The sequence below is a fragment of the Calypte anna genome, chromosome 2 (genome assembly GCF_003957555.1).
Source record: "Calypte anna isolate BGI_N300 chromosome 2, bCalAnn1_v1.p, whole genome shotgun sequence".
NCBI lineage: Eukaryota > Metazoa > Chordata > Aves > Apodiformes > Trochilidae > Calypte > Calypte anna.
The window spans coordinates 55,401,409-55,689,766 of NC_044245.1; the positions used below are offsets into that span (position 1 = coordinate 55,401,409).

Sequence of the window (288,358 nt, forward strand, 5' to 3'; positions counted from 1 at the left end):
ATGTAAAGTGCTTTAGAAATGGAAAGAGCTGTCTAAGTGCTGGTGCTGTTATTTTCGAAGTGGCAGCTGCAGGCTGAAGGGTGTAAACTCTTCTGTGGCTGTGCTGTAGCTGGTAAATAAAATCCAGTGCAGACTTGTCACCTTCCTGAATGCTGGAGTTAAGGGTTAGTCATCCTCTGCCCTCAAGTTTCCACAGCAATCTTCTTGTTGTCATGCTTCAAAAGTGAAGGCCTTTGCAAGGCAGATTAGTTCAATAGGCGATAGAAAACAGATGTGTGCAGGTGGCAGTGTATTTGGGTTATGAATTATTTGTGGATAATGAATTGGTCTTTATCTTCATAATCAATTTGTGTAGCATTTGTTGGGGGGAACTGTGGGTACCTTCTAATTACTTTGGCATTCTCTGAAAAATTCTTTCGGCAAGATATCAGAAAGTATTTGAGAAACATGAATAAAACTTGAGAGTAATAGTGAAGTGTTTGATTCAGAGATGGGAAGTGCTCACCTGCTGTCATCCTAGTTGAAATATGCACTCCAAGTATGGGGGGAGAGAGAAAAGAGCCCACTTCAATGGAAAGCTGTGGGGGGTGGCCCCAGCAAGGAGGTGAAAGTACTGGCAGAAAATGACTTCTGTTAGCAGAGCAGCAAGCGTGGGGATGGAAAGATCAAAAATCATGTCTGGGAATGTGACTAATGGGTGGCACAGTGGAGGTTACAGACCCTGCAACTCCACTCTCTCTCCCCTCTATTGGGAAGAGCCACAGAAAAGAAAGCAGAAGATGGATGGCCTGGAGATGAGAGTTCCAGGCAAGTTAGGAACTTGCTGCTCTCTGGTTTCATGCAGTGATGTGCAAAGCCTAGGATCTTCCATGTAAATGGCATGTGTTGGTTGCTGATAAGGGCTTATTGTACCCTCAGGCTTGGTAGCTACCATGGATGGCCTTCAAGGAGCTGGAAAAACTTCAGCAGCTGATTTACATATGGCAAGAGCATGGCATAAGAGAAATAACAGGCTCTTTCTTAGCTAATAATGGACCCTGAGGTGAGTTTGTGTTAACAGATGAAGTGGGCTTCCCTCCAATAAGCAAGTGCAAATCCTTTGACAAGAGCTGCTCAACTCTCTGATTCATCACTGGTGAATTTGCTATGGGAAATAAACACTGCAGCTAGCTGGGACTCAGTGGATAGGATCAGTAGCATTCAGATTAGTGTATGCTGTAAAACGTATTTTAGTTAGGAAGCCTTCCTAGGGAACACCTTTTCCTGGAGTTAAGCCAGTTTGCTGCTCAGGCACAAGAAGGCAATTATTTTCCTAATGAGCTTCAGCAGTGCAACAGATACATAATAAAATATGTCATATATATGTTGAGAGTTCTGAATATTGTTTGGAAAGGAAAATAACCCCAAACCTTGGCTTAGAGAGGTAGAGCTGGAAGAGTCAGTAGAGTGGGGGTGAGGAAAGAGACAGAACAGAAAAAAATTGAAGACCAGATGAAGTGCCAGAGGTAAGATTAGTAAAAAGAGGCAAGGCATGTACAGAGCAGATAAAAAAGAAATTTAGAGAGGATAAACCAATAAATTTTACCACAGGCTTCCTGCATCGATCATCAGAACTGCTCTGAGGCATGGATATGCACACAAACCCTTTCCTTTTGGTTGTTATGATTTAAAACCTCAGCTAAAAATTTTGATTTAAGCAAGGTGTTATATAAAAATGCTTTTAGTAGAAGGTTGAATGTGTTCTTCACAGGTTCAGGTACACAAGGGTATATTCTTGGAAATATTTTGTTCAGTTGCAAATAAAAAAGAAAAAAAGTTGTTGAAAAGAGGCACACCAGGAGATAAATCTTTCTCATTAAAACAGGTGTAAATCACAGTGCCCTTGAAGTTCTTCTCATTACCTTCAGGGTCCATCTTCTACAACTATGCAGAAAAATATCAGCTCAGCAGTATAAGCCACAGTACAAAGCCTTCCTGTAGGAAATCTAAGGATTCCTCAGTCCTTTTATTTATGACACAAAATAACTGAAACACTGAAACATCACAGACACCATTTTTGTTAGCCCTGCTACAGGCGGAAAATACACATGAACACACACCAGTCCAAAGAAAGGAGAATGGCAATCTGTAGTTCTCTCTCTCTCTCTCTCTCTCTCTCTCTGCTTCTTTGCTCTTTTTTTCTTTCCTCTTTCCCCTCCTCTTCCCTCTCCTTTCTTTCTCTCCTTTTGTATGTACTCAAGTCTGGTAGGATGAAAGTCAGCACTTTAGGAAAAACCTTAAGCAGCAGCAGGTAAGAACTTTCATGCTGAATCAGACCAATACTTGATCTTGTTCTAACATCTTATTCTTGCAAAAGGCAACTCTGCCTCAGTGGGCAGGTGATTAATATCGAACAACCTCTCCATAGGCAGAACTTCTTCCTAATCTTGTCAGGTAGTGGTTGGTATTTACTGTGCTGCATCAAAAGCTTCACACCTTCTAAACAACTAGAATTTTAAATAGGTACTGAGAGGTGTAGCTTAGGAATACAGTGGGCGGGGGGGGGGAGCTTGTTGTTTTTTTTTTTTAATGGTCCCCATTAAGTTGTGTAAAACACTTTTTTAATCTGACAGGGCAAGAATCTCCCTGTGAGAGCTACTTATTCTGGCTTCACTTGACAGATTTTCTGAATTTCTATCACTCATGCCTGTTTCAAAAACTTCTGTTGATAGGAGAGCATAAATAACAGGAGAGAAAATGGTGAGCATCCCACTTCACATCTTACTAGCTAAACTCATTGCAAGCAAATTTCATGCCTCCTTTTGGGTAAAATGCTTTAAGTGTGTATTTTCGTCAGCCCTGGAGGCCTCTTCCTCCCTTGCCACTGAGGTAAACCTTCAAGTCTTAGTAAGAGCCACAACAGCTGGCAGAGTTGCTCAGGCATTTCTATATTTGGCATCCTCTCCTTCCTATAGCTCTCCCTACCCAAAGGTGAGAAATACATTGTGTGCACACATATTTTTGGGGGTAATTCTGTGTCTCCCTTCTGAAAACTGGGGACTCATCCCAATCCAGATTGCTCACATTGTCTGAACTCACTGGGATAGCTATACACTTCCAATGTAAAACTGTAGGTGAGTTGTGAGCATTTGGCTGTTCAAGGGAATTTAGCACACCAAGTGCTGTACTGGGAAGGGAAGGGGATATAGGAGCTATGGATCTTCTGTTGGCTTTTACACTGTCTGTTTAACAAATCCTTTCGATAAATCACTTATTTCCTCTGTGCCACTGTTTGTCCTTTCATGTCCACCTCTTTTCATCAACACATAGAGCTTCAGTTTCATCTGGGATCTCTGGCTGCTACTTGTAATACCAGTAGTATTCAGCTCACTGACTTATGCTTAGCAGAAGTGGAGCTGGTGTCCAGCCCAGTTTCTGCAAGAGTAAAAAGTGAACTTCAAGTTTGCTAGAACTAATTCCAATGTTTTCAGAGAGGAGGAAAAAAAAATAATCCACTTTTCATCAGTCTTTAATTTCTCGTATAATTCTTGTTAATGCACTTACCTGTGAGCTTCTGACGCTGTCCACTGACATGGTTGCACAATGCAGTAATTAAAAACAGGCTTTGGTTGCTTCTGGGTCAAATGCTACGAGAAGCAGTAAACCAGATGTCACTGTGACTTGTCTGTGAATGCTCATAGCCAGGCATTCATAGACTTAGTTGTGATTCCTTAATTACTTTGCAAGAGTTGTTGATAAAATTATTTTCTGCTCCTCACTTATCCCCAGCCGCTTTGCAGGGAATCTCAAAGGCTTTCTTGCATTGCCCATGAAAGAGAAAAAATAGGTCAAGGATTTCTTCCTTCTCCTTCAGTAGTGAAGCCAACCCTTCTTCTGCTCAGAGTACCACCTTCATGACCTCTCCTTACTTGCTCTGGACATCTCAACTGGATTTCCACAGCAAAGGGTAAGAAGGTGGAAATAATTGTTTCCCATAACTATTGCTGAAAAGAAGGCATTCTTAATAGCATGACTGCAGGAGAGTTGCATGTGAGGTAACTTCGACCTAAGAGAGCTGTTGCTGAAGTTTTAAAAAAAATAATAGCGGAATGTAGGACCCAGTCAGATGAGTTAACATTTTTCTGCAGTGAAATACAAAAGAATCTTATCAGTAAAACTGCAATCAATCAGCTGCGCTAAGGTGTATCCCTTCTCTATTCAACAGTATGCAGAGCAGTTAGGAGCCTTTGCATCAGAAGACATTAAACTTATGCTTTTCCTCTATCATGCTTGGAGGATATGTGGAAGAGGAGTTTTCCACTGTGACAGTGAAAACCTGATATTACCTTCATGACTCGCTTCCTCATTATAGAGAACAATCTTAACTCTTTCTCTAAGTGGTGAAGATAAGATATTGAAGGGCTCTGGATGTACTTTTATGATAAATTCCCATTGGTACAGTACATCTTTATTCATATAAAAAACAATTAAAAAATCACAATCTGAATGATACAGGGAGAATGGGATTTTAAATACCTTCTATGACATCAGGTCTGCAAATGTTGCCAGGATCTATGGTACTTCCTAAAGCAGCACCTCTACCACTGTAGGTAGACACTTTTTATTACTGAAACACTGAGATAATCTCCTGTTGTGTGTGAAACTTCATCACAAAAGAAGATGGGTGTTTTTAAGCAAACCACCATTTCTGACAAAAGGTGCTTTTTCTCTCAGTCAATTATTGAAAGACAGACACTTACTGTAAACAAGCTTTAGAGTTCTCTCTTCAGGAAAATAGCATGAGGCTGGCATAATCAATTGCTGTTTGAAAGCATGAGAGGAATGTACCCGCTACACAGTAGCTAAAACTCTGGCAGGAAGCAGCCAGAATGGCAAATGACTGAGCACATTTTGGCAACAGCATGACCCAAGTGTTGCACAGAGCATTCTTTACCCTTTCATATCTCATGGATGAACAAAATACAGCTAAACCAAATCTTTATTTCCAGGTGAAGTTTTATTTCTAGCTGAAGTGTCCGGTTTCATTCAGGCTTGTTTTAGGCTTTGGCCTTTTCTCATTCTCTACTTTGGTCTGGTGGAGGAGAATGGGGAACAGAAAAAATACTGTTGGCTGCCAAAACACAAAGAGTCTGGTTAGAGAAATGTGAGATTAGACTCTAACACTCTTTATTCAAATGTCGTTATGCCAGCATATTCTTCCTAAATTATCACCAAAGTATATTGGATGAGGTTTACTATAATTCCTCTCATCTCTACCATTGCTATAAGGAAAACTTTCTTTAGTACCACAATGCCACTTTAAAAGAGGATCTCTGTCTCAATGGTCTGTCTTCAGTTTTCCATGATCTTCAAAAAGCTAGTTTACATTTTAACTGTTGTTTAAAGTCACCCATATTAAATTCAAATATATATATTAAAAAAAATGGTTGTGAATAACTTCTTTCCATGCACTGTGATCTTTCCATGCACTGTCCATTGATATGGTTGCACAATGCAGTGACTGTAGCCTTGGGAAATCCCACATGATTTTTCTGGGGACAATGAGGGAGATTTCAACTTTCCTTTGTTAAGTTTTAGGCACTGACAAATGATTTATTGAGTGGTTGTAGGGTTATTTTTATTGTCTTCTCTGTTGATTGACTCAATGTCACTAAGCAAGGCTGGTTTTGGGAGGTTGTATGATAGGGATGAACACATTGCAAAAGGTAACAGCAGCACTCATGGCAAAATGTCTTGGAGACACCTTAGCAGAATCTTCAGCCCTTATCACCTTCTCTCATTATCTTCTTTATTTGAGTAGTTTTCTTCAAGACAGGCATCTTTCATAGAGAAGTAAGGATATCTTTGTCTTTTCCCCATTCTTTTACTTGGTATCACTTCCCAGAGATGTCAGCAGGTTGTACTGGTGATAACACAATCTTGCCAAGTCAGTGGCACCAATTTCTGTGTCAGTTATTACTTGCAGTTGTCTTGCTTGGTATAACTCTTGTCTCCCAAGAGCTGCTGGGCACTGCTCAGGCTCCTAACAGTTATGCCAAGGCATGAGTGACTGTGATGCATCAAAAGCAGGCAGCAACTGATGATATTGCTTAGTAAGGCCAAAAAAGTTTTACCAGAAAGCACGGTACCTGCCTTCAGGCTAATTTTTACCTTTTTCTGTGTCAAATTACTCAGTATTCCATCTTACTGACAGCAATGGTGTCAGTTTTGCTGCTATGCGGTGCCACAAAGCTGTGCTAAGGGACCAGAGTGATGAGGGATTGAAACCAAGACAATCCAATGTAAGGGTACAGAAGCTGCCACACATCACAAGGTCACCTAGCTGATTTGTATAACCACTGGGATCCAGAGCTATAGCCAAAGCCCAAATTTTAATTGTCTGGAGTTTTGCTTGTTTATGGGGATTGGTTTTGATTATGTGTGTTGGTGGTTTGTTTGGTTGGTTTGTTGGTTTTTTTGGTTTGGTTCGGTTTTGGTTTTGGTTTTTTAATGATTCCTATATCACTTAAATTTTATCTACTATGTTTAGTAGCTCCACCTCCTCTAAAGGCAATGACGTGCTGGCAGAAACTCTTGGGAACTATGGGTTAAAATTCTGTTGCCAAAATTATGAGATTTTCAAGATAATTTCCTGAACTGGAATGTGGGAAAAAAGTCTGCGGAGGCTTAAGGATTCCATGTACACATCAATATGATCGTGTGAAATCGTTTATTAATAATTTGCACTCACTTATATAGGGAAGCCTTGTTTACACCATCATATCATGCAGGTGGCTTTGTGTTCCAATTACACATTCCATTCTCACGGAACTACTCTTCTCACATAATTATTTTTCTCTTCCGCTACCAATTAGTTATCTCTTCCCCATTAGCTCATTTTTAGTAGCCTGTAACTAGGCCTCAGTAACCATTAACCCACTGTAGCCTAAGCTGAAGTAAGTCAGGATTGTTCACAATCTGTATATTTCTGAACTGTTTCCCCAGCACTGGAAAATCAGCTCTTCTCTGAATATTAACAAAGCTCCAGTGTGTATCTAGTGTGTCTATCTATGACACACATAAGGACCACATATGAAACTAAGAATAACACCACTGCTGACAAGCAAAAACATCCTACAGTCTGTGCCACCTACTCAGGATGACTATTGCACACACAGATTCATAACTCTAGATCTCAGAAGGACAAATCTTACTTTCCTGTGGTAGTAACTTAATGAAGAATAAATTCATGGGAGGAGAAGGAAAACTGAAGTTGATTCTGTATCAGCAGAAATCAGAAATGTGTTACAGGGCAGCAAATGTGACTTTTTATCCTGGAAACACCCTAGAAGAACCCAGTTTTCTAAAGACAGATGATTTGAACCTCAGCCTTCTCTCATGTACCTAAAGTATAAAACAAAGGGATCCTGCCTCATTAGTCATTGTGGAGATCAAGTATTTGGTCAAGTAATCCAAGCCTTTTGCAAGCAGCAATCTCACTGAAGTTCTGAAGCAAAATCTGGTACAATTCTGGTAGAAAAGTCATGTACAAATATTAGGTGAGCAGATCAATGCTTACAAAGCCAACAAACACCAACTTATATCAGTTAAAATGCTTTTAAAGCAGGGGAAGTAAAAAACCAAACACACTTCCTACTGTGCATTGAACGTTCCTCTTTTCCTCCACTTACAGCTGGTGGTGGTTGCTGGGCGTAGTCAGTTAAGCTTTGTTGTGGTTATGGTTTTAGGCTGCACAATTTAGTCCCGTGGGCAACTGAACTGTCCAAGGCACTCTCTCAAATTCTGAAGAAAGTATTCCAAAAGTAGTACAAAAATGAGCTTTGTATTCCCATCTTTCACAGTCTTAAATACTGGCTGTGTAATACTCTGCAGGTAAGAAAGGCAGTCGTATGCTCAGTAGTTACACCCATATAGCTTTGGACACTGACACACAGCTATCAGAAATAAGCATAGCAGTTGTACCATGACAGTTTAAAAACACAGAACAACTCTGCTCTGGTTACAAGTGGAGAGACCTTAAATCTGTAGCCTCTGATATCCTGGCTTGCACTTAACACTCCTGTGTCCCGTTGGACAACTGTGCTGATTCACTTGTGTTCATCCCTTTGTGACCATCCCACTGAGGCCTATACCAAAAGTTATGAAACTACTCCTGGTGATGATAAATTTGTGGAAATTGTAGAAGCTTGAGAAGTTTGATTGTGCATTTGCATCCTCCTGTTGTGATTTACTGTCATGTGTACAAGGCATGGATGCAAGGTGTAATTGAGCTTTCTTTGTAAGAATTAAGAGGGCTGATGGACTGATACTTCTTTGCTCTACTTTAAGTTACTTACTGGCTTATGTGAGTTTCTTAGCAAAAGGAGAACTTGCCCTGTAATGATACCAGCTGTTGGCAAGCAGGAATATCGTCCCTCGCCTCTTTTTCCTAAGCACGCCTTGGTCCACTGAAGGTGTTCTGATGCCACCCACAGGAGGCCGTGGGTACTTTCAGTAGTTCTGTCCTAATTTACAGCAGCTCTGTCCTATTAGCGTGCTTTAGCAATACTAGCAGGATACTAGCAGGTGGTATCACCAAGCAGAGGAAACGTCGCTGCGTGGGCACATAACTACAAGGTGACATTCAGGGCCCTTACTGTATAAGAACTATGATCGGAGCGCTGGAGCGCAAGACGGAGAACAGAAATCTCACACTTGGTGTTCGTCCAGACTCATCCGAGAGCAGATGGAGGCGGGATCCTACGCCTTCCCCTCACAGCCCCTTACTGTAGGTTACCCAGGTGGCAGGCTTCAGTCTACAGCTAGCACACAAACACATTTTGTGGAAATCTTGCGAAAGCCACAGACGTGCCAGGTCTCCTGTGTTCCTGCAGGGCATCCTGGGTTTCTTGCTGTTTTCTAGAGAGCCGAGCCGAACATCCGACATCCTGGAGTGCGGAGAGGCTGTGTCCTGCCAGCAGGAAGCAGATCCAGCATGCTGTCACTGTTCCCAGCCATGACACAGCACGCAGTCTGAAAATGCAGCAGCCTTGCCACAGGAGTAATTCTGGGACAGCATAAACCTGCCTTTACACTGACACACGGATTTCTCCGGGGGGCTTTACCAATACATTTCAGTGCAATATGGTGCCACTGTAATTAAGCTAAAAGATTTGTGAGGTCCAAGTAAAAGTAAGGGATACCTTGGCTTTCTGGAGAACTTGATTAACTCTAACCTAACCTAACTTGGTTAGGCTGTTATGCACTGGGTGCCTGGGGAAAAAAAAGCCAACAACCCACTTCTTTACTTTTACAAAAATAGTAACAGTGAAGAGGTAAGCAGAAACTACAAGGGAAATTATACTGTTTATGACAGTAAGTTATATTAAGATGAGTTTTGTGTCAATCTCACTGTACTATGAAAGTAAGGTAAGTTTTTTTATGTGCACGCAAAAATAGAATGACTGATCTTTGATTTTAATGCAATGAAGAAATTACTGATCAGCAATCTTTTTGTATATTATACTCAATAAAATGTTTTGTATTTGCATTTAATTACACTATGAAAAAAATTTGGTTTACAGTGTATGTTTCTAATGTGCAGCTATATGGTGTTAAAGTCTTTAATAAGAGAGACAGGATTTTCTGACAGAAGATTTCAGCTACACACCAAGTAGTTGTGGTTATTTTTAATTTGGAAGACTTGTGATGAGTGTTTCTGGTTTGGGCTGGCTAAAGTGTTTGATTGCCTGCTCTCAGTTTTACACCACAGAGTGCTCAGGAGCAGCAGTTCAGGATTTGCCAGCTCAGCAAACATTTGACATCAAGTTCACAGTGTAAGACTGACTTGTTTTTTGTGCTCCTTTCCATTCCTGGAACATTTGCAACACTGGGGATATCTTCCTCTCAAAATGTTTTGTGTATATATCTTTATCCATATTTGAGGGAGGATGGGAACATCCTGCAGCATCTCTCTGTTTGTATAAGCTCTAGGAGTTCTAGAACTGTCAAATTGGTGTGCCTGAGAGAGAGGTTTATGAATTTTCCTTCATCAGATTCTTCTGAGGTAGAGAGGGAAAATTAGATTATATAGGTGGGGAACTATGGCACAGAGATGCTGTATCCATTTATCTACAAACATTTAGGCATGTGTTTAACTGACAAGTGAAAATCCAGTTCTTTGCGTAACCAGAGGATTTCTGGGAAGCCAGCCAAACTTTTCACAATGCACTTCAGCATAGGCACAGCTTTACAGGCAAAGTCAAACAGTGAATCCTGATATCCCAAGTCCTCGCACCATGTTTTAACCTTACCAACTCTTTTCTGCTTAGTTGGGGCCATTCTATCCCTTTCCTTGTCAGGATATCTCTATGAATCAGTGAGAGCCCTGATGCTGGGAGGAGCAGTGTCCCCTCAGCAACCAGCCAAGCCTGCTCTCTCTTGCTGCTACGCTGGCCTGTGGGCCCTGGTGCATTTGAACGACTTGCCAGCATGCAGATGCTACAGCCCGAATTTAGCCGAATGCTTAACCTGAACCAGTAGGACATACTGGATGGGCTCGGCTCACCCCTTGCTCGCAGCTTTTCAGCAGCGCAGGCAGAGCCGCGTTCCTACAAGGTTGACCGACTTAACCAAAACGGCCTCGGTGAAGAACTCGATTCTCCGGGCTGGAAGGGCAAAGATGTGCACAAGTGAGATCCGGAGTGTCTCCAGCACCACCGCCGCCCTCTCCCCACTCTGTGTACAGCCCCTGATGCGACCGCGGGGCGGACACCAGAGACAAGGATCGGGGCCGGGGACGCAGACGCCACCTCACCCCAGCGCCCGGCCCGTGTGAGGGAAACTCCCTCCCCGCCGCGGCCCCCAGGGGGCGCTGCCGCCAACTCTGGCACCTCCGGGGCCGGGGCGGTTCCGAGCCGGGGGGGGAGCGGCCGCCGCCTGCCCGCCCGCCCCCTCCCTGCGTCCCCTCCCCTCCCCTCCCCTCGCCGGCCGTGGTGGAGCCGCCGGGCTCCCTTCGTTCCTCTTCAGATGGGGTTCGCCCTGTCGGAGGGACGGCGCTTCTGTCCTCCCTCCGGCCGCTGAGAGGGACCCGGCGCAGGTGAAGGGTGCAGTCAGGTAGGGGCGGGCGGAGCCCCGAGGGGAACTTGGGGAGCGGGCGCGCGGGGCTTTCCCGGCCGTTGGTGCCGGGCACGGCGGTTGCGGTCGCTGGCGACGGGAGCGGAGCGGAGCGGGGCGCACGTGGAGCGGGGCGCCTCACATCCCGCCCGCCTCCCTCCTTCCCTCCCTCTTTCCCTCCGGGGCTTCCCGCCGAGGTTTCGGCGTAGCCCAGGGCACCTCCGCGGAGAGTGAGCCTCCCCCCCTCCCCGTTCTATAGTGGACGCATCGCGGGTGTTTTTTCTTCTCGCCGGTGGTCGGCGGCTGCCGCGGGGAGCGGCGCAACTTCAGGGAGGAGCCCGAGCGGGGACGCTTGTGTTCCCCATTTACCCAACGGGGGTGTAGTTCGCTTAAAGAGCCGTGAATCTCCCGCTGTCCGTGACATTTTTAATTTGAGCTGTCGTACAAAGGTCGTAGCCGGAGAGCAGGTCCTTTATTTGTGAAGCTGTTTTATGTGGGTTCAGGAATTTTTGTTGTTGTTATTTGTTTTTGCACACTGACAAAGTTATAGTGTCGGTGACGTTAATTTCGTGTTGGTGGATTAAGCGCAGGGCAAATTCCTTATGTCATCAAAGCTAGAGTTACAGGCTTGCTGAGTTCATATTATCTGATGTTCTCCTAGCTCAAAATAAACCTTTTCATTAAGATGGAGAAAACCGGATCCAGTTCTTGCAGCTTTTGATTGATTAGAGCTCCCTTGTGGAAATCAGCGGGGAGTTTTGCCTGATTAAGACCTGTAAAATCGTAGTCAGGTTTGTTACACAACTGGCTGGGGATGTGCATTATGGGCTCAGTTAGGTAACTTTGCATCTGGGTCTTGTTTTCACTGGTCCAGCTGAAATACTTTAAAGCCAAATTAGTTTTGGTGCTTTACTTTAAGGAGCGGGTCCGCTGCCCTGGACATGTCGAAGGGAGCAGGACTGTTATACCTGCCTTAAAGAAGAATAAACCTGTTGGTTAAACAGAGAAATGGGTGATACCTATTAGAGATAGTGACTGAAAATTAGAAATGCTCCATGTGTTTTGATGGCAGTGCCAGGTAAAGTCAAGAGCCTTAATCTTGAAGGTATTTTATTCCTATTTGCCCCTGTTGCTGTTGAGCGTCAGAGGTCCTTGTTAAGAACCGGGGACTCAGCTGTAACAAAAGATGCATGTAATCAGTGTCTCTGCTAAATAGCATGGTTGCTGCTGTGATTATGCAGCAATGTTAAAGAAAGCGGAGAGTTGCTCACAGAAAAGCTTGCTATTTCCACACGTGAGCTGACTATTCATTTTTTGCTTCTCTTTTTTTTCTGTGTTCCTGAAATACCTGGCAGTAAGCAACTTACAGATTCTAGTCTGTCGTTTTTGAAAAACTTCTCTTGTAGCAGCTGCAAACTTTGCTGTAAATTGCTTTTTAAAAGGTGTGACTAAAATAAAACGGAAAGTTTCTTGCACCTAAAATAGGAGCCATATAGCACCAGTTTTAGGAGGGGCAGAACAAATGAAACCCAACATTTTTTTCTTTGTGCTGTAACTAGTTTCAGATGAAAAAACTCCTTTGGGGTGGCATTTTTCAAGTTTGTTCTTGGGTCTTTGGGATTTCAGACATCGAAAGTCTAGCCCTCTGGGCAACGAAAAGGTGCTGAATTTGGTCTTTGGAGTTCAAATGCACATTACTGTAAAGTTAAAAATAGACAAAATCCATAGTGGGACAGGTGTGTTTGCTGTGTTTGGGGCATTGGATTTGAATTTAAATGAACAGGTAGTGTTTCTGAACTAGGGCATTCTGGTGCAATTGCTAGCTTTGCTACTTCAGGACTGTTGTTCCCAAACTGAGGCAGACAGTGATCCAGTACAAGTACATAGATGTAAATTCAGTGTCTGTAGATGTGTTGGTGCTGCTAACCTCATGGCCATGTTGGGAGCTTGGGTACATAACAGGCTTAAGGAAAAGTCTTTGGAAAAATTGAGGCATGCACCCTACAGCTTTCCTGAGTTAAGATGATAGAAAAGAAACAGCATATCACTAAGGCTAAAAGTATACAGGAAAGGTGATAACATTCAAAAATGGATTCTTAATATGCACATGAAGAGCATTATCAGTTTGTCTAGCTCAGTAGCTAGCCTGCAGCTGGGTTATCATTCCTAACTGTCCATCTCCTAATCTTTGAGGAGAGATTTTTCTGAAACAGGGAGCTTAAACCCCTGTTTAAAATACTGGAGTGAGGTGAATTACGGTGAAGTAATTCTACTCATAAGATTGTATGTTTGTGAGTTGGACAGAAAAACTATTTTCTTAGCAGTATGATGAAACTTTGAGATCTTGATGGACAGAAAAGCTAACGGAGAACACGTTGTGGTGTTCTGTGTCTAGTGCTGTTTTACAGGAGACATTTATATGGTATCTATCACTGATGTATCACAGCTGCTAATTGGTCTTCATAGGGGTGAGATAGGAAAGCATCATGGTCGTGGAGAGACCAAGTGCCTGCCGAGTCATTCGTGAAGTCTGAAAGAGCAAGAAGTTGAAGCTAGATGCAGCTGTAGACTGGCAATCCTACCTAGATTGTTTGCTATAAATTGTTTGAAATATTCTATAAAATAAAGATATTTCTGGTTATTGCATCTAGTGGTTGACTGACAATATTTGATGTTTGAAAGTTTTTGTATTGTTATATGGATTTTTCTGTCTTTGTATGCACATAGTGCTTGGTAGGCATTGGTATTTTATTATGTGCTTATACCTTCCTATTTTCTCGGTTTGTTATTTTAATGTTTTAAAATCATCTAGTAAACTCCCGGCACAAACAAGACTCTGTTAATGGATTGTTAGAGTGGGGAATTTGAATGTGAGATAGCCAGTGGTCTGCATTGTGGTTCCCGATGCAACTATTAGTCAGCAACGCTTCACGTAAATATCCAAACTAAAATTTAATATGATCTGCTGGAGTGTACTTCAGCTGACTTGAAGCAAGCAGGCAGTTCTAACTTGAGGATGAAGAATACATGCCCACATAGAGCTGTGTTGAGGTTGCTGTCAAAATGACAACTTCAGCATTTTAGCTTTTGTGGCTCAAAGTTTTAAGTCTATTTTTGCACTTAAAAAACCATAAGGCACAATTTTGAAGAGTGACTAAATATTTTCAGTTTTTATAAGATGCCCAACAGCAAAAACCTCCACGCTGCCTGGAGGAGCTCTGCCTTTCTCTGCATTTGGAACCAAAGTGCCCTTTGCTGGCTCAGTTGAATGTGCCATTGTTGGCAGCAGCATTTATAATTTATAAACTTAGGTCTGAATAGCTGAAGAACCTCACATCGTCTCCCACTAATCAGCCAGTTGTAGTTTCCGTGTTTTCGCAAAATTAACAAAAATAAGTTGTGTTAATTTGCTTCTGATAGCCCTTGAATGCTGCAAACGCTACTACAGGGCTGCGAAGGTGCCTTCTAGCTCTGCTTGAGGTACATACTCGTCTTCAAGGTAAGTTTGGAAGTGGCATTTGTGCCCTAGAAAAAGCGAAGCAGAGATAAGAGGAGCTAAGTGTATGCTTAAAAATTAACACATGCTCAGGTGTTTTGGTGAATAAGCGGTAGTGTTTTGCTGAGTCGCAGCTGCGAGCGCGCAGAAACACAAAGCGTTTCTATATCGGGTGCCGCGCTGGTTGAGGTGCTTGTTAGATATTGCGGCGCGGGCCTTGGGAGACCACCCCACCTGCAAAAGTTAATTAGGAGAAGGATCGTCCGAGCTGCCAGAGCAAACCGGAAAGGTTCAACGCTGCAAGTGGTTTAATCAAGGCCTCTCTGGGAAGTCTCTCCGGCACCCCTCTCCTTTTCTCTCCCTGACGCTCAGACACCGGGGCCGTCCCCCTCCCTCCCCGCCAGCCAGGCGGAGTCGCCAGGGGGCGCTGGAGGACCGGCGGCGTGCAGGGACGATGGGCGCTACCTCCTCCCGCCCCGCGGGGAGTTAATACGGATTTCCCTGATCCGCCTCTCGGGTAAATGCGTTACCTGACTGGACGGTCTCCTGGTCACAGTGGCGTTGGTCTTGGTTCAGTGTCAAGAGCGACGCTAAGTCGGCCGCAATACGGCTGCTCAAAGTGCAGTCAGTCTAGATGGTCTGCACGGGGGTGTAAACGGAATCGAAGTGATGCAGTCCTAAGCTGTGTTCAGATGAACTTTGCAGTGCATCCCGGTGCAAAGCAGCCTGGTGTTGAAGAGTCGTGGGGTGGGCGTGGCTGAGCACCCTGTGTGGCTCCCTGAGGAGCAGGCGCTCGACATGGGTGGGTGAGCTGCGGGAGCAGGGGTGTGGGGCAAGGAGAATGCTGCTTGGGCAGCACTGTGTATCTCCCCACCAACAGAATCACTCTCTAGGTTAGAGGAGACAGCAAAGTTCTTAAATTGTGGACTTGATTATGTACAGGAGCTTATCTGGCCAGGAGGACTTTCCTAACTGATGTCCATTCCTTAGTTTATCCAGCTCCTTCACAGACATTATTTTGCCACTAGCCTTTCCTAACTTCCAGGCCCTCCAAAACTGGAAATTAAATTTTGCCAGTTTCTTTGGTAGCCTGACTGAAAGGAATGCAAGAAGCACCTCAGGATGGGATGCTGAGAGTATCCTTGGCCAAACAAACTCTGAGTAGAGAAGTGATTCCCAGCTGTAGCTAACCATCGTGACTTTGATTTCTTATTAATTTTCAATAGGTGCATCATCAACACAGAGGGCATTTAATTTGCTAATGAGTGTCATCCATGGATCAGCAAAGTCTGTAAGAGGCTGTTGCAGAGAGTTAGGGTAGTATGGAATAAGATTCACTTTAGTTGAACAGCAAACAAAGGAAAAGCAGATGTGCCCTAGGCAAGAAAAGTTTTCTTGATGAAAAGGATTCCAAGTTGTGGAACTGCTCTGGCAGGATATGTGTGCAGTTAATCCATGCTTTCTTACTCTACTGCCTGCTGTAATTTCTTCCAGTGAATTATTTATTGTAACTTGATCACTATATGTTACGAGGATTGTCAGCAGTCAGGCAGCAAGTCAGACATTCACTGTACATCTGGAGAGGGCAAGATGCCCTTCTGACAGCTGGCAAAAGCCAGTCATTTGGCTATGGGGTGCAGCTTGGACATGGCAGGTATTTGGAATTAGTTTCTAACTCTTTTTTGATTGTCTGTTTACTTCAGGGAGTTTTCCCTCTTGCATTATGTTGTTCAGTGCCTTCAGGCAAGATCATTGTCTTTTGCAATGCCTGTCACTGTGGCTCAGCATAATGTGAAAAACTAGGATTTTTAATACTTTCGTTGCTATCTAGAAGAACTCTGTAATCAACTGGATATGCTGACACATGCAGAATTGGATTGAGATTAAAAAAAATCTTGTAAAATATCTTCACTAAGACTATATCTGTAATATATCTGTATTAAGTGAGGGCTATAAGTGATTGGCACTTTCATGTTAATGCCAGTATAATCCTTGGAAATGTGGACAAATGAGCAACACTGCTAGCAATGTGCTAGTAATGTATACAGCTGTTTCATATTTGGCTTTACGCTGTCTTCTGCTGATGTTAGCGTTGCATTAGCAAGTAGATGGAGTTGCACATAATTTTATACCCCTGATGCAAATGTTGCCTTGGTACATCGGGGACTGGTAACAGATATAAGCAGATGCTTTGACTTGGCTATTAATTTATGGTGAAAGTTTTATGGGATCGTTACAGTTCACTGAGAAAGACTTGGATATCTTGCCAGACATTTGGCCAGATAAGCTTAGCTTTGCATAGTGATCAAGGAAATGGAAGTGGGGGAATCTAGGAAATTATTTGTATGGAATTAGCATACAGATAGAGGATGGGAGAAGAGTAAAGGAAGGGGAAATATAAAATTGGATTAGCCTGTTTGTCAGAGTGGTTTAAATAGGGTCCAGTTCCCTGTGATGGATTGCAGCCAGCTTGTTAACTGCTGGGTATGTTCTTTTCAAACTTGCAGAAGGTTTTCAGCCTTAGGCTTGCATTAGTGGTCTGGGCTTTCAGCTGTACTTGTGTGGAAGAAATGGAAGAAGGTTTGGTGTGCTACAGCTTGGGTTTTTGTTGTTTTGCAGATGTATGAAATACAATGTCAGCTCCCATGCATTGGTGCTGACAATGCATGAGGAAGATGGCCATAAACAAACAGAGAAGAATCAAGCAGAAACTTTTAAGGCACATGTAATTTTCTCTGAATTTGGGAAAAACCCTAGATAATATTTTAGGTTAAATCCTGCTTGAGTAATTTTAATTTTTCTTCTCATTATTAGCTGTGCTAAGTTTGGTAGATGTTCCAAATAAATATTTATGTCAGCTTTGATATCATGAAAGCTCAAATGCAACATAAAGAAAGAACGACAACATCAATCTTGCTCTTTTATATCCATCACAGTCTTATCTTCAAGAAGAAAGAATTTGCCATAGCTTTTTAAAGTGGTCAGTGCTGGGCACACTTGTAAATGATATTTGAACTTTTTTTTCACAAGCTTACATTCCTTGTGTGTGTGTGTGCTGAAGCTTCAACACAAATATTTGTCATGTTCATTTGTAACTGCAGTTTCAAATGTCAGATGTAGCTTATAATTGGAAACAACAGACTGAAACCTCATCTCCCTGAGCATGGATTTGCAATGAATTACTGATTTAAAACAAAGTATACACAAAAAGACAGAAAAATGTATAAACAATTGTTTTTATGATATTATCTCTTAGTATTGAATTAAATGTTGTCCCACTTCTGTAATTATTAAAAGTGCCAAGAATTATATGAAATTGACTATATAAGAACATCTTTTTTTGGAGTGAAATTTTATTAATCTTGTTTATTGGTGGACTGTGTGCAGCTGTGCACCTAAGGAAGAGATCTCAAAAGATACACCTGAATAAGCTGATGCAATGCTTCCCCATCAACTCCAACTAGTTTGAAAAATAAGTATAACTGCAATATTGCACAAAATTGACTGCAAAGAGAATTTTATTGGAGAGGCAGTGATTAATTCTTAAACGGACTAGTAAGGGAGATGGTATTCCAGTTTTTGCACACAAAGATAAAATGTCTAGTTCATAGGGACCTATCATGGGCAAAGACTTTTTCTTACATCATTAGTAGCATAATTGGTAGAATTTTAAGAACCATTTAGTATACTTAATTGTTAGCATATAGCCTGTTAGACAGATCCAGATCCTGTTAACTCTCCCCATGGGGAAAAGCTAATGCAATTATCTGTCATGCTCTCATGGTTTCTTTGTTCACCCTTTATGTGCATGAAGGGACTGTGAAAACAAGGTATATGTAACTTCAAACTAGTTATTTATAGGTGGATAACTAGGGTCAGTGAGCAACCAGGCAAAGCACTAACATACCACGTCCAGGGTAGGACACCTGATTCACAAAATCATAGAATGTCTAAGGTTGGAAGGGACTTCTGGCTGCCATTTGGTTTGACTCCCTTACTCAAGCAAGGCTACCTAGAGCCAGTTGCTTAGGACTGTGCCTAGGTGTTCATTCCCACAGGGAAAAAAATGTCTCCTGATATTCACAGGGAATCTCCTGTGTTTCAGTTTGTGCCCATTGCCTCTGGTCCCATCACTGGCCACCACTATAAAGAGCCTGGCTCTGTCCCCTTAATGCCCTCCCGTCAGATATTTCTATAAAACCAAGGAGATGCCCCTGATTCTTTTTTTCTATGGGCTGAACAGTCCCAACTCTAACCTTTTCCTCTTTTGTGAGGTTCTCAGATCCCTTCAGTATCCTTGTGGTCCTTTGCTGCACTCTCTCCACTATGTCCATGTTGCTCTTGTACTGAGGAGCCCAGAACCAGACACAGTACTCCAGGTGTGGCTTCACCTGTCCTGGCACTGTTGCTGATGTGGCAACCATCAGTATTGGGGAAGGTTGATTTCTGTTGTGTCCTGACTGGACTGATTCACAAGATTGCTGAGTTGCCACATCCTGACTCCTAGATTTTTTCCACTATAGGTTTTCATAGCCTTCCACGGGTTTTTGCTTTTTCTTGAGTCCTTGAACTGTTGACAACTTGTGTTTCAAGGAGCTTAATGTCTAGCTGCAAATTTACCATTCTTACCTATCATGTCCTTAGTCTAAGTACTGTCACACATCTTCCTTGCAAGCTAGCAGATTTCTGAGACATTTCATCCAAGGTTTCACAGTTCTGCTGGTGTCAAAACTAGGTCTTGGAATACAGACAGCTGAACCCCTAGGAAGAGTATTCACACAAAGCTGAGGTGTGAAATAAGGATTAGCTATGCTTTGATTCCCTTAGGAGGACACACAGTGAACAGGAGCTGCAAGGTTATTCAAACTACTTTCAAAATAACTCAGTGCCTGCAGGAGAAGCCTTGCAACTTAAGCCTTCAATGTGGCTTTTACCCATCGATGTGGCTTTTTATGTATTTCTGACTCTAATGTGGTTTATAATTGGCTCTTGTCCCAGTCTTAGTGACAAGTGATGCTGATACAGAATGCCTGTGGTAAGGAAAACTTTTATTTAAAAAAACCCAACCAAACCCAAGCAAAACAAAACTAAAAAACCCACCAACCAACCGCAACACAAAAGTCTTCGAAAGAAATAGAGGAAGATGAAGCTCAGCCTGTTGATAAGAGTTGTAAAAGAGTGATTGACTGAGGGTGAGAACCACTCACACTAGCCTGATATTATGGGCTATTTGATAGACAGGAAAGCATGGTACTGTAGGTAAAATTGGAGGAAGGAAAAATAATAGGTTTTATGAAGAGAGGATATGATAGTTCTGGTGTTTCCTGAGGGGCAAAGGATCAAAAATAATGTGAGTGTGTTTTAATGAAAAATGTGTATGAAGTTCTGACTCTTGTGAAATGCAAAACAAACCTTACATTGCTTTCACTGCTACTGGAATTATTCCTATCTTGAATGCCAGGAAACAAACTTCTATTTGTAAATTTACAGATGTGGAACATTTGTTATCTGCAATGGAGATTCAGGTAGAACACTTGGAAAAACTTTCTCAGTGGGGTGCTAGTGTTAACTGGAAAAAAATTCCAAAGGAAGTGAGTTTTCAATCATCTGGAAGTTTTAAGAACAGTGATTGTTCACCATGAGGTTTTGGGATACAGCTAATTCAGTTTTGGGGGTAATTTCAGCCACACCCTTAGTGATTTTATAAAATTTTCCAAAAATCAGACTTTCAAATAATGTGTGAGCCTTTCTACACAGGAGGCAAAGCTTTCTTAAATTGTATCTGTGCAGCACAGTACACCAAGGAAACTCACATGTTTCTGCTCTAAAATCACAAAAGTTTAACTAATTGTGAAAGTAGTGTAGTTTGGGCTTGGGTTTTTTTGTGGGGTTTTTTTGTTTGTGTTTTTCTGTTTTTATTTTGTGTTTGGTTTTGTTTGTTTTTTTTTATTTTTTAGAATCATAGAATTACAGAGCTGTTCAAGCTGGAAAAGACCTTCAAGATCATCCAGTCCATCTGTCTCCTAACCCTGCTACCCATTCCAAATGACCTGTCAAAAAACCATCCAGGTGATTTTTAAACACATTCAGGGATGGAGACTCAACCACCTCTCTGGGGAGCTTGTTCCAGTGCTTAACAACCCTCTCTATAAAGAAGCTTCTCCTGATATTCAACCTAAATCTCCCCTGGTGCAACTTGAATCCATTTCCCCTTGTTCTGTCATCTTGTTTTGGTGGTGTTTTTTTTTCCTGTCAAATTAAGATTTCTGCTATTGTGTGCTAGTTACTAAACTGGTTAGTTATTTGTGCCCTTCAATCTTTTTGCAGTTACCATTTAAATATTTATCTATTTTGACAAAAAAAAGTGGCCTCTATGACTTGCTATCATGTGCAAGTATTAGTCTGACATCTTTGAAAAGTGCAGCTCTTGTGCTGCTGGAGATGTATAAAGTGTGATGTGAGTGACTTCCTACTACTTCTAACAAAAAGGGACAGAGGCAGTGGTGTCTTCATGTAAGAGTTGTCACTTAAAGCTTCAGACATAATGGCTTAAGAATTTATCAGGTGTTATCAAAGTGGCTGGCACATCAGTCATCCTGTAACTACGTCTGCAGTTAAATGTAAGTAACTGGAATGTTAAGGATTATTTTTAAGCACTGGAGTAGTGGTGTTCATGTGGGGGGTTTTTTTGTTTGATGGGGGTGTGTTTTGTATGGTTGTTTCATTTTGTTGTGGATTTTTTTGTAAAGTATTCAGTTTGTGAGCAGTTAAATTGCAGCAGCCTTTATAGGACAATTTCTGCTAGTTTTGTTTTTGGAAACAATCAAGTGAATGGATGACAAAATTGTATACTTTCTGAGATCCTTTTTTTTTTTTCTTAGAATGTGATGCAGAAGATCTGCCTTCCACCTGTGATCTTCCTGCTGTAGCAGCAACAGCTAGCAACAGTTGTTGAGTTGAAATTTCTTACAGCGATATTCTTTCCAAGTGTCCACCTAGTTGTTGGTTGAATTTGCTTTTTAAGTAGATGGATTTATCTTTTTGTTAAAGAAAAAGAAATAAAGGCAGGTTTTTTGAAGTTTAGTAAAAACATTTTTGAGGAAGTATTCTTGAAACCTTTTGGAGTAAACTGAACAGAGGTGTAGCAGTGGTTCTCAGGAGGGCTGACTGGGGGCTGTAAAATTAGCTATTCTAATCTGAAATTGAAATAGCTTTGATTTGAACCAAAGTTTAATTTTTGTTCACAGAAAGTAGTTTCGCAGTGAACATGCTTGTTTCCTGCCTTAAAGAATCTTTAATTTCTACACCTTGCTACTTGTGATGTTAATGTATTGGTTTCTTTTCCCATCCTGTTAAGCTTTCCTTTACTGAAATAAATCTAGTCCTGACAGTATACTTACATAAATATTACCTTCGTAATATTAAGTCTAAATCTGGTCTCTACTAAGATGAAGCATGACTTTTTACATCTGATGATGCTGAAACCAGGTGTGTTCTGAAGGCATTTAGGATCACAACTGGCAAAAAGCAGATTCTTTCAAGACCTGAGTATTATTACCTTCTTAGATATAATGCATTCCACTGTGGACAAATAGTTACTGTATAATCACTCTCTTTAGTGAGTAACCACTGTTAATTTACTTGCTTGCACTTATGTCTTGGCAGTGTTTTTATGTGGAAGCAGTTACATTTAACAACCAGTTTAGCAGGTGAGTAATTATTTAGTGCTGTTGTATCAATCTCCCAGTGACCATCCATGACTCGTCAGATGCTGATTTTTTCAAAGGGTTCAGTTTTATATCTATGACCAGAGGCTAAATCAGAGTTGAATGAAATAGCGAAGAGATGATGTTAGCAGTTTGATCGATTTGAAATGGTCCACTTCTGCAGTCCAGGAGAATCAGGGAAGATGAATGCATCAAGGAACTTGCAATGTTGTTGATCTCCTTAACCTCATTGACAAAATATGAGCTGCGCTCAAACAGTGCTCACAAATCGCTGCTGGGTAGGTTGCTAGTAGAATGCACGAGATCTGCAGAAGTGGCAGTGCCTGGTGCTTTCTGAAATATATGAGAAAACTAAGGAGCGAGTAACCCTAACATTTTCATAAAGCTGTTGCCAAGAACCTTCAGGCAAACATAATCTCCTATTGATTGTGGTTTCTTTGGCTTAGTGCTGATACAAAGTAGACCACAAATTCAGTTTCTCTAAACTGATTCTGATGCAACCCATCCCTAGCTATGATAGCAAAGAACTTCTGTAGTGTGGATTTTGTGCTGGAGTGGTTATTTGTTTGTTTGTTTTTTTTTCCTGTTCGGTTGGTTTTTAAACTGAGAATAGATACCAAAAGTAGGTAGAAGCCATGCAGTGAAAATGCAGTTGAAATATAAGGTAGAAATTCAAGTTGTTTATACGTTTGAAATGGAGGAAAAATTAGTATGCAGCTAGAAGTTTATGAGTAAGTGAAGCATTGGTTAATTGCTCGTAATAACCAAGTGTTGGGAGAATACACAGGAGCTGCCCTCGGTGGAAAAGGTAATGCATTAACTGACAGTAAAAAATGTCTTTTAAGCCTTTTAAATAGCAAGGTAGTTACTTTTGGTTTTTTTGGTTTATAATCATCCATGAAGAGTGGTTTGTCAGGGTGCCAACAGAGGGGCTGAAAGGTGTTGTTAAAGGTGGAGATGAATGGAGCTGCTGGGCTCCTTGCAGGAAGATCTACCTGAATTGCCTGTGAATACCTATTTGTTTGTATATGTAGATGGCAAGTGTCTGAAAGGGCAGCTCCCACAGTGAAATTCCTCATGCTATCAAGGTCTGATTCATGAGAGCTCTTGTCATCCCTTTCCTGTTGAATGATTCCTGAAATTTGTCTTTAAGTAAGACAAATCCAAGTAAATATCTTAGAAGTTATAGGAGAATGCTGGTGTGGGGCTCTAAGGACTAGGAAGACTGGTCACACCTGTTTTAAATAGTTTGCCAGATTATATTTGAGGCTTGCTAGCATCTATATATGTTTCCAAAGATGCATTCAGACCTTGAACAGAAAAGATTAAATAAGCCTTGAGCTTATTTATGATTTAGCAACATAGTTTTTTCTAGCTGTTGCTTTTACCTGTCTCTGTGCTGCACCAGTCACCACCCAGGTATTAAGGCCACTCAGAGAAAGACTGTGGGGTTTAAGGGCACTAATTGGGTGACTTTTCCTAATTAGTAGAAAGGAGATAATAACATTTCCTTGTTACAAGAAAGAGCCAAGGATAGTTAAAAATCAAACCAAAAGATTTCAAGGAAAGAAGAGACTAAAGCACAGCTTATGTTCCACTGGTAACAGCATTTTTGTTGACTGTACCCAGGAATCTGTACCCAGAAGTCCTTTCATTTTCAGCACTGGCCCCATTCTGCGTTTTTTTTTTTACCTCTCACAATCAAGAAATGTGAGGTAAAGATGCTGGGAGGGTTTTATTCATTAATTTTTTCTTGTAGGGTGTGAATGCTTTGAATATATTCAGTGAAAGCGGTGTTTCCTGGTATGGTTTTTTCTTTGGAGTTTATTATGTAATGCATAGTTAGGGAATTTGACTCTGAAAGCATGGCTGGTTTGTGACTTAGCTGCTTTTTTCTAACTATTTTAGGGTAAAATGTCAGTATAAGTTGTGAGCCACAAGCTCTGTTGGCTTCTAGTGATTTCTTTCAACAACAGGTTAACTAACGTGGTGCAGAATTCCTGCATTTGCAGAGCCCAGCTTTTTGGCTTTATTTTTTTTTCCCCTCAAAAATGCTCACAAAGCATTGAACAACACTGACCAGATTAGAAAATGAGCAAAGAAACCAAACCAAGTAAACTTTAGTGTGAGTTTAGCGTGGTACGTTGCATTGTCATTGAGTTATAAGTGCCTTAAAATTAAGTGCAATCATCTAAAAAATGAGGATTTTGTTCTATTTACACAATTAACTTATTTTCTATGGAGTTTGGGATTTTTTAAATGTTTTATTCAGATATAAAAAGGATATCTTTACAGTACTGTTTAATATTTATCACTTGGTTCTGGTTCTACTCCTACTGGTAGTGTATATAAAGTAGAATTTAAGGTGTTTATTTTAAACTATTATTAAGACTGAAACAAGGTGGTCTTTTTCTTTTTTTTCCTAGAAAACATACTTCTAATTACTTCATATTTGCATACTACCTTTTTTTTTCCATAATTCTAGACTAATACTTCTGGATTGAAGCAGATTTGCTTTCATGTGTCAGGAGATATTTGTCATTGCTTGCAGGGTGAAGTGAATAAAACATTTTCTTTGGCCACTGAGCCAGGTAACCACAAATACTTGTTTATTCTGGTACAAATCTTCATTTAACTTGTTTTTAAGAGAAAAATGAGATTTTTCTTATAGATTTGTGAGGGCCAAATGACATAGTCCTTCCCTGAAAAAAAAAAAGTTGTTTTCATCTGAAGTAGTTTTCATGCAGCAGAACACATAGGTGTCCTTGAAAAAAGCAGCAGCAATTGCTGGTCCTTCAGTGATTTAGCCTTGTGATTAGAGCACTTTCTCTGAGTAGATGGAAACTTTCCTTTTGTCTGCAAAGCATTTGTACTGAAGCTGGGTCAGAGGATGAGAGAACCATCTGGCTTCCCTGCTCAGCCAGCTGTGTCAGGGAGAGGAGGTGTAGGGCTTTTCTGGCTTCAGCCTGGTTTCATGTCCTATTCGAGTACACCATTTGCAGGGGCACACTCCGTGGGAGTGACCAAGGCAGCATCAGTAAACTGAACCATAGCAGTGGTGTTTGGAAGGGGAAAGAACACCCCTGAATGCTCTTGGTCAGAGGAAGGACTTGAATTTCTCTTTCTCATCAAGAGCCAATATCCTTTGGACAAAAGACAAGGCTGGTATAACAACTTTTTTCTGTGAATTGTCATTCAGCTTTTAATTGAGAGCACTTAACAAAGCCAGTGAAAATCAGTAGTGACTTGATATGACAGAGACTGAAACCTGGGGGCTCTTTTTCCTAATAAGCATTTTCAATAGCCCTCCCCCCATTCCAGTTCGCTTCTATTGGAAACCCCAAACAGTATTGCTATTGCACAGGGTATTACTAGCTGAGAGGTGACTCTCAGCTTTTTCTGTTCATGTTCCTCTAGGGAGGGACTGAAGTATTTTGGGGAAAGCCAGATTCAGGAGTGAGGAAAGGCTGAGTAGCAACACGGGGTGACAGATCTGCCTTTACTCCCTGCCACATTCTTTTATGGGAGGTGTGTATTTGAGATCAGGCTTTAACTCCTTGGGAAGAAGGAAAGGAAGGGTTGAATAAAAAGAAAAACTGACTTTGAAGTCACTGTCTGACCAGCTTATGAATTCTTACAGATGTTGAATGGTGTTGCTCCTCTGTGCCTTGGTGAATGAGTCACAAACATTGCTGCTCTGCTTTTTCAAATGTTGTGTAAAGAGGGGAAGTAATGCTATTCCAGCTCTGCTGAATGGGAACTGAGGCATGGCAGGGTTATATGATTTGTCTGCAAACAGACTAGGTGTCTGAGACAGTGAGGCACCAGAAGGGTGATGTTTGAACTTCCAATTCATCATGCAATTAAATGCATTTGCCCTTAAATAAATAAAATTTATTTATTTATGAATTTTGCAACAGTTTGTCTATTTCAGAGAAAAAGAGTAGAACCTTGATCCCCCAAATTCTGATTAATTTCCACTAAACCAAATTAAATTACAGGAAGAAATAGTTGCTTGTGATATTTCAGTAGTGCAGGTATGCTTTTGGCCCAAGTAAAAGCACTTGTGGAAAAATTTAGAGCTATTTCTGTTCCATGAGCTGCTTACTTCCTCAACTGAGCTAACATTTATTAAGCATTCATTCTAAGTAAAATACGCTCAAGAGTCAGTTTAGGAAAACTGCAGTACCTCTTTCTAGACCAAAAATTGCTCTACATAATGCATGTAGAAAAATCCATTAAATTATTTTTTCTGTTCCCTTTAGTCTTATTGTTATATGTTGAGATTAATTTTTTTTTATGATGAAGTAGGGAAGGACAGAAGAAAGCTCCTTTGTCAGCTGCATAAAGGGACAGTCAGAGCTTTTGTGTGCAAGAGTTTTTTAAGTCGTGTCTTCAATTTTCTTCTAAGTTGAATATGTTATCACAACTCCAAACTTTCACACTCCCATTGTCATAAACAATAGTCTAATAACCTTTGAAGCTTTGGCGTTTTCCAGCTTGACAGCCAAATGGATGTGTGGAAGAATGTTGAAGACTGTGACTTAAATTGTATTGCAATGCACAGCCTGTCCTTTACTTCAAATACTGTATGGTATTTTTAAAGCTACATGTAATCAGAAGTGGATGATGTTTGAAAAGTAGCATCACCTTTGATTGCTGTTTGAGAGGGCAAGCAGCTGTTAGAGGTAAGAAACAAGATGCTGCTGAACTGAGCACCTTCCTGAGCTGAGAGTTTGAGGGGCTAGAGGGGAGGATGGATCTGGCTGAGACCTTCATAGCAGTCTGGGCCCTGACACTAAACCAGAAGGATTCAGCTCATGTTATGGGCTGGGTGGTGGTTGGAGAGGGTCTGCTGTCTCCTGGCCTTACCCTAATATCACAGTCACTCTTAGAGACTCAGCTTTATGTTAGCAGTTGTTTACAATCTAGCTGTTATGGCTACATCATATGTGGCATAAAGAACTAGTGCAACTTGGGGAGGGATCATTAAGAGGCAGGACCACAGCCCACTTAAGTCAGGGAACATATTTTTCCTTACTGTCTAGTGTATTTTTTATGAGATCATACAAAGGTTTTAACAGGTTGGGTGTTCCTGAGCCAAGTCCTCTGGTTTTTGTTTTGTTTTTAACCAGGATATTTTAGAGACAAAACCAAAATACCATTTTTGGACTTTGTGCAGGGTTTCTTTGTTCATTAATATGTATTAATTCAACTTTGAGTTATTTAGCATTGCAAGAGGGTAGGGGAATACCAGTAGCCCATCAGTAGATGTTAACATTGCTTTTGGTGCTAGAGTTGTCTAGTATAGCTAATGTTTACCTGTGTATCAGTGCATCTCCTCTCCCTCACCCCCTCCCTCCCCCATCCCAGGTACTGTCAGCTATTTCTAAGCTTAGGAGGGGGATTCAAGTTACTATCACCAGACTCTTAGTCAAGGAGGGCTTGCAGGCTACTGTGAGTGAGGTGATCCATGTTAACTCTCCATGTTTATGCTGTGAACTCTCAAATACTGTCCTTTAGACTACTTTAACTGGATCCTGGAAAAAAATGTTTGGCAGCAAATCATCCTTCATTTTGCTGCACTGTTTGAAGTTTGTCACCTGCTGGTAATTGCCAGTGCCATGTTGCCAGGATTTATTTCTCTACAGCCCTGCAAGCAGAATAAAAATACCCTAATTTATAACCTTATAACTTAATGACTCTACTTTAAACTGCTTCAGTTTAAATCTGTGAGACTGGTTTGACTTGCTTTGTATGTAGGGATGGGTTTGAGTTAGCCAGCTGTCCTTGCTGCAAGATGAGAGAGTACTTTCTGCCATCAAAGCCAAAGGAAAGGGACAATGACCAGTAGCACACCTACCTACAGAAGACATAGTTGAGGAGCCTGTGATGTGTTGCTAGTTCATGTATTTAACAATACTGGTTAAGTACTTTAAAGTGTGCAGAAAGGATCTAAACTCCTGAGTTGAAAGTGCTCAAGGAGATCCAAACTATACTAGCAGGTTTGGTTTATATCTCTTATGACTATGGTAGAAGTTACATATGTTGTTACATATTGGTGTCCAAGCAATGTCTTTGAGTGCAGATGAAGTCAGGGTGTTGATTCCTCCACCTCATCTAGCTTTGATTATTTTAAAAATTTCTGCTTAGTAAGAATCCACCCTTGCCAGGCAGTGCAGTGTTGGCTTACTATGCTTCTAAGATCTATGTAAGAAAGGATTTATCTCTATAAACATTCAACAAGCCTAGCAAAGCATTTTCTGAAGCCAGAGTCCCCAAACAGCTAATTGCTGGTGTGGGTTTTTTAAAATTTTTATCTTCTTATTGTACTTGACTGCCAAAATACTACCAGTACAGCGAAACCGAAGTTCCCAATTCAAAATGCAGATTTTATTTTCTACTTGTTTTTTCTCAAATGGCATTTTTTCTGTTTATCTTTCCTTATAAAGTACTGAAATTGAACTCTAGGAGCTATATTTGCTCAGTTAGAAATCAATATTTTCTTCAGCAGGAATATTTAAATGCCACAAAGGAGTGTGACTGTAAAAGGTGGTTTGTTTTGCTTTTTTTCACCATTTTCTCCCTTAAAAAAGACTACCAGCACAATTTATAATAACAGCAATCTGTTTAAATAAATTTTAAAAATTCTTAATTACTTCATATTTTCATATTTCTATACATGAAATACGGTATTAAAAAGCTGATTTATAGCAAGAAGTAGATCTCTTGGCAAAACCAATTTCAAACTCATAAGAAAAAAAATGAACTCATGCTGTAAACCAAGTGTAAACAGCTCAAAATACTCAATAGGCCAGAATCTTGAAGCAATGTGCTTGTTTTCATAATGGAAGTATTTAATCTTTGGAAGCATTTATTATGGATGCAGTGAATTCTTTGTTATTGTAAGTCTTTATTAATAATTTATATTTTTTTATGTATGTCCTGTTGCTCAATAATAAATCATAGGCTTACTTTAAAACTTAAGTGAAACATTATTCACTTTCTGATGGAGACTATCAAACTTCTTGTTCACATCAATCCTTTCTGGGTTGCAGAATCAGGACTTTGTTGCTATCTTCTCAATGGTTGGCTTGCCTATTTATTTTATATTCTACATTTGTCATATTACACTCATATAGGTGAGTCATATCTGGGTCTTAGTGTAATTAATATTACTACTGGTTTTCCATAGTTAGAGCTCTTGCAGCTCTTGGGCAAAAATGAAGCTGAGGAGGAGCTCAACTCCGCACATTGCCAAGGTGTTGGCCTAGGAGAGATCCAATGATTTAGCAATGATGATGTATGAAACAAGAAAAAAAATTCATTTTCTCATCTTGGCTACCAAGATCCAAGAGCCTGTATTTCTACTTCTTACTCTGGTACTGTGTCTACAGTAAAATTGGAAAATAAAATGTGAAAGCAATCTCCCCTAAAGTGTGCTAGTTTGTAAATGTTACCAGATTGGTAGATATACATATGCATATATATATATATATATATATGTATACATGTATTGACAGTTCATTGTAGATGTGTTTCTGCTCTCCACTCCTTTGCTTTGCTGACTGCAGTAAAGTCAAAAGGGACCCTTCCTCAGAGTTAGCATTTTGGTTTTGGGATTGTGTCAAAATACTACTGGGAAGATAAAAGTGCAAAAGAAACTTTCCTGTATGTTGCCATCAAAGGTTTCATCAAGCATCACGGAAACAAATGTGTTTGTTCTTCTAGGGTGTGCTGGGGTGAGGGGGGAAGGAATGGCACTAACTACTTGTTCACTCTGTTGTACATGGCACTAGTGTCACAGTTTAGAATTTCTATGGCCTGAATCTGTCATCTGTAAGAAAAGACTGCATTAAAGTGCACGGAGCCCAAAGCATGTTTTTCCTGACTTCTCCCATACATCATTTAATTCTCCTTATGTTAATGGATGTAAGTAAAATGCAAACAGCATGCAGACTGTAGTAGCTGAATAAATGTTATGACTGGTGGTTGTTTTTAAAAAGGAAAAGCACTTTTAGGAACAGCTGTTTTTCCTTTGTGAGATTATAGTTTGCCAGTCTCAGTGAATATCATAGTGGTGTCAGATGCTGCTCATCAATCAGAAAATGAGACAGGAAAGCTGTTGAAAAGGCTAATTCTAAAAGATGGAATTCACTCAAGATGTATTTTGAATGATGAGGCAAAGCTTCAAGTTGCTTGTGCACTGGAGTGAATTTGCTGGTGCCAGGACCTTGTTGTGTGTTTGTGTAATGGGTTGCAGAAGGGAGCTGGTGGGGCAGCAGTCAGCTTTCCTGCCTCATTGAGCTTTGCACTGAGGGATGTGTGTAATGTGACTGGTGGCACACAGTGAGGCTGCTTCCAGGGGTGACATGAACAGAACCTGCAATTCACTAAACTTTGAATTATAGAATCACAGAATGGCTAGGGTTGGGAGTGACCTTAAGTCATCTGGTTCTATCCTCCCTGCATGGGCAAGGACACCTCCCACTGGACCAGGTTGCTCAAAGCCCCATCCAGCCTGGCCTTGAACAGTTCCAGGGATGGAGCATCCACAGCCTCTCTGGGCAGCCTGTTCCAATGTCTCACCACCCTCAGAGTTAACAGATTATTCCTAATAGCTAATCTAAATCTGTGCTCCTTCAATTTAAAACTATTGTCACAAAGCAGCACACTCCAGGATGGTATGAAAGTATAGGGATTTGCTATTTGATAAAATAATCCAAGCAAAAAAACCCCCAAACTTCTCAAACCTGAAAAATGTCTGGTTTTCCCCTGAATTGTTTCCATCTCCTTTCCTCTCTGGCTTTTGCTTTGGCCTGTGCTCCAAGACTGCTATTCCCCTTGTTCAGCAGAAGAGATGGCTGCAGGAGACCAGTGGGTGCCCTTGATGGTCCTGTCAGAGTGGCACATAATGTTCATCTTCTGTTAAAGACCACCACCTCAGCCCTGTTCAATATTAAAATGGCATGTTCTGAATGCCTCTGGTGCTGGTATCTCATCTGTTCTTGATCAAAGCACATCTAGGTAATGATGGTAGATTACTATGGGACTTGTCCAGTAACTGTTGCAATAACTTGTTACTAATGCACTGCTCTTAATCCTCTGGAATTACATTGCCTCTAGAGTAACAGTGGAGAGCATTGCTTCAAATTCACATAGTAATAGAACTCTCACTGTGGTCATGCTTGAATGTTTTTTTTGTGTGTGTGTTTTTGTTTTGTTTTGGTTTTGGGTTTTTTTGGCTTGTTGGGTTTTTTTTTTTTGGTTTTATTTTTGGCACTGGCAGTCCGTTGCTTGCTTTGTAGTCCCATTACCAGGGCATCTCAAATGTAAGTGTGAACTGTGAAGGGAGGTATTTGCAAATGGGGATCTGGAAATACCAGTGTGAATACTAAGAAGTGGTAGAGTGGAGGAAAATTCCCAGAATGTCCTTGTTTCATCCTGTTTCCCTCCATAAGAGGTTCCAGAGTATCTATGAAGCACTGGTATGTTTGGTATCCATCCCAGCATGTATTGGAGAGCAAGCATGTCCTTATCATCCTTTCTATTCAATCTATGTGCACACTTTCTCAATTCAAGTTCAGCCACCTCTATCTCATTCATGCAAATCCTTTTGATTAGTTAATTCATTGTCCTTATTGAATGCCATTCTGAGATTAAAAGGCTGGCACATGAAAGCTTCAACACAGGACCTTTGCTGGGCCTATTTGTTGAGCAGCCCAGTCCTTTTAATCAAGTTACTGAATTGCTCTGTTCCATCAAGCATGGTCTGGTCTCATGAGTCTCAAGAAGCTTGGTTGCAGGAAGAAGAAAATGTTAAACCTATTCTAATTTAATTATATTTGTTCAAAAAAGGAGTGAAATTGCTATTTAGGTAAGTAGATAATGAGAAAACAATTTTTAACGGAATTACTAAGTCTGCAAATATGCACTGGCCATTTTTCATGGCAGATTGAAGAATTAAGGTAATGCCGTTTCAAGGTTTTTATTTATATAGCTGATTTTACAATTCTGCTTTACTGTCTAGAATAGGGTAAATTGGTGTGCCAAAATAATCCTGTGAAAGTTATTTGTTGTAGTTATTTGCATTTTATTGAGTCAAGAGTCTCAATGCAGAGCCTGTGCACTCTTTTGGGATGAAGGAGACTATGTTGTTGGCCTAGTGCTGTGAAGAATGGCAAAAAAGTCTTGCTGAACCTCCTACATGAGATATAGAATGGATGCTCAGGATTAAAGAAAGATAACCATGAATATAAACCCCACAGTAAAAAGGTGCTGCAAAACACTGTAAGGTCTCTGAGTCACTGCTTGTGTTAAGACCCTTTCACAGATACATGTTGAAAACTGACTGGAGAATTGCTCACTGGCTAAATTTTAAGCATTAACCAATAATGGTTTGCAAATACCACACTATTGAGAGCTCAAGTGGTAAATTCATGTGGTCTCCAAAACTGAAGGAATAAAATCAAGAACCATCTTTTCAGCACATCATTTGGAGGCTGTTTCTTCTTCCTCAAATTGATTTAATAAAAGCCTTAAAACAAAACAACTACAGTAAACCCCTCAAACACCAAATGGGATAGGGTGATTGTGCTGGCAGTTTGAATTTGGCTTTCCTAAATCCTGGGATAGGATAGGCCTCCACTGGCCAATTATTTAGAAGAACCTTCCCTGGTCTAAACTAATGCCAAGAGAAAAGCATTACATACTTGCTTGATCCTTGTATCTGCAGTGGTAGAAGTCAGTGGAAAGCCAGGCACCAAAATTATGTTGAACTGTTCTTAACTGTATATATAATGTTTTCAATTTTTTAAAATAAAATTCAGTAGTCACTAAGCTAATTGCATCAAAGTTCTGTCTAGACCAAAACTGAGGCACATATTGCTGCATATATTAATGCTGTAACTCTAAGAGAAGATATGTAGTTGGTATAGGAGCCAATAGATTGACTCTAATAATGATATTCTATTACAGAAATTATTTCTTGTTTAACTTGGAGGACAAATGTTAAGAACTGCAAGCAACTCACAGCTTGATTCTGTGGTCTTCAGCTGTTTAGCCATCTTGAAAACTGCCATCTGTCTTGGGGTCTCTACTAATGCATGCTGAAAGGTTTGAAAAAAGTCTGGAAATTCCAGAAGTCCCAGATCAGAATGGGCAAATTAAATCAATTATGCGAGGAGATTATAGTGAGTTTCTGAATACAAGAATTCAATGTCGTCTCATGAAATAACACACAGAACTTGGAGGAGCTCTACTTTAACATGCTGTACAGACTTCAGAGTCCATGATCTTAATGGATCAGTCTTTTAAAGTAATATTTTTAGAAGAATTTAATAAAATAATCTATATTAATATTTCTATCTATGCTTGACAAACCCCTAGTTCTCACCATTCTACCGTATTTAGCTGTGAGTAGCACATACTGCATGCCTCTCTACAGTGCCTTAAACAGAGTTGACAGAGAACTGATGGTTTTCATGGTTTTCTCAATTTTCATAGTGACTTTGAGGTGTGTCAGGATAGAGCTGGCAAAACAAAGAGCATGTAGGCGCCTCAAAGTCAGTTCCATCCTTGTTACTTGAAGATGTTCTTATATGGAGAATATTTTGGTTTTGCTTGTTTTCCAGCAGCCTTTCTTGAATACAAATGCCTGGATGAACATTATGGTAATCCTAGTTTATTTGCTTAATCTAGAATAGTAATTTGGCCTTGTGTGCTTTAAAAACAGGTACATGTGGCTGAATACTTGATCTCGGAAGCAAGCTGGAAAACTCAGCAAATGGTATCACACAGTGTGAAGACAAAAATATATCTGCTGTACAGATTTAGTGTAGGATCAGCATCATCTTGTATGATGACAAACAGTGCAAAGCTTTTAAGTACAGGGAATCACACGACTTTACCCCAAAGCTAAGTACAAGTATATATATTTTATGTCCAGTTCTTTTTAAAGCATGTTTTTAAGCACCACTGTAAAGAGAACACTTTTTTCAATACTGTTATCCTGATGCGACTGTTGTAGTAAAGGGCTAAGTACTTCAGTTATTGTTATTAGTAAGTCTAATACATTAAGTATTTTCCAGGTCAGTATAGTTTTAAATGTGGGGTGGTTACGGGTGACAGCCTGTGCTCTATATGAGACTGTGCAATTCACTTGTTACCTACCATAGGTCAGTTGCCAGCTCCTCCTTGGTGGGTGCCAGACACTTCTAGTCATAGCAAATTCAAATACCAGAAAAAGAATCAATAAACTTTCCATAATGTATTTTGACTTTTTAATGAAAGCTGTTGGGAATACTGTGCAATGCTATGTAGCATATTCTTTACAGCAGCTAGATATGAAGGATTCTTAATGTAAAGGAACTATTGATTTTTTTCTGAAGCTTATCCATTTATTGAATGATTGTCCTCTGAAGACCCTGAATTACTTTTTTGAAAGGCACTTTTGAGGATCATGGCATTGTTTTCTTTTTTAAATGCCATTACTGCCATCAGATGCGCAAGAGGATTTAAATTTTTTTTTAGGAAGAATTAAAGGCATTGGGGATGTAAGTCTAAGTAGAGCCGTATCATGAAGAGATGGCAGGAAATAATGAACGATGCTGCCTGATTGGGATCAGTTTGAAAGTGCCAAGTTCCTATGGATGTTTTTAAAGGCAAATTTGGAAAACAAACTGTCATCAATGACAGACTGCTTCACCTGCAAAGTGGTTCTGAAATTTTAAAATTAGGCTTTTAGAGTTTTAAAATGTCCCTTCATTTGGACTTGACTTCTAGAGGTCCCTTGGAGTTTGAAGTTACTCTGACTATACATCTTTTTTTCTCCGTATTTTTTCCTTTGGTAAATTTATTTTGAAATTTTATTTTCCATTAAGTTCTATTTTGTGATGAATATAGTAGTATATTCTAACTGCCTGTTAGAGTAGGTGGCTGCTTTTTCCCTCCCTTTAGCAGCAGTTGTGAATGGAAAGATACAAATGGAAAGAGCAGTGTGCTGCTAAAAAGTGTCAGTACTGTGGGTGTATAATCAGAGGTTAAGATCAGATGACACTTGCATAAGATATGAGTGCTGTTGTTTGGCACAAATTTGCTTGAAATCAATGGCAACTATATAAGCATTTCTTTGGCCCTGTTATTTTTTCAGTGCTTTTTATAACCCATAAATTCACTGAAGTCCAACAGAAATCTCAGTTATTTCTGTACAGCACAACTGTAGTGCAATTTACCTAATTTTGTCATTTGTTTTTGTATTCAAAATGTAACACAGCTGTTGACATGTAATTAAGGTTTCTGCGCTTGCAGGTCAGTTCCTCCTGAGGTCTTCTTTTGTTTAGAAAATGGCGAATATTCAAATTTTATAACAGTTCCCATTAGTTCCAATCTTATCATCTTGGTAACAATCTGACTGCCCTTCTTCATAACCTGCCAAGTGCAATTAATGCCTTCAGTGAGCAATAAAGACATTGGAATTAGATTCTTCTTAGATAGACCTGTTTGCCTAAAGTTTTAAACCCAGCCACACTTGCTGCTAAAGTTCCCTTCAGGAACTGCTCACACTTTCATCTATAAAAAGATGAGTATGTATGTGTGCATGATGGTGCAGGGGCTGCACTTTTAGCCATAATTTCTTTCACTTCATATTCTGTTTTTTGTACACTATTAAGAAATAATCTCTTAGTGTAAGTGTGGATAGCTAACTTCACCAGGGTTCAAAAGGAAGAGGAATTGTTTCATGATTCCCAAGAATGCTGTCTCTCCTTTCCACTTCTCTCCCCATGTCTTTGCTTGGGATTTACTCTTCATTTCAGTCAGTGCAGCCCATGGGAGAACTAGAATTGAAGAGTCCCTTCCAGCTTTTAGGAGGGGGATCCAGATCATCCAAGAAGTTATTTGCTGTGATGTGTGTGTGGGAGGACTGGCCTGTGGTAGTCTAAGCAAGCTCTGTGGGTTAGCAGCTGTTTTGGGAGTGGACCTGACAGTGGAGGCCAGGATCCTGCCTGTCCTTCAGTCACTGTAAAAGGAGGATACTGAACAAACACCTATGGCTGAAAAACTGGATTTCAGATGTTTCTGTCAGAAAACTTCAGATAAATAGGCAATTATTTTTTTCCTACTTACTCCACTGTGACTAACACAGTGGTCTGATGCCTCTTTTCACTATTATGCCCTGGACATTACTATGTGGATAGTAAGATTAGCTTAAAAGCTCAGAGAGAGTCACTGAATTCCTATTTTCAGTGTGGGATGGATTTTTCTCAAGCAGCATGACTTTTCATAATTGATTGCATTTTATAAAATGTCATGCAGTGTCCTGCTAAGTTTATTGATGAATGCAATGAGTAAAATGTAGTATTAAGGGGAAAAAATAACATGGCATCTAACAAACAAATCACGATTTTCTTTTAAATCTCCTCTTGTCATGGGTCTTGATAAAGGATGCTGCAACCTATTTTTGAGAACTGATATTATAGTTCACTGAATATTGGTGAATAAGTAAGAGATTTGTCCTCTTGGTCAGCTTTTTAACTGGAAGGATGTTGCCAGGGCCAAACCTCTGCAATGAAATTGTTTGGATGAGATTCTCCTTTTTAATTTTTCAAGAAGTCAGACTGTCAAATACCTTAACACAAAAAAGATTTATTGAGTTGATGCCACGGTTGTGAAGGATTTCGATACCTCCTATGACCACCATTTGGTCTTATATGTACTCCACTGGAACTGACTGATCACTCAGCGTTTTTCAGTGGCTAAGTGTGTGAACTGGACTGAAAGGTCCATGAGCTTCCAGGTGCCATTTTCAAAACTTATGACAATTCCAGCATTAGATGGTGCTGTGCTTATATATAATGTGATTGCTTGGCTGAGCTGGTGGATATTTTTTGTGGTTTTGTTTTGTTGGGGTTTTTTTGTGTCAAAGGAGGCAAAAAATATTATTGCCTTAACAGCTTTCTCACTTCATGTGTTGAGTTGCCCAGCAAAATAACCAAACATGCCAAGTGACTTCTGTCCTGTTCTATACTGCTGCATCCATATAGAAATCCAGACCTAAAAACCTTCTGTTCTCACAGATAAATAAATATTTAAGAAAGAGACCTGGCTTAAATTAAACAATTTCTTTGGAATGCAGAGAGTCTTTATAGTGTGCTGTGCAAACTGATGAAGTCACATGAAATTATTTCAGGCACTAGTGCCAGAAGAAGTTCGTCTTAGTGGCTGCTGAAAGTGAGTTTAAATGTTACATTACTGATAAGCTCCAAGGGGTTAGTTTTATCTTCTGGTATGTTGAGTGAAGGAGACAACCGCCTCTCTTAATGTAGGCATAACCTGATGTTGACCTAAAATGTAAGTTGTTCGCTTCAGAATGTACGCTTTTTTGCTGCAGATTTTGCAACACACTGTCTTCAGTACCTATGATCTTAAAAAAGCTGAGACATTATTCTGAATCTCTACATTAAAGTGAAGAACATAGTGCCAGTTATTACTCAGGTCATCTGACAGTTCACACTACAATACTGCATTCTGAATTTCTTGCTAGTTGATAAAATTTTATGCTGGAATTTGTCTTCTATACCATGTGCAGCCTCCTAACTGCACAGAAAATCCAAAATACTTTTCTGGTAATGTTCCAATAAAGTAACATTTTTATACTTTTAAAATAAAACACACTGGTGTTTTCTATAAGTAAAATTAGTTTTTCTGTGTTATAGAGGAAGGAAATAAAATCTGGCAGAATTTCTATCTTATGCTCAAAAGATTATCAGCTAAAAGTAGGTGGTTATAAGAACTGCTATAGAATAGACTAATTTGCCAAGTATGCCAGGGTATCTCAGTTTTGACTGCTCTCTAGGCTGCATATGTGTCTTTGCTTCACAGTCCAGCAACATGTTTCAGCCAAGAGCTAGAAGACCAGGTCAAGTTTTCAGTGTGATGGCTGCTTCTCTAGCATCCTGCTTCGTTACCTCTTCAAGTTGGTCTTTCCTGACAAAATCACAGACTTGTCAGAGTTGGAAAAGACCTCTAAGATCACTGTGTCTAGCTGTCAACATCCCCTCCAATAAAATATATTTACAAATATCTGTATCACCCACTAGAGCCTGTCCTGAAGTGCCTTGTCAGGGATGGTGACTCTACCACCTCCTTGGACAGCCCATTCCAATACCTACTTTCTCAGTAAAGAAATTCTTCTTAGTATCTAGTCTAAACCTCCCCTGGTGCAGCTTCAGGCCGTTTCCTCTGGTCCTATCATTATTCACTTGAGAGAAGAGGTCAGCACCCACCTCCCTACAACCTCCTTTCAGGTAGTTGTAGAGGGCAATAAGGTTTCCTCTCAGCCTCTACTTCTCCAAACAAAAAAATTCCAATTCCCTCAGCCTCTTCTCACAGGACTTGTTCTCCAGACCCTTCACCAGCCTGGTTTTCCTTCTCTGAACTCCCTCCAGCACCTCAATGTCTTTCTTGTTGTGAGGGGCCTAGAACTGAACACAGTGCCTGAGGTGCGGCCTCACCAGTGCCAAGTACAGGGGCACAATCACTTCCCTTCTCCTGCTGGCCACACTGATACAAGCCACCTGCTGGTGGCTTCCTTGACCCCTTGGGCACACCGCTGGCTCATATTCAGCCAGGTATCAACTAGCACCCCCATGATGGGGAGCCTCTGGAGCTAGAAGACTTAGATGGGGAGAGCAAAAGGTGAGGAAGGTTTTATTTTTTAAAACAAGCCAAACAATTTCATCTTCCCAGACCTACCCTGAAAAAAGAACACAACAAAACCAAAGAAATGTGGTAGCAAGAGCAAAGTGTATTGAGAAGCTCTCAGGGGCAGTAGATATTTGAACAAGGGAATTTGTTATAAGATTAGTGATCTTAGCCCAAATGAGGAGCAGAAATTAAGACTGAGTTAAGGGTAGAAAATAGGCAGAGGTGGCAGAAAATAGAAAGGATGAATCAAAGAGCAGTGTGTAGCTATGCTACAGTCTGGAATGGGACCTGACTTTATTGTTTCAGTTGTCCTACATCTATAATTTATAGCTGAGCTCCAAATGAAAAACCTTCATTAACCAAGTGCTTGCCTCTCATCCCCTCTGCTGCTTTGCTATGCTTCCTGGCAAAAGAACTTTTGCATTTAATGTACTTGCTACAAAGATCTGAGCATTGTATGCCTGTGCCAGCAGCCATCATTAAGGAGTAATGGCTCTCCTGTGTGACATGAACTGAAAGTGGGTGAGTTTTTGTGCAGATCCCACTGTCATGGATTGTGTTTCTTCACAACTTTTACTTTACTGTGGTCTACAGTAGACAGAAAGTCTGCTGCTGCTGTGATACTGCACTTCAGTTTGAAAGGCAGATACTTATACAATGAAATTAGCCCTGTGTCTTATTTGTGTCTGTGTTTGTTACCAAGAATGTTGGAATGGAATGTCTGCTTGTATGGTTTATATTCTATCATACTATATATTTTATGTAGCTTCACACATGCCATACCTCCCCCAGTCCCTTTTTAAGAGGCCATGTGGATTTATTTGAATCTTCTAGTTTGTGTGTATTATGACTCTGTCTTTTATGAAGTGATAATATGCTTCCTTTTTTTTTTTTTTTTTTTTTTGGTAACAGGAGGGCAATCTTAGTTGGCAATTTTACCACTCTTTGTAAGGGTACATGGGTTTGTGGATGACTCTCTCTCCAAAGCTTTCCTGCACCAAAGATCAAATTCTGGAGAAATAAGTGGCTACAGGGACTGCACAGGTCTTTGAAGTAAATCTTGTACGTTGAGTTCAAATTTTCAAATTTAGACAAAACTTCAACTGGAATTTCTTCCTTTTCCAATTACTTAAATTATGTGAAGACATGCAGAGCTGCTTCAGTGCAGCTCCATCACTTTTAGAAGGATCTTTGTTGTTTTTCAGACACTAAAAACATAAAATTCTGTTTGCTTTTTTCTAAATGTGAGTTTGGATGCTTCACTGTTCAAGTGTGATCCTCCATGCAACTGATTAGACTTAGGTGAAAAAACATCATGAACCATAAAGATTTATGTTCCAAATGAGTAATGAAGTTTACAGTGTTGTAAAGGATCTAAAATAAGGTGAAAAATCAATTCCTTTTATAATAAGGGAATTGCAAAGCACAAAGCATTTAGTGGTTTAAGCTGTGTGTAATTTTGATGGAAGATTCACAATACTTGAGCCTTTGGGTATTGCTGGAGAGCATTTTAACAGACTTGGAAAGCTGTGTAGCTGTATTGCTTATATACATTATTGACATTACTGAATGTTAATATTTAAAAAAAGCATAGAGGTGTTTTTTGTTGAAAAACAGTTATTGAAATAAAGTCTTTCCTTTGACCTGTGCTTACTACTTCCATTTGTATGTATACATATATAATTTACTGTACAGGTCTAATGTACTTTCTGAGTGTGCAGCAGCTCTGCTAGGGGTAATACTCTAACTTAAGTTACTGGAATGCCTTGGTAAATGAGAGAAGGCTCTGGTTTGGAGAGCCATGGGAATCCTGCAGAAAGGCAGGGAAATTGCCACTCTGTAGCCCTAAAATTATTTCATCTGAGCAAGTAGTTTTAAATGGATTCTTTCTGTAATGGGTATTTCTATCTCACCAGGTGTTTGCAGAATGCCTGTGAAGAGGTGGTAATGTGCTCACTATATTTGCTCTTAAATAAAATTTAAGTAGCAAACAGCATTTTTCAATAAATACTGATTTCCATTTTAATTTCATACTTGTGAAGCAAGTGATATTTCTTCTTTCTGATTTGACCTTACATGACCAGAATCTTGTGGAAAAAACCCTTTCTGTTTGAGTGCCTCTGAAAATGCCTCTTTAAATACAGTTTTGTCTCTTGCTCTGAAAAGAAAGTGCAGAGAGATTTCTTCCCTTTCCTGAGTGAAGATAAATGGGCCAGCTATAATTATGATCATCTGTAGGAGCCATCACCCCTTTCAGAGCAGCTGCAGAATTTGTGCAGGGAAGTTTACTGGATACATTTGACTTAGCAGTCCAGATCTACTTTCTTTGTTCTCTTGCCAGCAGAATGTATCCTATCCCAACTCAAAAAAGCATCTGCTTGTATCAGAGACAGAGAACGTTGGTGCCACACTGTGTACATCCTCTGCAATTCACCTCTTATCCATTAAATCTTACTCTAGAGCAGCAGACTCAGCTGTCCATAGCTGGCAATCTGAGTGACATTGCAGTGCTGCCAAAAAAGTTTGGGAAGCTGGCCAAGGTGGAGATGGGACAGCAGGGCCATGGTAAGTCTGGCAAAGAAAACTGAACACAAAGCAAAAGTCTGAGGGAGACAACTTTGAAAAGGGTTTCATGAGAACTGCTGCTTACTGTGGGTTTTTTTTGAGGGGGAATGATTTCTTTCTTCTCAAGAGTCTTAATCCTGCAGCATATTTTAAGTGTCTTAAGTCCCTCTAAGGGGATATTCAGGGACAGGGACACTTGCTATGTTCATAACCAACCTCTGATGGTCTATGTCTTTTCCTTTCCTCTGACATGGCTTTTATGATCCTCGACTATGTTATTGCCCCAGTCACAAGAGCTTTCCCACTGAGGAGTGCTGAATAATTAAGCTAAAGGCATGAAAATGTGCGTTTTGTGCTATATCAGATCCAAGCTTCTGACTTTGATTGTCAGGTTTTTCTTCTGGGCAGCCTGGCTGTGAGTTGTCTGTGGAACACCCAGCCACTCAAACCTCCCTGCAAACCTCTGTCTCTCCCAAACGGAACCAGTTTGACTTTTGAATTAGCAACAAGGAGTTATGGGTTGTACCATATATCTCTTTTCTAATGAAAGAGCATCTGGGCACAGCTAATGTGTTGGCTGTATAGGACAAAATGAGTATCGCAAATCTTACCGTTCAGACAGAGCATTGGCTGATGGAAGAAGACTATCCCCTCCCTGATTGCTTAGGAGAACTGTTCAGTCACAGCAAATGTGCATTGAAGTCCCATGATACCTGCCCTGAAGACATGAGTTTTGCATGGGTTTAAATTGTTGAGGTTTTGTTGCTTGGCTGTTTTGCTCTGTTGTTTGAGAAAAAAAAGTAGAAGGGATTTAGTCTCACGTTCTGTAGTTTGGAAAGACTCATTCTTTTTAAATAGGCAGGGTCATTGTCTGTCTTGGTAATTACTTGGGAGTCATCTTTGCGTCTTAATGGAAACAGGTTTATAAATTGCTTGGTGTGGTGATTACTCCGTCCTCATTAACTGGGAAGATGAGGAGCAGGGTTGACTTTCAGTTATTTTGGTGATGTGAGGTTTTTGGACTTGCAGAAATGAATTGTTTGGAAGCTCAGTTGCACTTTGGCATTCTGCACTGGGGTAGTTTAAATCAGCTTACAATTTTGTCAGCCACTTAGGAGAAAATGTATTGTAATATTAAAATACAAAGAAGTGCTCATTTTCTCTTGATGGCAAGTCCTGATTTTGCTGATGCAATGGTTAAGTACTTCCAGTTCACTTGCAGGTATAATAAAGTGAGACAACTAAGCCAGGTTTAGGTTGAAATTGTTTCTCCTTTCCTGAAAACACTTGGGGTTTCTTTCTCATGTAAGCTAACTGACTAGTGCCTGTTAGTTAAGTAATGCAGTTTTACACACTGATATTTGCATGCATTAGTTTGGTTTTGTGTTGAAAATGAAAAGACTGGAATGATGGAACAGGGCTGAGTTCTTCCTACTTGGGGTTTCTGGTGTGTCAGCTTAGGAGATTTAATCCTGTGGGTTCTTAAGGGACAATAACAAGGTATCTTGGGCTTTGATCATAAAAGAAGAATTAGCGTGGCCTGAAATATGCCACTGCAAATGGCATGGTTTAAATAAAATAATTTTTTCATGGAAAAAATTGATATGCCTGAGTAGTGGGAGAGAAATAGTGATGTTTGGACAAAATATTTTCATACCCTCAGTTAAGAAAGGTGGATTTGTGGCCTTTTAACCTTTGTTACACTAAACTCAGCATAGCCAGAAATATGATCTTTTTACAAAGTTGTGGTTTTTTTAACTTAAAGTCATTCTGAGGAAGCATTTTCTGCTTTTTTGGCAGGAAATGTCTGTGTGACCTTCTGTCTAATTCTAAGGATAGTATTACATCTCTGGTTGTAGGTGGGGAGAACAAAATTAAGTTTTGATGTCCTGAAGTTTTATCTTGCTCGTGGGGTGGTTTGAGGCTACTTTTTCAGAAAAAATACAAAGCAGAGAAGAAATTTCAAAGTTAAGAAAAAAAAGATTGCAATAGTGGAGATAAAGCTATAGAAAACACAACTTAGACTTTGAGTCAACTTTTTGTTTATTGCTTTACCTACTGACGAAACGCAAGGCCTGCACCTATCAGACATGCAGCTTCCAACAAAGTTAAAAATTACAACCTACTCAGCAGATAACAAAACTATGATATTGTTAACAAACTAACAGTGTTTATTACAGTCTGTATCAATAAGTTTGTTTCCAGACTTCTTTTGGCTTTCCAAAACAATTTTATGTAATGGGCAGATTCAAAGTGGTTTTATTATGGAAATGAGGTTGAAGCTAAACTGGTAATTTTTCTAGGAACCTTCTAAGTTTCACGCAATAAGAAATAATTGTGAAAGGAGATGAGATGAGGAAACAAGATAGATTACTATCTGCACAGCATTCTAAGTAAACTTCTCATTTTAAAGTACTACAGAGAGAAATTATATCCCATTTTGGACAACTGTAAGATAAAGGCAACTTTATTTAATTTTCTCAGTGCAGTCTTTGAATAGAATTCTGAAAGGAGAAAAAGAACCCAAGTATAGATACTATATGTCTGAGTTCAAATGTGTTTACGGACTGAAAGGAGTTATTCAGGAATTCAGAAATACGAAGAAGTAAAAGATACAGTTTTAAACATTCCTTCCTATTTATCACTATATTCTGCTAAGCCACCTATCTACTCAGAAACATCAAACAAAACAACCCAGGCTAAATTTAAATTAATTTACCTTTCTTGAGTGTTCTTTATGGAATGCATGGGAAATGTGACACCTCCATCAAAGATGTTTGTATTAATAGTTACTCTGTAGGCAGTGTGTTAGTGAGATGTTCAAGAGCCTGCAGTTCTGTTCCTAGGGTCTGACCAGTCAAAGTTGTAATGCATTGCAAGTGGCTTCCTGTAAAGTCCCAGCTCCCAGTTGGTATATGCTATTTTTTTATGTAACTACAATTTTCTAAAGCCTGTCGGTGGCCCATAATGTTCAGCAAATGGCAATGATCTTTTTCCTTCTTTGCCTGGAATTGCTTTATCTGAGCTAACCTGACCTTCTGATACAAACCAGCTAAATAAGTCAGTAAAGTCACAGAGTTGTAGAAGGATCTGAGAACAAGCTTTGTGTAGTGTTAAGAGGAGAAGGGCATGAGGACATGGTCCTAGTACTATCAGAGAAGATGGATGGAACCAAGTTCTTCTTGGAGGGACAGTAGCAGGATGAGTGGCAACAGGCACAAGTTGTAACAAGGGAAATTATGATAAAATGTTCATCGATAGAGTATTCAAAGAGTGGAATGGAGACCCACTGGGGGATCTCCATTCTTGAAGATACTCAGAATGCACCTGGACTGGACCTCCTTGTACCTAGGGATTGAAGTAGAGACCCCTCAGAGATCTCTTTCAACTTAAATTACTCTTATACTCTTATTACAATATGCCTGCATTAACTGTACTGAAGATCTAATGCAATCTGTTCAGCAATACTGTATCTCATCAGATGTTGAAGTGTCAGGGATTGAAAATTAAAGAGCTCTTCTGCAGTATCCTTGTCTAAAGTGATGTAGGTATATCCAAACTGCTGTTGAGATTTTTCTTAGGCAGCCTGTATCACTTGGAACCATAATCTTGGCAGAGCTTAGGTTGGAAATGATGGTCATAGATTACTTAGCATGGAAGATGGAAAGAGCATAGCTGCTCAGAAGCTGAAAAATAGGAGGAAGGGGAAGAGCAAGCTGAAGCTTTGTATCTGAAGTAGTACCTAAATAAAAAATGCTGAAGTAATCACTTGACCTAAACAGTTTTCTTAATATGTTGCAAAATGCCCATTTTCCATAAATGGCACAATTAAGATCCATCACAAAAGGATAGTTCAGGTAGATGTACTTTCATGTCAGACATTCTATCTTATGGTGAAAAAATCTCACTAAAAGAATCAGAACTTTAGTCTAGCAAGTATTAAATCTTTGTCCTTGCTATTTCTACCTTCAATTAACGTTTAAGATGTCTCACTTTATGTGCTTCATTTAATATATTACACAAGTGAATAATATGAAGAATTCTTTAGTGGAATATAGAAATAATTTTCATGTAACATCAGCGAATTAACATCTTACTTAGATGTATAATGCTAGTGTAATATTCCAGCTCAGTCTTTGTTGATGTATTTGCTCCAAAGCTGAAGCAATGTAGAACACTAAATGGTATGACTGTCTATTCCATCTCATTACAGACTTAGTGGAACAGCAGTCAAGCACCTGGTTATTGTATAATACAATTTTTGTAGAGGGCAGAAATGATAGAAAAATTGTCAGTTTTACTCCAGAGCATCAAGAATGTCAGACATCATTCACCAGGTTAGATCCGAACTGCTGTAATGTTTATAACTTTCAGACAGTGCTTATGACTGAATCAACAAGATGTCATTAAAAGGGCTTATCTTTCAGAATGTTTTGGAACTTTTATACTACATCCTTTCCATAGGTATCTAGGGCTGGATTTGATACCGTGGATCTATATATTACAAAACATTTAAACATTTATGTATTACAAAAGCAATTAAAGATCATTTACTGAGACTTTTTACTGCTGGCACTAGAGAAGAAAAAAAAATCAAGTTATCTCCTAATTAAGAAGAACAAAAATTGAGAACTTCGGTTCTATACATATAAAAGCCTTTTGTATTTCTTCTGCCTGGAGCTCTTTGTGCTTGTGTAGAGTGAAGTGCGTTCATTCATTAGACCAGTAGTTATATGAAACTTCTGATGACAGAATTTTTAAAAAGTTAAAAAAAAAATTCTCTCTCTCTGATTGTTGGACCTACTGAATAAGTGCAGGTCAGGGGCAAGACATGGATAAACACAGAGTAAATATTGAAGTCCTTGTATGGTTGGAGCAATTTAAGGCATTTTTTTTCTGTCAATGTGCATATTTCTAATTCTAAAAATATGTACAAACAGAGCCTCCTGGCTATCCTTTTAAAGTTAAAATCCACATATGAATACTTGAACAGGAAAGATAGAGCTTTGTGCTCTGAGTAATGCTCATGTTGTAGTCTGTTCTCAGTTTTCGTTTTCTTTCATTCTTTGCAGTGCTTGTGGGTACTCAGAACCCAGTACTAACACTCTATCACCTCAAATTCACAGATGACACTAAGCTTGGGGGAAGTATGGATCAGCTGGAAGGCAGGAGGGCTCTGCAGAGGGACCTGGACAGGCTGGAGAGTTGGGCTGATTCCAATAGGATGAGGTTCAACACGGCCAAGTGCCGGGTCCTGCACTTTGGCCACAACAACCCCATGGGGAGCTCCAGGCTGGGCACAGAGTGGCTGGAGAGCAGCCAGACAGAGAGGGACCTGGGAGTCTGGACTGACAGGAAGCTGAACATGAGCCAGCAGTGTGCCCAGGTGGCCAAGAAGGCCAATGGCATCCTGGTCTGGATCAGGAACAGTGTGGCCAGCAGGTCCAAGGAAGTGATTGTGCCCCTGTTCTCAGCACTGGTGAGGCCACAGCTTGAGTCTGTGAGACTTCTTTTGGGCTGTCTGCTTAGGCTTCTTTATGGATTTCTACTCTTCTATGCTTTTAGGCAATATCAGTCTCTCCATGAGCACAAGGAGTTTGAGCAGGCTTCTTTTGGTATTTCCACCTTTTTGTGGTGAGATCAAAAATATGAGAGTGCAAGTTCTTGTCAAGTGCAGGGTGTGTATCTAGTGTGGAGGGAATGAGAGGCACAACCAGACGTTGCAGTTTGGCTTCTCGCTTTTATTTTTACCAGGGCTCTTAAGCATCAGTTTTGAGTGAGAAGTTGACAGCTCTTTTATTTAGGCTTATAAAGCTTACATCTATTTTGGTATTTCAAACAAACCAGCAACTTGGACATCTGCTTAAACTGTTCTCAACTGATATGCTTGTTTTCTTTCTTCCATGCTTCACTTATGGTGCTCCTTTTTATCCTTAGGTTGAAGACTGTCATCTTCTGAGTCTTCTACCACCTTGTAAAGTTAACTCTTTCATCATGGTGTTCCTGCTTTGCTAATCCTTATTTCTATAATCTCCATGATAGTTTTCAGTTGTCTCAATCAACAGTGTAAGAGAGTTGATAGATCTCTGTTTGGAGAGCAATCATATTCATCAGAGGGTAGGTGGGAGGGGGAATTCCCAGTTTTACAGGCTTGGAGAAAAAGCTCAGAAATGCCTTTATGCTTTCAGTTCATATGGCACTAGGCCTTAGATAATCTGATCAGAACTATTGCAGTTATGAAGTAGAAATATCTGTCTGGGACTTCAGTACCAGCCTCTTGTATCTCTTCTCATTTGAGTGCCACCACTGCTGGCTTATTGGCATTATTTGTTTGGGTTTATTATTATTGGCATTGCTGATGGCACCAAGCTATGTGTGTGGTTGACAAGCTGAAGGGTAGAGATGCCATCCAGAGGGGCCACAACAGGCTTGAGAGGTGAACCCATGCCAGCCTCATGACGTTCAAGAAGGCCAAGTGCAAGGTCCTGCACCTGGACTGGGTTGGGGCAGTCCCAATCATAATTACAGATTGCGTGGAGAACGAATTGAGAACAGACCTGAGAAAAAGGATTTCGGGGTTTTATTTGATGAGAAGCTCACTGTGAGTCAGCAATGTGTGCTTACAGCCCAGAAAGCCAACTGTATCCTGGGCTGCACCACAAGAAGCATAGACAGAAGGTGGGGAGGTGATTCTCCCTCTCTCCTCCTCTCTTGTAAGACCCCACCTTGGGTACTGTATCCAGTTCTGGAGCCTCCAACACTAGGGGGATATGGAGCTCTTGGAACCAGTCAAGAGAATGCCACTGAGATGACTAGAGGGCTGGAGCACCTCTCCTACAAAGACAGGTTCTGACAATTTGGGTTGTTCAGCCTGGAGAAGAGAAGGCTCCAGGAAGATCTTATAGCAGCCTTCCAGTGCCTCAAGGGGCCCTACAAGAAAGCTGGGGAGGGACTTTTGTAAGGGTGTGTAGCAATAAGATGAGGGTTAAAGGCTTTTAACAGGGGGAGAGTAGAATCAGATTAGATACTAGAAAGAAATTCTGAAGTGTGGGGGTGTTGAGTCACTGGAACATGTTGTTCAGAGGAGTTGTGGATGTCCCTTCCCTGAAGGTGTTCATGAGCTGATTATAAGGGGCTTTGAGTTACCTGATCTAGTGGGAGGTGTCCCTGCCCACAGCAGGAGGTCTGGAACTAGGTGAACATTAAGGCCCCTTCATAGGCTAACCATTCTTTGATTCTGATTGTTTCTTTTATTTGGTTAGATGGTTCCTTTTAGAAGAGCTTAAGAGACAATACTGTATGAGAGAAAGTTTTATAAAAGACATCCCAAGTATCTTGCTTCTCATCAGTATCGGTAGTTGATGACAAAGATGTTCCTTATGTCCCAAGAATTTCTGAGAGAGAGAAGCATTTGAAAACTGGTGGCTTGTATTCCTTCTTTTCATGGATTCCTTGGAGAGCTTGTTTTCAAAAGCCATATTAAACCAAAGCTTTGGCACTGTGTCAGGAGGAAGTATCTCAACTATAACATTGCTGACAAAGCTGTGTTGCTTCCAAGGCTCAGATGAGGCTGTGTTGTCTTTATGCAATAGTACCCAGGTTTGGTAGCTCAATAAAGCACTGTTCTGTGGCCCATGGACATGTCAGCAGATGAATGGCAAGGCACCAGTGGTGCATTTGGCATTGGTATGACCTTTTCCTGACATCATGTTGAAATTCTTTTATGAATCAATTTGGTAGCTAAAATAGCTGCTGGCTTCTTCAGTGACTGATTTTCTCATAGTATGGTAATACCACGGTTGCAAAGCACTCACAACAGGAAGCAGGATATAGCTCCATAGAGGAAAGTCAGACTAAGCTAGGCAAAATTAATCTAGGAAAGAAATTAACACATCCAATAGAACAAAGAATATGGTTGCTTTTCCTTTAGGATTTTTCTGGTGCTTGCAGTTGGAGCTGCAATGCAATCACATCCCTTTTCTGATTTAGTTGAGATAGTGGCAGTATGTGTTACGTGGGTGAGTCCTCTAACATTTGATCAAGGGTTCTTGTAAATTACAAGAAGGCAAGAAAGGATTGTGCTTTAATTTACAGTGTTGGTACAAGCCTGATCTTTTCTTCCTGAACCTCCATTGCAAAGGAAGCGAAATCGGAGTCTATCCTGTTACCCCAGCAGCCCCCAAGGGTGGGCAGTCTGCTCCTGGCACACATTAGAATCCTGGGAGGCCCCGGGAGTTCTGCCTGTTACTGAGAAAGGGATCAAGCATCTTAGGGGAGCAGCTATGGAGAAGAGAGGATCGACTGCAGAATCAGTTGCTCCCTTTCTTGTGCCCGGGTTCTGCCTGACAGAGCAACCTGGGTTTAAAGCTCTGTCCCAGTTCTGGGCTCAGTGTGGCCCCAGGAACATTTCTGTGTACAGGTTTTCTCACACTGCGTAAGAAGCCCTGTGAGGCAGCCTGTAGTAAGTATACCTCTTGGTCACATCAAAAATGCAGGAACTAGATGGTGAACTCAGGCTTGTTCTTGATGTGCCTATCTTTGAATTAGCAGCAGAAAGCAGCTTCTCTTGCAGGATCATTCTTATGCTGCAGAAAAAGCCATTCTGGCCATCTGTTGATGAAAATGAGCAGTTTGTAATATGTTACATCTGTAAATGGATAAACTCTTCCAAGCATTACTCGTATTTATATACAAACTTAAGTGTAATTGAGTGTAACTGCTTTGTTTTCCTCTACCTGGTAGCCAGTGTGCTTTTGCAAGGCAGATAGTGGATAATTGTAATTTCAAATGTATTTTATGTATGTGTAGATGATAAAGCAAGAATTAACATAGATTCTTAATCTTTTATGTTGTTCAGAATTGGCTAATTATCTCAACAATTATTTTGGCTCAAATATATTCTGAAGACCTTCAGCTGGGTTTGTTTAATAGCAGAATTGTGACTACTAAATCTTGGAGTGCTAGAATTATTTGATTTTGTTCCAGGCTTATCTTTCTCTGAAGTATAGTGGAATATAAATTAAATGTCAACTATTTAGGATTCTTGGTTAAGTAATTATATAGTAAGGCTCCAGAGTTCTTCTTAAGGCGAAGTTTTATTTTCCCTTTAATACCTAATTGGAAGAACTGATTTTAAAAGAGCAGCAAACACATATCTTGAATGAAAAAACCTTTTTCCCCCCTATGTTACATTTCATATATTGCTTAGTACAAGCTGCAAACTAAAACAGTAAGGCTAAAAAAATTGCAATGGCTTTTAGTGATAAGCAGTCAAATAAGTATATGGTAGTAGCATTGAAATTGTTGATTAGAGGAAGCCCTTTCAATTACCTTTCTGTGATTCACTGTGCTTGCATATCACTTATGTTCACATACCATGTCTAGTGTGCCTATAATGGGTTATTTTTTGTGAGAAACTCCTCAATATGGTATTGGAAATGGGTTCAATGGTCCTGAGTGTTTCCATGTATCAGTGCCCAGTCCCTGTACTTACAGCAATTTGTGCTTCAGGTGTCATCTCAGCAGTAATGCAGAAGACTCCTGAGACCCTAGACCAAACCAGCAAGCAAATAATTTATTTTTTTGGGCACTCTGAATTTTATTGGGGCTTCATGTTGTTGTGTTCATAAATCCTTAGCTCATGGAGTCTGTGTTATGTGACAGTCTGAACTCTGCTGGAATTTCTTTCCTTTGCTTTTTAAAAAAATTTTAAACTTTTATCGTTGTGAGAAAGGGCTGTAGACATTGGTTCTAGTGGCGCTCCAAATTGAAGTGAAATTAAAGACAAACCCACTTTCTTTAATGTTTTCTGGGATAAAATATGCATTTTTCATTATTTGGGTGAGGAGCATGGATAGTTCAATGGTATTGCACAGCAGTATTGAGTTGTAAGTGAAGGATTTGGACATGCATATTTAAGGAAACAAGACTGTGGCTAAGAGGACAACTGTGGGCCTAGCTGTTAGAGTGTCTTAGCATATAGATGAGTCAGTCTGTTTTCTCTCCATCTTCTACACTGTTCCCAATAAAATACATTCTGTTATCCTATTAAAATGCCACACTGTCTTAGAAGGTGTCATTTTATTAAAAACATATGCACCCTCCATATAAAAGCCTGTAAGATGCCTCGACAAAGGGAGAGGCAGATTCCTTGTGATTGGTAAAAATTCAGTGAATGTAGATAAAAGCAGACTGGTTAATTCTGTGAAAAGTCTCCACTGCTTCTCCACTAAAAAGCATCAGTACTGCTTTCCAGTAGCAGAGGACCCTCTTGTCTGTATTTATCCACCAGAAAGTAGTTTGAATTTCTTATCTCTTCAGTCTCTTGCCTTTTGCATTAGATTTTATTAGATTTGTCTCCTGCATATTACAGCATCATAAGCGGGAAGACAGTGGGAACTTTGCAAAGTAAGAGGTGACTGATGGCATTTGCTACATACTAAAGGGACAATCTTAGATTTGCACATCTAGTAGAGGGTAATAGAGGTAATAGAAGTGTTTTAGCTGCTGACTCTTACGGGTACTTTGCATTAAGACTTCATACGACTCAGAGCATCCAGAATTGCACACATTCAAGCATCTCCCAGTGCTCCACTTATATTGGGATTTTCCCCTCCTTTAACTGAAACAGGATTATTTGTATAGGTGCAGAACACTTTTGTACAGTGTTTTATCATAAGTTAGATATCACAATTTCTTTCCAGTGGCTTTTTCTTTCTCCTCTTATAATTGAACCAGTTGGTTCTACGGTAATGAGTCCTTTTTAACTGTCAATGTGTGTATATTTCCATTTACACTGCTGACACTTTGTTCTGAAGCTTCTCCCCTTCTGTCCAAATAAATTACTTACACTATCAGATCTGTCTTATTGTTCAGAATAGCACTGCTGTTGATTCTCCAGATTTTCTGTGCCTACTAGGTTTATTTCTCATTTTTCAAAAGGCTCTTTCAAAGTTTGGTAGGTGTAATTTAAAATAATGCTTGTTAATTGTTGTAAAGTCAGAGAATCAAAATGAAGGAGAAAAAATAATATTTTAATTGCACAAATTATGCTGTGGAGTAGTCTAGCTAACCTGTTGACTTCTTACTATACAGTACTTTATATTCAAATTAATTTTGACAGCTGGCATTTTGTCTGTATTAGCTGTGATAATTTAAACTTCTGTAGCAATTTATAATGTAATTGATGTTAACCAGAATAATTTTTATAATATTGATAGGAGAGTCTTGTGCAGTGGTTAGAGATACAGCTTTGTCAAAGGTAAGTAGCTGAATGATCATATTTTAAGATTGTTCATGTGAAGCAGTTTCCCAGAAATGCAGAGAAAGGTCAAGAGGCAATGGGAATAACTGCAACAAGGGAATTTTAATTAAACATAAGGCAAAAATTGTTCAGAGGGAGGTCAGTCAAATAATGTAATGGTGGTTACAGAAAACTGTATAGTATGGAAAAGCTGTGGAAAAAAATGTTGCTTTATGGAGGAATGGAGACTAATGAGTATCAGTTTCTTGATCACTGGTTCCCAATCATTGACAAAACATTTGCAATAAAGATAGGCAAGCAAGAGCCCAGAGTGAAAGGAGAGAAAATGAACCTATCTTCAATCCTGGGCCAGGCAGGTGTCTTAGCAAGTTCCTGTTTAAGAACATGGGATATTAATTTCACCAACTTGCTGAGTCAGGACCTCCTGATGAATTCCCATCTTTCCTCGTTTGCACAAAGCTTATTTGCCAACCTCACAGCTGAATGAGAAGGAATGGGTTTGCTTTTCATAACCCAGGAAGCCTTGATGCCAACAACTGATAGAATAATTTGATGAGACTGGGAGTTCCAAATCACATGAAGTTTCTTAAAGGAAAACGATAGCTGATCTCAATTAGTATAATTCCCGAAAGGGGTCCATGGCCTGCATTCTGATAGAGTTAAACATGTAACTGAACATTGTAACCTTTTAAAACTTATGTACATGAAAACCCAACACAATTCCATCCTTTTCTATAAATCTTGTTTTTACTGTATTTTATGTAAATTGGTCTCGCATTATAATGGGAGATTGGATAGAAGCACATACAATCTTCAAGGCCTGAGAAATGCACATTTGAAACCAATGAACAAGTTTAGTGGTGTCTGGGTCAGGCCCCAAGAGGCGGTTCCGAAGCACCTGAACTCTTTGTGCTGGATGATTATTTTTCATTACTGTCTTGCCAAGTAACAAAATACACTGCGAGAAGACAGGATCGCTTGGGGCACTGTATTACTCAGCCATCTGCTTTATTTTCTCTGTGGATTTCAGATCAGACCCTATAAAAAGTTTAGTATACTTTAAAAATGGCATTTTGTTTAATCAAATTCTCCCTGTCACTTAAAGCTAGTAATTTGACTTAAAAATAATTGTGACTGCTTAGATTTTGATTTGCCAGAGTTGTAACATAAATTGAGAATCTAGAACAGAACTAGAGGAAACAATTCTCCTGCTGCTACATGGATCACATTTCTTAATAATGTGGAAAAGTGGTTTTCCCTCTTTTTTAAATTATGGACCACTAATTGTTTTCCAGCAGAAGCTCCTTATTATTAGTATTAAGCTGCTAGCTCTTGACTTGGTTTCCATATTTACTGTTATTAAATTGTAAACCCTGGAAGATCCACAAAATGTAAGCTAAAAGCTTTCTTTCTAAAGTGTTCAGCTGCTCCTGTATTTTGAACACTAAATATCTCTCCTATATATAATTTGTAAGTATAAATAAATAGGGAGCACCTAGTGCTACAATGTCCCATGCATTTAGGTCTTGTCTTATTTTGGAGGCACTTAGTTATAGCTCCTGTTTCATGTTACTCAACTATTAATGTTTTTCACCACATATACATACTGTAAAAATAATGTACCTTTCCAGGAACAGTCTTGCTGTTTACTTGCAGAATCAGACAGATGCTATTGGCTCATTTTCATTTCATGACAAGGGTGCCAGTAAAACAAGTGATTCAGATACAGCCTATGACATAGGGTGACAGGAAGCCTGCAACCTCCAAATCCATTTGTGTGTACTTTTTCTGGAGTACAGGTTTCTTAAAAAATAAAATAAAATATCCCAGTTTCCAAATGCAGAGCACACCTTTTAATCTCAGCATTTTTCTCATTCCCTACTCATTTGTTATCTGAGCAGAAGGTGAGGCTGAGAATGTGTTTTCCCTTTAATCTTTGCCAAGTGCTGTAGAGAAGCAATTTCTTTGTACTTCAGACAAGTTGCAGAAGGCTGTTTTGGAGGCTGTGTGTATGTGTAGGAGACCAAAATGAGAACCAGGAGAATACTTGAGATCTGAATTCCAATAGCATTTTAGATTTATTTCATGGTGCATGTAAGGAGCCTCATTAAAATTTTGTGGTGAGGTTCCTTTCTCTTAAGCCCTGTATGGATCACCATTTTGTAACAAGGTGGATCTGATTGTGTGAGCTGAATTCAAGGTACTTTTAGATCTTGGAGGGAGGGAGGTAGTGTTTGTATTGCACACCGCAGAGGCTCTTCTGTAGGCACCAGGTGACTGTTTTTTAAGCCATTCAGTCCATCTGAAAGGAGAAGGATGTAGGTGGCAAATGTGTAATTCTGGGTTTCAAAGTAATCCAGTTGGCTAGCCAGGCTCAAACTTCTGGGTATGTGTGCGATTGCTTTCAATGAAATATCTACAGATAGGAGCCTTTCTAGCACTAGTCACCAGAAGTGCTGGGCTTATGTTTGTCTTCTGACTTTCTGCACGGTTTTACATCTAAGGGGCTCAAATCATAGCTTAGTACTCATTTGTGCTAAGCATACAACAGATCACAAAAGCAATCTGTACATGAAAATGTTGTTTGATTTTTCTCCTGCTGACTGACAGGACTTGAAGAGGTTGGAAGGGACCTCTGCATATCATCTATTCTAAGCCCCTGCTAAGAGCAGGCAGTTCAGGACCACGTCCACACACGTTTGGAGTATCTCAAAGGATGGATACTCCAGAAGTTCTCTGAGCAGCTTATTCCATTGTTCAACCAACCTTAGAGTAAAAATTTTCCTTTATTCAGAACAGCTTGTATTTGTTTGTGCTGTTTGCTTCTTGTCCTGTCACTGAGAAGAATTTGGCTTCGTATTCTTCATTTACATCCCACCAGGAGTTTATACACATCGACATGACCCCTCTGAGCCACAAATCTCTCAAAAATGTCAAAAGAACACATTATTTTCTACAGAATGAGCTCTAAGTATGCCAGATCAATATATGCCAGCTGGTCAATATTCAAGGACCACTATTTGCAAGCACAGGATCAGAGCGTCCCTATGGTTAGGAAGTCTAGTAAGGGAGCTAGGAGACCAGCATGGTTAAAAAAGGAACTGCTGGGAAAACTTAAGTGGAAAAGGAAAATCTACAGATCATGGAAGGGGGGGCTGGTCACTTGGGAGGAATACAGGACTGTTGTCAGAGGATGTAGGGAGGCAATTAGGAAAGCTAAGGCCTCCTTGGAACTTAACCTTGCAAGTCAGGTTAAGGATAATAGAAAGGGCTTTTTCAAATACATAGCTAACAAAACTAACACTAGAGGCAATATTGGCCCACTAAGGAATGAGGTGGGAGCCCTGGTGACAGAGGATATAAAGAAGGCAGAGGTGCTGAATGCCTTCTTTGCCTCTGTCTTTACTCCTGCAGGGTTTCCGCATGAGCCCCAGATTCATTCAGCCCCAGAAGTAGTCGAGATAGATGAGGAGTTAGACATAGTGGATGAGGATTGGGTTAGGGATCAGCTGAGTAATCTGGACATCCATAAGTCGATGGGTCCAGATGGAATGCATCCAAGGGTGCTGAGGGAGCTGGCAGAGGTCATTGCTAGGCCACTCTCCATCATCTTCAGTAAGTCATGGGTAACAGGAGAGGTGCCTGAGGACTGGAGGATAGCAAATGTCACTCTAGTCTACAAAAAGGGCAAGAAGGAGGACCCAGGTAACTATAGACCGGTCAGCCTCACCTCCATCCCTGGAAAGGTGATGGAACAACTTGTTCTTGTCACTATCTCCAGGCATATCAAGGACATGGGAGTCATCAAGAGCAGTCAGCATGGTTTTATCAAGGGTAAATCATGTTTGACTAACCTCATAGCCTTCTATGAGGAAATTACTAGGTGGATAGATGATGGAAGAGCAGTAGATGTGGTTTATCTTGATTTCAGTAAAGCATTTGACACCGTCTCTCACAGCATCCTTGTAGATAAGCTGATCAATTATGGGTTTGGTGATCAGGTAGTGAGGTGGATCAGGAACTGGTTGAAAGGAAGGAGTCAGAGAGTTGTAGTCAATGGGGCAGAATCTGGTTGGAGGTGTGTGACTAGTGGAGTCCCTCAGGGGTCGGTGCTGGGACCGGTGTTGTTCAATATCTTCATCAACGACTTGGATGAGGGTATAGAATGTACCCTCAGCAAGTTTGCTGATGACACTAAGCTGGGAGGAGTGGCTGACACACCAGAGGGCTGTGCTGCCATTCAGAGAGACTTAGACAGGCTGGAGAGTTGGGCAGGGAGAAACATGATGAAATTCAACAAGGGGAAGTGTAGAGTCTTGCATTTGGGGAAGAACAACAAGATGTCCCAGTATAGGTTGGGGGCTGACCTGCTGGGGAGCAGTGTAGGTGAAAGAGACCTGGGGGTCCTGGTTGACAAGAAGATGACCATGAGCCAGCAATGTGCCCTTGTGGCCAAGAAGGCCAATGGCATCCTGGGGTGCATTAGAAAGGGTGTGGTTAGTAGGTCAAGAGAGGTTCTCCTCCCCCTCTATTCTGCATTGGTGAGGCCGCACCTGGAGTATTGTGTCCAGTTCTGGGCCCCTCAGTTCAAGAAGGACAAGGAAGTGCTTGAAAGAGTCCAGCGCAGAGCTACTAAGATGATTAAGGGAGTGGAACATCTCCCTTATGAGGAAAGGCTGAGGGAGCTGGGTCTCTTTAGTTTGGAGAAAAGGAGACTGAGGGGTGACCTCATCAATGTTTTCAAATATGTAAGGGGTGAGTGTCAGGGAGATGGAGTTAGGCTTTTCTCAGTAGTGACCAGTGATAGGACAAGGGGTAATGGGTGTAAATTGGAGCATAGGAGGTTCAAGTTGAATATTCGAAAAAATTTTTTTACTGTAAGGGTGACAGAGCCCTGGAACAGGCTGCCCAGGGAGGTTGTGGAGTCTCCTTCACTGGAGACATTCAAAACCCATCTGGACACGTTCCTATGTGATGTACTCTAGGTGGCCCTGCTCTGGCAGGGGGGGTTGGACTAGATGATCTTTCGAGGTCCCTTCCAACCCCAAGGATTCTGTGATTCTGTGATTCAGATGTAGACCTCTGGAAGAGAGGGAACTTTCTTCCATGGTCCTCACTTTCTTTGAATTCCATAGGGTATATAGTGCTATCAAGGTCTTTCATAATTTTTTTTTATAACCTTGGTTAACATTTTTTTTTTTCCAGTTTCAGGACAGTGTACTTTAAGGTATCTAAACAGGTTTTTTTCAAGTTGGTACTGCCTTCTTCCTTCCTTTTTCTCCATGGACAGGTGAAACCAGCAGGCCTCATTCTGTGCAGTCTAGCACTGGCTAATGATTTTGTGTGGGAAGTGTATAGTTTTACACTGTTTTCCTCTTTTCAAGAGGAAATGAAAGCAAATGTGTGCAGCAATGAACTGGAAACTTCAGTAGTATGTGAATTACTGATTAGTTCACTTTTGTATCTGTGTGATCACTTTCACAGATATAGCTCTTATTCAGTGAATACTAAAGCCTTGTGCACATAGAAGAAATAATGAGGTTGTAATGAAGTAAAAAAGGAAGAGTGTGTAGCAAAGAAAAATGAACAATTTATTCCTCAATCATAATGTATATAGTTAAATGGAAAAAACCCTCAAAACCTTCTCATGCGACTTAGTTTGCCTGTGTTTACGTAAAATAATACTTTTTTTTAGCCACTTTTAGTAGGCTCAAAATCTATTTTCTGGGCCCACAGCTTCCTGGTACCATGACATCAGTACAATAGCCCAAACTGGTGGTTATATTAAAAGAATATAATGGGATAAAAGAATAAGACTGTGGCTTGATCTTTTCCATTGATAAATTTAGATTCTGTAAAAGCTGAAGTAATAGTTGTAGAGATAAAAAGAAATATAATTTTATACTTACCTGCTGTTCTAAAAAAACCCCAGTATATAATTATTGTGGGAAGAAGAAAAATACATCTCTCCCCCTCACTTTGCTGCTTTCCCCCCTTTTCTTTAGTGTTGAAATCATTCAATGTAATTAAATCACCAACCTATCTCTTCACAAAGGATGACATGTCATTAGTGATTTAAGACATGCATGAGACAGAATTAACCCAGTTTTCAAATGGATTTCAATTTGGAAAGGGCACCATGGAATAATGCCTTGTAAATATGCGGGATCAGCTTGTTGAGCAGCTTTCTGAAGAAGATGGGATTATAAAATGATGAATAATTAGACAGCTGTCCCTCCCCCAACCTCAGCTTCTAACGATCTTTCTGTAATTCCTGTTGATACAAATTTAGGGACCTGAAATCATGTCAGGTATACATTAGAAATAGGAGGGAAAAAAACAGACTTGTGATGATTGCTAATAAAAGGCATATAAATACATAAATTTTTCTCTACTTGTTAGCTAAATAGTCACCTTCAGTGGCTTTCTCAGAGTTGGTGGTAACAGAGTGGTGGTAATTTTCTTTTTGGAAAAAAGGCAATGGAAAGAAGAAAACCATTTTCTTAGACCTCATTTTAAGTCATCACTTTTGATAGCACTTTTCCCAGACATTTTTTGACCTGCTTAATTAAGGTAACAGATGTCAGTTCCATCAAGCCTGCAGAACATTGCTTCTCAGATGATGGTGGTTCTGATTAGGCTAGAGCCCAGTTCCCTCTGCTTGCCTTTGCTTTCAGGCTAGAATTGTCATCTTTCCATAACTGATGTGAACTGACTCGGCACAAAGTGCTCTTCCCTATCCTGTAAAAGGCTGGGATTTGAGAGGTGCTGGTTTATTTTCAGAATCAAGAGTCTTAGGTAAAAATGCTTAAGTAGAGATAAATGCACTTATATAAAATGCACTAGTATACTTCCTAAACTTGTGTATAGGAAGTATATTGGAGACATTGAGTATGCTCTTTGGACTTCATAATGTAGCCTGATACTACCATTTTCCATGTTTGGTTTAGGTTTTCCCAGTCACATTTCTTTCCTAGCAGTAAATCTGAGGGAACATATCTTGTGTGACAGCATTTACAAGTAGCAGCTGAAGGAGGCAGTTTTGATCTTAGGATGTCAGGCACTATGGTCGTGGTGCGGCTCACAGAAATACACCCACAGAGCCTGAGCTAAAGGGAGTGGTTACAGTCCATTCACTCCCACTTCTTTTAAACACACAAAACCTACCAGGCTAGGGTCTTCACAGAAACCAGTGGTCACACAGTAAGTTGCTGTATAGGTTTGAATAGATTTGAAGAACTGTAAATTGTTAATCAAGCTTTTCTTTTCCTCTGCAAGGAGAGCAGATCATCTGCCTCATCATCCAGAGTTACATTCCTGAAGTTCATCTCTATGTATTAGAGGTTCACACTGTATTGCCAACTTTTCTTAATCTGAATTTAAAAATACCTTTCCAATTCATAGAAAAACTTCATATTCCAAAGGTGTAGTTTTTATTTTTTCGTTGCAGACTTGGGGAAGGAAACCTTCACTTTCATCTCCATGTCACCAAAATTTAGTTTCTACCAAAACATTTATTAAAAATCATTAACCTCTGAGAACAGAGTGTTGTGGAAGACAGTGAAGAGGTTTGAAACAGACCACAAAAATGTTTTAATAAAATAATAAAATAAATCTGTGCTCTAAAAGTGTGAAGTTAATTTCTCGCAGCTCCTATATGTGGGATAAAATGGGGTGAAGGTGCTAATCCTTGTATTAGGAGACAGATTTTTAGGCTTAGGCTATGAAACTCAGAAAAAAATGAGCAAATGAAAGTGTTCCCATATTGTAAATTGAGGCAAAAATGATCACAGTGATTTTGCTAAGATCTGTGTTATTTTTTGTTTACTTCTTTTGAGAGCAAAGGCTTGGGTTGCAGGAGTTTTAGAGGTGCTTATGATAAAGTAAGGGCCAGAGGTTTTTACTATTCCATCCGTGTGTGTTCATGTAATTGTGATTCTGATCCAGAAGAGCAGACACTATATAACAGTAAGATTTACTAGCATAAATGTCCTGCCCATTTGCTTTAGCCATCAATCTTGCCTACTTGCTTAGGGATGAGGAAAGGTAATCCCCCTGCAGTGGAAGTTCAGAGTAATGTATGTTGGATTTTAAGGTTGACGTAAAGGGGACATCCTGTGGCATTTGCGCAAAAAATTTGTGAAAGATGAAGCATATGCTTTGGAGTATAGAGACATAAAAGCAGAGTGAAGAAGTGCTGAACAAATTTAATTTAGCCTTGTTTCTAGAATAAGGTTGTCTCAGGAGTAATGCAGAATTACCATCCTGCTTGTCTGTCCTGGAGAACAGATAACACACTTCTTCAAGCAGGAACAGAGCTAGAAATCAAGGTCACAGTTCATCCCCTGAGTTAAGGGGAATGGTGGAAAGTTCAGCTTAATCCTGAAGTTGAATTATTTCTATACATACAAGATGATGTATTTCTTTCTTCCATAGGTATTTGTTAGATTTTTTTCCTCCTCTTGCTTTGACTTGCAGTTATAGAGTCCCATTGGCGAACTGAAACATTTTTTTGGCTTCTGCATGGGGGGGAAGGCTCTTAATGGATCTTTTCTCTCTTTCAGAAAAAGGAATGAAGAAAATGAGTAACATCTATGAATCGGCAGCCAATACCCTGGGAATTTTTAACAGCCCATGCCTGACTAAAGTGGAGCTGCGAGTTGCATGCAAAGGCATATCAGACAGGGATGCCCTCTCAAGACCAGATCCTTGTGTCATCCTTAAAATGCAGTCTCATGGCCAGTGGTTTGAGGTGAGTGTTTCATAAAATGAAAATTATTATTCTGATGCATACACATTTGGGTGGCATAGAAAAACAGGCAAAATTCAAACACCAAGAAGAGTAACAAGAAGAAGCAATTTGGTGCCTGTGGCATAATATTATAAGAGAGAAAGGTGATTTTTCCATTAACTCTTAACACACTTTGAATGAGACTCTTAATGATACTTTGAACTTCTTCTTGGAGTCTAGATTAAGATTATTAAAGAATGAAGCATCATAAAAAATTTCCTTTTAGGCCCTCTTGTTTTATAGAAGCTATATAAAAGCAGGGGTAATGATAGCGAGCTTTGTACTTTCCAATTTAAAGAAGAAAAATGCTGTGAAAGAGGAGTATTTATTACTAGTTGGTAAGGAATTTGGTGAGAGTAGTTTGATTTTCAAATTTTGAGCATTACAGTTGGATTCCCTGATGCTCTTAGTAACTGAAAAAATACATTTACCTTATCAACTTGTGTTGTATTGCAGATTGTATGTTTGAATCCCACTTTGTGTAATTTTACCCAATCTTAGAAACCATGTGATTGACAAAATGGAAGCAGGATGTCTTAGAGACATACAAATAGTAAAGAGAGAACATAAAGCTAGCCATGTAGGAAGGAGCATTTAGCTGCTCTACATGTAATCACTCAAGTAGTAGAAATTTATCAACCAATGGATTAAAGGTCAGAATAAGTGAAACACCCCCTTATGGAAAGGACAAACTGAAATTTTTTGGATCAGTTCAGTTCTCTGAATAACTTTGAGTGCATTTCCACAGAGTTTGTCTGTGGTCAGTTATGAGCAGGATAAGTAACTTTAAAGGATATAGTCTGATGTTGTAATGGAGATTTCCTTTATTTGATAATGCTTTTGATTGGGAAAGGGATTGTTGGAATAGAAGAATTTGTGCAGAACAGATCTGTTCAGTGATTCTCATCTTAAGACATTTTTCTCTTATTGTCTAATGAAAGTCCAGGGTATTAATTTTAGAAGGAACAAGTAGTTCTTATTAGTTCATGTCCTATCAGTTGCTGCACAGCTAATACAGCTCTAATATGCGAAGCCTTTTCCTATTCTGGCCCACACATTCTCAACAGAATTTTTAATTCAGTTCCAACTGGTGAGCTAAATTTAGCAGAGCTATTCAGGTATAGCTGAGGACAAAATTTAGCTGGAAGAATCATGAGGTGTTGACAATCAATCCTCCAGCAAGACCTGAGACAGCAGAGAGACTAAGTTTTTAAAATGTAGTTGCCAAGTGAAGTGAGTATATTCAACACAGAAATCACTATATGACAACCCAAAGAGAAGTGAAACTTCAAGGTTTTGCATCTGTGAATTAAGTGACTTAATGAACTTGAATTACAACAGATTTTAAACCTCTCTGAGGTTGGATGTCTCCAAACAGATTGTAGCAAAATCCGGCATTACTGAAACATGCATACTGATCAGATACTCTGGTTGTGTGGAGGATTTACAATCAGGGAACAACTGGGTTGAAGGTACCTAAAATACAGGTTGTGTTCTCGCAAAGAGGTGCTGTTGAAAGGTATGGAAGGTACAGAGGACTGACTGCACAACTTCTTACTGGGTCAGATGCAGCTGAAGATGGTGGGCTTAACTTAATGGGATTGCATTGTGCATGCTGTTTGAGACACTAAGGATGTGATGGGTTCACTGCAGAGGCAGACAGTCCTGAAAGTGGGAAATCTGTGCATCATCGGGAAGATTCTGAGAAAACATATCAGGATGTTACTGAGGAGAATTATTTTTTCAGTTCTGCAGTTCTGTGTATGCATATCTGTGTTTGTGTAAAATATGCCACCCGCACATATAAATATAGAATGAAAATATCCATGCTGTAGAGTGGGTAGGTGCTGTTTCCAGAGATTTGAAATGGCATAAATGGCATCTATGTTGGGTTTTTCATTTTTGTTGGTTTTTTGCTTTGCTTTTTAAATGTGGTTGTCTTCCTGTTTTCTGGAATTTTAGTTTTAGGGTTTGTTTTGTTTTTTGGTTGTTTTTGTTTTTGGTTTTTTTTGCAGGTCTGTTTTTTTCTCAGTCACAGAATGCCTGAGGTTGGAAGGGACCTCTAAAAGTCATCTGGTAAAACCCCACTGCTTAAGCAGGGAAACAGAGGCAGTTGGCCAGGACTGTGTCAGATGTGTTTTTGAATCATGGAGAGGGACTCCACAACCTCTGGGCAATCTGTGCCGGTGCTTGATCACCTTCATAGTAAAATAGTGTCTTCTGAAGTTCAAAGGGTGCCTGTTTCCTGTGGTCCTGGCACTGTCCACCACTGGAAAGAAGCCTGGCCTTGTCTTCTTTGCACCCTTCATTCAGATATTTATATAAATTGATAAGATACCCTCTAAGCACTCCAAGTGTGGCCTCATCTGTTCTGAGTAGAGAAGAATCACTCTATATTCTGGCAATACTTTGTTTGATGCAGCCAAGGGTACCATGCATCTTTGACACAAGGGCACATTGCTGGCTTGTGTTCAGCTCTGTGTCCACCAGGACTCCCAGGTTCTTTTTTGCATATACTGGTGCATGAGTTATTCCTCTGCAAGAGCAGGGCTCTGGACTTCCCTCTTGGCTCCAGCCTGTCAAGGTGCCTTTGGATGGGAGTACAACCCTCTGGTGTATCAGCCATTCCTCCCAGTTTGGTGTCACCTGCAAACTTGCTGAGGGTACAGTCTTCCCCATCGTCCAGATCTTTAATGAAGGTGTTAAACACAACTGGATCCAGTATAGATAGATCACTGTGGTACATCACTAGTTACTGGCCTCTAACTAGACTTTGAGCTACTGATTCAGACAGTTTCCAGTCCACCTGTTTCAGTCCACCAACAGTTTTCAGTTCACTGTCTGTTCATCCAGCCCACACATCAGCAGCCTCTCTGAGGATCTAATGGGAGACAGTGTCAAAGTCCTTACTGAAGTCCAGGTTGGCAATATGCACTGTCCTCTCCTCGTGTGCCTTCATTGTAGAAGTTTGTCAAATTGATCAAGCATGATTTCCCCTCGGTGACAACATGTTGATAATTTTCTTGTCCTTAATGTGTCTGGAAATGTTTTCCAGGATTAATCACTTCATTACCTTCCCAAGAATCAAGGTGAGTTTGACTGGCCTGACTGTCTGTGAAACCATTTAAGAACACAGGCAGAACATGAACTCAAAGAAATCTCAAGTGTTGTCCTCAGTTTTGTCCCCGATAATGCTTTCTGGTTTTCCCTTCCTGTCTGGGTAGAAATTTCCCTATAAACAAACCCCCATGGGCATATATGTAAAAGTGCACACTTACCTCCTCTCCCCTCTGTGTATGCATGCTGGTGATATCTGAAAAGCCTGATTTCCACCAGTCTAGAATCTAGAATTAAAACGTGTCTCCCAAGGAAACCAGAAGTTTACTTGAGGCCAGTAGGTGCAATACAGCCTGATGTAGCCAGATGGAACATGATATCAGTAACTATTCAAAGAGAAGCCTAGGAAGACAACAGTCATTATCTGGAGGGCTTTCTGTAGCTGCACTCTTACAGCTTTCTGAGTAGGACATGGAGTATCTGCTACCTGGAGGATTTGAAGAGCCAGACAGGGTTTTTGCTGTTTTTTTATTAATCTTGAAGTAACTGCAGAACAAATAAACCATCACCCAGACACTTACATGCAGTTGCTGCAATTCATGTTGATGTAATTGGGTGGGGTTTTGTTATAGAAGAGGCTTGTTTACTGAAATACGTTTTTTCATTAATATGTTGACTGAGATCATAAATTTGGTGAAACTCAGTGAGTCCTGATAAAGTTGTGCTGGGCAAACCTGCAACTCTTCATTCCAATGTTTTTAAAGGAAAAAGAATGCACTTGTCAGCATGATTTCAGGGATTAGCCTTACATGATTAAAAAAGCAGAACTGAGTTTTCTTATTTCTTTTGCTTTGGGCACTATCCCTGCACATCCACACACACTTTCATGCAGACAGACAGTAGAGACTGCTGAGTCTGGAAATGCATTGAACTACATAATGTGCAGAATACTGGTGGAGCTTACTGAGCAGGCTACCTACACATCAGCCTAAAGAAAGGACACAGTCTTGCTCTTCATCTCTATTTGCTTTTCCCCTTAGTCCTGCTTTTTCTTTTATTTCTTTGACGAATTAATTCTAGAGTTGTTCTTCCTCTGCCTCCTCACCTACCTCAGCTCCTCGTTTCCATTCCCAGCACCTGCTGCCTTGGTATGCTTCTCTTCTTATTCGAGGGCAGGGAAGGCTGCTGCTTCCTATCCTGGAAAAAAGGATCTGAAGACCTTGAGACAGTCCTCAGCTACTTGTTTCCATAGTTACCCTAAATTCTCTCTGATGTTATCCATCTGTGGCTGCTACAGCCCACCGCAGAAGCCAGCAAGCCATGAAATTGGGGAGTCTGTGTGTTGACATGTTTGGTGACTCAACCAAACTCTTCCAAAATAACTGCAAAAACACTGTGAAGAGGAAAAAAAAGAAAGTTGTATGTATACATAAGTAAACCCAAATAAATACATCTTTTCCCATTCATGTAGATGAGCATAGAAAAAACATTTGGATGGAACTGAAAGCTTAGTGATCAAAACCAAAATCTACCAACACTAGCAGCTGTTCAGCATCAAGTGCAAGGCCTGTCTAATCCCATACAGTGAAGAAGTGCGAGATAAGGGAAATGTAATAAGTATCTTTCTACCTTGCTCTGCCAGCCCCCAGCAATCTGCAGCATTCAACCAAGAATCTGTGTCTAATTGAAAAAAGCTGGTGGATTCAACTTCCAAAACTGTGTTCAAATAATTTTTAAAATTTTTGTATTTTAAAAAATAAACTTCCCTGGCACTCTGACACATACAGCTCTTCAGCTTAAGTGGAGGTTGTCTAAAATGATATTGCTTGTATTTTTTGAACTTGCAAGTTGCTGATTCATGTTAAGTCCTTTGTTTCCTGTGCTGGAGGAGACACTAAAAATCTATATTCATTTTCTCAATGCTATTTGGGATTTTATTTTATGACTTGTCTGTGACTGTATAAGAAGACAACTATTATGTTCTATATTTTGAAAACTAAGCAGATCTACCCCATCAAGGACCATGGGTTAGTTTAGATGGTTCTTTGAACCCTGCTATATAACAACATTTTAGGGATGCAGTGCCAAAAGCTGTTGCTATATTCCTATGAAGATTTTTCAGTCTGTGAGTTGGAAACTCACAGTTGGGTTGTCTTTTTAGGTATTTTTTTTTTCTTTTAATTTTAGGCAACACTAGACCATATTCCAGATATTCTTTTTTTTATTTCACTCTAAGATTTCAATTTGGTGCACTGACACCCTGTACAAAATTAATTTTAACTAATGAAGCAGCAGGAAGATGAACATTCCAGTTTATGAAGATTTTTCTCTGACAAAGAAAAGGAGTTACGAAGTTTCAATGACATGTTCTGTATCAGATTTTGCATAATTTGGTGGCAGGGAGTAGCTTTCACTGAATGACTATTATGAAATTAGCTCCTCTCATTGTGAAGAAACTTATGATTCTTTTGCAGATTTGGGGTTTCTTCTCTTCTAGTAGAACAGGGATGATGATTTGAAATGCATTTTCTCTGGCCAAACCTTAGGAGAAAATCTTTTAATGACAAACTGAATTTATTGAAAATACTTTTGGATTAATGCAAATCTTGATTGATGAAAGTCAACAGGGAAGAAATGAGTTTTTAATTGAAACAGTCAAGACCTTCATGAAAAAGATGGACCACCGTGAGGCCAAGGTTCAACCATTCCTGACTTGGAACCCAGGTCTTTGTTTATGTTTAACAGCACTTAGTCTTGTGCACATCACCTGGAACATTTGCAAGTGATGATCTGTTAGCACAAGTTAGCCAAGGAGTCTTCCTAGAAGAATATGTTTTTGGATGTTATTAGAGCACTTTTGTTCTAATTTGCCAAACAGAAAGTTGTGATTTTATTAATACCACAGCAACCTGCCTGTGTATATGGCTTTACAGCCTATTTTATTTTCATAATTTGATATTGTACCCTTTTTTTTTTTTTTTAATGAGTATGTTGATACTAATGAATGCTCCTTTGATCAAGACAACTTGGTAACCTCCATTACTGCCAAGATCTGCTGATTTCCCTTAAGTCTTCCTGTATGGTGCAAATGACAAAGCCAGCTCACCTTTTTCAAACACCACTGGAAGTCTGCAGGGTCAGGCTGCAGGCTAATTTAATATTTTATCTCCATCCACTTTCATCCTGAATTAATCTAATTGGATATTTTACTTTCCAAGACTTGATACTTGGGAAACATCCTCTGTTTCAAGGATTTGCCTGTTGAAGAGCTTGTGTCAGTAACTCTTTCAGGAAAAAGAAGTTCTTCATATGGACATGGGCCTGTTGTGCAACTATTTAGTCACAGGAGAGCCCTGATGCAGACAGCAAATCACCAATTGTCTTCTAAGAAAAATAGACTTTGTATATTTCTTTGCAAATTCATAGCCTTACACATGTATTTAGAAAGCACATGGTCTTTGCAAGATCATTTCATTATTATCAAGACAGGAGGGAATCTACTGTGAATTTTTCCTCCACATCCTACAGAGCATTTTTCATAATATTCTGTTCAACTCCTTATAAACTGAATACATTTTTACAAACTTAAATCCATAAACTCAAAACCTAGAATTGTGATTTATACTGCCCTTTGTTTTAAAAAGAAAGAGAACTCTCCTATATTTTTCCTAGGTCTTTTCCAACTACTTTTGCAAAGTCAGAAGTCTGAAAATTAAAGGCTGTAAATCTTATGTGTTGGTAAATATTTGATTAGAAGCTGGTACTGGGAATTTTTTCCTCCTGTGCCTTGTTCAGAAACATGAGCATCATTAGGTTTTGATGAGATTTTTCTTTTTACACCTGTGGTAGTAATAAGGGACTATTTATTTGAAATGCATTTTATAATAACTCTTTTCTTGCTTTTATCTCATCAATCACTGCTGCTTTTTCTCGAGCTTCCTCTATTGTCTCAGCATTTAAACATAGCCACAGTGCTTTTTCCCCCCTTGTCTTTTAAAATCAACTAGTCTTAAATTTGAACTCATTCAAACCAGACATTATCTCAACTGTAGTAAATGCTGTCACTTGGAGTCAATATATATGAGCTATCATAATGTTCCACTAGCTTAAATAGCAGTTTCTGCCTCTGTGGTGCAGTTGGTAAAATGTAACACATGTGCAAAGAAGAAAGAGAAAATTTGTGTTGCAGAAGTCTGTCTTCCTACTGAGAGTGTTGGTGTTTGAGTTGGTTACTTCCTCTCTACAGAGCTGTGTGATCCCCTGCTGAAGCAGCAGCAGGAGCCTGGCTTCTGGCTGTATCTGTCCAACTAAATCTCTTCAGGTCTCCTATCTTCATGACAGAGTGAAGAGTATTTCTCATAGTTTACATAAATGAATAAAAACAAGTGTCCTCCTGGGAAGTCAGAAGGGAGCACTTACACAGAGAGGTGGTAAAAGCTACATGGTGTGTTCCTTATCCTGGGACCTGGAGCATCCTCTGTTGGGAAAGATCTGCTGGCGGGAGCAATTTCCAGGAGCTTTCTTCCTGGTGAACCTGACCTTGGGAGAGCCATGGAAATGAGTCTTGTGATTTTTGACATTTATTTCTTCATGTTAGGAAACATCTACTTGCTTAAAATCAATGTAATACTAGAGCTTAAATGAAAATCTGAATGACTAGTATTTGTTTACAACCTGTTTAAGTTTCTGGTTGATGAGAGATGTGGAAATTATTGAAGAACTCTGTTAATTTCTTGTGAAATTAACAAGTGTTCTTGTGAACATTTTCTTGTACAACCTTACTCCAGCTGTCACCTTTAATTAGTGTGCATCAATGTTTTTACAAGCAGCAATATGCACACACATCTTCCATTCGTACCTGTGAAGGAGGAATCTGGGCTGGGTGCTGAGTTGTCAGATTTTTGTGTGCCTTTGCAAGCGTTTGTGTCTTGTTGCTAGTAAAAACATCTTGAATGGTTTTAAGCTGCCTGAAAATTTTGTCATCTTCTTAACAGCTGGATAATTACATTACAGGCATGAAGTATCTAGTACAATTGGGAGTTCTCATTTATTCCTGTATTTATTGCATTTGGTTGAAATTCAAAGGCAAAATTTATGATTTTTGTTGATAAAATCTTTTTTGTCTCAGAAACAGGGTACTTGAATTTCTTCCTCCCCCACTAATTGTGATTATTTGTTATTATTGCCATTTGATCACTATTTCTAATGGTCATGGTTGCACATACTGACTAGCTGTGTTGTCTGTTTTATGACTCTCGATGCTTTACTAAGTTTTAACAGTTTTTTCTCAGAATAATTTTGAATGAAAGCTATGACTCTTAAACAGTGTTCTCAGTCATATGAATTAGAAATTTTCTAATATTTACTCTTTAAACCTGGTCAAGCCTTGTAGCCTTGTATTTTCATTGTATGATTAGGGTAAAACATAATTCAAAATGTTTTCAAAATTCTCTTATGAGGCTGTCAGGAATAGGAAGGCTTTACAGTGTTCCTACTTCTTTGTTAACCTGGGGTAACTGGGTTGGTAATATGTCATAATTTATATATTTAAAGAATAGATCTGAAATTGTCTGTCACATTTGTAAAGCTGAATAGTGGTGTATGGTATTTATTAGTAATTATATTCACGTTATCCAGGTCAGGAATCAGTGTGAGGGCTTGTAAATACCCTCTGTTCTATGGCTAGCTGAGAGGGATTATTTTCTACTACTGCAGAAATAAACCAGGCTTTCTCTAAAATGTGCAGCAGTAATCCCTAGTTACACAAAAAAGGTAACTTGAGCTTTTATGCACACAAGCATTTAAGGACAACCTTTTAGGCAGAATGATGGCCTCTTCAGATGCAGATGCTTAAAGGGGAGAGCTATCTTTGTTTTCCTGTGTCCCTGTGGGACAGAGACAAGGTAAGTGGACTGAGAATGTACAGTTGGTGGGAAACCTTCTGTTGTGGCTCCCTTACATTTCAAGATAAAATAATTGAAATGAAGAAGGTGCTCTAGGAATGGCTTGCTTTCTCTCAGACTTTTCCTTTCACTCAGGAATAAAAATGGTGATTGTAAAAAAACCTAGGATGTGTTTTGTTAGGCGGTCTCCTACCAGATTTTTGCAGATCTTCAGGACGCTTTTTCAGAGGCATTCAGCAAAGAAAAGAAACCAATGACCTGTTCATAATAATAACAATTCTTTAAAAAGGGATATAATTCAAGAAATTCTACTGCTAATTAAAAAAATAAATGCACTATTCCAGATTAAGAGGTAGCACAGAATACCAGCAGTTCACATGTCTGAACAGCCTTAGAGAATATTTTGCAGAAATCCAGCCCCTGTCTGTGAAGTGAGGGGACACACTGTCAGCACATTTAGCATTACGTGTATCTTAATGTGCATTAAGTATTTTGTCATCAACCAAAAGGAAAAATGCTAGAGTTCTCTATGGGAGGGGTTGCTACACTGCCACCAGCAGCCCAGCATTCAAAACCCTACAGTTTTTATTCTCTTGCCCTCTTCCTCTGCATTTGAATTATCTGTGCATCAGATATGTAATATTTTAAACTTGGATGAAGTCTAAGACTGCTTTTATCTTGAAATCTTAGGCATGGCAGGCACACATTTCAGATTAACTCAGTGATTCCTCTGCCTCTCCCGAGCAGATACACAAACTTCACTCATCTGCTGGATCTTTAAGCCTGACTTGGCTTTAGTAGTCTGATAGATTTTGATAAACCTATAGTAAACAAGAATCTTTGGAGCTGGTTTGTAAGTAGATAAGTCACTTGATTGATTCGGTACACTTAATTCTTAACCTGTAGCATCAAAAGAGAACTGAGAGATTGCCAGCAACTTGAACCATTTCTACTTTTACTGGGAGGGGTTCTAGGGCCTAACATGAATGGGCTCCTGAAGGGACGAGTGGTTGTGAAACTCTGAGAAGAACTCATTTAGAAAAATATTTCTATGAATATACTTTTAAAATTCTCCTATTCAAATATGGATTGCTCAGGGCTAGCAAATTCACTACATTGGTTTGGTTTAAAACGAATGCATAACGTGCTGCTGATAAGAACTGATGGAGTTTGTGCAAAAAGTTTATGCAAAGGAAAGTAAAAGCAATTTCATTGAAACTGTTGGTTTTCATCATTCCTTGTGGTTGGTAGCAGCCTAAAAATATATTGCACTAAGGCCAGAATATGGATTCCATGAAACTTAATATAACTGAAATGTCAAAACTACATTTTCATATATATGTCCTGACCTTATCTGATAACAAGGTATTTTCAATCCTTGCTTGTTTTCTTGTTGTTGGTGGTGGTTTTTTGTTTTTTGTTTTTTTATTATTTTTAAGAAATGGAATGGATTGACTTCTTTGTGCTTTCTCTCCCTGAAAACTTTATGATTTTGTATATAAAAAAACCTAACTAGAGCACATTGAATCAATTATCTGCATAGCTCTGCACTGAGAATTGTTATATTTGTGGTATTCAGCTTGTATGTATTGTTAGTGGGTGCATTTCTTGGCAAACTGCACATTCCCATCCTGATTTCTCTTTTGTATGTTACTTTTCAAAAAAGAGGGCTATCCCATCAGCTCACAGACTACAGACCACCTTACTGGCTGAAAGTGTTCTTGTGGTGGTGTTCCAGCTTTGCTTTAGATGCTTCACATTTTCTGTTTGGAAGGTAAAGGCGCTGTATAAGTGAAACATCAGAATAAGGATTTCTGCTTTTGTTCCTTTTGCTAATTTTTGTGTTCTCCAAGAGAAAATCCCAGGCAGTGGCATGCATAAAGCAGTCAGAAACTACCTCACAGTAGTTGCCTTCGGTTAGTGCAGTGGTGTTTTGGAAGCCAGGGGGACATAGCGACAGTTCCTGTGAGAAGTTGCTGGAAGGTCCCCCAGTCCCAATCCCTGCCCCACCTCTGCCCAAGGACAAGCAGGTACGAGCAGCTGGATGTACTTCTATGGGTAAGATATTCAGCAAAGGGAAAACGAGATGGCAATGTTATATATATATATATATATATATGTAAAATATATAACTATATGTATATATAAAGACCTGCAGAGCAGAGAGGGGGAGGTGAGAGAGCATTGTCAGAGAAAAGACCCTCAGGTCAGTGAGGAGGGGGGGGGGAAAGGTGCCTGAGCAGAGGTTTCCCCACAGCCCATGGTGAGATGGCAGCTGTGCCCCTGCAGCCCATGGACAGTCCACGAAGGACCACGGTGGGGTAAGTGTGGATTTGTAGCCCCTGAAGTGTCACAGGTGGGCAGACGTGGAGCCGTGCCCTGTGCGGGATCATGGAGAGGGGCAGATGTGGATCTGCAGCCGTGAAGGTCCCTGTGGCAGGGGAGGTGACTGCTCCCACATCACCTGTGAATCTGTGTGCAGCCCAGGATGGAGCAGACTGGTGGGAAGGACTCATGTGGAGGGGTTTGTGAAGGACTCTCTGCCATGAGAGGGACCCTCATGGCAGAGGGGGGGAAGAGGGGGGGAAGAATGTGAGGAGTCCTCCCCCTGAGGAGGAAGGAGCAACAGAAGCAATGTGTGGTGAGCTGACCCTGAACCCCATCTTCTCATCCCCCCGTGCTGCTGAGGGAGAGCTGAGAGTGAAGCAATTTGGGCCTGAGAAGGGGAGGGCTGGTGGTGAGGGAGGTATTAAGATCTGGTTATGTTTTCTTTTTCTCCTTGTTGATGAACTTATTTTGGTTTTTTTCCTTCTTGAGTTGAATCTGGTTTTTTTGTCCATTACCATAGTTGGGGAATGCAAACCTCCCAATCCTTGTCTCAATTATTGAGCCTTTGGGTGGATGTTCTCCTCCCTGTCCCACAGTGGGGGTGGGGGTGAGCAAGTGGAGGCCTGGTTGGTACCAGCTGGGCCTAAACTGTGACAAACCAGGACAGGAATAAAGCAGCAGGGCTGAAAAAAAAAAACCAAACTTATCCTGTCAGAGGGCTTGGAATGGCTGCAACCACCATAACACCACTGCTGCCAACAGCAAAGCAAACAGCTTTTGCCAGTCCTTGGCTCTGCAAAGGTGCTTTCTTGCTGAGAACATTTCAGGACACTGTGGACAGTCTGTGCAAAGTCTGTGCTGTTAGGGAATAGGTGTCTTTACTGAGCTGGCTTGACAAATTTAACTGCATTCTGTTCAAAATGTCACACAAAGGTGGCAAAAAAAAATGTGATAGGCCAATTCTTTGCTTGAACAGTCTCGTCTTGAAGAGCATTTAAATCATGGGGATTGGAATCATTGCTGCAGTTTCTCAACAATAATTTCTGTGTTCAAAGACCTACAGTTCAGCCGATTCCTTTATAATTTAAGTTGAAGTTCAACAACAAATATAAAATATCTGAGGTAAATCTCATCACTTCGTGGGTTGCTCAGTTTTTTATTCCACACTGCTAAAGGATGTTTTTGAAGCAGGAAACTATCCATAATGATCATCACTGTGCCTTGTTGTTCTTAACTTCAAATGCTCTTCCAGGGCTGATGAATCCGATGTATCTTTGTTACTTGTGTAAACTTAAAAGCTTACAATGTGACAGTGCTACGAACTGGACTAGTTCTAATGGCCTTATTCCCCTGACTGCCCTTTGGTTTCCACATGGCTGCAGAAACTTCTTTTACTGACAGTGATATTTGCTGTTTTAAAACCATTTCTGATATTCCAGCTTATATCAGGCATACGAGATGCCATGCATGTCTTTTTCCTATTCTGTAGAAGAATAAACAATATAAATTTAAGTGCCTTTGTTTCTCTCTTTCAAGTTACTTCCTTTATGTTGTCAGTTATCAGGATAGTAGTCTGTTCACAGCCCAGTACATGCTTAATTTTATTCAAGGGCTTTATTCTGTGCTTGCCTACCTGCCTCCTTGGTTCTTCCGGATAAATCTCACAGTGGTTTGTTGACCATCTTTGCATTAATCTTATTCTCTCTCATAGAAAAGAAGCCATTAATGTGTTTTGGAAGGTTTGTGTCCCTTCTTCCTTGTGTAGGATGATGGGACTTGCTTGGTGTTTTCCCATATTTCACCTAATGGCTCTGTGATGAAGTCACATTCAAAATGTCAGAGTGAAATTTTCCTTTCTTTCAATATAACATTTTTTCACTGAAAATGAGTGAGATTCTCTACTAATATTGGAAATTGCTGATCATAACTGATCTAGTGGTAGAGAGTGAGATTTATACTTAACAGAAGTATTCTACATGCAACTTCAGTTCTGCACAAAACTGGTTGGTTGGTTGTTTTTTGTTTTTTTTTAATTCAGCTGTCATGTGGTGCTGGTTTTTAACTTCTGGAGGCTTATGTCCAGATTTTGGTAGGTTTTTGCTTTGATTCTCAACATGAATTTGCAGAATTGGCACCAAAAATAAAGTGCTGTCAGTATGCAGACAAGAGCAAGTATGCTGACTTGCATACTTGTTTTTTAAATGTAGTCTACAGACTTTGCTTCCCAGGATTGATCTAATGTTGTTAAGTTTTAACATGGCCATGTCCTGATCTTCAGGTGCTCCTGTTTTTTGTGGAAAAGAAGGTGCTTGTAAGTTGCAGTTTTTATGGAAAATAGCACACCTAGTGTAGCTTGTACAGCTAGGTAGTATCTTTGTCTCTAAGTTTTTATTTTGTGATAAAAAAATTTCAAATTCACATAGTTTGGAGTTAAAAGAATTAAAGGTATAATTCTTGCACTTTAAGGAACCATTCAAAAGCCTGAAGGTTTTGGTTTTTTGTTTTGGGTTTTGTTTTTTGTTTTTTTTTTACTAAAGTAGAAGATCTGTATGTATTTTCTGCTAAGCTGGGCATCAGCAGTTTATATTTTTATTGGTTTTGGAAGGCTAATACTAAGAACCCCAAGGAACACATCTTTCATAAACTCTGAAACCATGAAGGTCCATATTTTTGAATACACTTCAATTGTATCAGTTGGGAATATTTTTCAATAAGGTTCTGGTCAATGATAATGTTCACAGGGTTTACACCTTAGTATGCCTCTTCCATCTGTATATTGCCTTTCAAAGCAGCCTTGTGTACTTATCCATTTAGTTGGAGCACAGCTGATGTGGGTTAATTATTTTTTTCGCTCCTTTTTATTGCATCTCCTTTTTTCCTGCTGATTTCAGCAGGAGTTGGAGTAAAGAGCACACACTTTTATCTCCATGTGTCTTACGAACTGTTGTATAATTTGGCTACTCCTGGGGATCTTTATGGTGAGGATACTTAATTTACTGACCATCTGCCTGCCTTTCCCTCTCCTTACAGATGGGGGGGAGGTAAAGCTGAAAAGGAGGTAGTCCTATAATATGTATGCAGAACCAGTTGGCAAGCTGCTGACCAAGTTACATACTGGGTTTGTCATTCAGAAGTCAGCTTTGTGCCAACAGTTGTTACTACATGCAGTATGAAGGAAGGCTGGTGCGTCTCATGTAGTACTGAAAAGTTTATGATTAATTGGTTTGTTCCCAAAGTGATTGTTTGAGCTTTTTCATAACATGATTGTTAATTTCCTTGCAGCTCTATATTGCCTTCAGCCAGTGTCACACCTTACTTTGTGACCATCATTATTTTACAGCAGCCCTGGGAAACCTTGTTCTGACCAAAGAGGGAACTACTGAAAGTCTTGAATGAAAGGCTCAAATTTGTTGTATCTCTGGGTTTTATGTGTGAATAGGAGGAAGAGGAAGGTAAGGGAAGATGGAAGAGACACTACTGTAGGATCAAAATGAAATTGTATCTGAAAAACAATAAGTGTGGAAAGTTTAATACAGCCTTGAGAGCAGTGGCGGGTGGTCCCTAGAGAAGCCCAGAGAATAGGCTTTTGGATCTGAGTTTTGTCTAAAGGCCATCTGTGGCTGTGAGGAAGGAAAAACTTAGGTCATTTGACTTCTTTATGAATGTTGGAAGATGGTTACATTGAAGCTACCTGACTTCTACCCTGTATTCCTTCTCAATGGAATAACCTTCAGGGACCCAAATCTTGGCATATAGTTCAGGATGGTATAAACTGTGTCGGATACTTGTGCCTCTTTGCAACAGGTGAAATATCTCTGTATGAAAACGGTTGGTCATGGTGTGTCTGCAGAGTGATGTTCCATGCGGCAGATTCCAGTAGGTATTGGTGTGATGGATGTATTCTTCATCATCGCTGCAAGAGATGATTTTTTTAAACCCTATAGTGAAGGGATCTTATCTCCAACTGCACAAAATGCAATTGTATTCTAGATGTGTATATGTATGCAAACTTAGGCTGAAGTATTCCTTCTGCTCTGGTGACTTTTTTTCATGCAATTGTCTGTGTTTACAGACTACTTAGGCATAAGCTCTTAGGGGAAGGAAATACCTCTTCTGTTTTATTTGCAAAGGGTAGTTAGATTCTTATCTAGGTCTCTAGGTGCCATCACAATATAAATAATCATAATGATAGGCCTCCTGGGTGGTTCTGTCTGATATAGCCCAGTGGTGAAGCCAGGTGAAGTAGTAGCTTACCGTGGAGTGTAAGTTTTTATTTGGATATAGAGAAAAGAGCAAAACATAAATGGATTATTTTTCTTTTTTCTGCTATCTTTTGCCTAGAGAAAAAAGTAAACATGGCTTGCCACTTAAGTAGGTCAGGGCTATCTTGTTAGAGTTTGTTTTTGTTTGTTTTTTTAAACAAAAATTATTATTCTTCAGTATGGGGTGTTTTGATTATGTAGGCTTTTTAAAGATTCATGGCACATGCAGTGAAGAGCAATTTAAAATTAGAAGGCTGCTTTAGACTTTTAAGAGTACCTGGATCTTACTTTACAAGTATTTGGAACTCTGGGCCAACACTTTCGAGGGCAATTTAAACTTTTTTTTTTTTTTTTTTTTTTTTTTTTTTTTTTTTTTTTTGAGTACTTGGTGAGGAATTGATTTGAACAGCATGGTGCTGAGCTCTTCAGATTTTGCAGTACTTCTAATTTGCAATCATATTTAGCTGCAGATAATGATCTCCTCTTGGTTTTACAAGGCCAGCCATTTTAGGAATGCCACCCAGACAAAGAAATTAATCTAGACTCTCTTGTTTTATCAAACATTTTATTTCACGGATTTCCTCCCTTTTGCTTATCATAGAATCATAGAATCATAGAATAGGCTGGGTTGGAAGGGACCTCAGAGATCATCGAGTCCAACCCTTGATCAGCTACCGCCACAGTCACTAGACCATGGCACTGAGTGCCATATCGAGTCGCTTTTTAAATGTCTCCAGGGACGAAGAGTCCACCACCTCCCCAGGCAGTCCGTTCCAATGTCTGATCACCCTTTCCGTAAAAAAATTCTTTCTAATATCCAATCTGAACTTCCCCCGGCACAATTTAAGACCATGCCCTCTTGTCTTATTGAGAGTTGCCTGGGAAAAGAGACCAACCCCTGCCTGGCTCCATCCTCCTTTCAGGTAGTTGTAGAGAGCAATGAGGTCTCCCCTGAGCCTCCTCTTCCTCAGGCTGAACAGCCCCAGCTCCCTCAGCCTCTCCTCATAGGATCTGTGTTCGAGTCCCTTCACCAGCTTGGTTGCCCTCCTTTGGACCTGTTCAAGGACCTCAATATCCTTCTTGAACTGAGGGGCCCAAAACTGGACACAGTACTCAAGGTGTGGCCTTACCAGGGCTGAGTATAGGGGCAGAATCACCTCCTTGGACCTGCTGGTGACGCTGTTTCTGATACATGCCAGGATGCCATTGGCCTTCTTGGCCACCTGGGCACACTGCTGGCTCATGTTCAGCTTCCTGTCAATCCAGACTCCCAGGTCCCTTTCTGCCTGGCTGCTCTCCAACCACTCTGTCCCCAGCTTGTAGCGCTGCATAGGGTTGTTGAGGCCAAAGTGGAGGACCCGGCACTTGGCCTTGTTGAAGCTCATCCCATTGGAGTCAGCCCATCTCTCCAGTCTGTCCATAGTGGAAGTTAAAGTCATCAGGAAGACATCAAAATTTCTAAAGAAAATTCAGGCATGTAAAAGTAGTCAATTGTACCATATCAGTTCAGTATTTAAAGAACTTGATTTCATCAGTAAAATGTTCATAAACACTGCAATAAGTTCTATGTATTGATTATGAATATGTAAAAGGGAGGGTGGTAGGAAGAAAAAAATCATTATATTTAATATTCCATTTGAGAGTATGGTCTGACCTGTGCCCTATGTGAGACAGCAGATCTGTTGTGGGGATGAGATGTGGAGAAGTGAGTAATTATGTAACTAAGGCTTATCTTTATTTGTGGGCAAAAAAGAAACTGCCAGCACAGGTACTCTGGAAATAACTGCCCTGATCACTGAACCATAACTCTTCGCTTTGATGACTACATTCTATGGTTTTGCAATGCCCTATGCAAATACAGGGATATAATAATGCTTTACCTGTATAACACAAGAGAGTGATTTCCTTTCTCAGCTTTATTTTCAAAAGGACAGAGCATCTGTTCTCATCAAGAGGTAGAAGCTGTCTTAAATACAGGGGGTTTTGTTCCTGCTGTCCACTGAACAGTCAGCACCCTTGTAGGTGTACAGATGGGACCTTGAGCAGCTGGGGCTGTAGTGTTGAGGCAGTCACTGGAAATTCAGTGGGATGTGAACCACCAGCAAGAACCTGTCTCATACAATAGCTACCAGAGAAGCTGTCAAGAGACAGTTCATGGTAAGAGTTTGCCACGTCTTGCAGTGGTGCTCAGAAATGGTGTGGGAAAGTATATGCCAATATTAAAAAGGTTTTATAAACTGAAACTATGAAACAGGGCATACAACATTAAGCAGCATCAGCATCTCCCTGTACTGGGGTAGATTTCTTATAAGAGGCTGGAGGAAGATGATAGAATTTTGGGGGGGAAAATCTCAGTATATTTTTGCCTTTGGGTTGAGATAAAATAAAACATCATAAGGTGCTTTAGAAATTTCTCTGGAATATGGAGGAGGAGAATGTAAAGTCTGAATATTTTGTTTACTGTCTGAATCACTAATGTGCTACCAGGCAGTTTAATTAGAATAATTAGTCATGAAATATATAATTGGTCTGAATCTTCCTGTGGATTATATAGAGAGCCTTTGAAGAGTGATGTGGTTATTTGGTACTGATCCTGCAAACATTTATGCATGCTCTTAGCTCAGTGTGCATGAATCAGTGTGTATGTAGTGACATCCCATGGAGTGCAGAAGGGAAGCTTTCCTTTAACAACGCGACTGTCTCAAATGAAGTTTCCACAATAGGCTGCATTTTTCTCTGGCCATGTGGAAGTCCACTTTTTTTAGAGATGCCTTCAGTAAGGGACTGCTTTCACCTTTAAACAAATACTGGTGTTGGCAGAACAGTGACTTTGAGTGACCAAGTGGTGGCATGTCTTCTTTGTCTCAGTTTACATTTCAGTCTCTTTAGGGGAACTTCTGTACACTCTTTGTGAGGTTGTTTTGGCATCACTATAGTGAGTCCTGCTCTGGGGAAATGACCCAGCTGTCTTCTAACTGTGGGAGAGAGTGTGCTCTGGCTTTCTTGTGGTCTCAACCAGATCAGTTCTTAGATCTGGTTCAGCTTGTGGCTGTGCACACAGCTGATCCTGGGAAGATCAGGGGAAATGAAGTGAAGATGGAAAACTGCTGCTGGTGCTGTGTGGGAGATGGGGTCTGGGGTGGGTTAGGCTTGTCTGGATTTAGGTAGTTTTGCTTTTTCCAGTGGAAAAACTTGAAAAAACAGATCAATTTTCATAGATATTGACAAGAGCTACAATTTGATCCTATTTTCCTCCCTAGAAGAGGTGGTGGTTGTGAGTTTTGGTTTGGGTTGGGTTTTTTGCCATAGATTTTACTGTTGGGTTTTTAATGTGTTATATAATTTGTGTCTATGTTCATTAAAAATCATATGAATGGTTTGTTCTTGATTTTTGCAAGTTAAAAGCTCTGATGTCCATGTTATTACTGTGGATGGGCCCATCCAAGTCAGGTTTACTCTTCATAGGTCAGTGAAACATTTTAACTTGTATTTGCAAGCTTTAGACTGACAGAAGGTTATTGGGGGCTGAACAAAAGAGATTGACAGGTCTAGAAATATGTGAAATGTCCATTAATCTTATCTCAGTTGCATATTCTCTAATGGTACCAGTTTTAAGTTCTCTCAGTTTTCTGAGAAAGTAACCGTAAAAGAATTGTTCTTCTCATCTTACTTGTTTCTTACGCTAAAATTGTTTCGTACCCTGAAATTATGTTCCAGTTGTATTACAGGAAGTAAAATTAATGCCAAAGAACTCCTGTAAAGATATATCCATAGGATTTTCTACTTGTAGCATATACTCACATGCTTTGGTCTAGTCTGACAGCCTAACTGACTATAACAGTAAGCTCTGTATGCCAGCCACATAAGAAAATTTAGTTTTCATTAGCTTTGGCCAAAAAGAACAGCTGAAAGCTTGTGAGTTTCTTACTATTTTAGTTAATACCACTTATCTAATTTGGCATGCTATGCAGCATTTGATATAAAAATATGTGATTCAGCAAAAGCTGTGTAAGGATTTATGCTACTCTGGGGTACAGAAGTGTAGTTACTGTTAAGTAGACTGAAATGAAACGAAGGCAGTATGGTGTATACCCAGAGTAGGGCTGTGGCACTTTGTAGCCTTATTCATCAGTTCACACAGCTGGGTTCCCTTGAGTATTCTGTATGCGCTAGAAACCCCAGTGAAGACACATCAGGTACTTTTTGCTATCCAAAAGTGCAGAATCCCTCTAATGTTTAAAAAAATTGCATCTCTCCTTTACTAGTATCAGGAACCCAAGTGAATTTATCATTAGTGCAGCTCAGGACCTGTTAATTTCCAAAAGGGCTGATAATGCCTATTTGATGTTTGGTATCTCTTGTCTCTCCAATACATCCCTTGGTCTGCAGAAGCCATCCTTATTTTTCAGCTCCAGTCATGCTTCCAGTGTCAGTAGCGTGAGCAGCGATTTGGAACTAAAGTGACACAGCTCAAGGATTTTGTGGATAGACAACATTGTGAATTACATCCTCTCCTTACCATATCACAGAAAAAAACCCACCAGATTGAATTTTCCATGTTTCTGTTTCCACAAGAGTCTGTTTCTTCTGGGCTGACACAAGACTTTCACTCTGTAGCTCCTAAGTTTTCTTTCAGGCTAGGAATCTGTCCAGTTTAGGTTGCTTTTTCTTACTTTGTTGTACTAATAAATAGCACAATGATGAGAACCTGGCTCTTATATGTATATTTTTTGACCTTTTTTTTTTTTTAATAGATGAAGCTTGTTTTTTCTTATCTAGTCCCAGACACAGGATTTCGATTGGTGTTAGATGCACTCATGGGATGTATCTTCTAGTTTAACTTCATATGAGAGGAATGTAGATCCGTGTGCATCATAAAGTCAACCAATGCACAGTAAAAGTAGTTTACCAAGTGACTGGCTTGAAAATCGTGGTCCTGACAAAATTAAAGCACTCATGTAAGTGCATCATCTGTTAAACTGGATCACCTCAACCATGTGTGGCTGTTTTCTTCTGTGCATGCTAGCAAGATCATATCCAGTGTCTCCTCCTTGTCTAGGAGGATCATTGTGTAGCTCCTTGTCAGCTGTGTTGCATATGCATTTATCTAAAAGCATTAAAAATCAAGTATTTCCTACTATGGCATTGTTGCTATTAACTACAAATTCGTGACTTAGAATTTATTCTTAAATTATTGTTTTGCCTTCTGGTGTGATTGGTAGTGTTGTGTCCTGATGTTTGAAATTCTCATAGTGTTGGTTGCTTTGCACACTTTTAATTCTGAATCATTAATTTAGCCAACAAATATCAGTGAATATAAGATGAATTAAACCCAGTGTCAAACATGGCTTGAAACACCTTAAGTGGAACCACAAAAAACACAACAAGGTGTGTATAAAATCAATGGTATGACCTAGATTTTCTGAAGCCTGGCTATTCTCTTAAGGATGCTCAGCAATTGATACCACACTTCTCTTGTGATGGCCAGAAAATTTTAAATAGTTTGGAATAGTGCTTTTTCACCTCTTTTCAGGATTAGAGTACCACAACCCTGTTTTCCTCTTGGAGCAGTCACTTATTTTCATACATTTGAGAACTACTGTGTGCCTTTCAATCAGCTATACGTTGCAATACTTAGGCTGAAAGAGAAATATGTATTTGGCTTTTTGTGGTTTTGTATTTTTATATCAAAGCTTGAAAAATGTAATAGGAAAATTGTAATTTCCTTTTTACAAACACAAATAAATGAATCTTTTGCCTAAACTTTGGCTAACTACATCCCAAACCCTCTTAATTCCTCTAGGCATTTTACACAGGAAGGTAAGCACCATTTCCTTTGTGCCAGTGGATGAGGAATTCAGAATGGAAGAGAATTTATAGCCTGGAATCTCAAGATCATGCCTTGAGCAAAAAGCTGGTCTTTATGTTGTTTATGTCTAGGTTATCTGCTTTGCTCTCATAACATTTCTATACCAGTTAATTTCTACTTGTGTTGCCTCTGTGGGGCTGACAAGTACTGTTGTGTTCTTTTGCAGATTGGATGAAGAATCCAGGAACCGGGTGTTCTAAATGAGTGCTCAAAGTTGTACAAGAAATCTGGGGAATAGAAAGGACTGAGTAAAGCTAACTTAAATCTCAAGCAATAACCTTATCTTATGGGGCCTTATTCATTTGCTTGAGGGAAAAGCAGAGACAAAAAAGGAAGAGGAAAAGAAATAGAGAAGAATGAATTTTTGAATGAATGGTTATCGAATTTCTCTTGGAGACTACTTTTCCTTTCTGACTTAAGACACAATAATCAGTAGTTTTCAATTTTAATTTCAGAAGTGGTTCTTTTCTCAAGCAACTGCCATTTTTTCAGGGAAATTTCACAGGGAAGTTCCTGTAAGCAGACAAAGAGAAAAAAGAGGAGAGAAGAGAAAACGCTATGAGCAGATTATTCCCAGATTATCCCAGTGTTGTGCATTGTCTTTTTCAGTCTATGACTTTCAAACTGGCTTAGCAGCATCTCTGCTCTTTCTAAGATGAGTGTTGAGTATTCAGTCAGAGGAAAAACTCCATGCTGTGGAGTTTTGCAATGAGCTTGTTGAAATAAGCACTCTTGCCTTTAAAATATGTAACTAGAATGTGCCTACTAATGCATATTCATGGATTAAATGCAAATATCTTCATTTCCTGCACATATTGTGGATGCTTGCCTTCTCTGTTTGGATTGTGTATAATATGGCATATATGGTAAATAAGAGATGACAAGTTGTGTAATAAGTGGAAGGGGGGAGGAGGAGAGGAGTTAAAGGGATTCGATTTAATAAGAAACATGCATAATTTACACACACAGCACTATTTCATTCTGGTTTTGCATATTTTAATTGCAAATCCTGTGGCTTCATAGCAACAAGTATCATACAAACAATGGTATTTTACTAGCCTTAAAGATAAAGTTTCTCAGTGGAAGTTTCCTTGATAGAATAGGCGTCCTGAGGTGCTTTACCTTCACACTAAAGTTTTCCTTGGTTGTCCTTGGTTCTTTGCAAGGCAAAAGCAGATCTGTCAGCTTCACTGGATAAATTAGATATACAGTATGAGAAAGAAGACTTGTTTAGCAGATGTTTTTATCACCCCCACAAGTTGGAAATATAAATTATTTTAGGATGGATTTATGTCTCTCTGACCTGTAAATTGTATAAGCAGAGGGCACAAATTGATGTTAAGGTGCTAAGATACCCAAATGCACATAGTTGTTTGCCCTTGAACTGCGGTGGTGACTTAAGACTAGAGGGTGGTTTAAGAATGTTTTTATAATCACTGGTGTTTGTTCCAGTCATTCCAGGAACTGGCTGAGTGGAATGAATTCATTTTGATACAGTAGTTGGGGTCATGGCTGGGAATAGTCAGCCAAGTGTAGCCTGCTTAGGTCCTAAGGAAAAGGTGACCCTCACCCTGAAAAATTAGACCTGAATAAACACATGGCACAGGAAGCAGGTGCCACAAGAAGATCAAATGTTAACTTGCTTCTGAAACTTCAGATATGGATTCTGTACATGTGCATATCATGTGTGCAAGAACCAAAATGACACTAAATAAGCAGAAAATGGAAAAGGTAGTGTGAGATGTCAGTCATGAAAGATTCACAATCTGTGAAAGACTTCATGGGATATCAAATCCATTTCCAGACTGTCACAGGGATTTGTCTCTTATAATCAAGATGAGAAAGAGACAAAAATGGCAGAGAGATTCTAAGGGGCAGCACAGAGAAAAGAAACAGGAGGGGTGAGGCTTCTGCATAGAAAAGTTTAAGCTGCATCTGGTTTTTGTTGGAGGGACCCTTGTGCTTGTGTGAGTGGGTAACTGCACCACTGTGTGGGCTTCACAGGCCTCAGCTCCTTTGTCCATATGCTCTGGAATAATTAATCTGTGGTCTGATAACTGTTCTCTGCCTCTGCTTGTGGGCCATGTAAACAGGACTCTCTTTTGCAGATTGGTCTCCAGTACCCAGAGGAACGGCTTCAGGAGCTGATCAAACTCAGCCCAGCATTTCAGGAGCTGCTTCTGACCTGGGCTGAAAAAGTTTTCTTCAGTGAGACAAACCTGTAAAGCTTGAATGTGATTTTTTGGACCCAAATTCTTCTAGAGTTTGTGGGTTCATGTTTGGTTTTTTTGTTTTTTAAATGCTAGTTCATTTATATGTGAAATTCCTGTAAAAATTTCACCTCTTCCTTTTTTTCATGTTTCTTGTTTGTTGGGTTTGTTGTGGTTTTTTTGTTTGATTCTTGGTTTCTGGGGTTTTGTTTTGTTTGTTTGTTGTTGTTTTAGTTTTTTGTTTGTTTTTGTTTGGGTTTTTTTTTTTTCTTAAACCCTGTTTTAGACATGAGTATGTCAGGCAAGTGCTGAACCAAAAGATGGCATTGGGCCACTGAAGTTACTATCAGTGACTGAAGTTTGTGATATGGACAGAGACAGCTGAAAAAATGAAGTTTTTATTACTCAAAGGTAGCAGTTCAATGAGTTTGTTTCAAAGGACCAATCTTCTGGTCCATTGACAGAGGAGTTCTTGTGGCATCACAGTCCTGCCTGCTGCAGGCCTTCCTTTCACCTCAGGTGTATGTCAGGTGTCTGGTGCTGTTCCTTGTAGTTGTGTCCCCCTTCTATACAGCATCGAGAGGAAGGAGAATGAGAGCTCAATGTGTGTTCCTGAACAGCTGCTTTTATGGGTCATTGACCTGCAGGTTCTCTCTCTGGGTCCTAGGCTGAATCCTAGGGAGGAGAAGACAAAATCTGTTGTTTTTTGGAGGCAGCACAGTCAGATTTATTCTGAGTGAATATTAAAAGAGGGAAATTTTTTTTTTTTTTTTTTTGGTTCTCTAATGGGGAAATGCTAATATCCTATTTTACAGTACTAGGAAATCTTTGGAAGTAGTGTTGCTTCTTGCTTCCCAAACTAAAGATAAGAAGATAAGAAGAAGGAGCAATAGACATAAACAAGTAAGATTTGTGTCCTTCTCATACATGTGCCTTAATGATGAAGGACACTTCTCTATAAAGCTCTAGGCAATGACATGAGCAGTTTAAAGGTTTAACTTATTGGGGAAACCAAGATGTCTTCACACATTTTCAGTTCATGCTGCTTATGTAAAGACATGCAGCCTTTAGAACAGAGTATTGTAGACCCAATTCCCAGTTGGGAATCACTAAACATACTGAAATGAAAATAGTGCTTATTTTTTTCACCTCATTACCTATCTAAAAGGGATAGAGAAAAACAAGCAGCAAGGAAATGCTGCTCTTCAAATGTGTAACTAGGAACTTAATCTCCTGAAGGCTGTTAGATAAGTATGGAAAAGAAAACGGAAATTTACTTTCCTAAATTATGGAATGGGTTTTTGAAGTATTACTTGTCTCAAATACCCTTCATCAGTTTTTCTGCAAAAATATGGCATACATGAATACTTATTGGATTTTTATCTTCAAAAAAGCAGAATTAAAATTGGTGTGGATATGTGTGCGGGTTACAATGCAAAGTAATTGTGTCTTTGTCAAGTCTGCAGACTTTTTGTGTTTTCTCCATTTTAAGGCTTTGTACCATTCAAGTCTCATAATCATCTATCTGAATAGATTAAAATGTGTTCTGGATAGATGGAAAAGCACTAGTTCTTTGGCTACCTTCCTCCCTCAGAAGTAGAGGAAAAGTAGTGAAACAGTAGTTCAAGTGGGTACAGAGGAGGGATGCAAAAATGATCAGAGGGATGCAGCACCTTTCCTATGAGGAAAAGTTGAGAGGGTTGGGATTGTTCATCCTGGAGAGGAAAAGGCTTTGAGGTGACCATATTGTGGTCTTTCAATACTTAAAGTGGGCCTATAAGAAAGATGGCAACAAACTTTTTAGCAGGTCCCATTGCAATGGGATGGGGGGGTAATGGTTTTAACTAAATGAGGGTAGATTCAGAATAGATAAAAGGAAGAAAATTTTTACAATAGGAGTGGTGAAACACTGAAACAGGTCACTCAGAGAGGTTGTAGATGCCTTATCCCTTCAAACATTCAAGGTCAGATTGGACAGGGCTCTTAGCCCTGTTAGTTCAAGATGTCCCTGCTCACTGCAGGAGGCATGGATTATGTGACCTTTAAAGGTCTCTTCCAACCCAAGATGTTCTATGATTATACCAAAAAAAAAGTCATTTTAGATGGAATGCAAGTAGTGCAATAGGCTTATTTTTCTCTTACCTCTTAATTGCCCTTCCTTTCACATCACAGTGATGTGGCCTTTGTTGGCCTTCTGTCTTCCCCAGACATATAACTTTTCTTCACCACAGCCCTTGGGTTGTGGCAGACTTTTCTCACAGACTGAAGGTTCTGGCAGGAGAGACAGGAAGGGAGAGAGGAGAGCAGGCAGGAGCTGAGCATTTAGTTCACAGTACATCACCCTCACGAGCCAGGTACATCAGAAAAAATGGTAGTTGTGGCACATTGGGAAACATGTGGCACATGTGACACAAAGGGAAACATGTCCTGAAGCTCATTTCTCATATCCCTATTCATCTCTGGTCTCAAATAGTGGGATGTGGGCTGCTCATCCCTTATATAAACATCTCTCACTCATGACCTAGACTACTCATTATGCCAAGTGTTGTATTGCATGTATTAGTTCATGCAGCCTGAGGGGATCAAAACTTAGAATGTCAGAACAATGTATGCTGTTCTTTGCATATGTATCCAAAGTGCTAAACATGTTAAAACTGCCATAGACATATTAGGATAAATTATTATCTTATATCCTTGAAAACCATTAATATTAAGATCAATGCCCATAGAGCTGTTCCTGATCTACTTGCTTACCTTGCTTCAGTTATCTGAGAAGAGGGACCCTTCCTTTCTTCCATGCCTGCTTGTATATCTGGAAACTTTGTGAGATGAAGGAGTATGGTTGCAAGGCTCAGGGAACGTTCTTGAAACTCCTGTTTGCAACCCCACATGCCTTGTACTACTGCTCCTGGAGCTTGTTCACTGTGTTATGGGTTGTTCATCATGTGTTATGGCTGGAGATGAGACCTCTGATGAGCAGGGGGGCAAGCAGCTGAGAAGTGGGGTCCTTCGAGGAGCACAGGGTGCTGCAGAGCTCCTGCCCTGGCTGGCCGAAGCACAGCACTGTGCCATTGCCAACTTTAGTGCAAATCCACAGCATTGCAGCTGTAGCTTTTGTGCAAAAAGAGCTTGAGAAATGACAGTTTGTCAAAGACCCCTAATCTGTGCCTGTAAAGTCTGTAAAGTCTGCTGCTCATGCTTTACAAGGGGAGGGTCCTTCTCTGGCCTCCCAGTCTGAGACTTGATTTAACTGAGCAGCATGCAGCAATGCAGCTGGCAAACTTTTGGGCTGCTGGTCCAGTGCCTTATTGACATTTCTCATGCACTGCACAGCTCTGGCTGGTTCGAAATCCTAACTGCTGTTTGGTAGGGTGTCTTTCCAAGAGGATGCATGAATAAAATAAACCCTTGCTCCCTTGGCAAATGAGAGTAATATATGAATTATGCTTATATTGCGATCTTTCTATTTGTCAAACTGACTCCTGTTTGGCTTTCAAATCCTCAATTTGAGCTTGATACTTAGATACTACTAAATATACTTTTATCACCCCAGCAACACTGTCAGCCTGATGCCTTTCTTGTCTTCCTCCTACTGACATGGAAATATCAGTTTACTGATAAATTTATCATTTCTCAAATAATCTCCCAGGTTGTTTTCTCAGGAAATACAGCCAATTCATTGTACAGTGATATAACTACTGAAATCGAAATGAAAGAGAAATAAAATTCTCCTAGATTGTTTCATACTGGAGATTCCTGAGGTGGACAAGGTTTTTAATGGTTCAGGTGCAAATTAATCTGTGTTTCTAGATTACTGCATCCACCTCAGTCCCAGAAGTGCAGTGGCTGAACGTCAGTGCTTATGCTTCTCTTCCAAGTTGCTCTATAACAGACATGCATAGTTCAGTGTTTTATGAAAACAGGCCAGAAGTCAGAAGAAATGGGTAACTAAATCTTTTTTCAGTAGATTTTCTGGTCATATATTCTCTTTGGAATGGCAAATGCCAACTTAATAACAAGGGAGAGCTGATTAGGAAAAAGGATGTGTTGTACCCCCCAGGAAAAGATCTCAAAGTATGTTGCTTGTGTCTTTTCTTAATGCCAGACCTCCTGGCATAATGACTCTCTGCTTTTTTCTTTTTCGTGGTTTTGTTTGATTGGTTTTGGTGGGTTTTTTTGTTTAGGTTTTTTCTTATGTCTGGTGTTTCGGTTTGTTTGGTTGGTTGGTTTGTTTTGTTTTCCAGAAAAAATGAGAGGGTTGCTTTGTGTGAAGAAAGCAGGAGAGGATATATATTTGTATCTTTACAAAAAAGTGGGTAAATTTAAGAGCTATTAGATATGTACATATTGTAAAATGACAACAAAATCAGCAAAGCCACTGTTAATACTTCAGACACTGAGGACTCATTGCAATTTTTTACAGGCTTCAGCTTAGTAAGGTAAAGGATGAACAAATTTCAGCTCCCCACTTGTCTGGTGTTTTGGTCAAGCAAGGGTTCCTAAGAGCTGATGTCTTTACCTGGAAATGATTTTTGGTTTTTCCTAGCTGTCTGAATGTCACACTTTCCTATGAACCGCTCTTCCCTTTGCCTCTGCTGTCTTGAGTGGCAGCTATTCAATTTCTAATTTGACAAGATGAACACTACTTGGATTAGTTTTCAGTGCTTCTGTGCCAAGAGGGCTTCACAATTCAGTCCACCACAGCGCTTTGTGACTGTAACCATCTTACAAAGAACCACCAAAAGCACACTCCCATGGTAATGAAAGCACAGCCAGGACTATAAATATTTTTTGATGCTTCCATGCTAAAAACATTTTTTTCAGTTGCTTATCATTTTGCCAAATTGCTTCCATTTGAGTTGACATATTACAAGACAATTACAAGCCTGAATTATTATTAGGTGAGTTGCTTCTTTGGAAAACCTGGGCCAGACAAGCTCAGTCATTTAATGACTGGTCTAGGGAAAAATAATGTTGTTAGGGAACCAGTCAATGTTGAGCTGCATACACATGATGTAACCTGCACCAGACTAAACATAATGACTAAACAGGTGTCCAAGAAGGTGAACATTATCTGGCTTGTATCAGGAATAGTGTGGCCAGCAGGAGAAGGGAAGTGATTGTGTCCCTGTACTTGGCACTGGTGAGGCTGCACCTCAGGTACTCTGCTCAGTTCTGGGCCCCTCACAACAAGAAAGACATTGAGGTGCTGGAGGGAGTTCAGAGAAGGAAAAACAGGCTGGTGAAGGGTCTGGAGAACAAGTCCTGTGAGGAGAGGCTGAGGGAACTGGGAATGTTTAGTTTGGAGAAGTAGAGGCTGAGAGGAAACCTTATTGCCCTCTACAACTACCTGAAAGGAGGTTGCAGGGAGGTGGGTGCTGACCTCTTCTCTCAAGTGAATAATGATAGGACCAGAGGAAATGGCCTGAAGCTGCACCAGGGGAGGTTTAGACTAGATATTAGGAAGAATTTATTTGCCAGGAGAGGTCAGGCACTGGAATGGACTGCCCAGGGAGGTGGGCCCATGACAATTTTGTCTCTGTGTCTGCTCTCATTACACCTTCTCTTAGGGGAAATCAATGATGCAGTATGTGTTAGCTGCCTGTATTCAAAGAGTCATTCACTTCTTCTGGGTCTGGGAAAATCTGAGCAAATTTAGCAAATTAATAAGCACATTTTAAACCATAAACTTAGGTTTAATCAAAATTTCTTAGATTTAGTGGATAAACTTGTCAGTGATTGTAGAGAATTTAGATAACATTTTTGATACACAGCTCAGAAAATCCCATGAAATTGTTGGTGCTGTTATGAGAGCCCAGTTTGAATAATCTACAGTGAATTTGATATGGGGTGATATGTAAACAGAAGAAAGGAAGAAGATGGATAGCATCTCGTTAAGTGAGCATCATCTGTTCTGCGTGTTAAATGAGGCCAAGGTTAGCTAAGAAAAAAGGGATGTGAACATGTAATTAAGAACTGCATTATAATGCATATGGGGCTAAATTAGGGTTGTACAGGCAACCCTGAGAAGCAGAGCAGTGTGTTTCATGTCTTAATTTTAATGTTTTTCTGATGCAAGGGGTGTTTATATCTGCTTAAGCTGTGAGACTATGTTAAATAAACATAGTTGATGTGCCACAACACTATACACAATCATATAATGCTGAGCATTTCCTCTGGTATGCTCCCATCTTATTTTTTTTCTGTTATGTGAGGGGAAATATTAATTCTTCATCAGTTTAAATGGAAATACTAACAAAAGGAAAGCCAAATACTTATGGTCATGGTACTCTGGACCCTCAAAGTGATAATTCAAGTCTCCTAACCGTCATCAGTTTTGTCGAAAGTCACCTGTCTTTGGTTAAAGTTGACCAAACTTCCTTAAATGTGATCAACAAGCATTTGCAGAAGGGGGCAAGTCTGTGACAGCAGGCAGTTTTGAATAGCCATGGGGTTCCTCTGTAGCTGCTGACTATTTGGGCATGGTTTTTTCTGACTGTGCTTAACTGTGTTCCTCCTTGGCCTTCTCTGGACCTGGAAGCAAGGAGTTGAGGATCCAGCTCATCTTAAAGGATCTCAGTTTAGTTGAAGCTATAGGTCTCTGCCTTTCTGCCTCTGCGAGTCTCCATTAGTCGTAACAGGAAGCTTTGACATCTGACTCACAGGCAGATGTTAAATTAATCTACCATCAACCTCAGGATAAATCTCACACTTGCAGACACAGGATTCCTGCCATCTGTGGCTGGAGGCATTGTCTTTTGAACTTAGATTTGAAGAATTGCTTTACAAATGGCTTAAAGTGGAATATTTTTTCCTATTTGTGATATTCCCAGTTTTTAATTCTGCAAGATGTATTTCTTGTAAATAAACATCACTAATTTCCACACCTTGTAGCATGGTATTTCAGAACAACAAAAGAGAGTCTTAATAATGTGTGATAATAATAATGGATGCCTTTTTATTGTGTACCTCACACCATTTATGAACATCCTTTACTTTCAGAGAGAAAACAGAAACTTAATACAATCTTTCTTCTGAGAGTATTCTCCAGCCCAAATATTTTATTTCCTTATCATTTCCTTACCTGAGAAGTGGCTTCATTGGTTTAGGTGCTCCTGCCCAATTGTCAGGTGGTCATTAAAGAGCAATAGAATATCAAATTAACCTTAAAATAGCCCTCCAACTGATTTAGAGAATCAGAAACCATGTGGGACATATGCATTAAAATGTGATTTTTGGAGGAATGTGTTATTTCAGGAAAATGGGTTCCTTTTCAGATTTCTAGCAAGATTTTTAAACCTACCCTGGCTTTTCTCATTTATTTATATGTTTAATCTGAATCCTTTGAGTATAAAAATCTTTACAAACTTCTTTTAATTAAATGGAATTGTTTCAACACGGTAAGAGAGATAGCGGTATAAACAGAATAAATCTTGTGATTAGAAAGAGTAGGAGCTTACCCTCTCAGCTGTGTGATCTGACTGCCTTGGTGGTACACTCGATGGCCTATTCTTGATTTAAAAGCTCCCCTGCTCAGACTGCATAGCACAGGCTTCCTAAACATCTGCACTGCCCAGGTGATTGAAAACTCAAGCAGTAAGAGCTGAAATAGCATTCAGGGGAAAGAATTCTTGAGGGCCAGGAATTTGAGTGCCAAACATCCAGTCTTCTTTTTATTATATTTTTGAATTAATGACATATTATTACAGAACATTTTGTTGATGTTACAAGGTATTTTCTTAAAGTTCACTTGATTCACAGCAATTAAATGCTCATGTAGCATCATATAATTGAAAAACTAGGATGCATTTGTGAAAGTGATGGTTTGTGTCCTAGAAGTGGCTGCCTCTTGTAGAGATTTCACTGCTCTTTGATCACAAATATTGCACAAGATGTTACCTTTGAGTGACACTCTAAAACTGGTGTGCTTGTTGCATGCAGCTCTTATTTACCTGTGTGTTTAAGGCTTTCTTCTTTGTGCTTTGGGAAAGAACTATGGGCACTGTCATTTAGCAAGTCACAGGAATGGGAAGCAGTGATGTTAAAATCTCCATGATTAATCCCACCTGAATGTATTCTCTTCCTGCCATACTTACCTCTCCTTAGCACTGCCAGCAGACTGCTAGCCTCTGCACTGCAGCATTTTCCATTTGCTTCTCTTGTTTTTTTGGTGACTAATTTTTAACAGTTGCATGACAGTGATATTATTCTTCTTTTCCCAAGATGACCTAATGAGTAACTCTGGCCAAAATTTTTGGTGGTGAACTTACAGTGTATCCCAGTGTATGCAATGCGTTAGTTTATACAAAGGTATTTTCAGCAGGATTAACCACCAAGAGATTAACCACATTGAAGGTGTTGCCCTTTATAAATTCTGAGAGAAGATCAGATACAAAAGCAAAAAACACATCATGAGTTGCTGAGTATTTCACTGACTCCTTTTCAGTAGGGTATCAGCCACTGCAGAGTCTTTTCACTATCAGTAGCTGTGCTCTTTGATTGATTACTACAATAAAGGCTTTGGAGATTCCTTTCCTCCATAGTCTAATAAAAATGTAAATGCAAATCATCAGCAGTGTAAACTTGCACAGCTCCCATGCAGTAAGCAGAGCCAGGCCATTTTCTGTCAGCTGAGGAGTGGCCTTGGAGCATCAGTAAGTTGCACAGCATTGTGTTTTGTTGTTTCACCACTGTATGAGGTGCATCCATAATGTAATTACTTTGAAATCCCAGTTCCCCAAGTGACTTAATCTCAGAAAAAGGAGAGAATGCTGATCACTGTTTTAGAACAACTGCTGGTAAGATTTATTTGTGAAGTCTCACTTTTGAGTAGAATGCAAATACCTGACTAATTACTGCAACTTCTATTCTTATTTCTGCTTGAGAGAGAAATTTACAGAAGTTCTGCCCAGCTCCATGATTTCTTGTCCTATCCAGCACCCTGCTGGGAGAACTCAGACTCTTGTCCAGTTATTGTCAGGTGTCTTTTCTTCTTTGACAAAGTGGATGTTGTAATGTGAAAGGGAAAAATATCTCTTAAACTTCATTGAGAGATACTATAGGAAGAACAGAAGTGAAATGAGAACTTGACCCAAGAGCTGCCTTTTTGCACTGGGACAGGATTATTAGTACCTTCAGATCACTGCAGGCAGAAGCTTCCACCTCTGTTGGGCAGCCTTTGCTCGGGATGCAGATTCAGCAATACAGCAGGTGGTGTGAGCTCCCTGGTAACCAGGCATTTTATTAATTCAGATACTCATCTGTTGCCTTTGTCTAACAAAATTTCTCTCTCTGACTGTCTGATTCTTAAGTGAAAAATGATCTGGCAATTGGTAACACACAAAATGTGCTTTGACTTCAGCAGCAGGCATTGCTAAGGTGCCCAGCACTGCCAGGGTTATCCTTAGTTGTGTGTGAAAGAAAGCACTTCTTGCAGTACCATTGTGACCATTCCTTCCACCTTCTTCTGAGGATGGAGCCATGTCTAATACTGACAAGCTGCAAAAGGTGATGCAGATTTGGTTCTTCTCTGGATACTTCTTCCTGTTATCCCCCTGTGCAAACAATCCTTTGTCTGTTCTTCACAGAACTGTAAAAGACCTAGGAATTTGTCCATTTCCCATAGTCTAAAAGCAGATGTACTTTTCAGCTCTCCCTCAAGATCTTCTGTTGACAGAGGCTCCAGAGCTTCCCCAGGCAAACTGTTTCTAGGTATTTCTCTTCAACCTCATTTCATTATACTTTTCATTGTTTCTCACCTTAGTTTTGTCCTTTTGCAGTTTGAGCACTAGCATCCTTTGAGCATGAGGAATAGACTTTTTCCTTTTATTTTAATATAGCTGTTTGTAAGTTTTTATGTTAGTCTTATTAGGACAGCAAGCCCAGTTTGTTCAGTCTTTCCTCATAAGTGATTTTTTCCAAACCTGTGATCATTCTTCACTCTTCGGCCTGTGGGCATGCTTCAGGTAGTCATGCCTCTTTCAAAATGCAACACAGTAAACTGATCTCTTAATCCTGCTGAGTAAAGTCGAGTAGCAAGATTTACTTTGTGCCTCTCACGAGCTGTATCTCTCCTTATACATTGTTGTAAAATGATTTCCTTCTTCCCAACAGCATAATGGAACAGTTGCCACACATTCCCTGCTGATTTACAGATTGCCTTCTCTGTAAGCCAGATATTCCCTGACTTGCACTGATAGACATAATTATTCCTGCTGAATTGTAGAACATAGCTGCTCACAATCAGAACATGGGATGACTATTTTTAGCTTGTTCTCCACTTTGTGGAGATGGTCTGAAGTCCTGCTTTCCAAAACACTGAGAGTCCCTCCTAGCTGAGGACTATTTAACAAACTTTTTTTCCCCATCCTTGTTATTAAGAAAAACATTTCAGTAAAGCCACACCTAGGACCCTTCCCTGTGGTATATCACTGAATGTATGCATCTCTCTTTAATTATGATAAACTGTGTATGTTTTGTTTCTGAGTTGCCTTTTTCCAACCATTTCTAGAACCTCCTAATATTTCCACCTTGTTCAATAAAATTTCACATGAAATCAAAGTCCAAGTTCCTTAAATAAAGCAGTAGCTTTTTTTCCCTGTTCCCAGGGGCCATTATCCTGTCAGAGAAGGAAATCAGATTGGCTTGATAGGCCTTCCTGAAAAATCCATGCTGTCTGTTATTCATCTTATTAGTTTTTCTAGGTATTTACAAGTAGTTTGATTATTTAGCCTGCTATAGTTCTGCAAATTGAAGCTAAGCTGTTTCCTTTATAGGCCTGTGGCTCCTCCTTTTTATTGTTGGACATTTTGCAGTATTCTGATAACTTACTGCATCCCAGGGGACCTCCAAGATAAATGCCAGCAGCACATTTGAGAAAAGCCAGACCAGACTGAAAATGTCTGATTTGCCAAGGTATTCTCTAATCCTGTTCTTTCCTGATTAGGGATTGATGTCTAACCATCTATTGCTAGTATTAATTATGAGACCTAATTGATTTTTAATGAAATGATGCAAAATAAGGCTTTCCAAGTTTCAGCTTTCCAGGTGTCATCAATAAGCGAAGTCCTGATTTCACTGGAGAGGAGACTTGGATTTTTTTGTTTTCATCTTCTGTTAAGATAGTCACAGCACAGTTGCTTGTTATTCTTGACGGTCTTTGTTAATTGCATATGACTATGGTCTTGTCTTTCCTGACTTTGAAAGTATCAGCTCATACTGTAACTTTTATCTGTCCTTAATAGACTGACCTGGTGCTTTAAAACCCTAAGGTACAGGGTGTGCCCAGGATGGAGTCAAATCCACCCTTCTAGCTACTTATGCTAGCTTGCCTCCACCCACAGGATAGTTTGAATTTCTGACATCATTGTTTTTTCTCTAGGGAAATGTCAGTCTTCACTAATCTTCTCCTTTAGACTGGCATTCATAGGGATCTGTAGTAACATTTCTTTGTTGGAATTTGCCTTTGTGAATGTTTCTTTTTTTTATTTTGCTGTTCTCACTTCCCTAAGCCAAAGACTGGGAATTGTTGCAGTTAGCCCCTGTAGGTTTTGTTGGGTTTGTTTAGGCAGAAGTCAAATGCACAGGTACAAATATCCACTTTTAAATCAAACTATTCAGATTTTGGAGACAAGCTGATACTCAGTGGTTTTCCTCAGTCTACCTTTGTCCTTAGTGTGTTCAAGTGTAAAAATCACTGGTCTGAGCATTAAGGTCAGAACTTAAAACCACTGCATGGTGGCTCAGTAGGTTAGAGCAGTCAGTGAGAGTAACCTGCCTGAAACTGTGGAAACCACTGGGATTACATCCCTAGGAGTGCAGTGCCTACCACAGGGTGACTGCTGTAAATGTCTGCTACATTTCCTCTTCTCTGCCTTCAAACCCTTGAGTATCATGGAAGCAGTAAAGATCATTAGTTCTCTGTTTTATCCTTTACCAATTAGAAAAGGTAATTTAAATTGTCTGTGTCCAAAAATAGTACAAGGTTGCTTTGAAATTTTGAGAAATCTGTAACTGCAATGCATTAAAAATAGGCTTTGAAATTTTAATTTTCTCTTTTGGCAATGTTGGTTGCCATGGAGTTCAAGTAATAGGTTGTGATGTTTAACACTGAATTAATTACTACTTCTCACTCACAGAGAACATCTAATTATACATATTGGTGAAGAATGGTGTTTGGCATTCGTGAGGTAGGAAATAGATTTTTTTAATACTGTATATACGTAATTTTGGAACCAGATAGGGTCTGTTGGATGTGTAATCTTTTAGCACTTTTCCCCAGAGGTTTTAATTTTTTTCTACTTAAACAAAATCTTTAGTTTTTAATATTTTCTTAAAAACCCTCCTTGTATTATGAATATTTATATTCAATGAATACAGGCATTTACTTTTAAACTACTAAAACTTTAAATGGACATAGATGAATACACCCTTTTTTTTCTCAGGCAAAACAGGACCATAATGATTACTTAGACAGCCAAAGGGCCCTGATGTTCAGCAATTGTTGCTTTGTTGTAGTCATAGCAGCTAAATTAATGGATACTGATCATAGATGTGGGCTTGGCATGTGTGCAGCAAGGGTGTTGTGCACTTCTGGCCTTTCAGAGATTGTGCACTTGGCTCTCTCCAGCATCACAGTAGCTTCACAAAACCAGATTAGCCCTTGGCATAAAGGCTGACACATCGAGATCTTAATTTCACTGGGACCATGGCTCCTAATTCTGTGTGGCTTTGGGTCTCTGCTCAGGAAGGTATCTCAGTCTGCTGATGGAAACCAAAAATGGTGATGTTGGGCATAGACAATTCTTCCCTGCAAAAAAGCTATTAAAGATGCTTTGGCTTACCAAGACAATTCTCTCTTCAAAAGCCACCATTACTTTCCGGAGCTCCATTGTGTACACAGTCTTGACAGGGCTTCATGGAAATACCTTTTATTATACAGTTAAAATAGTTGCCTCTGTCTACAAGCAGTTTTTACTATAAACAGACACCTAAGCTTAAGTAATAATTTCACTGCAGTTCCTGGAAATCACCCAGCTTTGCACATAACTGCCTTGTGGTCCTAGAAACTGATCTTGTGTACTTAATGCCAAATGATGTATTTCAAAGGAGGCATTCAATGCTGAACCTGTTTTCTCCTTAGAATCATAGAATTGGCTGGGTTGGAAGGGACCTCAGAGATCATCGAGTCCAACCCTTGAACCACCGTTGCAGTTACCAGACCATGGCACTGAGTGCCACATCCAGTCTCTTTTTAAATATCTCCAGGGATGGAGAATCCACTGCTTCAGTGGGCAGCCCATTCCAATGCTTGATCACTCTCTCTGTAAAGAAATTCTTTCTAATATCTAACCTAAACTTCCCCTGGCACAACTTAAGACCATGCCTCTTAGCATGTGTAGCTGCATTTATTTTCAAGTAAAAGATGCATAAATTACAATTACAGGTGAAGGGGACAATGAGAATCCTTACTGTCTTTATTTCAACTGATTTAAGCTTTTCATGTTCATCACAGAAAATAGTTAGATGCTTAGAGACAGATTTGTTACTTTTAGGTAGTTTATCGCATTCTAGGGTACAAACTAGTATCTTTGGTTTTGGTGAGCTAAAATGAGAATCATCTTATAAAAAAACATACTTACCTTCTCTGTGTGGTAACCATCTGTAGAAAACTTTGTGAGCACCGAACAACTAACAGCAGTTATCACTGGGGTTAACTAGAAAGGGTGAGATGTTAAATCACTGTTCTTTCATCCATCTCCAGTATACTGTTTTCCAAGAGTGATCAGCTGAGCAGTGCTTTCTCTTAATGTAAAACCTCATACAGTGGAGGTTGCATGAGTACAGCTTCACTCTTTCATGTTCTGTCCATTGGTTTATATCTGGCTGAAATTAATGAAATCATACTGTCTTTCCTAATGCATTCAGTGGCAGTGAATCACATGCATATTGTAGTGATTCACACAGAGCAAGTACCTTTTATTTGCATTTCTAAAGATTCAATTCAGAGAGCTACATTATCAAATGTTAAAGCAATAGACGATGTATAAGCTAAGCAAATAGCAGAAAATGTTGGAGAGAAAGGCTGCCAGATTTCTGAATTCAGATCTCTTTCTTATGTGTAACAGGTGAGTGGGCGTATTGTAGTGTTAGTGGTTTTATTTTCTTTTGCAAGGAAGGGTTGGGTACCACTGAAACATTTTAATACACCAGGACTTGTTTACTATTTAACAACAATATAGGTATAAATGTCAAGACTGAACTGTAAAGACACTTGAAAATTTTTGAAGGATGTTTCCAAGTTTGCATGAAAGTGTCTCTAAGATTATTTTTTTTAAGAAAAATGTGAATAAATGTAGAATAAATTAGGCAATTAGTACCTTTAAAGTAACTAAATTCAGGTGTTTGAAGCAGCAGTTGTCAACAGTGGGCAAACAACTCTTGGTTGTTTTCTTCTTCCCATGACTTCCCATCAAAAGAAAAAAAGGAAAAAGTTACATTCAAGAATAGACAAGGTTTGCTAATTGTCTTCTGTTGGCTATGCTTAATCCACTTTACACTTTCTGCTTTTCTACTGGAATTTCCGATCCTTTGTGTCTCTACTGCATATGAGACTACTTGGAATTTGGGCTAGGCCAGATTACTTCTTTGTAAATCTGGTATTTAAAATAATTCCCTTTCAGAACTGTTGCTCTGTTAGCAGTTTTTAGTGGTAATGGGCACCATGCTATACTTTCTTTAGTCTTTTTCACACAGCCTAATTTGCTGTCTGTTCTTTGAGTGATGATGACACATAGCCAGAAGAAGGAATAATGGCACGAAAGAATAAATGAAGTGCTTCGTAATTGCAGTTCTTGTAGGGGTAGGATGTGTAGCAGGGGAAGAGTTAGGGTTTTCCTTTTGTGAGCTAGTTCGGAGTATGTTTTATCATCTTGTTGAAAGGACCGGAGGTCTGGGGAGATTAAACTCCAGTACCACTGTGTATAGTATTGAAATTAACCTCAATGAAGATCCCTGTTACACTTTTACTGATAACTCATGAGCTTCTGAGAAATACAGTGTTCTGGTTTGCTCAGGCAAAGAAGATGTATCCACACTCCAAAAACTGAGGGAAGACCCTACAAGCTCCTGATAATCTGGTTACCCTGTTCAAATGACAACTTTTATACTACTTTTAACCACCATCAGCTTCAAGTATGGTTTGGTTCATCACAGTATGTGGTAAAAATAATTAATATGGAATTGGGTTTTGACCTACTGTTCTCAGTATTTCTTATCACTTGCCATTGCTTTCCCCCTTGTCTTGCACTGAGTGCACTGCATCGTCTGTCACTGTTGCAATTTTAAGGTCATGCATTGTTGGTAGAGATTATTAAAAAAAAAATATTCATGAGTGTTGTATGTTTCTGATCTGATCTTGTTTCTGTGAAAAAACACATGTGAAGTTTGGCTTCATGAGTCACATGAGCATTTTTCTGGTTTCAGATTCCAAAACTCTGTTCTGTCTCTTCCAGCACTCTAGGGAAAAAAGCTGTTTTAATCTCTTCTTCCCTTTTGGGGTCATGATGGCCTGCATGCAGGCTCTGCTTTTGTGTGATGACTCCTATTGTTCAAACTTGTATGATTCTGTAGAGGTGCTTCACATCTCCTCAGACTTAACAGCTTTTGTGCCCCAGATTTTACAGTTCTTCTCAACTGCTATAGCACAAGCCACAGAAAAGAAATTTAATGGAAAATCTTTGCTTGAAACCAGAAAGCAATTTGGAAATGTCCCAGTTTCCTCGGGAAGAGGTTGCCAGCAGTTCAGCTGGTGACAGAGAGGTGCCTAATGAGGCTGCCCTTGGCCAGCTCCAGTTTTTGTCATGAGGAAGCTGACCCTGAAGGTGTCACATGGCAGTCGCTGTGTGCACAGAGCTGCTGCAGGAGTTGGGCAGTAAGGCACCACATCCCTAAAGGAGGACAAAACATCTGCTTTCTTATCAGGAGTTCCAGATAAAACCATCTCCTTTTAGGTGGATTTGAAGGAGCTGCTGGCTTTGGTGGTAGCCAGCAACAAACTGAACTTTAGCTCCTCAGTTTGATCCATGTTGTTCTTGTTTCTCAACTGATAGGGGATTTAGAAGAATCTGGATATTAATATGATTCTCACACATAATTTTTTACACTTTAAGATGCCTAAAGCCTGCATCAATTTTATTGAGTTCCTTTCAATCATCAGCATGAATATGCACTGTAAAACTACCCCAATATTAATATTTTAAGGTGATGGCAGAATTCAAATTAAATCTCACTTGGCTGTATTAAAAAGAATGGGATCCATCCAACCTGAAATTGTCATTAGTTTCCAAAATGCTTTTAGGAAGACAAATATATGGTAGAAAATAAAATGTGTAATTACAGGAGGAGCTCTAAAGAAGAGAGATCTGTTTAATATTTAAAGCCATGAGTAGTATAGCAATAGCATTTTCTGCCAAGAACATACTTTTATTGCATATTAATGCAATTTAAAAATGCAATTAAAATTACATCACAGTCTGCTAATTTCCTTCCAGCTCTCTACAGTTAAAATCAAGAGTAAATCCTGCTGATTAGTGTTTGTAAAGGGAAATCTTTGTATGAACAGTATTGCAGAAGAGCAAAGTTACACATCAACCATGGGTTTTTCAATTTCTCTGTGCAGTTTTTCTTTTTGACCACTTTTCTCTCCTTTACACCACTGTTAGTCAACTGGAAGCCTTACTACTGATTAAAAAAGACTGCAGATAATAAGGAATCTCAAAGTTCTTGATTAAAGAAGACACTGCAGATGATAAACAATCTCTTTCTTAAGGGGATCACAGCTTTGTGGTGGTTTTTGGCTTTTTTTTTTATGCAGTTCAATGCTTAGAGCATCATTTAAATTGTGACACAGGAGTGTACTATTTGAGATAATGAAGCCTTTGGAGCTGCCTACAATTAGGCTGGTGGGGCTCAGAATGTCAGTCTTGTTTTTGAGAGAAGGTTTTCACTTCTCTTAAAGTGAATGACTTATTATTCACATTGAAAAAATATGATTCAATTTGACACTTTCCTCTGACAGGATTTGCCATGAGCCTTGAACCCTGGAAATCCCAGACTTCTGTGGAACTCTGAGTTTGGATGGTAGGTCCCTACTTGGAGGCCTTGTGCTCCAAAGTACTGAGGATAGATTTTTTGTTTGTTTGTTTTGATTTGGTTTTTAATGGTGTTCAGCCTAAAATTGGTTTGGAAATTTTCAATGCTGAAACACCATGCTTCCTCAATCTGCTTGGATTGTATTGTGAAATTCAGAGGCATCCCCACTTTATGCATCTACAGGACGTTCCAGCCTTTTCAGGGTTGCTTTCTTCCTATTTTCATGGTCCCCAAATATTGCCGTAATCAAAGATGCTTTAAGAGATTTTTTTGTTGTTATTGCTTCTGAACTCTCCAAGTGTCTTCTGTTGCTCCTTGGCTCCACTTATCCCAAGCTGATAGTTAGCTACCTACCAGTTTGTTTGTTAACTCTTGCATTCCTACTGCCAGTTGCTGAATAAGCATTTCTTCTTGTTAGAGTTGTGTCAGATTGGCTTAAACGCTTACATGTATGTCCACTTCTGTCCAATTCATACATAGTGCAGAAACATCCAAGTTTAAGACAGGCTGGATCAGAGAGCAGTCTCAGCACCAGAGCCAGTAAGCCCCACTGCCTCTGCACAGTGCTGTAGATTTCAGATCTGAGCAGGTATATCCATATACATTTCAGAGTGGGTGTCTTCTACATTGGGGGAGTTGAGTCAGGTCTCTGTTGAGCACTTGGTAACTTTAATGGTAATGAACCTTACCTCATCATTGCAGGCTTGCTGTGAACACTCAGTGCTGTAGTTGATGGGTTTGGCCTGACCAGGGCTTGGCACTGTGTTCTTTAAATCAGAATAATCTTTGAGAACCAAAGTTACAGGATTTGTCTCTAGAGGTATCCTATATTGGGTCGTGTATGGGCTGTGAATCTTTCCTTGTCCTGCGGACATATTGTCTTAAAACAAAGCCATGACCTAAACAGTCTTGCCTGTTCTTGAGATCACCAGTGATCTATGGCTTTCTACCAATTGGGGAACATCCATTAAAATGTGCTAATACAGTATTTAAATTATTGTGTACAAGAAGCACCAGCTCAGAGAGCCTCTGTGACATGAGACAGAAGCTTCTCTGAATTCGCTTAATGAGACTTTAATGGAAAAGTGGATGCCACACAGAATAATGCATAAAGTCCATTTTTTGGAAAAATTTTCCAGACTTTTCTAGCTTTTGTGTCTGTAGCAAGACCACAATTTCTGCACCTCCACTTCCCTGCCTTTTTTCCTTTCAGGTCTGAAAACATGATATCCCTGTCACTTTGATTTTTGGGTCCTCCAGCAGTGCAGCAGACAACTCCAGGAAAAGATGGAATAAATATTTCATCTTTCATTTATTAAAAAATAATGTAACAGGGTTCTGGCAGGTGCTCAGCCATGCCTGAATCAAATCTGTGATTCCAAGTATGACTTTTTTGATTGATTTGATTTGATTCGGCTTTTGAGAGGAAAGTAGCTCAGAGGAAACCAGTAGCATCTATTCTGCACGTATGGGTGAAACTCACACCTTGGAAATATTTCAGGGGTTTTTATTTGAGATCAGAGATCTCTTTCAGAGCATGCATTTTTTGATACATCCGTGCTTCAGTTTTTTGCTGCATTTGATTTGTGGTGTCTCTGCAAGGGCTTTTTTACCAGGTTCTGATAATGGAGGCAATTTGCAGGAAAAAAGCTTTGCAAAAAAATTATAAAACTATGAAACTGATTTCATTTAAATATAAATCACAGTACCTCATGCTTAAATAACATAGGTTTTAAGCTATTTAACTCATTGCCAGTGATTTTAATACTGCTTATGTGAGCTACCAAATCATCTTTACTTAGAATAGAAATCTCTTTTGGCTAATCAGCTATATTTAGTTAAGTGCTGCAATATGCACCAAGTTTTAAGCGCTTGTTTTAAAACCTCATTTAGTTCATTTGGACTTACCTATAATTTCATTTGAAATTAAGTATATTACTGGTGGGACTTATCTATATTACTGAGCAAGTGGCTGTTTTACTGAGTAAAGAGTCACTAAAATGCAGTTTAGAAGCCTGGCTTAAGTAGGGCTTAAGGAGGCTGATTTGTATTTATATGGGGTGGTTTTATATTGGAGTGGTTTCTTTCTTGATTTCAGACTACAGTCTTAAAAAAATCTCAGGAACTGAAAGCTACAGTTTTTTGTACATTTTCACATAATCCTTGATTCAAATACTTGAAGGCAGTTGGGAGGAACATGCTGTGGAAGTCTAGCAGATAGGTACACAGCATAAATCTTGAAAGTGAGTTTCCTTTAAGAAACCGGAAAGTAAAATGATAAGGGAAAGAATACACGTGAAATCTTTGAGGTGGAAACTTCACAGGATACCTTAGAGGCAATTATTATTAAAGGTAAAAAACCAAGATCAATTAAATTCAAAATGTGACCTGAGTGAACCTTTTATAATTTGATCCCATTTGTACTCAGCTGTGCTTTGAGTGAAAAGATGCTAAATTCTGTCTTTTTGTATAAAGCACTAATCCAGATTTTCATTACACTGTTTGAATGGGTCTGATTTTATCTCTTTATCCTTGTGGATTTCTTTTTCCCAGCATTTCTTCAAGGATATAATAGATACATCTATTCCGCCCCCCCCCCCCCCCCCCCCCTTTTTTTTTTTTGGTTCTGACTTGAAGTGAAATGCTGTGTTTTGTCTACTCCTATGGAGCCCCTGCTCTGTAATTAGGATAAGCAGAGTTCTGAGAGCACAGCCCCTTAGCAGAAGCACAGAGCAGACCTACCAAACGTTTTTGTTTTTTTTTTCCCCTGATGATTCTACACTTCCTAAGATTACAACTCCTTCTTGAATATACCTGGAAGGGGCTTTTGGTGCTTAGAAGTAGAATAATTTTTCCAACATGGAGCTGGCAACTATCCCACCCAAACCCTTGGAAATACAGGCTGCTCTGAAGAATAATTCATCTTAGGTTTAAATAATGATGTTTCCCTCAACTACTTTTCATAGAAAATTTAAGTATTTATTTAAAATTTTGGGGAATCAGTTGAGCTTGAGTAAATTCTGTTTAGAGTCAGAAAGACTGAAGGATATGCCAAGACTGAAGTCACTTGAATAAAGTGGCACCTGGCATGGTGCAATCCTATACTGCTTATCATATACAGTGATATGGACACAGTTTTTCTAGTGGATTGGGGTCTATTGTGGTAAATTAAACAGCAGTTTAATTTTTGTTGAAGGAAGATAAGATAACCCTAATAGACTTTGCTCATACAGAAACACTTGAGGACAAGCTCACAGAAACTGAAGAATTCAGGGCTAACATCAGCTGATTGAGGTGTTCTGAGTATCCTCCTCATTATGGTTAAGTATGAGTAGGGTATGTACTCATATGAATTACACCTTCAGTGCTTAATGTACATGCAGCAAATACTCCACTCAGTGGAAATAATGGAAGGAAAAGATCCTCACAGAGTCTGGTGATGTTTTGTCTGTTTTTCTAAATCAGAGAGAGGCAAGGAGAAAATTTGTTCTTGTATTTTAAAGACATTACATAAAAGCTGATAAGGAAAAAACCATTTTAGATTATTTTTTCTCCTTGCTGTATTATTTGCTGAAGACTCATCTCAGAATACCTGTCAGAAGGAGTTTCTGCTGCTTTTCTCTCAATCTTCATGTTGGTCAGGAGAGGTCCCAGGAGGCATTTTTTATGTGAGAAAACTAAAGTTTGGAAGCACCTGTGGTGTGGTATCTTCTTGTCTGTCAGCTGAAAAGTATCAGTGAGTGTGTTTAAAATGTACACAGAAGTACTGTCCTTGTTAAAAATTAGGAAGCAAGTAACTTAGAAATGTTTTCTTGTTGCTAAACTTACAAGAGTAAAGTGTAACCATTTTGCATTTCTCTACATGACTGACACATTCTGCAGGTTTTCAGCAAGTCTCTCAGTTCAGTGCCAAGTGATTCTTAGGTGTGTCCTTCTGCTGTAGCAGTCTTTTTTTGGTAAGAAGTGGGTCTTTTCCTTTTAGAAATGGCATTGTGCAACTATAGAGTAGCTTCATGGAGCAGGATGTGTGAAGAAAGAACTGTGTTTATGCATGTATCAACCGAGGAATCACTTGAATAGAAGAGGCTACAAAGTCTCATCTTGCTTTCTATTACCTTTCTATTGAACTTCTAATCTTATGTTTATTCTTCTGAAAGATAACGAAGTCGTAGTGTCATGTGAGACTTTGTTAGACAGTGGTAAGCAGTTTTTTCAAACCTTTTTTGTTGTCTTTTTTATGAATCATTTACCTTTGGCAGATGCACATCCTTTCAGCCAACAGCAAGTACACATGACTTTCTAGATTTCAAAGATACAGGTAACCACAGTGTAAATTCTCCATAAATATATGGACACTATTACTGTGTGTGAGTACACACACAGTTATGTAGAGAATTCACAGCTACATTGCCCAAGTGTTTTAGTGCTAACTAGCCACGTGTACACATGGCCTTTACACCCCTGCTTGCATACCTACACCCAGTAAAAAAATCCCACAAACCACACAGCTAAGGTAGGTTATTTTTTTGTATGTGTTGGAGTCTCTGGGAGTTTTCCACAGGGAGTGGCAAGAAGCACCTTCTGAATTTTATATCCCTATCTTACTGCCCTTGCTCCTTCAAGTCCTTCCTTGAATTCACATACCATAGATATACTGTGGCCTATTTCCTTTTCTTGGATCATATAGAGGGTTGTTGTGTGGGTTGTTTGTTTTTTTTTTTCTTTTTTAATTTTGATTCTGTCTATTCCTGTCTGTATTTGGCTGGCATTGTGCATTTTCACAGCTAGTTTGCCTGCAGTGGATGCCATATGATGATGGATTTAGCCACCTGTGTAGTACTGCAAGTGATATTGCTGTAACATATGTTTGCTCTTCACCCCCAGTGAAACCATTTCAAGGCAAAGCAATGACAGTAGGAAATGAACACAGGCCAGATTCATGTAATCAGTGTTTTGCCTGAGTAGCTCTACCACCAAAACAGCTCCTTGGGGCTACAGATAACATTGCCCCTTGGCTGGTAATGTTGGTGGCACCCCAGACAACATCTTAAGTGAAATAACTCGTTGGCAAAGAACAGTTTTAGTGATAGAACTTCATTTGGTGGGACTTAGTGATGCACCTTTGTTACTCAGGAGTGACACCTGATATGGCTAAATCAGCACAAGCTTAGGACACGAGACTGTCACCACAGGGTCAAGGAAGGGAAGTCTGAGACAAGAATCAGCATTTCCAGAAAGGAAGGTATTTTTTTATTCACCCAGAAAGGTTTGAGGAGCTCTCTAAGTCTCTCCAGCTAGGTGTACTGACATTGTTGCCCTCTAACAAAATAAACAGCTATGGAAGAATCCAGACCAAGCTGGTAACAGCAGCATCCAGTGACTGCACTTTGCCACACCATTGCATGTGCTCCTCCAGTGGCAAGACATAAACTGTGGGCATGGAGAAGGCAGTGGTAACAAGGACAGAGATGCTGAGTGTTGGGAAGAATGTCTAACAGTAGCTGAGCTTGATTGTTGCTCAAAATCATACCTTTTTATGAGACTAGAAGTAATTAAGAAGTCCAGGTGTGTCTGGAGGCAGTACATATTCAAGCGTCAGGCATGTGGATGGGGTGTGTGCTGCCGTAGCGTACCCGTGCTTGTCAACTCTGTAGGTGGAAAATGCCATAGTGTAGACACTGGGGCAGATTTTCAAAGCCAGGAGAAGATTTGGACACTCAGCACTATTTGGTGTACTGATTTCTTGAGTGACCTGGCTCTATCACACAAATTAGACTGTCACACAGTTCAAGGAAAAGGCTCAGAATGCTGGAAGTATCTCCAACAAAACTGATACCATGTAAGCTTGGTCTTGCATAGCCTCATGGATGCATTATCTATGTGATATGTATTATTTGAGTGCTCCTTGAACCAGCTTACACTGGAAGACATGAAAGGCTGCACGTGGCTATAAATGTATTTCAGCCTAGGTCAGGAGCTACTTTATGTGGCAAGCCTGTGGCATCTCATCTTGCTGATGGAAACGTTCTCATTACCCTGCCAAAAAAATATTCACTCTGAGAGGAAGAAACCTGGAGGCCACTGCTTTTCCTGGTGACACCACTGAGGCTTTTTGAGTAAGAGGCTCTGTTCCTTTGTAAATGCAGTGACATTTTGAGCTTTTGTACAGCAAACGGAAGCTCCCCGGGAGGCTCATGGCTGAATGATTTCTTCCTAGAGAGCAGTAAATGAGGTTAAATCAATTTCCTTCTGCGTGAGAGGGGGATGGAAGAAGAGGAAACAAAATTTCACCCTCCAGCTCTCAGAGAAGAGTAGTTTTATTTACGAAGTGTTTCACTTTATTTCACTTTTCAGTTTCTTGATGTCATTCATATTTCCAAACCAGAGAACTCATTTGTCTTGGGCACAAAATCTTCCTGAAATCTCCAGTAACAAATATGACACCGGCTTATCAAGAACCGAAAGACCAATAATATTTCTTTTGCATTTAACTCCTTTTACTGTTATGGAAAAATCAGTAATCAGTACTCATAAGTTAGGTAGCACCCTGATATTTAATATCTCTTGTAACTGTCAGTTATCCAAGATATTTCTGACAGATGATGGAAACATTGTGGGAGTCAGGTAGTACCTTTGCAAGATTGTAAGAGCGAGGAAAAAAGCCTGTCTTCTCCTTTCCCTCTCACCCTGCCTTTTATTCCTTGAAGCTAGAGAGGTTTATATGTATTTTGTACCCTTACAGTCCTTTGCTTTCAGGTGTGATGGGGTGGGAGGAGAGGAAAATCCTGTGGAGCTATAATCTCTCTGCAGACAAGGGGGTGTATGTGTGTGCTGGTGGATTGGGCAGCTTGCTCTTTCTGTCTATTTCTTCTCCCTCAGAGTGGGATAAGTAAGATGTAAAGAGCATTGAGAGATTAATAACTGCACAGAAAACATTAGGTGAACAGTTTTGAGCCCCTAAGAAAGGTTGGTTTTGGCCTCCTCTGTGGTTTGGTTACTTCTTAATTATGGTCTGAACTGCTCTGTTTCTCTGAACAATTCCTGGAAATGTTCCAAGGTGGGATGTCAGTACACTCGAATGATAAAGAATAGTATCCAAGGCTCTGTTGGCATCTCAAATACATTTTTTACTAAAATGTGAATGCATCAAGTGAATTGAGCCTGGGAAAGGCTCATAACCTGAATGGTGTAAGAGCACTGCAATGAGGTTTATCCCTATAGCAAATTATATAAATTTGAAAAATATTAAAGAAGGCAAAAACTCTGAACCTAATGATGCTCATAGAGGTATTGAAAACTTCCTCCTCTGATTCAAGTGCTCATGTCCTTTATAAGTATGACAGTAGTACTTGTTTCTAAAAGCATATATAAAAAATGTATGTACATATATTAAAAATATATATATATACAGAAACAACTTGTAGTTGTCTTTTGATAGATACACAGTAGAAAACATCTGTCGCTTTCAGTAGTTCCCTATTCCCAAAGCCATGTAAACCTCAGTTATACTGAGGCTGTCTTTTTTCTTTAAGCAGCCTTGTATTCCTTATTCCATTTCCTTAAAGCTTCCTGAGAGATTCAGGTTTTTTTATTTCTATTAGGCTAAGTGGTGGATGTTTTTTTTCCCCTACAATGATGAGCATTTTGTTGCCCATATAGTATTGCATTACAAAGGATTTCCTCCCCAGTTACCACGAACAGTCCAATGAAAGAAATTCTCATTTCTTCTTGGAATCAGAAGGAAGGTAAAGTACAGGTACCCTCATGAGTTGCTCTTTACTTCTAATGACTCTTTCTTTTTTTTTCATGGTTTATTCACATATATTTAGGCAACTACAGGTAAAATTCTCCATGTTGAATGGGAAGACTATGTTGCAGAGGAATTAGAAGTTCACAGTAGCTACACCACACGTTTTCTCAGTGTAGCTTTTCCAGGAGTGTTTTATAGACCTAGAAGAACTCTGGCTTTTTAATTACTTTATCTACTGCTAAGCATCCCATTTAAATTTGGCCTCTCTATGCCCATGATGCTTATGGTGTTCACATCTAGATTTAGGTTCATTTCTTTCCCTAACTGATGATACGCGTTAGATTAAATCATTGTGGCTAAAGGACTTCTGCAAAGATTTTTTTATCATAGCCCTTGAATATTAATGAGGGCTTGGAGCAATATTTTAGAATTTATTATCATGAACTTGCTCAATATATGCATGATGGACTTATTTTCCCCTTACTGCTGTGAGACAAGACACTACTCTTAAAACAGGAAAGGGAATCTTAAGATAAGATTGAATAGAAAAGTCCCTGCGTTAGTGAAGTCAGCACAAGGACAGACGTAAAACATGAAACAAACTGAATGGTTTTTATTTCAGTGCAAGTGTGCTACACATCCATGGAACACTAATATTTATGGTTACTCCCACTTCTTCAGAACAGACATTATCTGCTCTGGATCATGTTACTGAGCAATGAAACAGTTTCCTTTTGGTATCTTACATTGTCATCCTTCCCCTCGTGTAATTCCTTCATAATGTGTGGACATGTACTGAACTACATGTGTATGCAGGCAATAGGATTCTCTCAAAGAAAATAATGGGAAGAAAATTTCAGTGTTTAGATGCAATGTTGGTAAACAGTGCATGTAATTAGCAAGTGTTTTATTGGATATCTAATATCACTTCTGTTAGCAGTTGTAGCAGAACAGATTTCAGAGTAGATTCTACATAATGTGAAAATCTAGAGATACATCTAAATATGCTTCCATGCGCAAATGGATTTATGGCAGCTCTTCTGCCTCTCCTGACTTCTCTCTGCTGTTACTTCTTTGTGAGAAGTAAAACCAGTGTTGGAAGTCTGTTCAGCACAGGCCTGCAGCTTAGAAAGACGGGGTGGAAAGTTTTTAGTCCAGTGTCAGAATGTGTCCTTCTGTCTCTGGGCTGTTAAGCAGACATGATTTGATGAAACATACTTAGAGACTGCCACCTTTTCCCCAAAGAGAGTTAGCTACTCAGCCTGATGCCACTGACATATCCTAGGAAAAAATGGCCAGTGTCTGAGCAAAGGACTACCTCGTTCAGCTGTTTGTCTCCTACAGTGGTCAGTGATGGTTTGCATGGAGAGAGGTACTAGAAACAAGGCAATATTGGCTAATGCTTTCTTTTGTATATCCTCTCAGCATTTGTCAGTCAGAGACCTCTTAAGGTAGAGGCTGGATTTCTTGATGAGAACTTGCTTACAGCTGCTCAGCTTGGAGTACAGGCTAAAGGAGCCTGAGTCTTTGTGGCCTCCATCACAGGCTGCCCAAGAATCTGATTCTCTTTTAACATGAAACTCTTCCATGAGTTGTGTGATTTTTGGGGAAACAGGTGGGGATAGTAGTGTGTGCACACAGTTTGGAAGTGATATGAATTAAAAATGTGTTAAGTTGTAAATAGAGGTGCTGACGATATGGTTGGCAATAACAGATGTACTTGACAGAAGGTGTGGGTAGCTGTTTAGTGCTCAGGAGGAGAGCATTCAGCCCCCCTGCTCTTCAGGAGTTATATGAAACACTATCAAACCCAGTGTGTGTTTGAAAAGCACCTTCATTCTTTCAGTCAGCAGGACTGTGTTTGTGGGAGAGTGTGTGCTGGAATGGATAGGTGTTTGCTGAATTACCTCTTGTGACAGCTTTTTTCCATGCTATATTTTTGGCATTGCTGTCTCTATAAGTAACTACAGATGCAAGAGAGTTTCAGGAGAGACTCTGTTATCTAATATGGGGACTGTATTTGTTTCTCTTTTTGTTGTTGTTGGTTTTTTTGTTGTTGACTCTAGGGAGTATGTCTCCATAGATAATGTGGAAGTGGTCCCTTCCCTCTGAATCTCAAACCCCTGAGTAATTTAGCATAGCAATCACCTATGTGACATTCTACCCATAGAAATTGGAATTTAAGCATGGGTTCAAATTAAATTTTGAAATCTGGGGCAGACAGACTCTGTGCAATTTTCCCTAATGCATTCAGAGCTTTGTCCAAGCATTACTTGCACATGTTGGATTTCAGTTTTTAACCTAGGCAGTCTCAGCAAATTGAGTGGCGTGAGAAAAAGACCCACTCCAGAAACTTGATTAATCCTAGAGATGTTGCCTTTATCCTTTCTTTTTCATTGTATGATTGATTCTATTGCTGAGGAAAACTGTGCAAAGTACATGTTCATTTGGATCTTTTTATATCAGTTATCTTCTAAAAAATAACTGGACCGTGACCTTCCAAATTCTTTTTCAGAGACTAGCTGTTTACACAGCTATGTAAGTCATATTGTGAAAAGATCAGTGATATATTAAGAGTTTGGGTATACAGTGTGGTGAGTTGAAATTGCTGGGGGAAAAAGTCCAAGATAATGTTCTGAGGAATTTGATATTAGGTTGGGCCTTTTACCTTTTCCTTACAGAAATTCCATGCTGTGTTACAATTAAGGAATTGCATTTAAAAATACAAGTGAGCCTTGCAGAAGATAGAGAAATGAGATCACTTCCCCTTTTCATTAGAGTGGGTGTCCTGATAAAGACATGCTGAAAGATTCTCTGCTAGATTTCCAGTTCCACATAGGATGTTACAGTTTTTTTACAATGTAGCTGATAGATTTTTAAAGGTTTTGGTTTTTTTTTAAAAGGTTGAGATTAAAAGTCTTGTTGCTTTCATATGGATTTAGGAGCAGATGTCAAGAACCTTATCTCTTTATTGCTGAGGGAATCCGGTGTGGTTTATCTGTGGTTTCTCCTGTAGAACTAAGTATGTTAGAGAAATGCCTTCAGAGAAATGCCACAAAAAGCAAGCTTGCTACCTTTCAGGGATGCCCATGTCTTTTTAAAGTTTCTCTGCTTCACAGACCATACTGATTGGAGTGGAGAAGCCAGGGTTCACACACCCTGCCTCTATGTGATAGTTTTTGTCCCAGATGATGTGTGTCTGAAAATAAGGAACAGCAGAGCTTTCCTGTTAGGCTGAATGATGCTTGAACATTTAGGAAAGTAATTGTGCTGTTGTGCATAGCTGAAAGCCCAGTTATAACTGAATGTCCTTGTTTGAGCCAGGAGAGAACCAGTTTTCTTTCTTGTAATTTTACTTTCAGGTAAGTCACTTCTAAGTAGCTGCACTTGGTTGCTGAAATTAATGGCATGTTTCTCTGTCAGTATTTACTTTTAGGACAGAGGGTTTAATAGTGGGCCAGCAGCTAAATGAATGATGCTGTAGCAAGCAAAAATAAGCTTGATTTAAACTACTGAGGTAATTGTTGGATCTTTCACAGAGCTTCTTTTAAATTCCATCTAGCAATGACTAATTAAAAGAGGACCCATGTGCAATTTAAACAGCAATTTTATTAAATGCTAGCAGAGATGACTTTTAAGAGTTACGTTGCTACATAATTAAAATATAACAACGTGCTTCAATTCCAAAACACGTAGGTGTTTCATTGCCTTTTTGCAGTCTGGTCGTCATCTGTTAAAACTGGGGACAATGCTGCATCTATATGAAAGGAGACGCAATAACTTTATTGAATCAGGATGAAACTAGCAGCATTAGCTACTATTCTGAGAAAACTTAATTTCTGATGAGCCTTGCAAAGTCTGGAAGATTTCATATATTCACTGTTACACAGTTTTCCTAGAACGAAATGGATTTTTTAGAATGAATGAACGAAAAAACATTTTTGGGAAAAAAAAAAAACATGACAGCAAATCTATTCTTGTATTATTTGTAGAAATAACTGAAAAGTTTAACAGTGACTGAAAACTGTCTTTCTGCATTGTGAATTTACATGGACTCTGAATATTGATATATCAAGCATGGATGTACTGGCAGGGAAAGCAATAATAAACAGCTTTAGGCCATATTATCAGTTATGTGTGTGATCTGCACTTCCACATCAGCTGATACGGGTGCAGCTGCCCAGATGGCCTCCTTAAATCTTCCCACCCCTGTTATATCAGTGCCTGAGGTGAAATAGTCTGCTGCTAAATTAGATTATAGAAACCTCCCCACTGTATATTAGAAGAGCTGATTCTTGCCTTGAATAGGCTGTGATTATGAAGACAGAATACAGACTAAACTGGGTCAATAGGGAGAAATCAAGGAGCAGATTCCTTGTGTTTATCAGTCATGTGTCTTATTTTATGGTTTTTGATTCAAAGCAGGTTGGTTTTCTACTGCTTTGTTTTCATAAACTGTACCTATACCTATATTCATTGTGCAAAGCTGATCCCTAAAGCCATGAGGATCATAGCTCGTTTTCTCCTGTGTTTTGCTATACTTGTCCCTTAAAAATTTAGTGTCAATAGCCATGTTTTCACGTATCAGATTAATAATTACTTAGGCTCTCTGCAATATCTTTACATAATTCAGGGAAAAAACCTCAACTTTTTCTGAAGCTGAGCTAGATTAGCAGATTGCCTCTGCCTGCACCAAAGCTGATTCTGAAATCGAGATAAATTATTTATATTCCAGAAAGGCTCATTAACTATTGGACTGCTATGGATTAGATCACTAATGTCATCCTGATGGTTGCATGACACTTCCAGCAGCTTTGTTAGTAGCTATCATTAAATCCATTTGAATTATAATGAGGAGGCCCTACTTCATCAACATTTATTAGCTAGCAGGACTCTGTAGCTGTAGTGACTTCCAGCTCTGTATTTTGATTTTCATGACTGATTTAATGCTCATCGTAGATTCTGTTGCTCGCAGGACCAAGTTATATGCTATGCTTTGGTGATTTATGCCAGAGATTCAAAGTCATGATACCAAAATCTAAAGAGTGTGAAATCCTGAACTCATTCCTTTCACATGACCAAGGTTGTCATGTCATTACATCAGGGACTGCAGAGGTTAACAAGGCCAACTTCACACATTTCAGGGCATCACATTAACTCTCCCAGTTTGTGAGATCATTAACAATGAGAGAGAATAAGAACAAATCAATGTTACCTCAATTTTAGTTTTTTGCTGTCTGTTTTCAAATTACTAGGTAATTCTCCTTATTTCAGAACTCTTCCCAAAAGTGTGAAGTACTTTAGTTGAGGAAACTGGTATTTTGTTATTTGAGATCTTTACAAAAGGTGCCAAAACTTACTGTACTTGCAGCAAAATCAAGACAATTGGCAACACTGAAAAAGATGAAAAGGATTTTTGCAACTAAGGTTCCAATGTATTTGCCAGTTCCATGGCCTGTCTTCTTCTAACACTCTCAGAAGCATCCCAGCACAACTTTGCATAACTCCCAGCTTAAATTCCATGCAACTACCTTTGTTTTTTTTTTCTCTGTGGTTCCCCACACCTCAGAGCAGCTGAAGTCTCTTGTGTGAAACCTCCAAGATGGTTTGTGACCTTCAAAAGTGCTGAGTGTTTACAGTCCTACTTGGACTCAGTTGTAGCACTGGAATCACTGCAGCTGTAAAAATCAGACTGCACATAACTCGATGGATAGAACCTGAAGCAAAGATGCCTGAAAGGCCACTCTTGAATAAATTTAGACCTAAGAGATTTGTTTTGTGCAAATGCAGCAAGTGATGTTAGAAACAAAACAAAATATGATAACTGAAATATAGAAAGCCATAGAAATAGAAATATAAAAATATAGAAATATAAAGCCATCCTTTACTATCTATGAAATAAAAGCAAAGTAGAAAACTGAAGTAGAAAAAGGAAAGAGGGGTACAGACCATAGGACTCAATCTTAGTGAATTGATTGTGTTGTTTTGTTCCTGGTTTTCAACATGTCTAGATAAAGAAAGGCATTCTTCTTGGGCTGCCTTCTTCTGATTGAATGGAATGGTTGTCCTGTCAAAAAAAAAAAAAAAAAAAAAAAGGAACAGCAGGAATTTAGTGGAAGGTGTAGCCCAGCTCTTAGTTTAAAACAAGTTGGAGATAGAGAGGGATTGAAGACCAGTTATGTTTCTGTTGAGTCTCAGTATAAATATGTTTTGTTATGGATGGTTTCTGCTTCACCTGGTTCAGTCCATTTGAAGCTGAAGACAGCAGTTTGTCTGTGATAATCTTTCATACCACTGCCTTTTTATTCTGCAGGAATGACAGTAAGATAGCAGAATGAACAATGTTCCACTCCAGGTTGTATCACAGGAGCTTCATCCTACTGCTGTCACTTTTCCCTAGCCTTTATTTCTCTCCTGCCATGGTACCAATACACCTGCTTTCTCCCTGCTTCATGATGTGTTACTGTGCTAGGCCACTAATGTCACTCCTTCAACCTGGCAGCAAGTGGATCCTGGGTTTGTGTCTTAATAAGCAAGGAAACTGGCTTAATATCCTGGGCTGAAGCACCGTGTTGGGTCATTTAGTGCAATATGTTTAAGTGTGTCTCAGAGCTGGCAACTGCATCTCCAAGCACACAAACAACTGATACTGAATGGATTGCAGGACTTACTACAAATGTAGAGCAATTTACCACTGCCCCATCAATGACAAAATCAGTGGTCAAATGGCCTAAGAGCCCGATCAGTGATACCTCCAAAAGAAGACCAAACGCTGCTGACACTGTTTATTGATTGTGGCCATCAGTGTCTGCAGTTTCATTGGGCTTACCATGAGTTCCATGGGGTGCTCAGATTAGTGGTTCTGGGATGTTTTGGGGCTAGGTTTTTTGTATAACCCTATTGATCACCCTTCTAATAGGCAGTAACTTCCACAGTATGTTGTGGTCTGTTAACTCTTTGTAAGTTAAAACCCTCAAATGCCAGGGTTGTAATATCTCATGGTGGAATATACAGATTCTGTATCGTGAAATGGTGGCTGTTAAAAGTACTTGGCAATCTCTTATATACAGTTCATACTCTGGTATAAAATCTTCAAACTCTATTCCCTTTATGGTGTGTGGCAAGAAGATGAGGAAAGAAATTGGCAGGTATAATTTTACTGTGACTGAATATACCTTGTCTTACACTCTTGTCTTCATGCTATTGGACTTGTGTGGACTAAATAAGATGGGAAAGACTTAGAGTGAATTATCTTCAAGCCATGGAATTATTCCCACCTTTTTAGATAGAGTTAGTAAGAAAAGTTTTCATTAGCTTGTTGCTGATCTGGGGGTTGATTTGCCTCTGTGTTGTATGTCTGAAGCCTGTACTATAAAGTGGGAAGTTACAATAGCTCTGACTGACAGGATCTCAAGGACAATGAGATTAGTTGGGAAATAGAGAACATGCAGAGATGGGAAATTCATTAATTTGATGTAGAAATCAAATGAAGTTTGGAAAAAAATGATGTATTATTCAAGAACCACTGTAAAAATATTGCTGAATAATATCAGTCTTTTCTCTTGAAACAAGAATAATGAACCAGCCCTCTGAAATGGCATGACGTATTTAATTAAGTGATATAATTAGGATGCAAATGCAAGGTGTAAGTGCTGAATTGTGTTTTTTTCTTCTTTACAGCAAATAGATTTTTAAAGGAGTTTAAAGTTAGTTTGCTAAGACGTGACATATCTCTGTGTATTGACTTGCATCTGCTTAAGTATCTGATAAATCAGCAAATCAGCTGTTGGACAGTATGTATCACAGATGAGGAAAATCTTCTTTCTCAGCTTCAAGCTTTCCTGTGCACAAGGGCAGTTCCTAACTTTTCTGTCCCTGTGGCTTCAAATAACAAGGTGCTAGAACTTTTGAGTAATAACTCCCTTGAAAATTCCAGCTGAAAAGTAATACAGTCAGCAGTATAATAACAAATCATGGGGCATGTATAACTTAGAGCAAAAAAAATCCCTATTTAGAACATGATAGGAGGAAATAGGAGTAGATACATGGACTACTTTAACTTAGGTGAAGTACATGCAAAATCAACACTTTTTAAACCAATTCCTGCACTCACTAGGTGAAAAAGTCAACACTTTGAATCCGTGCTGTGGCCAAGAGGCATATCAGGGGTGGACTTGGTGGTGTTCTCTGCACATTTGAACCTGCTTCACAGCTATGCATATACCAACCAATCCAGTAAATCACAGTGAATATAGGAGGGACTGTATGTGTCCTGTATATATCTGATGTATGTGGACATGTTGGGCATATTGTTTGTGAGCAAGTGAAAGGCATAAGACCTTCCAGAAGATTATAGGAGGCTGCTTACTGCCCAAAGGGGTTGTGTGAGCAAGTCACATTTCACATGGTCCCTATATGTAGCATATCACTGGCTGCTGTCTTTCTCGGGGAAGGGAAAATCATGGTTATCTCAGACTAAGCTTGTGTATCTTTGGGTAGCAAGCATGCATATCAAGCTTGATTGCAAGCTTTGTTTTCCAACTTGGAATAGATATGCCCAGAGAAAGACAGGAACTCACTGAAGTCCCTCAAAATTAGTGCAAACCAAACAGCCCCTGTGTTGGGACTCTGATAGGATCATAGAATCATAGAATGGTTTGTGTTGGAAGGGACCTTAAAGATCATCACCCTTCTGGATGGGCAGGGACACCTGCCACTAGAGCAGGTTGCACAGGGCCTCATCCAATCTGGCCTTGAACACCGCTTGGGGGAGGAGGGGAGGAGGAGAGGGGGCATCAACAGCCTGCCTAGGCAACCTACTCAAGACTCTTACTACTCTCATGGTGAAGAATTTCTTCTTAATATTTAACACAAATCTACCCTCTTCCGCTTTAAAACCATTACTCCTTGTCCTATTACTGTCCTCTCTGGTGAAAAGTCCCTCTCCAGCCTTTCTCTAGTCCCCCTTCTTGTACTGGAAGGTCTCCCTGGAGCTTTCTCTTCTCCAGGCTGAATAGCCCCCAACTCTCTCAGCCTGTCTTCATAACAGAGGTGTTCCAGCCCTTTGACAGTCTTTGTGACCCTTCTCTGGACCCTCCCCAGCAGGTCTATATCTTTCCTGTACTGCAGGCTCCAGAGTTGTACGCAGATGGGGTCTCACAAGAACAGAGTAGAGGGGCAGAACCACCTCCCTTGCCCTGATGGCCATACTCATTTTGATGTAGCCCAGGATGCTGTTTGCAAAACTGTAATACAGTTTAGCTGAACTTGCTCTGTATTTCTGATCTGTGAGTTGTGTACTCTTCAATGCCACAGTGTGTGCTTGAGGGTGTAATCAGGCTGAAAACAGAATATTCAGAATATATCATATTCAGAATATGTCGTATTCTGTTTCCCTGTTTTTGTGGTAGTTCACAGAAAGGGTTCCACTGATGTCTTTAGTGGAACAAGCTGCTGGGTTTCAGCAAATTGCAACCCCAGTGACACACTGAATAAAATACATATGTAAAAGAAGAGAAAGAATGCAAGATGCTTACAATCTACCTGAGTCAAAAAATCTGTTATTTTTCTAAGCAATCATTCCAACACATGGGTGAAATTCCCTGGTGGTATAAATGTTTAAATGGACCTTGTAAATTGTTACTTCTACTACAAGAGTTCAGGAAAGCCTTATAGAAAGTGTGTATCTTGCATTAACAGTGCAAGGTATCAGCCTTTCTGCTGTTAATGCCTCAATGATACAACTAATCCAGCCATTGAATTACATTAAAAGTAAATTAATAAATGTCTAATTATGAGCACTTCAATAGCAAATGAATTTCTTAAACTAACAACTTGACGAGGCCTGTATCAATTGACATAATTCATTAACCCAGATGAGAATCCTTATTAGTTATGCTTAAGTTACCTGACTGTATGAGGCAGGAGATCTTTCTCAGTATAAATAAATTAACAAATCACTATTTATAGTAATTTAATTAAAGAGCAAACTACTGAAGCAGTGTAGATTTTCTGCTTAGTATAATGTAGTCCCACTGATATTCAGTAAGCAAAGTTACTTCGTTGTTCTCTGTTCTCAGTTATCTGTAAGCTCCTGAGAAGTGGTATGGTACCATGTTTCAGTCCTTGATTAATCCTGTGCCACCATGCACTCTTCTAAAGATTCTCTTCAGGCTGAATTGTTGCTCAACAGCAGCAAACATCTACACTTTTGTTTGAACAGGTTGGCACTACAACATGTTTGCCCAATTTACAAATCCCTTGTCCTCCAGGACATCAGGCAAAGAAGAAACATGTCTGTAGTTGCTGTTGGAAGCCCAGTGGCCAGGATGTGAGGTTATCTAACCGTGGCAATACTGAAAATTAATTGTGAAAGTCCCTTTAGGATAATGAAAGATGGAATTAACACATAAATACTTTGCATCATGATTAGAGTAAGTTTGAATTAATTTACTTCTAGCTTATTGCTGCAGCAGAATGTAATTGTTTGAGTGCAATATTCTGGTACATGAACTGAGGATTCCTAAGGAGTGGCAACTGAAAAAAGTAACCTTCAGGCATCTGGCATCTTCAAAGGACCAGTCTTGTCCTCTACAGTAAGTCCCTGGAGACATGTAAACTAAGATTGGTTTGAAGTTTTCAGCATCAAATTAAGATTGGGGAGTACTGAACGGCAGTCATCAGTCTTTGAATGTCTGGGCTTTATTTGACATATAAAGGAAGATTTAGCATGCAGGCTTCAGAGCTCAGCTTTGAGGTAGCATTCAAGAGTTTTGAGTGAAAAAATTAATTCTCTTTTTACTTATGGCAGCGTAATCACATCTGAGTAGGTTACAGCACCTTATCCCATGAGCTGATTTGGGTCATTATCCACTTGTGCTGATGCTTGCTGAGTGCTTGTTAAATATGCAGGGAGTACAGCACATGGATATCTTCTGCCACCAAGTGATTCCTAATGTAGTTAGGGATGGGTCAGAATGTGTTGACTACCACAGAAGAGTCACTCTTTAATACCCAAGTTTCTGTAGCTGCCAATATTTTATGATTGTTAAGACTCTGAATAAAATAAAGGGCTTTGACGTGAGTAATTCCGGTTATTATCTGAACCCTCTATCAGGAGTAGCACATCAATTTCTTGTCTCTGTTTTGTGGTTCTGCATGAGCTAAGCTGGACCAGACAGGAGTGCAGCACTCCAATTGCTGCCTGCTCCAAAACTCAGTTCATGGCCATGATCTCAATGGAAGGGGTGGCCTCCAGAATGTTGTCTTCTGAAGCTGGTGGCTTTGTATGAAGGGAGCCTCAGGGAGTATGCTGGGTTTCCTCACTGGGACAGTGTGTGTGGCATCTCTCAGTCTTTTTTTTTTAAAACTTTAACTCATGCTCATCCATTTCAGCAAGGTGTTATTGCAGAAAGACAGTTCTTGAGCTGTTGTAATTTGCTGTATATGGCAGCTGGCAGTAAAATCAGACTGACAGTGGTGACTCGTGTTGAACAGAAATCTCCTCAAAACACTTCTATAAGGGGAGAAAATAGATTTTGTAGATAAAAAAGGAGGGGTCCTCAGGCATCTTTGGAAAATCTGTCAGTGACAGTATGATCACAGGTCTGACAGAGCATTTAGAATCCTATAATCATATGGTTGGAAAGGACCTTTGAGATCATAAAGTCCAACCATCAGTCCTACGCCATCATAACCACAAAATCATCTCCCAATTTTTTTTTTAATAGCACAGGAATCCTGACTCTACCACCTCCCTGGGCAACCTGTTCCAATGCTTCGTCACTCTTTCAGTGAAGAATTTTTTTCTAGTATTCAGCCTGAGCCTCCCTTGGTAGAACTTGAACCGATTTCCTCTTGTGCTAGATGCTAAGAGCTGCTCCTGTTGTGGAGTGCTGGCTCTGTCTCACAGACTGATATTACACTCCAAAGTACTTGGCATACCTCAGGTGAGGTAAGCTTATTGTAAAAGTTAAAGATTTAAAGCAAATAGTAATTTGGAAACAGTAATTTGGGTGAATTTTTGGGTACCTGGGAGGGTATTGTGTTAGGTCTCCTCTGTTTGATAGCCTGTAGCTAATTGAGGACAACTTAATGGCTTAAGTAGGAATGCAGATGAGAGGGCTTGCACAGTCCTCTGTATAGAGGTGTGAACACCTCCCAGGGCTGTGATAATAGAGATAAAAGATGAGAGGTCCCTTAGCACTCAGAAGAACCCATTCTGGAGGCCCGAGATGAGGTGAAGTCCTTGTGCTGCTTTGCAGAAAGTTCAATTGCTCATCAAGAAGTTGCACAAATCTTTTATGCTTGAAGTGACATTCTCTCTTCAGGCTTGTCCTTCTGATCTCTAGTGGGACTCAAAATATTACATGCAAAAGTTTAGAATTAGAAGTGTTCCCATATTAAGGGTAAGAAAATGTAAAATATCTTCTAAAAAAGGCAGTTATTGCTATCTCAGTACGTTATTGTGGTCGTCTCACTGTTCAGTCCACTTAATCATTTTTTATTGGAAAGACATAAATTTGTGCTGCATTAATGATGTGCTCTGAAGAGACATTGTGCTTTTCAGGTTCACAGAAATGTTCTGCAACTGGCTCTTTAAAAGTGGCTTGAATATTCACAGTGCAGAAGCTGGTGCAAGAAGTATTGTCCTTCATAACCCAAGGTCAATCGATGCAAAGCTTCATGTTTTCAGTTTTACACATAGAAGTGGTTCTGCAGTTAGGCTCAGAGAAGCAGTGGGGTTCTTGTTTGTCCTCAGCTAAAAATTTCAGGTCTGGAGTTATTTGCTCTTCTGTGTCTCGTGCTAAATCTTTATTCACAGGAGGCAAATTGGCACATATGTTTTCCTTACCATCCCTGAGCCTGGACTGGCCAGGCAGTAGGTGAAAGCTTTTGCAGATTGCTATTTGAGGTTTCCCCCTTTCCAGGAGAGGAGTTTCCCCGTGGAGCTGGTCTCAGCTCAGTAGTTCCCCAGCCTGTCTGTCTCTCAGTGCTTCCCCCATAATAAGCCAGCAGCTGACTTTGAGACAGTGAGTGTTTTGAGAAGCCAGGATGGGTCCTGAATTATCCGAGGAAGTGTGTGTGTACATTTGGCAGTTGGGGTTCACTTTTAGATGGGCACAGTGTGATCCAGAGACACTGATCAGCTGGGATCCTGGTGACCTTTCCTGACCTTACAGACCCCATGGTGGCACTGCTGCTGCTGGTGGCAGTCCCACACCACTAGCCCTATGGCTCTGCATTCAGGTGTCAAGCAAACTGACAAGTTGTTTTAAGGCATTTCTCAGGGTTAGGAAAGATGAAGTCATGTGATGGGACATGGCTGCAATGTGCTTCCTTGGGACAGTGAATATTTTGTAATTCATAGAAAATGGAACGCAGAGGGAGCTGTGTGAAATAGCCAGTGAACTGGTGGCTAACAGAGTCCCTGGTTCTGGGAGGGAGTTTGTGTTTCTGGTCTGAGTCAGACAGACCAGAGACCTTGATCTGAACTTCTAATGTCCAGGAGAAGTGACTGGGTTATTTTCAAACCCTTCCAAGCAAAAGTTTCATCAAACCTCTTCAGCTGACAAAACAGGCGGACTTCTTGTTAAACCTAAGTTCATGCCCCAGTGACACACTGTTTTCCTGGAAAACATCTGATCGACTCTGTACTTTCAGGGACATAACAAGTAGAACTCATTCCCTGTGATACAACCACATGTGCTTTGTGTATTTTTTTTCTGGATGTATATATATTAGATGCTTTGCAGTTTACTACTAGGACAAATAAGGCTCTTGGTCCTTTGCAAAAAATGTGAACAAATTATTTAAGGGTGATTTAATATTCCAAGCATTTTAATATTTTAATTACTCATTCTTAATAAATTAATTAATATTATTACTGGTATTAATAGTTTATATGTGGTGGGGTTTTTGTATTTTTATTTTGTTATTTGGAAGGGTTAAACTAAATGCAAATAAATAAACGGTATATAAATAGCTATCAAGAATCATATTTCTCCTTTTAAAAACTATGAGTTTAGTATGTATTATAAAGTATCTGTTTCCTGTTTCAGAGCAATGAAAAGTAACTGAGAAGGTAAAAGTTATTTAGCAGAAGACAGTCAGTGGCCCTGAACAGAGATGTGGGCTTTCTTAATGAAGAACTTTTCAAATTAGAAATAATAATGCTTGTTTTACTGTAATTCCAGTGGTTTAGCCTGGAGCCCCTTGAGGCATTGGCTGTTTTTATGTAAGAGTTTTTCCGGTGCTTGAAAGCAAATCCTTGTGGTTGTGACTTAAAGGTTTACAACCTCTCTAATATTTATATCATGTAAATAAAAGAAGCTACTTGCAGGTAATTTCCACATCGCTAATGTTAAATGTTTCCCTTCCAGCCAACCTGCAGCCAAAAGATTTTTGCAGACACTGACAAAGATAAAGCTTAGCTTTGAGCTGTACAGCCTAAAAAGAGTTAAAGGTCTATTGATTTCTTTGCATTGTTTTCAGACATCAATGAAACTGAAAACAAGGGCTATAAACTATGGTGACCTTTGTAATGACTCTTCATTTGTGTGATAGAGATGTGAAGGTGTGAAAGCACTGTTAATTATTAAAAAAAAAAAATCTTCCTCAGAAGCCACCAAGCAAAGTGTGAATTGCTTTCTGCTTGGTGCTGTCTCATGGAAATTTTCAGTCTTGTTAAAATTCAGATGACCTAAAAATAATGCTACCTTCACCTCTGTATATTTTGTCGTCTCAGCTGACAAATGTGATTCTTCTGGATTAAATCATTGTTTTAAAGTGACTTCCAATGAAAATGCAGCCAGCTAGTTTTCCCTCGTTGGCTTGTAAAATGTTTAGGGAACAGTGGGTTTATTGGTCTAAGAACTTGCTAAAAATATAACACCCACATAAGGCATGCTTTGGGCTGAATAGCAGCACCCACTCTATTTAATGTAATTTGCATATTTATGGCTTTTCTACTGTTTTGGTTTGGGTTTGTTGTTTTTTGTTTGTTTGTTTTGTTCTGGGTTTTTTGTTTGGGTTTTTTTTGTTTGTTTTTTGTTTTTTTTCTTTGGTTTGGTTTTTTTCTTTGGTTTTGTTTGTTTGTTTTTAATTTTGTGTGGTTTGGTTTTTTGTTTGTTTGGGGTTTTGTGGTTTTCTTTTTAAGCCAGTATAAATTTTGAGACCACAGCTCTGTAGGACAAAGATTTCCTTAGTTAATGAGACAGCTGTGTCATTATTGACACAGCAATTTCATAAGCCTGTTTAAAATTTTGCCCTACGAACTGTCCTTTTTGGTGAGAAAACAGTGAATGGCCCTTTGACTCTTGGCTGCTCTTCACCTCAAAAAATTTCCAGTAACAGCAATTGAAAATGTGTTGCTTTGGGGCTTGCTACATGTTGCTAGAAATACAGTGGAGAGCAGATAGGTAGCAGTTATCTGAGTTCTCCACACAGCAGATCTGTCCCAACACTAAGAGTGTCCCTGAGGTGCACAGCTTTGGGTCCTAGGGATAACTCTCTGTTTTCCTGGTTTCCAAGGGTAGGTACAGTGAGAAAGCTGTGTTATGATCACTTGAAAGCCTTAGTAACAGTAAGCTTCTACCTAATCCCCATTCATTCTGGTATATGCAATAGCTTACACTTCATCTGATTTTGAAAGAAGAAAAAAAAAATCCCCCTCAGGCTGTCTCTTTTTTCTCAGCTTCATTTTTCAACTAATGGTGGAAGATGGAGAGGAAATCCTCAGCCTGTACTTTAGCCATTAAATTAGATTTTTGTCAGTGAAATTTTAGCTAGGTGAAGAACTGTTTCCTCAGTGGATTTGCCATGTTTATCGCAGTTCTGCAAAGCTCACTGCTTCTCAGTAGCTCACGTACAAAAGAGACAAACAGCATAAGGAGCCTGAATTTTAGTACGTGTTCATCTGTCTTTTGAGCTTCCTTTAATTTGATGGTATCTGACTGCAAAGATGTTTTTGCAGTTCTTTAGCAGTGATGCTGGATTCAACAGGAAAGCAGATGAACATTTCTGCTAACTGTCCATCCACAGTGAGTGGTACAGAGGGAGAACAGCTTTCAAACCCAGGTTCCAGCCTCCTCTGGGTCTGACAAAAGGATTCAGAAGGTCCAAAGCAAAAATTCCTTTTCTTTTCTATGTTTTACTTCCTGCTGTTGAGATGGTGCTTTGTGCTGTGGAGAACTTCTTTGGTGTTTGTATGTCATTCATAGTTCCCCAATGGGAGGCTTACAGGGTGGCTGGATCCAGATGGGCCTGCTAAGTAATCCTGGCTGCTCAGCTGGGTGCCACCTTCTGTGGAGTGACAAGGGCCTAAAGAGATGAAGAGAGAAAGCAGCATGAGTCCATCCCAGGAGGTGAAGATACAAGTCCTTTTCTCTGTATAAATTGTCCTTGAATGGAAAGTGCAGGTTAAACTGTACTCTGAAGCAGATGTTCAGATTGTGGTATCAGCTGAAACTGAAGTGGTGCTCTTTTTAAGGTCAATTTTAACTGTTGGCCCAGCCCAAAGCTTCATGAAGCTGTCAATTGCTATTTTTGAAAATTCATTCTGCTTCAATAATTTGGAGAAATTTCTTATTTTAGCAAAGTCCAGACACAACAGATGGCTCCTATGTCAGACATCAGCAAATTGTGAGTTTGTGGGCATGACCCCTGTTAAGAAATCTACCTGCCTTCAGGATTAGGTTGCTCTACAGTTTGGTGTTTTTGCAACAAGACCAAAAGTGTTAAGTTCCACTTGCTTATAAAATGCTGTTGTTAGAATTAAATGCTCTCTACCACAAAAGTAGTGGAGTTTTAATGTGGTTGCTGGTGTTCTTCATTCTGTTTTGGAAGTCATTCAAGATGAGAAGTTCTAAGTTTCTGAATGTTCAGTTGATGAAGCTGGGCAAAGCCAAACTTTGCATCATCCATACAAATGGAAGTGCTGTTACTGATTTTGGGTGACAATGGGATTAAGAACATATGGCATGAGGTAGACATCTTCTCAAACTGTAGAACTGTTTCAGGCTAACATGGAACATGGCACCAGACTTTGCTTGAAATGAAACTGGTCCTGCAGGTATTAGGATAAGTTGTTATGGTCAAAAACAAGTCAGCCTTTCTTTTTTTTCTGAACTACCTGCAGCAGTGCAGATCATGATCTCCTTGATGATTGTCTGCATGAAACTGCACCTAGCGGTAGTCTTCTTACCAGTTTTCATTAAGATTTTATGCTCATCCAGCATTTCTAAAGAGAGCCTTAAGATTTTACAGTTGAAAATGGGAGCAAGAGAACTCAAGAAAGAACAGTGACAGAAGTCAAGTGGAGATTATACCCTGTGTTCATATAGCATCTTTTATCCTAGAGTGTTCCATGATAGTGGATTTGTTGAAATATTCTGTTCACCACTGCTTCTTCAGCATGATCACACCAGCTGGTCACACAGTGCTTAGCACAGTTACCAAAGCAAGGGAATGGAGGTGGACTTCCCATGCTGAGGACCCTGCCAGACTTCTAGCCAGAGAACTGTGAAACACACTGACAAAGCAGGCTGGAGCCAATGTAGACTTAATAGGGGTAATGCTATTGCATGCTGCCGACTGCTGAGAGACACATGAAGAATTTTGCATCACTTGTGGTGCTCTTGGCTTTGCTTCTTTTGATATAGATTTTTCTCACATAATTGTGTGCTCTGACCTGCTGGCTTGATGTATCATCTCAATGATGCAGGAAGACTCAGGAAATTCTGTGAAATGGCTATATTTTAGTGCTGTGTCTGTCAAAGGAAAGGTATCAGTCCATCACAGGCTGGAAAAAGCAAACAATGTCTTATCACTCTGTGAGACTGAAATTCTTAATGTCCTTGTGTACAGACCTGTCTCTCCATTTTCAGGCACTTCACTCCCTCGATTAGTCACATTTTTAACCTGTATTGAGCACAGGTGTAAGTCTTGCTGCATTTCATGGTGGAGAACCATTTTCCCACATTCCAGCAGCAAAGTTCAGATAAGGAGAAAGAGTCACTGAGAAACTTCAGTTACTACCTGAGAGCTTCTGCAGTACCACTGAAGCAATTAAAATGATGACATTAAATCAACAGTTTATACACTTACCAGGAATGAGTTTAGGAGATTACTGTGGTTATGAAGACATTTAAAACTGATCATTTAAATATTCTGACTATTGAATCTGCTGATGAGCTATTTCATGAGGTGACCGCTTTTCTGCAAGTGGATTAAATCCCTTTCCATTTAGAAGACATCTCAAGGACATCCTGTTGAACTGGCTCATTTTCTGACATAGGGAATATTTCATGTTATAGCAGTAATAATGATTTCAAGACACATTGATTGCAGATGGAGTTTAAATTTTTTTTGAGATAGACTAAACACCTGAATGAAGGTAGCTAATATCCTTTCTCATTTATTTTACTCTTACAGTTCTTTGGATCACTGTTATCAGCACCATCATTTTTAGCTAGTTTTAGCAAAGATTTTAAGGATAGAACTTGTAAGGCTGCTTCATTTCTGTGGTGGTCTCATTTTGGCATAGTCAGAGGACATTGTCACAGATGTATGAGCGGACAGCAATGGTAACCCTGGTTTGCATCTATTCAGTGGCTGGTAACATCTCTTTGATGATTAAAAGATTTCAGCTCTTAGAGTTGTCAGTCTGACACCTTTGATAAGCACTAAAATAAATCTGTGCTACCAGGAACTGCTTGGCTTTTTCCCCCTGCTTTTGATTTACTTTACTCTTTGTGACCTTGCTGATAACTACTAGCAAGCCTAATGCATTATAAACTCTGAAAAGTGAAGCAAGTGGCTACCATATTTTGTACAACAGATGTTCTTGATCAGGAATCAGACAAAGGATCTCATCACTCTTCCTCTGAGCAATTTAATTTGTCTATTCCATGGTACACCAGCCACGTCCAGTTTAGTAACTGACAAGCCCTACTTCATTTTAGGATCAGTTCCTTTAATCTTAAAGAATTTGTAGGGTTCTTTTCTGTACAAGAGCAAAGAGAGTAGAAAAAATGAAATGGCTTCATTGCTTATGGTGTCACCAGTAATGCATCCTGATGAAAAATAACAAAGGCCTACTTCAAAAATACCTTTTAAGAGAACTGGAAAGTACTCTTAGAGCACTTTTTTAAAGAAAGAGCAATTTGGATTTGGTGGTGTTTCTTTAGCAGCTGTAAAGCTCAGAGGAAGGGATAAGCAGCGTATAATCTGTCAGATTCTTGTAATGCAATTTAGTGATGTGAAAAAATTGATATATTTTTAGGCAAAGTTGTTTGCTGTGGATCCAGCTCTCTACTCCTTAATCACACCAGTTGTCCAGAATGAGTAATTACTGAGCTTTTTGCTTGCTTATCCGCTTAGTTTGATAAAACTGTGTATTGCTCTGCTGCCGTTTTGTAGGGATGGGTGGGTACTGCTGGATATGTCAGTTCTGTAATTATTCTATAGTTAATTTCCCTGCTGTTAGCCCAGCACAAAAGACAGCTGTTTTGCCTGTGCACAGCTCCTGACTCTGCCACCTGACTGATCTGACATACCCAACAGGGGACTGTCATTGCTCGCCCTGCAGAGGAGGCTACAGATTGTGCCTACCAATATCTGCCATGGATTTGCTAGAAAAGAGAAGCAAGGGAAATTGGCTTTATCTTGTGCATGTGGACAGCCCCCCAGAGACACAGCAGATGCTGCTGCCCATGCTCATGGCAGTGTCTGTGGCCACAGCTGTCAGCTCTGATAAATGAGCTAACTGTATTTGAGGAGCTCACTGCAAGTTTATCACGGGAAGAAAGAGAAACTGCTCATGTGACCTCTTTTCCATTTGGCAGGTGGACAGGACAGAAGTGATTCGAACCTGTATAAACCCTGTCTTCTCCAAGCTGTTCACAGTGGACTTCTATTTTGAAGAGGTGCAGCGGCTGCGGTTTGAAGTCCATGACATTAGCAGCAATCACAATGGGCTGAAGGAAGCAGATTTTCTTGGTGGGATGGAGTGCACTCTTGGACAAGTAGGTGTCACTGCCATTCTTCCCTGTTGTCTGTCATCTTCTCTATGTTTATGAAATGCATTGCTTTGTTAAATGACTGATTGGTGAGATTTTTTTGTTCATGACAAAATTCTTAATCGACGATATGAAGAGGATAATTAAGAACTTCTGCTGATTTGATCCACAGCTGCAGTATAGCTTCAAGTCAGCCAGTGCTATAGGAAACTGAATGTCAGTGGTTGGCCTTTTACGGTAAGAGCCCAGGTTCACTACACCAGTGTTAAGAAGTAGACTGATGTGGGAGAAGAAAGTTATTGTTCCTATGGTACTATGTGTACGTATGTATTATATGGTACTTAAAGCAAGTTCTAAGTCCAAGGAAAACTTTAAAATACACTTTATTCACATAGGGTAGTGTCTGGTGATGTGGCAAATGGAGAGATAAGGTTAGATTAATTTCCCTGATTCAGTCATCCTAAAGTTAAATGTCTAGACTAAGTTGCTGTTCTGATTTCCATCTTTAGTTCAGTGGAGAGAAACAGGCAGTTTCAGCAGTTGATTCATTCTACCTGAGATTAGCATAAATTGCTTTCAGCAGATACCTGTTTTTCCCATCAGTTATCAAGACGGTCTAGACAGCTGGCTCAGAGTAGATGCCTAACTTTATAGATGACTAAATTTAAGAGTGATGAGTCCTATCCATAGGACCAATATCTAGCGGTTGTCAGAGCCAGGTCTGTAGCTAATTCCTATATTGCTGACTGATAGGATGCTACAGTGTCCCCAGGTCACAGAGTTTATTTCTAACTGACACACTTTTTGTAGGGAGGGTTTCATAACACAGATCTCAGCTCTATTCATAATGGCAAGGCCAAAGATGGTCTCAGTTTCACTGAGCTTCATGTAAATGCTCTCCACTCAGTGGTAGCTTGTGTGACCAGACAGTGCTTTGTTTAGACTATCCTTTGCAGACCTTCCACTTAAGTTTATAACCTGAATGTGGTAGCTTTGCATGGAAGATGCTGCAAAGCTTTTGTTGCCTATTTTCTCACCTTTTCTTATTGCTACCTCTACCCCACCACACAGAGCCTTTTGGTTTTCTTTCCAAAGGTAAATGGCCGAACAAGTCCTCTCAGTGAGACAATTAATATGGAATATTTATATTTACTAACCTGAAAGACCAACATGAAGATACTGGTATTTAGTTTATTTATAATGCACAATAAAGTCTGTTCTTTCTGACAAACTTTTTTGTGGCCTTAGTCAATGAAAATAAGCTAGCCCATAAAGCCGAAAAAAGTGAGAAACAAAAAAGTTATTACAAAGTTTTCCCTTAATTGGCTTGAAAATGAAGGGGAAAAAATGTCATTGCTGCTGTCTGTAGCATAAAGGAGTATATAATGATTTGATCTTTAAAAATAGCACACAGCTGTGTTGGCTGCTGTTTTATTTCAGTGGTAAACCAAAAAAAAATAACAGTGTGAAATCTGTTCACAGTAATGTAGCTTGCAGTACTCTGATCTCATCTTTATACTTTTTTGATGGGTTCTTTACCACCCTACTTCCTCTGTAGTTTTTTAAATTTATGGAATTCTTCAACTGATTTTAAATCCCAAAATGTTTGTGCTGAAATTGTCATCCAAGCAGTCATTATGAGGTGTCCAGCATTGAAAATCCTGCAGCATAGGCTGTACATACAGAATTTACACTCATTATGAGGTGTCCAGCATTGAAAGTCCTGCAGGACAGGCTGTACATACAGAATTTACACTCATTCTTAGCTATTTGGTGTAATTACTGCAATTTTTAATGATAATAATATAGCTGTGGCTTTTCCTGAGATAATTTTGACATTGATTTGTTGCTCTACATCACTTCAATGTCTGAATAAAACATGGTTTTGTATGATGCTGTGTGCCTGTCTATCTTTACACTTCCCATTGCAAGTAGGTTTTATCTGAGACATCCAGGAAAGCTTCAGATTTTTAGGCATGGTTTGAAAGATTGACTCCCTCCTCACTTCCCATAAATGTGCCAGCTTCTATTGCTCTGGTCTAGGTAACAGCTGCTCTATCAGAGATTCACTGCTACCTGTACCTGTTTGTAGATTATCATTCAGTTGTTTAGTAAACCTGCGTTTTTGCCCAAATCCTGTAATACTCCTGAATGAACCAAAATCAGTTGGAATAATAAATATTGGGAAAGGCGATAGCATAGTTGTGCAGGAAGCTGAGACAAGCAAGTTTCATGTTCTTCTGATCCAGCTAAATCTTTACACACAGCCTACCCAGTAGACAGAAGCCTGGTGGAAATTTGAGGTCTCCGATGTGAACGATGGAGAAATTAATTCCTTTGGAAGGTTTCATTACTAACAGTCTCCTCCCCAAATGGTGTAATAAATCTGTGTCCCAAGAGAGTGACAAGGGCAGTGACCAGTAGGCTGTTAAATCCCGAGCATATGCTGTTTAGTGGCATTCCTCTGGGATTTCAGCGAGGCTTATTTCTGCTGCTCTTGCCACAAGAGCCTCTCCTGTTAACTGCTGCAGTGGGCAGTCAGTAGTCGCTGGAAGTGAAGAGTAGATGTGTCAATAGGCATTTCATATGCCACAATGTTTAAACACAGTAGAACAAGTCATTGTGGATAGGTACCTGCTGACTGTAATTAAGAAAAGGTCAATGTGCTTGATAGAGACGTTTCCTTAAAGTGCTTTGTTTTGCCTATGCTTGGGAGTTGCCCTTTCAAATAAAACAATAGCTGATTATCTTTTGAAGGATTTGAGGGGGAGTAGGCTTAGTGCAGGGCTTTGGGAAGCATTTTTTTGTTTCCTTTTAAATAGTGGGAGTCTATTCTTATTGAGCACAAGAGGAAAAATTTTCACTTTGAGGATTGGAATCATCTCTGTGTGGAAGTGGTGGATTCCCCCATTTTGGAAAGGTTTAAGTCTCAGCTCAACAGGGTGCTGAGACAGCTCACCTAATCAATAATATTAGAAGGGCTGAACCAGGTGATCCTTGGGGTCCCTTACAGCCTAATAATCTGTGATGATTCTATGAGTCCTTCCACTAAGAAAGGCTGCTTTTAACATTCCAGTTTCCCAACTTGAGTGTCCTGTTATTGTGCTCAATTGCAGAATGTTGTTGGATCTGTTCTGTGTGATTGGAATGATAGTCAGATCAAGGAGGCCCTAAAATATTAGAGAAGGTACTGAAGTTGAAAGTGAAAAAAATTTTTGTCAATTAGCAGTGTAATGTTGATATATAGTCTTCAATTATATTAGTTTATAAATAGGAGTTTCTTAAGGAACTGTGCATCAAGAGTATTTATTGTACTCCAACCAATTATATTACTTAAATGAGTTGGTATTGTTAAATGGCAGGTTTAGATGCATAATTTAAAACTATGCATTTTAAAACTATTTCTCCATTTTACAGTTCATTTCTAAGTAACTGCATAAAACTAATAATACCATCACGTGATAAGCAGTGAAATCACAAGCAGTAATATTTTAACTGCCATTTAGGGGTACTACTGAACAGAGTTGACATCTTCCTTTCCTACAGGTCCTTTAGGTGCTATCCATCACTTCATCCTTGCTTATGGTTTTACAGTTGTTGTCTGTATTAAGGAGAGTAAATTCTTCCTTTTCTTTTCCCCCTTTGTTTTTCCCTTTCCTTTTCCCCACCCCTAGGAGAAGTGTTTAGGCACTCACTCAGACTTACCACTTCCAACTGAACCTCCATCTAATCACTGATGGATTTGTGTTTCTGTTGTTTTTTTGGTTGCTCAAAACTGATTGTCTTGAGGTGCAGAAGCTAACTATATTAATTTTTTGTTTAGTGAGTTTTGGAGGTATTTTCCACCAAAAAAAAAAAAATGATGGGAAACAAATCTTAGGTGAACAAACTGTCAGAAATTTGTTAGCCTAATTTCTGTGGTATTCATCTGGGATAGTAAAACCTCAAACCCAAGTCCCTCTTTCTTTTCCCTTTTTTCTATGTTAGTGCCTTCATGTGTTCTCATCCTCTCTAAATGTCGTTTTATTGGAATTGTTCTGGTTTATATTTCACAAGTTTTATAAAATGTTGAAATTGTGTCTTTTAGTACAGTAAGAGCTCAAACTTTTTAATAACCAAAGTTAACTTCTTAGCCACACAGGGATTATAAGTATCAGGAGGATGTATCTTAGGAACACTTCTTTCCTCTAAAGTTCCATCCAAAAGTCTCAGCCTGATCTTTCAGAACTCACCAAAAGTATTTCCACGAATAATCATTTTCTGACAAGAACTAAACAAATTTATGTTGCCGAGACATCCTTGCTTACTGCTCAGTTGTGCCTGCAACATCATTAAATTACAGGAGCCAGTAAAGTTGTTGTTTCTTAAATGCAGTGAACCATCCCAGCTCTGTAGTGTACAAATAGACTCTGTGGCTTTTCTTCCATAACTTACCATGCCTGGTTTTTGCCATTTTCATATTTGTGATTCTGTTTCTTGTTTGGTTTCCTTTAATTTACAGAAGTTTAAAAATATTGTTATAATTCAGAACTCATTTACATGCTCAGCTAGTAGCACAAGTAAAGAAAACTGCAGAGATGTACATCTTTTCCTGCCAAAAACACTTTCAGGTATTATTTGGAGATTTAATATTTGCCATACATGCATTGATATATGAATGATATTGAAAATCTTTCTTCTCTATAATGAGTATTGTTTTCTGTGTGCTTTTAATAACATGTGCCATTAGCAGATCATGCATTTGAAGAGGATGACCAGTTATTAGTTCAGCTTCAGCCACTGGAAATCCCCTTGCTCTTGAATTGGAGAAGGGCTAAAGGAGCCATGATTTTGCCTGAATTAATTAAACTGAAGTAGCCTGTATGAGAATATTTGTTTGATAGGCTGTTGGATGCTTCCATGGTGCAAAAGACAGGATCCTTTTTTTCAAGGTATTTGAATTCCTAAATCTCATTAGGTGTCTGTATGCCTCCTTAGGCATCTAAACACCCTGAAATACTTTGAAAATGAAGTTGTTCAATTGATTAGTGGCATCAATAATGTACTTTATTAGATACGAATGTAATTTTCTACCAGAGCTGACTCAGAGCAGAAGCAAATCATCAGCACAGCACCCTCCCTGACTTTACCTACGTATTTAAACACCTCAGTTATATCCAGAAAGCTCTTGGTTTGCCATTGCAGTATGATCTCTGAAGCTGTAAAATTTTCAGTTCCTAATGGAACTTGCCAGTCGAAGTTAGGAGAATTATTTGTAGAGTTTGTACTGTTTTGTTTTTACATGCTTTATCTTTTTGCATGAATTTTGGTAGAAGTCCTCAGAAAAGTAATTTAAAATTTAGCTTCCTGTTATAATGAGTTACTGTTATGATTTATTATAAAAGGGCTGCAATGCTACATAGTAATTAAACTCAAAGGCCTTTTATGCTATCGATGAACTATTTCCTGTAATAATGTTATTGCCTCTTGTGATAGGGGTATCTTTTTTCTTCAGTGTTCTGAGTGACTGTTTTCAGGTCCATATTTATAACAAAGGCAGGGAGATATGTAATGCAGCTGTAAATAGACTGTGAGCTGATCTATACTTTAGGGAAAAAAAGAAATCTTGAAGAGGGGCGAGTATGGCACAGAAAGTACCATATGTATGGCAAGGATGCTTATAGCAGTAAAACTGTCTCTACCAAGAAACAAGAACTTTGTGAGCAGTTAGAAGGAAATTTCTTTCATAATGGACATATACATCTCAACTTGTCCCTGTGATTTCTTGGTATCTGTGAAGGGACAAACTCATCCCCCAAACCCTTTCTTCTGAGAGCAGACCATTTGGCATCTGGCATCTACCTGCTGCCTGCCTGGTCTCTCATGTTGAAATGTAGCATGCTTGATGCGTATTTGAGTGTCTGTCCCCGTCCATGGAAATTATTTAGTGAGTTCAGAAGTGGTTGGGGGATTAATAGCAAGACAGACACAAGCATTTCAGAGCTGTACAAATCTTGTTTTGCTGAAAAAAACCCCAAACAGGCTAAAGACGAATGCATGAAGAAGGAGAGATACGTTTTATGCTGTGAGCCAGAACTACCTCAAACTACCTCAGTTCTGGTGCCCCTGCTTAAATTATTTACCTACACAGGTGAAATGTCAGTAATCTTATTTATGAGTGTTACAAGCTTACAGTATTTGACTTGAATGGAGTATAGTAAGAGCACACTAATCTTTTAATTGAAAAGTTTCAGGATACATTTTACAGATATTAAATCTCCCGTCATTTGTCTAGACACTGTGGTTGTTTCATTCTACTTAGAGTGGTATCAGGGAAGTATTACAGTCCTTCATTTGAGAGATTTTGTTGCTGTGAAAAAGGTGCCTTTGGGGTTGTACTTATTTTTATGCAAAAAGGGCAGGTATTCTGCTAAATACTTTGGCTATGGTTATGTCCTGAGTTTTTTATATTTCACAGAATCCTTCTGTTGCTATACACCAAGGATGAAAGTTATTTTGGAAACACAGCCAAGTAATTTTAATTTTATGTGTTAAAATCTCTGCTCCAGCTTGGCAAGATAGCAGTGGCTTATAAAGAAAGGAACAGAACTCAGATACAAGATGCTTTAGGTTAGGCTAGCAGTGCATTTTAGCACATTCTGTAGCAAACAATGAAAAAAACCATAACTTCAGGAGGCTCTGAAAAACTCATTAAAGTCAACTGTTGCTTCAGAAAGGCATATGGCTGTACAGTGCTGAGCAGTCTGAACCTGGGGGGGTGAAATCCCATAAGTACTTGTCTCACTTTTTGAATCCAAACAATGCTGAATGCTATGTGGTACCAGCAAATAAAAAAAATCTAACTATCACTTTGAGGAACAGTTATAGAAAGATCCAACACACTGGTTCTTCACCAAAAATGTGGAGAGTGCCCAAGGAGGCTTAAATAGGATTCACACTTTACCAGCTGTGGGGTGCAAGCAAAGAAGATGACAGGTAAAACAGAGAGATTTCTTATAAAGTGGGTTTGAAGCATTTTATGTTTTGGTAGCTATTAGTTCATTTAACTGGAGAAGGACAACTATCTCGCTGTATGACAGGAATGTGAAAAATCCTCTTTATAAAGAGGATTTATAAATGTCTGTTCACATTTCTGAACTGAGAAAAATGAAATGAAGGTACAGAAAGCTAATGTAACCTTGCAGACTCCATCTTGTCACTCTGTGGTATTAAATGGTTCCGTCTTAAATCCTAGCTGATAACTAAGGCAAAACACATGGAAAAGGCAACTACAGAGTGCAGAATTGGCCCTTTCCTGAAGTTTAAGGAGGGAGGAGGAAGCAGAGCTGTGGTTCTATGAAACACAAATCATTATACCACAGGGAAATGTAGTTTCAGCAAAATGTGCTTCCTAGCTGGCATCACAAACACCAGCACAGGGAGGTGTACACACTCTTGTAAACAAAGTAGTGCCATGTTTAAAAAAGAAGTGCTGACAGCTGAGTGAAATATGCCACTTGGGAAGTGCATGCATGGTGTGAGCAAAAATAGGGGAAGATTAGCTCAGAGTGGTTCAATAGAGGATCAGCAGGTAGTATCACAGCTAAAATTGTGTGAGTTAGCAGTCCAAAAGCAACCAGAATATTTGTGAAGCTTAAGGTGGACACTGGTGCATGAGCTAACATGCTGCCAAAACCATGGGCACAAGCCTGAGAGCTTGCAGTGGCCACTCTGCAGTGAGAGAGGTAGTTCGTCTGCAGTTTGGAAAGATAAAATTGAAGAAGTGCCTAGGGGAGGAGGGGAGAGTAATGCTTGTCAAGTTAGGAGCCCTATTAAACTGCAGAGCTGATCATGGATAAACATCTACTGGAGGGCAGTGAGATGTCTAGAGAAGAATTTGCAGACTTTTTGGAACGGTTGATGAAAGGTTCAAGAGAGGCATTTTTGGAAAGAGGATGACAGCTACTCTACTTTGACTGACATATGAACATAGTTCTAGTGACAGCTGTTAGAAAAATGCTCTGTTTATATGTGTTCCACTGCTGTTTGGTGGGAGATTGCTTCTCCAGACTTGATGCTGTATTATGTGTGGCACCAAGAGCTCTGTGCTGGGCAAGTGAATGTATTTGGTGGTGAAAATTCAGTCTGTGCAAAAGGCATTTGGATTAAGGGAAAAACGTTAGTAAAATGTGAATAGGTGCTGTTTGCAGTCCTGTAAATAGTTGCATCTGCTAGAATAAAGTTAAGCAGCTGTGCAAGTCCATTAAACAGGAATGACACATCTAGGAGAAGAATTAACATAGAGGTGCTAGGAAATTATTGTTCAACTAAAGCTATTTGACTGATTATCCCACCTGGCAAGGAAGAGATACAAAGACTTCTTGGAGTTATGTAACATGGAGGGAAATTTGTGTCTGACCTGGCTGTATAACTGCATTTGCTGTTCCTGTAAGAAGGCTCAATGGGCAGAAGAGGACAGGCTGAAGAAAGATTGTGAGCACTTGAAAGAGTTGGTTAAAATTATCCTAATCTTCAAGTTTTCTAACCACAAAGATAAGCTGCATAGACTTATGTGTCAGTAGCCCAGTCTTGATTCTGTAAAAAACAGGCCAGTGTTAACATATCTGTTCACATGTTTTTGACTACTTGGTAGTAGGTAAGGAACTGGCTGGATGATTGCACTCAAACAGTTGTGGTCAGTGGTCTCCATTTGTATATTGAGCTAGTGATGAGTGGTGTTCATCAAGTGTCAGTACTGGGAGTTTAACATCTTTGTCAGTGACATGAACAGTGGAATTGAATGCACCCTTAGTAGGTTTGATGATGACAACAAGCCCATATCCTGGGCTCCATCCAAAAGCACAGACAGAAGGTCAAGGCAGGTTCTCCCCCTCTGCTCTCTTGGGAGCCCTTTCTGCAGTCTATTCAGTAGTCCAGTCCTGGAGCTTCCAACACAGGAAGAGTTGAACTCTTGGAGAGTTGAACTCTTGGAATGAGTTTAGAAATGGTCCATAAAGATGATCAGATGGCTGGAGCACTTCTCCTATTAAGGAAGGCTGAGAGAATTGGGGCTGGTAAGCATGGAGAAGGGAAAGGCTCCAGGGAGACCTTAGAGAAGACTTGCAGTACCTGAAGGGGCATACAGGAAAGCTGGGGAGGGACTACTCATAAGGACACGAAGTGACAGGATGTGTGGGGACAGTTTTAAGATGAAAAAGGGTAGATTTAGGTTAGACATTAGGAATAAATTCTTTGCTATGAGGGTGGAAGGAGAACAGGGAGACATCGGAACAGATTTTCCGGAGAAGTTGTGCACTCTTGCTGGAAGCGTTCAAGGCCAAATTGGTTGAGGATTTGAGCAACCCTGCCCATGCAGGGAGGCTGGAACTAGGTTATCTTTAGGGTCTTTTCCAATCCAAAACACTTTATGGTTCTACGGTTGTTCCAAGAATTAGTAAATGCCAAGTGTCATAGCCCATCATTAGGAAAGGGTGCATGGCCGTTGTCCATGGATGTTTCAAAAAGCCTTTAACAAAATGTTGTTATGCCCAGAGCTAGGTATTACACAAGTCTATTTAATTGAGACAAGTAAATAAACAAACTTCACACAGCTCTCTGATTCCAGAGGAAATGTGGAGTGTGACCATCAGACCTCCGGCTCAGGGTAGCACCTTGCAAAACTGAGTCCATGCTGTTGAAAGAATATGAACCCGCCCAAGCTGTCAATATAAACAGGACTTCTCAGTGTGATATAAGGGGCTTATCTGTTCCTGCCGGTGTTAAATCACTGGTTTAAAAAGCCATATTGAAATTTTCTTAGTTTGATTCATAAGCATTGGGAATTCTGAATGGTATTACTGAAAGTTATTCCTATATTTAGTTAAGGAAGGACCACATAGATGAAGTATATTTTAAAAGGTTGCTACACAGCCCAGGTTAAATGGATCCTTACATCTCATACCTTATCTTGCACAGAGCTGATTCGTTGTGACTCAGACGCAGGAGAGGAAACCTTCATCAGGGTCTAGGAGTGACTGCTGAGCAATGCATTGTACACAGCTGGTGGCAGTGCTTTGGTGTTTTTATCCCAAGTGTTGGATCTGGTTGTACTTTTAAAATTAAAAAGAGGAGGGGAAAAAAAAAAAGTACCTTTTATATATTTTAAATTGGAAATAGGATCAAAGGGCAACGTGGGAATCCAGGTTAAATTACAGCAATATCGAACATCTGTTCAGACCTTTCCTTAACATATTTGATCTTGTATGTAATAAGGCAAATTTAGATCATCTTCAAGGGAATTCCACATCCTCAATTTATCACAGAGCTGATATGCCTTAACACTGCAGACCAGGAATCTAATTGAGATGATTTTCTGTTTATAAAATCTGCAGTCATCTCAACAGGAATCACTTCATATGCATATCCTCCCTCTCTGAACCATTCTGTTCCTATTCCCCCCTCTTGCAAACCTATTCAGTAGGACAGGTGTCTATCTGAGACCAAAACTGGGTAGTAGTTTCTATGTGGCTGTAGGTGCAAATAAATGTAACTTGCTGAGTCAGTCTTAGCCTCACCTCTAAAATCTCTGACATCTTTTTCTTCACTTCTACATTCTTTTGTTTACCGGTAGGTCATGCTTCTAATAAAATGTTCATGAAAAAAGAAAAATGGAATGGGGTTTACTAGGTCTGAACTGGATTCTCCTACCTGGGTTTTAAAAGAGGGACATTTACTTTCTGCACTTTTTCACATCAGTTTTGGACTAAACACCTTTTTCTCTGTTGAAGTTTTGACCTAAAAGTTTTTGAAATAGGAGTCAAACCAAAGATTGACAAGTGGAAGATTTGCTGTTAATTACCTCCTCATAAGCCATTTTGAAAGTTCAGTCATCTCTGTAACTCTCAACTTAGACAAGTTCTTTCTAGGCCCTCAGTTATTGTTGTTTAGGACTTGCTGTCTAGCAGTCAGGTCAGCAAATGCTTTTTATGATGGTGTTCAGATGATGATTTCTGCTGACATATAAACAATAAATATGACACATAATTGATGGCAGCTTCTTTAGAAGTGGTTCTTCAACCGATGTGAGCAGCTTATTGTACAGTTCATGAAAAAGGGACCATTTACACCTAAGGAAATAAGATTCTGTTACTGCAATGATTGTCTGCTGATCTCAGATTACTAATTACAGTTTGAGGCAAAGATGTTAGCACATTGTTGCCAGATGGAAGATTCATTTTACTGGCCACTTAATTAACAACTGGTAAACGGTTGCACCCACTACACATATTTACATATGCAAAGTGCTTACTGTGTCACAATGTTGCTAATGGCTTAGAGAGCAAGTCTTACTAATGCTATCTACTAATGGGAATGTCAGAATAAATTATCTTCCCTGGAACTGTGAGCTATCTGCCACCTACATGGGAACTCCTGAGCTTCAAACTTTTGGCAGTCCAGTGCCTCTGGAGAGCTGGAATGCTTTCCAAAACAGGAAAGGGAGCTGTAGGAATTTGGTATTTCAGGGAGAGAGTTTCTGCTGTTCCTAAAGATGCCTGGCTGAAGGTTTCCCTTCAAGTTCTGTCTCATACCAGGGATATATATATGTATAATGTAATGTAACTGAAATGGTTTCTGGTACACAATAATCACAGCTTTCTTTGGAAGAACTTGGCGTACTTTACAAAGTTGTCTGTGCATCTCAAGGAAGCAGGAAAGGTCATAAAGTTAAAAAGGCCCTCCCCAGCTGCTATAATTCACTGTCTGGTTGGTAAAGAACCCATGGTTTAATGGTATATTAAGAATGATCTGTTGTATTTTTTAATACCCTTTATCTGAAAATTTAAAATAAAGATTTTATAAATGGCAACTTGAAGTTCACAGAAACACAATGATTTTTGCTTTAACCTGTTGAGCTGGAAAGAAAACAGAGGTATGGGTGGGTGACTTAAAGGGTCACAGCAGTCAATCTTTCCAAAGGTCCTAGGGAAGAAAAAGGACATCTAAATCCTGGCAGTATTACCTGTAGTCCTGTCTGGTTTTGCCACTGACCAGTATTAGTGGTGAAATCCAAAAGTTTGTAAAAGTGAGTGAAATTAGGGCAGCAGGCCAGTTTATGGAAGGCAGTCCCAAAAGAACAAGTGCTAAATTATTCACTTAAGTAATAGCCAGCTGCAAAAATTCAGGGTAAGAAACATCTGGCAATCTGCAGTGGTTGTAAAACAAACATCTGTGAACAGTACCATTTTGTTTTTAAAATAAGTCAGATGCAATTCTGGAGTGTATGCATAGCTTGTAAGGCAAGAGAAGGTTTTCTTGCATTAGAAGGATCTGGATTGTTATATTCAATTTTTAGCATTATTCTAAAAGTATGATGTGGGCCAGTCTGAGAGAGTTCAGAGGAGAACAAAGAGAATGGTTTGAGGGCTAGAAAATTTGGACAAAAAGGAACCACAGGACTACCTTGGGTTCTGTACTCTAAGGAAGACTGGTGAGTTGTTATTAGTCTGAAGATATTTAAGATATAAAGATTGCCTGAAAGAGGAAGGGAAAAAACATTGTCTTATTTATTCATGGTGGATTAGACAGAAATAATTGGCTTAAACTGCAGAGAATAGGGTTAGCTGTTATGAAAACACATTTACAGTAAGGATAATGAGTACCATAATATATTGCTAGAGGAAATTGTTTCCCTGTAGCTCTGGATATGTTTAAGAACAAATGAGACACACATCTGTCAGGTATAGCTTCCCCAGGTGTAGCTGGTCCTGTAGTAGTGCACAGAAGCTGGACAAAGTGCTTCTGGATGTCCTGGCTAGCCCTTTGACAAGCCTATGATCCAGCCCTGTGGTGACTCTCCTATCCCACACTGAATGTCCATTTAAGACTTGCTTTTGTCCTACCCTCTCTGTTATGACAGTAGCTGTGTGTAATCTGAGGTGCTCTGTTCAACAGAGCGAATTAATTGGCGGGGTGTGAATGTTTTCCCATGATGATGTTAGACTGAAATTTACATCCTGCTCACACTTATCTCACAGCATCTTTTTTAGCTGACCATGGCTTCATATTACTCACACTGCTCCAGCTCTGGCCATTACCTATCAATGAAATATCTGTGATGCCTAAGACTCCAAAGAAGGGCCTGGGAACATTCTTTTCCCTTGATTATTACCTCCAGAGACACCTACCACTAGATCAGGTTGCTCAAAGCCCCATCCAACCTGGCCTTGAATACTTCCAGGGAGTAGGAAGTCCCAGCTTCCCTGAGGAACCAGCTCCAGTGTCTCACCATCCTCAGGGTAAACAATTTCTTCCTAATATCTAACCTAAATATACACTCCTGTGGTTTAAAACCAATACCCCTCCTCCTGTCACTATGCAACCTTGTGAAAATTCGCTCCACAGATTTCTGTAGGCCCCCTTCAGGTACTGGAAGGCTGCTATAAGGTCTCCCTGGAGCCTTCACTTCTTCAGGCTGAACAACTCTAATTCTCTCAGACTGCCTTCATAGGAGCATTTAATTTACAGAGAGGCTAGACCTAATATACTGGGACATCACTAGCTTACTAATTATGCATATTGGAAGATTTTTTTTTTTCCTTTTCCAATATTTTACTCGTCTAGTTTTGAATCTTCCAAGATTGTTAGGGCAATTTAATAGTTATTGTTACAGGAAATAACATTTTTTCTCAGTGTCACTCTGATACCATTTTCTTTGAAGTACATTTATAGATTGGTCAATAGAGAAGTTTATTTGGAATACTGAATTTCAGGGGAGGTCAGGTACCTTGTAAGCAGAGGAGACAACTTTGGAACTAAAACTATGGGGGAGATTGCTTGTTTCTGTCCTGAGTTTAGAGTTGCTGATGTTTTGAAACAAAATAAATGTTTTCTCTTTGAAATGGACTTCAATTTCCTATAAAAATAAACGGGTTTTGGATAGATTTGCTGTGTACAGCTTCCCTGTTCCTGTCTTTTGAGTCCATTTAAAGCTTGGTTCTGTCCACCTGTTCCCATCATGGCAACAGTTGAGGAAAATTTGTGGTACAGTTTCTGCCATTCTGTTCAGATCATTCAGTTGTGTTCTTCCTCTTCTGCTTGACCCTATCTTCCTGCTTGTGCTTGCATTCCATCCTGCCTGCAGGCTTCCTGCAGAACTTCTTTTCTCCATTATTGTCTAAGTGTGTTAGGATTCTGATTGTGAATTAAGACACTAACTTGATTCAAAAAAAGAGAAGACAACATGAGAATGAAATCATGCTAAACCATATGTTTATTGTGGATTATGTTTTTTTTAATCTTAGTTTTTATTTTTGTTCAGATTGTTTCTCAAAGGAAATTCTCCAAGTCCTTACTCAAACATGGGAACACAGCAGGAAAATCATCTATAACAGTAAGTCTTATTTTACTATTATTTAGAAACATCTAATGTGACTAATTCTCCCTAAAAGCATCATGCTAAGTCACCTGAGCAACACTTGATAGAGAAATGTATTTAAATTGTTTATCTAACAGATTACTTGTACTGTTCTTGACAAATGCTTGCTGTAAGGAAATGACAGCAAATAACATATTTTGTACAAAAGCCACAGGATTTATTGCTACTAGTTGTAAGGTGCTTCAGTGACAGCAAGGAAGCTATGTTACTCGATTACTTTTAATTGAAGCTCTAGAACCTTCAGAAATTCATTGTGACCCACTTTTACAGAAAGCAACCCAGAAAACACACATATGCACCCAGCAAAATCAAATGTGGAACCTGAGTGAGATCAGGTATTTTACCTGTGTTGTTGTACAGTTGTGGTCTAGATAGGTAAAGAAGCCCCATGTGTACCTTGTAATCTTAAAACTGATGGTATCTCTTTCATCTTTCTCTTTGCTGTCTTCTTTTGGAGATCAAGCTTGTCTGCTCGTGGCATATGCAGCTTTGCTTTAAGACAGTGACTGTACTAAAATATTCTGCTCTGGGGATCTCTGCTGTGTTGCCACATGGGGTTGGGAAGGACTTTTTTCCTTGATGTGCAATTAGCCAGATGGCTTTCTTTAGGGCTTGATTGTTTGGATTTTTTTGCTGCCTCCAGCCACAGAAGAGGCAGCAGACTGTTAGAAATACTGCATTCTGAGAGCACAGGGAATTTTCTTTCTTAGATGTCTTCCTTGGTGCCTGCCTGGGAATGGATTTGCATGAGCTGAAACTCATTTTTGGTCTGGGGTTGAAAAGGAATTCCCTGTTCTTCTGGCTGAATAGAATCAGAAGAGGGTTTTGCTCCCTAAATACCCTGGTCTGGTCTGCCTGCTGGGATTTTCCGGGCATACTTCATCTCATCAATCCTTGTGGTGTTCTGCATCCCCAGATTTATGAGGGACATGAAGGACTGTAGTCTTGTTCAAACATAAATGCTCAATTCAGCTAAAATCATTAGGCTTGCTATTAGGGTGTTCTGGCAGAAATTAATGGTCTGTGATGTACAGAGGATGAGAGAAAATGAGTTAATAGTCCCTGCTGGCCTGACATTGGATGATAGCCATGGAACAGGGACCTTAATTACTTCTTCTGGCTTCCAGCTGGTGGTACTAAAGAGCAAGTCCACTTTACTCAAATAGGAGAAAACTGAACTCAGACAAAAAATACTGTGTGAGAAGTTTGCTGTCTGAACAGAGTAAGTCAGAATGGATTACGTATCATTACTTATGGACCTGGGGTACATATCAGCTGTCTGTCAAGTATGGAAGCTACAAATGCCAGTTTCCTAGTTTGTTCAGTATAGATAATAATGGATTTTGGTAGGATTTTGAAAATTCCTGTCTCAGCATGTTTTGCTGGAATTTTATTAGCCCTTTGACTGTGTAACATCTCATCAGTACAATTTTATCATATCACTGTGGGATAAAAACAGAACCGCATCCATCTTCTCCAGTTGGAAGTCTGTCAACCTTTATAAGAGAGAGTTCATTATTTTCAGTGTAGGATATTTATGAAGCTTGGTGTGAAAATGCTGGAATATTGTTCCTTATCTGCAACTTCTGAACTTCTAAACCATCAGATTGCATTAAAGAGGAATGTTGTGTGAGACTATGAGCTAAATTTCCAGGAAACTAAGATTTACCTGGAATATGTGGAACATCAGACACATACCTATGTGATAGTAATTTAGTGCACAATTAAGCAGCTGTGCTCCTGCATGGCTGCATGTGAATATTTTGCATGAGAAACTACCACAGTTTACTGCTGTGAGGTGTCACAGCCAGAATAGTCTCCACTTGGAATTTTACTTAATTTATTTTGTTGCCAATTAATTTAAACTTTTAATTCCTGACTTGGGTATTGAGAAACAAATACAACAAATAAATTCTTTGGAGATACACCTTTTCCTCCTGCCTCCTTGGACTCAACTTGAGTTCAAGCACCTCTTCTGCCTCCTTTGCAGTCTCCACTCCCCTTACCTTCACTGTAGTTATGTTCAATGCAGAGCCCAGCTTAGTTTCTGTGAAAGAAAAAAGGGTCATAAAAATCCCAGTGATACTGCGGTTTATTAAAGCTGTAGGCAGCCTGGTGGTTACTGAGACCTGCATATGTGGGCAGTAAAAGCATCCCACACTGTAAAGCTCTGACTGAAGCTCTCACCTCAGCAGCCTTCAGCTGCTTTGAAGAATTGTTAACAAAAAACCTGGAGTCCATGTGGTGGAGACTGTCTAAGCCTGGCTCTTGGGGAGCTGATGAAGCTGCCAAGTGCATGGATGTAGGCATGAAATACCCAGGGTATTTTGGGCCAGGTGAATTTGGGCAATTTAATCTCTGAGGAGAATATTTACAACAGGGAAAGATTTTACAATTGCCAAATAGAACACAATGTGGTTTGTTTTAAAGAACAATTTTTGGTGAAATATCCCAGGTTTGGTTATTACCTTCTCTCCACTCAGGTGTTTTAGTGGCTTCATCAGGAAGGCCATTTTGGGTGGTTTTGTTGGATTTTTTTAACACTGCACACAGTGGCTGGCATCAGTATCAGCATAGCTTACAACATCTGAAAGAATCCCACTACATTATTTCGGTGTTACTTTCTCATGACTCAGTCTACAAGAAATGGTTTTGCCAGTGTAGCTATTGCAGAAAAACTATACCAGGAGAACTCTCCTACTGTAAATGTACCTTTCATGACAATTAATGACAGGTGACTTTACTCCTTTTTCCATTTAGGCTGTCTCTCTGCTTCAGCAGAGAGAAAAAAATTTATATTTACACCCAAATAACACAACTCTTGCATAGGGTTGGGTTTTTTTGCCCTTTGGACATTGTGAGGCTGTGGAATTTTCTGTTGTCCTGTTTGTGGAAGATTGCTTGGTCAGAGGAAAGGGATCTCTGATGGGTATTGATGTCTGTCCATTGGCAGGTGGTAGACAAAGCATATCTGGGTGATTCCAGGTTTACTCTTCAGATGAGCAGGGGATTCACAGGATGCTCTTAGCCCTTCCTGATTGCCAAGAGAAACATATTAACTTGTACCACACTTCAGTTTCCTAATGGGGTCTACAGTCTTTATGGTGGAAAATGTCATCTTTCTCCCCTTTCATTACACCATGCAGAACTCTAAGGTAGCTTTCCATTTAGGTGATTGCTGAGGAATTGTCTGGCAATGACGACTACATTGAACTTTCATTCAGTGCACGGAAACTGGATGACAAGGTAAGCTGCTTGATATTAACCTTGCTCAAAGATATAAGAATGCCTGCAAATATAATTTGATGAGATTTTTCCTGACAGGTATTTTTTGCCTTATGTTATTTAACACATCAGAGATTTTCAGATTAATGTTTACAATGAGGCTTTCCTCAAGTTGCAAAGTAATTAATAAAAAGAAAAAATACCCTCAAGGAATCTAATTAAAGCCAAGACAATTTAATTTTGCTATAACCAAGACAATTTTAATTATTTAAAATACCACAGATCAGAAGTGCTTAGAGAAGTGAGCTTTCTGTAATTAGTCAAAGATGAAGTACAAAAGATTAAGTTGAAGTAAGCATCCTAAAATAAAGCTAGGGAACTCCATAACAACTCAGTCATGATATATGTTTTGTTCAGCAAAATGTAGCTTGAATGTGAGAAAGACTCTTGCCTATCCATTAAAAACTTTTGCCCTCTTTAATAAGAAAATTCTTCACTGACGCAAACACTACTCTTTCTGAGAAGGATTACTTCTTTCTGAAGACATCCTTTTTTTTTCAGTGGTATATGTACAAAATAAGCACCTTGCAAGAAACCCAGATGACTGCTTGTAAGTCACACTGTTATTGCACTGTAATAGCAGACACACACTTATTTGAGGTACTCTGGGGAATATCTTCATAATTAACAAATGTCATAAGACTATGACACTTTTTAGTTAAGAGGATTTTACATATAATTGAAGATCAGATTATTACAAATGTACTGTTTCATAGTATCTAACATTAGTTTATAGTCCCTCCTTTTATACACAGCTGCTCCTAATTAGAAACATGGTAACACCATACAAAATATATGATTCTGATGCCCCAAGTGTGTGCTTGTAAACATTCAACATGTGAGTAGCTTCAAATCAAATCAGTGGGAGTACTTTTGGATGCATATATCACATTTTCAAATTGGGCCATAACTGATAAAAAATATTTTTGGTTGAAACTGCCAGAAAAACTCAGGCAAGCAGAAAGTACACAGAAAGATTAATAGTGCTGGAATTTACTTAGAATGCAGAGGTAAATAACAGTACTGAGCTCAGTACCATTAACAACCATAATCAGGTTGTTAATACCAGGACCTGAATTTGTTCTCCATCTGAAAGATGAATTACCTCTTCCTTCAGAGCTGCTGTAGTCTTAGTGTTTCTGAATCATGTAATTTATTTAGATGTCAAAATGTAGATTTAACAAACTCTCTTTAGACAACCATCTTTAGATGTGATTTCCAAAGTTATACACGTATTTCTTCCTGTTTCAAATACTATCACATCTAGCAAAAATGACTTATAGAATGCAATAAGACTCCATTTTTCCACAGATTCATTCCTTTTACACAGGAGCAAAAAGTAATCTGGTGTAAATATTACGATTACTTGTGGCTCATGTGGGTGCAAATTAAAAGGATACTGCCTGAGTGAGCTTCTAAGCTAGGACAAATGTTTTCTGGGCAACAGCTTTTAGAGAGTCAATGCAACACTTTATGGAGATAAGTTAAGGAGGATCCTAATAAAATACTGCAAGAATATTGTCATTCTTGCTATTTTAATATGTCCAGTCGATATGGCCATTGTCCAGTAAAAAATTTCTGGGTGATGCAGTGTGGAACTCAGGCAATGATTCATTGTGTGTTAGCTGAAATGAAACTCCTTTCTTCAGCTGATGAAAATCATTGAAAGCCTACTACAGCTGGAAGAAGTACTTCAGTTTCCTCCAGATAGAGACACAGCTGTAAACCTAGCTGAACCTTGGCTTATCTCATTTATAAGAAAAGGCAATGGCTTTTATTATAGCTTACGATGAAATTTGATATCAGAAGATACAAGGCACTAATAGTTATTATTAAGGTTTGAAATCCCAGGTTTGAAATCACTTCAATTGCATAGTTCAGCCACTGGTGAAAAAAAAAATGAGTTCTCCAATTTGACATAAAGGTCAAAAGAACCATTAGAGAATTAAGAAGAGTCCAACTTGTGAAACCCTAAGCTTGATTTTGCATGTGTCTTCTGACTCAGAAGTGAAGACATGAGTAGAGATGTAATGAGAGAACAACAGTGAGGGCTGGAACTGGCTTTGGAATCTCTTGAAAGGCAGAGGAAGCCTGTGGAAGAATTTGTTCATGTTTTGCTACACAAAGTCACATTTCTAATCCCAGGGGTTCCTGCACTGGCACCTTTGGGGCTGGCAGAAGACAAGTTGAATCCTAAGGTCTCACAACTGGTGGACAGAAGAAGGGTTTCGGGGGGAGATTCTTTCGATCCATTACTATCAGTGGCGTCTTGAACAGACACAAATTTCTATTCTTCAAAGGGCAACTTCTTTAAAGAGCATCCAGATTGTGGTTAAATATATGAGTTTTCTCCACTAACTAAAAAGATGTGAACAGCACATTTTTGGCAGAATAAACAAAATTTGTTGTTACAATTTATCAGGCAGGATATGTTTGTTGGTATGTGTTACTCTCTCCACATAAAACTGCAGGAGTTTCAGAGAAGCCACAAAACAAATAAAACCCACTCAATTTTTCCTGAAGGCTTGGCTGAAACATTCAGTGAAAAATTATAGGACAGTCACAGGTATGGAAGTTTCCTTTAGTTAACTGACTCTGGTGAGATAAATGCTATAATTTTTTATTGCAGTGCTTGTTTGGAAGGTATAGATGCATTTTCATGTTTTATTGAAACCAAGTCAGCTCCAATGGCGCATCTTTGTTTCAAAGAGTTCCTCTGAGAACACTTCACAGTGGAACAATAACTTTTGGAAAGGTTGTATTGCATTAATAGCTGTCTCACAATTACTTTAACAAGCAGCTATGTTTTTATGATAGCTATAATAAATTACAAGCACCAAGGCAATCAAACTGCTTTTCCACTTCTGAGAGAGACAGTTATTGTTGCTTGGGAAAGACTGTCCAGCACATGTCTGCATATTACAAGATAATATTGCCTTTTTATATGTTTCTCTGGTACTAGATCCTGAAGAATAAATAAATAACCCCTAGATGCACTGTCTTGCCACTTGAGAATTTTCAGTATTATAAAAGTCTTTTGGCTAATTCAGCCCTTTCCTGAGCAACCTTTGACTTGACCCTCAAACCTGAAGTTTAAAGTGTCATGCTCTGAAAATTAACGTACTAAAAGACGTGTCAAGCCAGGCGCTCAGAAATGTAATTACATTTTTTTAATTTCAGCTGTGTGGTTTTTGTTATTACTGTGTAACTGCTGAACTGTGCATTATACCACTAGCATATGCATTACATTAATCATCAAAACATTATTAAAATACCAAAACATTAAAACTTTATTGCTTCTAGTCTTCTTTCAGAGGAGGCTATTTTAAGATAATGCAAAGCTGTTAGATTCATCGTAACAATGTAAAAGGTTTGAAAGTGTTAATAGCTGGGAAATAAAATGTTTTCTCATCTATAATTTTTTATTTATTACAAAGCATCTTCAGTATAGAAGGATTTTCTGTTTGTACCATCATTCTGAAAGGAATTAGGCTTTGTTTTTGCATTAAAGGAGAAGTGATATAAGATATCATAGAGCATTAAAATCTTTCCCCTTAGGTAGTGTTGCCTTAGTAGTTAAAACCATATATTAAAAATTACTTCCCTTGTGCAGATTTGCTGTTCCAGCTCTCACAATACTCAGGTGGGAATGGCACTATATTTTGAGTACTTTTCTTTCTGAATTTTTCTGTGCTCCAGGGTACATTAATTGCATATATCATTTTGAGATGTTTTCTTTCAGATAACTTTGCTTATCAAATTTGCATTTGGTAAAGAATCTGCTAACATTAGGCTTTTACTCAGCTTCCATCAGTACACTAACATGTGAGAAGAGGCAGCTCAATCTTCCTTAACCACATGCACTTTGAATTTTTGTGTCACTATGATTAAAACAGCACCCTCACTTCTGCAATAGTGCGTGAACCTCAGTGTCCCTGATTTTTTTACTTAGAGATATCAGGTAGTTTTATGTATTCTCCTGCTCTGTTTGTCATTGTAACATGGGTCAAGTTATTAAATCCTGAAGAGGTCTTGCTTATCTAACATTCTATAATCCATCTTGCCGGTACCTGTGTTGGTTTGTAGCAGTGCATGTCTTGGCCAATTAACTTCTGTTTTGAGACAGTGGGCAAACAGTGTGAAATTCAGCCTGCTGTAGAGTATGCTAGGTGAATGAGTACAGAAATCCAGATTGGGTGTATGAAGAGAAAATGCAGTAAAACAATTTTTTACAGTTCTGCCTGTCATGACTGAATAGTCAAACTAAGAGCAGCAAGGAAATTGTTGGTACAAAAATGAAATATTGCTGAGACACTAAGAGGTCTCACTAAAACTACGCTGGCTCTCCGTTTTCATTAGCAGTCAGGAAAGCACTGGTGCACTGTGCCTAAAAAGCTCCAGGAAAAACAAGTCTCAAGAGTAACCTGTCCTGTATTGTATTTTAGGATTTTTTCAGCAAATCTGATCCTTTTCTGGAGATTTTCCGGATGAACGATGATGCAACCCAACAACTTGTTCACAGGACTGAGGTAAGGAATAGAGTTGGATTTACTTTCCAAAGATGCAGGTGGACTGTCAGAGGAATAGTTTATGCTTCCTATGTCACAAGGGATGCTTCCTATGTCACAAGGGGTTTGCAAGTGACTGTATTTTAAAACATTTCTTTCTCTCGTGTAATGATTAATTGGTGTCAGGTCTTGACTTGTGTGCATGAGTGTAAGGGAAGATGGTCAAGATCCAAGTTTAACTAAACTGGCAAATGCTTGGAAGATCAGGAGTTAAAAGTTTAGCGCAAACTATGCTACAGACAGTATCATCTTATTAATCCTGTGTTGCATCTTCTCCACCTTTTCTCAGGTTGCTAGTGCTAAAGAGATTGATAATCTGGGTGCTTTTGTTTCCTATGTCCAAGAGCCATTACAGCTTTTATGGTAATGACTGGAACTGTCTCAAAAAACAGCATTTAGGTGTAAAGGGTATTTGGGGGTATGAGACTATCTGCTGTGGATCCCATAAAGTCTTACTGGCAAGGTAGACTGTGTGTCCCTGAAGTGATGCTGCCTGTCCCCATTGCTCAGTCATACATCTCTTCCATGGCTTTCAGTCCAGGGGTGTATTCCACTCCAAAACCTTTCTTTTTTTTTTGAGACTTACATCCCTGGTGAGGCATGGTCAGTGCTGGGGCAATCTCTGTAGCATGATCTGTATATGGGCCCATTCTCACCTCCTGTTTTTCTGGGGCTTTCCAGAGGAGTGTTGCAACCTGCAGCTTGCTCAAGGGCACCTATCCCATGCATGTAGTTCTACAGACCTATAGCTTTCTTCTCCTTCTGACACACAATATTGAAAATTGTGGCTCTTGTTAGCATTCTGTCTGAAGATGTGCAAATATTATAAATAATGTTATTCCTTTCCTTTCACTCACAGGTTGTGATGAATAACTTAAATCCAGCTTGGAAAACCTTTAAAGTGTCTGTAAATTCTCTGTGCAGTGGAGACCAGGATCGCAGGCTAAAGGTCAGAAATAATTTCCTGCTTTTTGAGTATTTCTTATTTATAGCAAACAAAACTTTGTCTCCCTTTTTCCAAATGAAAATTGCTACTCTGCTCTGCCTTCTTCTTTCATGGAAAACATGATCATACATCTGCTTTATGATTATCACAATCAAATTAAGGATGCAGAGAAGTAGTAATCCACTGTAACCAGCAGGCTATGCTCTCTCCTTATTATAGTAACCTCAACAAATAATGGGGCTGGTTTTACCAAGTAGCTGGATAATTTGAACTCCAGCATCATGTAACTGGTGGAAGTATACTCAAGGGAAATGGCAGCCCTGCCACCATTTTAACTAATTTTTCCCACATCTATGTCTGGAGACCCTCTGTAAAAGAAACACTGAATTATTAGATCTGTTATTATATATGAATAATGGCGTCACCACAAAATGACATGCTGTAGTAATGACAATGCTACTAGTCCTCAGAAAGACAGATGGTTGGAAACTTGGAGCTTTGTGTAGAAAAATTCATCTTCTTGTGGCTGATTTGGTTAAATCAAGGCTGAATCCAGTTGTTCATATCTTCTAATCAGGTTTACTGTTAATACTAAATTTTAAAATGTTAAAGAGCACTGTACTCACTGTCTATTCAGCCTCTCGGACCTGATAGGACATTACACAAAAAAAATAAGTCTTTTTTGTTTTTTCTTACCATTTCACATTGTCTAATATAAATTTTTCTTTTCTCCCTGCAAACCTTTTTTCATCATTATAACTGCACATATCTACAGAAGCAGTATTGATATTTTGCACTCATTTCATACTGCAGGATGTGCTGTGCAAACAGAAAAAATAAACTGTCTTGTGTCTAAGTGTCACAATGCATGCCACAGATTGGTAGAAAAGGTAAAAAGGAGTCTTACAAATACTGATTGTGCTGATTGTGATTTGGAACAAATCACAAAGTCAGCACTGTTGTTATGGATGAATAGTAGTTTGTATATATACATTTGCATGGTATTGGGAATGCATGCGGAAAACTTGGGTTATCTTAATATATTGTTTGTGTCTTGTGTGGCACTGTTGGCCAAACATTATGAATCCAAGGGCAAAAGAGGTACCAAAGGAGTGAGGAAGTTTGAGAAAACAATGAGAGATGTAGCAAGGAAAAGGGAAGGATGAAATAGCTAGAGCACAGGATGCTTGGAGGCCAGACCAAAATGTTTGCGACAGGTCCACCAGAGATGTTGGAAGGAAGCTCAGCTCCTCAGGTGTTATTGGGAAGCCTTTGTGAAAGATCATTCCATCTACCCTTTAGTCCTTAGAAAAAGATTTTTTAAAAGTTGTGCTTGGTATGTCCAGTGACATTGAAAAAGAGCTGTAGAAGACAAAACAGAGAATGAGAGGCAGGCAAAGAACAGCCTGCATTTTAAACTGCAAGCAAAATTAACAATATAGGCTGAGGAGGATTTCTAATGCAAATGAAGAACTGTAGTGGAGTTATTTATTGTAGCATGTGTAGGATGACAATAATGTGAAGTGTCAGGATAATGAGTTTATTATCTTGGGAGGCTGCAATTTTTAAAATTTCGTGGTTAGATTAAATATCTGTACTTTAGTTGCCTGTAACACATAAGACAAGCAAATTACTCTGTGTTGTGTAAGCAATATAGATCTCCAGGAGAGAATAAAAAAACCCAAAAAACAAAAAACCCAAAAAGAGTAGTTACCCTCCAGAGGTATTACATGACTGACTCAAAGACCAGTCAAGCATAAGGAGCGCTGCCATGGCTGGGGGCTCTGACACCTGGGCTGCTACTTCATGACAAAAGGGAAGCACTGGAAAAAGTGCATATGATGCTTGTTTGGGCAATGGGTTCACAGCACAGCTCAGGCAGGGCTGGGAGCTGAGCTTTTGCTTTTGAAGGAAGTGAGCTATGGAAGGCTTGGAAAGAGAGAAGGAGCAGTTTCAGTGGTGGGACATCTAGACAGAGGTGACATGGTCAAAGCAGGTGCAAGTACTGCTGCAGCATTGTGTCTGAGAACACATTATATTCAAAATGCAAGATGCTGAGAAACTGAAGAAGAGATGTAGTATCATAGGTTATCTGTATTACTGTGTTTCTCAGGATGCATCTTACACCACCAGATACAGAAGGTTGCACCCAGCCTCTTCCTGGCCAAAGGGTCCTAGATTATCTCACAGCTTATATTTCACAGTCACTTAGAGCAATCTGTTCTTCCTGCCCTTATAGGACATGCTTTTTGAGGTAGTTTAAACTGAAATGGGTAACATCCCATAGCATATAGGTTCAAAACAGAAGGTGGATCCTATTTCTGCTGCTCAAATGAAAAGCAGATTTAGAAAAGCACTGCCTTCAACACATTGTATGTATGTGGTTTTAAATCACATAGATGAGAAAACCTAGAAGAGATGCAAATAAAATGTGGTGCTTAAAATGTCAAAGCAAGTGGCAAGTCTGTGATGGTAGTGGATTATAGTTCTGGAGGTAGAAACATGCTTTAAACTCTTTGAAACTGGGGTGAGAAGATATGAGGAAGTCTGAGATTTCAGCTTGGGCAGAAGCAGCAGCATCTGAGAATAATGAGAGTCTTTGAGCTATGAGCAAAGAGACATTAGTAGAATTTGCTTGCAAATGCTGCTGCCAGAAGATAGGCTGAAGAGGGAAAGGTGGAGTATGAATAGTCCTTTAGGAATGCCTGTAGAGAAAGAGGGTAAATCATTGAAGGAACAGGAAGAACCTACAAAGCTATTGACATTTTTCAAAAGAGTTGTGATTCTGCAGGATATATTTTCCTAAGAATGCATGGTTTTATTTGTGTGTGCAACTGTTTGCAGGCCCTGATCGGGATATCTGAATATTTGGCTGAGGCTGCAGTTCAGACACTTACAGAAAACATTAAAATAGTAAAATATGCAGCATACCACTCATGGCTGCAGAAATACTTTAAAATTAATTGTTGCTCTAAAATAAGAAAAAACCTTGAAGTTTTTTCTAAAGTTTAGGCCCTCTATACCTTTTGCTAGGGATAAGGAAAGGTGGCTATGGTAGACCAGCCCCCAGAATCAGCTGTGTTTGACAGATAGCATATAGGTTTTGTCAAATGACTGTTCTGATAGCTTTCTCTGAGGATTATAGATTAGGAATTTGATGGCAGCACAGGCAGAACAGTAGAAATAAAAAAACTAGAGAGGCAAAGTTTCTTTGATGGGCTTAGAGCTGTATGAATATGTACACTTTTATTTACATTGACTAAGCATTCCACTCTTCACCCTACCATACTTTGGAAGACTTGACTTCAGATGCTTTATTTCACTTCATCAAGTATATAGCAATAGGTAACTGCTGAGTGCTGGAAGAATTCCCTGAACCATATTTAACGTGGGGAGATTTGGTGTTTTTCAGCTGCCTTGCTGAGCATCAGCTTCTCGCCAGGATTGCTTGATCACTGTGAACAATAATTGTATAAGGCTGGGTAGTTCTGTACCTGTACCTGCTGTTTCTTTTTTGCTCTGGAAGGTGTAATCTAAGTTAGGGCCTAAGGAGGCACCAGAAATGCTTGGAGGCAAATGTCAGGTTGTGGAAAGTTTGCAAATGGAGGGGAACTTCTAAAAAACAGCAGGTGTGTGGGCAACCATCGCTACCTTTGGCTTGCCTCTGTAGTCTGGTAGGAGCTCTGAAGTCTTGGCCTTTCATCTCTGCCACTGAAATCACATGGGTTCCAATCTTAGTGGTCTGATTTGTGTTATAGGGAATGGGGATTAACAAAGCAAAACTGCACAAAACAACTGAATTTATCTTACAGAAATTTACTCTTTTTAATTCTTGTACTCAAAGCCTGTCCTTATGCTCTCTGGGCACTTAAAATTTTGTTGTTTAAAATGTCTGTTTAGAAAGATAAATAAGGTCACTGAAATCAAAGCAACCAGTAATTATAGTCTCCTTCAAATGTATTTTGCTAGCATCCTTTACAAAGTTTGCTAATTTGAATTCCTAATCGGCTTTAAAAAAAAAAAAAAAATTGGTTTATTTAGCTGTTGGGCCAACAGCAGTTATTTTTTATTGCTCTCAGGATGCCTTGTAAAACTTTGCTGCAATTATTGCTGCTCTAAGTTTTATTTTGAAAGATATATATTAGATTTATGAACTTACTGAGGTTTTCTTCCCAGACATTGAAACCATCTCAGAAGTCTGGTCACACTTCTGGTCATAACTTCTTTTAATGTTAACAGTACAGACTGTGTATGCATTGAAGTGAACAAAATACCTCTTTGATCCAAAAGCAATATATTGCTTTTTTAATATGTAGAGAGATTCAGTTCACAACAGTAACTGCTGACAAATCTGAGTGATGGATACAGACTTTCTGAGAGCAGTTTTTAGGCTATGCTGAAGGTGCTATACCTTGTGGAACTTTGGCATTCAGGTTTGGTTTCAATGTGTGAGGTTTTTTTGCCATCAAGTTTTATCTGAAATACAGTGTTGCATTTTGAGTGTCTTCTGGTAGTGATCATGTACTGCCTGTCAGTTTTAATAGCTGTACAGTTCTTTTTCTAGCGGAGTCTTGATAATGTACATTGAAAAACAGTATCTGTTTGTTCAGGTATTGATATTGTAATACTTGGGAAATAACCTAAGAAGGTTCTGTAAAGGCACAGGTCACACAGTGCACATTGCATAGAGTAAGAGTATCTTTTGCTGAAAGATACTCTGAAAGAAAGAAAGAAAGAAATTTTGCTGGTGAGGACAAGTAGGAAAAGGGGCAGGAAAAATTAACAACCTAGAAGAAAAACATTGCTACAGGCAAAATAATAGAAAAAGCTGCAAGGAGAGGTAAAGCATGCTTTATATATGGGAAGGCATTTCCATATTCAACCCACATAGGGTGGAAGAAGTTTCAAAAGAAGAATAACCATTAGATATTTTTCTACCTTTCAAAAAACCAAATGTTGCAACTGTATCATTGTTATTAGTTTGTGTATTATTGCATCCCTGCCTAGCCCAGGTTGCAAATGATGAACCTGATGACATTTATGCAGGCCCAGTTATAGCCATGGTTTCCAGGGCTGTTAAATACATCAGGTCATGAGGCCTCTGTATTTAAGAATGGTTCTTTGCAGCGTGAAGCCCTGAGCCATCACTGTTGCTTACTTTTGGGTAAACACAAGAAGGTTGCCTCTTCCTGTGCACTCCTGTTAAGGTTAAAACCTGGTTCTGTCAGTCTTCCCCTTTTTCTCTTATGTCCCTTTGTCTTCCTCGGCTCTGTCCATCAGATTTTCTGGAGCAGCTGTGTCTTAGCATGTGAATTGTATGCTTGGTTTTCTACTTAGGGGTCTATCTGCATATACTGGTAGGCCTCAGCATATCTACAGTGCTCTGGTACAAGTGAGATGCATTCAGGAGCTGATAGGACGTGTGATTTTCAATCCATTTCTATGCTAAGACCATTAAAAATACCAACATGCATTTTCAAAGACCATGAATTTTTTCTATTTTTGTGATAAATCATTGTTTAAAAGGTCTTCTTGAGAGCTCTGCATTTTACTTAGATGAATAATCTATGCAGTGGCTCTTCTGCCTTCTTGGTACTGTTATATATGATCCTTGCTTACAATATTAATATAAGAAGCTCCATATAAGAAGCTTGTATGGTTTAACAAGAAAGATTTTGATGTTATGCTGGATGGCAGCAAGCAATAAATTTCTTCTAACTGTATTAGCTTAAAAATATTAAAATATTATTAATTTTATAATCTGTTCTCCACTGTCTGCTATGGCATTTTGTGGGGTGGAAGGTTGGGTCTTCCTCAGATAGTTGTAATCACTTTTCATTCTGCTTTCTTCGAAGTGGTGAATCTTTCATGCACAATGGTGGATCATCAAAGAGGTTTAGTATCTAAGTAAATTGACTGCTCCATTCTGAGTTAAGGAAAAGCAAATAGCAGTGATTATTTTGATATTTTCTGGGTTATTACTGAAATGTTCTCTAGATCAATAAGCTTTCAGTGACCTTTAATACCTGACTACAGCCCTGCTTATACAGGTATATTGTAAAATGTAATCCTTCAATAAGCCCTCAGTATCTCTGAAAGCTGGTGGTGAAAGTAGCTGAGAGGAACCTGTGAAGGCCAAGTTCAGCTTAAGAGGCAGGCAATGAGTAATACATTCAGACAAATCCATTAGGGCTTTTATTCTTTCACAGTTCAGCTGTCGTTTACTGTTTGAAGCACTAATGTGTAAAGATAGGGCTTTTGGTCAGCAGCAAACAGGAAAAATTTTTGCAGGATTTAAAAAGCATGTGGCACAAAGGGAAATTCAAGCAGTGCTAAATGATGATTTGAAAAGCATGAGCTGAAGAATTTCACAGTGTTCTGTAAGAGAAGACTAATTTGTTCTTACTGTTTTCTTTGAGCTTTTAATTCCATGTAGAAAGAGACTGACACCAAGAACAAATTAAAATGTAGGCCAGACTTGCTGTTTATTTACTTGATTGGATGATTTCTGTCATACCTGATTCATACCTGATTAGACACAGTTCTACATTTTCCCTTTCAATATACTCACAAAATTAATGCCTTGCTTGCTTACCCTGATGTTGCTGAAGAGACATTTGCATATGGAGTTCTTTTGGAAAGCCTTTAACTAGAAAGGGAGACTCAGGTTTTACATGTCTCTAATATGAGTCAGAAGATGCCTTCAAATGACTTTTTCAGTAAATCATTTATTTTTCAGTAAGTCAGGCAATTTTCCTGAAATCTCTAGGATAATTGCCTCACTCCTGAAGAATGCACATCTTTCTTTATAATGTGAATAATATTTATTTATTAGCTATTCTAACAGTGTTATGGTGTTGTGAGTTCCCAGAGAAGTACTTGGAAAGCCGACTGTGCAGTTGATAATTTTAGATAAGAATAAGTTCTTTCTGGGTCATCAAAAGAAACACAGAAACACTAGGCCTAAATATTGGGATGTGGTGTGTACTTAATTAAGCTAACAGAAATATTCATTTAAATGTGTACTGCTTAACTGGAGTAGGAATTTAAGAACAATCTGAGAGGATGATAGGTAATTTTGAAGATTATTATAAAGCTAAGGACACACTGTAAAAGCCAATTTCTGAGACCTTCTTGCATAAATGACATTTGACGTACTTTTACAGTAAATTATTCATTAGAATGCTACAATTCTTGAATATTTCTCTTGCTATCCTTCTCATATTCCCCTTGTTCTCTCTCCTTGCCTATGGTTTCAGGCACTATACTGATTATTAAAAACTCAAGTGGCCTACTTCACAAGGTCTGCTGAGATTATGGGGAATTTGCTGTACCTACTGTTTTGTCAGTCATGGTTAATCTATAATTTAGCAATTGGTTTAACATATGGGTGCCTCCTGAATTTATTAATTACAGCAGTTAGGAATCCTGCATTATCTGAGTATGTGATTGACAGATCCTATCAGTCTCCATAAACTCTGTGCAGGTGTGATGCAAGATTTAAAATAATCTTTAAAACAAAACTTATTAACGCTTGGTGTGGGATCTCTGCTCACAGATTACTTTTTTTTCTCTCCCCTTTTCTTGGCTGTATGCTTGAAAAAGCAGTTGAGGACAATGGGGAAGAAAATACTGGATTGCAGTGAAGATTGGGGAGAGAGAAATAGACTCAAAAAATGAACTTGATCCCTTTTTTGTTTGGCAAGAGAACTCATTCTGATGACTTTTTAGGCATTAGTTTGTTCTCCATTATCAACTGCTAAATATATAGCAAATTGTCAGATTAATTAATTTAGATTTGTGTCAACTGATGTTTATGAAATGCATTGAAGATGAAAGAGCTATTTAAATGACAAGCATTGGCACAACAATTACGGGTGCAAGTGGATTGTACAAGGGAGAGATCATCTGATATTCTGTGGTTAAAAGAGCTGATAATTCACATCTCCAGGGACTTCAGTCGCTGATAAATTTGGTGGTAGAAGACTGAGGAGCTGGTACTTGTCAATAAAATGGTCAGGGTAGCAAGAGACAGGAGTCTTCTTCCTGTCCATTGAATGACTCTGACAGACAGAAGTTCAGAGTTCACCCTGTAAAAGGAGGTTTTCACTTTCCATTCCTTACTAGAGCCCCCAGTTCCCTGAGCTCTGAGGCAGAAATGAAGAAACTTCCCCCTGACATTGCAAGGAGCATTCATTGTCTGAAACAAGGGCAAAGAGAGGACAACAAACAAGCAAAATGCTGTGTGTGAGTTTGTTTGCCTGGATCAGAGCATCCAAGGAGTATTTTCTGTTTCTCTTCTGCAAATATGAGAGGATTGCCTCCAAGTAATTTGTACCTTGCATCTACTGTGAACTTTCTTCCAGCTGCTCCCTGCCTCCATGGTTCCAAATCAAGAGAAACACAGCCCTCCACAGCTTTACTATGCAAGTCATCACTATGGGAAACGTTTTGAAGGGCTCGCTCTTGCCTCTCTTGAGCTGTCTTTGAAAGTGAGTTTTAGTCTCCTGAAATGAAACAGAGGTTCCTATAAGTGCTGCTGACTGTAATCCACATCAGAGGTGTCTGGTTCCTTCATGAGGCAATAGCTGATAAATTGCTAAATCCCATCCTTGGGACCATTGGAAATGAGACAAAGCAAAGCCCCGGTAATGAGGATCAGCTCCAAACTAGAGGGTGGGGCACAAGGGATGCTGGTGGATAAATGAAATCATTCTTCCCAGTTTTCAGATTACTGTGTTGATAATGAACAACCTACAGGCCCCAGTACCAGCTGCAGAATCTCTTATTGAAGCTTAGAAACTGCTGCTACCATTTTGAATTAAAGAGTAAAATGAAACTCTGCTTTCAATAAAACAGATCAGGATTAAGGCTTCAGTGTGACTTTGCAGAGCAGATAAATACTGTAGTGAGATAATTTTAAGGTATTGCCTAAAAGAAAATTCATCATTCTCAAGCCTTTGTGTCCACAGAAATTTTGCTGTGTGACATGCAGTATCTCATGATATTAAAAATGAGAGACTGTGAGAGAGCAACCAGTTTTTCCTATTCTTCTTTCATTTCTTTCAGTTGAGGCTGGAAAGAATAGTGAAGGCAATTTCCAGACAATCTAATTTCAGACTCTCATAAAGTAGAAAAGTCTCACATTGGCTGACATATAACCAACTTATAAAGACCCTTGGTTTCTTTTCAGATATATTTTTACTGTGGAAATTGAAAATTAGACACTCATGGAAATTATTCTCTTGTTAAATCTTGTAAGAAATTTATTGTTTGCTAGGAATGATAATTTTTGTACTTAAATAGAAAGCTTACCTTAAAATTCTACTCATAAGTTGTATCTTTATAATTTATACACTAGCATACTACCATGCAAAAACAGTTACACCTTGCAGATAATAAAATAAATGCATTTTAAATGGTAGTATTTTCAGGGAAAATTAAATAGTAAAATTTAAGGCAAAATAATACTTTAAAAATACTGTAAGTATATTCAGGAACATAATTATAAATTAATGTTTTTGATACACTAAGCAGCATTAGGGCAGAAATAGCTATTAAGTATGTTTAATATTTTAGAAGTTGTCTCAGTACATAGAGAGTCACCTGGAAAATGTGAGCTTTATCTGAAACTGGAAATACACAGTGATCTCGCCTCCCACACATTCTCTTAAAATAAATTAAAAAATAAATTTTCCAATAATGAATACTTAGCATAAATAAATTCAGCGTGGCAGAGCTGGGCAGCAGAAGGTACTACATATGCTTAGAATTGAGGTTGTGATAGTATTAGCCCCCCGTGATACTGTGGACATTAGAAATTGAGTCTGCTGCAACATTATTTTATGTCCTATCTCTGAAACTTTGTCTCCTGCTCCACTGAAGCTGTGTTGCAGTGTGAGATAATGGTGCTCCTCATCAGAATGCAGTCGGTGCTTCTCCAAGCAGACTTATGAATATGGAAAGCTCGCACAAAATAATTAAAAATCACTAACTCATACTTTTAATTATCTCATGCACATTTTAAAATTTAGAACTGTGATTTTACTAGCCTAAATTTGTTTATTCACAGCAATTAAATCCTTTCTCTCCTCAAGAGGTTTAAATCCCCAACACTACATTGTTTTAAGGTGACCTGCAGAGATAAAATACTGGATCCTGATGCTGCAGTGTTCATTGAATGCTCCCCTAGGTTAACTTGCTCCCATTTCCCTGACTATTCAGAGCACTTGAAAAGTTGTTGACATTTGGGGGTTTTTTCCTTCGCTATTTAATGACATAGAAATAAGGGCCTGATCTGGCTTATGTACACATGGTACTGATTCCTTTGCTGTTGATTTTCTGCCTTCCTACAGAAAGCAACATTTCCTACTAATATTTCAGGATCACCACCATGTAACTGTCATTGCTGTGCTCCCAGGGACAGGCTTGCCACCCAGTGTAAGATGAAGATCAGTTACAGAATATGTATTCAAAGGAACTTAGGAGGTAAAGGTGATGTTTGGGGAGGAGGAGTAAACCAAAGAAAGACATTGCTTTCTCATTCTTGTATAGGCAAACATTCTTTCATGGGCAAATAGTGGTGGCTTTCTGTAAAAGAAAGCATTTTCCCTACAGGATATTGCTTGTAAGTACTCTTTCATCTTAAAGGTCATGAAGAGGTTTGCCTGTGGTTTTGGGGTTTGGTTTTGTTTATTTATTGGTTTGTTGGGGGGGGTAGGGGATTAATTATTAAATATTTGTTTTCAAGAAATAAAGCATTAGCAGAGGCTGGTACTGGATTCAGTTCTGCTTGTGATATTTTGGATGCAGGGTGTGTGTCCCCCAGTTGCAGCTGCAATGATCCTTCACAATCCTAAACCATACAGATTCCATTGAATTCTGAAAAACATAAGCAAATAAATAGTATCTAAACCTTGCTGTATGTATTTAGCGGGACTGAGAAAAACAAAAATATCCATATTTTTAAAGCGCTGTTCTGTTTATAGCTGCCAAGACAGACCTCTTTCCTTCAGCTTCCATATTTTATCTGCCCATCAATTTATGCTCCTCACAGGCTATCCACTGCTACAGTATCTCAGCATTGCACAAGTTTTACTTGTCAGCAACATTCAGAATAATTGATCATTTTCCACTAATACTGACCCTGTATGTTTTAGAAAAGTTTGCACAAAATCCAATGATGTCCAGTTCCTTTTGTGGCTTTTTGATGTGTGCTTCCACTTGATGTTCTGAAGAACTGTAGATGTCTGCACTAGACTGCAGCAGAGTCCTGCAGTAGCAGTCCCAGAAGAGCACTTAGTGAACAACACGTTTATGCCAACACAATACTGTGCTGGAAGAGAGCCTCTGGACAGCACTGTGTTCACTCTCTTTTTCACCCATCCCTCTGCTCTTACCATCTTTATGCTCAACATATATCTCCCAAAGCCAGCACAAGTACAAAGGGCCAAACAAAGTTTGTCATGATTTTTGTCCCAGCTTTTTTTAACAAAACCTTCTGCTTGGTTCAGCTGAAACAATTTGAATCTAGGACAGTTCTGCCAGGCTTTTCATCAAAAGAAGCAAAGGCCTTTATTTTTTGCTACTGAGGACAGCATTTCATAGATAAGTTTTCTTCTCTTACTTTAAATTTTAAAATTGGGAATTGAAAGCCCATGGCTTTTTCTGTTTTTTCTTGTTTGTTTTTGTTTGGTTGGTTTTGGTTTTGGTTTGGTTTGGTGTGGTTTTGGTCTTTTTAATTGGTTTGGATCAAACAGGGCAAGTGTTCTAATATCTTTTGCAGTCCTGAGTAAAGAGAGCATTGAACATGCAAGTGCAAGGACACTGGATCATGGCAAGCTCAGTGTGACATTCCTGGGGGACAGGCAGTATGCAGACAGCATCTTTGCTGTTCAGGTGCTTGATTCAAGTTCCTCCACAGTTTTTTAAAAAAGCATATCTTGGAAGAATACAGTTCACATAGTCACGATCTGTACTTCCCAACTGTCATGTATGAAAAGAGACCACTGATTCATAATTTTAATTTTTTCTTAGTCTATTTTGCAAATTAATTATAGTAAGTATATTCTGGGAATCTTAAAATACATTGTAAATTTGGAAGAGTACTCAGTAAGCTACGCTGCCACCTGCTTAGTGATTAAATTTTGTTTTCATCAACAGGAGATAGTGTTATTAAAATGAATGTTACAGCATTGCAAGGAACAACTGCATGTTCCGTTTACTGTCATCTCTTGCAACAGGAGAATCATAACCATATTTGAACATTAATGTTTTTGCTCAGTGAGCATGAATAGATTGGTACTTTGAAATGGATTATGCTTGGAGTTTATAAAAACAACTTGATACATTACTTCTTTTATACTTAACTCCAATTTCTTTAAAGGCTGAACAAGCTGCCTAAAGCTTCCCATCCTTGCAAGTCAATTTTTCATGTGGTATTGTCATGCTAGTAACAATTTCTTATACCCTTTTCCTGTTTCAGACCTTGGTTATTTTATGTATAAAAAAGAGGCAATAGCAGCTGGGAAAAAAAGCCTATGAGCTTATTTTCTCTCCTTCCTCTTTGCCTCAGTTAAAAAAATTACTTTGCAATAGAATGGTCACTAGCTTGCTTTCTAATTTATTTCTAGCTTGTGGCCCATCTCCAGTGCACTGCAATTAATAAAAAGTTGTTCTCATTGAGCCATGCTATATTTAAGCATCTTTTAGAGAAGCATTTGTTTCAGACCTCAAGAGTGTATGTTTCTGATTAATTCTTGATGTTGCTTTTTTTGGTTTTTTGAGGGGGGGTTGTTTTTTTCGTGGGGAGGGGTGTTGTATGTTTGTTTTGGTTTGGTTTTGTTTTTTTCAAACAGAAAGGCTTCAGAGTCCTGCTACTCTGAACACAACACTCAAATGCCAGGCAGTTTCTTCATTCATACTTTCAAGTTCTTTTCTGTTGAGCCAAAATTATTCTCTTGCATTGTTTTTGACTTTCCAGTGCTTTTTTAGCTCAGCTTCTCCTCTGATATCCCTACTTACCTCACCGATAGACAGAAATGTGTACCAGAGGAATTCCAGTGAGACTCCTTTTTTTTTTTTCAGATTTCTTTTTTTTTTTTTTTGTGAGAGATGATATGAAACTGCTCCATTGTATATTAGTGATTTCCAAAAAGGAGCTTAATTGTTTCATACAGTTCTCAGTTGTTCAGAATGGCTTTTAGATCTCAATTAATGACAGGTGGATCCCAATCTGTCACAAAGTATTTAATTTTAATATCTGTGTCTGAACTTGTTCTTTCATTATCTTGAATTTTTTATTAAACCCACTTTTAAGCAGCTGCAGGTAATCTGATGAAAACATTTGGTTTGTGAAGTTATTTTTTTGTCTTTATTATTTTGTCTGGATATACATCTAGCCCCTCTCTGTACTAAAATGCTGATTAAATTGGCTGACTTGTTAGATTTTATAAAACAGAGGCAGGGATCAGTTTACTGGGTAGGGGTCAGTTAACTCTTGTGATTGATGAATTCCTGTGGTACGTTTCAGTACTTCTGAAAGACAAGGTCTTTTAACACAGTGAGAGACTATCACTAAAAGACACTTTAACTAACTGCATTTGGTTTTGTAACTTCAGCTAGTATGCTGCAATAATGTAAAGCTATTTTTATATAAGTGAATGAAAGATCAGTCATAACCACTAAAAGGATCTATCCCTTTTCTTTCCTGCTTTCCTGTGCATACATTAAATACATTTATTTATTTCATTGTTTCAATATGTGAAACTAATGTAACTTAACAAATTATCCAAATAAATATAATATTCAGTATTTATTCGGAACATTTCCTTCAAGGATTTTGAAATACTTTGCTTTTATAAATTGTTTTATATACTTGTGAAGTGAGGCTGTTTAATAACAATACAACCACTCTAGAGAGAACTAGAGAAAGTGTACACCCTGCTATCACCTCAGATAATACTGCCAATCAGTATTGATCAAAATAATCAGGTTTCAGCAAGTTACACAACTAAAAAAAAGCATGACATCTTTAAATGCTATTGCTTACCTTCTCTTCAGGTTTTCAGATCTTCATATATGCACAAATGCTTGCTTTTTAAATAACCGTGAGTTGAGATATAGTCTCGAAGGGGTTAAGATTCAAAATGTCACAACAGCTGGGATGAGTTGCAACACGCTTCCAATTTATCGAAGGGACATTTTCACAGAGGCAGCACAGGCAAGAAATTCTGCACTTTAAGTCCATTTTTTTCCCTAGTGCTAATGAATGGGAGGCGTGATAATGCGTACATAAATAATATCATTGAAAGCAGACCAGTATTAGAACCTGAGCTCACTGTCACTTGTTCTTAACACTCAGCAGTGCTGTAAGGTAGCTGCTAAGCATCAATAGATGTTTTCCTTAGGTGGTTGTCCACCAGAAGAGACTGATTTAACTGCATCTGAAAATTAATGAAAATACATATATTTTGACAAAACTTTTCCTTGAGAAATATTTTAAGCAGGATGGGAAAATCTGGCTAGAATGACAGAGAGAAAGAGTGTGAGCTGTTAGTACTGCATCAGCCCATGGCCCAGAACAGCTGGCTGAGATGTAGAAAAGCCATTTGAATATAAGGATATTTTCATGTATTGGCTAATTGCAAGCAGATTTTACCAGTGTTTTCTGCTGAAGCAGATCCACGTTGTAAAATTGAACTGTGGGGGAGTGTACAAGAGAAAGGCTTATGCTATCATCCCATATTTAAATGCTCTCCTTTGATGTGGGAAATTCAGGTTCAAAACCTTGCCTTAATAAATATTTTAAGATATTATAGAAAGCAAAGCAGCTCCAACAGAGAAGACTGAGGGAGGCACAGAGCAGAAGCCTAGGATCACTGCTATCTCAGTGGATAAAGCCCATCATGTGAATAGTCTCAGGTTTCTCCTGATACAGAAGGAGAGAGGCTTTTGAAATCCTGAAGTCCTCCAGCGAGAGCAAAACATTTTCCCCCATGCTTTTATTTACAAATGATATTGAGGACAGGTGTAGCAGGCAGGAGATATGCAGGGTTGCCATCTGTTGACTGAGGAAAGGAATTAAAATATAGCGTGAGGAGCCAACAATGCTTAAAAACTATTCCCTTTAAGAGGACCAACAGTTATTTCTTGGAGGTCTATTCATTAGCACCTGGAAAAAAGTACTTAGCCAGCCTGATTGTTGTTACCTCCATTTAATAGATGAGTTTTAAAAAGGCACAGAAGTTAACTCCTGGCCCCTAAATATTTTAGACCTCCAGACATTAGATCTTGTGCTTTGATACAGGTCATTGCAGAATATGAAGCATTTTGTACACACATTTTCCAACTGGATGCATAAGTAAGATGGTGAGATTGTAATTATGTGTCACAAGTTGATATCCTTCTGTGAATTTAAGTGGTTTATTTTCAGTTCATACTTGCATACTGTAATATTGAAATGGAATTATGACTTCAAAATGAGCCATCTACTTCCATTCCGAGATCCATTTTCAGTGATTTGTGTCTCCATTAAGGATCATGCCAGCTCTATTAGAACTAAGTCCAACACTGCTCTGTGAGTAGTGAGAAAGCAAGGCGTATGACAAATATTAAAGAAATGTCTATCTTATATGATATTAGCATGCTTGGAATTCAGATTTCCCTGAGCCTTGAGTCCTGTCAGGCCCATTCATATAAGAGTTTATTTACCTATTTCTCTTTTTATTTCCTGAGAGATTCTACCCTGTATTTCGTCTTCCCATTTATGAATCCCCACTGGCTACTCAGCCTCACCTTACTATCATGAGTATTAACTGACTGCTAGCCAACAATATTTTTTCTGCAGCCAAGGGAGGTGTCCTTGGCACAGTTGATACAGCTCTGAAAAATTGATCAAGCTGATGGGGGGAAGGGATAGCTTACAGGGACATTGTCAGCTGGTCCTGAGTCTGAGGCTCTTCCCAGTGCAACCTGATGCACAGTAAAGTGAAATGCTGACATTATGGCACACACCTATTGGAAGGGAATACTTCAGTGTGCTGTATACTTCGATGACACTCTTCTCATAAGCAAGAGGTACATCCTTTGAGTGCTCCAAAGAAGTCTCCCAGGAATCAGTATTTCTGTAAGCAGCAGAGTCATCACAAATTGAAAATATTTCTGTGTTATGCAGGTGAAAGGTGGAGAAAGGCCTGTGGTGACTGCAGAGCTTCTACCGTTAGTATGTTATTTATGTTGGTGATTTACATCTAGACACAGGTCTGATTTATTTTTTACATACATAGCACAAAATAAGTGGTGTTCCAGTTCCTTCTTGTTCCAAGTAGCTCTGCAAAGTCAGCATCCTGTACTTGCCAACTTCACCACAAACTTCTTCTTATCTATATATAGGATAGGGTCAGCTTTGGGGAGAGTGATGGTAGCATACCAGATGGGTTCCCAGTATACTGCTTTCCCCTTTTTTAAAGCATGAATATAATATTTCTGCAATTTCATTGGTACTTTGTAAACAATGTCAACACTTTAATAACATCTCTGAAAAAGTCACAGCTTGATTTTTTACACCCTTATATCTGCTTTTCATTTCATCCCCATGCATAGCAGAATTAACTGCGTTGTTGCATCTGCTTTACTCCTGAACAACTGTTATATATATAGATCCTCACATTCTCATGCTTCCAAACATTTCTTTTCTCAGGTGTTCCTTCGGAGGGCCCCATCCGAAGGACACAGAAGGACAATGGGACATTCTTAGCTGGTGTAAATGATACAGCTCCACTTGCTTCAGCTAACATTGATACTTTGCATCAGATGATACCTCCTGGTCTTTGCCTCAGAGAGAATTGTTTTTCCTATGTATGACTAGTATTCATAAAGTACTTCAGTAAGTAGGTTAGACTGCTCTGTGCTGCCTACTTGTCTCAGGAATAATGTTGTTTCATTTCATAATGACATAATGGTGCCACCTGCAGTCCAGAGACTTTGTTGTCAGATAGTGTGGTCCTTAATAATAAAACGATTGAACGTGGTAAGTAGGAGGATAACAACAGTCATTTGTAGAAGTCAATGCATTTTAAAGAAGAGCTGCTTTATTTCTGCTACTGTAAAAAAAAAAAAAAAAAAGCAATGACAACGAAACCAAAGTCTTTGCATTGGTGACTTGTCAGGGGCATCCGATAAAGCTCAGTGACGTTAATCTTTGTAGCTCTTTATGATACTAAGTGTGCTGGAGCCTGCTAAGGCAGTTTACTGCAAATCACAAATAGGGAAAGCTTGTACCCTGTAAACTGTGTTTGAACTCGAGGGATATTTTTCCTTGTATTAGCAGGCTAAAATCAGAATGATTAGCTGATTATTGCTGATCTTCTGTTTCTTTCTCCATCCACTGGGTTTTTCTTTTTGTTTTAATACTGTAACTTGTCTCCTAGAGCCAAAGGCTGCCTGACTACTGAGTATTCTACTATAAAGTCTTTATTATCATTATCACTTTTAACATGCATTTTTACATGGATTTCAGTGCTTTTTCTTCCACCTCATTTTCACAGTTGTTAGTTTACATTTGAACTTTACATTAATGTCTGAAAATATATCTCTAAATAGACCTGTGGAGAGCCGATGTGCAAAGGGAAACTGGGAGAAGGAACAGTATGAAATAGAGAAGATATTTGACAATCCTATTACTTCCAGTTGCACTTGCTTAATAAGATGAACTTGTTATTTATTACTTAGATTTTTTTTCAATTACTTTTCTTTGTGGGTAACCTTCAGAGAATATCTGATGTCCAGTTTAGAATAATCATGTTGTTCTGCCTGAATATTTTTCTCTATGTAGGGTCTATTGTTTACTGAAATGTGAGCGTTAATACCTATCTTATTGATGCAGGCACATGGCTTACTAAGTGTCCTTACTCCCCTTATTTTAAACATGGTGAAATAAATCACCCACATTAGGGAGAAATAGGGGTTATAATTACATTGAATTAAATATTTGATTCTGCTTCATCTTCCATTGGTAATTATTTAACGATAGCTTTGTAATTAACCTAGCAGAGTAGTGAAAGAATGCCCACACCTACATCATTTTCCTGAATGTAAAAGAAATTGCACATTAATCTGACAAAATGTTGACATTAGGGAATGAATTATCAGCTCAGTTTTAATCAGGCCTCTTTTAATTCACCTCCAGTTATTCATAGCATAATTTTGGTCATTTATGCAATGTGAGTACCTGATTGCATATTCAGAGAAGGTGCTTAGATACCCGAGCGCTGGTACTATCCACTGTGTATTTGAAGTATAAACATAGACCTCAGCTATTGTAAGTTTGGTTTTACAGTCCTAGCTGCACTCTTTACTGAAATTCTCATTTTTCCAAATGCTGCAGTTCTTTGCATTCTCATATCACCCAAGCCCTCTGCTAAACCCAGAAGTAACAGGCATTGCTGATTTTTTCAAAAAATGTTTGCTGATTATGTACGCTATAAAAATAGTCCAGCATGCTAACAGTGCTAATTTACTCCCTTCTACCTTGCAGCCTTGCTCAGTCTGGGATGTGTTAATGGGCAGATTTTACTTGAGAGCAGCCATATTGAAATATGCAGGGGGGTGTGTGTGTGTTATTTTTACAGAAAATTCACAGGCAGTTAACCATTTTCTTTCATTTAATCTCATCACCCTGGGAACTGATTCATGGTGCAGAGAAGGAAATTTAAAAGGGGAAGATATGTTCAGGTGTTTTCATTTTATTCTTCTATGCTGTAATGCCACAGGAGTGTTAAGTATTTTAAGTTGCTCTTCACAACTTAGTCATCTTCAGTCACAAAAGGGACTACAGACCTACATTTTCTTCAGAACTCTTGAGAGATGATGATGGAACAATAAATAGTGACAGTCTGGGCTTTTAATTGCTCTCAATACAACAATTGCAAGGTTTTGCATGTGAGCAAGACTTCATCCAGTGCTGTTAGGCAGCCATCTCTGGAGTGAACTTCTCAAAAGCAGCACAAAGAAACACTCTGCGACACTTCAGGCCAGGAAGCAGCAAATAACAGTGCTCCAGCTGGAACTGCAGGGGTTGTTGAGATGGTAGAAATTTAATTGCTTGTGCTGGAATCAGGCCAGTAAACGGGGTCAGCTCTCTTGTCCTTTGAAGAAGTATTTTGGCACATCTCAGATGCATCAGCAGCACTTGGAGATGCAGCACAGATTTATTTTTTTTTTGCAGCAAGCTGTGATCCCATCCTGAATCTGGAGAGTCATCCTGTGGTGAGCCACTCCCCCTGTATCCCTATTCCTTGAGGCCTCACTCAATTCATGTCATTGCCAGCCACAGTCCTGCTCAGAGTGTCTGTCTTCACTAGTATCTTTTGCCAAAATCTTGGCTCTTTCAGGTAGGGTGAAGATGTATTTCTGCTGTCTCATTCATGTGCCACTGATGATAGACGTGTGTTGGTTTCTTGTTTTGGTGTTAAAACTTATTTCCTTATTTTGAAGGAGGAAAGGTGGCTGGTTATGGAATTTCTTTCAGAACTGCAAAGTATCTGTTAAAAATGTGATAGTTCAATGGAAACCGAGAAATCCCAAAGATAAATCTGATACTAAAGAACATTAGCTTTCCTTCTCACCAGAAAATGTGCCAAGAAACAGAATTTGAATGGGGTTTTCCTTCCTAAAAACCTCAATGTTGGGCTTTTCACCACTAGTTCTGGGTGCTTTGGGCTCTTAATTTTACACCATTGTGAGCATGTAAAAATTTTATTGAGGTTGTTTTGTAACAAAGTTTGACTCTTTACAAATTGCTCACAAGTGAGAAACAGGATAAGCACAGAAGCTCTTCAGAGTAAATACATCATTTCACTGAAATCATCATCTATTTGCAGATGGTTCAGAAGAGGGAGGGAGACAAAATTAATCAAATAAATTACTGTTTACCCTGCTTTGCATATTTGGCAAAAAAGTCACAATAGTGATTTAAGGCAGCTACTTTCTAGAGCTCTCTGTGTGCAACAGACTGTTTGTCTCAGAAATGTCATTGCACATACAGAAAGCTGTCAGGTTCCTTCTTTTAGTTCCAGTGTATGTAGCTGAGTTCCCTCATGAGTCAGTGTTTACATAACATGGTTTGCTTGCTCAAGAAGCAAGGAAGGATCCATAGACAGCAAAATTAATACATTGTTTTAATTATTGGTGTGGACTTCATAGACATATTATATATGTAATACTATAACAATCTATATTATAAATTTATTCTATATTATTTACATTAATGTGGAACTATTTGCTACATTATAGTGAATATATTTATTCCACAGTGTCTCCTCAATAGGGGAAGAATCTGGTCTCACCAGATGCTATAGCAAAGCACCCAATTACCTCACAGGGCTTAGGCTTTCATCTGGTTTCTAGGTAATCTGACCCATGTGGAAAGCTCAATGATTCCATTTTCTGTAACATGTTTTCTGACAGATTTTTCTCCCTTCCCTTATCTTGCCCTTACCTTTACAAGATGTACCTTCAGAAGACAATGCTGTGTTCAGCCCATCCATATATGCCCATGCCCTCAGGATTGCAAGTCATCTAAAGTAACAGTGGTGCTACGCACCTTGGGTTTCCAGTCTGTTTCTTCCTCATTTTTGAGAGATCTTGGAAAACAAGCCTGATTGGCAAATGCTGGAGTTCCCTATGCATGTTCCAGTTTTCCTAATAAGCTCATCCTGAAGTTTCCAGCCCACCATACAGTATGTTTGCATATACAAAGCACCACATCTGCTGTTACAGAAAGAGATAAATCCAGAAAATATAGAGCAGTTACTGGGAACTCCCAGTTATTGAGAACATTTATTAAACACTTTAATAGGTACAGTGGGAATACAAATAGGAAAGAAAGTCTGTCTAGATTTAGACAGTTAGTTAATGTAATCTATTAAAGTCTTATTTTCTACCCAGCACAAGAACAAAAACCAAAAACTAGTTTACTGTGTGTGAATTTTAAAAAAATAATCTGAGCAGTTATATAAAAAATGTGGTATACGTCAATAGCATTACTGTTTCACTATGTAGCTTGTTCGTAAGCTTCCAAGATGTAGAAAAATATCTGCTATTTGGCTGATATGTAATCTTTTTTGAAAGATCCAGACACCACGTCATGATCTTAATTTAACTCTTACTGGAAATCTTTGCTGAGACATCGCCGCGGGAGCTTGTGGCAGTGCAGGGTTTAAGATTCTTCAAGGAGATGCTTTCAGCATCCATACAGTACATGAATTCAAGACTAAGTACAGCACAAGAGATAATGCTGTCACCACAAAGCTTACCTAAAGCAGTGCTGAAAAAAAATTCTGGAGGTTCTGTTTTTAAGTACATAATCTGTGTACTAATCAAGAGGAGATATGTGGAGGGTTCACCTTGAAGCAACAGTGTGTCTGTGTGAATGCACTAACTGAAGCTCAACAAAATTAAAAACAGAACAGAAATGACATCATTTACAGCCACTGATGACTGCTGTAACAAGTGCAAAATGCAGGAGAAGGATGGATTTAAAAAAAACCAACAAGAATATGAAACAAGGAACTGTGATCTTTATTCTCAGACCTTTCCCCTTACATTAAACTTAGGTTTATCCTTTTTCCTTGACCTGTTATGTTGCTTCAGCCATCTCACTTATAGTGACCTAAGATCTGTGTCTCTATTAATCTGGAAATCTAAATATTTCATCTCTTCATTTTGTGTAGGTAACATGGTTTAGAATATTGTTTTAGTGAACATTTGCTTCACATTCCTTGATCTCTTATTCACTTCATCCTAAAAAAGTTCCATATTTGAGACCTTTCCAGGTATCAGTTTTATAAATTTCCTGTAAATGGGAAGATTCACCACCATTGATGTTTACCACGTGGTATCATACAGAGTCACCAGTTCAGGGCCATTAAACCTAATGCTGTTTGCCAGGTTATTCTTCTGGAATGCTATCCAAGAGCCTTGTAATAAACTCCTCCTCTGATGGCCAACAGAAAGAACAGTGTAATCAGTCACTGTGTATAAGCATCCATCATTATTACAGGTGCTTCTTTGGGGACATTCATTTTTCTCTGGTAGGGAAGAGCATTTTGTACTCTTTCTCCAAAGTATTGCCATCTCCTTTCCTGCTCTAGATGCAAGGAAATGGCTGATTTTTATCTGCTAACTTTCAGAGTTCAAGATGAAGTTAACTTGAGCTTTTTTTAGGAACTGAGAGTAGACAGTGGGAAGTGGATAGAGTTCTGTCTCAGAGCTTTTTCATATTCAGCCATGAATTATGGTAAATTCCACTGCTGTGCTTGCAGCTTCTCCAGTAGGTACATCAGAGAGGCCTGGGGGTGAGCAGTGCCTTTTTTTTTTTTTGGTATGCAGGGAATTGTTAGTTAGTTAGATGAGCAGAAATCTCAGATATATGTTGGTAATGAGAGGAGGCACTGCTGAGTCAGTACAGTAGTTTATCACCTCTCACACAATATTTTAAGACAGATTCTTTTGTGTGGGAACAGAACAGACTGAACTAAAAGGAGAAGCTAATAGAGAAAACTACCTGAGATATATTGATAATCTCACAACAGGAGCCTTAGGGTAGTGTTTGCAGGAGTTTTTTCTGTTTTGATTTTGCATGTGTGTGTTTATCATATCATAGAATCATAGAATCATAGAATCATAGAATCATAGAATTAGCCGGGTTGGAAGGGACCTCAGAGATCATCTAGTCCAACCCTTGACCCACCGGAGCAGTTGCTAGACCATGGCACTGAGTGCCACATCCAGTCTTTTTTTAAATGTCTCCAGGGACGGAGAATCTGCCACCTCACCGGGCAGTCCATTCCATAGCCTGATCACCCGCTCCGTGAAGAAATTCTTTCTAATATCTAACCTAAACCTCCCCTGGCACAACTTAAGACTGTGTCCTCTTGTCTTGTTGATGGTCATCTGTGAAAAGAGTCCAGTTCCCACCTTGCTACAGCCTCCTTTCAGGTAGTTGTAGACAGCAATGAGGTCTCCCCTGAGCCTCCTCTTCTTCAGGCTGAACAGCCCCAGCTCTCTCAGCCTCTCCTCATAGGGCCTGTGCTCGAGTCCCTTCACCAGCCTGGTTGCCCTCCTTTGGACCTGTTCCAGGACCTCTACATCCTTCTTAAACTGAGGGGCCCAGAACTGGACACAGTACTCGAGGTGTGGCCTAACCAGCGCTGAGTACAGGGGCAGAATCACCTCCCTGGACCTGCTGGTGACGCTGTTTTTGATACAGGCCAGGATGCCATTGGCCTTCTTGGCCACCTGGGCACACTGCTGGCTCATGTTCAGTTTCTTGTCGATGCAGACTCCCAGGTCCCTTTCTGCCTGGCTGCTCTCCAGCCACTCTGTCCCCAGCCTGTACCGCTGCATGGGGTTGTTGTGGCCAAAGTGCAGGACCCGGCACTTGGCCTTGTTGAACCTCATCCCGTTGGAATCGGCCGAGCTCTCTAGTCTGTCCAGGTCCCTCTGCAGAGCCCTCCTGCCTTCGAGTTGGTCCACACTTCCTCCCAGCTTGGTGTCATCTGCAAATTTGCTGATGATGGACTCAATCCCTTCGTCTAAGTCGTCGATAAAGATATTAAACAGAACTGGGCCCAACACTGATCCCTGGGGGACACCACTAGTGACCGGCCGCCAACTGGATGCAGCCCCGTTCACCACCACTCTCTGGGCCCGGCCCTCCAGCCAGTTCCTAACCCAAATATCAAATATCAAATACCAAATATCAAATGTGGAAAATGTTGCACACTATATTTCAGATTGCTAGGCCAAAAACATAGGCTCAGGAACAGGAATCTGAGATGGAAAGTCACAATTTTATATTTATTTTAAAAATGCTCCAACCTACTTTCTCATTTGTTGGACTGCTAAGTCTTCCTGAATACAAGCAGCATACTTAAAATTTGTCCCATTTCTATGCTGCATATTAAGTTGCTAGGGGTGTTTTGCATGAGGAAGTTTAAAAAAAGAATTGTAATTAACATAGTGTTCTTTGCCCTTAATATAAAGAAAGTGTAATCTATAGTAAATTATAGGCATGCATTACAATTACATGGCCTTCTGTTTTAGGCCAGTGCACAAATAAGTCTGTTGAACCTGACAACTAACTGCACAGTTTCTTGTATATATGCTAGGGATTTTATTGCATAAACCCGTGACTTCAAAGTAGAAGCTTGTTTATCCTGTTAGTATCAAAACCTACAGAGTCACTGAAAATCCAGTTATAATTTGTCCTTTAAATGATGTAACCTATTATAGCATATTTCTCTGTTTCAGAGGCATATGTCTGAGATTCATTTGTCAGCACTAACCAGGGCAAAAGATCTATGTTTGAGGCTGCTAGGCACCATTGTAAGACAAATAAGAGTAATCAACAAGCTGTGGTTTTAACTAATGGGTTTTGAAATGATCCTGATGGTTCTTACATGCTGGGAGCTGTCAAGAAGAGGCAACATCCAACTGTGAGGCTTCCCATCAGTGCTGAGCTACTGCCAACGTGCTCAAATCTACAGTGATGGTGTAGAGAGATTGGCTGGGTGGTGATGGTTCTGTAAACAGCCCCTGCTTTAATTTGGTAAGAAGTGGAATAGGCTCAGGCTGGTGTCATATCACAGCCCTCAATAAAATGACTCACTCACTCTGATCTCAACTCAGAGGACCTGCCACTATTTGTAGAAAAATAAAATTTTCTGTCCTATCATTCTTTTTGCCCAAGCAGATAATTTTAAAACCAAACTTCCCATGTGTTTAAATCCACAAGAAGATCCTTTTTGTGTGTGTGTTTTGATTGTGTCTCGGGTGTTACTCCCACTGCATCATGTTGAAGGGAATGCTGAATACCATTAACCCAGTAAAAGCTATCAGTGAGTGTCTGTCTCAAGTCTTCTTCAATAGGCAAATTATATGAATCCAGTGCAAGCCCTCAACCTTTGACATATCATTTACCACCATCCATGTAATGGAGGCACAGAGGTATTTGTGGAATCCTGGAACTTGATGAGGTTATTAGGAAAAGTCTGATTATCTGCAATGGAGCCAAGAGGTCACCAAATTCTTACAGAACAAGCTCACTTGTGCTAGTGGACTGATGAGAATTAGTCCAGTCAGATTCAGCAGAGCAGAAGATTTAGTTTTCAAAAGAATGAGGCTCGGTAGTCAAGAAGAAAACTTTGGAAATTGCTTCTGGAGTGGCTTCAGAGAGGCTGCACATAGCCTAATAGTGTAGAGTATGACCTCTTTTCCCCCCATCAGTGTAGGGGTCTTTTTGAGTAGTTTATTTTGAAGAAATGAGTTAATCTTTCTGAGAGGAAAAAGTTCAAATATTTTATCTACAGTGCTCTAAAGAAGACTTAACTTTAGCCACTGAGAGGCTTGCAAGAAACATTGGTTCATTTCAGCTGGTTCACTGTACTCTCACTTCAGCCCAAGTTCAGAAGAAATTTGAAAAGAGCCATGAAAAGTTTATTTTAACTTTGTGGAAAAGCACAACTGGAGAAAAGAGAAAACTCTGATGACCAACTTGGATGAAAAAAAATCAAACAACAAACAAACAAACAGAACAGTGAATAATTTCATATACAGCATATAGCCCAGGGTTTTCATGTGTACAGTGTAGAATTTAGCCTTAGAACACCCCGACTACAGAAGCAGGATAATGTGAAGCACTTTAGCTTTAGCTTTTGTACTGAAGGTTTTCCATAGTTTTTCTCATAACCAAGTGGGAAGAACAGGTAGTGGATAAAGGCCTTCCTATTAAAAGACCTTCTTTGAAGTATTCCACGTGGGGTACATATACTTCAGGGAGGTACAGCAGTAGGTTTACTTCGTTATCAAGCAATAACAACCATGATGAGAGACAGACTGTTCCAGAAAAATCACTTTGATGATCAAGTAAATTTTTTTGAGGGTTGTTTTTTTTTTTTCTGGCAAGTCTAGTTCTGAGTTGAATGGTAAGGATTTTACAACTGACTGGCCTTTGATTTATTATATTCAGGTATAAAAATGAGCAGGTATAAAAATGTACCTAGCCACAAGATGCCTTGTTTCACAAAAATGCCAGGAAAAGCCATCCAAGGCAATTTCTGATCAGAAATTAAACCATTCTTGTTAAGTACCATTCACATAGCTAAGGACTACAGGCAATTAATGGACAAATACAATTCTCTTCCTTGAAAGGTATCCCTTCCACTCCTTACTGAGTTTCAGGGGACTCACACTGAAGTAAAAACACACAGAGAAATCTCCTTTTTAATGCAATGTGTGGATTAGGATCTCACCTTCATCAGAGCCAGATCAGTGCAGAGAGTCTGCTATTCAAGGGACTACAAAAGCTCCTCAAGGCTCCTCATCTTTTCTGTCTTTTTTGTTCTCCTGGTAGCATAGAGCAGCTGGACCATGAACCAAGGGTTAGTCTTCTCTCCCACCCAAGCTGGTATCTTTTGGTTGCAAATAAGTGAGTGTTTTAAGTAAAGTAACCTCTTATGTTGTCAGGAGAGCTGTCCAGGGCTGTATGAGATGACACAAGCCATGCTATCATTTCATAATTGGACTTTGAGCGTACGTAGAGCTGGAGAAACTCAGGCTGGCAAGACTGAGAATACTCCAGTTTTTCCTGGCTTTGTGCATGCTATAATCTGCAGTGTCTTGCCAGCTGAGGCAAAATTAAATGGATTATTTTCAAGAAGTACATTTCCATGATCTGGCTGTCAGCTGCCTCCAGATTGGCAGTGAGCCTCATGACTAAATCCTGTCTTTTACAACTAACCTTCAGAACATGTTTTGGGCTGGTTCATAAATTGCATGGTTAAGTTACAAGTCTCTCTATTGCTCCTGCCTAGAGGCTCTGTGTATAGTCATTCTCTCATCATGACAGCCTAATGGGGACAAATCACTTGAAGCTTTTCCCCAAAGGTATAAAGGGAAAATAATCTCAGTACCTACAGACACCCCCACACGAACACATACTTAAGTAATCTTTTCCCTTGCTTAGTTCTTCTATTGATTAAAGCTAGGTAGGATGGTGAGCATGGGAAGAATAATTTTATGACAACTGTGCAAGAATTTTGCTCAGTGAAAGCAGTCTGACTCTCATACTGAGACTTGGAACACCACTTCTCTCAAATCAGAGCATGGAAATTAAATTTTTTTAAAAATGCTTCAGTTTGGGTCATATAGTCTGGATCTGAGATAGGAACTTTTTTTACTGCTGAATTACCATAGGACAACTGCTTCACTCCGTGGGAGATACTGGGTAGAGAGATTGTCTTTTTTTTTCTTATCTAGGCATCGTCACATCACAGAACATCAGTATCAGGTCCAGATTATAATCTTGTGAAATATAATTAAAATATGAAATTTTGCAAGTGAGTTTTCTGTCATCTTCTGGCAAGCATTAGGACATTCATCCAGGAAAATCTGTGCTTTTGTAGCTCCAGCGCCAATGCAATTTTCCTTGTATGTTGCTCAGATGTGCCCTTTCTACTGAGAATATTCTCAAAATCTACACTTGGTGAAAAATTTGAACAGGAATAAAACCAGTGAAAATTTCCATCTGCATCCACCTGGATGGATTTATAAAAAAAAGAGAAAAAAAAATCTTTTTTCTTTCTGCCTCCTTTCTCTAGTGAAAAGTTTGATTACAGCCCAAAAGAAAATATTTTATTTTGCATCATTTACTAGAAAGGCTGAAAGAATGAAGATGTGGATACCCAGAAGTGATCCTCTGAGGTCCTCTTAACTGAACCTGCTGGCTAGCTCTAGGAGGCATAGTGCCTTTCCTTGAGAGGTCATGAAGCAGTGTTCCCTCTCCCTGCAGTGAGCAGGTATTTTGGGGTAGGAGGAAGGACCATACTCAAGGGCTTCGGGGTTGAAGAAGTTCTTCATCATCCCAGTAGGCACTATTCCCTTACCATGCAGAATTAGATCGAAGTTTTCCACCATTAGAATTTGCACGCAGTAGGTGGGAGGCTGAATTTTTCACCACTTACCAGAACACCAATTTACCAGTGTTTAAAATTAAGGGTATGGAAAGCCTCCTTAAATTAATGATACTTGTAACAGAGTGTTGGTATACCATTAATTGTCTGCTTAAGCAGCCTGCAGGAGTATAGAGCCAAAGAACACATTAAGGTTTGCCTGAAGATAAAGGATGATTTATGGACAATGTGATTTTTAAAGCACATAGGGCCTCTGTAAAAACAAACAAACAAACAAACAGAAAAACCCAAAACCAAACAAAACCAACAAAAACAACCCCCAAAACCAACCAAACAAAAAACCCACAAAACCCAAAACCAACCAAACAAACATACAAAACAGAAGAAAACCCAAACACCAAAACCTATAAACTTCAAAATACTTCACAGGGACATAACTTTTTTTTTTTTATCATCTCTGGGCTTTACTTGATTCTGGATTATTTACAAAGGTCCTTCCCTGGTTATTATATCTGTCTGAGTGGGTCTTTATAGAAACTTCTGGACCCCTATTTATGTTTTCAGAAATACTTTTCACATACAGCTGAAATACAGAATCATTGTTGTGTAGAATGTGTTTTTCAGAGAGTAACAATTAATTCCCATGGCCAGATGTGAAACTGAAAAAGAAAAAAAAAAAAAGTCATAATGGATGCACTTGCAGGAACTCCCTCCCTTAGCTTTAATTGTGCAAACGGCACTGAGATAATACTGCAATTGTTTGTCTTTTCCGTGAAGCCAATATAAAGTTTAAAGTACCATCTGGCTCTCTGAAAGCTAAAGTTAGAAAACCTCAAGCTTGAAAGAAACAAGCAGTTGTATCCTTTTGGGTGGATGTTTTAAATGTAATTTAATTTGCTCATCTCCAGTTAAAATTCCAACCACAAATCTGTACTCAGTGTTTTTCTGTCTTCGTCAGAGTTGACATCCTAAGAGAAGTTTTTCAAAGTACCTTTTCCTGGAGACGGAATCTGAAAAATAAATATGGTTGGAAATTTTCACAAAAAAGTTTGTTTTCTTTCTGAAATAGCTGTTGTTTCAAGAAAACTTTTTTTGCTTTGTTTTTTTTTTTAAGTTTCCAGGATTAGTAAGACTAGACTTTCTTCACTTTTTAATCAGGTTTGCTATGGCATTTTGAGAAACCTTTTAACTTAGTGTTACTTAAATAATTCTCACAGTCATTACAGAAAAAACTATTGTTTTAAGTCATGCTTCATCTGTGAAATCGATTTTTTCATGAAATATTTACAAATTAATTTCAATAACAATTGAATAATTTATATTAACAAGAAATTTCATAGAAAAAGAAAATTAAGCTGTTTCAAGCTGTATGAAAAAAATTTTTTTCTTTGATTTTTTTTTTTTGTTACCTGCTCATCTAAAAATTGCTCTTGATAATAAGCATAGAGTGATTATCAGTGATGGTTTCATAATAAAGGGTTCTCTGGGGCTGCTAGTGATGGAAATACTATGTCTGATTTTGTTCCAGGTAGCATTATCACCATCAGAACCAGAAACTCCAGAAACTCACTCTCTTTGTTTACAGTTGCCTATGAAAAAGGAACATAGGAAGCCCCCCCCCCACATTTAAAAAAACAAAACAAAAAAAACCAAACAAAAAAAGAAAACAAACCAAAAAACCCCACCAACAAATTGTAGCAGGACATTTTCAGGAGAGGCCTTCTGATTCTGTCAGTGTATGTGAGCTTTATCCAGGGAGACCATGAGGCAGAATTTATTTTGTTCTTCAGAACTGTGAGAATATTTGTTGTCTTTGGACAAGTTGTAAAATTAGCATTTAGTAAAGCATGTGGGTTTTGCTATCTGCTTCAGCCTTGGCTAGCTAAATTTTAATTAGCAATGTCTGTAAAATTAAATACAGCTCAAGCTCTTTGAGCTATTCGTGTTTATACACGAATTTAGGAATAACAACCTATGAGGTTTGGTTTGAATAGTCACTGGTGAGCAGCACTGCAAAACAGTCAAGATATGGGCACCAAACACTAACATGTATAAAATCAAAGCCATTTCAGAAAATTATCTCTGTAATATTGTCTCACCTTCACTTGTAAAAACAAGAGTGGTAGATGTTTGCCCAGAGCACCATGTGTTTGAATATTAATTTATATTTGCAAAGCACTTCAGTGAGGTAAGTCACTCAATTCAGGACACCATTTGACCATGAACATGCAAATAGACATAATCCTGTATTTTTTATACCTAGCAAAAAGGCAGGAGTCATGGAATCCTTTCTTTCTAAAATACGTGAACTTGCTTTCATCAGCCAACTCCATAACACAGAGTAACAAGCTGTGTCGAGATTCCAGTTTGTCATTTCATTTTGATCTGGACAAGAATATGTTTTTAATATGTCTTGGGATTACCTTCTAGATAAAACTTTCCACCCGATGCATGCCATAATTTCTCCTGTGGTAATTTTTAATAAACCCTATTTTGTATCTGAAATAAAATGTACTATTTTCTTCTTTTCCACTTTGCCGCTCAGTGCATAGTTTGGGATTGGGATTCCAATGGAAAGCATGACTTCATTGGAGAATTTATGTCGACTTTCAAGGAAATGCGAGGAGCTATGGAAGGAAGACAGGTGAGTGGAAACCACCCAAGAAATCTCAATATCTAAGCTTTGTAGAGCAGTGTTCCTCAGATAATCTTGTAACAAAGCAAGTGACATTGCCTCATCATCCCTCAGAAGTTAGTATTACTCTCTCCCATAGGTTTTACTATTGTCTGGATGTGATAATCTGAAAATGTGTAAAGCAGCTTTTCCTGTATTTCCATGCCTGAAATACTTAGGGTCTTTTTCTAGGTCACATTATACAGACATTTCTTTCTGCTAAGATTTAGTTCCTTTGAGCCCAAGCACATGGTTTCTCTGAGATGCTGTTACAGCAAAGCAGATGCAAATCTGGGTGCTCAGGGCATTTTCCTACTGGTAAAAAGGCCTGTGTTAGATGAGATGAAATTCTCCATCCTTCTCCATTTTTCATATGCTGTGTTCAATACTGCCATCTTTAACTTAAACTCATCGTGATGACACTAATCAGTTTCCTAAATATCTCATGAATTAGAGTCCCAAAGGAAACACAAATTGTTAGCTTATTGATTTCTCTTCTTTATATCAGTGTGATCTTTTCAAATTGAAGTTGATCATAATTGTTGAATATGATAAATTATTTGGAATATCTTGTTCCAGAAATTCTCATTTATTTTTGATAAATTCTCTGAGATGGGTAAAAATGTTGAATTCACTGCTTCAACCAAAGACAAATGTCTAATAAGATTTTTTGGGCTTTATAGTAGGATTCTCTTTATAATGTATTAATATAAAGCTAACCAGGAGTCAAAAGGTGTTTAATAAATGGTTAGCAGGCAGGGTATTTCGTAGCTCAATAAGTTTTACGATTCTTCTAGGTATATTCTATTCATGTTCTTGGAACAACCCAGAATTTAGCAAATATTGCTTATGAGTGTAAAATATTGTTGATACATATCAGTCATATGTTAACCCAATGTGCATAACTTCTGAGGGGAACCTGAGTGTAAATGAAACCCTGTTTTGTTCTCTCAAACTGATTTAGAGGATCAAAACTTAAATGAAACTGAATTTCAGTGGAAATGGAAGCTACCTAGCAAGGTAAACAGATTTAGTGATGTGACAACACTCTAATTTTGTTTACAACTACCTGTGGCTGGGGAAGGAACTGTGTGAGAATGGTCAGAGGTGTATGAATTTCCAATGTAAACATCTTCAGAAGAGCATCACAGTCCCACAAACAGACAGCTTATTGGCCAAGACAAGAGACTTGCAGTATGGAGTGCCAGGAGTGGTTGTGAAGGATAAATTATATATTCATTATTATGATGGAGAGCAGTGTGCTCTTTTTATCCTAAGCTAGCAAAAAGAATTATCAAGTCTTTCAGAGGCATAAGAAGTTAGTATAGTCATTAGTAAGTTCTTTTTTCAGGTTGACAAGGTTATCATGCAGGAATGTTTTAATGTTACACAATGCTCTAGGTGCCTGAACCTTTGTCTTGCTAAGGTATTAATTAATTTAACTGGCTAATAAATATTGCACAGAAATATACAATCACATGCTAGCTGGCTCTTGCACTTGATGAAAGCAGGATTCAGTGAGCACTAATGTGGGAGACCACCTCACTTTTCACCTAGCTGGAGCCAGAGAATAATTTCCTATTCCCTGCCCCTGTTTCTCTCTCCTTCTGTCTGTCTGTCTCTCCCTCATCCTATCTCCTTTTTCTGTATTCTCCAGAAATAACTATTCGCTGCCAAGGGCAATATATGCAACTAGCTGTGGACCTCATAAATACATCTTAGGGCATAGTTTATCTTAATGTCTTGTGTGCAGCATTAAGTAATGTGATAAGCATTTGTCAGTTTTTCCTTCAGTTTTACTCTCCATAAAGAAAAAGAATGTGCAATGGAGTGTTTATGAAGTGGAGCTAGTAACCTTGAGGGAATTGAGGAGAAAGAAGGTGGTTTGCCCTTAAGTGGATGTTGTAGCTATGTATTTCTAGTAAGGCCACATCTGAGAAATATAATTATATGTGGGTGAGGATAGGAGTGAGTTAGACATAGTCCTTTATTCCTAGAAGAGACTTTTTCATAGCCTCAGACCACAGAATTTTCTGGTTTCCATGTGGCACTCCTTTCAGTCAGAGGAATAAAACTGCCACCTACATCCTTCAACCTGGGCATGACATTAAGTATTCTTTCCACACAGCATCACAACGAGTGTCAAAGATGAGGACCAAGACCTGGAATTTTATCTCAGATTCTTTGGAAGCCAGTGTAAGGAGCAGAACTCAGGACTGACATTCCTGTTTGAGTTGCCAGGAGGCACAATGAAACTTTTTATTCTGGCTATATTTTCTTTTGTGCAGTAGATTTTATGGTCAGCACATAGTTTTATAGTCCTGTCAAAAGATAATCAAAACTCTAGTGATTGTCAACCAGGGCTTTTCACTTCCCAGGCAACTAGAGAGAATAGGAGGGAACACTTACCACTGATAGAAGATCTAGGAACTCTCCTTAAGTAGCAGCTGCAAATCTATGCAATGTTAAAGGCGGCTACATCAATGACACATCTGACCCTCATCCCATCAGCAATGTCTGTATTAGTTGTTACCAGTTTCACAAGTTGTCAGTAAAGCAATAAACAATAAGATTAGGGGTAACAGAGTAGTTTGTGCTGGTAAGCAGGAAAAACTGAGTGTCATCTGTGAAGTATCAGTACTTTTCACTATTTCATCAACTCAGCTAATCTCTGGAGAAGTTGGTAAGGGTCTCAAAGTTGGCTTTTAATTGTGTTTTTAATTGAGTATTTTAATTGAGTATTCTGACCCATTCTTCAACCTCCTCCTCTTGGCTACAAGGTAAAGAGTCTCACAGAGTCACAGAACCCTTCTGGTTGGAAAAGACCCTTAAAGTCATTGAGTACAACCATTAACCTAACTCCACCACATCTGAACAATGTTCCTAAGTACCACATCTATGCCTATTAAACACCTCGAGGGATCGTGATTCAACCACCTCTCTGGGCAGCACATTCCAGTGTTTACTAACACTTTCAAGTGAAGAAATTTCCTCTAATGTCTAAAATAAACATCTCTGTTGCAACTTGAAACCATTTCCTCTTGTCCTGTTGCTTTTTACAAGGAGAAGAGACCAAGTCCCACCTCCCTACAGCCTTTCAGATCATTGTAGAGAGCAATAAGGTCTTCCCTGAACCTTATTTTCTCTATACTGAAAAACACCAGTTCCCTCAAACATTCTTCATGACTTGTTCTCCAGACCTTTTGCCAGCTTTGTTACTTTTCTCTGGACTAGCTTCAGCACTTCAATGTCTTTCGAGTAGTGGGAGGCTCAAAACTGAACACAGTACTTGAGGTCTGGCCTTACCATCACCAAGTACAGGGAGACAATTATTCCTCCAGTCCTGCTGCCACGGTATTTCTGATACAAGCCAGGATGCCATTGGCCTTCTTCTGGCTTCTGCTGGCTTATATTCAGCCATATGTCATTCAGCACCCCCAGGTCCTTTTCTGCCAAGCAGCTTTTCAGCCACACTGGAAAGCTTTGCATGGCTGTTTTGTGACCCAAGTACAGGACCCAACACTTGGCCTGCTTATATCTCATACAGTTGTCCTCAGACTACTGAATCAGCCCTTTCTGTTCCCTCTGTAGAGCCTTTCTACCCTCAAGCAGATCAACACTCCCTCCCAGCTTAGTGTCATAGACTCATATCATAGAACGGTTTGGGCTGTAAGGAACCTTAAAAATAATCCTGTTCTAACCCCCCTGCCATCATCAGGGACACCTCCCACTAGACCAGGTGGATCAAAGCTCCATCCAATCTATCACTTAACACTTCCAGCGAGAAGACATCCACAGCTTCCCTGGACAACTTGTTCCAGTGTCTCACCACCCTCACACTAAAGTACTTCTTCCTAATGTCTAGCCTAATGTCATCTGTAAATTTACTGATGGTGGTCTCAATCTCCTCATCCATAGAAGTTATTAAACAGACCTGACCCCAATACTGCGTGCTAGGGAACAGCACTTGTGGCTGGCCACTAGATGGATATAAATTCATTTACCTGAACTCTTGGATCTGGCCAACCAGCCAGTTCTTTACCCAGCAAAGAGTGTACCAGTCTAAGTCATATGTAGCTTTTTCTCCAGGAGAACGCTGTGAGAAAGTGAAGGCTTTACTAAAGCCCAGGCAAAAAACACCCACTTTCCCTCATTCACTGAACAGATCACCTTGTCATAGAGGGAGATTAGTTTGGTCAAGCAGGACCTGCCTTTCACGAGTCTGTGCTGACTGGGCCTGATCACCTGTTTGCCCAGCTCCTGCTCCATAACCTTACCTGTCACTGAGGTCACCTAACAGGCCTGTAGTTCCCTGGACTGCCCTTCCTGCCCTTCCTGTAGAAGGGACAATCTCCATTCTGCTGGGACTTTCTCAGTTAGCCAGGACTGCTGGTAAAGGATGAAAAGTGGCTTGGTGAGTACTGCTGCCAGCTTCCTCAGTGCCCTTGAGTGCATCCCATGTGTTCCCATAGATTTGTGTATGTCTAAGTAGTACAGCAGGTTGATAGCCAGGTGGTCACTGACTCCTCTTGGATTATGGGGGCTTCAAAATGCCCCCCATCTCCATCACCCATCTTAGGGGACTTGGTAAGTAGCAAATAACTGGTCCTTCTACTAAGGACTGAGGCAAACCCCTAAGTACCTCAGCCTTATCCTCATCCTTGATAACCACCATGTTTCCCTCTGTATCCAGTGAAGGGTATAGATTCTCCTTAATCCTTTTTTTGTTGCTTATATATTTGTAGAAACATTTTTTTGTTATTTTTGACAGCTGGAGCCATACCGATTTCAAGCTGGGCTTTGGCTTTTCTGCTTTTTTACCTGTGTAGCCTCATTGTCACAGCCAATCTATCAGCTGCTAAAGTACCACTTGAGATGGTCAGAATGGATATGTATCACCCACTTAAAGGAGGGGATGGTGCTTTTAAGACTGCATCAACTCTATCCCTGGGCTGGGTACTGATTATCCCTAGTTCTGTCAGCCTCTGACCAGATGATTTTGTATTTGGCTTGCTGCCTTGTTTCCACTTTGATATTTCTTGTAAATTTCTGTTTGAGACCAGGCATCATTTAGATAAATGTTGTGAATCTGGCACTGGCAGCTTGCTAGTAATGGAACTAATAATGTGTGAAGGAAGAAGATCCCTTCTCTGAATGATTGATCACCTGTTTTGACCAGGAATGGCATGAGTAGTTTATGAATTTCTTTCCTAAATGTGGCAGGTCCTGGGTGAGATTGACTTGTCTTAAATGGCTCCTTAAGAGTGACAGTTGCTTCTCAATGACTGAAAGTTCTGAAGAATGGAAAAGTTTGTTGGTCTTCAGTTGGTGGTACAGGTGAAATTAATTTGTGCTGTTTAAGAAGACCTCTTGATTATCAACAGCCTCAGGATAATAGCTTGGTGTGTGTTTCTGTTCTGTAATAACCACCTTGTTGTCACAGGCTTACATCCTGACATGGCCTGGTTTCATGCTGACCACCAATAAGGAATGGCACAGAGACATCCTGTGGCTCAAACGCACATCTGAGGAGGGCATTTCTAAGCCTTCTATATAATATTTTCCACCATTCCAAAAGCCATCATTTACTCCTTCACCATAATCTTGATATAATAAAACACAGTACAAGCAAGTTCATTTGTATTTGTGACTGTCATTTTATTCTTAGTAAAATACTATGAAATACTTTATTGTATTCTTAGGATTTTCCCCAAATCTATGTACAATATATATTTTAAATATGTGTGTACAGTAGCAGTTTTATAAGGTGTTCTAAATATTAACCTATGAAACATTTGAAAACAAGATTAGAAAAGCTTGGTAAAAGTTCAAAAACTATAAAAGCTTTTCACTGTTCAAGGGAGAATCCTTCACTGATTAGGAAAAGGTAATTTTTTTTTTAAAAGCACAGAAACATAAACCACATGGATCTGTGAGCAGCATGGGAGTTATGCAAGGGAAAAATCTGTTCTTGTATTATGGAAAAATGGACATGTTTCTCTACAAAATCAAAAGGGAAAGGAGAGGAGGAAACCCACCTCCACTGACATTCCCACAACTTTCTAGGGATTGTAGGAGGGCTGCTGAGGTGCACAAGATAGGATGGGATCCTGAGAGGATCTAAGCTGGGTTCCCCTGTTTTCCAGATAGCAAACTGTCTTCCTAAGTCTTGGGCTTTGCATCAGGCTGATCTTCAAATAGCTGAGCGTGGATGAGACCTTTAAGCCTTTTGTAATGTGCCAAGAAGTTTACTGACACCAGTGGACAATTCCATGTCTGTTTTTTATCAGGAGACAGGCAGTTCGACCCAGGACTGTCTACAACAGCAGCAGCTGCTGCTGACCCAGTGAGGGCAACAAAGGCCTCAGAGGATGCTGCAGCCGTGTCAGGCACCTCCCACATCCATGTGATCAGGCAAACAATGGTGCAACCTCAGGAGCATGGGTGAGGCAGAAGGTCTTGGCTGAGGAAACAAGTAACACTTTGATTTTCACTTCATTCACCAGGTGCAAGTTTCCAGAGGAAACATCTGACAGTGATTAAAAACAGGTCTTCTCCTGTGGTGGATATCTTTCTGGGGCAGAAGGATGAAAAAAACCATTGCCTGAAGGGACAGCAGAAGTAAACCAGCCTTTCAGGCAGGAGAAGCTGCAATTCACTTAAAAATTACTTGCTTTTCTTGAAGCATCAGAAAGGGATAATGCCTGCTATTGATTGAGTTTTTTCACCTTGTTCCCATTAAACCATGATTCCTTTTTTGTCATTTACAAACTCTGCAATTTATTGCAACAGCTGTACATGAAGGACCAAGAGAGAAACAAAAGAATGGCAGGAAAGGCAAGAGAACATGCTAATGATAACTCAAGCTTTGCCATAGCTCTCTAGCCCTTTCCTCTCAGGTCCACACAATGTCCCAGTGTGCAAGCACAATGTCCCAGAGAAATCACGTGCTGTACATCATGATTTCTCTTTCTTTAGTGTACATGAAACTCTTCTAACACCTTTATTTCTTTCTCTAAATAGCTTGTGCCCTTGGTAGCCACATACAGTTCATTTTTCAATTCTACAGTGGCTGCCTACACTTTCCTCCACTTCTCATCGCTGGCATGCAGCCTGGGGTCTTGCACCGTTTGCTCTTTTCTTCTGAAGGTTTGGTAAGAGAAGGGGTAAGGATGTTTGAGAAGATAGCAGAGTTACATCTCCCATTGAAGGACCTGTGTCTCCTCATTACAGCAACAAGAGCATTATTAGCATTATCAGCACTGGTTCCCTGACTAGCATAGAAGAATAACTGCATGGAATTTGTTTTACATTCAGAAATTCACCACATGCTGGTTTAAATTTTGGGATATGAAAGAAACACCAAAGCAGTATAGTCCCCAGGTTCATTACCAACATTTGCAACAGTACTTGAACTAGTGGGAGACAGTTTAAATGATTGATTCCTCTTTCAGATTCGCTGTGATGTTTGGTAGGGGAACAGCTTGCACAGCCCAGAGCTACCAAGCAGTCAGAGAAAGTGACTTTCATGATGATGAATCTAAACTTAACAATGTTTATCATTAGTGTCAGATTGAAGACTCTTGCATTCTCTTAATTGAAGAGTTAATTTAGGAGACAAAAATTCATTAATAAAACACAACATTAGATACCAAATCAATATTAGGGAATGTAGAAACAGACTGAAAAGTGAGCTTGAACTCACAGTACAAGCAAAATATTTGAAATATATTGTTTTCCATTATTACTTACCTGCCTAGAGGTGTATTCTGAACTCTGTTCAATTTAGTAGAGCTGGAGATATGACAAGGCTTGTACAGGGCATTTCCTTCCAATGATGCTTGTCACATCTTCAGCTCAAACTGGGGGAACTGCCACAGTCAGAACTGGATCTTGGTGGGTAAGTGAAGGTTGAGAGTTTTATGCAAAACTGTCTTAATAGTCTTCTAAGCCTGTGAATTAGGAAAAGACTTCTTCCTAATGTCTTCTCCTCTTCCTTTCTCTTCCCTTCCCTTCTTTATGCTATCACATCTGCAGATTTAATAAGTGCAAAATTGTTGTTCTTTGTTTTCCTAGTATCCAGGAATTTGATAGTCTGTTTTTTCCTTTGTTTTATTTTTCACATGAGTCAATTACATTTTAGTGACTTGCACATAGCATATGTTAATGACCTTTAGATGGTAGCTGAAGATTGCTGTCTGTACATCTCAAAATACATCACAAAAACAGGTGAACATTCCTAGCTGCATTTTATGGTTGGCACAGAGAATCTGAGAGTCTGACCACAGGCATAGATTTTTGTCCCCTGAAGTCATATTTTATGCCACTTTGATCCATATATGGTGTAAATTTCTTCCATAGACCAGTTACATGAGCATAATGTATCAGGCTTAAATAATCCTTTTCCTGAGAAGAGGAATTGTGTGCACAGTGTGAGGGTTCATACGGGTCAGGCCTTGTTTAAACATATGCATTAAAAAGTGTTTATGTTGGACGGTGATAAAATTAAGGAAGTGCACCTTGGCCATTCAGGGGAAGCAATGAGGTCTCTCCAAAACAGTTTATTATCAAAGAAAGGAACACAAAACCTGCCTCCCACTTTTTGTCTCTATTTGTTAAATTTCAGGTTCTTTATAATATATACACAGCCCAGTTTCTCTGTAGGAATGTTTCCAGGAAGTTTGGAGACAACTGTATGCTAAACCATTTTGCCAGACAGCAGCAGCATCTCAAGATGTGAGTGGGCAGTGCTTTTGCCTCTCTGTCAGGTTGCTTTCCCAAATACAAGCTTATTACACTCTAGCATTCTGTCACAGAGTGTTCCCTTTACTTGAATAGAATGGTATTTATTTTCTGAGCCCATCTGCTTCTCTTGAGTAGAGAAAAATGTTTATGGAGGATTTCCCCTGAACATGTGGGCCTGTGTCTGCCTGTTTTCTCAGCTGGAAAATTCATTTCACAAGACAAATAATTGAGTTGTAGGCTAACTGGGAGAACAGGCAGGTGTGCTTCCTACAGTTGGATTATATTTTGTCTTCTCACACTCTTCATTCTGCCACTTGTCTCCAGTAACACAGTGATGAAAATGCTCCTCCTCCCTTGCACAGAAAGGGTCTCATATTGCTCCAAAGCCTTCCCTTTTTTGACATTTCACAAAAGCTTTAAGCTTTAAATGCTTCAGAGATATCCAAATAATTGCTGTAAGGGAATGGTTTGAAGCTTGATGAAATTCTGAGGCTGTGCATAAGGTAGAAATAGCTGTATATGCTCAAATGTTTTGCTTAGACAGACCCCATATGAAAGTCTTCATTACAGACAGAGTAACACTTATGAAGGTCCTCACTACGGTCAAAATACTGTAATTCTTAAGACAGATACATTGCATTTCAAAATGTCATAACAGGGATTTCTTGGTAATAGGTTATCCTGATTCTTATTGGACATATAATCTTTATGTTGCTAAACATCACGTTTTCTCTTAAGATTTGAAAAATACCTCCCTGAAAGAAAATGCAATCTTTTAAACCATATTAATAACACATTACAGATAGGAACCTGAATTTTCAAATGCCAGTGGATACTTGCATGTACAAATGTACTTTTTACTCCTGTAGTAAGAGGCATAAATAAAATTGTAGACAGTAGAGGTCAGGGTCTGAAAACTTGACCTTATCAATCTACCTGCAATCAGAAGAGGGCAGAACATCTGAAATGGAAATCAGTTAGGCTCTGAGAGATGTTATGATGGGAACAAGACAACTTATTTCACTAATAAAATAGGACTATTTCACTGTAAAATTGAGTATTTCTAGATAAAACTAATCAGACATTTTCAAAAGAGTTTAATATGTTCTTAGGATTAGTTTATCTGATCAGTAATCAGCTAACTGCATCTTTGTGCAATTTTAGTGATTTTCTTACCTTTTGATTTTGCTGTCAGATTTGAAGGAGAAATAATTGCTCTCTTTCAAAAGAAAGGGAAATGATCTCTGATCAGAATTTCTCCTATTATGAGTTAAATACAAAACACCAGTGATACTGCTTAGCTAGTTTTGTAGTTAATACAAAGTATCACGCTGCTCCCTCCTGTATTTTCATTTGTGTGAAGTCCCCCCTTTCTTTTCCTCTTAAATGATCTCAAAAGATCCTCAGTCTTGCTTAAGTAACAGCTGAACCTGCAAGACCGAAAGATAACACACAAATCTGGTATCTCTCTTCTTGCTGTGTCCATATGTATGGGTTCAAAGACAGATGTTTGCACTGGGCCTTTTTCTATAAAGATAATTTTCTGCATAGTTAACAGTTTTCATTTTTTCCTCTGCATGCACCCTCATTCAATTGGATTTGGTCAGATATGGAAATCAGACAGTGTCATTTTGTTATTCATTCATTTTGTGCAGAAATTCTCCTTCAAGCAGTGACTGCTGTTTTTCACAGGTACAATGGGAATGCATTAACCCCAAGTACAAAGCAAAGAAGAAGAATTACAAGAACTCAGGCATCGTCATACTTAACCAGTGCAAGGTAAACAGGTGTTTTTCTCTTTGGTTGGGTCTCTTTTACTAAGTTCTCAGTGATGATACATTTTAACAGTGTTTGGAAACAGATAACAAAGTAGAACTGCCTGGGGAGCAGCAATAGAAATTGATCACTTGGAAAAAGTAAAGACAGGGACTTAAATCCCAAAAGTAAGCAGAGTGTCCTCAGCTCTCATCTTTCATTCCTCTTGCCTTGTACTTGCTGTTTTGCAATGGAGTGGGCAATATTAAACCTGCAGGCTTGCCAATTGGCCTTTTTTGTGCTTTGCTTCCAATCTTCCCATCTATTCTACAAATTTCCTGTTGTTCCTCCTAAGCAAATAGCAAAATTTCCACTGAGTTCCAACTGAGAAGAAGCAGAGCTTGGTTCTACTTTTCATGTGAATTTTCCTTTCTCTAGTTTTAGAATTTTATTATTTTCTCTTTTTTTTAATTTATTTTGGTTTCTGTCTCAAACTGTATTTAATACTTTCTGCCTTTACCTTATTTTGAGCTGGTCCCTTCCCTCCTTCCAATCTACTTTTCTTCAGGTAATTCTCTAGTGTTTTAGTGGTACACGGCTAATTTGAATGTCTTGCCTTCTTGTATGCAGATCCACAAGATGCATTCTTTCTTAGATTATATCATGGGAGGCTGCCAAATACAGTTTACAGTAAGTACCTTTCTTTTCTAATTTGTTTTGAAGAAAGGCAATATCCTTAGATACTAACTTATTACTTTCACAGATAAGTGATTCTTATATGCTATTCCTTGTTCTGTTATTAAGGTTTTCTTGCAAAGTATATTAGGGCCAGAGAGTAGAACTGTGCCAATTCAGTAGGACTGTTGTTGCATGAGCGAATTTACTTTTACCTTTTTCAGCAATTTTTCAGTCGTGTTGCAAAAGCTAAAGATAACCTCATACAGGGGTGAGAAGCTAAGCTGCTGTAGTCCCACTAGTTCCACTTGACCTGCACCTACTTGCAAAAGCTAAGGAACTAAATTATCCCCTGTGACAGTACTGCCTAGCCTTTGGCTTCTGAGCCTCAGTTTGTTCACAAGAATTGTAAATAAATTCCTGTGCTGAGACTGTGTCACAGTGTAGAATTTCATCTCAGCTGCTTTTAGCTCCTTAAATATTAGATGTCAGTCTAACGTCAATGTTCATCAGTCCTATGGTCCAGTTTTCCTTTCCAGAATTTGTCCTCCATTAAAGCAAGATGTTTTCCCTCTAACAGTACCACAAAGAAAGTTACAGGCAGAGGGACAGTCCAGCCTGGCATCTGTCACTGTCAGTCTCGGACAAATGCTGATGTTTCATACCTCAGCCATAGCTACAAAAAGTAAGATGACAGTACAGGGGGTTATGTTTGTGATGTAGACCAAATCCAGAAGCTATTCAGTTCAAGGAACATGGGATGAAATGATTTGCAGAGCTCTCCATACACAGAAATACAATATTTTGCATTTCCATATAATAATTTTTAGAAACATTTAATTGTATTTTGAATCTGTGAAATAAAATGAAATAATGGAAAATACTAATATTACCCATAGCATAGAAATGCAGCTTGTGGCTCAGTTCTAGTCTGATTCATGTGACTTGTAATTTTATGCCAGTTATAGGGATAAAATCTAATGCTCCAAGGTAATACTCTTCTACTGGAGATCTCTTCCTGTAGCACCCTACTCTGTTACTCCCAGGTATCAAGTGTCAGACACTGGATATTGCTGAAATGTTCCATTTCATTTTTCTAGACAAGCCTTCATTTTCTGAAGAAGATTTAACATAAAGGTTTATTTTGTCCCAACAGGAAGCTCTAGCCACAGCAGCAGCTATAGACAGTGGTGGGTTGTCCTCTTGTGTACAAATCAACTCTTTGAGGTGTAAAACATGCACCTTGCCATTACATTTCAAAACCACACAGAACTGAAGACCCTGTTTCTACTTTTTAAGTAAATAACTGCTGTAGTGGACAAAGATCTTTATAGTTGTCTTCTCTCAAGCAAAGCGTCCTGTGTAATTACCTCTCTACCTTACCCAGCTTTTTCTTTTCTAGTAGGCTGCGAACCACAAGTTGAAAACTTGTGTTGAAAATGGATAGTATTCCTTCTACTATATTTTACTATTTTAGTATTTCGTTTTACTGAAGTGAAGCAAAACCATTGTTAATAGGAAACAGGTGAACTCATCTGCAAAGTCAGGCAAGGAGGTCATAAAGGAAACAAAAGATCCCCAGTACAATGAACGACAGATATCCCTGTTGACCTCAATGGTAAATCCACCAGCCACAGAATTGTATGAACTCAGCACTGTCAGTTTTCAACCTACATGGACTCCAGGGAACCCATTGTGTGTGGCTCTGTGCCTGTAGCTCTGTTCATGCATGACCCAGTGGTTCTATCTAAATATCATCACAAGCTGACTGCAGATTTTACTCCCTCCTGCCTCAGTTGCACCAGTGGTGACAGCACAGACTGGTTGTGGGCCATGCTGCTGTTCCCAGAAATGTATCAGAGATTCTCCAGTGGGCACTGAAGCAAGAAGGTGCAGCCTAGAGGGGAGATATTTAATGCTCCCTTGCTTTCTACGCACGTCAAATAATCCCCTTTTCACATAGTCCTAATCTGGCTAATTCAGACCACTGAAAGAGAGGAGGCCTATTCATTTCACCTTCCCAGATTTCCATTTCTTTTAACTGGAATGAATCTGGAATGGTTCTAAACTCTCCTGATATATATATATTGTTGTTGTCTTAATATTAATGACATTTCAGTTGAGTTCATGCTGTGTACAGGCAGTATGATACAACTGTGATTTGAAAGAGCTCTTAGTGAGGGAGGGAAACTGGGATACTAAGCATACATCTGGTAACAAAAAGTTGTATTATGATGTACCTGCTAATTTATGGCACTAATGAAGGCTTTGGTAGCATCATGCTGTGCTGTCGGGATAACTTATACATCTTTTGTAGGAACATAGTTTGTGGTTAGAAAGAATCTCTCTGAAAAATGAAAGCAAACTTTTCCTTCACTTTAAAACCATTTATCAAGAAGCTTTCATATATAGAGATCAATACTGCTGATTCCAGTGTGGTACTTTTATGCACTGCTTATTGCAAAATGCTGTATCTCTTATCAGGCAGCATTCCCCGCTGCTGAAGAAGTGTTCAGAACTTGGCAGTGCAAATGGGTCTGTAGTCAGAAGACATTTTCATCACTTTAAGAAATACAGCAGAGAGGATGCATGACATACATAAAAGACATTGCAATAGAAAGATTATTGGAGAGATTCTCTCTCAGGCAGGTCGTGGTACTGGGCAGACTGATTCATTGATGACAGATGCAGTAGGAAATCCAGGCTATGTAGGATGTTTTCAGTGCAGTGAAAATTACCCTTTGACACAGCTGAGGAAAGAAATACTAAGTTGTAATTACTGTTTCATTATGTTTTCAATTAGCTATGGGAAGATGACTGGTACCTTCAAATTAATACATTTAAAGCTACAATGATAAAAATTGAACGTATGCATTGTAAGAAACATTCCTACTTGCTGCCACAAGATTAGCTCAGTTGTGGTATTAGCTTGTCTTCTATGATATGTTAGTTTTACAAATCCTTATCCTACTTATTTGCACAAGATCTTGATACTGTCAGGTAATGTTAAAAGAGCAGAGCTCTGCATTATTATTTTAGAATTGCAGTAACAGTGAAGATCTTTCTTAAAAGTCCTCCCCCTAAGCATCAAACAGAGATTTGAATCAAAGTCAAGTACAGTGCATTTGAGTAAAAATATTCACAAAGGCTTCATCGGAGGAAATTAGGGTATTTTTTGCTTAGCAGCAGATCTACAAGGACCATTTCCAAAAAGGAAGCTTGTTTGGGGGAAGGTTTTTTTTTCTTTCCCAGGCAGCAGCCACAGAACATTTTCCAAGCTCATGGAACCCACTGCTTGTTCCTGCATGGTGCACAGTTAAGAAGCATTTAGCCATGGCTAACAGATAGCAAGGAAGATCTGTCCCAGTCTGTCTGGTGCACTCCTTCAGACTCATTAGTGTCTGTTTTAGGGTTACGTTGAAAACACTTGCTTTTAACAATGTTACAGGAATGCCATCTGTTTCCCTATCACACAATGAAATGTTTGCACTTCCTATAATCAGAACAAAAAAACTAAAGTTAAACTAATACCAAAAAAAAGTATCCTCTCAAGAAAAAATGCATACCTTGGCTAAGATTTTTTTAAAGAGTGTCCATAGACTGAGCTGATCCATACAAGTATCTATAGATTTACTTCGAGTTTCACAAAACACTATTGTTTCTTTATTCCTCAGTTAAGTACATGGATACAAATGAGGACATGAGAGATTTCCCATTGATTAATTCAAGTTGAATCGAGCTATCATTTTTTGGAAAATACCTATGTGGAAAATAGACTCACTGCTTCCCTGCATGAGCAGTGGGTAGGAAAGCAGAAGTCTAAGATTACTTTATTTGCAAGACAAACCAAGCTCATAGCTCCTGATTGAAATGTGGTCAGGTGCTGGGGCTTCAGAGTTGATCAAGTGAACCAAGAGATTTCCAGGTTAACTAGAGCCCAGTGAAAAGTATTTTTCTTCAGCTAAGAGTTAGAGGTGGAAAGTCTGAAACACTGGGTAAAAGCCATGTTGGTTTGACCCAGTATGACTTTTATTTGTTTAGCAAGAAAAATGTTTCAAGAGGACTTTGCTGGTTTTTTAAGGGAAAATTAGAATGTCATGCTTTATTTTCACTTTATAGCTGCATAAAGTAGTCTTCCCTGTGCCAAGCAGAGTCTCCAGCTGGGGAAGATGCACATTTGCAGAGGCAAGCTGGGGCTTCAGGATACTTTTTGCAGTCTTCAGCAAGGGCCTTACCTGTCAACTGCACTGAAAAACTGAAACCTGAATTCTGTGTATTTGTCTGTTGAATACCAGGTATAATGGGTTTTTTTTGAGGAAGGGTCACTGGAAAAAATCATAAGGAAGCTTGTAAATAGCTTTGTTCCCTTACTGAGACCCTTTGGGGTTTTTGTTGCTCCTTTTAGGGATTCCTAAAAAGCAGCATCACAAATGCAAAGAGAGATTTCTGGTCCATGAGAGTCGTATCAGAGGTAGATGCATGGCAGAGTACATCTTCAGTGAGAAGTATAAAGAACATTCTAAAAGGAAGAAATTAATTTTAAGAGGATTCGTTAATACTTGGTTTTGCATTGAATGCTTCCCACAGTCTTCCCTAAGGCTTTTCAGCACAAAAATCTGTGCGGGACACCTTTAAGCTTGCTATCAGCTGCAGAATGCTTAGATGTTTTAAAGATAAAAAGTACCAGACAAGAAGCAGCTACTGCTGTTACTTCAGCCCACAGTAAGGTTTAAAATGGCTAAGAAATATCCATAATTGGACTTATAATTAATAGTTTCAGTAAGACATTTAACTCTGTTGTGAAATTTTTGCTGGGCAGCTTCTATGTCTTGAACATCACCTGAGCTGGAATAATTTAATTAAGTATGAGAACCTAGAGATAGCTAATTTGATTTATTTGTATTAGAGCATGACTTTTCACCTAGAATAATATTGCAGTTCATTTTTTTTCCTAATTATACCTATCTGTTATTTTAAAAGCTATAATTTACTTTTAGACATATTTCTGAATACAATCCTAATTCAAATTTGATGGCGTACACTGTAAAATGACCTTTGCATTTCAGTCTCTACAGAAAAATGTTTCTGGTAAAGATACATGTTTGGTATGGGTATACTTACCCTCTGAAAAGCTCCACAACACATTGACTTTTTCTCTTTTCCAGGTAGCTATAGATTTCACTGCATCAAATGGTGATCCTAGGAACAGCTGCTCACTGCACTACATCCACCCTTATCAACCCAACGAATACTTGAAAGCATTGGTAGCTGTTGGGGAGATTTGCCAAGACTATGACAGGTAAATAACCACATTTGGTAACACAGTTGTCTTGAGGAAGTGTTTATGCAGAGCTAAACCAATGACTGCCTACTCCCAGCTGTAGTAGTTCTGTGTTCAGCCACTTCAGAGAAATGACAGCATCTCAGAAAGATTATTCTATGTTAAAATGCTTTTGAGAGGGACTGTGGGTTCACATTAACATTGTGGTAGTGAAATGCCCAGTTCTTGGCTGTTTGGCTGATGTGTTTGTCTGTGTGTTAAGTTTCAGGTTTATATCCGCATGCGAAAATTGCATGTTAAGAGTGGATTTTTCATGTGTGTTAAACTTGAAGCATGCTTTGCAGATGCTGTCAGCATCGTTTCTGGGATGCTTGGTAGTCTGATTCTGTCCCATCCTACAGAAAAGTGTTCCTTAGATGTTGTGTTTGAAACTGAATCTAAACTGCTTAGTGGCTGTGTCTGTTCTTAAATGTGTGGTCATTTGGGGAGTTCTCCTGGCCTGCTGAATATTAGTTTCTTCTAAAATAAATATTAGCAGTTAGTGGTAATGTGTGCCCCAAACACCCCTTTAAATAAAGAAAGAAAGTGGAAGTAATTGGGCCAAATATGCTTTGATTACATTATGTATTTCTCTTACTTTCAAAAAGGCTGCCTGCTTCTATCAAATGAATTGCCCATTATTAATCTAATTGCCAAGTACATTTCTTCTAAAAGTTCCTTCTTTGTTGGTGAGGCATAGTATTTAAACAATTGTTCTTCCTAATCTTTGCACACACAATAGACATCCACCCACCACTTTGACATATGTAAATATTAGATCACAAAAAAACAATGGTCAAATTTGAATTATACTTTTTGTCTAAATTGTGGAGTGACTTAAAACCGTGTTTTGCATGTTACATGTTGTACATACCAATTAGCCTGCTCTGTGGTACTTCCATTTGCATGGTAATGGGATGTCCTCTCAAAGAAGAGGTAAATACTGACCTGATACAATTTCTGTAAGAATTTGATGGTGAAATGAGTCAATGAATTTGAGAAAATTAGTATTTTATTATGTGCTGATAATTCCTCAGTGATTACCCAGTAATTTAATAACCACTAGCAAAATTTAGATGATTAGTATACTTCAAAATAGGGAAGGGAATAAAAAGGGTTGGTTTGTGCACACAAATTTTTTTATTTTACCACTTAAGGTGTATTTTTTAAGAAAATAATATAGTTAAGTGGTCTTTTCCCTCATGTACATAGATAGTACTCCCAAATCAGGATTCTTCTCTTAATATAGCATATTCCAATCCATACGAAAAATAATGGCCAGACATTTTAAAAATGAAATCATCAACATCATTGTTCTGTTGTGCTGCAGAAAATGCCCATGATGCTAATCAGCACAACTGAAGTTGTATGAGCTATGAACTGGGGCTGAACAAGAGCCAGAATTTCTTTCCCCAGGGAAATGTCACCTCTCTGGCATGTGTTTGACCTGTACGTGTTCTCAAGATATGACACTATAGATATATTTCCAGGGGCAGGTTGATTCAACATGGTCAGTGCTTTCTGATCAAAATGTCAAGTGAGGACCTTTTCTTTATACTTACACATTTTGAATCCAGCAAACAGGAAATGAGAACTTACAAGTTCTCTATAAGAAGAAAAGAAATTAGGAGGGGCAAACCTTCATGCAAAATCACCCTCTGGTTCTATATAGGATGCTTTTTTGTGCTCAGTTGCAGCCTTGAGACATATGAGCATATATGACCTATAAAGCAAATCCTTTGTGTATGCAATTTTAAAATAAAGAATTTTAATTCAGTAAAAGTCTGAAATGTGTAACTGCTCCAGTGAGCCCAGCTGTGCTTCAAATACTGTAGCAGGATTTTTGTTACAGGTCAAGTTCATCCATAAGTGAAAGGAAGAGAATCCAGTGTAGAGCCAGTGCCGTCATTTGCACAGGGACATGTCTCTAGTAAGATTAAAATGTGAGACCAAAGAGATGGCAGAGCTCTTACCTGAAATTTTATTGTTTGTACCCATCAATTATCTCAAGTAGGCAGATTCTAATCCAGATTTTAATCCAGTCCAAGGAAAATGCAGTGGTTTTCTTTGGTTCTCAGGATTAATGTATTTACACAAAATGGAAGATTAGTTGGAACAAAATTAAAATTTGTTGTTTGCGAAGACTGCTTTTTTAAATTTGAAAAAAGCCCAAGAAGTATACTTAAAAACTTTTGTAAATAGAAACAATCAAATTTATTTGTAGTTTAGGAGAAATTTGATTGGCAGGTAATATATAGAGCAACTACACTAAAAGTCCTGATTTTTCTTTTGTCATGATTTTTCTTTTATATACTCTAGTTAATTCTATTGATAAAGTCAAACCTTTTCACAATCTACTCTTCTGTACTTATCAGCCTAATGCAACATATCCATAAGTAATTAATGCTCCAAATTAAGTGTTGGCTCACGTTCCTTGTAACAGTGAAATAATCCCTGCTCATCCAGAAGCCTGTTTTTCTGTATGGTTCAGTGATTCCTGAAATAATTAAATGAGTACATTTTCCCATTCCACATAACTGAGCATGAAAGAATAAGATATATTTCTTCATCAGCAATATTCAGAGAACAAGAAATAGACTTTGTTTATTATCCTGATTGTAGAAATACTGTAGTCCTGGAGGAATAGACAAATCTGATAACAGCATGGGAAAGCAGAGAGCTGCACAAAAGACTTTATCTATATGGTGGAATTGTTTCAGTCTATAATGACATTTGTCATAAGAGAGAAGATAAAGTTTGTACACAGTATAATCAAGCAAGCAACAGCAGCAATGGATCATAAAAGAAGGAGAAACTTTCATTATATGTAAGGGATTGGGCTCTAAAATGTAGTTAGAAATACTGGAAAAGGGGAAACACATTAGAAACCTATTATTGAAAATATATGGTAAAATAAGCAGATGGCTACATTAAAAAGCATTTATTTTAAGCATTTATGAATGTTTAAAGATTACTTCATGAAGAAGTGAGAAATAAATATTTCCATTTAAACATTTTCACTAGCTTTTTTATATTAAGAATTGTATCGCCAGTGTAATTTTCCTTTGTAATTGAGCAAGTCTACTCCATCTTTTTAAAGCATAGAGAAACAGTTTAAAATTATGAAAAAACATTGGGCATTGAAGGTTTTAATACTAAAAGGACATGCTTCTATATCATTCCCCATGTATTCTTTACCTCAGTATCATTATCAGTATTGAGTTCTCTGGATTGGAAGTCAAATCAAGTGGTTTGTGACTACCAGCAATATAAGCATAGCCAGGATCCTGAAAAAATCCATTGATCACTACCAAATGTGCATATATTCCCTCAAAATGTTTTAAATTACAAGTTGCTAAGGGTATGTAAAGGAGATGAGGTTACACCTAGCCCTCTGTATGCTACAGCTGCCTCAGACATTCACAAGCTCTGAACAACAGGTCCAGCAGCTGCCTTGTATAGGCAAGCACCAGGACCCAAAGAGTACAGAGATGTGTCCTCAGCACAAATACATGCCCATTGACAATGCTGTTTCCATTAATATAGTCTTGAAACTTCTGTGAAATCCAGTATCTATAGCTGAAACAAGTACTTTTCCTAAGATAGGTGTGGGTGTGCTGCGAACCTCTCACATAAGCAGCTAGAGCTATATACCTAGAAACACACACACATACACATATATACATACATATATATGTGTATATACCACCAGAGTTTTTCTGATTTGTGTATATAAATGTATTGGTATGCATAATATATATATAAATATAAACCAGATACTGTTAAACATTCAGTAAGAAAAAAATTCTCATTTATGCAGTTTCGTATCTTCCCTCTCAACAGGGAGATCTTATGTATCTCCCCGTAAGTCACACTAGCAAAAGTGCACACAGTTTATTAAAGTGGCTGCTCCTTTGATCTTAATGATTTGTTTTACTAGGGCTAGAATAAAACCAACAAGCCATGAGCGTAGCTCATCTTTCATTCTGCAGTGATAGTGGTCTCTGATAAAGCAAAAGTGACTGGAATGACTCTGTAAATAGCTTGCTTGTAAGGATAAATGCTGTTACATGCACACTATGCTAAAGACTGAGATGCTTCCTAAATGATCTTACATTATTACAGGTTTTAATGATGTTGTGTGTGAAGCCCCTGGCAAGACTTACAAATCTGCTCCTCAATTTTGAAATCTGATTTCTGCATTTAGTACCTGTCCTTTGTTGTCTACTTATTAAGAATCTTACTATCTTACATTAATTATTTATCTTTGCATTAAAAACTATGTTCTGATTCAGCAAGACAATAAAGCTTATTATGTAATGCCACTGAAGTCAGTCTGACTCAAGCAAACCCTGACGTGTTATGCAAAAGATAGATAGCAATAGGATGGAGTTGAGAGTTTTACTGAATTTAAACATTATCGTTTGCCCCGCACCTAAATATTCAGTGCATCCCATATAGCTAGATGATATTTATGAATTATTTTTACACGTGGTTTTGTATTTGTGGACACACTCAGAGTCCTTCGGTGGATTAATAAATAGGGCTCACAAACATATGAGAAAAAGATTTTGTGTGGCCAAAATAACACCCATGCCTTCACTAAGACAGTGACTAGAGATACTTTATTAAATACTTTCAAGCATTTGTTATGTTGGATATTTGTGGAATTCCCATACTTTCTGGGCCATCCCCATTCTGATCTACACACTCAATTCATGATTCCATGTGTTTGCCCACATAGTTTCGTAAAATTATTTCATAAGTTTTGTCTTAATTTTACTGTATTCAAAATCTACTTCAAAAAATAGGTCTTAATTATTTTAAATCCACGTGACTGTTTATTCATTCTTAAAGATATCGGAGATTTTATTTTATTTCAAAAAACCCTCGAAACATCTCAAAGATAAATTCTCTCTGTTTCCTGACACTAATGTCCTTTTCTGTTTAGGCAAATAGCCTCCTTAACTCTAAGTCATCAAGTAGTTTCTTAAAACTGATGTTCACACTTAAGATCGTATGTTAGCAGATGAACTGCTTGTGTAAAACACTCTTGTCTAAAAAACCCAAAGGCCATTAATGAGCAAAAAGTACTTTATTCCTGCAAAGTGCAGAAATTATTTATGTGTAGAGCTTTGCAATTTGCTTAACAGTGAAAATTTTAAAACTGCCACATTCCACAGAAGTTATGGAAGTCCTGAAGTCAGTCTGAGTTTCAATATTAGCTTCTGCAGTCAATGTATTGCAGCAGTAGCTGAGCAGATGCAAAAATTCTTTTTTGTTATTTCTTCTTCAGTATTTCAGGCCTGAGTGAGTGCAGTCTGATTGAAAACCCCATAGAAAGCCTTTCTTCTCTCATGCCATAAAGTGCACTTGAGACTGAAGAATCTAATCTAAGAAATGAAAGGAGCCCACTCCGTCCCTTCCAGTGTAGATCTAAGAAGAAAAAAACTTAAGAACAGTCAAATTAAGTCAGTTACGTGCCCGTCTGTTCCAGAAACACATTTCCTAAGGTACCCAGTAGAGGGCAGTTAGAGAGGAGGAAGAGGGCAAGGTGTTCACGGTGCAGTTCGTGTTAGGAAAGTCATATGTAAATCAGTGCAACTGGACACAAGTAGAAAAATAAGTACATACTTAAATGTTGTGTTTTGGACTGAGGCTTTAAGTGGAAAAGAGATCCCGGTGTTTTATCAAAGCCTCATCTCCAAGAATCAGGTTTGTGTGGATGAAGACTCATAGAGTTACCTGTGGTAATCTGAATTAAATTCCTTGAGGTAATTTTGCCAGATACAAGGAGGAAAGCAGAAACTTTAATTGGTAGAGATAGCAGTATAATAGTAGTCCATTTAAACTGGGGTGAAAGAATAATGCCTAGAATAACTGGCACTATATGCAACATTAAATATTTCATGAAAACCTACACAGAGCTATAGATGTTAAAATTTAAGCTACCCATGCAGATCAATAAATAAAAATATGCTTAATTATTAATCATCTCTCTTTATCACTTTAATTACAGAAACAACCTTTCTGGAGGCTGTGAAGCAAAAAAGCTGATTAGCATATCTAAACAAGTTTAAAAACCGTGGGGGAAAATACATGAATCTTTTTATTTAGTGCTTTAATAGAACCACATTTGCATAGACATCCAACAGAAGAAAAACAGTAATCTATACGGAAAACTTGGTAGTTTATGTTTATCAATAAGCTCAGGTGTGGGTAAACATATTCTGAAGTGTTTGGATAACCAAGGACTAGAATTGCTCTGGGGAAAAGGAATTGCTAATACCTTTAACCACAAACTGGCTTGAAAATCCTTGGATTTAGCTGTTGAGGACCCAGGCAGGCACACTCATGTAATATATGTACATACACATATTCAGTATTTGCCTTTGCAGAGCCTGTATTTGCAGACTGATGCCACACAAGGATTTTTACAACCACTTGTTTTTATCCCAAGAACCAGTACAGGAGAATTAGTTTAGTAAAGCAACTGTGTTGAGGAGGTGGCTTTGTAACAGTTTCTTTTGCATGTGTACATACATACATGTGTAGGTACCTCTGTGTGTATATGTATTTATCTATATGTGTATATGTAACTACATATTTGCAGGCCCTTTATTTGGGCAGATACTTTCAATTTCTACACATCTGCCTTTTTTCATCTTCGTGTCCTCTTTATACTGCCTCTTCTTCAGGAACTCAGTTTCTATGTCTGTAGAGCAGTCACAAGCAGTCCCAAGTTTCTTAGCCAAAGGACCACTTCCTTCACATGCTTTTCAGAGAACTCTGACACATTCTTTAAGCTAGTAGGTGCATCAAAACCTGAACCTTCTACAGGGCTTTTCTATGCAGTTTTTACTATTTTCCAATTCATCTTGACATCTACTCTGGCTATGAGCTTTGTTCTGTGCAGTAGTTGACACTTCTCCAGGACTCTACAGACAGGTACCATTGGGATTTCTTTACCAGCATTTCTTTCTGAAAGGAATTATTTGAAGTATAAAATCCTAAAAACCTTATGTGAAATTGCATGCCACCTACTGGTGTAGAGCTATAAGTAGATAAGTATTTACTTATTTTATAAGTAAATAAGTATTAGTAAGTACATAAGCATAAGTAAAGGGGAATAGCAATTTATCTTGCCATTTTCACTGATGAAATCTGATACTGATCTGGTACATGCTTAGTCAAAACAACCATTTCAACAGTGTCAGAAGTGTTAATGCTTCCTTGCATTGTAAGGTGTATCAGTATTATAGTCAGCTACTTCACTGTATGAGTCTATAGCTGAGAAGCAAAGTTTTCCGATTTGGAAACCTGTCTGTCCACAAATGAACACCGTGTTCTAAAACTTCTCATGGAATTTTTTCCTGGGCTGCATTAAAATAAGCATGGTGAGCAGGTCAAGGGAGGGGATTCTCCCCCTCTACTCTGCTCTTGTGAGACCCCACCTGGAGCTCTGTGTCCAGCTATAGAGCCCTCAACATTGGAAGGACATGGAGCTCTTGGAGCGAGTCCAGAGGAGGATCACAAAGATGATAAGAAGAACCTCTCCTATGAGGACGGGCTGAGAGAGTTGGGGTGTTTCAGCCTGGAGAAGAGAAGGTTCTGGGGAAATGTAGCAGCTTTCCAGTACCTGAAGAAGCTACAGGAAAGCTGGGGAGGGACTTTTTAAAAGGGCATGAAGTGATAGGACAAAGGGTAAAGCTTTTAAACTGGAAGAAGGCAGATTTAGGTTAGATATTGGGAAGAAATTCTTTAGTGTACAGGTGATGAGATCCTGAAATATATCACCCTGGGACGTTGTGGACACCTCATCTCTGGAAGTGTTCAAAGCCAGGGTGGATGGGGTTTTGTGCAGTCTGCTCTAGTGGGAGGTGTCCCTGCCCATGCTGGGGAGATGGAACTGGATGATCTTTAAGGTCCCTTCCAGCCCCAATCTGTCTGATTATATGATGTTTCTGACTTAACAGTAAGTGGACACATTTTGTCTGAGTTAACCTTAGCAGGATGTTTGTGGATCAAACTGCTCTCAGTTAAAGCCAGGCAATTCTTGTCAAGTAGCTTCCACTGACTATCTTACTACCCCTTCCAAATTACTGTGAAATTAACCTTGATCAGAGATTCCAAATCACCAGATGAACAGAGAGAAGTAGCCCAGTTCCTCCTGCATATTCAGTGATGCCTGGCTGAATGTTCAGTCATCAGTATATTTCACTTGCAATTTTGCTTTAAGTTATTTTAATAATGTTCTTCATTTTGACTTAATGTCATTTTGATTTTGGTAAAATTACATCAACAGTTCATTTGGTCACATTAAATCACAATATAATCTCTATAATAGTTTTATCCTTGCTCATCCTAGAAAGCTCAGTTGTATCGTGAGACCGTTTGGTGAGAAATTCCTCTCCCAGCACCTCCTTGCCAACATAGTTCTGTATTCCCCTCTTCCCAGCACACTCCTCATAGTTAGATATAAATGTTACATGGTGGAATTCAGCATGCTGCCTGCAGTCTCATCTTCAAGACATGTCAAGTTTTAATCATCTGAGATTACAGTCTCTGTGAGAATGACTTCTTCAGTCATGGGACACCTTTTCAAATATCCCACAGATTCCCCAGTTCACCACAGAGTCAAGGTCTTGGAAGGTGCAGGGACGTATGTGCAACCGCTTAAAATACTATGTATTGTCGGGAAATTGCCTGGATTTGAGAAGTTAAATATAACTCCCTGTAGAGTCTTGTAGCATCCCCCTCCCTAGTTTATTCCCAGTTATAAAGTCCCATTTATTTTGCAAGATACATTTTACTGAATTGGGTCATTCATGTAGGTATAAATCAGGTCATTGCAATTTATTTGTGATCTTGCAGTAAAGCTTGACATTTTGTCTCACCTTCCTGAGTATGCCATTTTTTTAGTCTGTCCTTCTAGCAAGTGATATATCTCACTGCCATTTCATTTTGCTTAACCTACTCCTCCCCAAAGCTCCTATTATTTTTTTTTCTTTGGGTATTTTTTTGTAGTCTTTTCCACAGTCTAGGATTTTTTAAGTTCACTTGATATTTATTTCCTGCAGAGCTTCTTTTGCAATTCTTTTAATGTTAACAAGGGGAAGTTTAAATCTATTGTACCTGCACTTGGCTTTGTTAGTTATTTCATGAGCTGATGCCTTTTGGTGGTTAGCTTCAGGGAATTTGTATTCCCCTGCTTCATTAATTATTGCCCATGCAGGTGAAGCAGGCATTTCCCTCATATTCTTGAAACCCAATTACATGAGAATATCTGTTTCTCAGTATTCAGCAGATTCCAGCTCCCCTAAGGTGACTAAGAGCTGTAATTAAAGATAGCAACTGGATTTTAATGTCAGTATTTTTGCACATGATTGTGTAGCATCTCTGCCTGCAACAGACTAAACACTGTAGCTGTTGCAGTGATTTACCATTGATTTATGTGTTCCCAGCTCTCTTTTTTAACCAAGATATATGATAATCAGTTTATTCCTGATGGTCCATTAAAAATAACTGCATTATGGACTAGATGCCAAGCCTTGTTAGATACAGTGCAGGTTTGATTAAGCATGCAGTAACCTGGTCAGAACTAGAAATGTGGTTCAATGGAACCAGGCAGAGCCTCACAGTGAACGTGTGGTAAGAATGTAGCAGTCCCCCAAAGAGTACCGACTAGAGGGAGAAAACACCGCTGCAGCTTGAACTCTTGTGGTCTCTCGGACTCTAGACCGCAGCCAGGCTCTGCCCCTGGCACATCCTGGAAGAGCTCAAGTGGCTGTGCAGGACCGCAGGAAGGGTGCTGGTCCCTTCCACTTAATCATTTTTGTTTTGCCCTATTTGATCATACAGATCATGTCCTTTATTTGCTTGCAAAGCAGGAACTGAAAATGTTTAAATATTTCGCATGATTTCTGTATTTTCTTTGGAACTGCTGCTGTATTTTCTTTGGAAGCAGTTATGATTCAGGATTTACTGGCACCAAGCCCTTCTGAGATACGTACTAAATACTCTCAGGAACATGATTCATTCATATGATTTAGAAAAGAGACACTTAATTCAGCTCATATTCTTCCAGTTCACTCCCTGAAAATGTACGTTTAAAATTTTAATTGAATTTAGAGATGACTCTACTTTGTTTGTGGCATCTGCTGTTTTTTCCTTCTTTTCTTTTCACTTCTTCCCCTCCCTCCTTTGCCTTCTCCTCTCCTCTTTCCTTCTCCCCTTCCTTCACCTCCTTCTCTCATTCACACTTTTTTCAATTTCATGTGTAACAGACATTCCTCTTTTATTTTTGCAGTTTGAAACTTCTTTCTAAATCAATAAAAATACCTGATTTTTTCACTGGAAAAGTATGTAGAGCAGAGCAGAATCAGAATTTTCTCTTTAAGACTGGAATTTAAAATGAAAGACAAAATAATTGTTTTTGCTGCATCCAGCATAGTACTTTAAAAAAACCTCCCTGGTAATTCTGGTCTGTCCCAAAACCAAAAGTACAAGTGACAGCTTAATATCCAGGGATCCTTCCAAGTCAGGTATATTCCTTGCCATAATTTCAGAGAGCTGTAAATTTAAGATTCTTGGTCACTTTAAACCAAAAATGTGTTCCTAGTGTTTCTTTCCCTCTCAGCCCACCCCACCACCTGTGTGTCTTCCTTTTACCCCCCCCATTCAATGCATCATTAGTACCACCACTGCTAACATATTGCTCCATGAGCAACATGAGCAAGTGAGCAGGTTTTCATGCTGAGGCTCTCCAAGGTTAGTCAGGTCAGTAGGATCCTTGCAAATTACTTCATTGACTTCAGGGCCTCGAAGGTAAGCGCATCTATAGCTACATACCAAAGGGCTTTCATGAGCACCAGTAGAATGAGTCACAGAAAATACATGGAAGTGGCTCCCCAGAAGTTCCATCTTTCAGAATGAATAAATGGCATATAGAATGACTTAGACTTTTCTTCCCCTACATGTACTCCATGCAATTAAGAACCTAGATTCCAAATACAGATTTTAATAAGGCACTAATTTTCAGAGAATATGGCCCTGACAGCTTTTATTTTACTTTCTGAATACAGCTATTGCCACACTGTTAAATATCTAGCTATATCTCCAGAATTTTCTATGACAGCAGCTTCAGAGGAGGTTGCAAAAGACTCTCTGAGTAATAAATTTCACACTTCCAGTGAAGGAGTTTAATCTGAATTCTCCTAGGAATAGAAAATCCTTCTCAGAAGGATAATCCAAAGCTGCACTCCAGGTTTCAATGATACTACCTGTCAGCGGGCACCAGTGGTTCATGAGACAAAACTTTGAGATGTTCTTTATTTGTTTCCTTATCTGTATTTTAAGCATACTTCTTACTTTCCATAACACTAAGCTTTCTAGTGAAACAGGAAAAGGTATCATTTACCATATCACTTACTAATTCATAAAACCTTACTATTTGCTCTATTAAGCTCTTCTCCTGTCTGTGCAGCAGAGCTCACTGAAATCTCTCTCTATTCCTGTTTTAATGTATTGATTTGTCATTGTGCTGTTTCCACTAGATAGCTTAAAGGACGGGTGACTAAACTCAGCATTATTCCAAAGGGATAATATAGGATATTTTCAGAATTTATTTTCTCCTGTGCATTGAAGTTGAGGTTACTGAGGGAATTTTTTTTTTCTACCTGGTTATATTTCTGTTCAGAAGACTACAGTCTTGGAGTCCTGACAATTCCTTTTGTTGTGCTTTAGTTTACATTTTCCAATATGAACACTGAACCTGAAGTCAGACCTGCTCAGTCTTGGGTATCTTCCAGTAATAAATGCCTGTTTGACCGGAAAAAGTACTAAAACCCATATAATTATATGCTTCTGTGACTGCTCCTGGCCTTTTCATAACCAGGTATAGAAGTCAAAGTCTGATGCTTTTACTTTTTTGATCTTTACATCAAATACTTCAGATTTTTGAAAATCATTCCAAGTTTTAATTGTCAAGGGAAGCTATGTAAAACAAAGAACAATACAAAATGTGAAGTATGCAGGACAGAGTAATTCTGTACAGATTCTGCCAAGCAAGAGTCCTTTTTTTCCTGGTTTTGTAAAATTCAGGTTTTATGGAAACCATTTGTTTTTCCAGTTCTGTGTTTCTCTCCTGTCCCTTTAGCAATCTCTCTCCAGTAGAGAAGTGCAGGTGGTTTCTTTGGGTGTGCCAAAGACTGGCAAGGTTTAAGCAAAATAAATCAAAGATCCTGATGTGTCCTGAGACCGAAAGACAAGACACAGACCATGTCTGTGTATCTCAGTTTTCTTCCTCCCAGCAGAAACTGGTGATACTCAAACTACAAATCTGGGAGCAGTTTGAAGCACAACTGTCCCCCATACTGTCCCTGGGGTGTCTCTGGAGGCTGCTGGTTGGCAGGAGCCAGCACTATACCAGGCAAGGTGCTGAGTATGTCTGCGATCACCCAGTGCTTCAGCCAAGACCCCAGGCCTATTTCCTGGCATAAATGAAACGCAAATGCCTGAGCAAGCAACACAAGGGAAAACAAAGTTTGTTCTCACTTTTCTTCTTTTGAGTTAAAGTTACAAAAGGAAGGAGATAAAAATCATTAGAGCAGATCCCTTTCCTACTGAAATGCCAGATTAGAAAACAGGGCTATAGTCTTTGATGCATGCAATTCACCCTTGAGGCAGAAAGGACCCTTCTTTCATTTTATGACCAGTTTCAGTCCCTGGATGGCCCAACCCTTGACAGAGCTTTACAGAAACTAGGAAGTTTCTGCTCTGTTTTCTGCAGTGAGCTGCTGTCATAGCCCAAGGTCTGGTAGAGCAGCTCTGTCGTGCCTCTGTACCATGAGGGACTGTTCTGGAAGCAAGACAATCATTGGCTGCCCTTCTGGGTCACTTTTTCCCTGCTGTGTCTCAGTACTGCCAGATAAGCAGAATGAGGGCAGCAGGCTCAGCTGCTGGGCTTTGATTTTTTTTTTCTTTTTTCTCATACAGCAGGGAAGGAGGACAAAATTAGAGAGGGTTACTTTGTGAAACGTCACTAAGCCACTAAACTGCAGGCTTACTGAAGAAAAAAAAACAGCTTTGTTTTGAGTGGTAGGAGGAAAAGTATTGCTTACATTAAAGGTTTGTTTTAATTCTGAAAGCTGTCAGCCACAATTTTTAAGGTATCGTCTGGGAATAACATGAACATCTTTTTTATGGAAGGGATGTCATGAGTGGTGATCAAAAGGTTCCCTTCTTAACTTGAAGATCAAGCTTTGGGAGCACTTGAAAGCTGATTTCTTGGCCCCAGAAGCTTGAGTCAGAGTACTAGAGGTTTGTGCCTAAATTCTGGAAAATTAGGAGCTTCCTGAGGAGAATGCAGAGCTATTCTGTGTGAGGCAAGCAAAAGCATTAAGCACAGAATACCTCTCCTCTCTAGAGTTCATGTACTTTCCTCCAAAAAGCAGCCACATGGAATCCCGTCTTGGAATCCCATCTGGCTGTTGTCACTGTGGCTGGGAACGTGGGAGTCCCATCACCAGCAGGAGAATCCAGGCTGCTGGAGTGCTGCAGAGCAGAAGATGGAGCTGCAGACACCAGAGAGTCTACACTTCTTTACACTCAAGAAACACTGCAGAACAAGTGCAGGCGCTGAGTAGGTTTAGGCATCTCCCAGTCTGGGTAATTGCTGTCAAAAGCAGCTTTTTGGATTGCTTTATTGAACTTAGACTCTTATGTTCTACCTAAGTAAAATTCTTTTTTAGTCTTTGTTTGCTCTTGCCCCAAATCAATTAACTTCCAACTCCATGGGGTTTGATTTTCTAATCCAACTGTGATTTTCTAATCCAACCGTTCATTGGTGTAAAACAAGGGCATTTTTTTCTCCCTTCAGATTGTTTTCTAATGGCTTCTTATTTCTTGCCCTCTAAGTGTGTGCCTGAATTCTCTGCATCTTTTTATAAGGGCTTCCCTACTTCCAGGAGTGTTTAATCAAAGAGAAGGCTTATCAGCAGGTTAGCATCAAATGTCAGCATCACTTCATTTCTGACATCTCTTGGAAAAAGTGTTTCATTATCATGCAAATGATGTTAGTCTTTCTTTCCAAGATTCATTGTCACATGGTGTAACATATGGTGCATAGAACTGTGCTCCCAAGATTTATGCAGTAACTTTCATAGCAGAGCAACAATTGTGAGAGCTGAGCCATTAGGTGACAGTCATTACTGCTTCCCAGTGGTTTGATGATTATTTATCCCATGATGGTAAATCCAGCTCCAGAGGGGGGGTGTGTATTATTTCTGCTTTCTTTTAACCCCTTCCATTTTTCTTTAGCTTCGATCAGAAATATCATGGTGCCTTTCACAGTCTATGGCAGACAAAATAGCCTATTAACTTTAATGGGTGCTATTCTCTTTCTTGAGGATGTGTAGTAAGCAAATCATTCACTTGATACTTGGAGTGACAATGTCTTGAACTACACAAAGAAAATAGAAGTTGCTGGTCTCTCTTGGAAATTTTGAAAGTGTCACTAATGGTAGGTAGGACCTCAACTTTTCAAAGGGGCTTGAAACCCTATAAGCAGAATTGGGTAAACATATGAGGGGTTTGAGTCATCAAGAGTACAGGAGTACAGTTCAGTGACTTCATCAGGGCTTCAGGATGTGTCCAGAGTTAAGCATATGTTTGGGTGAATTGTTAACCTCAAGTGTGTGATCAAGTGCTTTGCTGACTCAGGGAGGAGACAGTCGTTACTGCTTGTTGTTTTCCACTTCACCATCTGGGAAGAGGCAGCTTGACAGCACGTGGGCTGTGTGAGACATTAGTGCCTTTCTGAAAGGCTATGAAACAGCCTTGAAGTTTCCAGGTCCTGTGAATTGGGAATTTTTGTCTCAAAGAGCTAACTGGGGTGGAACTACTTCACTGTAGTGTGTGAAAGTGAATTTACCATGCCACAGCATTTGCTGGGTTATCAGTCAACCTAATTAGAATAAACTTGTGCTTTAGTGGAACTACAAATTATGCAGGTGGAAAGCTATACAGAACCTCCAGGTTTGGGGATGTGAAATTGCCTCTTTTCAATTATTTTAGGAAGTCTCTTTAGCTCCTGGACAAATAAAAGAATGTAAATTTCTGAACACTTTCAATTACCGGGTTGTTTCTTTGCTACTCCCATTTTCAGACCTGGGAGAGCACATCTGTGTTTGTATGAAATAAATTCTGTTACAGGCTGTTCAGACAATTCACACTCATGCTGAAGCCAAATAGTGCAAAAAAATGCATATCTGTAATACAGATGTTTTGTTTGGTTTGGTTTTTTTTTTGTTTTTTTTTTTTTGGTGGACAAGTGCAAGATATCTTGATCCCTCAGTATTCTCCAAATTATTTAAACTTTCCCAAAAGTTCTAGGGGTTCATCTGAAAAATCTTCCACATACATCTCCATCTGGACAGCCCACACCCCTCATTCTCTGACTTACAATGCTTTTTCTGTTGCACTGCTTCACTGCTTTGCTTTTTAAATGAATGCTTACAGAAGAATAAATGTCTATTGTAACAGAATTCATTCCTCTGTGGTAACTTTTTTTTTTAATTCTTTTCCAGTGACAAAATGTTCCCAGCTTTTGGATTTGGAGCAAGGATACCCCCAGAATACAAAGTAGGTTCATAAATGACATTTTAAGTTTCCATGCTCTATGAGAGCATGGAAAAATAAGGGAGAAATGGTTTAGTGCAGGGTAAGAGTTGTAGGGAGCAGTTCCCACTGCTTCTTCCAGCTGGCTTCCCAGTCCAGTGATACGTCACTGAATCCAGAAGTCAAAGTTAGACTTAAAATAGTTGTATTACAGCCAAAATATATCATGGTTTTGGCAAAGCTTTGTTAATGGGTGCTAGTCTAGTAAGAGGAGAGCTGTCTAGTAGGAGGAGAACTGAATTTTTGAACAACAGTTGCCAAGCATATTTTGAAGATTTGGAAGCCCTGGTTTGACTGAACCTGTTTTTGGAAGATATGGTTCAGCAAGGCACATAGTATCTATGATGGAGAGGTTGAACATCTTCCTGAAAGCTAAGACCTTAGAAGAATTTTACTTTGTGGCAAATTCCTGTGCCATAGTGGACATATATTAGTGGACATATATATATATTTCAATACCAGGAATATAAATGCAAGAACATGTATCCATGATAGAGAGAAGTGGTATTTCTAAGCAGAACAAATGAGAGTGTTCCACAGGGATGGTGCAATTTTAAGTGTAAATATGCAATCTGTTAGGGCTAGAGTGAAAACACTGGAGTAAAAGAAAGAGCACCCAACGAAGAAAAACCCTAGGAAAAAACAGGCAGAAGTTCAAATCCTATGTTGCATGTGCAGAAGTAATGTGGGCAGGAGTAATGGGTTACTTATTTCTGCACAACTAAATAACCAAGAATTAGGTGAGGGTTCTGCAACTCAGGTACTACCTGGGAAAGAGCAGCACTGAACTTCTGATTATGCAGACTTTGTGCAGTATCCCCATGTCTCCCATGCTGGGTTATGTCAGGTCTGGCAGTGCTAGGAAGGCCAGGTGAACCTGGCCAGGTCAGAATAGTTCTGTACAGAGAGGGTTTGTGTGCCACTCAGCATCATACGGCATGGATCAACAGATGAAAAAAATGTACCAGTGTGCTCCTCATAGCTTGTAGGTTTGATACCTGCATGAGAGTAACAATACTGATGGTCAGCAAATTTGGTAAGTTCTTGCAAATGGTAAGTGCTTGCTTACCTTACTCTAAGGTAAGTCAGTGTATGTCTTAACAGCACTGGCTTCTGAGCTAAGAAGCACTGTTGTGAAGAAGTGTACTGTGCCTGACAAGGTGTTTTGAAGTGATCTGTCCCTGAAAAGTAAAGCCAGTGTTAATCCTTTCCAGAATCAGAGATGACTTCCAGAACTTTGACACAGACTTTTATGTGGTAAATGCACATGGAACATCTCTGTCTGTTGTATATCTCTTCCAACTACAGCAGCTAACAACCAGCTCTGCTATATAAGGAGGGGTGGTCTGGAAAAAAAACGTACTGAACAGTCACCAGATAGGTTATTGAACCACAGTAGCTACTTCTCAAATGTTCATCCCTTTTCCACAATTATGTGCTCCCTACCCAAGGCTGTATAATAGTGTTGACTGGGTGAGTTGATCTGTGTATTACATAGATCTGGGCTCTTTCAAGCCCAGAACTGGCCAGCACTGGCAATTGTCCTAAACAAAAGTACCATCCTGGTGGTGTTCCACGGGCTGACTGTTCCATCATCTACAAGGTGGCCATCATTGCATGGGGAAATCCTGCAATTTCTGGAGCTATAGGGAGCCATATTTATCTAAGAGCTACTTGAAGGAGAATTTAACTTCTGAAGTCTTTTCACTTGTTTGCTGGTGGTGGCAGTAGAATAAAATTCACAGTACAAGACTGCCTTTTTCTCAGCCAGAATAATCAGCTGGTGGCATTGATGCCTCAGGTCACATGAGCATAGTGGCAACAAACCATTTTTAATCCCAAGCAACATCCTCCTCACCTGATTGTGAGAACATTATCTCAGCTGTCAGCAGAAACATGTGTCTTTCCAAAAAGTGATTTCAGGGGGGACTTCATAAACAGATACTTCTACAATTGCCAACACCAATTGATTTTCTGCTTTGGCAAACTGATGTTTGGATAATTTCCTGACAAATACACTTAAGCAAGTCAGAAACTTCCATTGAATGTAGTGGTCCATCCATGGATGAAGAGTCTTGCCCAATAGCATGAGGAGCTCTGAAGAGTCTGTATGTTACTAACCTCTCAAAGCCAAGAAGAGGGAACTTCAGATTTTGAAAAGTTCAGGAAAAGTAAGAGTAGACTAAAGAAGATGGGGCTACTTCCTTTTGGATTACATATGTGTAAGTAAGGAAAATTCTTTAAAGAAACCTCTTTTAAATTTGCTCTCAAAGTAAAGGGAGATGCAGTTGAGAACCAGAACAACATCTTTAATCTGCATGGAAAATTGTGACAGAAAATGACAAAGAGAAAATGACATGACATTAGCTTACCAATGTAATAAAACTTTCAAAAAGAGAAGAACCCTGCTGCAGGGGGACTGGCTCTTCTGTGCAACAGATGGAGGAAAATAATTAGCTTGGTGTCCATCATGGGCACATCCAATAGGGACTGGATTAGGCATTAACAGTCATCTGTCCCTCTCTGTGAAACTCTATACAGCCCATACAGATATCTCTCTTCTTAAAATAAACAGTATCAACACTTTTGAGTCCCTGTTTGGCTTTGGCTGTACTTCTAGATAGAGAAATAAACCCTCGAGGACAGTGAAGAGTTAGTCTCATCATGATGCATTAATAAGTCAAGACCAGTAGACCTGAAAATCTTTCAGAAATTGGCTGTACACTTGTATCATGAAGTTAATTTAAAGCCAACAGTGATGAGTGTTTGATGTGGAAAAAAGCCAAGATGCATAGGAAACAGTGAAGAAACTGATGTAATTAAAAGTAACAAAGACTGTAGAAAAAATTGCTCCCGACTTCTCTCCCCTTAATATCTCCTGCTGCAAAAATAGGGTATTGCTATAGACACCATGGCAATACTACAGATCATCTGCTATTCAAATGTTCTTTTGATGCTTTCAGTCAAATGCATTGCAAGTCATACCTATATCTTTTGGTTTATTAACAACTGCTGTGTCCTAACTGTAAGATTTCGTATCTTCAAATTTAGATTGAACAGTTATGAAAACTTCTAATTCCTGACCCCATCATGTGGAGAAATCAGTTTTTAATTTTAACTTAGAGTGCCTGCTTTTGAGTCTTCAGTCCTAACAAGGTCATCTTACCTGCTCAGTGGTCCCTACACACCAGCAGCTGCCCCTTGGTTTTTTCCACCAGACAAATCCCTATGGCTATGGAATTACTCCCACTGCCAAGGGTTTTTAAGTAACCACAACTAAAACAACATAGTTTCCTTAAAAGTCTAAATGGAAATTGAGCAAAATAAGCATGCCAATAGCACAGTGAGGGAAGGCCATAGCAGCTTGATAACAACAGTAGGGAAAGTGGATCCAGTGGATTCAGGTCAAATGGATGTCAGGGACAGTCACAAGTTTTTAGGAAAAAAAGGCCTGTAGCTCAGTATTCAGCATGAATCAGTGGTAACAAATATCCATTTAATGATCAAATGTTATTTAGGACCAGCTAGAGGCTGCTGCTTTCAGACTGGCCACAAACTTTATTTCTTTCTCCAAGGATTCCTTGTTCCACTAGACCACATGTGGGAAAGGTGTCCATATGTGGTTGGTTTCATTAGGACTTGAGCTCCTACCAGTAATCTGGGATGAGTGCTGGAGGGAAATATCCACCTGTCCATTTAATTAGATTCCAGCATCTTCACATTCTACATTCTACAAAAGAAAAAAATAAAGTCATGTTTGCTATGCCAACTATTATTCAGCATGGAAAAATATAGCCCCCGTTTTACATTAGCACTTCAGATCAATGTCAGCATCCACCTCTGCAGGCTCTTTATTAAGAGTGAATCCCTTTAAAACCATGTTTTTATACATGTTTTCTACAGAATTTCCGTATCAAGAATGCACTACTATGTTACCCTGACTTTATTTTCCCCCATTTCAGCTGCGAATGAAACATTTCAGCTGATGGCAGGAAAAAAAAAAAAAAAAAAAAAAAAAGAACGAAAAAACCCACAGGTTTTTAGCACCATGAGGAATCTGTGGGAGTGAAGGAAACAAGACATGCCATATATAACATTCCTCGTCTGTCTAGAGATCTTTCATCCAATATTCATCAATATGATCTTGTTTTCTCATGGCCTGACACCGTGCTCCTTGATCTTCATAAACCTCTGGGAGCAGTTTTCCCCATTTTTGTTTCTAACAAGTGAAATTTGCAGAACTTGCTGGTTATTCCACACCAGTGTCTCAAATCCATCTCTTTTTTTGCAACAAGAAGTATCTGAAAAGCGTTGCAAAAGGTTACAGTGAAGAGGAGGAAAGACAGCTGAACTACACGCACAAATTTCCTAGTAGGCAGAACTCAAAGGAGTTCTGAAAAACCCACAGCAGCACAAAACTTACTGTTAAAATGAAGAGAAAGTTAGAATTGTGCCAACCCCATGGCAGGTATATATTTTCAATAGCAAAGTGCTCTTTCCTAAAGGAGAGTTGCAGGCTGACACCTGAGTGGGTATGAAACAACTTGCACTTTGTTTTAACACAGTCCCTGGTTATTTCTGCATTTTTAATGCAACCTGAGAAGAGTTGCTGGACAGAGCCTCACTGCAGTTACAGAAACAGTACAGCATCTTTTCAACCCTAAACTGCACTATCTGGTTTGTTGGACAGGTAAGGGACTTGAAAAGTGCTGTGATCTGTATAATTCCCACACTTTGGAGGAGCTGTTTGAGGGCAAAAAGATTCACAAGCCTGACAAAAAACAAACAACACAAGTATGTGTAATAGACCAAGGGAAAAAAATCAGAATTTGTCACCTTAACCACACAACCTTGATTTAGACGTGGAAATGAGGCAGCATGCTCAAAAATCAAGTGCAGAGGAAAATAAATGGACAAGCTTTGCCAAGCAGAAATATCTACAGTGTGGTCTCAGCCAGAGACACAAGCTGTCCAGCTCCCAAAAAACTGTTCGATTAATGAACATTCCCAAAATAATATCTTTTGAGCAATGGTCCTTTAAATTCATTACTGTCTTAAGCTTTTGCAAAACATGCAGGCATTCCATATTTAATTTTCACACTGGCAGTGGCTTAATAGTGTTTGATTTATTCACAGATAAGTGTTCAGCATTCTGTATCAGCATTTAAATTTGTATGCATCTTTGTTCATGGTTTTTTTTAAATCTCTGTTTAAATTAGTAGGAAAGCACTCCTAAACATAGCTGAATTTATCAGATTGTTTGTGAGGTATTTCCAGTACTATCACCGGAAAGCTGGAGCTATTTGGGACAGTGAAGTTAAATTAGTTCAACAATCTAGAGAGAGAGAAAAAAAGGATTATTGATTTTCAGAATAGAGGCATTTATTTTCAGCATTTGGAAAATTAATTAAAAACATGGTTTCTGAGTTAAAGCCGCTTTTTATTTTAAATGTAGTTCAGTTATATTAAAAATTTTTTTTTAAATGTTGACGACAAATTAGAAAAATATTTAAATGCAACCTAAATAGAATGCTTTTGCATAGGCCAAGAGTTTTCAAGCAATTTGGTCTATGATGTTGTGCGATTTTGTTATTTGTCAGATTCCAAGGTAGAGTTTTTGTTTGTATTTTGCTGTTTCTATCTCAGTCCAGAAAACTTTTTTTCTAAGAAATCTCAAAAATTCCAATGAACTAGGAAATTATCCTTGCCTTTCAGCCTTAAGAAGAAACCTACTTAACAAGGGTAATGTATAAGGATGAATTTCAGTACATCCCAACATGTTAGGATGTTGGGAAGTAAGTTACCTCCTATCAAATTGAGCATGGTTATGATTCCTGTAGGAGTCTTGTAGTTCGATTGTACACTGTACAATGAAGACATTGTACAGTGACAAAATTTTTTTTACAATCGGCAAAAATATTTTAGATCTTTGATGTAGTTGATGTATCCTCAGAAATGCTGTTGTTAGAATCTACATCACTATGTATGTTAGAACTATTTATTTTGCTTGGCAAAAATCTTGAAGAAATTACCTGAGCAATAATATGTTCCTCGTGAAGGAAGTTCCTGGACAGCTGTGTTTGAATAATCCCACATCAATCATAGTATCTGCTAAATATTTTATCTGGAGTCCTGCAGAGGAAAAAGATGAGAACATAGCTAAGTGCTAGTAATTGTTCTCAGTTGGAGGCTTTCAGTGCTGTTTTGTGCAGCCACCCAGGTAATGCCACACTGTGCATATGTAATCACCTCTGCACTCCATAATTTCTCTTTCCCTTTATGGATTGATTTTATGGATTTATTGTAGAGAGGGGACCAGAGATGACCAAAGCTACATATTTGAAGCAATCCAGTGGCTGTGGCAAAATCACAGTTCTGCAAGGACATTTCCTGTTGTGACACTGATTCCACCATAGACCAGGATCTGTAGTTCAGTGCAAAGTTCTCTGTTCCAGGTACCAATGTGGCTTGACATATTCCCAGATTTCCTGACTGTCAGATTGATCCATCATACAAAAGACCTTAGTGGACTGTATAAAAAAGCTCACTTTTGAATAGCCAACTGTCTTGTTTTCCCTAAGAATTGCCAGTTTTCAGCACCTTAGACATTCACTTTTGTGCCTCCTTTTCCCCATTAGCTTATTAGTTCTGGAAGTGCATGAGGACTGTGTCATTCAGTATCAGAAAGATGTAATTTACTATACCATCTTTTGGCCTTCTGTCATGAGCATGGTTTGCCTTTCAGTCACAAAAGCCCTTGCACATTTAATTAAAAAAATAAAAATGGAGGGAGGGTCATTACTTTGCGCTGTTTTGAAAACATAAGCATTGTATATTTGATCCAAACCATCTTTTGACATGGGTGGGCTTTTAAATGGAGTTCTATCAGACAGGAGCCCATATTCAGTAAGGTACTTAGCACATTTCATGTGCCTGAAGTCTCTGCTGGTTTGGACCATCTTGGATTCTAGTCATTACAGGAGAGACAACACAGGGACACGTGAAGCACAGGTGGGTTTATTCACCTGAGTGGGGAATGAGTTCTGAGCATTTGGAGAAACCCTTCTTTAAAAATATCTGCAGTTGGCTTGCCTTCCTGTTTGTGAACTGTCACTGAGCTACTCAAAGAACTTCTTTCCTTTACATTATACTTCAATTGTGTTTAAATTTTTGTATATTGTTCAAAGTGCATAGGAACCAGACAGATTTGTCTGCATTCATTGTGTTTCCTGCCCTGTCTTCAGGATAGATTTTAACACTGTTGTGGTTAACCAGGGTGACAACATATAATGGCCACTTGCTTTGGGCAAATAGCACCCATTGCTCATACAGTGTTCTTTTTTGGATCATTGTGCACACTTGCTCAACTTGGAATTTTCTTATTGGTCTTAACTGTTGTCTACATTTTTATTTAATAACCTGGGTGCCATAGCTCTGCACCAGATAAATTGTTTGTAAAGTGTGATCCTGAGAGAGGTATAATAAGAAAAGCACACAGCCCATGCTTGCATGTGAGACTCAAATACTGTATTCATAGCTCTGGAAAAGAATTGTGATAATCCTTTTGCTATAAAATGAAGTCACTGAAGAGGCACAGTGTTGCAAGAATCAGCCTGTAATACTTGAATATGCATCACCATCCTTCTCTCTTTTAAGATGCAGTTAGTACAAAATACAGAAAGCCTAAAGGAAGAAGAAAGGCTACAGAATAACGAAAAAAAAAATCATCAGTGAATGAAAACTCGCATAACTGTTCTTGACAGCTGTAATTACCTTTGGCCTGCAGCTGGTCCTGAGACTGGCAGATACCAGCTGGGCAAAGTGTGCCAGGAGACTCACAGAGCAGCCAGACAGAAGGGCTCTGGAGCACCTCTGAAGCAGATCTGACAGCCCTGCTCTTCTGTGCCTGCTCAGCGAGGAACACACGTCCTGACTTTCTGCATTATCTTTCATGGCTGAGTGGGGTAGCCTGAATAGCCCACATAAAACCATTTCTAAGAGGCAGTTGGTGCTTGGTAGAAAAGTCCTGGCTGAGCTAAGCTGGCTGGAGACTATGCAGAGTGTTTTTGCTTCAGTCCTTTAAACCCTTGATTAGTAGTGGTAGGCATCACTGTGGTGAGCCCGGCCAGCATATGATGGGGAAATTCAATTAGCCAACTTATACCACTTTGTTTTTGCAGAAGCTTCTCTGTAATCACCTATTTGATCTGTTAGTTCTATTAGTTAGTTCTATTAGTCATAGAACAATTTCTGTGCTGTGTTGTGAAGTCATCTAAAGTAGCAAATAAAACAGGGACATCCAACAAGCAAAACTCTTTTCTGCAGCTAATTCAGGTTACATTGTAGAGAGAGAAAACAGATTGTTTTCCATGTGACTAGGACTGTTGGCACTTCTGAAGGTCCTACAGTGATCTACAAAGTCTCAAAGGTATGTAATTGGAGTTACCTATAGAAACGCCTTTGTGCAACTTTAAATTATGGAAATCAGCTGCTTAACTCTCCAGCATTTCAAGAAAAAAGCTGAGCTTCATTCAAAACAAAAAGACAAAGTGAAGATTTAAGATCCAGAGCTTCCGAGCTGAACAGATTAAAAGGAATCAAGCCTTCTCAGTAATCAAGGAAAGGAGTAAACAGGAGTCTGGAGAAAATGCAGGCAAGACCAAACCTTAAAACCAGAAAAGGGCATCTGAAGAATGTTTCAATCCCAACAGTTTTATGCTGTGGATGCAGATCTCTAAGTGACAGATAGAGGAAGTCGGGAACCTGAGACTTACATGGCCTTGCATTATTTGCACATACAGAACTCCTATATTATTTTCCCAAGCCATGAAAGATACAATACATTGTTTTACTAGGAAATCAGCAAATGTTCTGGATGCAGTTATTTCTCTTAGAAAATAGCAGTGTAGTGTTTTATTACAGCCAAAAAGACAGAAAGAGAGAGAGCGAGAAAATAGGATATTCACTAAATTTGAGGAAAACCAAGAGTCTTAAGGCTTTTTCTTATTAATTTCCTGCCAGCCCAATCTAATTTCCTAACCAGCTTAAACTTCTTATATGTCTTATTTTATTATTTCGCAGTAGGTCTGGGTGACTTCCTTGATCCCTGAATAGATTTTTTTCCCAGTAGTTCCATGGCTTTCAAATGATGAACTCTTCACCCATGGGAATGCAGAAGGGGGCTGACTTTGTGCTCTCAGTGCTGTATCACTACCTGCTTTCTCTCTCCAGCAATCTGAGATGCTGAGCTCAGGAGAGCTGGCATTAAAATCTCCTCAGCAGTATGATTGTCTGGCATTGATAGCCCAATCCTCATATCATATGTATGTGATTTCTCATGTACATTGGTGGTTTTTTCTCTGTGCTATTTTTTTCTTGGCTTTGTTACTGCTAGTGAGTTTGATTTCAGTTTTGTGACTATTTCTGCAGGCAGCTCCAGCTGGGACTGTATTTCACATTTGATGGCTTTAAAGATCTCAGGTTTAACAAAGAAAGAATGAAAGGGGTGTTTAACCACTAATTCTCTTGGAATAATTTTTCTGACTACAGACCTCTTGTTTCCATTTATCTGCAGGTCTCTCATGATTTTGCCATCAACTTCAATGAAGACAACCCAGAGTGTGCAGGTAACATTCACATTAGGACAGAGTGTTGTATTTCTGCTGTTCAAAATGTGCTTGTATTTTTTATTGCATCCCCTGAGTATTTAGAGTGTTTTTCAAGTAAGGCAGACAGGAGTTTCAACACCTGGTAAGACTTCAAACCACCAGGTTTAGCTTTAGAAAATAGGCCCTTTTGAAAGTACACCACATTGGACATTCAGTGCTTGAACTTCTCCAAATCGTCAGCACTACTGAAAACTGAAGCCACGTTTTCTAGATTAATTCCAGAGCTTCAGCTACAGCAACATCATGTGTTGTGCAGCTGAAGAAGGGCAAGACATGCAAAAGCAGACTATGCACCTCTGTGTAGAACCAGTTCTTTGCCCAGAACTATAGCAACAGTGGCCTGCTACAAGTCGGCCCAGCAATGTCCAGCCCATTGGTCAGGGCAGCAGCCTAGGTCTGCTGTTATAGAAGGAAGTTCATTTTCATGAAGGCAAGTGCAGCAAGAGGCTCTTTTAACACAGTGTCATATAACAGTATGTTCCTGCAATAATCCTTGGTAGTCAGAGGCTAGATTCATGCAGCAGATTTTGCTATATGTCTTGCATTTGTAAGTGAGGTCTGCACTGACTGAATCTGTCTGTCTTGAATCTCCTGCCACAATTCAGACATTTTGTAAAAGATTAGAATAACAGGGCAATGATCTCTAAATAAGATAACAAGTAATCCCAGGTTAACATTTTGTTTGAGAGTATTGGTTAGATGATTTGAAATACACAGGTCATTATTCTTCCTTATCCTTCTGCTACCTTCCAAACACTGAAATGGATGTTTCAAAATGTTCTTCCTTTTCAAATTTTCTAGATTCTCCTTTCCCCTCTTCTTGGGTTTATTAGTTCAGGCATGGTCAGAAGAATATCTTCAGGATTACAATTAAGATGCCAAGAAAGGAAGTGAGGAAAAGGATATCCTCACCTTTTCTCCCCTGTTACCATTTTTGTTATTGAAAATTTTACTATTTAAGCCTAAATTAAGTACATTCATTGTACATTGTATTTATAGTTTTATACTTAGTCTTTATTGTCTGAGGAAGATGCTTCCTAAGCCCTCTTAAACAGGCATACACTGTATTTCATCAGAGCTATTGCAAGTGAGTTCCAATTAAAAATGTAAATTGATGAATTGTGAAGAAAAATGCACGTTGTCTCTCCCAAAAACAAAGGACTCCAAGAAAAGTAAGGTAGAAAGTAAGCCACTCACATACCCTGTTGAATTTGAATATAAGGACAGTAGATATTTCTTAAAGATACTAATCTCAGATAGTGAACAAGGCATTATTTTTCAAGAATGTGTTTCTTTCCTGGATGTTCTCACATGTTTTGTTTAGCTTTCTGACTTGAACCACTTTAAACTGTGTGGAATGTAGGGAGTAAGACTTATCTCAAACTATTTCAATGCATAAGAAAATAAAATACAGTATATCTTGTCATCATGTTAGGGAAGATTTATGAGGCATTCATGCAAGATCAGTAAGTGTAAGTAATGAAATACTTCACAGGTTTAAAAATGGGAGTCAAGAAAAGATCAGTTTTGTAATATGTAATTTTGTCACTGGGATTACCAAGGGAAATTTTGCTACATTACTCAACAATTTAGTCAATCGTATATATAATTGAAACACCTTCTTTTGTCTGTGAGCACAGCAATGGAAAAATATGTTTGTAACTACTCATAAAGAGAGAGGACTGGATGCTTCACCATTTTTCATGGTGGTTCAGGTACCATTGTAAAGCAATTACAGCTCCTCGTGATTTGTTAGTAATGGGTCTGCTCCCATGTATCCAAATGTGGTTGAGTAAAACCTCATAAGTGATGTAGTGCCACTGCAAACTCTAACAGGCTTAGTCTTATTGTGGTAATTTCATTCCTCAGCATCCTTTACAGAGCTTTTCAGTCTATCGCTTTCTTTCCAACTTTAGACCTCTAATCTTTTAGGTCTGGTAAGCTGAGAGTTCTGCATGCAGAGGTTAACGTGCGTCACTTCTAGAAATCCTGCTTCTCAATGATTGAAAACACCAATTTCCATTCTGTGATCTGTCAAGTGTGTCAGCAGAAATCTGTTTTCCCTGGTCTGGCTATAAGTCCTGAAATGAAAAAGCCAAAAATAGATAGTGCTCCATAAAAACTTCTTGACCAAAGTTCATTTTTCTGTAGACTGCAAAGCATCCTGCTGTTTCTTCCAATATTTCACAGGTTTTGGTCAAAGTCATATTCAGCCTGTGAGCAATTATGCAAATGCACCTTGAAAAATTACTTTCTTAGCACAGAGGAGTCAGGTATTTCAAAAGCTGTTTTGATTCCTTAACATCTCTAGGTTATAAGTACAGAGAGCAAATGTGCTGGTAACTACTTTGATTAAAACAAGTATTTATCTGAAGAGGAGGAGAGAAAAGTGTTGAAGTGTTTTTAATTTTTGTCTGCCTCTTTAGCATAGATCTTAGCTGGTGACCAGGAGGTGAACATTTCAACAAGGATGAAAGCTTTGGCATTGTAAGCTGATACTTGGAAAACAGAACTTAAAAACTGCTGGGAAAGAGAAGCATGGGATAATGATTGTATATTACAGATTAGATTCAAGACAGCCAGAGACAGCTTCTCAGAAGCTACCTAAAATTGTTAGTACTTGCTAATCATGTGATGTTTTAGATTTATTCATTAAGAACCCACCTTTTATTTAAATTCTAAACAAGCTTGATATTGGTGATATGCTTCACATTTATTTGCCTTTTTGTGGCTTTTCATGCCAGGAATACAAGGTGTTGTGGAGGCTTATCAGAGCTGCCTTCCCAAGCTGCAGCTGTATGGGCCAACAAATATTGCTCCCATCATCCAGAAGGTAGCAAAATCAGCATCAGAGGAGACCAACACCAAGGAGGCCTCGGTAAGGGCATAATGTTGTATTTGGCTTTTTTTTTTTTTTTTTTTTGTTTTTGGGATGCATCTCTTGTAGGCCATAAAATAAGGCCTTTTCATGCATGTGAACCACACCTTTACAGTTTTCACTAACCTAACTTCACAGAAGGCATCTTGAGTCTGTGTCAGCTGGAGCAGTGTATCTAGCCTTTACAGCTTTGATAGTCACAACCTGAAACTCTTCCCCCCCTGTTCTCTTATCTGCTTTTACAGCTATTTTATTGTAAAACACCCAGTTCTTCAGTTTGAAAAAAAATAGCACCACTAAGGTTACAAAAATTTTAGGGGCCAAGCCCTAAAAGTAGTGGTCCTAAAAGGACATGGGTTTCCCATACGGACTACCCAGTTTCAATTTCTAGCAGAGGCTGTACTAAAAGTTTTCTGTTCAACTAGGGGATTTAAAAAAACATTCCTTTGAAAACTACAGTGACGGAGTTTTCAATTTGCTGTTACTGTATTATGTGCTTTTTAGAAATCTGGAGACAAGTCTTTTAGCCTGGGTCTGATACAAAACCCATGATGGATTCCTGGGCTAAAAGGCTTAAGCATAGATGGTGTTTTAAATGTACCTCTATGAAATGGATTTGTCTTATTTTTCTTCTGCCTTCCAAAATAATTGAGGAAAGGGACAATGAGAGAGCTGATGAAAATTTTTGAATGCATAGGTCTGAAACAATTATAAGAGCAGTAGAGTGGGAGTCAGGGATGTAAGAGGGGACCTGTGTAGTGCAGGAAGAAAAATTGCTATATATAGGAACATAGTAGAGCTGTACATTGGCATGCATCTCATCACCAGGATTGGAGCTTTCTCTAAGCTATCGTCATGTGCTGAGCCTTTTAAAATGTCCTATCAAGGCAGCAGTTCCCAAACATTTCTATTAATGAGTTTGGGCTTGTGATTGTCTCTCCACTGCTGCTTCTTTGATGCTCTTTAGGGTCCCAGTCCTAAAATGGGGAATTACTGTGTTAGAATTTCCACAGCCATGTAACCCTGTTCTCACTGCTGCCTCTAAACTAGCATGTCATATTGAATAAGTCACTTCATTCTTCTAAACCCAAGCTTCTCTTCTTTCTGTTTGAAAACCAAATTAATTTATAGCATGAGTCTTCAAGATAAAGGTTTCTGCCTGCATGGTTCATGGCAGGAGGCAACGAACAGAACTCAGTGGGAGTTTATAGAGCTGTGTATTCATAAACTTTAATTATGTTTTGTGTGGAGGTATTGCTCGTGCAGAATGACCAAATTCTATGACCTGTTGATTTTTCCTATTAGTGCACGTTTGTGCAGTAATCTCCAGCTGCCTAGAGATCCATAAAGCATCCATGTGAGCATTGCTCTTCCCCATTACCCAGTGAAGAAGTCATAGTCCATGATGCCAGTCCAGCAGGCTTTGAAGTTTCAGGAAAGAAGTGACAAGCATGCAAAACAGCTTTTTCTCCTTTAGAGAATGAGAAAACCTCTCCTCAGGGCTCTGTGTTTGAAATGGACATATTCCTCCCTGCACATGCCCTTGCTCTCCTCCCTATTACTCTGCAGAATGCAGCAGACCTGCCATGGTGTGGTTCTCTCACAGGCACCATTAGATCACCCTCCATTTTGCAGATGGCTGCACCCATCCCACTTGCCTGTTAGCAAAGCTCTGCTGCAAAATGCTGTCTTAACCTCCCTGACAGCTCTGCCACAGGCTTGTAATGCTTCAATACCCCATTCCTCCCTGCCTCCCACTGGTTCCCAAAGGGGGTGACAAAATGTAATCAGAAGTGATTGTGCAGCAGATGGAAAAATAGGGTTAATGAGGATCTCTCGACTATTCCAGACTTCTCAGCCAAAGTCCTGACTTTCCCAGCCTTAGCAGGTAGAAAAACCCTTTTCTACACCATGCATCCCATGGCTTCTTCCAGCTCCTGGGAATTACCTGAGCTAGACCTGAACTCCAGAACAGGAAAAATTAGTAGATGAGAAGGTTTGGATGGGAAATGGGCTTAACCTTTGAGTGAACATAAAGGCTCTTTTTGATTTGAAAAGATGGCATTGTTCATCCTGGAGAAGAGAAGACTGGGGGGCCTTATAGATGCCTTCCAATATCTGAAAGGAACCTACAGGAAGACATTTCACAAGTGTCCAGCAATAGCATAAAGGAAAATGGTTTTAAACTGAATGAGAATAGGTTTAGTCTAGATCTGAGGAAGAAGTTCTCCAGTATGAGGGTGGTGAAAGTCTGGAATAGATTGTCCAAAGAAGCTGTGGGTACCGCCTCCCTGCAAGTGTCCAGGGACAAGTTGGATGAGGCTTTGAGCATACTTTCAGAAGAGGCCCTGCCCATGGCAGGCAGGTTGGAGTAGATGATCTCCAAGGTCCCTTCTGACGCCAGTCATTCTGTGATTCTGTGATTTTAAAAAGTGAGTTACCAGAAATACTTTGATAATGTAAAAGGGCAAGCAGCTTTGAAAGATTAACTAATGATACAATTTTTCACTTCCTGTTCCACAATTTCAGCAATATTTCATCTTGCTGATTCTGACGGATGGTGTCATCACAGACATGGCTGACACCAGAGAGGCCATTGTCCATGCCTCCCACCTTCCCATGTCAGTCATCATCGTTGGCGTGGGGAATGCTGATTTTAGTGACATGCAGATGCTGGATGGTGATGATGGGATCCTGAGGTCTCCCAAGGGCGAGCCTGTGCTTCGAGACATTGTCCAGTTTGTGCCATTTAGGAACTTCAAACATGTAAGCTGACTTTTCCATGCATTTTGAAGCGGAGTGAATGTATATAACGTGTAGTGAACAGTACCTGGGGCTGGGCCTAACTTTGGATTGCCACGAAGTCTTTTGTAAGTCTGTGGCATTATTGTGTCAGAAGTGGCGGGTAAAAAAAGGAATGTAGAATGAAATTTGCTCCATTAGTGAGGTGGTGAGGGTGGGGAAGTAAGAGATGGGAGAGAATCCATGTGCTTCTTTTGATGCTCATCCTTACTTCCACTTCCTCCCTGATTTTAGTTTGGTTGCCTTCCCGGGATTATTTTTCCAAGTGCCTCTTTTCCATTCTCCTTGTAACTGTTTTATCAGGACTAGTGTGTTCTGCTTTCCATCCCTATATTTCCACAAGCAGCTGAAATGGCTGAATGGCTGAATTTGTACTCAGTGTTTCCCAGGAGGCTGTTTCCTTACTGAAATTTAAGTCCCTAAGTTCTCAAAGCCTGGACTATCCACCCACATCCTGGCTGCCTCAGGCCCTTTCCCTAATTTTTGTAAAAGAACACAACTAAGGAAGTGGTGTTACTAAGAGCTTCCTTGTGCTCTCAGCCAGCTGTCCCTGTATAAGCCCAGCAAGGTGTAGGAGGCACTCTGCAGAAGAGGAAGGGACAGACCCAGCATTAAATGGCTGGATTTTAAATATTGCTTTGACCAGGTACTTTTCTCCTCATTCACCTGCCTTATACTGCAGCATTTGTCACAGGGACTTTTTTAGCAGCCTGGTAGAGGCAGTGTTCACCCACAGAAGGAATTTTCCCACACACTGATGGGTTTTTCAGGGTCCTTTTCTTCCATCTGGAGGCATGGAATGGCCATTGTGTTCCTCTGCATTGCTTTTCCATCTGTTTCTCCATCTCTCCCTTCCTTTCCTTCTCTTACATTTAAGTGCTTCTCAAGGCTGTTTTTTTCTCACCTCATTATCTAGGAAGGACATCCTCAGTATTTAATTTGAAAATTTCTTTATCCCACAATGTAATTGACTCGTTTTGGTTTGGTTTTTTACCACAGGAGACTTCTTTCAGACTGCTATTTCAAAAATACCTTCATTTAATTTTCCTCTTCTCAAGAGTTGTTCTTTTTTCTCACTTCAAAATACAATTTTGCCTTAGATCTATATATTGTCATAGACTGTATTTGTCATGGACTGTATTTGTCTTAGATCCAGATGCACTTTCTCAAACTCCACTGAGGAGTAAGAGAAACAGATTTGTTCCTCTTTCTCCCTGACCTTTATGTATCCCAGAGGAGGTAAAACTCACCTCCGTGCTTTCAGTTTGGTGACACCGTGCCAAGTGGCTGCCAAATTGTCATTGGACTGTAGACAAATAAACTTCTCTGCTGACAGTGCCATTCAGTCAGCCATCTCCTGGAACAAAGTATGGCTACAACCTGCTCATGGCTGCTGATTCTCTTCACCAGATCATTACAAGTGTGAAGTGCTGCACTGCAGTCTATTGTAAAAGTGTGGAGATGCAAGTTATTGATGGGCTAGTGCTAGACCTACTTTCAGTTAGTTGTAAACATGTTTCTGCAAGGAACTGGCAAGCCAGCTGTGTCTGTTATTTTTAGTTTTGTGATTTTATATCACAATCATTTTGTGATTTTATAACAAAGTTGCAATTATCCTTGACTGAGTGGATCAAGGCTGACAGTTGCAGTTCTGGTCACTGAATACATTGTGCCTCTGGTGTGAACTTGTGTGTGAGTCTATGCGAGATTTTAATTGCTAGTGTTGATCAAAGGATAAGCATATATTATTTTTAGCTGGTTTAGATTAATTTCCCAAGTACTGATAGAGGACAGCAATCTTAAAAATGTATCGGTCATGTTAAATAGTGATATTTTTGTACCCCTTTCTCTCAATAGCAGAGATAATATAGATGTATATATCAGAAAAGTCAATATTTCTTATACAACTTCATATCTAGTCTATTTATTTTGACCTATCACCATTCCAACAAATGTCAGTGTAATGGATGAGTGCCCATAACAATAGACACTTCTGGCTCAATTCTTTATTGTCATATCCCAAGTAATCTCTCTCTCTCTGAACAAAATTACATTCACAGCTATCTTGCTTATTTATCCTCAGTACAAACAAAAGATCATGCCATTAACTAGTGAAATAGTTTTTAGTGGAAAAAATTAATCAGAATTATTTTTCCCCACAGAGAAATGCAGATTTAATACATTTGGGGAAATTTTTGTCAGATCAATTCCAATCAAACACAAAAATTATCATAAATCAGTATATTACATTTGACAGCTTTAAGATAAAGATGTATTTAGTTAAAAATCACATCCCTTTTGTCAATGTACCTTGTGTTTAGTTTTGATATTTAGGTTATTCAGCTGTTTAAATAGGGAAAAAAAAAGTCAAAGGATCTTTTTATAAAGACTACATATCAAGTTGTATAAGGTTTATAAATTTTTTTTAATGAACCAAGTATTTATGCCTGAATGTGTATTACCTCTACTACTGATGGAAAGAAGGAATAATTTGTTTTCTTTAGTGAGCAACTATTTTTAATGTTGCTGGAACTTGAAATCAAACTCCATTTGGAGTCAACCCAAACAAAATTTTTTTTCAATACTTCAATTCTCAGGTCAGCCTGAAACTCAGAATCTCATAGCTATCCAAGGAGATCAGAAATAATCTATCCAAAAACTGCCCCTGTGATAAAACTGAAAGGAGGGAGAAGTAAGTTGTAAAAATAACCTATCAAGTGGATCTCTTTTATTTTATAAGTCTGACATCAGGGAAGGTCTGATTCTGCAAGGCACTCGTGAGGGCATGTAACATATTGTAATTAGGAGCAATTATTCACATACGTAAAACTGCACACACATTTCAACATTTTACTGGGTCAAGACTCATTGTGGAACAAAAACTTTTATTACAGAAATTTCATCTCCTATGTGATGTCATATATCAGTAGTATTTCAGTAAAGAATTTTACCTTTTTGACTCTCTTTAAGGAATATCTTGAAGCCATCAAAATAACAACAACAACAATAATAGTGATTCTTGTCAAATCCTGTGGTAGCAGAGGCTTGATAGAATCAAGGTAACCATTACTGCTTAAAAAAATGTCCCATTCTATAGTGGGTGGCATGGGCAACTCTCTACAGGAGAACATAACAAACAAAGGGAAGATACTTTCCCTGAATCCAAGTGCATTTCTTCTGTCACCATCCAAGCAATGGATCTCCCTCACCTGAAATTGTAGAACAGTGATGCCCACAATCACTGTAATGTAATTGAAGAGAACCACCTCTCTCAACCCATTCACAATTATCTTTTAAGTGCTGAAATTCTCTGCCTTTAGGATGCATGATTTATTGTGCACAAATCTGATGCTACAGGTAGATTGGATTCCATTTCGCATTGTATTTAATCATAAAGGCTAACAACTGTGACTTAATGACACATATATCACAACTGGGTATGGAAAGCTCAGCTCTTAACCAGCAGAAGGATTAATGTTTTGCACTATTGCAACTCTATGCCTTGTAATTAAAAGATGAAGCCTTGTGAAGCTGTGGAACTGAATTAACAGTCATTTGTAATATACACCAGTTATCTTCATAGGGGATTATTTTCCTACTGCTGGCTGATCAGATTGTTGTGTATTAGCTATCAGTTAAGAACTGTTGATATTGAAGTGTTTGTTGCTAGGATACTCTTCAAGCATAGCAGTTAAATAATGGAGAAAATGTTACAGTAAAAACCACCTGTGCTAAAAAACCAGCAGAGGTAACCCTTACACAGCATGGCTGAACTGGGGCTGGTTTTCAGCTCAAAAGTTACTAGGCCTGATTCTTACTTCCACAAATGCTACTTTGCACCATCAGGTTTATAAGTGAGTGTCCTTTACCACCACAAAATTACCAAAGGTACAAGCGACCCGAGTCATCAGACAGAAAATCACCCTTAACCCTGGTTTTAGGATGTGCCATGCTAGAAAGAGCCCCAGGATCAAATGACACCACTGGCATGATAAAACTTTGTAAAGCAATAGTTGCCAATGTTCATGCTGGAGTGCAGAGTCAAGCCAGCTACTCCAGGGCAACTCTGTGTGGGGCCACGCGTTGCCCGTGAGCCTATGGGCACAGTGACTGTGTCAGCTTAAACCTCAGGTTAAGGCTTTTTAATGCACGAGGACCCCATAGCCACAGCTGACTCCTTAAGTGATTCAACTGTGCACCTGAGCCCTGACAGAGCCTGTTCCAAAGGGCTGACCCTTCCTTCAGGAAGAATGGATGTGGCATCAAAAGAGTAAAAAGTGGCAACAGGAGGACGATGCAGAGAGGTGAGTGTTGGCTCAGCGTGCAGGCCTGTGGACTACACGTGCTGATGAGAAGCTGCTGGCAGGTACTCTTGCCCAGCTTTTTTTAAAGCCAGAGCAAAATCAGATTTCCTGATGGCTCGGGCTTCTTGTGTTTGCAGCAGTGGCCCAGGATTCTCCTCCCACTCCCTGTTTCTATCTTTTGTGTAGGGTTCTATCTTTGGTGACACGGAGGCAGCCTAAAGTACGGCCTAAGCTTTGGAACACAAATAAACAAATTCTCAGCAGCAATGTAGAAATCAGCCATTTACCTGACTCCAAGGGGTGTTTTCTGTTGATTTCAGTGAAAACAGGTTTAGGCAGTAACAGGACAGCCATAGAAAATCATGCATTTCACTTTGAAGGATTAAAATAAATGGATTCTGTTACCGTCTAACACCTGAGAGCAGTTGCTGTGCTGTCACAGGAAGTGAGGGCTCTGCTTTGCCTGTTTATTCATGCAGAAATGTTCCAGGCTTTTTTTCCTGCACAAATATTTTGGTATAAATGTCACATAATTGCTAATTACGTATGTGACTCAAAATACCAAAATACAGAAAAATAGTTTTGTTTCTGGATTTGTTAGCATTACCTCTATATTGGCAGTATTGAAACATTTGGTACTGGAATTTATTGTAGCCCTGGGGCTTTCTGCACCTCTGGAATCACTTGCCTGTGGATAATTTACCATTTTCATCCTATGTAAGCCTAATTTTAAGACTGGAAGGATAAGGATGCCGCCCTATGAAACAAAGTAGGGCCATAAACAGTCAAAACAAATGCTTTGTGCCATGGTAGTTTTGAACCCGGGCTGACAATGTAACAGACAATGAGGAAGGAAGTGTTCATTAATGTGGGAAAAAGCATGCAGCTGGTATGCAGAAGAAATGTGACCCAGTCACCAGTTGAGTTCCTGTGCATCATCTGAATTGGAATGTGTGATCCATGTGTGCTCCATCTGGAGACAAATATATTAGTTTAAACCTCTCAAACTGATCTTTAGGCATTTGCATTTTTACTGCAAATGAAGACCAGAATGATGATGAAGACCTTCCTTCTACAGTGAATGTCCATTTGTGTTCAACTTGAAGCTCTGCAGGATTCCTTGCTGAGTACTGATGAATGAAATCTTTGCAGCCCCTTTCGTTGTGATACAGTGCTCTCCTAGAGTGCAGGGAAGCTCAGTGGCCCTGAACTTAAAATACTCCAAATGGACCTGAAAAACAGGCAGAGCACTTTTGGCTTTAGTGTACTGTCAGGCAGCTACAGCTTTAAGCCCAAACTGACTCATAAAATTAGTTTCCAGCAATAGTGCCACACACTTCGAGTGATTTTGCCTTCCATTTCTGTACTGTAGTTCCTACTTTGAGTTCATAGGACCAATGCCTCTAAAATCCATGGCACTTCTAGCAGAGAGACAGTTTAACTCTTGTGTTTTCTACCATTTCCTGCAGGCATCCCCAGCTGCTCTAGCAAAAAGCGTTTTGGCTGAAGTTCCAAACCAAGTCGTGGACTATTACAATGGCAAAGGGATAAAACCAAAATGTATGTCAGAGTACGAGTCTTCCAGGACACTAGCTCCATGAACCTGCCTGCACTTTTACAAAATTAGAAAAAGAAAAATGCTACTGTCTACAACTACTGTATTTTAAAATGAAACAAAACAAAACAAAACAATAGCACGTTTTGGGTGATTTTTAACTAAAATAACCATTTTTTTGCATGTGTAGCCTAAAGGCTTAAATCTGTTAAGCAGTTGTATTGTTCAATACTTTTTATGAGAAAAAAATTCCAGAAAAAAAAAGTGAACTCTTCACATTACAGCATGTTGCCTTGAAATAAAAAGTTATCTGTATCTGGTTTTTATACAGGCTTGTTGAAATTTTGCTAAATTTCTTATCTCTACACTGTAAAGCATTTTGAAATACTTATTGAGAGTTGATAGCCAAAATGTCTTTGGATTAATCTGCTATGAATTGAGAGATTTTTCAAAATGGCAGATGCATGAACTGTATTTTGCATGTTTAAAATAAAAACAACAGTTTTGCAGTTGTTGTCTTTATTTCTCTCTCTGCCACAAGACTCTGTTTTCAACTTCCATGTTCCAAGAAAAGGGTAATAAAGTATTTCAAGAGATACCTGGCCTGAAGCATGGGCATTTCTAATGTTAACACCTTATAACACGGGCACCCAAACATGACCACTTGGTCTGTGGCCTGAGTAGCAATTTTTCAAAACCCTGACAAATCCATCTGTTATGAAGGGTTCAGACTGTAGCCATAAACAGATCTGGTTTGGAGGGCATGATCCATCAGGATTGCATGTCTTAAAATATGCCTACTTAATCCAAACAGTCTGGCTGGCTTTCAAAAGGGTCATGTTTTGGTCACCCAAATTTATAAACTCTTATGTTTGGGAATTCTTATTTTGTTTCATTTGCATTTTTTCTTTAATCTCACACCTAATATCCAACTTTGCGTGACACATTTTCTGAAAGAAATTTTGCATGGCCTGATGTGACAGCTAGAGATTAGTAACTTCATACATACACAAATCACTTGTGTGTGATGGAAAAACTATTTTTGTACAAAAAGAATATTCAAGCCACCCTATTAAAAAAAAAAAAAAAAAAAAAAGACACACAGGAACAGATTTGCAGTGGATTGATCTTTCCATTGAAATATTTATGCAAGTAAATGAAGAAATTAGGTCATAGTTACTCTTAGTGCTTGAATTTTGGCTTCTTCATTTACTAAAAGACAGTAGTGAAAAGACGTGACTTTTAAAAAGTTAAGGATAAAATTTGACCAAAATTAATTTGTATGGGATTGTCTGAAGGGCATAGCTTTGGATGAGTTATGCCCCCAGAAGAAGATGGTTTTAGACAGAGGTAATTTGTAATATCTCACCTGTGAACAATTTTTGGGGGGTGTTTTTCAGAAATACATATTTTTTAACTGGTTTGCAAGTAATGTAGAATTCTATCTCCCTGATTCTCCTCTAGAAGTAACTTCCATATGATCAGCTTTGTTGATAATCTTGTACCATAAAATGAAGGCAACGTGATAGCCAAGATGCATGGGGCTGTCACCCCAGAACATTCAGTTCTGCTCCATCTATATTCTGCAGCACAGTCATTCACGCTTACTCGTAAAGACTCCTTCAGCTGATCAGATATTGAAGAGCAGCTGGAATTCTTTGGTCATAGGTCTAAATTTCCTGAAGATGTTCTGACTGATGTCAAATCCACGTTTTCATTTAATGCCTGGCTGTTCATTTGAGAGCTTACCCTAGCAGACTGCACATCTCTCCCTCTGTGGATGTATTTCAGCTGGAAGCTACTGTGATATTCCCTTATATCTCGTACACCATTCTTCCAGCATTTCTTAATTCTTATCTATAGCATCTCTAGTTTCTTATTCCCATTTTCCCCCTCTTTTCCTTCCTCCCTTGTTCTCAGAAGAAATATTTCTACCAGTTAAAGCATGTGACTGAAAAATCAATGACTATGTTCTTTTGCTCTCCCAATATCTTATAATCATCACCAAGTTATTTTACTTTCCTTCACTTCAGATTCTTCATCTGTAAAAAGAAGGTCACTGCAATGTATTCATAAATAACTCACACTGCCATGCATTCATGAGTAACTCACAATGGTGCTGGGGGACTTTAATATTTGAAAAGTGATTTAGATCGTCCGAGGCATGATGGTGCGCTCACCACATGAGTATTACTTTACCCTGGGGTATGGACTTAGGGATGTAATATACATCTGAGGAGGCTTTAAGCCTTTTCTCTATTACTTGCCAGACTAAAGGAAAGCAAAAGAAAGCTTTTGGCAGGAAAATTAGGAACTAGATAAATTGTTTTTCTGGTACCTACGATCTTCAGCTAAACTGATTTCTGAAGTGTTTATGGCTACATAGAATTGGGCAGTTACAGCTCTTAATTAGCAGAGGTCTTGTAAGGTGCTTCTGTAATGTAGCATCATATAAAACGCAAAGACCAAGGGGCTATTGTATGCTGACCTATATAAATCATCAGTTATCGTCATTTATGTAGATAGCCTATGTAAGTGGCTCAAGAGAATCACTGGTGCTGCACACCTTTCTGCTTACTTCACACAATCCAAGTTATAAATGTTGCCTGCTTAAAACCAAATCGTTACCACTGATAACGCAGATCGGCTATTCTGTAGCAGCCCTCAAGGTATTTGAAGATACCTCTGTGATACTGAAAAGTCAGTTGGAAATCTCCTTCAATCTATATAGCTCACAGCATGTAAAACAAACACATAATATTGTGGTGAGCTGGTGTAGGAGAATACACAGAAGACAAAACTACCCATATGGTAAAGGCTTTCTAATGAGGCTTTGAGTGTTATTTTCATTGCTCCAGGTTACTCATTGTAATAAGATAGCATAGGCTTTGTGAAGGGTAATATCATTAAGTATGTTAATATCTCTCTGAAATGGCTTTTTTTTCTCCTCTTTTATTACTTAGGATGTTTGCAAGGCCATTCTGCCTTTAGGCTGAACTGCAGTCAATTTCTCTTGTAGATTTTATAATGGAAATTTAAACTTCTCCTGCCTTTTAATGTATCATTTTAAATTCTGAAAGCTCCTTTAAGATAAGTTATATCTTGTCCTGCAATAAGTTATATCTTCACTGCCAACTACAGTTCTGCCTTCCTTTTTACTGTTTCTCAAATCTAATTCAAAACCCAAAGGTTTTGGAATACTGCAATACACTCATGATCAATATTAGCCCTAAATCCATTAACTTCCATAATTCTTGAGCCAGATACTGAGCTGACTTGTTTTTTTAGTTGCATAGGAGAAACTAAGTCTATAGTAACTAAAAAAGCACTTATACACTGCTAGTTGCTTACTATCTAAGGTAACACCTACCCATGTGAGCATTTGATAAAGAGTCTACAGGTATGAAATGAAAATTAAATTATAATAATAGTATTGCTTTAAAACGTCTTCTTTTAGTCTCCAAATCTCAAAGGTACACAACTGATGACAGCTAAATGGTTTACATTTTGATCTGTGAGATACCTGCAGACTGTGGTGGAGGACAGTGGTCTAATCCAAGGCTTGTTGCCAGTTGTGGAGGTGATATTCCAACGAATAAACAGGTGGAAGGTCCCAGTTCTGAGAAGACTGGCATGGCAGAGCCCTGCAGCTTAACTACATCCCTTGGGTTTACCCACACACCAAATTCTGTCATAGAATGGTGTGTGGCTTAGTGAGCCTCATTACTGAATTGCAGCAAGATCTTTGTTAATGATTTAAACAGAGCTACCTCCCAAAGCTTGGCTCTCCAGGTGCACAATTCAGATTGACCTTTCTCACTTGGGTTTAGGGGTCTTGCAGTCACACTTGCTAAGTAAATCTAAACCTATGTCAAACCTTTCCAGAGTCAGGTATTAGACAGACTTCCTTTACTCCTAAGTAGCATGGACATTACAGTCACAAAGCACTGGTACATTTACATTCACATTTTCAAATGGGGAGGATGAGCTGGAGGACTTCAAGGATAAGGTTACACTTCTCAGGTTGGCTTTTTTCCCTTTATTTACAGGAGTGCCATTTTGCCACGAGGAAAATACACTTTATAGCACAATCCATCTTCACTCATAGCTTTTGTACCTGCAGTCCTGGGCTGAGGAGTTGCACTTTGTCAGAGGAAATTTCAGCAAGTAGAGATATATGAGTGATTCTGGTCAGCCCCACTGCACACTAGCTTGAAACATTCACTGCAAACCATCACTTGACTGCACTCATACCCCCTCTTTTCTGTTTTTGCAATTTCATTGCATAGTGGGAGAGATCTTCCAAACTGATCAGGTGAAACCTAGCTGACTTCCTCTTGTGGAGGCTGCCACTTCAAAAGTGGCATTGCCATACACCAGGCAGCACATTGGCAGGAAAGGTTATTTTTTAAAAGACACCATTTCTTTCTCTTCCTTCTCTCAAAAAAAGTGTGAGTCATTTCTACTGTAGTGCAAAAAGCCTTTTACTGCTGTGTTCAGGAGGCACTTGAATTCTTTCCCACTGATTAGAACAGGCAGTTTGCAATCTGATTGCATTCAGAGTTGCAGCCATCTTGCTACACACATTCTGCACACACACACCTCCCCAAACTGACAAGAGTTCATGCTTTTTTAGCATAGTGAAAAGCTGCACATGCAGAAAATAAATAAATCAGGTTTGCTATTGCATTATCACATTTAAAAGGAGAAAATAAGTACACCGTTAACTTCCAAGTTACTGGCTCATGAAATCTCCTTCACATCAGCTGTGCAGCATCCTAGATGAGATAAGCAACATGCAGAGGCAACAAGGGTAGGGAGCATTGTTGCCCGTAACCAAAAACACAAACCAACAGAGTCAGTTTATGCGGTGCTTTATTCAGGGCCCGGGAAGCCTGAGGACTAGCGTCCAAAGTCAGGGTTCCGAAGACTCTCATTTTTGGTTCAGCTTTTATACTTTTTTCATTACAGGCCACGTACAGAGTTACATAAATTTTAGTCACAAACAGTCACATAGATCATGCAGATAACAATAGACAAACAGTCACATAGATCTTACAAATAACAATAGATAGTCATATCTTAAACTGTAAATCCACGGTTTACCATTTCAGCTGTCATTACCACCTGGCCCACCACCTGGATACAATATTTTATCTTGATCTTTGGTATATGGCATCAGTTTGCTTAACTATTCTCCTTTTGATTAATGTTATTGCTGATGGGGTCAACATACTCCTTATTCTCCTTTGATCATTGTTCTTGTAAGGGTTAGCTCATTCTTAACTAGTTACTTATTTCCAGAGTTTTAGTCTACCCGAGCCCCTTCTAACTCTTAATTTGTCCATTTTTAAAATTTTACAACCAATATTATTTTATTTCTACTATAAACTGTAACAATTCCCCCCTTTTGAGCATCCTTCGATTATTCCTTCGCAAGGATGCTCAACCTTTAAGCCTCTTGATAAGCAGGTGGAGGCGTCCCTTCTTCTGGAGATATTACCTCCTTCTGGGTTATAGCCTTCAGTGGTTCCACTGACCAGTTCCTGATGTAGACTTGGTCTCCTGGAAGGATGTCGTGGACCGGATTTTCCAGGGGTAACAGTCGGTTCCACTGCAACGCTCCTCTGAGTGCTGTAAGGGTCTTATTCAGAGACAATACATAATTTAATATCACCTGATCCCCTACCAGATGAGGGTCCCCTTGGTAAGTAACAGCATGGTATGGTTTGCCGTACAAAATTTCGTACGGACTTACCCCTATCCTTTCCCTTGGTTTAATCCTAATTCTTAACAGAGCCAAAGGCAATGCCTGCGGCCACTGGATTTTTGCTTCTTGACAAATTTTCTTAATTTGGTTTTTTCAATGTTTGATTCATCCGCTCTACCTTACCACTTGATTGGGGTCTCCAGGGCGTGTGCAGATTCCAAGTTATCCCTAGTATTACAGAAATCTCCTGCACAATCCCTGCAGTGAAATGAGGACCCCTATCAGATGATAGCCCCAACGGCACCCCAAATCTAGGGATGATCTCTTTCAAGAGTGTTTTTACCACTTCCTTTGCCTGATTGGTCCTGCAAGGGAAAGCTTCTGGCCATCCCGAAAATGTGCACACATACACCAACAGATGTTTGTATGCTTGGGCTTTTGGTAACTCAGAGAAGTCTATTTGCCAATAATCTCCTGGTTGGGGACCTACCTGTAACTTACCCATTTGTACCTGCCTTCTTACCACTGGGTTGTTTTTGATACACACCGGACACATTGCATTTACTCTTTTTGCCAACGTTAACATCTGGTTTGAGAATATTTCATTTTTCAAAAATTTTACCATTGCCTCCGCACCCCAGTGACACTTATTGTGTTCTGTTTCCAGTACTATCTTCATGATTCTCACCGGCAGGATCACCTGTCCTGTTGGGGTCACACACCAACCCTTGATGTTCTTTCGTGCCTGCAACATCCGAGCCAGCTTCTCGTTCCACAAAGCTGGACTGGACCCGTCCGTAAACAGTTCCCAATCAGGGTCCGGCAGTGGCTCATCCTTCAGGTCCTTCCGGCTGGCGTACACTTGTTCAATTATCTCCACACAGTCATGTTCCAGCTCTCCTTCTTCCTGGGTGGACCTGAGGAATTCTGCTGGGTTAAGGTGATTTGTTATTTTCAGCTCCACATCATCCTGTTCCCTCAATTGGGCCTGGTATTGGAGCATCCTGCTCAACGAGAGCCAATGGCCCCCCTTTTGTTCCAATACTGTGATGACCATATGAGGCACATAAACTGTCATGTGCTTGCCCAATGTTAGCTTACGTGCTTCTTGGATCAGGATTACTGTGGCTGCCACTGCTCTTAGGCATCCTGGCCATCCCCCACTTACTGAGTCCAATTGTTTAGAAAAGTACCCAACCGGCCTTTTCCAAGACCCCAGTTTCTGAGTGAGCACCCCCAAGGCTAACTTTTGCCTTTCATGTACATACAGTTGAAAGTCCTTGGTTAGATCCGGCAGACCCAGGGCAGGTGCTTCCTTGAGGGCCTGTTTTAACTCCCGAAATGCTTTATCTTCCGTGGGTCCCCACTTAAATCTCGGTTCCTTCACAACCTCATACAGTCGTTTGGCTGTCAGCCCAAAGTCGGGGATCCACAGTCAACACCAGCCGATCATTCCTAGAAAAGATCTTAGTTCCTGGTTATTACGGGGTACTGGAATTGCACATATGGCTTGTATGCGATTTACTCCCAAACGACGAACCCCCTGCGAAATTTCACATCCTAAATAGATGACCTTTTGTTTGACCAGCTGTGCCTTTTCTCTGGATACCTGGTATCCAGCCTGTCCCAGCATATTCAATAGTCCAATGGTTAATTTGAGGCAGAGATCCTGTTGTGTGGTACCCAGGAAAATATCATCCACATACTGCAACACCACATAAGAGAAAGGCGAATCTTTTACCTGGGTAATCTTCCATTCCTCAAGTTCCTTGGCCAGCTGGTTACCAAATATGGTGGGCGAGGATTTAAATCCTTGGGGAAGCCTGGTCCATGTAAGTTGGTGCTTCCGTCCTGTGTCGGGGTTCTCCCACTCGAATGCAAAGATATTTCTGCTTTCAGGTGCCAGGGGTATGCAGAAGAAGGCATCTTTTAAATCAAGTACTGTAAACCATTGAAATTTCTCAGAAACAGATGTTAGCAATGTGTACGGATTTGCCACTACAGGATGTATATCTTTGGTGATTAAATTAATTGCCCTTAAGTCCTGCACTAACCTGTAATTACCATTAAGCTTTTTGACCGGGAAGATGGGAGTGTTGAATTCAGATTCACACTCCTGCAAAATTCCTAAACTTAAGAATTGAGTTATCATGGGGGCTATTCCCTTCCTAGCTTCCAGACTGATGGGGTATTGCCGTACCCTTACTGGTTGGGCCCCTTCCTTTAACTCCACTACTACTGGTACTGCCGCTTTTGATTTACCTGGGGTCCCTGTTTCCCAAACCCCCGAAGCCTTTCCCCAATCCAGCGTCACCTCTCCTTCAGGGACCTCCCTGGCCGCCGCGCCGGGCCCCACCGGCCCCGACGTCAACCCTGGCGACCCGAGCGGGACGAGCTCCGCCCGACGCAGACAGCCGCCCGCCCGTGCGGGGTGGCCGGGGGAGAGGCCCGCGCCTCCCCCCCCGACGCCGCCGGCGCCCTTTCTCCTTTTCTATAGTGTCCAGCAACATTTGCAAATCATTCCAATCAAGATTCTAAGTTTTTATTACCATTTTCACAACCCGAGCCACTTTCTCAGGATTTTCCCTGTACGCCCCCGCCGATTGTTTCCATATTATTAAACCATTCGGTGAAAAAGAAACCTTTATCATCGCCTTCCCTCCATCCGCTCCCACTGCCTCTCGCAGCGGAGCCATCAACTGAGGCTGCGAAAAACCGCCTCCTTTCTCCAGCCTCCCTCTCCGAGTCCGCTCCGCAAGCGGCGTTCTCGGCTGATTAACCCAATCCTTCCTGCTCTATCCCCTCCTCGGATGAGGAAGGAAGAGGGACCCTAGCCGTATTTACCAGGGGAGCCTCAGGAGGTGGGAGCGGCGGCGCGCTCGGGGAGACCAACAAAGACACATCCTCCTATTCCTCCGAAAATCGTATCTTACGCTCTTTACAACCAGGACATTTATCACATTCTACTTCCAACAATCCACATGCTTTTTCTTTCTCTTTTTCCTTTTTTTTCTCTTTTTCTTTTTTTTTTTTTTTTTTTTTTTTCCTTTTTTTTTTTTTTCTTTTCAGTCAGGTTCTTTTTCTTTTAGATATTAAAACAATTCCAAATACTGAGTTTCATCCCATTTCTCAGTTTCCCGCAAGAAACTCATCATAGAACTTAGTATTTCAGGGGTTAATGTTCCATTTCGTGGCCACTGCATACCCCCCGTTTCATATTCAGGCCACACATGATTACAGTAATCAATCAAGGTTTTCTTCCGTAACTCCTGTCCAAAATTGCCTTCTTTCCAATGTTTCAACAGACAACCCAGAGGTGAATCCTCAGGGATATCCTTGCTATTACAAGAAAGAGCTCTAAAGGTCTTAAAAGGCAGCATGCTGACACTTATATTTGCGCGCTCTTACACACACACACAAACACACACAAAACCAATATTCGGCCGATTACCAATACCAAATACCAAACTTGCCTATTCTCGTCGCCGCGAGTGGCAAGTGCTGGATCTGCACAGCTTTCTACTTGCCGTGTCTTACGACCAGCGCCTAGGCTTCCAACAGACCAGATCTAATACTAACCTAATACTAACTTATTTCTATAAGGAATAAAGCACCTTCGGGCTTACCTCATGGTTGTCCGTCAGGCGCGGGGTCGGGCACGGGTTGATGTCTCCTCCAGGAATCACCTGGTGCCGGCTTGGAGTGAATCAGCACGTGAACCGCCCCAGCCGCCTCCGGAGTCCCATCTGGGTCGCCAGAAAACTGTTGCCCGTAACCAAAAACACAAACCAACAGAGTCAGTTTATGCGGTGCTTTATTCAGGGCCCGGGAAGCCTGAGGACTAGCGTCCAAAGTCAGGGTTCCGAAGACTCTCATTTTTGGTTCAGCTTTTATACTTTTTTCATTACAGGCCACGTACAGAGTTACATAAATTTTAGTCACAAACAGTCACATAGATCATGCAGATAACAATAGACAAACAGTCACATAGATCTTACAAATAACAATAGATAGTCATATCTTAAACTGTAAATCCACGGTTTACCATTTCAGCTGTCATTACCACCTGGCCCACCACCTGGATACAATATTTTATCTTGATCTTTGGTATATGGCATCAGTTTGCTTAACTATTCTCCTTTTGATTAATGTTATTGCTGATGGGGTCAACATACTCCTTATTCTCCTTTGATCATTGTTCTTGTAAGGGTTAGCTCATTCTTAACTAGTTACTTATTTCCAGAGTTTTAGTCTACCCGAGCCCCTTCTAACTCTTAATTTGTCCATTTTTAAAATTTTACAACCAATATTATTTTATTTCTACTATAAACTGTAACAGCATCAAGAGAGCCCTCTTCTCTAGCTGGGAACAACCATCATGACTCGGTAAGTCACTTCACCTTGCTGTGTGCCTTCCTTCCACATCTTCAGAATAGGGATAAATAGCATTTTTCTACTTCCAGGGTACTTTGGTAGGGTAAGCCCCATTGCAGGGTTGTCACAGTGCTTAGAAATGGAGGAGCATCACTTTTAACATTTTTAGAGCCTTCCTTCCTCCTGGTATAAAATTCTCTGTCAGAACAGCAGTGCAAGCTACCCATGGAACCCACTAGAAAACACATCTACATGAAATTCATGTTGAAATTCAATCCCACAAGGGTGTTGCTGTTCTGGATGCCAGGGAGGGAACAAAAAGACAGAGTGGACCCTGTGCCAAGTGACCAACCAGCTGCAGAGAGGGAGAATCAGTCTGGCCGTGAACTTGAGAAATGCATTTCTGAACACACTCCATGTTTGCTGCTTAAAAGGGCAAGAAGTAAATGCAAGAAAAAAGACAGGAAGAAATGAGAGACTTCAACTGACCACACTGAACGGTCACATATCTTTAAAAAAAAAAATAAATTCTGCTGAAACTGAAGTGGAACATGAGGGCCACAACACATGTGCTCATCTACCCGATGCACTCTTGGCTGCGCTGGTGTCCTGCTCGGAAAATTAATTCCGTGAATTAATTCCGCATACAGACTCAAGGCAGATCTCACTGATGCCAGAGTCCGAGGTACCAGCCGTATGACACTCACTGCCACGTCTTTGGGCTGGTTCGGGAGCTTCCGCGTTAAATTTTGTTAAGCGCCTTCTCCCCCTCACCCCGGAACTTTCTTTCCGAGGCAGCACGAGAGGTTTTCAGCGTCGGACCAGGTGGTGCCGGAAGCCGGCGGCCGCTCCGACAAGGGTCCGGGCATGGCGGGCTGGGGCCTGCTGGGCCGGCTGGGGGGGCGGCTGTGGACGGCAGCGCCGGGTAGGACCCTCTGGGCTGCGGGGGCTTCTGCCCACAGGTAGCAGAGGGGAGGGAAGGGAAGGGGAGAGGAGAGGGCTGCTGCGGGGAGGGGCGCGTCGTGGGGCGGCGGGCGGGCAGGGACAGAGAGGGCCCAGAGTTTGGCCCCTGCCATAGACCTGAGGCGAGAGACGCCTCGGCGGCCCCTTCCCCCTCCGGGAAGCCTCGGTGGCAGCTCTGGTCTGCACCGTTCGGGGAGGCCTTGGTACAGCCGGTTGGCAGCGCCCGGAAAGTTTGCAGCTGCAGGGGTGGTGGTAGGGCCCCTGTTTACTGCTGAGGCACTTGAGCCTCAGGAATAGCCCCAGGGTGCGTGGGAGTCGTGGCGGGGCATGAGTATTTGCAGCCAAAGCACCTTCTTTGCTTTCACAGTGAGCGATTTGAGCTGCTGGGTTTCCAGTCACCTTGGCCTGCTGTTAGAGCTAGCACGTGTGTTCACTAACTGTATTGTTAAATATTCCGTCTCATTGTGCTTGCAGAGGATTGAGAAACATCCAAACTGTAGTAGCCCTGACAAAAAGTATGGCAGTACACTGAGCTGATTAGCAGTGAATGTGAAATCGGAGAGTTTTCGGAGCTGGGAGGGAGCTGAGGAGCTTCCTCATCTAATCTTTCTCACAGTGTGGCCAGCTCTGGGGTCAGACCAGGTTGTTGAGGCTGTCTGTATGGGCCTTGAGAACCCTGTATGACTGTCCTCACTGAATATTTTTTCCTAATGTCAAATCAGAGCCCCCTTCTTCTCTTTACACCAGTGCTCTCATTCTCCTGGCATGCACCTTGGTGAACATGGCCCAGCAGCTGTCAGGTCTCCCCCTAAACCTGCTCTTCTCCAAACTGAAGAGAATCATAGAATCACAGAATTACTGAGGTTGGAAAAGATCTATGAGATGATCAAGTCCAGCCTATGTATCAAGCTCAATAACCTCAATCCTCATAAGGCAAGTGCTCCAGTCCCTATATTTTTGTGTACTGCTGCTGGACTCACTAATTTAAAAATGTCTCTTATTGGACTGAGGACCCGAAATGATTTAGTATGGCAGATGTGATCTACTAGGAGTGATAAAGAAAGGCTGATAACTGCCTTCCCTGACCTCTGGCCCTACTTCTGTTGATACCCCCCCAGGCTGCTGTTAGTCTTCACTGCTATCAGGAGCCTCTTGGCTCCTTTATTACTGTTTTGTCCCACACACCACACTCCGCCCAAGGTCCTTTGATTGACTGGTGAGCAGCTCTGCTGCAGCCACGGCCTGTACTTTTGCCAGAGGTTGTTCCATCCCAGGCTTGGGACTTTTCGTTTCTCCTTTATGAACTTCTTTGGGGTCCTTACTGGCTTGTACCTCTGATAGCATGACACCCTTGAGCATTACCAACTTCTCCTTTAAGTTTTATTCACAGACCTAAGAAGGGTGTACTCATCCCTTCTTATATGTCACTGATCAAAACACTGAACAGGACAAGTCCCAGAATAAACTCTTGAGAGACTCAGCTGGTGACCTGCCTTCTGAGAGACTGCAGACCATTAACCGTGACTCTTTCAGTGCCCATCTGATTGCCCACCTGTCTGTACTGTGTCATCTCAGTTTCAAAAGGATGCCACAGGAGATTGTGTTGAAAGCCTTGCTGAAGTTCAAGTGAAAAACACTCATTGCTATGTCTTCATTCATGGATCCAGTTCTTTTTTAATCACAGGAGTGGGGTTTTTTTGTTTGAGTTGTTGCTTGCTCTCTTTTGGTGTGTTTTAGAATACTTTAAAAGTTATATGAGAGCATGACAAATAATTAGGTGGTGTTGGTTCAAGGTTGGACAACCCTGAGTGATGGTGCTTGAATAGTTAGCTAGCATAATTTTGATCTTTATGACTGAATACTGTATTACATACTTATATATTTGTATATAGTTATGTATTACATTATGAGCATATGTGTTATGAGACATTATCTGAACTGATGACACTTTTTCCCACCTATGGAAAGGGGGCAGCTGGGCTTTGTAGTCAGGCACGTTAAGAGTACAGTGTATTGGGATGAACATCTTTCTGAAGAGAATGTGGAGTTCCTCAAGAAGGTAACTGCAGAGGAATACAAAGCTCAGACAGCCAGCAAGCTCTGCCCTCTGAAAGATGAGCCGTGGCCACTGAATGAGTGGAAACCAGGTGAGAGAGAATCTTTTCTGAAATACCAAACTCATGCTGAGTTTATCAACATTGTGTTGTTGCATTCAGTAACATCAGGATTGTGTCTTGTAGAGTCCTTTTTGCTTTTATCTCAATTATCCAATACATCTCTCAAATACATCTCTCAAATACATCTCTCAAATACATCTCTCAAATACGTAAATGTAATATATTATTTCTCAAAACAGCATTTAAAATAGTTACAGGGTATTAAGAGCTTTGGTTTTAGTCCAGATCAACACTTGGCCAGTCCCACTGCTGCACAATGACAAGATAAAAAACCCTAAGAATTCATCAAAATAGACTCCCTATTCTATACTCTATATAGAATATAAAGTACATGAACCTGAAAATTCCTAGACTCTGAAGAAAAAGTGTTGTATATAATATAGTCCACTCCCATTCAGTGATTCCAAACTCCTGTAGACTAGAACACTAATACAAACAACCACCTGACAGCTTACAAACTTTAAAGCATTTAATCTTTATCTTAAATGTTCTGGTTTTCGTGCCATAGATAGTCAGATGCCGGACTTGACAGGTTGCCTTTGCTGTACAGTTGCAGTGACAAAATTATGCAAAAGTTTGGGGTGGGAGGAACCTCCTACAGTAAACTTTTCAATAGTTAGTTTGGCTCTGGTATTCTGCATGGGAGTTGTATTTTCTAACAAAAATGAGTCTGAAGCATTGGTTGTTTTAATCTTAATGGGGAACTAGTTTTCGTGTTCTATCAAACACAAGTTGAACAGATAGAACTTCCAGTAAGATTAAAAACCATGAACAGGTTATTCCTAGCCTACCTGCAGGGAGTCAGCAATATTTTCTCTCCTTCAGCTCCTTAGGAAAGATCAGAGTTGGTGGGACTTTACTGGCTCTGAGGTGGTCTTTTTCAAATATTAAGTGTGGAGTTGCATCCATGTTTTGTTTGGAATTACAGATTCCATCAGAGTTGGTGTTGTTGCAGTAAAACTGGGAATGATGCCAATATGGACCAAGTCAGGAAAAAAACATGCTGTCACACTACTTAAGGTAAAATAAGTTATGACTGATTTAATCTTCTAAACTGTATTCAGGTTGTTAACCAGAAGGTTCAGGCAAAAGTGAAACTTATCACATGTGTAGAGTAGGAAATCCCTAAAGAAAGGAAAGATTTCTTTCAACCCAGCATAGTGCACCATGCCTGTTCTGTTTATATCCTGAAGTTTCTGGGAGCAGTCTGCCTTCTGCTACAGCCATTCCAAGTGCTGTAGAGCTGTGCATACCCAGGTGAGAGAAGGTGAAGGGCAACAGAGAGCTGGGGTTAGTTACCCCACTTCACCTTATTTAATTTGCCACCTGCAGGCACTTTGGGATGAGTTTTGCCTTTGTTTCTGAGCCTTTGCAGCCCTAAAGCTGCTGCTTCATATTCTTGGGCAGCTATTCTGTGATCCAGGGCTGTGAGGGACATCAGCTGTACAGGACAAAGGAGCAGGAGTCTAAAATGTGGGCTGTTGTATGCTTTGCAGCTGCCGACAGTAGGCATTTTGCAGATATTGCAAGCAAAATATTACTATAACAGTTGATTTGATTTTTAGAGCATATATGACAATACAGTTTGCATTCTATTAATTTTTTCTTTTATTAAAATAAGCCTTTAATTGATTGGAAAAATACTGCCTATGGTAAAAAGGTAACAGACTCCTGTACTTGTATATTGTATCTCCTGTTACACAGATACAAATGAAAAGGACACTGTCTTGCTCTCGCCTGTTTTATATATCTCTTACCACCATCTCAAAAGTGTAAACATCTGCTTATGTGCAAATAAACACTGTTTTTCTTAAGGTGCAAGATTGTCATGTTTTAAAATACATTTCAAAGGAGGAGTCGGGCGGAAAAACATCTCAGCTACTTGTTGGAGGCAAAAATGGATCTCCTTTTTATGTAAGTGAATCGTTTTGGATGTTTCTGTTAGAATAGTTTTCTGTTGTGATTGTGGTACAAAAGCGGCATAGGTAGACTTCTCCAAAAGAGGAATAGGCAGACATGCTTTGGAAATCATCATTTGTCTGTTCACCCTCGCTTATTTCCTTCATGCTAGTGTCAGTTCTTGGTTGGGAAAACAGCAAGGAAAACTTTTTGAACATTTTGTGTCTTGATTCTTTAGGAAGGCTGTGGGTGTAGGAAGCTCCTGGGATGTGCAGTGTCCCTTGCTGATGGAAGAGTCTGGAGGGTCATTAGTGTAGAAACATGTTCACCATGTCTGTGGGGGTGGCAATACCAGATGAAAACTGTGAGATACATGCTTTAATGGCCTTTTGTAAACTTACCCAGCTGTATCATTTGCTCTAGAAGACTTTGTTCTCTAGCTTCACTCCTGCTATTTTATTAACTTTAGTTGTAATTTTTCTATAGGTCTGTTGAGACCATTTAATTTGCATATAGCTTTACTGATGAGTAAGTTTTAAGACTTAAATTTCCCGGAAGATAACTTTGTGATGATAGCATGTCAAAAGTGATATCAAAACAAATCACTTGTTTAGACACCCCAAATACCTGATGTGGAATTCCCAGGCACCTGCAGTGGCTAATGTTGTCTAGCAGAGCTGTCATTCCTGAGGAGGAAAATTGAATTATAGATCAAAGCAGGAATGAAGCTTTCCCTCAAAGGATTGCAGTTTCTATGATCCATTATTGCTTTAACACTTCACTGCTCTGATGTATCCTGGCACTCGTTTTTTTTATTTAGGAAGGGGAAAAAAATAGGGCTCGTGATGACTTATCTGAGTTCATGGTTATGGCTTTTAGAGGACATATATTTCCTATTTTCAAACAAAAAGTTGTCCCAGAGCCTCAGATTTAATGAGTTATACCTGTCCTTGCTTTAGTGGGGGTAAGGGAAGAAGGAGCTTTTTTCAGTTGATAAATCTGCTGGCTTTTGTAGTACATTTAGCTGATTTTGAACAGGCTTATCTTTTAAGGTATCTTTTATTCAGTGGGTTTATGCCACATTTCTGCATCATTATTTGTACTTCTCAGTTACCTTTCATGTCACTTTAGTCCATTTCCACTTCACGGGTATTGATTTTTTTCTGGAGAAGTTACAGCTTTTTTTTTTTCATGCAAGAATCATATGAATAATTTTCAAGTTGCATTATGCATATTAGATTCCTTACAGCTGATCTTTTCATAAAGATAGCATCAGTGATTCAATTTGTTGTCAGAGTAAAAATATTCAGGAAGCAAGGAGGTATATAGAGAATTTCTATTTAAACAGCTCTCATGAGCTAAGAAAAGCTGAACTACCTAAAAAGTCAACTCAAGGATTTTTTAGTAGTTGAGTTTAGCTGAAGACTCTCTGGGACATAACTTTTTCCAAGTTAGCTCCTATTGATTTGGTTGAAATTAGGCTCATTTTAATAAAGAAATAAATCAAATACCCTTATAACCAATCGGTGGTAAGGACCTGGCCTGTGAGATCTCTCGTATTATTGTTGTTGTTACCATCATTGTATACACTAGATGATTTCCAAAAAAGAATTCAGTATGCTGATTCTGTGCAATTTTATTTGTTAGGCTACTAATAAATCATTTCTTTCTGTAGCCTAGCTGCAGGTTTGAATCAAGCTCTCCTATGTTTATCTTTTTATGTGTTTCTTGTCTTTGAAGCATCTGAATGTGAGAATTAAAAGAAAGCTGAATGATGCTGTATTGTGTTATCATAAGCAGTTTATCTGCTGTTAATTCCTCATAGGAACATCTGTCTCCTCAGAGTCCTCACAGATACTGATTTTTAATAAATTCAATCTAATTATTCTCTCAGTAATTTTACTAACAAAGAGTTCCATGTATTTCTTTTGAGTATTGAAGTGCTTAAAAAATGGTAAGGGGTATTGCATTTTTAGCAGGATTTTTTTTTTTCCTTTTTAACTTGATTTATCTCAGTCCATATCAAGTGAACAGGTATTTCATGATTTTTAATGCAGAATTGTTCTCAGACATACAATACTGTCAGTGATCTAAGGGTTCCTTGACAAAAATATTTTGTATGCTTCCTTTAAGTGGGGGCACATCGATCATTTTCCTATCATATTGGAAGATACTGTTGGTCTTTTTAAAAACAGGAAAATATTGCTGCTTAGGAAAGCTTTGTTAAGGCTGCAGTGGTTGTGGTCTGTTTGCTTGGTTTTGGGGTTTTTTTGTTTTTGTTTTTAGAAATACAGCTCTCCGACTTAATTGTTTGAAGAAAACTTCAAGTTGAAGTACAGCAGTGAAGGCTGCAGTAGGACTCGGGCTGTAACCGATTTTTACCCTTTCTTTTCCTTCCCTGTGCTTCAGCTCTTTCCAGGCACCCAGGCTGAGCACAGCGCTCCCCTCGATGGCAGCTCAGAAGGCAGTTTTGCATAACAGTGGAATGAAAGGGTTGAAACGCAGGCGTTCAATAGAAAGGGGATTTCTTAATTTTTAATTCTAATGTATGGTACTGCAGTTAAGTTGTCCTCTATTTTTGCATTGGTTTTGGTTATTTTTTGTGACAGAAGAAGTTTGTATTTAGTCAAGTTTTTATTTAAAAAAAAAACAACAAACCAAACACCAAACCAGCAATGGTATTTGAAGTGTTTTGTGCCATTAACTCAAGTTAACAAATTATTAAAAAAAAAACTCTAATTCTCAAAGAGCTTGTATCCACACTTTTCTCTCAATTGAGAACAGATTCCTAAAGTTAAAATTTCTGTTTTGTGTCTCAAGCAGAGATCCTTAGCACCTAGCTCGTTAATTCATCTCAAAACAGTGTTCTCCTAACAATATTTAATAGTTTTGCAACAACAAAACGAAGGGCAGCATGCAGATTCTCAAAATAAATTAAAGTAACAACTTTAAGATAACTCACATTATTTAGTCTTAAAATACACGAAAGAATTCTGGGGAAAAAGAGGACTAGTGCACAGAACTTCTGCAAAATGAACCTCAGAGATGTAACTAAGTGTGACGGTATTGTCAGGTGCTTAAATTGCTTTCTAGGAGAGCTCATTTGAAGGAAAATTATCTGCATTGCTTTTTTCCTATGGCCAAAGTTTTCCTGCCTCACTGTTCCCATTGCTTGGCATAATCTCAGTGCTCAGCTCTTCTATGATTTGTCTTATTTAAAACAGTGAGAACAATTTTAAAGTACCTGAGTCAGCAGTGGTTTGACACTGAGCGTGCTTGGTATATTGTAGAAATACATTAATCCTAAACTTATTCTTCATATATCTTTTTTGTTGTTATTGTCCAGAGACTCTAGATTCTCTTCTGGGGCAAGTATTAGTGTTTCTACAGGTTTCTGCAAGACCAGGCTTTGTTTCTCTGTGTCTGCTTAATTATATCAAATAAATGATGTTTACAGTGGTGTGGAATTAAATCATTAGACGCTTTTAAAAAGGGAAAATGCTTTAAAATTACTGCAAAACTCTTTGAAAGTAATGAAAAAGGAGTAATATATATTCTGTAAATTATGTAAATATGATTGGTTTCCCTTTTCTGATCTTAGAAATATTCATATTTCTCCTGTTTAGATGGTGCATCTGTAGGGTAACTACTTAACAGAAAATAAAACGCAGACAGAGAAGTTTCCATTTTAAATAAAGTGCTAGTCTCAAAAGCATAGCATGATATACCTGTTTCTCTGAGTGGTGCTCACAGTCTATAATCATTTTCTGTGTTAGCCTGCTCCTTAGGTATGTTAAGATCACTTCTTTTTTGGTGCTCTTTGTCACAGAAATCAGAGGCTCTAATGGAAATTTTTAGAGAAGCTGGAGTACCTCGGAAGCAGAAAGTTTCAACATTTAATGTAACAGATGATGCATTAATTAAACCAGGTAATCTTTGTACTACTGAATAATATATATATAATCATTTAACACCTGCTGGTTTTAGACCTAAGCCAAATTATTATATGTATTTCATTTTTGTTTTGTATGGAAATCTCTGAATTCTTCTTTCTTTGTAATAGAGCACAGTCTTTTTTCTTAGGGAAAACTAGAAAATGGGATTTACTTTTTGGGTGTCTAAAAGTAGAATTTTTCCTGGATACTTTGTTTCCATTGATTGAAAAGTAACTGATACAAACTAGCTGATATTAACATTGAATTAGGAAATAAATGTCTGTAACCTTGAGTCATTTATTGGGATTAAATATGAATGTATTTACGGGAAGTTCTCTTATTTTTCTTATGAAGGGACACCTAGAATTTTGTGGTAACATTTCTCAGGAGCCTAAAATAGCAGTTTGAAATTTGTTTCTTCTTGCTTCATTCAGAAGTAAGACTGCTGGCTGTCAGATATATGACATGTTTTTCTGGTCTTGCAGAAAATAAATGCACATTAATGAGACTGTTTGTTAAAATGATATTTTAAAAATCAGTATTAGAATTTTGGAAATTTAATTAAAAAGTTATGATCTAAGGTTTTATTCGCTAGTGTATTTAGGTTGCTTTCATTTTGTTCTTTTTTAATAATTGAAGTTTTTTTCCAAGAATTAGGCAGAGTAGGAAATTCTGATGCATCTGTATTTTCCATTAGGGAAGTTTTTTGCAAGACCTTTTTAAAACCATGTGGTACCTGATAAAAATCAAATCTGACATGAAAAGGAGGTCTGGACTGATAAATGGGAGCAAAAAGTTGACAGAAAGCAGGATTGCAAGCTTTCAATACACTGATTTTGCAGGGTGTCTATTTTGGGGATTTCTGCACTTGGGTGAACCTGATCTTTCCTCTTCTTTTCAAGGTACTCCTTTGTATGCTGCTCACTTCCGCCCAGGGCAGTTCGTGGACGTTACTGCAAAAACGTAGGTTCCTAATGATTTCACGTTTACAATTCATCTTTAAGATAAACTGGTTGAATTTCCACCCACCCTCTTCTTTGGCTTGACTTCATGGCTCACAAAAACTGAAATACAGCTGCAAGGATAGTGGCAGGAATAGAAGTCTGCTCAGCCATTGGGTCAAAAATACCAAAATAGGTTTGCTGAGGCTTACTTTTGTTTTTGAACACAGTAAGTAAGTAATAGTATTAGGACTATAGTTCTGCATGTATTATCTGTCACAGATACATGATTAGCATGGAAGGGCTTTGACAAACAGCTTGAGAAAGAGGTGCTCAAGCTTAGGATGGGTTAAGAGGTCTGTAATCCAGCATCTATAGGATGCAGAAGGGAGCAGAATAAATGCAGGAAGACATCAATGCCCAGAAAGGCTACTACATTTTGATGTGGTGATGAGAGCAAAAAGATATATCTTGTGGACCAAAAGAAAAGCAAAAAGATAATTAATATATTTAGCAAGACAAAAGAGCTGTCACATTAATTTTTTTGTTTTCTCTCATATTCAGTCTCATCTTGAATATGCCCAGCAGTGGCTAATGATCTTTTACTTTTACATGGGAAGAATGATTTCTTCTCAGACTACTATGAATGCCAGTTTAGAGTTCCAATTGTAAGGGTGTCAAAAGAAAAACAGGTATCTTTCAGTAAAAGCTAGTCATGCCTCTTCTGTTACATCTGCCCTATCTCTCCTGTCTCTGTATTTCAGTGAAGTGTATTTTTGTTGTGTTGTGTTATTGAAATATCATCCATTGTAATTGTCTCACATAAGTGTAATACTTATAAATGTCTAATATTATTCATAGGGCTTTGTATATATGGGAAAACTGACCATATCAGTACAGCCAACAAGTAAGTTCTAATATAGCTACACCTGACTGCACCTGTGAGAACATCCTGTTGCGCAAAGGAGGTTGAGGAATTGCCTGGAATTAGTATTTTTAACGTCAAACTTCCTTATGTAATGCCTTGATGTGGTACATTTTTCATTCTGCTTATAAATTCTGTTCAGTGAACAGCACAGTAAGAGACAATAGTCTGCTTGCAAAGCAAAGCACAGTGTTATTAGGGACAGTTATTCCATGTAGATGAGGCATCATGCTTTGTTAATGTGAAAAGCTTTTCTTTTCTAGAAGTATTTCAAGAACCAAGGAAGGAGGGTTTTCTTTGGCAATGTAAAAGAGATTGGTAATTGGTAGGCAGCCACAGGGTATTGATTTGTATTTTGCCAATCAGTAACACATGGTGTTGATTTGTATCTTGCAATATGTATTTGAAATACTAGCACATTAAAAATAGCCTAGATTCATGGTAATTTTCATTTAATCCATTCTTTTATTTCAGTATTCCTCTCCTTCCTCATGCAAATTCCATTTTTTATTCCTGATTGTTATCAATGCTAGTAAGTTTTTTAGAAATATTTTTACATTAACATACACTTTACATTTTTTAGATTGTCACTAATTTTGTTTTATTGTAGGAAACACCAAAGGGTTCAATGTTTGAAGTCATACAGGTGAAACATACTACTGTATTTTACTACTGTGCTAAGTGCACAATTAATTCTAATTATTACTTTTAAAAGGAAAGAATGGAAACTAATGTCACCTCAATGAGGAGATAATATAGTGGAATATAAAAGATATTTTAATTTTTTACTAACTCTTAATGATTCAGATGAGCAAGATATCATTTTGTATGCTTTCTTCTGCCAAGTTGTTAGTCAAAAATAAACTCTTTAAAAATAAGTAAGCTTTTCTTATTTATCATAGCTTGAACAAAGAACTTGGACTACATTTCAGAAGTCTTGGTTAGCATCTTGATTTGGTTACCCAAATATAGAATGGTTGATTTTTTGTGACTGCTTTTAAACTTTCCTTGCAAATGTTTTTCTTGAAGTGAAAATGTTTTGACTCACTTAAACCCCTGTGAAGAAAAACAGTTTCACAGGAGGTTTAATTAAAGTTGTATGCAGTTTGTTTTAATCTGAAATCTTGTCATTTGTCAGCACACTATGAATAGTAGCTTTTAGAGCACTGACTGTAAGCAGTGCATCTGCAGGCTGCCAGTCTCCTTTAGTGCTGATTTTTTTCCTCAGTACTTGTTTTCAGCAATTTAAAAGCTCAATCCTTAAGTTTTATAGCAGTCTTTATCGACAAGAGTTTTCCTTAGTGCTTCAGAGATGTATTTAAAAAATGTATAAAGGCTTAAAGCTCTTTTAAGGACCGCAGTAAACTTCAGAATTCCTATGACCTGGTGGTCTGTTTTAGCCTTGTATGCTTTGGACTAAAATACATGGCACTGTCCAGAAACTCCTCTCACAGGATGCCTGTCTGTGAGGCACCCCTTTGAGCTGGCATAGTAGTGGCAGCTGCCCAAAGGGGAAGTGGTGCTCACTCTCACAGAGTTCCCATCAACCTTCTCTTGCTGATGCCAGTTGCATGAAGGAAAATTTCAATGTGAGGTACCTGTATTTTTACTGGGTTTCCTTTCACCTAAATCACTTGCATTCCCCAGCTTCCTGATCAGCTGAGTGAACTGCACTAGCACCAGGCTGACCAAAACATGTAGATGGGGAGAAGTGGCACCATGCATTACACTGGTAGCTCAATGCTCTATGGAGATGGAATTGTATTACATCTCCTTTTTCTGCTCCTTCATAACCTTTTTCCTTAATGTTTCAGGAAACCTTTGCAATATCAGAAGTTTTGACACCCTAAAGAAAAAGCTAACCATAGTTTTGTTTTAAGTATGCCAAAATTAAATGGTGATTCTAGTGTGTTTATGGTTTATTTAGGCTTTGCTGGGTTAACTGTGTAATCTGAGCCTGAAAGTATGCACTACATTTGTCTGAAATTACTTGAATAAGTAGTTGGAATCCCTGTCCTCTGAGGCATTTAAATAAATTTTTCTAAATTAGGTAAGTTTGAAAAATTAGCAGCGAATTGCTGCTTAATTGAGTGCTTTATTCCAGTAGTCTTCTAAAAGAAAGTTGGCTCATTAGGTACTGGCATTTTACTTGTATCAAACCTAGAAAATGAGGTTTCATACAAAATTAAGTGATTGACCTGAACAGCTGCTTTCCTGCAGGTGAGACTAGAATAACTATGTATAATTAAACTCCTAATTCTGCAGAGAGGTTCGTTTCATTTAACATTTGTGTGGCTTAGTTTTGTATATCATCATTTCTGCCTGTGATTCCTTTCTGGGACTCAGGTAATCATGCTTCAGTGAAGCTAAGTAAGAATAGGTGACTAAAATCCACGTATTTAAGACCAGTGATATTATACATATCGAGTCTAATAAGAAAAGATCTTGTGCGGGTTTTTTTTGTTCAATACGGTACTTAATGCTACAGTTGAGGGAACAAAAACACATAGGTCTAGATTCAAGGTAATACAAGAGGCTGAAGATAGCTTAGCAAATAATGGCAACAGTGTAAGTAGGATGACAAATGTTCTATTTCAACACAGGTTTTTTATCATCATATCTCATACTGCACAGATTTTTATTCTCTCAGACTGTAATCTAGGTATTGATTCTGTTTAAATATGGTTCTGGTTTAACGTTCTCATTTAAGGTCCCACTTTGACAAACCTTAATGTTTTTTGAAAATATCTGAAATTGTTAGTAGTATGCCTATTAAGAGATTTTGGACTTATACCTCCTTTTATGCATGTTTGACTCTGTTCTAAACGAGAATTGTGTTGTCTTTATTTAAAGATATCACAGATTTGTATGAACAAGTTGTAGCGGGATGTCAGTAGTTAGGACTTGGGGGGGAGGGGGTGTGGAAATAAGGGATTATTTAAAATTTCTTAGTAAATGAAATTGTGATGCACATCATCAAAAAAAGAGTAGCTCCAGGAGAGGTACATGTTACACTAACCACTTGCAGTCATTTTTTGAGAGTTTGCTAGTTCTGTCTTCCAGCTGGAGATGCTAGAAGTAGTCTACTTGGAAAATGTGGCCATTGAAATGTAGTTTCTAAGAAGAAATTAGCATTTGGCAAAATAGATAGGAGTCATCCTGTAGCTTAGTTTCTGCTATGTATTCTAATGTTATTAATCTCCTGACAATCAGCAGACATAGAAAAAGACACTCTCAAAGCATATTTTTCAAGACTTTTTTTACAGCTATCACAGTTCATTACTGCAAGCCTTTAAAATGAGATGATTAATGAGAAACTGTTGTAACAAAGTCTTGCATTCTTTAGATTTGTCTTGTGTTCCTGATCCTGTGTTACCCTAGCCCTACCTCCCACAGGTATTTTCAGTTCTCTCACATAGCTCTGACCCTCTTCAGGTCTCCATGTTTCCCCACTGTCTGCTGGCCTGGAAGGACTCTCTTGCTGGTGGCAGCCACTTGCACAACTGGCCAGCTGGCAAGCCAAAGGAGCAGATCACTCCTTTAATCAAGTTTTAACACTTCCTTAGTTAGTTTTGTAGGAAAGGAGCAAGAAAGAAGTTTCAGGGCTTTCTAACTAATAATTTTTATTTCAGCCAATTACATATCTTTCTTCTGTGTCACATTTAACTGGAGTCGACAACCAGGTTCTGAGCAAGGAAGGGGAAAGACAAGAGATGGATCCCATGGTTGCACAAACCTTGCTTTCTTACATTCCTGTGGCTTTAGGGAGTCTATCTGGGGATAGTTTGACTTGCTCTAGGCTGCTAGGACAGCAGTCAGACAGTTATTCAAGTAGTAGATGAAAGAATAGTGTTTGTGAGGTTTTTTTGGCATTTGTGAGTTTTCTGTAATTTTTAATGGTTGTGCTTTTCTGGTCAGAGGAGTCAGCAACATTGAGTCCATGTAAACAGCATCCTGTATGCATGCTCATACCCTGTTCCATTTCCCTGTGTTTCTCTGGAAGGTTCTAATGCTTGAACTAATAGGACCTTGACATCTTGAACTGCATTAGCAGAGAAAGGATTTCTGTAAATGGAGGAAAAGGATCTTGTTAAATGAGTTAATCAGCCATAAACCCTGTGGTCAGACTTTTCCTTTTGGAAACAATGACAGTGTAAACACACACATTAATCTGCTTTTCTTTTGTGCAGTGGTAGGGCATTTTTTCCTATTGAGTTTGTTCCTGCAGTAAGCAGAGAACCCCAAAGCCAGTAATACTTTCATGTATTGCAAAGATTAATTTGTGGACTCTGAAAATATATTTGTTACTGTGGTTTAGACTTTATTTGTCAGATGAGTGCAGATCATGAAGAAGTTTTCAAGAGTTGAGTCCATTGTAGTTCAGAAAAAAAATGTTCCTTGGTTTGTTTTTGTAACAGTCTAAGCAACAGTCCCTTTCCATTCTTGATGTTTGAGGCCTGTCATTAAGTTTTGGTATGTGTTTTTATACAGTGGCTATTGCTTTTTTCTCAGTTGTTTTTGTTTGTTTGTTCTGGTGCCTACTTGGTGAAAGCTTCATTACCATAACAGGTATTGAGAACCATCACATCAAGGAGTGTTTTATATTAGTCTTTTTGCCTATTTGACTATCTTCTAGTACTTCTTATTCTGTAGAATAGCCTTTAAGTATTGTATTAGAATGTGTTCATGGTATAAAATACAAATATATTTATAAAAAATATATATTCTGCTGAACTTTGCTACAGGTAAAAAGATCATGAGCATTTATTACTAGGAACTTTGTCTGATTAACCCAAGTTTGCTTCTCAATTACTTTTCTTTTCAGAATTGGTAAAGGATTTCAAGGTGTTATGAAAAGGTGGGGATTTAAAGGTCAGCCTGCAAGCCATGGCCAGACAAAAACTCACAGACGTCCCGGAGCAATATCTACCAATGTAAGGATTCTTATATTCTGTTCAAATATTCCAGAATATTTTTGGAACTCATTCTGAAAAATGAACAATTTCACAATAGCCAGCTGTTGCCATCTAGTCTATGGAAGCAGAGAACCCCAGTTGTTTCAAAGGAAGTTCAGGAACGTGTAAAATGAGCAGTGTAGATATCTGTTCTCTTATGCCTTGGTTTATGAATATTCCATATTGCTGGTATGTGAGGAAAAATATTTTAACTGACCAAATTGTAATATTTTGCAGTATAGTTAAGAGAAATACTCTTTATGCTTCAAAGGCAGCTTTAAGAATCTTTTAGCACAGCATTTAAAGGATTTACCTGTTATTTTATACTGCAGATATTGTATTCTTTGGAACTTTAGTTGCTTTTATCACCTTGCCTGGCTTTTGTAGCTGCTTAGTGAACTCTGATTCCCGAAGAATCTTGATGACTTCAAAGCATTTTTAAGCAGAGTACAGAGTAATATCTTTAAATTGCAAACTATAAATACCAGTTTAAAAGCTCTTTGGAATCTTTCAGAAAGATTTCCAAACTAAGCTTGGCTATACAGAACTAAGACCAACTGAGTCATAGGATCATAAAACCATAGAGTGGCGAGGGGTGGAAGGGACATTCATCCAGTTCCAACCCCCCTGCCATGGGCAGGGACACCTTCCCCTAGACCAGGTTGCTCAGAGCCCCATCCAACCTGGCCTTGAACACTTCCAGGGAGGGGCCAGTCACAACTTCCTTGGGCAACCTGGGCCAGTGCCTCACCAGCCTCACAGGAAAGAATTTCTTCCTAATGTCTAATCTAAATCTCCCCTCTTAAAGTTTGAAACTATTTCCCCTTGTCCGCTCACTACACACCTATATAAAAAGCCCTACCCTAGCTTTTCTGGAGGTGAGTTATAGTAACTGAACCTGAATCACCTGATTTTCTTAGGGAAATTAAACTAAAAATTAAAAAAGGATTAATAACGTTCAGAAGAATAGTAAAAGCATAAAGGTCCCAGGTAATGAAGTTAAGAGAAATTGAGACTAAAAGCATGCAGTACTGTTTTACAATCCTTCATTTCAACTGGGAGATGAGTTCTACACCTGGCACTGTTTTCTCTGAGTACTGACGAATGAAAATATTTGAGCACAGAACACTTTGTTTCAGCAGATGGTATTCATCATTACAGAAAAATCCCTCTTTTCCTTAAATTAGAATTTCGTAAGTAGTAACGCTGGATATAAATTTTACAAAATATACAAAATGGGAAAGAGTACTGGAAATAAGTATAGTAAAAAGGAAATAAGGTGAAAGAACGCAATAGTGGCAAAACAATTTGTATTTTCCAGTCCAGTGTTGACCATCTCAGATGTTTGTGTAATCATAGAATCATAGAATTAGCCGTGTTGGAAGGGACCTCAGAGATCATCTAGTCCAACCCTTGACCCACCGGAGCAGTTGCTAGACCATGGCACTGAGTGCCACATCCAGTCTGTTTTTAAATGTCTCCAGGGACGGAGAATCTACCACCTCACCGGGCAGTCCATTCCATAGCCTAATCACTCTCTCCTTGAAGAAATTCTTTCTAATATCTAACCTAAACCTCCCCTGGCACAACTTAAGATTGTGTCCTCTTGTCTTGTTGAAGGTCGTCTGTGAAAAGAGTCCAGTTCCCACCTTGCTACAGCCTCCTTTCAGGTAGTTGTAGACAGCAATGAGGTCTCCCCTGAGCCTCCTCTTCTCCAGGCTGAACAGCCCCAGCTCTCTCAGCCTCTCCTCATAGGGCCTGTGCTGTTCAGTACAGAATCATGTCCCTAGAACTTCATTGCAACTGATTTCCTGAAGTAAATTAGTTAAAAAAAAAAACAACAACACAAAAACCAAACTAAACAAAACAAATAAAACATTATTACTGAGTAACAGAGTGGTGCAGGAAAGAGACAAATACCTTGATAATCCCCACAGAACTGGAAATTAATTGTTGCATTTATTCATGCCTTTTCTTTTCCACCTTTTTTGTCCAGGATAAACCCAGCCAAAGAGAAATGGAATACAAAAGCTAAGCAATAGCAGAGAATGTAATTAAAAATTCTGTTCTCAAGAATAGATGCCTTAAAAATGTTTTACATCAGTATAAAAATCATGGATTTAGACTGAGGGGAGAAGTTACGATTTATCTTCATTTTGGCAGCCTTCTAAGGGTAGGTCTGGTCTGGAGCTCTACAGAGGTATCTACAAGTAGCTCAGGCAAATTTCCAGTCTGTGATGTACATGGGAGTCTTGTGTTGACAAGGGTTTTAGGAAAAAAACTGTTCTTGATTTTCAAAAAATGAAACTATGGGATGAGTGCAGGTTTTGCTCCTAATCTATACGCATCAATCAAAGCTGGAGTCCCTTTGTTGATACAAGAGTATTTATAGCAATTTTATTATTGACATCAAGTATTTCAGATAAATTGTAGATTAATACATGCAAAGGTATTTAAAATGTGAGTCAATAGGAGTTTTCAACATTGGAAATGCAGCATACTTGTTCTGGTGCTCCTCTTGAGTTTGTAAGTCTATCTTTTGCAATTACATGAGTTTTTTGGCTCACTTTCCATCTAGAAAGCCTCCAAAGTTTATCGTGGAAAGAAAATGCCTGGTAAAATGGGTAACATCTACAGGACATCCTATGGATTAAAGGTGAGCTCTGAGTATGCTATAATGCATAAGCAAGTTGCATTATCGTGGTCCTTTACTTTCATGTGCACAAGGAGATGATGGTTTCTGTCTAGATTCTGATGTTCTGGTGCTACATAGCTGCAGCACTTTCTGGGCTATTACACCTGCTAATCTCTGCCTCTGAAGTCAACTTCTGCAGTTTGCACAAAAAGAGTATTAGCTTCTCATTTGCAAAAGTGTGCTGCTGCTCTCTGTTAACTAAAAGTAATTTTTTGGGAACAGAAAACATGAGAGTTCAGTCGAGTACCTCATAGAATTAAGAAATCAACAAATCATTGCAGTAACACTTTGTGAATGTATTTGGTTTAATTTGTCACGTGATTTTTTTCAACAGCTGTTGCTGTTAGAGGGAAAAAGAGACTTGAGAGCTTTAGTTGGTGTTATGCTGAACAAAGAGCTGCCTTAGTAAATGTGGCCTGATCAGAAGCCCTTTAAAACCATCTAATAGACTCCTGCATTAAAAAAAAAAGCTGTGTATATCAGAAAGCATGTGACTGAATTCTGTGGCAAGTTTAGGCCTGTGCAGAACGTTATTCTTTCCCAGTGTACCACCTCCAGTTAATCCATGTGTGTTTTGCTGGACTGCTGTTTGTAAAACTGGGAATAGTCTCTAAAATTAGCACAATGTCTGTTTTTTTCTCTTTCTTAGGTGTGGAGGATTAACACAAAACATGACATAATTTATGTAAATGGATCTGTACCTGGCCACACAAATTGTCTGGTTAAGGTATGTTTGCTAGTTTCAACTTTCTGGTGTATTAGTGCCTCCTAAGCTCTCTACAATTCTTTCCTTACAAATGGAAGAACATTGGTTTATTTCTTCAGACCTGTCTTATAGTATTGAAATAAAGGACAGTAGGTTCAGTTCTGTGAGAGTGTGATTAATAGGGGCAGTGGGTCACCACTTACTTTAAGCAGCTCATTCTTAGCTTTGCACTGGGGGTTTGCACCCATGTAGCATATGATAAACCAACACAGTCACTGTAACCCTGTGGTAATCATCTCAGGCCTAAGTCTATCCACTTTTACTACTAACTTGAGACAATAGGATGATGGTGAGATTTCCAGAATACTATTTAGGGGTTGTATTCATGAACAGAAATACACAGCAAGCACTACTTTAAAGGTCATTCAAAGCATTTCCCATACACGGTAGTGGTTACCTTTCCAAGGAACAGTTGGGATACAGGAGGAGACAGCTGGAGTTCACAGTATTGCTGTGAATTCTCTTTGCCGTCATTATAAATGTGTCAGTGCCATTTTCTGTGACATTCTATAGAATTAATTTCAAAGTTTATGGAGATTGTTTCAGGGTGTCTATGAAAAACTGGAACAGTTAAGAATCTCTGTTCTTACAATGTAAATAATCTACATCAAAGCAAGGATTATTTTCAAAATAGACTTTTCTAGTTAGGCATATTCTACACATTTGCCAGCACAAATTACTTGGAAGTTGTTTCCTTTCTGACATAATGTAGTACAGAGTATCAAACATCTTTATTATGAATTACTATAAACATTGTGTTGTACATATAGCTGTATATATGATATATAGTTTAAAATCCTCAGAAGTATTGTGGGGTTGTAAATGATCCAGTTCTTGCAAAGTTAGAGTTCATCAAGCTTGGATGTTTTCAACTAGTTTATTATGTTGTCACATTTTATTGTGGGCATACAGAGTCTGTTATACATTTCCTAGTTGCAGAGAACTCCGCAATTACCGAGCATTAAATAAAGCAACCCCAGCTCTTGAATAGGTGTTCTGCACATAGAAAAGTGAAGTTTATTGATGTGTTTTTCTCAATGAAAATAACTCTTTTTTTGAGTGAGGTGTCTCAAAACTGCTTTCTTTGTAATCCAGCCTAAGCCTGGAGAATGCGTGACACATTTCTCTCCCAAAATGGCAAAAATCAGTTAACATATGTCCAGGAGATGTAGTTTTCAGGGTAAGTTCAGTAAAATTACTGGGCCTGGCATCAGTGATGTTGAACTAAGACTATAGTTTGACCGACTTTTCATCCTTATATGGGATAGAATGAGCTTTTCTTCAGCTGTATTTTAGGTATTTTTTCTAATCCCGAGCCATGAATCTGATTGCTGAGGTTTGATTAAGTGTGAATCTGTTGTAGGATGTTATTTTTCAAATTTAATGTATGTAGTCAAGCAACATAATGTAGCTGAAAAAAATAAGGTTTGATGCCCAAACTTTATTCTTTGATCTTAATAGCACACTTAAGCAAAAGATAATTGTTGCAAAAGGTTGTGCATCTTGTTCTCTGAGTCATGCTGTTAAAATCTGCACTTACGTGGTTCAATGGCAACTGCTCATACATATCTTGTGTCTTATGTGCACGGATACAACATTTTTTAAGCCGTTAAGACTCAGGATACAGTGCTTATTTCTACCAGCTCATAGATTTTGTTCTAATTAGACTGAGTAATTCTTCAATATCTCCTTTTAAGTGAGTTAAGGAAACAAACATTGTTTAAAAAACTGTAATATAAACTGTTTTCTAAAGCAAAGCTATGTGTTAATACCACACATTCTTCCGTGCACCTTGAAGATCTCATTCTAACAAATCAGTGTTCCCCTGCTCATCAGGCACTGCACACTCCTGCTTTGAGAACAATTCAGTGCCAGTGTTACGTGCTTTCTGTCATCACTGGGTCACTTCCACCTTTTTCTTTCACTTTCTCTTCTTTTCACTCAGACATTACTCTTACCTAGGCTGGAGAGCATCCCCCTTAACATTTTGGATTTACTCCTTTTATTCTGAAACTAGTCCTGCTATCAGCTTAAAAAAGTCCTTGAGTCAATAGTACTTCCACAGTCTACGGCCTGTTAACAGGAGGCTTCTGGGCCAAGCCATCTGAGGATATGCAGTAAAAGAACCATGTTGACATGGGATGTAAAGAAGTTAATGGGCTTTGATTACCATGGCAGTCTGCTGCATACCACTGAAATGCTCTCTGTGTCCAGGAATAATTTCTGTTCAGTTCACTTACCATGGATGATGATTGGAACTTGATCCTAAACCTGAAAATTAAATTGGCTCCACTGTTCTTTTCTCAGGTTAACTTAATCCATCAGTATTAACTAATGGCATTTTTCTGACTGTTTTACTATTCCTTGCACATAAAGTCTACAAGATACAGAATCTGTAGTAATGGTATCTGTAAATTACCCATATTTGAAAATGTTTCAAGTCACAGCTATCTACAGTTTAGAAGTCCAGGTATCTTAAAGAATGCATTTTTGGCATGAACATTTGAGATGCTTATTCCGTTAATGAGGGCTGAGGATCTGTGGAAAGAATGAGGGATTTTATCCCTTAGAGGTCTTTGGTTAGTGTCATGTAATATTTGAAAGATCTTGATCTAAATGCTCCAAACTGAAACTGACTTCCATGGCTTTTTAGTAATAACATTGTTTGAGGTGGAGCCACTTTAGTAGGTATTACTATTAAAAAATAGATTTTTTTTAAAATTTTCTCCACTCACATATTTGATAATGGGAGGAATAATGTAGCCAGCAGCAGTTAATTCCAGTTCCTAGAGCTGGTGAATCCATTCTGGTTTTGTTTTCTTCCATTAAGCCCTATGAATTGCACATATTCATTACATTATTTTTTCTGTTATATTTTCAAATAAAGCTCTGAGGAGTAGAGAAATCTTTAATTGAAAAAGCATGCAAAACTATACTTTTTGGCATGTTGTTCTTTACTTTTTGGCTTTTTCTTTCTCCATTTACACTTACTGCATTCAACTGTGTCGTTTTTAGCTTGTCTTATGCCTTTCTTCCAGCATATTTTCTTGTGTGCAGATTTTAACTTTATGTACATTTTTGAATCTTTGCATGGATCTTTAGGTAAGGGGAGAAGTTATTAGCATTCATAATTACTGTTCTTTCCACTAATACCTGCCTATAATTAGGTAGGACTGATATATAGGGGGTTTGGATCCATCTGTCTTTGAGTTGAAAAAATGAAATATCACACTTTGTCTCTAAGAGGGAGGCAGCTGTGTTTAGTACCCACTCCATGTTGCCTGGTAACCATTAGAACCACAGTGCACCTTAAACCACACATTTATTTTGTATGTTATATATTTTTGGAAACCTAGTGCATCAGCACTGTATCCAGACAGAGATGAAGCACTTACATTTCTCAAGTTTAATTTCCAGCAGATTAGAAGTGCAGAATTCTAGGATTGATGGATTTCTGGTTTAGAGATCAGTTTTCATTTGATATTGTACAATGAAACAGGTAGGTAAATAACTGACATAAGTAATATTTCTAGCCAACTGGAAGACTAATCAAAATAGCTTACTTTAGCATAGATTTCTTTCTCAGTGACAAAGTGCAATAAAATTAAGAAACTTCAGCAGTGTGCTAGAATATGTGGATTTTTTTCTGTTAAAAGTTACATTGCAGAGTAAGCATTTGTAAATTACAGTGTTATGACTGTCCAGATAGCCTACTCCAGGTAATGCTTTTTTCTCTTCATATATCTTCTTACCTCAAAGGGCCTATAGTTTCTGTCAGTGGTGTTGATCCTCCAGGAAAAAAACCTAATAGTTTTTACTTTTGAAAACTTGTGGCTCTTGATTTCCCACCCAGGTATCTCAGCAGAAAGTTACCTCTTCTGTCATTTAAAAGAGAAGCACAGGACTAGGGTTTTTTTTGCTGGTTGGTTGGTTGGTTTTTGTTTTGTTTTGTAATTGCTTCATAATGGAGGGGCTACTGCAATATGCTTTATTATCATTCAGAATATTATAGTTTGTCTTTGATGTTTTATACTTGTCCAAATTTTAGGACACTAATTTTCTTAAAACATTGTGTTGGTCACTTTGAACATATCACTTGGTTATGAAAGGAGAAATTCTGGCAGATCTTGTAACTGGTCTTGTATTGGTTTTGTTGGGGTATTTTTTGTAGAGAAGTTTATAGTGGTTTGTGTCCTATTTATTTTGTATCACACTTGCCAGTACTACTGGTCAATATATGGGACACACTTAGGTGCAGTTTATTAACTGTCTGCAAAACCCTTTATGGCTGTTCTAAAGATTTAGTGAAAAAATCCCAACCAGATCTAATTCCAGCTTTCTCTGGTATTTTTCTTAGTAAATAAAATTCTTAATAATAAAAAACTTCACAGAGAATATACTGTAGTGTATATACACTACTATATATGCCACCTCTATGTAGTGTAGTATAGTGTACTGTAACATACAATAGTATTAATACAGAAGTTGAGCAAGCCAAGTGATTATGTTATATGCAGTTATGCAGTGTACACTTTTATAGATTGTAATAACCAGTTGGGCTCTCAGGCTGATTCTTTCTGTGGGTGAGAGATAAATTCACTGGGTTTTAGTAACACAGAACATTAAAACTTATTCCTTTATTTGGAATGTTCTCAGAAGATTGCTGGGAGACCAAGAAGAGCTGAGCTGGATCACACATGCTTCTTGTCTGTGTACACGCTTATACAGACAAGTGTAGCTTTTGCTGTATACCATTTAACCATTTTATAATATTGTGATATTTGACAGGAATTCAAGATAATATAAACAGGAAATCTTTTGGTATACTCTACCCTTTGGAAACGTAAGGGCAGTCATTCAGTAATTCTCTTGAGAAGACGGATAAATCACACCATGTTTTAAGTTGTTAATCAGAACTTTCAGCTGTAAAATGAAATTGTGTTCTTCCTCTCGATAGGAATAATAGTAATAAAATAATAATATCTGTCTAACAATTTTTGGAGATGAGAACGTGAGAGAGGCATGTTCATTCAGTTTGGTAGTGATGATCTAAGATAGTGTTTCAGGAGTATAAATTAAATTGCATTTGAAAGCAGTGAATGTAGAGGAAGATAGAAAAAGAGCAATAGTTTTCAACAGTCAAAAGAAATACAGTGTAAATCATACAATCAAAAGAAGGAACATATAAGAAGGAAATAATTTTATCATCAGATGTGGCTAATGCTTCTGGGACCTGTCTAGCTTTTGAGGAGTTTGGAAATGGCAAAATGAGATGGTATTGTAATCTTCTGAAAGTTACAATGTTCTGTTGAAAATGTTTCACAAGCAACTTAAAATCACTTTTTTACATTCTCCTTATCACATTAGAGGCACTAGCTGCAAAATGCCACTTGACAGTAATATTTAATATACAATGTTAAGGCTGAACATAAACCTTACATTTGTTTAGATAAACTAATGCAGGACTAAGGTTAGACTGTGTGCTTTGCCTTAAGTTCAGAGCACATGCCTTGCTCCTAAGTCCTGCACAAAGCAGTTGTTACAAGAAAAGACATCATCATCATCATCAAAACAAACAACAATTTCAATACCTTTCATTTTCCAGATGAAACTGGAAAAAACTGCTTGTATTGACACAACTTGTATGTAACATCATATATTATTTCATGATGAAAATAACCCAAAATAACAAAAAAGTAGACATGAAAAACATTTTAATAAGATATGTATGAAATGAGCAAGTTGTCAGAAATAAAAGGATTTATTCTTATCTTCCTAATATTATTGTAATTCGTGTAGAGACCATGGGAGTTACTGCTTATGACAGAGGAGGCTTATGCTGTGTAATAGGATTAGGGAGTAAAAGAGAGAGGGGAAAGGGAAACAATAGGTAAGTGGTGAAGTTATTAAAATATGTTTTCATATGGAAAAAGCCAACAGCAGCATCGTATTGAAAGAGAAGGATAACTTCTCTGTCTCAGCAATTCAGATGGCACTGTTGAAGCCACCTGATGATGCTTCCCCTGAAATCACTGGTGCTGGAACTGGTGCAGCAAATGTTGACTTGGACCTCAGCCTAGTTTATTGCATGTGGATATGTAATGGAATTGCTGTCTGGCAGGACTACAGGTACTTCCATAGTCAGGCGTGGCAGTTTACAAGTAACCAGTACAATATGATGAGCCTTTCAGCCTGCAGTTAAAAAACTGTTAAAACTTCCTCAAGGAAAAAGAAAAAAAGATGATATTGTTAGAAACTGAAGTTTCAGTCAAATTTATTGTGCGCTTCATCTGTAGGAATCTTCATGGACTTCAGGAAAGGCTCAAGTAATAGCAGATATGAATCTGGTAAATAAAGTGCTGCCAGAACAACTGTCAGTGGGCATAAAACTGTTTTATGGCAGTTTCTAGTATATATGGCAATTTCTAGTATAAGTCACAGTTGTCCTATATAAGGTTTTTGTCCAACCAAATAAGAACAAGCTTCTTGTTCTTTGCAAGCCCACCAAAAAAATAATTATCTTCTCTGTACTAAAATTTTGTCTAATCTACTTGTACTTTTTTTTAAATCCATTTGAGTATAGTGACTGAAAAGGATCTTTATAGCTAAGGGGGGAGATCATATGTAACAACATAGAAATCCAGAATTTAATTATAAATAAAATTTAATCACTCAAGAATTTGAACCTCTTTTTTTTTTCTTCAGAAATGCCAGCTTTTTATCTGCTACTGCAGATGAACTACTTTTTGCTGATAATTCTAGCTACTAATTTTCTTCAGAGATTGGAGTTTCAGGGGCTAGATTTTAAATCTTTCCACATGTAGAGAGGTCAATAAAGTAATTTCTCTCTTGTGCTACCGTTCTTGGGAATTAACTTTCTTAAAGGCCCTTGTTGAACAAACTTGTTACTCAGTCCTACTGAAGAACTTTAGATGCTTAACCCTGCAGTCACTGGATAGATCTGCAGTAGCCAGAGCACATGCACATATCTTTACAGTTAGTTGTCATGATTAGTTTGTATTGTAGATGCAAAAGCATGTCCTGGTTGTTGAAGAGGTGAATGCACTGCATAATATAACTTGGTGTCATGCAGATAAGTCCTGTGGAGTCTAAAGGTAGTTTAAACAAGACACAGTAGACACAATATTTTAATAACATATTAAGAGCAATGAATAGGATTTTATCCTGCCACAGTAATGATAAACTTATCACACAAGTGATATATTTTCTCTGTTTTCTTGTTTTTCAGTTTTAAAAAAAAATTCTTAATTACAGGTACAAATATTGGTGTTAATGTAACTGATGATTATACCTGGACTCAATCAGATAAACTAGTGTCATGTGAATTTTGTTATTGTTTTATTTTCTCATGCATGCAAAATTATTTCTTTAATTTCTAATGTATCACTGTCTGAAAGTCTTCTGTAAGATTTATTAACCCCACCTTTGCCCCTCCTGTTTTTTAGGTCAGAGATAGCCACTTGGCTTCTTACAAGGACTGCAATAAAAACCCTCCATTCCCTACATATTTTGCTGATGGAGATGAAAAACTACCAGAAGACCTGTATGATGAGGAGATGTTCCAGTTCACAGATCCATCTGTCACATATGCATAATGTACTTCACAATTTTGAAAGCACACACTTTTGTTATTTTCATGAACTTTGTAATGATATATATAAGTAAACCTATGAATTGCAGTCTGGCCAGCTGACTGGGACAGTTCAGATGTTGCCATTTCAGTCAGGTAATAAGATTTACCACTGTTGATTTCAAACCTGTATTTAAAGCAACAGGGTGAGTCTAAGAGGCAGTTCCATAAAGCGCACCAAACCATTTATTTTCAGTAATCTTATGCCTTGTGTTTATGTATTTTGGAAAAAAAAATGTTGTTTTGAACATGGATGCATTTAATTTTTTTGAATGCTACCCAAACTCTTTCACTTTTATGGAAAGTATTCTGGCCATCTCTGATCAGTCAAAAAACCCTCCAGATCTTCTTTGACATCTGTGAAGAATAATACAAAATAAACCAGGAAAATGTATTGATGAATAGCAGCATGAGCTTGTTTCTTCTTTTCACCAGAGCTCTTTGTTTCCTTTTTCTTTAATATTGTGTTGAATTTAACATAACAGAAACCCAAAGAATTTTCCAGAGGCTAGATGATGCCAACCACTGTCTGTCTGTTCAGAGAGCTCTGGCAGTGTTTAGTAACAAAGCAGCACTAAGACTGTTGCCTTTGCTGACAGCTTGTTCTGAACTTCACAGAGGATTCCTTGCATGATCTCTGGAGAAGAGACCTCCACATCTACAGCTGTCTCTCTGTTGGACTCTTAGGATGTTACAGGAGAGCTATTGCAAAGAAAACAGGTCAGATGTGAAGGATTTGTCTTTATGAAAATGCTTATTTTTCTTCTACCCCACCTTTCAATAGTAGCTGGAATCACTATGCACTTTTTATTTTTCATCTTAAGTGATTTACTATTTATATCTCTGATCTTTTTGAACACAATAAATCCTCTCCTGTAGAGAAGCAAATAGCATCATCAAGTCAGTGCCATCTGAGCACTTCTTCACAGGCCCTGCAAGTAGTTCAAGAATTTTCATATCCTAAGCTGCTCTTAATGCTGTTGCAGTGTTGTCTACTCATCTCTCCAGTTTCATCACAAGACATCAGGTATCTAAAGTAAATGTGAGATTCCTAAAGAACTAGATCCATCCCATTTAAAAGCTGGTGTCTGTGTCATTGTGGTGTCTCTCTCTCACCAAAGGTATTTTGAATTATTTTGTAGTAGCGGGAAGAAATCATGTGCAATCTTAAAGAGGCTGTGTATTAAAGAGGCTTGTAGTAGACTAGGAGAGATCATTAGAGTCTGTTGTATAGAACTGGGAACTGGTAAGTATCTACATTGTTAGTCAATCGTCTTGGATCTATTTGGTCAAATTAAAAATGCAATTCAAATGCGTGTATCAAAATGCTGAATAAGAGCACCACCTTTGTTGCTTCCCTTCTCTTTAGTAACACAGGCTCTGCAAATGCAGGCATCACACACATGGCAGATGTGATGCAAAAACCCCAGACATGTAGCACATACCCAGTGGGTTGTCATCTTTTGCCCATGATACTGGTAATGAGTGCAACTTGTCACCAGCTCCAGGTAGTTGTGGTCTCCTGAAGAGGTATTTGGTGTTCAGTCTACAAAACAGATTGTAAAAATTTAAAGTATTTCAAGTTTACTTGCTGTTGAACACATGTGAATCAGCTTGTATCCAAATGCATAACCTGTTGTCCTGTTGTCCTTCTCTGATTAATGGGATAATTCTGCCACACATGTGTTTTCTTTGAGTAGATTTGTTGATAGTGAGTGGTTTGTTTTGTTTTTTTAAATTATTTTGATTGTAGTGATCCTAGACTGTCATTGAGATGAGCACACAGAGAGGTGCTTTTTCCTACTTGGTTTCTCAGCCAGAAGTTCCAGAACTGTGGGATCTTCTTTTAAGTTGCTATACTTTGAGTTTGCTTTTAGTATATGACTTGGAAAGGAACAAGACTCAAATGTGACCTCAAAGGCAGCCACAGGTTTAAAAAGTAAATGCAGATTAACTCTGTATCAAATGAGGTTTCAGCTTGAGGGGAAAGTTGACAACCTGTTTCAGTTTTTACCTCTTTGGTAAGGGAAAGATTTTTCCATTTTTGGTGTAACCAGTGAAATTCCAATTATCTGATCATGTTAATTTTTAGCTTCATTGTCCAAGGAATAACTGCAGTCATTTAAAGGAAATCTGTAGTTAACATTGCCTTCCATTTGTTTAGAAGTAAAATTTCTGTTGCAGCTTTTATGCTATGAAAGTTGTCTCTGCAGCTGTGCTTTTGAAATGCATTCCGGCAGCGAGCCATATAATTTTTTCCAGATGCTGCTGTGTTAGATAGGGATTGGTCTTATTTTTCTTGGGATTTACAGGTGAAACCTTTTCCATCTTAGTTTATCAAAGAGTGCTCAGACGCTGAAGAGCTTTCCTAGCTCAAGTAGACTGATGTCCTGAAGGTGTTTTCTGTAGATGGGTAAGTTCTGTAGATGTGAGCTCAGAGCAGTGCAGCCTGGATGGGAACATAAATACCTATTATATCTGTACTTTGATCAGACAGTGGGAAGCTTATGGTGTTTTGTACTTAATTTTTCCTATGGTCCCCATCTTTCTGTCTTTAGTGAAGGGACTTGTGCAGGAGAAAGGCAGGCTGAATTTATTCCAAGGAGCAAAATCTTTCAGAAGTGTAATGACACCAAATGCTTTAGGTCCATCTACAGTTTTGTTCATAAAAAAGCCTAAGGGTACTTACCAAAGTATTTTTAGATTTTACTGAAGGTGCTGGAGCTGAGTATTCTTCAGTCCCTCAACACAGCTGAAGATTACTGTGGCTTATCGGGCATATGTGGTATTGAGTCAAATAAAAGCCAACAAAATTAGGCAGTCAAGTTCTTTTGTCTCAGATAAGCCAACAGTTTCTTGTGCCTAAGGGATGTGTTCATTTTTCTGAAAAGGCAAACCAAGGGCTTTTTTGCAAGTTTTGTTTTTTGTTTTTGTTTTTGGTTTGTTTTGGTTTGGTTTTTTTGGTTTTGATTTGTTGCTGTTCCTGAGTACTGGAAGTTTAGAGCCATCAGGGAACATATACCCAGACAGCAACTAAAAGCACATTTTATTTTGTATTACCTGTAGATGAATATTACATGTTATCCTATAGGACAGCATCCTAACCGATGTTGCAGTCTCCTTTGCTGTCTGAGGAAGTAACTGTTGACAAGCTCACTGCCATAACCTGTGAAGCAGCTGAGGTCTGTCATGAATTGCATACCTGTTTCAGCACAGAAGAGAACGAAGTACTGGTCTCATCTGGGAGTATAAGGCTTGGAAGTTGTGCACTCTTTCCTCAGCCCTCAGCCCCCTTCTGTGTCCTTGAGCAGGTAAAAGTCCTGTGTTTTCCTGGCATTGTATCATTTTGCTTTGTGATGTTTAAAAATCATAAGAGGATCCAGCAGAAAGCATGAGTGCTTTTAGAACCATGAGCGTATGTAAGTTTATTACTGTCCTCTGTCATCTTAGCAGGAAACCTGTTGTACATCTCTTCCTGTGTTTCCTGACAAAGCACTGACATACACCAGTACCCATACAGCCCGGGAATTTTACTGTGCCTGGAGTCACCCATAGGGATGAGACAAAATGTGGATGCTATAAAGCTCCTTCATACTTAGTCTCTTTTGTGCAGGCATTTGTGAAAGTCACCTAGCTGAGGTTTGCATATCCAGGAGCATTTTACCTCCTGTTCTGTTTGTGTGGGTTAGTGGGGTGTTTTTAACATAACTAATATGGCTTCAGAGGAGGATGTAGGATTAATCTTTAACTGATTACATGGCTTCATAGCCATGGCTTCATAGTATGACTGCCTTGAAAAATTAGTACTCTTGTTAATAACCCCTCTCAGTTGTGCTGTAATAGTACATGAATAAACAGTGGCAAGCTTACAGTCTAAGTTGAAGATAAAAAGACAGCAAGAAGAGGAAATCAAAAGACTTGTCTGTCACTTGACAACATAATTGCAGTCATTGATGGTAAACAAGGAAAGTTTATTTCTTTTGTTTCCATACTTTTAAATACCATTTATCTGATAAATTTTTCTTTGCTATTTTCACTTGATGTGGAAAAGTGTGGTTTGTCCTCTAAGCATTTAACAAATACTATTCTAGTAAACTGAAGGGATGACAGGAGTTTATATGTAGAATTTCACTTTCCTCCACATTCCTTGGTGTGGATTTTGGCACCTGGTATAGCCTGAGCTTTCCCTGATAAGCTTTCCAAGTTTCCGTGCCAAATTCTAAAAATTCTGAAAGACTTGAAGATTTGTTAGCACATAAACCATGAGGGACACTGAGCTGGGTAACCTGGCTGCCTTCACAATGCCTGGCAGCAGTGAACCCAACGCCCGCCAACCAAGAGCTTTGCAGAGATGGGGTGCAAAACTTTTTACATGTGAGCTCCTGCATTATGCCAAGGTATTTGTTACTTAAAAAAACCTGCTGGCCCACTCCTTGGGTGCTTCATTAATTCTGGCTAATAGAGGGGCATTTCTTGTCCTGATAACTACAGTGAGGACAGTGGTGGGGTTCATTCGTTTTTAGTGCTGTGTCTGTAACTTATTTTGCTTGGATCATCTGATCTATGTCATTTCCAAATCTTGAAATTTCATGTGGGAGTGCCTCAGTTTATAACTGTTAGCATTTTCTGTATGCTCTGTCTTCTAATAATTAGCTCTTATGCCCTTCAGTGCACAAATAATGCTTATTAATTGCATTTAATGAGCATCTCTCACCTGCAGCACATTGCCCTGCACTGTTACACTCCTCAGTGTATAACAGCATGGTATGGTTTATTTAAATAACACACTTGATGGCACTTAACAGCTCTAAAAATATGCAAAAATGCTGACCTCCCTCTGAGGTGTTTACTGGTTTTGGAGAAAGTGTGCAGTTTCTGGTGGAGGACTGTAAGTTGATTACATGTAGCCTTAAAGTACCATAAAGATTATTTTCCATTTGTGTAGCTCTGCTGCATTTGAAGTGTGGCAGCAAAACAGAGAAAGCTGGCACTTGTCAGTCTATGCCACAGCATGTTTGGAGCGAAAGGTACATTAGGAGTGGTAGTTTCCAGATTAATGCAGGTACTTCATGACCTTCCTCATGAAGTACCTGGCAAGGTGTGTGATGTGATTTGGGACTCTCACAGCGATTCAGGTCCCAGTTGTTTAGTCAGCATGCTCTTCCTTAAATCTTTCCCTTTGTTTTACAAAAACGTGTGTGTGCTGAGTGGGAATGTGTCACTGGGGTGGGATTCACAATGAAGATTTCCAGCAGCATCAATGTCCAGGATAATGTGAGGACCAATTGTGTCCTACTTCTCTGTATCTTTGTCCTACTTTTCTCGTTCCAACAGGGTATCGTGTGGGGGTTCCCATCTACGTGTGTGGTTGTTATGCCATAGACTCATTTCTGTTTGAATACTGAAGACCTGAGTTATGTTCTTCTTTCTTATCTAAGAGGGCAACTGTACATATTGAAGTAAAACTATGGATGAATCCATCTTTTGGGGATTTGGGAGGGGTGGAATTGCGAGTGGAGGCCATTAACAAAAAATTAGCTTTAACCAATTTAGTATTATTCAAATTGCACTGTACAATTTGCTTCACATTTCCCTGGGTGACCAAGTCTTACAGTCATCTAAGTCAAGTTTTCACCTGTCTGTTTTCATATCCTTCCTCATTTCCTTTCTGAGTAGTAAAAAAACCTTTAAAAGCATGGAGATTTCTGCAGGTACTCAAAACAATAACCTTGAAGATAGTCCCTTGGCAACCTGCTGCACTATTGAAACGTGGTATGAGTCATCTTTCATAGACAAAAAAAAAAAAGACATTTTATAAAACTTCTCCTTTTTTTTAATTTCTACAATATCAATAGGAAAGATTAACATTGCTGAAACAGAGCCTTTTCTGCTTGTGGCCTCTCTGAAATCAGTGTTCCAAAGATGCATGCCAAATCCTGCCTGATACGTGTTGCTCCACACTGCAATGAACTACCAGCACTGATTACAGTTTCTGGTGCCTCAATCTTATTTAAAGCGCATCTGCCCAGCATCTCACAAGATATGCATGAGATATTTGGCACTGGGTGATGAGAGACTTACTGTATGGTGCAGATAGTTCAAAATCATATCACCTTTCTCTGCAGTTATCAAGAAAGGCATTTTTATCTGCTGGTTTGTTCTCAGATTGCATCGCCTCTTTCCAAAGGTAGATTTTCCTCAGGAGCTTCTATGAACTTCTTTAGGATAGCCTGAAGTTTTCATTTATTTAATTTTAAAACTGCATATGGAGAAACAGCCCGGTAGAAAAGAAACAATTTGATTTTTCTCCCCTCATCTTCCATTTCCCTTGATCACAGGTCAACAGAGAACTGCTTTCTCCATATGCCACTTAAAGAGAAAATCAGTTGTTTTCTGTGAAGTTGCCAGTTGATTTCTAAACTGCTATTTCATCCCCACAGACAAGATGCAATGAAATGTCCTTCAGCTCTTTATCACCCCATCTTGGATCCATAGGCCACAGCTCTGAGCCCAAAGGCTACTAGTCTGCAGGAGCAGCAAGCACCAGAGGCAGAATGTTTCAATCTTAGTTATACAAAACTATTTGACAATTTACTGGTGCAGCCACTTAAAGCTGGCCTGTTACACGGTGCACTGAAGACACTTGCCTCCTACCCCTGTCACATACACCCAGTGTGGAAGGAGTTTCAGGGAGGCTTTCTCTTTTCATGCTCACTGAAAGCCAAGAAATGCTTTTGGATGCACTGTACCCTTCACAGTGTTCCTTATAGCTGTGAACTTCTACAGCTCTGACTTGGTGACTGAATAATGCAAACAACAACAGTGTATACGCTCTGCGTATGTGCCTGTCCTCTAGGACTTGCTGTTTGTTCTTCTCTGATCAGGAGACTTAATGACAGGCTTTCAAGCATCGTCATCTTACACTTCAGTGAAACTGCTCGTGTTGGCAAAGCAATCTGTTCTCTGTGCTCTTTGAAGAGGGAAAAAAAAATCAAATTGAGCTCTGAAAGTTCAGTGCATGCAGGCAAAAGTGTTGGCCTTCTCCCCTGTTGTGCATCCCTCACAAACAGATCCATCATGTTTGCTGATGTCCAAAATGTGCTCTTTGATGTGAACACAAAACCCTTCACTTGTCTGCTCTTGCAGCCTGTATCAGATGCATCATCAGGTGGTTTTGCCAGTTTGCATTGAAGGCAGTATTTTAACTGGTCATCTTCTCTGTATCACTTAATGAGCTTTATTGTGGATGATTAACAGTAATTGCTTATTTGCAATCATAGAGGGATTTTGACAAAACAATTTCATAGTTATTAAACGTCAAGTTAAAATAATTGCTGTTTTACAAACATGTAAGTAGCTCATTTGTTAATTCACATTGAGGAAACCTAATGAATTATTAGTGCCCAACTCTTTATTTATAAAGTATTTTTACAACCACGTATTATCTTTGCAGATGCTGTTACATGTTTAAATTTATGCTGGTAAGCAGTGGCTTCAAGAGAGCACAAGTCTGTGAGGTCTCAGTAAACTGCAAAATTTACCCCAGTCCCCCATGTTTAGAATTTATATGAAACAGGACATTTTGTGAGGCCCTGGGGAAGCAGAGGCTGCTCAGAAAAGAGGCTTGAAGGAGAAGATAATAAATATCTGCCAGCTGAGGACAAGCATGTTGTGCTGCTCCAAGGGAACCACACCTGGAAGCTGATGGAGAGAGGGAGGAGTGAGAAGGAAGTGAGGAGAAAGCTGTGTGAGGAGCCCAGCATTGCAGGCACTACTGAAGCAGTGTAGTGATGAGCAATTGAGGAAGGAGACAGTGAGGCCCAGCAGATGAATTTGCAGAGGAGCAGTTTATCTTACAGTAGAGAAACATCACTTCATGCTGCAGGTTGGTGGGAGCTAGGGAAGAGACTATAACCAGGATAGATATGGGTAGTAAATCTAGAAAGTGTTTGCAGCTAAGGACTGCATTTAAAGAATCCAGCTGAGCATCATCTGAAAGAACAACCACACAAAACTGAATTGATAAATTCTCAGAAGGGCAAAGCTGGAGGAAGATGATGGGAATGAGGGGGGGGAGGGGGTAGGGGGTGTGCTCCAAGCCCTCAGTGCACCAGCCTTAACCCAGCTGAAAAGATAAGCAACCCTTTTGAAAGGAGAAATTCAGGTACATATTGTTCAGAAGAGGAATCCAGGTGATGAATTACTTCCTGAGGAAAGACTCTTCCAGTCACCTGCAGCTAGACCTTCATTCTCTAATTAAGGGTAGGATTTAAATTTAAGCCTGGTCCCTGGTGATCCCTATCAGCTTTCTTTAGTGTCCTACTTGCTGTGCTGGCTGCTTGTGCACTCTTGGTACCATTTTGGTATGGGGCTGCCAGGACCTACAGACCTCACGTTTTGAAAGCTGAGCACAATTCTAGGGCACAAGTGCTGAGGTGTCCATCAGCCTCTGTCTTTCTGTCCCACTCTCCCTGTGGCAGTGGCTGCCAATCATTTCATAGCAAAATTAAGTGCCCATGCTTTCCTGGGTGTGTTGTAGTCAGTAAACTGCAACAGCCAACAAGATACAGATAGAATGCAATAGATGGGTGGCAGAAAAGGTTTTGTGGAAGGAGGTTAATACAGGAAACACTTCCTTCTGAATCTGGTCCATACCCAAAATTGGCTCCAGAGAAATTTTTGAGTAGAGATGGAATGTTCAGTCAGGCCTTGATATAACTATACCTGTGGTGCTTGATGTCTCTGGGATATCAGGTATTGTGGTCACACTCCTGGTATTTCTGCAGGTTCACTTGGAATTGAACGTGAGTCTGACAGGCTCTGTGTCTGATTACACCTGTGCCTTCCTGATGGTTCTAACACATCAAAGATTATGTTAACATCTTCACAAAGCTGCTGGCAGACAAAATCCTAAAAGGTGATAATATCCTGGTAACAGCTAAGCTTTCTTTTTTTCTTTCTTTTTCTTTTTTTCTTTTAAATTTTTTTATACTGTTTTTTTTAGCGTTTTTTTTCTTCAGTGCCTCACTGTAGCTGCCAGCCAGATCTCTAAACCCTGATCACTTGTTTTCAGGCACTGCAGGTTTGATGTGACATCAACAGTGTTGGGATTCTGCACATGGAAGTCACTGGTTTGAGTTTCTCATGTGAGAAGCAGAGGATGCTCATTGCACAGAGCTGGAAGATAGGTTTTATTTCATTTTATTTTATCTGCCTTTTCTCAGCTTCCTTTCTCAACTTCATTTGGTTTTCCCCTGCACATGAAATAGGGAACAGCAGTGCAGGATCTGACCATTTTTGCACGTTGTGGGTTCAAGTATTCAAAAGTAAAATTTAAAATTCTCCAGTGTGATTAATTCACAGAATAGATATTGGATCTGATAAGATCTAGCTCCACATTTTATAGGTTCACAGATTAAGTAACCAAATACCCAGTTAACTAAAATCTACCTTGTAGACATACAAATTCCTAATTCCATACTTTTCTAGCTGTAATTCCTAGTTTCCTATCATTTCAGTGCAAAGCCACATCTTTTAAAAATCCTTGAACATAGAAATCTACATTTTTTGCATGTTTAGCTGCAAAGCCAGACCCAAGGGGTTATGAATGTGTGTGTACTATCTCCCCAGTGACAATAACTCCGAAGGAAGTGTAGGGCAGGCTTTGCCAAGTCAGCTCTTCACCTGAAGGAATGGGAAAAGTGGGTGTGACTGGGAAGGCAGTGACTGAAAGACATGGCTTATGTTGTAGGACTGCAGGACCAGACATGCTTTCATCTGGAGAATATGTGCTTTTCTCCAGCCAAAACTCACCTGTCACCAGAAGGTGTCAACAGGGTTGTTCCTCCAACTTTAAAACTGGTCCTGGTGCTGCAGGCTGTGGTGGGCCCTACAGAGCCAGATATCCTGTCCCAACCCTTATCACATCCTGGGAGTGCCTCCCTGCCCTTGCACCGGGAAGTCTTTGTACCTAAACATAACTCTGGTCTGAGGGTCTGGTGATGTTGTGAGCCCTCTATCAACTTAAAGAAACCTGCATTTTGGTCCCTAACAGCTCCCCATGCTCAGGTTACTAAGGTAATGTAAATAACAGTGTCTGCTGGGTATCTTTCTTGAGTGGATGCATGAGGACTGTTGGCCCCTTTTGTTTGCTGTTTTGTGTGATTACTCTTTAGAAATGCAATGACAGAGATGGACGTCTGGGTGCTCCATCTCCGAAAGGTTTGCAGCATTGCTTTGTTTCCATTTGGACATTGAAATGTTAATTGGTTCCCATGGGAACACAGGTAAGCCAGTACTGAGTGCCTTGGAGAACTCTCTGTCCTAAAAATATTAATTATGGGGAGAGGGAGAGGAGAGAGAGATGGGGAGAAGGAGAGGAGCGGGAGAAGAAGAGGAGAGGGGGAGGAGAGGAGAAGGAGAGGGAGAGGAGAGGCAGCTAGTCTGGAGGGATTTACAGTTACAGAAAGTCAGAGCAAGCTGTTTTTCATTGTGGAAAAATTTCAGGTCATCTAAGTACAGGGCATGCCCCACTGATGGCAACAGCAGGAACCTGAACGTGTGTTGGAAAAATTTTCCACGCCTCCATTTTGCCCTTCAAGAGGGTTCTTGGATATCTTGGCCAGTGCTGCAGCATGTGAGGGTTCAGGTGGGATGTGCAGGCGCTGGTATCAGCCTCCCTGCCTCTGCAGTGAAGCTGCTGCCAGTTATTGACTTCATGAGGAGTGCTGAGAACTCTGCCCTGAGCTCAGAGCTGTTTCTCATTCCTCCAAGCCTACAAATGGCTCTTACTGCCCTGGAGATCATCTCAAGGTTTGCTAGCACATTACACCAGCCAAGCACTGTTTTATTCCATTGAACAAACAGGTACGAGGCAAGCAAGCCATTTGGGTTGTTCCAAGAGGTTTCTCTGCAGCAGCTCCAGGCCAGACTGGAGTTCCCTATGGACAGGGCAGAACAGCTCATCCTGCATTGCCCCTGCTAAGAGGGATTGTGCCACGACCTGTATTTGTGACCTGGACCCCAAATTCCTTCAGCAGAGCAGGGATTGGTACAGCCTCTTCAACACTAATAGATTTTTACTGATGCCTTAGCAAAACCACGTCACTGGAGCTGCTCTAGACCTATATGAGGAATTTTATTTGAGTCTTGGAAAGAATCAGAAAGACAAAAAAGGAAAAAAAATAAGTTAATGATTATTTTCTTTTTAAAAAGGTAACTGTTAGCAGTTTCTGTCTTTCACTTTAATTGGTCTCATGTTCACATGAACATTGTGAAATCCAAGCAGCATATGAAGTATCTTGCTTAATGCATCTTCTATCCAATCCTAGTCCCACAAGTGTCAAAGCAAAGGAAATTGAGAGAGCAGGAGACAAGATCTATTTGCCAGTTTCATTATTAAAACAAATCTTAATAATCCATTCTCCTTCATTGCAGGTTCACCATGCTTTATTTTATTTTATTTTTTACCCATCCTGTCATCCTGACTGTCACTGTCTAATTAAGATGCAAAACAAGACAGAGAAAGTGACCCTGTATTTTAAAATACTTTTCATATGGCTTTTGTTGCTTGGTTTGAATGGGCTTCCCTTACAAAAATACGATACTTCTGCCCTTCAAGCTGATTTGACCTGTATGCTCACCGTTTGTTGATGGACATTTCTGGAAATCCTTATTCAGAGCTTAATATTACTACTTACCATCACTAATAATAGCAGCTGTGGCAACAATAAAAGGTGCTGCATATTACCAAAGGGCTTAGGGAGTTCAGCTGCAAAGTGGCCCTCTTCTTTGCTTCCACTGCTCCACTTCCAGGGCTGTCTTTGTCTGCAAGAGCTGATAAAGTCTGCAAGATAGGAGCCAGACAATGCTGCTGGGCCCTAGGGAAAGGCTGCTTCTCCAGGTCATGTATAGTTGAAGTTAAATCCTTATCAATTTTGGAATCAGCAAGAGAAACCAATTGAATGAAAAGACAGAAAGCTTAAATAAAAATGAAGAGCCTGGCTGTGCTTCATGTTCTGCTTGTAGTGACTGGTGTTTTTTAAATAGGCATCTAAATTTAGTCTTCTGTATTCAGCTTTGCTTATTTTTCCACTTACAAACATTACTTGTTTCAAATTATTTGGCTACTTATTTAGGTATCTAAAATTCAGGTGCAAGAAATTTAAGGCAGACATGAGAAAAGTTCTGACCTGCTCTGTTGGAATTAGATCTTTGCATTCTGCTCCTCATATTCATATGTGAGCTGGGATAATGTCCACAAATCATGGCTTGGGAGGTCTGGGATGGACATTTGGAACAAATTTCTGCACACTGGAAGAGGTTCCTGAGAAGCTGTAGAATAGTCAAAGCTTGGACTAGTGTCTAAAGGCAGGTTTGAGAGGTGCAAATGATGGGAAGGCAACTGCTGTTCTGGGACTCTGAAAACAACCCTAGGCTGTGTGTATTTCAAGTCTATGCCAATAAGTTGGTCCTCATGGCTATGAAATGGCAAAAAAAAAATAATTTAAAAGACAACACAGGTTTTTGTTCTACTACATATTCAGAGAAGACAAGGTTTTACTTAGTTAGTTTGTTTTTTTTTTAATAGCATATGCTGTCAAAATCCTTCCTGTGCATTTCTCATCCCCAGCAATCTCACTGTTTCTGTCTACAGCTGTGGCTTAACCACTAGCTGCGTTTCATGCTGGAAAAACCCCACATGCCTATAATCATGTTTTCAAAGATAAACTCAATCTTAATGCTATCTTTATTTTTGTGAATAACCTTTGACAGCACTCAATGGATCTGCCTGCTTCAGTGGGCTCTGTCTTCATGCTTGTTTCGTGCTTTTGCTGCTCCTTCCTCAGCCAGGCTCTTGCTGGGTTCTTGAGTGAGGGTGAGTTGGGCTGCTCACGGCAGGGGATACACATGCACAGTCAGGGGTGGCTCATAAGGGATTTTACTCACATAGCAGTCCCAAATGGTGTGATTCTTTATTTGATGCCATGAGATATGGCCCCCCAAGAAAGATACTGGTAACTTACCATTTCCTACAACAGTCCCTGGGTAAGATGTCTCCTCTGAGTTGCTGAGCCCTGAGTCTTGTTCAGCCTCCATTTTTTTTGTTCCCAGAAACTGCACCAGCTTTTTCACCACTGGAGAGCAAATGGATGTTTTTATGGGAGCAGAGCCTGACACCCTGCACAAACACTCCTGCTGCACTGCACAGCACAGGGCTGCATGGCAAAGCCTGGGTCAATGTTGAGTTGTTTGGGGATGTTGCAAATAAAATATAGCCTTAGCTGATAGGTATTGTCCCATGCCTAGTAATGCCTCCAAGTCAGAATGTCCCTTGATAGTGCTTCCAGCCCCAGATGTTTGTCTCTGCTTCTTTAGAAAAGGGTAAACTGGTTTTATCATGCTGGTCCATCTCCGTCTGCTCTCCCTCTCAAAAAAATAACTTATTTCCTCCCTCTCCTGATAGACAACTTCAATTTAACATATAGAATCTGGAAATTTGGTCTCTCTGATTTTCACCCATGTTGAATAAAAATGGCTTTGAATTATTTATAACATCAAAGTCCTTTTCTTTTTTTTTTTTCTTTTTTTCTCCTTTTGTATTTGTGAATTAAGCGGAGTTCAAATGAGTATCTGCAAGAGAGGTGCTGGGAGGCTTTAAAGAGGTGAAAATAACAGGAAGGCAGCTGCTGCACGTTGGCTCCATCAGGGCAGCTCAGCACTTCCCTGTGGATGGGGGGATGGAGCAACCTGCATTAGTCAGAATATAGTTAATATTAAAAAAAAAAAAAAAGAGAAACTGGAGAAACTGTTTCTTTTTAGAAGAGTGGAAGAGAGGGGGACGAGATATAATTTAGACTTTACAATCTGGAGGTGCAGAAAGAGAAATAAGAATCATTTCTGTGCCTGCTATTAACAAAAATGCTTTCAACATCTCAGTAAA

General features: G+C 39.2%; 2 protein-coding genes across 2 annotated transcripts; both read left to right on the plus strand.

The window, feature by feature from the left end:
• The first annotated feature begins 10,952 nt into the window (after window positions 1-10,952).
• CPNE4 (copine 4) lies at window positions 10,953-237,493 on the plus strand. The gene is made up of 16 exons (XM_030444982.1): window positions 10,953-11,094; window positions 61,414-61,601; window positions 130,015-130,194; window positions 144,485-144,556; window positions 147,773-147,847; window positions 152,332-152,415; window positions 153,314-153,403; window positions 183,917-184,015; window positions 194,483-194,569; window positions 195,176-195,235; window positions 200,386-200,519; window positions 216,128-216,182; window positions 225,793-225,844; window positions 228,631-228,764; window positions 231,294-231,530; window positions 237,340-237,493. The coding sequence occupies exons 2-16, from the start codon at window positions 61,422-61,424 to the stop codon at window positions 237,469-237,471; spliced, it is 1,671 nt and encodes a 556-aa protein (XP_030300842.1). The 5' UTR covers window positions 10,953-11,094; window positions 61,414-61,421; the 3' UTR covers window positions 237,472-237,493.
• A 10,837-nt stretch (window positions 237,494-248,330) lies between these two features.
• On the plus strand, window positions 248,331-274,823 carry MRPL3 (mitochondrial ribosomal protein L3). Its single transcript, XM_008496005.2, has 10 exons — window positions 248,331-248,471; window positions 250,441-250,619; window positions 251,578-251,669; window positions 252,465-252,563; window positions 256,378-256,477; window positions 257,386-257,446; window positions 263,175-263,283; window positions 265,883-265,960; window positions 266,649-266,726; window positions 274,232-274,823. The coding sequence occupies exons 1-10, from the start codon at window positions 248,377-248,379 to the stop codon at window positions 274,379-274,381; spliced, it is 1,041 nt and encodes a 346-aa protein (XP_008494227.1). The 5' UTR covers window positions 248,331-248,376; the 3' UTR covers window positions 274,382-274,823.
• The last annotated feature ends 13,535 nt before the right edge of the window (window positions 274,824-288,358 follow it).

Bases quoted from the DNA above. Each gene is read 5' to 3' on its own strand.
- CPNE4 (XM_030444982.1), top strand. From the start codon at position 61,422: ATGAAGAAAATGAGTAACATCTATGAATCGGCAGCCAATACCCTGGGA. The intron at 195,236-200,385 runs GTAAGTACCTTT...TCTCTTTTCCAG, and splicing joins GCTGCCAAATACAGTTTACA to GTAGCTATAGATTTCACTGC. The intron at 225,845-228,630 runs GTAACATTCACA...TTTTCATGCCAG, and splicing joins AGACAACCCAGAGTGTGCAG to GAATACAAGGTGTTGTGGAG.
- MRPL3 (XM_008496005.2), top strand. From the start codon at position 248,377: ATGGCGGGCTGGGGCCTGCTGGGCCGGCTGGGGGGGCGGCTGTGGACG. The intron at 257,447-263,174 runs GTAGGTTCCTAA...TTTTCTTTTCAG, and splicing joins GTGGACGTTACTGCAAAAAC to AATTGGTAAAGGATTTCAAG. The intron at 265,961-266,648 runs GTGAGCTCTGAG...TCTCTTTCTTAG, and splicing joins GGACATCCTATGGATTAAAG to GTGTGGAGGATTAACACAAA.